The sequence below is a fragment of the Marmota flaviventris genome, chromosome 1, assembly GCF_047511675.1.
Source record: "Marmota flaviventris isolate mMarFla1 chromosome 1, mMarFla1.hap1, whole genome shotgun sequence".
Lineage (NCBI taxonomy): Eukaryota > Metazoa > Chordata > Mammalia > Rodentia > Sciuridae > Marmota > Marmota flaviventris.
The window spans coordinates 138,059,485-138,303,277 of NC_092498.1; the positions used below are offsets into that span (position 1 = coordinate 138,059,485).

Consider the following 243,793-nt stretch of genomic DNA (forward strand, 5'->3'; position numbering starts at 1 on the left):
TGTGGACACATAGTAGGAACCAGAAACAGGCACTTGTTATGTTAAGCCACTGTGGCTTGGAGGGCATTAATATGGCCCATTCTAGCCCCTCTTGACTGAGTGAGAGAGGAAGCCAGGACAAATCCTGCTTTCTCCATGGAACTTCCCTTGTAACTCTGTCCATAGCAGCATCTCTTCTCCTGCCTTAACTGTCCACAAATGCTGTCCCTTCTTTTCCCCCTCTGTCCTTCCTTCTCTTCCCTTCTCTCCCTTCTGCTTCTTCCTTCTCATGTTTTAAACAAGTTAACTGGAATTCTGTATATCAGCACTTGGTTCCAGGTAATTTTGTGCAATGTTCTGATTGGCTTCTGGGAGTGAGCTGCATGTCCTTTGGACTCTGGTCTCCCTAAGGACAGTAACTCTGAGGATATTCTCAAGGCTGTATCTCCTACATCAAGGAAAGAGTGGGTTTTGATCACCAACTTGCTGACTGACTAGAGGAAGGCCTCGTAAGCTTGTTGTTGTCCATGCTTTATGTGCATAGTTGTACAGACACACTGGCATCTTGCATTGGGCTTGTGGGAAAGCCTCAGCATCCTCCAGTTGGACTGGGATATGTGTGGAAGGGTGTGAGAATCCCATGTCTAAAGCCTGTTCCTTGTTTCCAGGACCTTGGTCTCATAGATGGAGGTGGGTGGGAGGAATCTCTAAAGCCATGGAGTGTGTGCTGACCAGGAGATGAGCAAACACCAGGGTGGCTGCTGCTCCTTGCCCTCCTCAACACTCGCATTTTAGTTGCTATAAGAAAACTGACACACGAAAATTGGAACTGACCTACATAAGCTGCAGTCAGCTCCAACAGTGACTGTGTATTCACTACACACCAAGTGTACTCCTGATGTCATGTCAGACCCCACCCCACCCCCACTGGTTCCCTGTAAGGAAATTGAGGTCCAGAAAAACAAAGTTCCCAGGGATCCTTGAGGCCCTTTTCTTTCCCATGAGACCAAATAACCCTCCTGTTTCACTTCAGCATTTTGAAATGTATTTTGATTTATTTCAGATATGAGAAGATATAAAGAATAACACTTGTATATCTATCACCCAGCTTAAGAAATAAAAGATTACCAGCTAAAGACTCTACCTGTCCCCTGTCCCTCCCCAAGCTTAGCCCTGCCCCCAGCCCAACCATATAATCCCTTTCCTGAATTTGGTGTTTAGCATCCCTATGAATTTACACTGTATGAAAATATTAATGCATCCCTAAACAGTATAAACTTTGAAGTTCACATAAGCACTTTCATACTATTTGTGGCCTTGAACTTGTGATCCTCCTGCCTCAACCTTAAGAGTAGCTGAGATTACAGGTGTGTACAGCTTCTACTTCGCATTCTGTGTGAGAATCTTTTGTGTTGATATGTGGAGCTCTAAGTCATTTATTTTGCCCACTTAAAGAATTCTTCTGTGTGAATACAGTACAATTTATTTATCTAGTCTACTGTTTGGCATTTGCATGATTCTTTGATTTATTTAAAACTATTTTGAACAATCTTTTATAAACAAATTATTTAAAGATACACATCACTTACATCCTGTCCTCATATTCTGTCCTTACATCCTTTACTCAGATGAAAGTTCCCACTACAAATCTATTCTAGTAGGTTCCTAGACGTAGACAGTGTGCATGTCTTCTATATCACTAGGTTATGCTGGATTGTTTTCTAGGGTGATGGTTTCAGTTTTAACCAGAGGTGGTTCCTGTTACAGCCCTCAGTACATGAGGTTTCATTTACTCCACATCCTTGGCAACACTTGTTGTTATCAGGTTTATGATTTTGGCCAGTCTAGTGAGTATAAAAAGGTACCTCATTTTGAATTTTTTTCTCATTGCTAGTGAAACTGAACAGCTTTTCATCTACTTATTGGCCATTTGAGTTTCTTCTTTTAAATACCTGTCTAAAACTGTTAGGTGAAGCTTAGAAAGGGACCTTTTTACAGGGCTAATCTGGGGATGTTTAAGTCTTTGTTTCTTTTAAAGTACCAGTTTGCCAAATAGGCATTTAAGACTTTAACAGAGGAGAGACAGGAAGAGGTCTAGGGGAGGCTGGGGTAAAGGCAACAGGGTTTTTCTGAGTTTATCCCAGTGATGCTCCTTAACATCAGGGTGGAAAGACAAATCTCATGACACCTCATATTATGGACAATCCACACTTTTCTGCTAGGAATTTTTGTACCACCAAACTTGGATCCAGCAGGGAATAGCATTGTCTTTCTCAGATGGAAAAAAATGAGGTCTTGAAGGAGCTAGATGCAAGGGAATTGTCCAAAGCCACAAAGCCTCATGACTCTGGCTAGCTGTGTGCAAGACCTAGTAGTGCCCCAAAGCCCAAAGCCAGGGTAGAGGGCAGAGCAATAGGGAACAGCACCCCTGGACTGAGGAAAGTCCTGTTAGGGTAGTTGGAAGGCCCAAGGGAGGATTCACTGGGAACCAGAGCCTGTGGACGGGGAGCCCACCGTCTTAGGCCAAGGTGTCATACTGGCTGAAGACATAAAAGTCCCTTGGGGTCCAGGCTGTGTGTCTATTGGGGTAAATCAAGGTTGGGGAAACCACAGGATTGGTTTAGGAAGGGGTGCAGGGTCAACTGCCAGGGAGACTGCATAAGATCCATTTACTGCAGTAACACATAGGCCTTGATGCAGAATGGCTCAACCCAGGAGATGTTGAGTTTTCTTTTGCTTTGAGATGAGATCTTGCTATGTTGCCTAGGCTGGCCCTGAACACTAGGTGATCTTCCAACCTCAGCCTCCTCAGTAGCTGGGATGACAGAAGCATGCTAGTGCACCCAGCTAAGAGATATTGGGTTCTCACTTACAGAGCAGTCCTTTGCAGGTGACCCTGAGCGAAAAGGCTTTCATGACCCAGGCTTCTCCTGACGTTTATGTCTTGCATCCTCCTCCTGAAGGGGGCTAGCCCAGGCACATTCTTTCCATGGTGAAGGCACTGTTACACAAAGGCAGATGGAAATACACGTATCTGGAGACCAGGCTCAGAGATCTGGAAGCCAAACTTAATGCCTCATTTTGTTTGTCACACCACCACACTCAAGATCAAGAGGTAGGAAAGGGGCTGGGGCTGTAGCTTGTGGCGAGCCTAGCATGTGTGAGGCACAGGGTTCAATCCTTAGCACCACATAAAGATAAGTAAAATAAAGACATGCTGTCCATCTACAACTACAAAAACATTTTTTTTTTTTTTTAAAAGAGGCAGGAAAACATGCCTCACCCGTGGTGGAAGGGTCACTCCAATATCACATGGCACTGAGCATGAACAGAGGAAAGAAGGGTAAAGAATCGGGGCCAGTGGCACCATGTATCACAGGTAGGCATTATTCTTCCCATTCTCTAAAGGAGAAAGCTGACGTCCAGTGGTGTTAAGCAACTGGACTTAGAACACACAACCAGCTCACTGCAGATTCGGGATTCAAACCCAAGCACTGTAGGACTCCCCAGTCAAGGCTCCTGCAATACTCCATGCCACAGCAGAAATTGACTCCGCTGTGGGTGGAACACTGGACAGCCCTTTCCCAGTGAATGACTTTTAAACGAAGTGTGGAGCACACAGTTTCCCACGCCTGATCTCCCTTTTACATTCGTCTCTTGTCTGGGTCACCATCTGTCCCTCCATTCTGCAGCATTGCTTCAACAGTGGGGTGAGGCCTTGCCAGCCAGGTTCCCTCTACCTTCCTGCCACTTAGCAACATCCAGCAGATGCAGGTTCTCTGACACAGGCGCCTACAATTAGCAGATGCTCTTTAATTAGTGTAATTTCCATTATGTTTATTGCCTCCCTGAGATTATCTTAATTCCATAGCCCTCTGGGATACACGTTATGTGTATGTGGCCACTTGGCTCTCTAGGGATGAGGAGGAAGAGTGGGCCTGTCAGGGACTCTCGTGGTGGAGGACTTGGCCTCTAAAACCTGACTTTGGCCCCTAGGAAGCTTTCAGAGTTGGAGGAGACTGGGAGGTCAGAGCTGGTAGGATTGCTTAGTGAGAATAGGGAAAGGGAAAATCCAGAGGGCTCTGGAATTAGCCTGTCTGGATTCCAGATCACTCTGGGCAAGTTACATCAACTCTGTGCCTCAGTGTTTTTATCTGTTAAGTTGGAATTACACCTTACAAGGTCTTTGTGAAGTTAATGAATAAGGGCTTAGAACAGTGTCTGATACAGAGTGATTAAATTACAATTATTAGGCTTCTAAGGGTCAGTTTCCAATCCCTCCACATCCAAGAATCACTTATTTCCCTTAGCGTCAGTGTTGAGCACAGCAGCTGCATTCAGGGGTACTCAACTGGTACCATATTCTTCACAAACATTTAATTCTCACTACAGCAATAAGAAGGACCCAGAGTGCAGATGGGAAAACTGAGGTTCAGGGATGTGTAGTGACTTGTCCAAGGTCACCTCTAAAATGTGGCAGAGCCAGGATTTGAATCAGATTTCATTCCAGGTCCCTCTAACTCCAGCCTTGCTTATCATTGCTAGACTGGGTTTTGGGTTTGAGAGAAACAGTGATAGTCTTTGCCTCTGTAATGTGGATTGTTTCTTCCCACTGTCCTATTGGGGATTTGTTCGGCCCCCTGGAAAGTTGATGAAATGGGTTCAAGGAGGAGGAATGACTTGCCCAGGGTCACACATTTAGTAAGGGGCGGAACCAGGATTGGCATTCTCAATTGACCCCGTGTCTGACTGTGGTCCCCTGTTGGCAGGCTGCTGAGATACATAGCAATTGCTTTGTGCCCACGATGTCTTGGGTTCTAAATGCCTGTTTGGGAATTTTGCCCCAGTTACAACTAAGCAGATGAGGTCTAAGAGGAAAAGGCAGCTAGTGGCAGAGAAATGATTAAAATCCCTGCCTTTCCTTTTGATCTTCTTTCCCCATCCCTATGGCAAAGGAAATTGCTTCCTGGAGAACGAATAGGAGGAGAGAAAGGAGCCCTAAAGAAAGGCAGTTCCCTGTAGTCTACTTTGGGCCCACTTAGTTTTCATGGGCCAGCTTGGAGCCCACCTAAAAGCCTTACCCTTGTCCCAGGGTCACCAGGGCTTGGTGTGGGGTTGGCATAACACTGAATGACCACCAGGTGGGGCTTTTGCCAAAAGCCATGTTTCAGGAAGCCCCTGGAGTGGTGGTAGTGCCCCACTCAGTAAAGGTACATGTGAATATGTGAGGTTCGTATCCTCACATATTCACATAGTGTGCTCATCCACGTGCACCTACGGGCTGTGCAAATGCGTGTGATCAAACAAAGCGTGTCTATGTTTTTGGCTTGTGTGTAAATGGGTGGAGAGATACATGTCTATGTGTGTGCATGCATGTGCAAACCTGTACCCATGCGAGTGTGTGCATAGGGAATATAGGCACATGTGTCATGAATGTAGATGTGAGCAAGTGTAGACAGAAACATATATCTTGTGCACATATGTGCACATGTGCAAATGTATATCTGTGGAGTTTCATAAAAAGAGCATGAGCACATGGTAGTAGCTTAGACCCTGACCTTGGGCCTGAAACTCATCTTAGAGGCTCCTTCATAGACTGTTTGGAGGCAAGGGAATGGAACAGAGGGCGTCTTGGAATCCCTGACCCCTGGAACATCTGATGGGTGCAGTGCATGTAGAGCAGGAGAGGTCATGGCAAGAGGAATAAATTTGCTTCTTGGGTTAAGGAATGGATTGAATGGGGAGGGCTCTCTGTTCCCTGCCTGCTAAGTTCTTTAGTCCTCAAAGATTCCTGGAGTTGGAGTGGTAGAGACCCAAATTTCAAAGGAGAGCTTCTGGAACCTTCATCCTGGTCCCTAAGGTTTCAATCAGAATGGCTGGAGACTGAGTGCAAGAGGCAGTGGGCCCTGTGTACTCCCCAGCTCAGCCCCTCATCAGCCGGGAAGCAAGTTGGATATTCCATGAGGAGTTGAAGGCACTTGAGGAAAGGAGAGGGATGGTGTCAGAGGTCAAGGACTTGAGTTGGAATCAAACAGAGCAGGTTTGACCCCCAGCTCTGTGCCTCACAGGAGGGTGATCTTTGGCAAATCACTCACCTTGTCTGAGTTCCCATTTCTTCAGTCATGAAAGGGGGAAAATGGCAACACCTCCAAGTGCTGTGAGGAGGAAATTAGGTGGTAGCTGGAGTGAGCTGGACTCATGGAAAGCATGTCATAAATGTGGGCATTTGTCCTTGTTTTTCTGTCCTATGAGGCCAAGTGGCTCATCTTTGGGTTTGTGGAAACCAAGAACTGGGAAACCAGAAGATCCAAGAAGGCTGACAGTGTGGTGACTTGGGTGGGCTGCAGGTGGTAGACACATTTCTCCTCTACCTCCCACCCCACTGGCTCTGATTTGTCTAATGTCCTCTTCATTCCCTTCCCTCATGCCTGAGCCTAAGACCAAAGGCTGCACATTTTTCCACTCAGCTTGCAAATCACATTGGCTCATGGCCTATTTTGCTGACTAGATTAAATGAGCACCTTAGATTTAAAAAAGAAAAAAAAAAAAAAAAGAGGGAGGAAGAGGAGAACAAAGGAGGAGGGAGAAGGAGCTGGGAAGATGGAGAAAAATCCAGAATGAGTGATGCACTAGAGAAGATGGAATGAGCAGTTGTAAAAGAAAAGATTAAAAATAGAGACTGGAACAGCCACTCTGATGAAGGGAACTTTGGAGAAAGAATTAAAAGGGATGTCAAGGAGGAGGCCTTTGTGCCTTGCCCCTAGAGAACCTGCAGGGATGGGCTATGCTCTCCATGGAGTCTTTGGGGTCTGGAGAATGGGGTTTTCTTTGGGTGAGTGGGTCCAGGGCTCAGATCCTCTCACAGCACAGAGGAGGCTGCCCTGGGGGACAGTGGGGGACAGATGGCTGCTCAGGTCAGTTGGTGAGATCCGGGTGAGACAGAGCCAAATAGGTTCCCTGGTGACTGTTTCTGAGGACCTCTGCCACTGTGTGATTTAGACTCTAAGCTGCTGAAATAGGGATGTAGAACTGGGAGGCAGATTCCTGCTCTGGGGTAGGCCTTTGTATGCTTGAGGAAGAGCCCACGCCAGTGTGTAGCAGGCTTCTAGAAACTTAACTAGCTAATGTTTCTAAATCTTCTGGAAGCTGCCAAATGCCAAATGGTGTCTTATTCTGGGGATAGTCAAAGAAAAATTTAGTCCTGGTTCTGGTGCATATCCAGTTCTGGAAAGAATCCTGGGCTATTATAGGACTAGAGCTATTAGGATGCCTAAAAAACAAAAAGACATGGTATTGAGGAGGCAACTTTATCCAGGTTTTCAGTTTAAGTGCTGGGTACTGTTGGGAAAGGAGCAGGCTGAATCTCCTTAACTCTGGTGTACAGGCCTCTGCTCTTGGAGCTGGTCCCATGTACGGTGTGAGTCAGGGATCTGATTGTATTTTTCCCATGTGGATACCCAGTTTGCCCAGCATCATATTGGAAATGAAATCCATCATTTCCTCTCTCATGTTGCTGTCATCTATTTGTGCAAATCTGTTCTTCTTCTGAGCTTTTCATTTTTGTCCTGGGTCTATTTGTTCTTCTGCCTCACTCTCTTTGTTAGTATAGCTTTATAACAAGTCTTCATATCTGATAGAAAAGTTCTTATTATCCTTCAGATTTCCCTGAACTGTGCCTGACCCTTGTTTCTTCATAAGCATTTTAAGATGGGCTTGTCAAGTTCCATGAAAATCCTCACTGGGAGTCTGATTGGAATGGCCTTAAATTTATGGACTAGTCTGAGAAGTGCTATCATCAACCTGTTAAGTCCTCTGGCCCTTGAACATGGAATCTCTCCATTTATGTCAGATCTTCTTTTATAGATATGTCCAGTGAGTGAGATATCTGTCAGGGTCCCAGGAGAAAGTAGACCCTTCTATTCCAACCAGACAATTTCTTTCTTTTTTTTTTTAGAGAGAGAGAGAGAATTTTTTAATATTTATTTTTTAGTTTTCGGTGGACACAACATCTTTATTTTATTTTTATGTGGTCTGAGGATCGAACCCGGCCCCCAACCATACAATTTCTGATGATAAAAGTTAACTTATTATGCTCATAACAAATTAAGGGCTGGGGGGTGTAGCTGAGTGGTAGATGTAGTTCAGTGGTAGAGCACTTTCCTAGCAGGTACAAGGTCCTGGGTTCCATCCCCAGCACCACACACACATGCACACACACACACACACACGAAGTGGAACTTGTAAGAGGCCTCTAAGCCCATTTTCCAAAACTAAGTCTGAACCACTTGATATCTAGTTTTTCTTGATTTTTTTTCCTAGAACCACATTTAAAGCAAAGATGGAAATATTCTATAATATTGTTCTAAGACACATGTAAATATGTGCCTCAATACATTTAAATAAACAACACATCTTAACAATTTAATAGTATTCTGAGGGAGGTGTGGTAGTTGGGGTTCCAGCAGCCCCACTCAGATAGGACTTTTTAATAAAGCAATTACAGGACACCCGCTTGTCCTCAATGTTACTTTGTACAATTTCAGTAAATTGTGGTCAACTGAGGTCTGAAAATATTAACGGAAAATTCTAGAGAGACTGGATTTATATAACTTTTATTACAGAGTATTGTTATAATTATTCTATTTAGGATTAGTTATTCTTGTCACTCTTACTGTGCCTAATTAGTAAATTAAGTTTTATCAAAGCATTTATATATAGGAAAAAAACAGTATGCATAGTTGGTACCATCTGGGGTTTCCACTGGCATCCACTGGGGGTCTTGGAACTTATTCCCCTGAGTTTGAGGTGGCACTACTCTGGCGAGGCAGTGTTAGGAGCATCTGCCATAGACATGCTGTGACATGCTGGGACTCACTAAGTTGCTGGCCATAAGGAACAACAGCCATTGGACTGCTTAGTCATGTCTGCTTGCAATTGATAAAGAGCTGTAAGGGGCACTAGCAATAGACATGCTTCACAATGACTGGTTACAATTGACAGGGAGCACAGCTCCAGGGATGTGTGCAAAGAACATGCCTAGCTTCAATTACATCACCTCACTGGACATAACCAATGAACATTGTCACTGGGTATAACCAATCACCAGTGTATACCACCAACTTAACATTGTATTTAAATTGCTGGTCCCGCCACACTGAAGAGTCTTGCTCCAAGGACATTGGTGAGGCTGGCCACCTTGCTATCCATCCCTGGACTGACTCTACCATTCCCTGACATCCAGCCATTGGCTGGAGAGAACCACCAGACAAGGTCAACATCTGCTCTTTGACTAAGAAGTCATATGGCATTGGAGGTATCTTGGGGCTCATGGTTGCCCTAGGATTGTATGATTTGCTTGTTGTATTTAATTAATGTGCACTGAATGCTAGTTGTGGTGCTCCTGCACACCCAACACTTTTTTCATTAATTGTTTATATTTGATGATTAGTTTCAAACACTTGCATTTAAAGACAATTCGCCTCTGAGTAATTATTTAATTTTTTTTTTTTAGTTGTAGATGGACACAATACCTTTATTTATTGATCTTTACATGGTGCTGAGGATCGAACCCAGGGCCTCACACATGCTAGGCAAGCACTCTACCACTGAGCCACAACCCCGCCCCCTGAGTAATTATTAATAGCACCACTCCAAACAGGTGGGTAGGGGGATATTGAGGCACCAGGTGCAGCCAGACCTGAAGGGAGGGAGAGGGAGCTGGTCCAGGACCCAGCCAGGGCAGGAGAGCAGCAGCACAGCAAGGGTGGTGGTAGTGGGGTGACTTACGCAGTCATTGCACAGACTGCAGGAGAGCGGCCTTCCTCTCCTCTCTCTGAGTGCCTCCCTTGAGCAAATCCAAGATAGAGCTGGAGAGCAAGGGCCACTGGGTCAGCAGGTGGAGGGGTGGGTGGGCGGAGCAGGGAGTATAATCAGCACAGGGAATACACAACTATCCCTTTAATTAGTCCGAGACATTAGAGGGGAATCAGGCCAAGAGAGCCTGTCCCTCTTGTGTTGTTCCTGTGCAATTTGAGTGGTCATTGAGAGTTGGCACATGGTTAAAGCTGTAGGCCTAGCTTTCTGAAACTCTGCTTTTCAGCCTATTCTTCTCCGCAGCAGAGGCAGAGCAGCCTCAAGTGCAAAGAGCCCCACCTGTCTGTGAATGAACCTAGATATGGTCCTGTTTCTGGCCCTTTGACCACAAACCAGCCATTTCTTTCAGGACCTGTCTTTCCATCTGCACTGTGGGAAAACTGACCCCAGTCCTGTCCATCACAAGGGCAGCAGTAATGAAAGCTAGCAGAAACTACATTTACAGTATCTTATCAAAGTGATAAGGATCACTTTGTTTGATCATTAGCACCAGTTACACACATACATACATACAAACAACAACAATAAAAAAGGAGGCACTGAGAGGTAAAATAAATTGCCTAAGGTCACAAAGCTTGTAAGAGGCAGAGTTGGAATTCACACCCAGACAATCTGACTCTTAGCCACAGCTCCTACCCACTATGTAATGCTAATGATTTATTTATAGAGCATCCAACAACGGTAGGTGCTTAATAATGGTAGTGGTTTTCAGTACCTTGTATAAGGAAATGCCAGTCCATTGCTTGTAGCCTGTCAGCCACTGGACCATGGACCTGATTGTGGGCTAGCTTCCTGGAGGACACCTTGCAGGTGTCCACCAGACATCCTATATCCCTTATTCTCTGCTAGGTTGTTGGTTCTTCCAGATGCAGTCGGAGTCTCTAAGTTGTCTTTCTCCCTGCCTGGCAGCTGCGGTGGGCAATGCAGAGCCACCGAAGGACGTTTTCTTTTGTTTCAGCTTTGATGCTGGGGATTTCGCATATCATTATGTTTGTGGCTAAGGACCTGCCATTATCTTCCCTGGGATTCTTACACAGTTTATGAATTTCCTGAAGGATCCTAGCTCTCTGGCTGCTTCTGCTTTCAGGATAGACTGCCCAACTGCCCTCTGCAAAAGATGGTGACTTCTTTTCCATCATAATTTCATAATTCTCATCTTGAATTGTGGGTCGTTCAGAGTTAGGAATCAGGAACCTGTTTAAGGTTTTTTTTTTTTTTTTTTTTAAATCTGTGTATATATGTGTTTGTGGCAGAGAATGTGCTAAGAACCTGAAAAGCGGCTTTCCACAAGAAATTTAAAATTTTAGTGCTTTTAGTTCTCAAATCCAAGGCCATTGTCTGTTGAAAAAGTCTGCATTTCCTGGCTTACTATCTTTCATTAAGGACCACCCATAATAATATCATTTCCCCAGCTAACTCTATTAGGGGGTAAACACTTAACTGCTTAATTCATTATTGCTGAGTCTGAGACGGTTACAGATGCCTTTGGAATATAAGCCCCCACATCTAATAAGGCACAGGCTCACGATGCGCTTGGAATATGGTGGGGAGAGACGGCTGAAATTTATTTTGTGAATAAAGCAATAAGCCACTAAGCAAAGCTAATATGTTTCAGCTCAGACAGAAAGACACGATCATTCAGTATTTATGTAGCAACCCATTCCTCAGTGGGACTGCAAGTTTCTACCATTAAAATTGTTGGAATTCTTCAGAGACTCACTGCATTAACTCATTTAAAAATATCACGGACTTAAAACAATCTGAATTATTGGATTTTCTCGCTGCTCCGTGGTAAGCATGTTTGCTGTGGCAATTTCCTTCTTGGTCAAAGGTGCAGGCTACCTCAGTTAGGAAAGCAGGAAAGTTCCATGCAGAATTTTTATTTGGAGGACCACTCGTCCTTAATAGCTGAAACAAAATCAGATCTAGATTTATATTTTCTTTTTAACTTTTAATTTTGACATAATTTCAGATTCCCAGGAATGTTGCAAGGAAAGTATAAAGAATAGCTGTTACTCTTCACCTAGAATCTGCAAATGTGAACATTTTACAAAATTTGCGTATCACTTTTTCTATATAGATAGGTAGATATTATTTTCATCTGTAGTGTATGAGTTAATCACATCCATGGTGTCTGTCCCTTTATTCCTAAGTACATTAGTGTTTTCTGAAAACAAGGATATTTTGTTACGTAGCCATAGTACAATGATCAAAATCAGGAAATTAACATTGATACAATACTGTTATCTAATCTATTTGCTTTATTCTAAGTTTGCCCTTGGCTCTAATTAATGCACTTTGTTGAAAAAACCCCCACTCATGTGTTTTAATCACTTGTTAAATCTCTTTAGCTTCCTTTAATCTGAAATAGTTCCTCAGTCTTTCTGTGTGCTTAATGTGACATTGATATTTTTGAAGGGAACAGGCTGTTTATTTTGTAGAATGTTCCCTCCATTTGGGGTTGTCTTATTTCTCCACATTTAGATTCGGATTATGCACTTTTGTTGAGAATATCACAGAAGTGGCATGTCCTTCTAGGTATATCATATCAGGAGGTACATGATGTCATTATGTCCTGTTGCTGCAAAGTCAGACATAAATGTTAAATAATCTTTTATTTTCCAGCCATGGTGATACACACCTGTAATCCTAGCTACTCAGGAGGCTGAGGCAAGAGGATTCCAGGTTTAAGGCCAGCCTGGGCAACTTAGTGAGACCCTGTCTCAGAATAAAAAAATAAAAAGGGCTGGGGATATAGTGATAGAGCACCCCTGGGTTCAGTCCCCAATACTGTAAACTAAACAATACAACCCAAACTTATAATAAAAAGCTTGGTTTGTTAAACATTGCTTGGAAGGGTTTCATACTCATTCTAGATTTTTTATTACAGGTCTTTTAAAAACAGACTCAAAGACAGGGAAGCTGTAAGCTTTACAGATGCTCACGGGAAAATATAGCCATTTAAAAAAATTGCAATGCGATAGTTATGAAATTTCCCTAAATTCATTTTGCAGAATGAGAGCTGTAATTTAAACGTGGAGTTATCAAGAGCTGAGATAAACCACGCATCACGTGCAATTTAATCTGGCAGGGAAACAGGCCACTCGGAATTGCTAACTAGGCCTAATTCATTACATCTTGGTGAGCCCTGTACATTTGGTCTTATGAGTCTTTCAACTCCTGCATTAATATATTTGCCCAGACCTCGAAGAAAATGTATGGGGATGGCAACAGAAATACCATATCCTTGTTTAAATCACAGTACATTTTTTAAACAGCTCAATGATTGCTCAGAAAGATCACACCTTCTTCTAAAGCATTTATGAAACAATTATTTACATTACATTAAAAACTTTAATTGCCTCGAAGCACGTGCTGCTAGACACAAATATTGGAAAATCATCAAAAATATCCATCATGATTCTCTCTCCTTTACAACTCTTCTAAACTTTATCTTTTTTATAACCTGCTGTATTGATCTATTGTCCCAGACCAAGAGTGATGTCAGAAGTCCAAGCTGGGTCATAAAAAGAGAATATAATTTCCATTTGCTGTCCATAAAACCAAATGTTTTGATCAGAGCAAAAGGAAAAAATGCCCCCCTTTTTGGGTAGAGGTGGTGGAGTAGTTGAGGAAGGGACGTTTAATGAAAGGAAGATGACCCCAAGGTCAGGGGAGATTTTTAAATGATTTGGTGATGGAGGGAGGTGAGAGTATCAGCTTCTCCTTGGAGGTGAGATTCTGGGAGGGAACTGGGAATCTCTGGCTTGCAAGGAAGCAAAAAGGGAGGGAAAAATGCAAAACAAGAAACCTGGTCACTCCTGTTGTTTAGAGTCGGAGGAATTGCAGGAGAACCAGAACCTTTCCCTAGAGGTCTAAAGACCCTCCCCCAAAAGACAGTTTTAATAAAGGGACTCCATGTTGCAAAGGACCTAGAGTCCCCAACTAGGCTAGGATAATAATAACGATAACAATAGCACAACCTCCATAACCATTAAGGATTCACAGCCCTCACAGCAGGGCTAGGGCCCCTCAACAAGATCATAACAATAATGATCGACAGCACGCTAGGGGACAAGGCTCTCCAGAGGGTTGGCTAAGAACCTCCTCCAATAATAATCACTACTGTAAAAGGGCCTCCCATTGCAGAGTTGTGAGGAGCTCTTATAATTGGACTGCAGATCCCCTAAGTAAAAACAATGATAGGAATCCCTGTTGTAAAGGACCTGACTCTCCCCTTCGCCCAGCTATGGAAAACACCCTCCCCCCCCCCAATAATAATAATAACCACATAATGGCGTTAAGACTGCTTGCAGGAGGCGGTAACATTTCCCATGACTCAGTGGCGCCCCCGGGCGGCTCCCACCCGCCAGCCCGCTGGAGCGTCTACTTAACCCCAAGTTCAAACTGCGACCCCTTGGATCCTAAGCTTAGCTAGCGGAAGAGCAGCCCAAGGCACGTGTTGTCTGTGCTCCCATTGCAAAAGGAAAAAAATGCCTTGCAAACTATTAACTTTTTTTTTTTAAGTATGAAATGCTGAGAGCAGGCGGGCAGGCAGGTGCGGGGGGAGTAGGCACCCCGCACGCCTGTTCCCCCTTCCGCAGCCCCCCTCCCCAAACTTCCCTTCGCATTGATCAGCACGTTACGTCAGTATTGATAAGTTTGCAAAAAGCCAAAGTCAAGTGCAATCGCGCGGCACACCGACCCCGGACTTGTGGGGGGGGGGGGGATGCAGCGAGCGCTCCGCGGGCCGGGAGCCGGCTGCAGGCAGGGCAGCGGCGGCGCCGGCGCCTCCCGGAGAGGCTGCCTCTCCCCCACCCCTCCCCTTCCACCCCATCCCCGGCTGCCTCCCTGGGGCGGGCACCGAGCTCCCCGCCCGGCGCGCTCCGCCCGCGCCCTCCGGGGGTCGAGGGGGGCGCACGGCTCCGGGGCCCAGCGACGGCGGTGGCGGCAGCGGCGACACCGAGGGGCAGTGGGTGGCAGGAGGCCGGGGGTCGCCCGAGGGGCCCGGGGCGGCGGTGCGCGGGGCCCGGGCGGCCGCCGGCGGCCCCGGGGCTGGGGGGAGTCCAGCCCGGATATTGAGTGCAGCCATTGAGAAAAGCCAAACTCTTGTGTGTGCGCGTCTCGAATAGCCCCCAAGATGGCCGCCAATGTGGGATCGATGTTTCAATATTGGAAGCGATTTGATCTACGGCGACTCCAGGTTAGTGCGGGCAGCGCCGGCCGCGCGGCTGTGGGGAACCCGGGCGCGCCCTGGGCGCATTGGGGAGGTCCCCGGGCTGGCGGGCGGGCGCCCCGGGGCGGCGGGCGGCGGCTGCCGGGGCTCGCTAGGGCTCGGCTGCCCGCTGCCCATCGATAGGTATTAGGAATTGATCTCGCCGCTGCTCTTTGTTCGGTTCAATCATCGATTAGCCGCCGCGACCATGGAGAAGCGCTAGTGAGCCCGCGGCCGAGAGAGCGAGCCGGCGGACTAACGGCCGAACGAGGCGGGTGCTGCGGCCCCGGCTGGGGGCTGCGGGCGGGACCCCCAGCCGCCCCCAGCGCGCCGCACTTTGCGCGCCTCCCAACTTCGCGGCGCCGGGGGAGGCCGCGGAGCGCGCCGTGTGCCTGTCCGCGCCCGGCTGGGGCTCGGTGAGGGAGGGAGGGAGCTGGCGGGCAGGGAGGAGGAGGAGGAGAGAGGAGGAGGCAGCCTGGTTGGCGAGGAGGCGGCTTCGCGCCCCGCCGCCCGCCGGCACCTCCACCGCCGCGGCCGCCCTCCTGGCTGCGCAGCCCGGACGCGCCGCCAACCGGGGACCACGGCCGCCGCCACCGGACTGGCAGCCTGCGCTGCAGACCTCTTCTCGGGCCGGGCTCTCGGGGTTCGTCTTTGCTTCTTGCCTTTCCCCGCTTCTGTCCCCTTCCCAAGTCTAGGTACAAACGGGCGGTGTTGGGCCCAGGCGTGCGCAAGTTTGCGCTCCTGCCTTCCGGGCGGTGCAGAGCCGGGAGCAGTGCAGAGCAGGTGACTCCCGGCTCTTGGGCCCATGGGAACTTTTAAATGGGAGATTCCCTTGCCCTTTTCTGCCTGCTGCTTCTCCTCCCCGCCGCTCCCCTCTTTTCTCCGTTCTCCAGCCTCTTCTTTTTTCTTTCTTTCTTTCTCCTCCTCTCTTTTTACCTTTCCTTTCCTAGGACGATTCCCTCCAGAACCCCAGTAACCCTGTTCTCCTTCCTGTAAGGCTGTGTGGCTCCCCCAGATTTGGGGGTGTTTTCTGCCAGCCCTCCAGGAGCCTCTAGGGGCTAGGGGCATACCAGTACCCCACCTTGGAGGCACAGCTCCAGCTTCTGTTCTTTTCCGGGAGTGCCCAGAATGTCCCTGACAAGCCCCCCAAGCCCTGCAGTCTCAAAGTCGTGACCAGTGCAGGAGAATACGGGGGGCGGGGGGAATGGTGCGGATAACGGGGGGTGGGGGTGTGATTAGAATGTCCTGCCTTGGCCGTGACATTCGCAGAAGACGCGAGAGCATCAGTCTGGAGATAAAAAGGGACCCACTTTTTTTTTTTTTAAATCCGCCTGCAGATCTCGTTAAGTTTCTTCTGATAAGTGGCTCCAGCATCCCCCTCCTCCTGGCCGCTTCCCAGTCTCCCTCCTTCCTAACCCCCCACTCCTGGCTCCCCTCCTCCCCCAAAGCCTTGAGCTGGAGAGAAAATCGGGGCACTCAGGCATGCAGTTAATAACTGCGAGTGCCTTGCAATTCCAGGTCCTCACTGCTCGAGTTGGGGCTGCAGTTTGGTGGCCGGCTGAGATAGGCAGGGCTGTGAGCTGTGCTTGCTGGTTTAAAGGATACCAAAGTGGCCTTTCTAGAAGACTGGGGGTTGGGGGAGGGATGGATAGAGGAAGGGAGAGAGAGGGAGAGTGTTGGGCAGCCACATTGGGCTTGGCACCAAGGCCAATGGTAATCGCATTCCCTGCTAATGTTTGTAAATGAGACCCGGGCACGGCTGGGGGACAGCGTCTTTATTTATGATTGATGTTCTGTAACATAAGGAATGACAAGAACGTGGCAGACAAGAGGAGAGGAACCAGAAGGGCTGGCGAAAGCCCTTTGCAGGGTCCTATTGTTATTCTGGGCTGGAAAAAATTTCCGCGGTGAGATTTACAGCACTGGTATTTGCTCCCGGTTGGCCAGAATGTCAGTTAACACAATTTTCATTAGATAACTCGTTTTCAATCCAGAGAACTGGGGCTGTGGTGGGGGAGAGGCAGGGGCTCTCTACTGAGGGGTGGGTGCGGCACTTAGGGAGCTTATTTCTGAGCTGGGGTGCTTGAACCTCATTCTCTTCATTCTTTGCTCAGGGGTCTTTTGTGGAGCCATTGAGGTCACCCAAATCTTGATTTCAGCTGGACTCCCTCGCATCTGGGAACCCTTTGTTAGGGTTTTAGAAGATGCTGAGATGGTAAAGCTGATTTAAACTGGAAAGGATAGAGATGGGGGTTGTGGGGAGGCTTGTGCAGGTGATGGAGACACAGGGTGGCAAGACCTCTCCCCCTGCAGGGGTCTACGTGGAGGGAGTATTCATTACGACAATGGTTTTCTGTCTGCCAAAAAATATGAAGGCTTCTGGTGAGGGGGGGGGTAGCTCATTTACATCGATATTAAGTGGAAGGGGTGTCCCCCAGGGAGTTTGAAAGGCTGCACACTTCTAGAGAACAGAGAAATAAATGTGGCAGCCGTGGCATGCAAACATTCAGGCCTGCACATCTGCCTACTCCCCACCCCCATCCTGAAATGTTCTGTTGTCCCCCTGCCCATTGGTGCAGCTCCCGGGTGCTCTCCCAGGTGGCATTTTTGTTGGAAACGGCTTATGAGCCTCAGCACTTTTGCCTGGGATCCTCTCTGATACATAATGCTAATGACTCCTACACATTTGTATTTTCATTTTTCCCTCCCTGTTTTTTTTCTTATAGGGGAAATAACCCAAACTTCTGCTGGCTCATAATGCAGGTAGGAAGGACTGGTTCCCACCCAGGGCCCTGTACAGGCTGAGAGATTTGGGCCCACTTATCTTGGGCCTGGCTGCCTGGGAAAAGGTGTGTGGTTTTCATTTTTGGTCGTTCAGCTTGGATGGTTTCTTGCAGCCTGGTTGCTGAAAGTAAAGTGGCTGAGGCAGCAAAGGTGGTCCCTTGTCCCCAAGCCAGACTGTGATGCTTAGTGCCACCCATCTTGGCAAGAAAGGTGACCTTAAGCCAGGCCAGCATGCAGCCCTCTGGAAGCACATATTTTTCAAATATGGAAGTGGTCCAGTTATTCCTCCTCCTAGGGCAGCTGAGCACAGCAGGATGTTTCCATCTGAGGGCGGTCAGTCAACAGTCTTAGGGTCTTATGAGCTTGTGGTAAAGGTGATGATCTGCCCCGTAGGCCCGCTCTTGAAACTGCCTCCGCCTTGTCTTCCTCTGTTTTTTCCCCCTTTGCTTCTAACAGCTCAGGAAACGAGAAGAAATAAACTTCCATCCAAAGATAATGCTGGGCATATTTCATTTGGTTATAAGATTGCTTTATGGTGAACATTACTAATGCAGTATTTTTTTATGGCTTTTCTGTGTATAATCGCCATAACCGGATTCATACCTTTATGGTTTTCTTTTTCTGCTTTCCTTTGCCACTTTTTTTAAAAAAATAAAATATGACACTCTGGGTTCAGTCTCGCAGACCCTCTTTTCCTTCTCCTTAGGAGAGGGTTCCTTAAGCTAATAAGAGTTTGGGGTCCCCTGTCCAGATGAGGACATGCGGTCCAGCTGTGCATCTGCATTTTTGGAGGTGGATAGAGCTTGGCTGCTGGGACCACACAGCCCAAGTTTTGGAGGAAAAGGTAAATTCTGCTTGTGGTGCCAGCAGTTAGGAGCAAGACCCATAGGACGAGCAAGAGAAGCTGTACCTGTCCAAGGGGTTTGCAGAAACTTCCAGGAGGGCACACTCTCTTGAGGCAGGGAAGTGAGATGGTGCTTGATGGAATGTTTTTCCCTGCTCAAAGTTTAGAAAAGAGCATGGATGTGATTAAAATATTATAACCTTATGATATTCTGAAGTGCATAAATTTTACATATCAGCCACAGAGAGTTTAGACATCCATTAGAGCCTCTGACAGCTTGACTTATCTAAATGTGCTATCATTTAACAATGTGTCAAAATTCCTCTTTCTATAGATGACAGCAGTAAATAAGCTATCAGCTCTGTTGGCGGAATCATAACTTTGAAAACTTTGAAGTAATAGAATTGCTGCTGGGGCAGGAGTCTGAGACAGCAGGAGCTTGAGACGGCAGGACCCAGCCTGGCCCAGCCCCATGAGGCTGGTGGCTGCCAGGGTCAGGGGAGATAGGGAGAGGAAGGACTGATGGGAGGGGGGCCTTCCGCAGCATCTCTGGGAATAAGAACAGACAAGTTGTTCAGATTCCTGGACACTTATTTTAAGTCCACCCAGGGAGTGACCCATTCCATCTGCCTGCTCTCTAGTTCTTCATGCCACACCCTGTGGGCTTTTTCTGCAGGAGCTAGAAACAGGTTTAAATCTTTATTTAAGTACCCAGCAGTCTTTTCTGGGCATCCCAAAATTCTGGTTTTTCAACTTGGCAGAAACTGCTTCCCAAAGATGGGCTCCCTGTGGGAGGCCAAGGGGAAAACCTGAGCAGCGTCTCATCCCACACCAGCTTTCCTTTTGGGGTTGTTGAAATTTCTTTTATTAATACCTGAATTCACTGGAGAAAATTGAGAAACTACAGACGACCCTGAAGAAGCACATGAGTATCTCAATAGCTTATTTCAGTGAACACGGGGCTGTTTTGACTAGAGGGAGCTGCATTTCTTGTGTTTTTTTTCCCCTATTTCTCCCTCCCCCTTTTAAAAAGAATTCTGTCTTCGAACTTGACATTCTGTCATGGTAACCTTTCTTCTGGCAGATGGGATTTCAAACACGAGCACCTTAGCTGGTGCTAAATTTGGACCTGGTTGATGGTAGATGGGGCTGCCCAGAATCTGTGGTTCTCTAGGCTGCTGTCTAAGGGCTTGTTTTCTAGCTGCTTCCTGGTCCTCTCATCCAGAGGCCAGTACTGGCATAGGTGGAGTGTGGGAAGGGAATGGCCTTGATCTGCCTTTAATCCTGGCCTTGGGATTGGGGTCTGTTCTCCTTTGCCCTCAGGACGGGAGCTGATGCTCTTTATTTGTGACAGTGGCTTATATGGATGATGAAGGGAAGGTGGAGGGGATTGGCAGGGGGAGAGAAGAACCAGGAGCCTGAATGGCTTCTGGCACTCTGGAGTGAATCGTCCAATATCCAAGTCTCGGGTATGTCTTGTCTGCCTACCAGGTTGTGGTAACGATGAAGGGCACCATGCTTGGTGCATCAGTAAAGCGTGCTGTCTCCTTGAGACTTCCCCCAGCGCCACCATGGGACTTTCCCCAGTCCCACATGGTTGTTAGGAAAGGGGGATATTGGCCTTTTAAGTCACTTCTTTTTTAGACAAGCAGTTATATCTAGGGTGGAGATACTTGCTTTCTAAGCCCCCATTAGCCCTTGTCAAAAATTGTTTTAGTGTTTTGTAGAATATGGACAATATATTCTTATCATACTTAAAGTTCCTTTCTTCTGATTATCCCTTGAGGTCTGCCCCATTATCTCTCCACTGCAGTCATGCTGCCTTCACTCACTGTTCCATCCAGGAAGTCCTTCTTGTCCCTCATTACGTCGAGCACATTCCCACCTCAGGACATTTGCACTTGCACTTCCCTCTGCCTGGGATTCGAGATCTGTGTGGAGCTAGCTCCTTCATTACTTTCAGTTTTAGCCCCACAGTGGAGACCACTGAGCCTCAAGAAGGTTAAAGGAGTTTCCACAACTCTTTCCCCCTTCACTATGCAAATGTGCACTGGACTCTAAGGGCCTTGCAGTTTCTCTGAGAGTTTTGACTTCAGAACCTTCTGGGGTGTGGTGTCTCTGGACACAACAGGCGATGTTGGCCTGCCATTAGGTACACATGGCAGCTTTTTTTCTGTAAAGACTCACTTAATAATATACTTCAGGCTTTGTGGGCCACATGTCTCTGCTGCAGCTGCTCTTCTCAGCCCTTATAGTATGAAAGCCGCCGTGGCCAATAAGAATGAATGCACATGGCTGTGTGCCAATAAAACTTTATTTACAAAAACTGGGCAGAGGGCCCCAGAGCTGGCCCGAAGGCTGTAATTTGCTGTAATCAGTCTGGTCTACTGGCCTAGGTGATGGACACCATACAGACTATGGCATGGCTAAAGTTTTTGCTTTTCAAACTCAGTTCCCAAACTAGTTCTTTACCCTTTCCCTCAAGAGGGAAGCACACACAGCCAGGATGGGAAGGGGCTGCGACTGACTTCAGTTCCTGGTTCCATTGCCTACCAGCTGTGTGACCTTGGATGAGTCCCTTAATCTTTCTGTGCCTTTCTTTCTTTGTTGTTAAATGGGACTAGTAATAGTGTCTACCTTCTAATTGTTCAATAAAATTAAAATGCTTTGAATATGGACATGTCTAGCACAGTGTGAGGCACACAGTTAATGCTTTGTAGGTGCCTTATTTCTTCTTGCTGATATTTTTAGAGTGTGAGAGAGGGGTGAGAAAGGCAGATAAACAGTGGTTGCTGGAACTTGCTGGCCTTTCAGGCTGTCGAAGAGATTTCTAGGCAGGTTTTCTCTTCTCTCTTGGGGATTTACTGTGCTAACCTATTACTATATTACTTGTAATGTCTCATATTTTTGGAGCTCTGACCACAGAAGTTGCAGACAGGGAGCTGAGTCTGGGGCTATGCAAATGTGTCTGGATTAGTGCAATATTTAGAAACATTCTTGTGAAAGTTGTCAGCATTTAAAACATGGGAGATTTTACTTAAGAAACCCAGATGTCCAGTGTCACTTACAGATTAGGAACTCTGGTACATTGCGCAGGTCTCACTGAAAAAGGATGTGGAGACCTAGGAAGGGCATTCCAAGCATAGGGCACAGCAGAGGCTCAGGGCAGTGGAAAGGATCCCAAGAAGGGTCAAGGTCACTGGTTGTCAAGGTCACTGGTTGCCTTTCCCAAGTGTCTAGTGTCAGAAGAGCCTGTGTTTCCAGAAAAACCAAAAGACCCCTGACAGTCCCATGAAGAGGGGTGGTTAGTGGGGTACAGAGTCCACTGTCTCTGCTTCTTTTCCAGAAACTTAGTCACCCTCCAAAAGTAGGCCAGGGGCTCCCTGCCCGGGCCCTTCCCAGCCCCCCACACTTTGCTGTCCTTGAGTTCAGCCAAAGGAAACAGCAGTTCTCAAATACACATTTGTCATTAAAAAGAAAGAAAGAAAAAAAAAAAATCAATCCTTTGGCCTCTTTGGCCTGAGCTGGTTGTCTGCTCGAGACGCCTGGAGCCCAACAGTGCTTAAGATTGCAAGCCGCCGTCGCTCAAACTGGACGGGCCGATTGGCTCCCCCGGAACCATTATGATCCATCAACGTGTCCAGCCGACTGTTTGGGTGGGGTGCTGTGGGTGGGGAGACCACAGGGGTCATCAGGGCTGCCCAGTGGGGGCCAGATTTCCCTTAGTGGAGCTGTCACTCAAAGGCCACACTGCTGGAGATACCTTCCCTGGGTGCCTGTTGTCCATTAGGAGCTTCTGTGGGCCCAGGTTTGTGAGGAGGTGTGGTGTGGGCTGCAGAGGTCAGCCCTGTACCTCTCCACCTACAAAGATGTTTAATGTGGACTCTGGAGCCAGGTGGCCTATATTCAGGTCACAACTCTGCCATTTACCAGCTGCATGATCTGGGATGACTCACTTAACCTCTCTGAGCCTCATTTTTCTTGTATGTAAAATGGGGATGATGGTAGTAGCCATCTCCTGAAGCATCCTTGTGAGGACTGAGTTAATACATATGGAGTGCTGAGACCTGGACCAGCACATAGAAGTGTTATAGGATGTTAAGGTGAATAATAATTACTGTTACCTTTGTTTCCAGAAACATATATTCACCACTTAAGGTAGAACTTACTTTGATTAATAATTATATGACTAATAACAAATATAATAAGTAATATAACTAGTAACTATATACAGGAGATACTTCGGGGAACTCAAGATGGCAGCTCACAGTGAGCCCAGGGACAGTGGGAAGGGTAGACACATGTCATTGGATAGAGAGTGTGTGATCAGACATTGGAAATGCGTTCTGAGACAAAGATGGCAGAGGGTCCCCAAGTCTGGGACCAGAGAGAGGTTTCTTGGAAGAAGTGACCCCTCAGCAGAAATCTCAAAGATGTGGTCAGGGAGTGGCATGTGTGAGGCCCCTCAGATGGGCAGAATTCCGTGTGCAGCACCTGAAAGAAGTAAAGAGGCAGGCCTCAGATGCCCAACAGGCTATTGGACCCCCTCCTCGTTCTTGCCATCTATCACCTGGGAGTAAGGATGGGGGGGTAAAATAAGACACTGTGCACCTGACTCCTGGTGAACCCTCTCTTAATGGGTGCTTTGTAAATTGTCAGATACCAGAAAAAGCCTGGGTATAGTTTTTACTTTTTTAACAAGGTTTTTGTCCACTTCCTGATCCATTGGAAAATGCCCTCATCCCATCTCTTGACTGTGCATAGGGCTGTCAGGTTCAATTCCTGGTCCTTCCCCTTCCTAGCTGTGTGTGCTTGGGCAAATCATTTTCCCTTCCTTAGGCTTGATTTTCTCATCTAGAACACGGGTGTGGTAATGGTATCTCCTGACGGTGGCCATGAGAGGGTGCCCTGCAGATCTCTGACTAAAGGGAGTGTGACTGGCCCCCACTCCCTGCCTGGAAACTAAGCCCATGGCTGTCCCAGCCAGGGACTGAGTACCCAGGGATTCTGAAGCTCCTGGAACAGTTGTGACTCACCTGCCAGCTCTGTGGCAGTCCAGGAGCCACCAGCCTCCTGCTGCCCTCTCTTTCTCCTTCACCCCATGCCCCCTGGAAGGTGCCGGTCTTGACTGGTACATTTCTTTGCCACATAATCTCCCCTTTTTGTCTGCTTCTTGGTGGACCACACCCTCCACTGACAGTGGAGTGAGATTCTGTTGCCTTTGTTCCCAGAACCTGGGAGATGCTCAGTTGAGGTCCCTGGCATGTCCTGTTGGGATGCTGGGAGTGACCACTCTGAAGAGGGGAACACTTTTCCTGGTGACCTGTCCCTACTTGGCCCATAGGTCCTATGTGTTCAGAACCCCCTTCCCACCAGTTTCCCCCTGTATTTCTCCCTCTTGTTTCCTGCCACTATCCCCCTGCTTGTTCAAGCCATTTGGGCAGCTTTACTTCTCGTTAAACACACCAAGCCTGTTCTAACCGCAGGACCTTGGCACTTATTGGCCTCTCCATCTGGGACCCTTTGCCTGATGTCTCCACAGTTCTCCCTCTCAGCCTGTTGCCACTGCTTAAGTTTCTCCTCTTCATGGAGGTCCCATACCTCTTTTTTTTTTTTTTCCAAAATGACCTTCGACTCCTTCCCTTGTTTCAATTGATGCCATGATGTCTGTTAATGTATTTGCTTGCTCTCTGCCTCCCTCCCTCAATAAACATTTGCATGATGGAGTGGTTGAATGCCACAGGAAGGGTGTGTGGTACCAGCTGCCCCTGCACTTGGGGTGCAGCCACATGTGTCCCCTCCTCCCAGCTCCCACTGCTTCACCACTCCCTGGCTCTTGAAATTTGCTCACCCCTGCCTGGGAGTAGGGCATGGGCCTCAGGCCTTCGGTGAGCAAGGTTTTATCTTTAGCTCTGTCAGTCTCGCTTTGAAACTGGTGACCCCAATTCCAGCCTGGGAGGTGGCTTTCATCCTAATTAATACATCCATTAATTAATTGCCGGCAGGCTGCGGGCCATTAGTGATGGTTTGGTGGCCTCGGTCTCAGACAGCTCAAATGTTTTTGGACCAGGTAATGTTTTGAACAATGCCTTATTCCCAGGCCGGCCGATGAGCCCAGTGGGCATCTGGAAGGGGTGGGGCCTTGGGACAATGACCCAGGGGTGAGGGGCTTCTCTGCTGAGCATCCCTGGAGCTCTCACTTGTAATCTGGTGGGAGTCCAGGACTTAAGTCTGTCTTCCTCCTAGGTTGAGGGCATTCAGTGTTTCTGCCTAAAATGGAGCTGGGCTGCCATGGCAGGTTACCCACTCACTCTTACTAAATGTTATTCTGCTCCTGCTGTGCCAAGTTCTGCCCAGATCAGGCAAACCAAGGCCCTGGCCTCTAAAGCTTCTATTTTATAATTATTGGAGACAGAAATACTTTTCTTCAAGGTTGTAAGAAATAAAGAGAAACAACTAGATACAGCCTAGGGCTGGGTGAGCTGTAAGCCTTTCCTAAATAGTGACTGTGATTAATCATTGCTTCTCATCTTTATGAACAGTCATCATTATTATCATCAAAATGAGAAGGCCTTTCTGGTTGGATTTCAGTCTCCTTAGGAGAAGCACCTGAAATGAATGTGGGCCCGGAGCAGTCAGACCTCACAGGACCCTGGTCTTGCTGCTTCCTTACCAGGAGAGCTTAGGCAATCTCCTTGACTTTTCTAAGCCTCCTCGTCTGCAAGAGAAGTAAACAGCCCCTACCTCATAGGGACACTGTGAGGAAAGGTCCTTAGCACATGGTTGGAGCATCCTCATTTCCCAGCAAACACGAGCAGCAATTATCACCCTTAGTGTTGTTATTATTAATTATTACCATTATTATGATATCGTTACTCTTTGTCATTCACCTCTGGGGCCTCTCTGGTTAGTCAGAGGTTGCCAGATCTGGGTGGAACCTGAAGGCTTGTGGCTGGCTGCTAGGATCAGATGAAGGAAACTCGCCTGGATATCAGCTGGGTGCAGATTCCCCCAGGGTACCCCAGGGGCACAGGACTCTTAAATCTGGGTCTGTGTCACCAAGCGCCAGAGTTACCCAGGCTGGTCTACTGAGAGCCAGCGGCCAGCAGCCAAGTGAACTGGTCCCTGATGGAGAAGCTCCAGCTGAGCACAGTGGCACCTGCCTGTCATCCTAGTGATGGGGAGGCTGAGGCAGGAAGATTGCAAGTTTGAGGCCAGCCTCAGCAACTTAGAAAGATCCTATCTCAAAATAAGAAGGGCTCAGGTTGTAGCTCAGTGGTAAAGTGTCCCAGGTTCAATCTGCAGTACTAACTCAATAAATAAGAAACAAGCTCCTGTCTGGAGGTCAGGCCTCTCCACTGCAAGCCTTTGGTGGGCTTTTAGAAAAGCCTGGGAGCCTCAGTTTCTTTAACCAGTAGTTCTTGCATCTTTATGCTGGGCCAGACAGACTAAAAAGCCCTCTCCTGACATTATCTCCGTAGTTTTCCCAGCAGCCGTGTGAAAGGAGAGCTTCTGCTACCCCATTTTACAGCTGGGTAGGCTGAGGCCTGTGCTCCAGGGTCACATTGCCAACAGGCAGTGGCCCCTGGGCTTAAATGAAGGACCCAGGACTATTGGCTACCCTATCCCTGCTCTTGCCCCACTAGTGCCAGAGATGCCTCTCATAAGAGGTCCCCATCTGCAGTCACTATGCTTGTATTCTTTAATTTCTTTTTTTTGAAAAGCCCCTAAAACAATCTGCCACTATTAGCTCATGGAAATGTATCCTGCCCCAAAACCTGAGTGACGTGAGGTGGGAGGAGATTTATTAACAACTCCATAATGATTTCGTTTTTGACCTGGAAAATGAGCACCACCCACCCTGCAGTCCCGGCTGTCCTGGGCACCTGCCCATTCATCCTGGGCACCCCCTGGACCCAAGCTTCATGGCGCCCCTGTCGTCAGCCCACATTCCGCAAGATGGAATTCTCGGCCTGGGCTGATAATAAGCAGGTATTGATTGCTGCCGTGGTCATTATCAAGATTTATTTAGTCAATATGGCCTCTCCGGTCAATAAATCGTGTCGTTGATAAAGAAGGAAGGAGATAGACTTGTAGGCTTTATTAAAAAAGTTTTTTAGGTTTTTTTAACCACTGACTCCAGCCCCTGCCACCTCCTATGGTCAACATCAGCTTCACTCTGGACTTTGTATCTGGTATCATGAGCGCTTTCTGTTCACAGCAGAACTTTTCTTTCATGGCATGGTTTCAGACAACAAGGATTTAGGGCAGGGTTGTATCTGGAAGTGGCCCCTGGGCTGGGATGCCTCCTCACTTTTCTGTACCCCTTGCCCTGTCAGTACTCCATGTTCACAGTTAATCTTTTCAGCCCTTTGGGGTGAGTACCAGTGTTGCCGCATTTGACAGATGAAAAAACTGAGGTCCAGGGAGGCCCATTCACTTGCCGAAGGTCACACAGGACTCAAACCCAGACAGAATGGCTGGAGTCTTTGCTTGAATTTGACATACATCCAGCAAATAGCAAATGTCTTATCAAATATTGTATTTTGTGCCCAATACAGTGCCAGGTGCTGGTGTAGAGGGGCAAATGAAACGAATAAATGTGTAATTGCAGAAATGGAAAGAATGGAAGAAAGAAGTGATCAGGGTGCGGAAATCTAGATGGAGGGGCACCTGTTATTCATGGTGTTTAGCTACCCTGGGTTGGTGACATTCTGACTTCGAGACTTGAATGATGAGGAGTCCGTTAGCAAAGTTCAGGCAAAAGAATTCATGGCCACAGAGCAGCCTGTAGCCTTGACATGGGACTCAGCTTGTACAGCAAGGCGCTGGAGGGAGGCCAGAGTGTGGGGTTCAGAGGGGAGGGGAGGGGACAAATCCCAAGTGGAAGGTGGGTCCCTGTGGGTTAGCCCTTGAAGACCACAGTAGCGGGTGGATTCAGGTGGCATCTAAGGGAAATAGGACGTTATTGAGGTTGGAAGCAAGGAGGAAGTGAGATCCAGTTTATGTTTGGGTCTCATTAGGTTCAGCCTGGGAGGGAACATTGAAGGGAGGGAGGGAGGGAGCATTGGAGACTAGGGAAAGGAGCTTCTGTGACAAACTGGATGTTGTGATCTCTGCTCAGAGAGGGGTCTTAGAAGTGGCAGTGGCACTCCTCTAAGTGTATAGAGGACTAGCAGCATTTGGGTTGGGAGCTTGAAAAACTTGTCATGGAGATGCACCTGAGCCTTGAGCAGGGTGGAAGCTGCAGGTCTTTGGAGGGGTATGGCTGGCTCTCCTGTGCAGTGACTTGGAGGTCTTTCATGGTGGATGTGCAGTGGGGGAAAGTTGTGCAGAGCCCATACAAGGGGTTGAGGGGGGATTGGGTCATGATCTGAGAAGAGACCTTTACTCCCTGATCACAGGGTGCCTGGTTTCTAGTGTGTTCCCAGGTACCACTTGTTAGGAGGGGCCATGAAAAGATGATATGACCAAGATGGTATGAGTGTTTGACCCAGGCTACATGGGGTGCCTTGTGCTGGAGGCCACGTCCTGACTTCCATATGTGGAGATGATATGGGATGTCTGCCTGGGGAATTACAGGGGCATGTGGGCTAGAGTACAGAATAGAGAACCTTCCTTACCTTCAGTTTTGTCCAATCCTTGATCACCATAGACTGGAAGTCTAGCAGAGGCTGGTGAGTACCTCCTTACCATCTGTCCACCCACTACCCGTCATCCACCAACATTCTCTCATCTGTTCATTCATAAATCTGCTCACTCATCCATCTGTCTCCAACCACTCAGTAATTCATCCACCTGTTTACTTTCCCATTCCTACTGACTAACCCTATCCATTGTGCATCTATCCATACTGTCATCCCTCTACCCATCCACCCACCCACCCACCCATCCACTCATCCGTCTACCCACCCATCCACCCACCCACCCACCTCCCCCATAGGCCTGTGAAATAGGTAGAGGTCTGCTGGAGAGGGAACTGGGCTGGAGATAAATTGATGCTCTCAGTGGGTGGGTGGTCTCAGAGGGGTCTGCCTCCAAGAAGATCCCATGGGAACCACTGTTCCCTAGGTCCCTGGAAAGATCCAGGAAGAACCAGGCTCTGTCCTGTAGCAGATTGGAATTCATCAAGGTACTTGGGAGAGATTTTTGGGGCAGGGCCTCTGTGGACAGGGAGGTGAGCATGGCTGGTCTCTAGGCTGCTATTGGACGAGGGTGTCCCTATGTCCCTAGTGTCCCTGTGCAGTTACAGATGGCAGCATCTGACCTCCACATGATGCTCAGAACCTGTTAGAAGGGTCCCACATGTTCTATTGGATCACCTCCCATTCCACAGAGTGTGTACAAAGGGAAGACTCTTGCGCTTCCTTTCCCAAGAAAGTGGATGGAGAGACCCTCTTTCCTCCATGCTCAGCCACATTGCTGGAATGTCTGCTCACACTGTCTCCTTCTGCACCTCCACCCACCGCTCTCCCCACAGAGCACCCACAGGCCTCTGACTGTGTTCTCTTCATTTTACCTCCTGCCACCACTTCTTGGTGTTTTCTCAGGCCCATTCCCTTTAGGCTGGCCTCTAAATATGTTCAAGGTCCATGTTTTCTCATTCTGTTCCCTTGGTCCCTTATGTGGCCTCCTCTCTATTCACATGACCGCTACTACCCCGACTCTCCATTCTCTGCCTCTGGATTCCAGACCTGTCAGCTTGACGGCTTTCTTGACATTTCTTCTTTTTAAGAAAAAATCACTTTGTTGATATTTTTTGAATGCCTGTGTTAAAGACGTCTCCAGCACAAGATGACCCAGTTATAACTGACCTCACCTGGTCTCCATCTTAGGTCCATCCAGGTCTACAGGACAGAAACCTGGGAGCTGCCCAGACTGTCCCTCTCTCCCATGCCCCTCACATACAATTTGTCACTAAATCCTGTTTTTTTTTAACCCTCCTACAGACCTCCTGTGTCCCACCCCTTACCTTCTTTCCCACCATTGGCACTAGGCCCATGCCCCCAGCAATGGATTTCAGTTTACCATTGTGTCTTCCTGGACTGCCTCTGGCCTTCCTGACTCTGCTGACACACAGCAGCTAGTGAGATTACTTAAAATCCTGCCAAGTACCATTTCTCATGGCTTCAGATTGCTTTTGAGGCAAAGTCCGCATTGTAACCTCCCAGGCTCAGCAGACTGCTCATTGCTCTCTGTTTCTGGCTTACAGTATTACTAATCTTGTGGCTAGTTCAATTCTCTGTTGAAAGCAGGATATTGAAGTGTGCATTATTGAATTGACTATTTTGCTCCTCATTTTGGCCAGTTTTCATGCCATGTCCTTTTATTAGGTGTATATAGGCTTATAACTGTTATGTTTTTTTTCATGGATTGACCCTTTTTTCATTATGAAATGCCCCTCATCCTAGTAACATTAAAAAAATTTAATGTTCATTTTGCCTGATATTGGCATAGCTACTTCCTCTTTCCTGTCATCATGTTGACATGATGTATCTTTTTGGAGTCTTTTACTTTTCAGTCTATTTGTGTCTTTGAATCTAAAGTGTCTCCTATAGACAACATGCAGTTGGACCATGTTTTTCTATCCAGTCTAAAAAACCTCTGCACTTTGAGTAGATTGTTTAATCCATTCACATTTAATGTACTATTGACATAGTCTGCATTTTACTTTTTGTTTTCTGTATGTCTGTCTTTTTTCCCCCTTCTCTTCTGTTTTCTTTTGCATTGGTGAATATTTTCTCATGTAGCATTGAAATTTTACTAATGAATTGTTTTTACTAGTTTTGAGGTTTTCTTAGTAGTTGCGCTAGGGTTCACTATATTCATCAGAATTTGGTTCAGACTTGAATTTGTATAATAAACTCCTTTGTGCCCTCTGTTCTTGATCTTGTTCTTAAGTCACATTCTCTCTGCCCTCCACATTCCCTGACCTCGTGACACTTCCCATCCCCATCTTCCCAGCCCCATCAACCCCTCTTCCATCTTGGGAGCTTGCTTGTACAACCCCTGTGCTCTGTGGACCCCACCTCTGCGGCACATATCACAGTGGCTGTCAGACACATCTCTGTGTCACTGATGCTGCCTCCTTCTCTCTGTGGACTCTAATCTCTGTGAGGGCACGGAGCAGCTTGTTCCCAGAACTGAGCAGCAGAGGGGTAAGCACATGTAGGCCTCAAAAATTCAGTCAAATGAATAAAAGGGTGGATGTGAGTAAGTGTGACTTTGTGTGTCTGCATCTTCATGTGCACATATCTTGGAATGTGCTTGTGTCTTTGCATGTTCGTGTCTGTATCAGTGTTTCTGTAGGTATGTCTGTTTTTCTGAGTGTGTTTTGCTTATATAGTTGTGTCTGTATCCACAAGTGAATATCTGTGTGCGTGCACATGTGTGTGTGTCTTTGCCACATGTGCAGTGTGGCGTGTCTTAAGTGTGCGCATGCACGCTTGCTCCTGCTCCCAGGCAAAGATCCTTTTGATGTCTCCTTGCTATGCAATTATTTTTTGACTAGTTTGTGTAGCATTTAATGATTTCCCCAAAGCTAAGCCCAGCCCCCTGAGTATTGATCTCACTGCAGTAGAGGTGACACAGGGTAATGTGGGGCCAGCCGGCAGGTGCTGCTACTACAGAATTGGCCACCGCACCTGCCGCCTCTCCAGCCTTGATCTCTTAGGGGGAAAGCCCCTGATTGGTAGCTTGATGCGGGGGACAGGGTGAGCTCTTGCCAGACAGATGAACTCTGCTCTCTCTAGCTGCATATGACAGCCAGGAAACTGTCCCCTCATGCCTCAGTTTTCTCATCTGTGAAATGGGGTCTTAATATGGGAGACATGAGATCATCTCAGTGGCATGCCTGGCATATACCAGGGGCTCCACAGATGTTTTCTGGTCATCTGCTTTCATATTTGCTCCCCAGGACCTCTTACCAGAGCTGCAAGAGAGAAGATTTCAGGTGCAGCAAGGATGGAATGACTAAGAGATGCTTGTCCTTCCTGGGACCCTTTCCACGTGGCCTCTTTGGGGGCGGTCCAAGGGTTGCACTTGTGCTCTGGCGAAGGCACCATGATGTTCACCTGCAGGTACCCAGTGACATTCAGAGGCTTCCCACGGACACATAGCATTTCTCTAGTGAGCTGGGATTCAGCCCTTCCTGGCTTCTAGGGGTCTTCCAGCTGCTTCCTTCAGCCTCTGCTCTCTGTCCTGATGCCCTTCAGCTCCTGTGCTTGGACCACTGCACTCCTGACACATCTAGCCATTATGTGTGTGCCTCCACTTCCTGGGGCAGTGCTTCCTTGCTCTTTGCAGGCTCCACCCCCTTCCTTGACCCTGGGGTGCTTCCCATGCCATCAAGTGATCCCCCGGTTCCTTGTCGGTCTCCCCCATCAGATAGCGAGCTCCTCACTCCAGGTCAGAGCTGCATTGTGTGGTGTGGTGACCATGAGGCCTGGAGGCCTGATTAGAGGTAATGTTTTAAAACTCAGCAGGAGAGCTGATGTCCCTGGGCCTGCACCTACTGGGCCAGGAACAGGGTGTGGGTTTCCCACTTTGCACATCTCCTACCTAGCTCAGGCTTCCCTGAGTGGTGAGTGGTTCCCTTCATGGCCCCTGAGGTCATGGGCATTAGCAGCTGGGCCAGTTTTGTGACTGGTGTTGAGGTAATTCTGCCTTTTTGGCCTTAATGTAATGTTCCAGAAAATGGACAGAATTGACATGCCTTGGAGCTGAAAATCTAAAAAAATTTAATTTATTTTTAATTTAATAAGCACTATGACTATGTATTTGGCATAACTTAATGCTTTATAAATACCATCATTTAAATGACTTTGTTCCCATAATAATGCTGTGGTATAAGCACTGGTACTATCCTTTGTTTTTAGAGGAGGAAGCCAGGGCACAGAGAGGTTAAATGACTTGCTCAAAGACACACAGCAGAGCCAGGTAATCTGACTGTAGACTGTGTATACAGGCTTTTTTGCCTTTTTCTGTTCACACCTGAAGTAGATACCATGTGTGTAGGAAGCGCTACTGTATGTCCAGCTCTCCCTCTCCTCCCCAGAAGCTATCATATGTACAAGTTGGCCTCTTAGAGGTCTTATGTGAGGGTAGGTTGCTTGTAGGGGACAGAGCTGGCAAGAGTATGGGTGGGGACCAGGATTTCTGGGAGTGGGCAGTGGACAAGCAGCAGATCCTGGGAGCCAAGGGCACAGCTGGTTACCATAGCAGGAGCCAGGCCCATTTCCTGCCTTTTACCTCCTGGGGTTGCTGGACCCTGATCCTGCAGGCCAGCAGCCTAGAAGCCTCTCTGTCCCTCAGAGGACATCCTCTGCAGCCTCCACAAGCAAGGGGATTGGTCCCACAGCCCATGGCCTACTTAGTGAAATTCATCTCTGGAAAGAAATTTTTCTCTGAGCAGGGTAGCGCAGAGCAGTGTGGCGTCTTGTGGTGGGTGAGGCTGATGAGGTCTTCCGCCTCCCCGGAGAGGCAGGAGAGAAACCCCAGACCCAGCTCCTACTTTTTGCTTGGCCACCAAAGGCAGAGGACAGTCCCTTAGCCCTTGAGCTGACCCACCACCTCAGTGTCCATCTTGTATGCCCAGGGTGATGTCCTTGGTGGGCTGGCCCAGCTGGCAGCTGAGCCGGACTGGACCGAGTCTGCTTCCTGACTTGCGGCCTCAGGAAACCAAGCCATTTCACCAGGAGGCGGTGGATCTAAGCCTCGGGCCCTGGGCCAGCTGCTGAGCTGGTGTGCGATGGTGCATCTCCGAGTGTGTCCAGGGTCCAAGAGAAGGGTTTGTCTCTGGGGTTTCTCCTCCGTGGTCAGCTAGTGCGCTTTGCCACACCCTTGTTCCGTCCCCACTTGGCAGACCCTAGGAGGACTCACGGGCTGTGGAGAGCCAGGGCACATGGTGGAGGCCAGTCATGGCTTTCTTGGCAAGAAGTTCTCATAGCTGGTAGTATTTGTCCTGCTGGGCCTCTGGGGCAGTCTGTGAGGAGAGTGGGGTATTGGGGAGGAGGCAGTCCTAGTGCGAGGGTGCATCTCCATGAACGCATTAGTCACCTGCTGTACAACAAGCCACCCCCACCCCGTCCTTGTGGGCATGATGACTGTGACTTGCAGATGCCACGAGGCAGGAACAAGGATGGAGCTTAACTGCATCAGCCTGTCGCCGCTCCAAGATGCCTGGCCTTCTGCTGAAAAGGTGTAAAAAGGTGACTCAACAACTCACTCACCTGACAGGTAGTGCTGGCTGTTGGCTGAACCTCAGCTCCCCGTGGTGTCTGTGTGCAGCCCCTGGAGCCTCCTTATAGTGTGGGGGTGGGTCCCCAGCAAGCAGGGCGGACGGAGGAGAGCCCAGGAGTAACCTGGCCTTGGTGGGGGGCGGGGGGGACTAGCCCATGTCTTTCCACTGTGCTGGTCAAGGCAGTAGCCGAGTATGTCCCGGGTCCAAGAGAAGGTGGTCTAGACCTGCTGCTGCTGCTTTTTTTTTTTTTAATTAAAAAAAATTTTTTTAGGTGTAGTTGGACACAATACCTTTATTTTATTTACTTGTTTTTGTGTGGTGCTGAGGATGGAACCCAGGGCCTCACATATGCTAGGCAAGTGCTCCACTGCTGAGCCCCAAACCCAGCCTAGACCTGCTTCTTGATGGAAGAGTGTCAAAGTCACATTACAAGAAGAGCCTAGATGGTGAGAGATGTCATGGTGGCCACCTTTTTTGAAAAGACAGCCCTGTCCAGCAAGGGTGATGGTGGTGACTAAGTGCTAAGTGTGACAGGTTGTGAAGAGAGTGAGTATGATAGGAAGTGCCTGAGTAGTGAGTGACAGGTTGTCGGGGGTGTGTGTGTGTGTGTGTGTGAGTGTGACAGGAAGTGCCTGAGTAGTGAGTGACAGATTGTGTGGAGTGAGTGGGTTTGGCCAGGAATGGTGCAGGGGACAGATCTGGCTTTGCCAGTGTCCACCATGATGGCAGTGAGCCTGCTGGTGACAATTCCCAGATGCCAGCAGCACCATCTTTCTTTGCTTTCCAAGCTTTGCTTTCCAAGGGTCTTGGTGTGACCAGGCCCCTTTCAATAGGGGACCTAGGCCTCAGCACCCTCCTTAGTGGCCCTACCTCACGCTCTGTCCCAGCCTCCTCCACCTCTCCCCCTCCTACGGCCCCACGCTCCCACTCCTACCCACAGCCTCCCCTTCTTCCAGAAAGAGTGACTCCCACCTCAGCAGCCTGGAAGCCCTCCAACTACTTACTTTTCTTCAAATAAAAGCAGCTAATTAACATTATTCTTTAATTATTGCCTTTATCAACAAGGGGTCTGATTTGTACCAGCAGGATAGTTGCTTTCCCTTAAACTACCCAAGTGAATGCTTCAGTTCCTGGTGCTTTTGAAATGAATTTGATGTCATCTGCCCAGAGTCACTTAATGGGGACGCCTGGGTAATGACTGAACGCGCTAACTCCGTTAGCAGCCCTGGAAGCATGTAATTTGGCCCCTCAGGCAACAGCACTTTTGAAATCTCTGGATAGTTTTGAACTCTCTGTTCTTAATTAAATATGCAATTTTTCACGGTAACCAGGTTAATTCTTTTGTGTTGTGTTGTAATACTGTTAGGAATTTTCATAGTTCTTATTAAACATTATTCAGGCATTGTGAATTCCATAATTAAAAAAAATGAAAAGAACAAAGCTTGATTCACTCCTTTCTTTTCCCTGGCTAATTTATCAAATGAATTTTGCAAATTTTTCTTTCTGTCCCCAGACAGTGTGGCAAGTGTTTTAAAGGGGAAGGATTTAATTGCCCTGTAGGGATTGGCTGGTTATGAAGGATTTGGCTGTTTGATTAGTAAACCCAGTTGGGAATGGTCTAATGCTCCATGATCTTAAAAATTGTCTGATTGTACCCTCTCCAAGGAGGCCTCGCTTTTCGTTATGTAGAGCATCAACTTCACACAAGTGTGATTATTAGGTAGTGAGGAAGGGGAGAGAGAAAGATCTGACTTTAAATTGGGGATCTTGGGAGATTTTTACCCCCATCTCCCTGGCTGGGGAGGAAGGGAGAGAACAGAAGAGACAAGAGAGATGGAGTCAGAGACAGAGACACACAGAGATGCAGGCAGAGGCAGAGAGACAGAGACTACCGTTCTCAGAACTCTGGCACTAGAGAAGATGGAGGGCAGCGGAGGGGTGGGGCCTGAGGGGACCTCTGCCGCTTTGCGCTTCCACTGAGTGTGCTGGGTGGTGCGTGCCCTCTGTGTTAGGTCAGGGGCCCCTGAAGAAGGGGGCCTAGGCAGAGGCAGCCGGGCCCTCACAGTGAGGGAGCAAGGCCACTGTCTTCCAGTAGCCCCACTTTTGCCTTAGTTTCTCCCTCTACAAAATGGGGCCAGTGACTTTCAACCTCTTCCTACTTTCCTGTGTCCTCTCTGTATCCTAGAGGTGGGGAGGGTAATTAAGTAGGACAGGGAGGCAGGACCCAGGTCCTGCAGGGCCTCTAGGGCCATGGGAGGGGCTGGGGTTTTCCTAAAGGCAAAGCCCCTTAGATAGTGGAGGAAGAAGGGGGTAACTTGAGAGGGGTGTCACCAAAGGGCTGGGGGTCTCAGGTCTGGACAGGAATGAACCAGAGGAGTTCTTTGTGCCAGACTCCAGATGCTGAGTCCTGACCTTGGATGGTCAGGCCAGAGGACTCCATGCAGAAAGGATCCCTTGGAAATTGGCAGGAGGTAACAGTGTCTCAAGTTAGATCATAAGGCTAGGACCCTCCACACTGCCCTGAAAGATGTTTATTGAAAGTCTAAATCAGGCCACCATGCCCTCTCCTCAACTTGAAGGCCTTCATTGGCTCCCCATTGCTCATAGGATGAAGTCCAGGCCTTGCCATGGTTAGCGGATCGTCCTGATGGCCTCCTACTCCCTTGCCCGCCTGCACCATCTCATCTCACTGGACCTCCTTCTCCCCAAGTCCCCATCTAGACTCAGACTGCTACCCGGCCCTGTATCTCATGCCCTTTTACTTCCCGGCCTTCGTATATGCCACCTGTCTTTATCACTCATCCTTTGGGAGCCTCCTGAGCCTTCTGGCTGGATAAGGGGCTCCCTTTAATTACACCCCAGTTTGCTTGCCTGCCCTTTTTATTTTAAGATCCTGTGTGCAGCTTTTGTGTCTTCTGTGTTGGTGCTAGTCTCAAGCATGGAGCTTGGCACATCTTAGATGCTTAGATGTCAGTGGCACCCTGCTTCTATTCCCAGTTTTGGGGAGCAAGGATCTCAGCTCCTGAGCTTATTGGACCTCCAGCAGAAGATGGGGTTCTTATTTGGTTTGAGAATGCTGAGAGGGATAGAATCCACTTCCCCTAGGTGCTGCCCCACTTAGCCTGCAGCTGCAGAAGGTTCTGTTGTCTCATGAGGAGGAGACAGGGCCACTTCTCCAAGGGCCAAGGAATGTTCAACCTTTGGGGCTGCCCTGAGAAGCAGAAAGAGGGGAGATGAGCCCCCCCTTCCTTCCTCATGTCAGCTCAGCTTAATCCTCTAGGTAACCAGGCCCAGGGATGAAGAGGAAGGTACCTTTCCTCCCAAAGGGAAGTAAGGCTTTAGGAGGGAGGGAGCAGTGACACCTGCTCCTCCCCAGCTTCAGGTTGCTGGGACAATAGGACCTCTGGCCTGCCCTGCTGACCCTTTCCCTGGACCAGCTGTGGGAGACTTCACTACCGCGTCGCCATAAGAAGGCCACTCCTTGGTTGGTGAGCTGCTACTTGGCCACCTGCAGGCCCAGAGCATCCTCAGGTGCCTGCCCACAGGTGAGCTTTTGCGCTCACACACACATACATACCCCCCTCCAGTACACACACACACACACACACACACACACACACACACACACACCCTGGGTCCCCATGCCCGTGTTTCCTTTGCTTCCTTTTTCTTTTGGGGATTTGAGGTGGGAAGGGAGACAGGCCATGGAAGGATTTTCAGGGAATCTCACAACTGCTAGGGAAAGAAGGGATTTAAAAAACTCATTTTGTGTTATCAAAGTTGTGTCACCAGTTACCGGAGGGCTGAGCATGGGAGGAACTCGCCACAGATGGGAGGAACTCGCCCTCACTAGCCAGAGCATTCCTGGGTTCCCTCTGCCTTGTGTGCCTCACTCGAGCCTACTGACTTCTGCTTTGGCCCTTTGCAGTGTCTCTGAACAGGTGTCCACCCACCTAATGTTCCACTAGGCAAAGGGGTCGCTGGCCCTGCCCCAGGCCTCTCCTGGGGTTTTGCTTTTAAACAGCACTGCATTCTCCTTCCACATATTGGTCCTGCTCTCAAGGTGGAGAGCTGGCCCAGAGCCTGGCCTCAGTGTCAGGCACACAGTGCCCCTGGACCTCGGCTTCCTTTTCTGTGGAATGGGCACCCTCTTGACCTTGCTCAAGGGCAGGCAAACTTGCCTGATGCATTTAGCCCTGGGCGAGCACACAGTAAGCTCGACCGGGTGGCCACCTCAAGTGGCCCGGCAGGCCTGTCTTCCCAGCACCATGTGTCCTTGCTTCACCTGTGAACGAACGTGGATGGAGGTGCTTGACTCTGCTGATGCTAGTGTGGGTGTTCCTTGGGGGCTCCCGCATGGATACAGGTGTGTGCATGTGCACCCACGGAGACGCACTCAGATTCACATTCAATACCCGCGCTCAGAACCAAAGGGAGTGCGCAGGCCCTCAGTGGAGGGTCCATGAGCATTTTTATTGTGATGAAATATTTATCTGGAGCTTGTGATATGAAGGTGGCACTTCATGGATAGAACACTGTCAGTGTAAAAGGCCCCAAAAGCTGTGGACCCAGCTCAGCAAACAGGCAGATGGCATCGAGGACACAGAGCAGGCAGGGAGGCTCGAGCCAGGGCGTGCACTCAGCCTGCCCATCAGTGATCCACTCAACAAGTTTTACCCAGCATCTGCTAGGTGCCCATGCCTGGGCCATGTGCTGGGGATGCCTGGGGATCAAAATGGACATGCTCTCTGCCCTCATTGTGCTTTTGGTCTCCATGGTTTTTAGAAGTAAAATCCCTTAAGAGACTGACATTAATCAAATCATCACATATTTGAAATTGTACACCCTGCTAAGGGCAACAAGGGAAATGAAGTGGGAATGAGGAGCTTGTATAACAGGTACCAGATTTTGTTTGGAAGTCAGGGAAGGACTTTGAGTTAGCCAAATTATATGAGGTCATGACAGTGCACACAGAGAAGGCATGTGCAAAGGACCTGAGATGGGAGAAAATACCTGTGGTTCCAGGAGGTGAAATGCAGCAAGTGTGGCTGGATCATAGGAAGGGTGTACACGGCCCACACAAATGGGGCTTGTACCAGGTCCTGCGAGGTCTTTATCCTGGACAGAGGGAGATAGTGGCTGTGGAGGTTGGGAGAATAGAAGAGGAGGAACATTAGGGGGTTTGAGGACTCCAAGCCTGGGGTTGGATAGGGAAGCTCGGCTCCTTCCACTGCTGTCCTGTGGCTCAGGACTGCAGGTCTGGACCCTGCGGACCTTCAGGAGATTCACCAGTTTATGGGATGCAGCAGGCCAGCATAGGGACAGGAATGAAGTGCTTTCCCTGGGCAGATGGGAAGGGGTGGGGGTGGGCCTCGCCATGTTCAAGTATGTTTTTCTGCTATTTATTATTTACCTAGGGGCTTGTGAAAAAGAGAAAGATCCAAAAAAAGGAAAAAAAAAAAAAAAGAAGAAGAAAACAAACCCCCCCCCCCCCCATCTAACATTGCTCCAGGCGCGCAGCCCGAGGGAACAAGTATTTTCTTCTCCAATATTTGAGCATGTGTGAGTGAGGAAGCCTGTGCTAAAGCTTGGGGGCTGCTGGGATGGGGACGCCATCAGGTGCCCCTGCAGCTCTGGTGAAGGCTGGCACAGTGGGGCCTGAGCTCTGCAAGACGGGGTTGGGGGGCTCTGCTCCTCAAAGGCTTTGCATTCCAGGTACCCCAGTGTGGTGCGCCTCGGGGGCTGGAGGGTCTCAGTCAGGCTGGCGTGTGGCCTGGTGAAGCTCCCCAATGAGAGGGTGGGAGCGGGGAGTACGGGGGCTTTGTCGGCCACCCCCGCACAGTGACATTGCCTGCCTCACACGTTCTTATTAGCATCATAATCGCTCCAAAATACTGATTCATTATCGCACTCCGAGCTGCAGGCTGAGGCAGTGGGGTTTAATGGTTCCACATGAGCCATTCTGGGCTGTTGAGTAAATATTGCTCATTCTGAAAAATTGAGTAAATGTGTGTTTATGCTGTCGACGAGCGAGGAACCAGCCAAGCAGGTAGTTGGTGTCTGGGTTGGCGCCAGGTGAGGTGCTGGGGGACACGAACACACACTTTCTGAGACCGGTCCAACTCAGGTCTGGCTGCCACAGAAACATTCTGTTGAATGTGGAGGTTGGCATTAGGAAAGGGGTGTCACCCCAAGATCAGGATAGAAGGCACCTCATATTTCCAGGATCAGGGAGCAGATGGAAAAGGCCTAGGGCTTTCCGAGCTTGTGTGGACATGCGGGTTAACCTGAACGGGAGGGCTGGGGACTCTATAGACTGAGGCGATGGCTCCCGTGGGAAGGGTGCCTGTTTGAGGGCTCAGCTCCAGGCCCCTGTTCTGCCATTGGCTAAATGTGGGTACCCAGGCAAGTTTCCTGATGCCTCTGTGGCCTCAGGTTTCTCATCTATAAAGTGGGACGGTGACAGATCTTCCCTGTAGGGTTGTTGTTGCATTTCAACAATCACATGCTTAGTACATTGAAACAGCGCCCTGGGGGGGAAACAGTGGCTGGGAGCAAGATTCAGGGGCAGAATAGGAGAAGGCTTGGTGGGCTCTGAGCTCTCAGGGGCTCTTTGAAGTGCCAGTGGAAGCCCTGGACCTCTCTTCAGAACTGTGATAGAGACAGTACTTTGCATATGACTTCAGGGGATTGCAGGATTCCCCAAATCTAGCCACGTGTCCCAAGCTGGGAGCTAATTTCCACTGTGGAACACTTTGCTGTGAGGTGGAAGGAGGCATAAGATTTGGAAAATCCTAGAACTTGGTTTTAGCTCAAGGCCTGGGTTTCGTCCTGACTCTAGTACAGATTTGCTATGTCCAGTTAGGCAAGTGAAGACCCATTTGATCCTCTGTCTTACACCTGATGTCAAGGTCTTTGCCTAGAAAGGAAAGAGCTCGGCCTATATAAAACATTGGGCCCGGTGCCTGGCACACTGTAGGCACTCAGGAAATATTGTCATTCCTCTTGATTCAAGACCCAGGAGATGCTGGGTGTGGATGGGGCCTTGCGTTTACTTTTAGAGTCTGATTATAAGCATTCCATTTCATGGAATTCTTGGTTCTGATCCTACTGTTGTTTATTGATTCTCGCACAAGGTGGACCAGTACCCTGTGTGTTTTGTAATTTTGGATTGAGAGGTCATTTTAGGTAGGATTGTGTCCCTGTGAATTTTGTGTGACCTGGGTTGATCTGAGTGCCAGAAGTCAGCTGGATAGTAAATATTTTTGGCACTGCAGTCTACGTTCAGCCTCTTACATAACTCCTCAACTCTGCCGTGTGCAGAAGCAGCCATAAACAATACATAAACCAAGGAGGGTGGCCAGATCTGACCCACAGGCAGATAACGATTTAGCCCAAAGGTCATGTTTTTTCACCCCTGTCCTAGAGATTTTGTATTTGCTTTTGTTTAATACCCAAACTGCATTATCAAGCAAGAATGATTTTTAAGGTTAATTTCTCGGCTGAGAGCAGTAATCTCAAAGTGTGGTCCATGGACCAGCAGCATCAGCATTTCCTGGAAATTCTTCGATATGTGAATTCTGGAGCTTCCATCCAGATCTACTGAGTCAAGATTCAGGGTGGGACCGGGACCCACCAATCTATTTAACATGCTGTCTGGGTAATTCTGATGCTCACTTGAGTCTGAGAACTCCAATGGTGGTATACCCCATGTGAAGTCCAGGCCCCTGGGAATATAGACCCATGGTGACAAATTCTCAACCAAGGCTTCTTCCTGGTTTTCTGACCTCAAGTCAGGGCTAAGACTGACCACGCTAGGTCTTTGTCCAGCGCCAGTGGACAGCAGGCTCAGGTTTACTGCCAAGATGGGCACCCATCCCCCGCTTCTCTGCGGAGGGCACAGAAGTATCAGTTCTCCCACTTGGCGCTCTGATTTTGAGTTTCCTTGTCCATTTTGGCTGTAGATTTTTCTCGCTTTCTTATGAGCTGACCTACATATATAAGGGACACTGGTCTACTTGGTCCAGTTTTTCTGGGTGTTTTGTAGCACAAGCACTTCAAGTTATGTTAGCCTGCATGTTACCAGATACAGAGGCCCTCTCACTGAATGAAAAGTTGAGTTTCTCCCTTAGAATCCTTCTTTAGTATGTCTGACAATCCCCTGGCTTCTTTGGGGACCTGATACTGGTCACTTACCCAGAGGTCAGAGACCACTTTGTCACTCACAGGGATTAGAAAAGGAACACGTCTTAGGGGTCTCTCCCCCACTACCTTTGCCCTGAGCTTGAGCCCAGTTCCACAGTATTTGTTGAGCACCCTCTGGGTGAGGGTCTTGACGTTATCCAAGTTAATAGGTGTCTATAGTAGAGCATGCCACCCCATGGTCTTTGTACCTAGAGATCTTACTCTATCCCAGTCTCTTCCATTCTAGGGGAATTTGTCTCCCTTAAGGGTTTATCTTAGGGGGCTATAATGGAGTCAAGGGTTAGGTTAAGAGCACTGGATTTGAATTCCACTTGGAATCATGTCCAACACCCAGCTCTGCCTCTTACAAGCTGTGTGATCTTCACAAGCCCCTGTACCTCTCTGAGCATCAACTCCTCCACCTATAAGATGGAGTGACAGAGGGTCATTGTAAGGATCCAAGGAGATCATTGACACAGGGCATTTGGCAAGCTCTAGATCCACTGAGTGCTCCTCTTTGTGACTGGAATGACCCTGCCTCCCATTACAGTGGGCTTGGAGAAGTCAGGCTGCAGAGGTGGGCAGCCTTGGGTTTTCATGAAACAGCAAACTCAGGCTGTGGGCAGGAGGCCATAAAGTAGGTGCACCTTTTGGTATCTGCCCTGCAACCCCCATTCCTGTAGTGGCCTTCATACTTCCTGTGCCTTGGGTCAGACATGTGACTCAACCCAAGGAGACAGGGAGCAGGTGATTCTAGGCCTGCATCCCCATCACAACAGAGATTGGTCTAAAGGGAAGTCACATGACTCAAGCTGGGCCAATCAGAGAATTCCCTGGGATTTTTCAGTTGGGGCAGAGTAGGGAAGTCTCTGTTTTCTCTCTAGCTAAGGTGCTGGAAGGAAGAAAGCCTGGAGCTGCCTAGACCAGGGTTACAGACAGCTTCATGGGGGACACAGTGAAACCAGCCTGCAGAGAGAGGTTGAGAAAGAAAGAACCCTGTGGGAGTCCTCCCGGAGGCTACTGTGCTTGTTTAAGCTCTTCAGATTAAGTTTCTATTATCTATAATCAAATGCCCCCCAAACATGACCCCAGTGGAAGGTTTGGGAACTCTTGACCACTCCATTCTTTCTGGCCAAATTTCTACAAAGTTGTATAAGACATGTGTCCAATCTGCCACCTGGCCTGCCCTGTTGTTGGAAGAATGATACTGAAGACTAGGGGACAAAGGAGGGTCACATGAAATGCCAGGACACTGGTCCCTTGCAGAGCTTTGGCTTGGTGGGTGGGTTTCATTCTCTGGGTGTCATTCTTTTCAGAAAAGCCTGTCTGGTTCACTGGGCCTGGGTTTTCTCCCACTTTTTTTTTTTTTAATATTTATTTTTCAGTTGTAGTTGGACACAATACCTTTATTTTATATTTTTTTATGTGGTGCCGAGGATCGAACCCAGAGCCTTGCACATGCTAGGAAGTGCTCTAGTGCTGAGCCACAACCCCAGCCCCGGGTTTTCCCCACAGATGCCTGCAGTCTCCCAAGTCTCCCTCAGCCTGCCACACCTGATGTGCAGCACAGCTCTCCCCCCTTTAGTTTTGATCTCAAAAAAGATCATCTTGAAGAAGATGGTTCCGTGAGCAGTTTATCTAAATGCCACTTTTTTCTAATTTTGCCAGAGTTGCTCTTTCCCCCTCTTCCTTTTATTCCTTTCTTGGATTTGCACTGGGGTTGGCTTCCTCGAACCAAAATAACTCTCACAATGCTCGGGAAAAGTGCTTCCTGTGGATGAGTGACATCCGCATAAAAGCCAGCAAGCCGGCCGATTTCTGTCCTTTGAAGACGCTTGTCAGCGAGTGCCACGGTGAAGTGTCAGGCGTCACCCAGGGTGACTGTGGAGACGCCTGCAGCAGTGAGCTTTTTTCCAGAAAGCCTTCAGCCCAAACTTTGGGCTCTCCAGGGACGCAGGAACAGCATCCACATTCTGCAGAGATGAAAGGCGAGGCTGGCTGGAGCAGCTGGCGTTTGCTCCTGTCCCAGCAGGGCCCTGCAGCGTTGGCTTTGTAGCTCACCTGCTCTGTTCTCACAGTTCAACTCTGACTGTTATGCCTGTGCCGGGCCTGGCAGCTCCAGGAAGACCCTCCCAGACAGGGCGCTGGCAATGTCCCACAGCTCCCCATGGGAGAGGAGGGCAGATCTCAGGGCTGAGAATATAGCTCTGGAGTCAGACTTGGTCTGGGTTCAAATTCCAGCTCTGCCATTCTCACTGAGCCAATCATGTCACTTCTCTGAGCCTCAGTTTTTCTACCCATGGAATGGAGTTGTTGGGTTTAGCAAAGATATATAGGTTCTTGACAAATAGGTAGGTGCTTAGCCTGTGCCTCACACATAGAAAGTGCTTAGTAAATTGCAGCTGCTGCGCGCCTCTCCAGATTCGTCCCACTAACCTCCCTCACCAGTGCTGAGATTAGTGCAGCTTCCAGAGGGTGGCACTGCCTCCTGCCCCGCATGGCGTCCCCCTGCTCGTAGCAGCTGTCCAGGCTTGGTCTATCCTATGGGCTCCTGTTCGTCTGTCAGGCATCACTTCTGCGAGGCTCTTGGTCGGCAAGCCTTCTACCCCAAGGTGGACCACAAAGAAAGCCCTGGGGTGTGTGCGCGTGAGTGTAACTTAAACAACAGGAAATGGTTTTCTCACAGTTCTGGGTGCAGTGAGTCGGAGAAGAGGACACGGGCAGGCATGGTTCTACCTGAGCATCTCCTGGCGAGCAGAGGCTGTCTTCCCTCTGCCTGGGTTGGTTTCCTGATCTCCTTTTCTTACAAGGACATTAGTCAGATTGGATCAGGGCCCACTGTAATGATCTCATTTTTACCTTAAACACCTCTGTCTCCAAATATAGTCAAATTCTGTAGTATTGGGTGCCAGGACTTTGACATAGGAATTTGGTGGAGGCCTGCATAGTTCAGCCCAGACCGAAAACTAGGTCACCATCCCTAGGTGTGCTTCTAGACAACATCTGCATGGGCTTCAGTCCCTGAAGGACCCTGAACATGGGCCATGTTCCAAGGCCCAGCATGGCCTCTCCTGGTGCCCTCCACACAGACTGGAGGGGAGGGGATGATGATGGCTTCATGGGGAACACCTGCCTTCCCCTGCCTGAGGCCTAGGCACCCACCCCTGCGTGATGCCTGCTGCCTTCTGGTCTCATATGGAGCTTGTCTGTTAGCTGCCTGCAGCAACCTTGCTGGAGTCTCAGGTACCCAGGGAGGGATGGGAATAGACCACTTGAGTGAACCTGCATTGAGGGAGTCTCTCACACTGCAGCCCTTGGGGGCTTCAGAAAATCTCTTAGGACCACAGAAGATTAAGAACTGTTGTTAACCCTGTGTAGACTGGCATATCTGTTGAAGTTAACGAACCTACCCTGACACGTGGTCATCACCCCAAGTTCATAGTCCACATGAGGGTTCCCTTGGTGTTGTGCATTCTGTGAGTTTGGACAAGTTCCTAATGATACATGCCTGCCCGGACAGAGTCGCACAGAGTGGCCTCCCTCCCTTGGAAATCCCCTGTGTTCTGCTTATTCATGTCCCCCCAGTCCTTGGTGCCACCCACTCATCCTTTGACCCTCTCCAAAGTTTCATGTTTTCCAGAATGCCTCGTGGTTGGGTGTTTTGTTTTCCTTTGTGCTGGGGATCAAACCCAGTGCCCTGGGCATGCCTGACAGCATGGTGGCTCCGGGCTGCGCCTCACTGGACTGCTGTCCAGTTGCAGTCTTACAGTAAGGGGCCTTTTCAGATTGGCTGCGTTCACCTCGTGCTGAGCATTTAGGGTTTCTTCATGTTTTATCAAGGTTCATAGCTCATTTATTAAAAGCACCCGGTAACATCCCATTGTCTGGAGGTACCAGTTTCTTTTGCCGATCGCCTTCTGAAGGGCATCTTGGTTGCCTCCAAATTTGGCAGTTATGAATAAAGCTGCTATAAATATCTGTGTGCAGGTTTTTGTGTGGACATAAGTTTTCAGCTCCTTGGGTAAATATGAACGATTGTGATACTGGATCATATGGTAAGAGCATGTTTCATTTTGTAAGAGACCGACAGACCGCCTTCTAAAGTGCCTGTGCCATTCTGCATTCCCACCAGCAGCAATTGAGAGTTCTAGTCCTTCCGTATCCTCTCCAGTGGTCGGTGTTGTCAACATTCTGGATTTCGTCCATACTAACTTATAGGCATATAGTGGTATCTCATTGTCATTTTAATTTGCATTTTCCTGATGACATGATGCAGAGCATTTTTTCCTATGCTTGTCTGCTTATGATGCATATCTTCTTTGGTGACTTATCTATTATAGTCTTTGAACTATTTTTTAAATTCGACTGTTTGTTTTCTTGTTGTTGCATTTTGAGGGTTCTTTGTATATTTTGACTAGAAGTCTTTGATACGATGTGTCTTTTGCCAGTATTTTCTCCCATTCTGTGTTTTATCTTATTCTCTTGATGTTGTCTTTTACAGAGAAGGTTTTAATTTAATGAAGTCAAGCTTATCAAGTATCTCTTTCATTGATCATGTATTTGATGGTATCTAAAATGTCATCACCATGTCCAAGGTTATCTAGTCTTTCTTCTGTTATCTTCTAGGAGTTTTATAAAAGTTATGCTTCATACACTTAGGTCTATATCCATTTTGTTGATTTTTTTGTGAAGGGTGTAAGGATGTGTCTGTATTGATATTTTTAAATTTGGATGTCCATTTGTTCCAGCACCATCTGTGGAAAAGACAGAGAGATGTCTTTGCTCCACTGTACTGCCTTTGCTCTTTTGACAGAGATCAGTTGATTATATTTATGTGAGTCTATTTCTGGGCTCTCTATTCTGTTCCATAATGTATTTTTCCGTTCTTTCTCCAATACCACACTGTCTTCATTACCCTGGCTTTATAATAAGTCTTAAAGTCTGGTAGTGTCAGTCCTTGACTTTGTTCTTCTCTTTTAATATTTTGTTGGCTCTTCTAGGTCTTTTGTTTTTCCATATAAACTTCAGAATGAGTTTGTCAATATGCACAAAATAGCTAGCTTGGATTTCAATTGGAATTGCATCGAGTCTATATATCAAGTTGGGAAGAACTGACATCTTGACAATATTGAGTCTACCTGTCCATGAACATGGACTGTCTCTCCATCTTTTTAGTTCTTTGATTTATTCATTAGTTTATGGCGTTCTTCATGTAGGTCATGTACATATTTTGTTAGAGTTAGCCTTGCTTTGTTTATGTAGTCGTGTCTATCCCCATGTTTGTGTTCATGTCAAGAGCTTATGCCCCTCCCCTCACCCCATACAGGTGAGTTCCTCTGTGTTTATATGACTCCATTCATCTCTCTCTCACAGCACGGTGCTTACTGTGATATCTATTTTGGGGGAAACCCCAGGAGCACAGGGACAGGCAGGGACATTAATGGTGGATTTAGCACTAGGTAAACCAGCAGGAAGCTTGCGGGGCTGGGGGGCGGGTGGTGCCAGGTAACTGGGGAGACCTGGCCTTGCCCCAGCTAGATCAAATCAATTTAAACACTGGGATGGGCAGTGGAGACACCCAACTGCGGGCTGACTGTGACCTCAGGCCTGCTCCAGTGTAGATCCTGGTTGTCTTCATGTCCTTTCCCTAACCTATTACGAGTGCAGGCTCCTTGAGGGCAGGGACGTTCCGCCCTTCTGTGTCCTGCACTGGGGCCAGCAAATTTTTGATGAATGAATAACGGCATTTGCTATCACTCTACTCATTCATGAAGAAAAGCAAGTCATGTTCAGTGAGGTAGTTATAGAAGACCAGACAAAAAGAAGAAAATAAAAACCCACTTCTGAGATAAATATCACAGTTTCATTAGAACTTTGTTGTGGGGAGCCATTCTCGCACGTGATTGGACACCTCCCTGATTGGGTGTGAGGCATTCTGGCCAAACTGTGTCGGAGCTATCCCCACCCTCTCCAGGTGCGAGAGCCTGTCCGTGTGGGGGTGTGACTGACCATTGACCCTGAGACCAATCATTGACCCTGACCTTGGAATGCTGCCCCCCTCGACCTTCATTGGATGGAATTTTCCCCTGAATTTCTTGTTCCCCAATAAAAGGCCACTCCCTGGCGTGCTCTCTCTCTCTCTCCTACTAGTCCTGAGTAAGCCTTGCTGCCCCACTGGGTGGTTCGAGGTGAAAGCTAGAGGGAGGGCCGTCTCGGACCTGGTCAAAGAAAAAGGTAATTGAGTCTGTGTGTTTATTTTGATCTCACTAGTTAACTTCTATGCTACGAACCTCTTGTATGAAACCAGCGTGCTGGCTGCGCGGTGGACTTTGTCAACATGTAACAAGCATGCAGAAAAGGACACAGAGTATGTGTGTTCTGCTTGGTTAATTGTCACCAGCGGAACATCCCTGGGAACCCAGAAGCCCCTCTGCGTCCTTTCCATGCTGTTGGCCAACCACCCCCAGGGGGACCTGCATGACAACTTCCGACAGCTCAGACCAGTGTTGCCTGCTGGGAACCAGCCAGCGTGTTGCCCCAGCATGTCGCGAGGTGTCTGATCAGCACAGTGCTCTAGGGACTCACTGGTGCCACGAGGCACTGCAGTTCATTGGCTCTCCAGCTGCCCAGCATCCTGTTGTCTGGTGAACACAGTTGCTCAGCCATTCCTGGGGATGACACTGGGGTGGCTTCCAGTCTGGGGCTCCTACCAACTGAGCTGGTTGGAACGTTGGTGTGTGAGTGTCTCTTAATACACAGGGACACACAGTTTTCTTGGGCATGAGTCAAGTTTTTCAATCACAGCACACTGGCATTGGGGGCTAGGTAATTGTTAGCCCTTGCAGTGTAGGATGTTTAGCACTTCTCCTGGTCTCTACCCTCTGGTTGCCAGTATCATCCCCCCAAATTGTGACAACCAGCAGTGTCTCCAGGGATTGCCAGTGTTCCCTAGCAGATGGGTAGAGTTGCCCCTGGCTGATAACCACTGTGTGTATTAAGGGGTGAACTTGCTGGGTTGGTGGGGCGGGGGGGGCATGTGTGGAGCTTTAGTATAGGAGCTTCCAAGTGGCTTTCCAAAGTGGTCAGACCATCTCTGCCAGCCATGTGTGACCTTCAAGTCATCTTTAATGCACTGGTGTTAATTTACCTAAGTGTGGAATGTATTGGGCTTAAAATATCATTCCACTTCACACTAGATGCACGATCTAATCTCATATATATTTTTCTTTTTCCCCCTTTTTTTAGTTGTAGATGGATACAGTACCTTTATTTTATCTGTTTGTTTGTTTATTTATTTATTTATGTGGTGCTGGGGATTGAACCCAGTGCCTCACGCATCCTAGGCAAGTGCTCTACCACTGAGCCACAATCTTGTCCCTTGGTCTCATATATTTTATCATTTCTTCTTTGATTAGAGAGCAATAAGGTCTTAAGTCCCCTTGTCTCAGGGATCTGACTTCCTTAGTTTAATACCTGGCTCTGCCTTTTTCTAGAGATGTGACTTTGGCTAAGTGGCTTCACCTCTCTAAACCTCAGTTTCCTCATCTGTAAAACAGGGACTCTAACACTGTCCGCCTCAATTATTTGGAGGACTACATGAGTTGATATCTGTGAGGCATGTGGAACTGGCACTTGGCCAGTATTATGCTATTATGATCCAATTTAGTGGCTATATAATATTCCTTCCTGTGGAAGAGCTCTGGTTTATTTCAGTAATCCTTTGGTGCAAGGTTGTAAATGGCTTTCAGTTTGAGCTGCCAGATTTAGGAAGGAATGAAGGAAGGAAGGGAGGGAGGAGATACCCAGTTACATTTGAATTTTAGATGAACAATTGTTGGTATAAGTATGCCCCATACAATATTTGGGATGTACTTATACTAAAAAATAATATATGCATTGTTTATATGAGGCAAAATTATGTATTTGTTTATCATATCAAATCTGTGCCTCTTGTGTTTTATCTAGCAATTCTTTGAATTCTATCTCTTCTGAAAGCTACTAATTGGCTTCCTGGAAGCTGAGTCTTCACCTACACAAACTGTTTCCCAAACTTGGCTTCTTATATAAGTCACCTGGGGGCTTGTTAAAGTGCAGAATTCTGGCCCCACCCCAGGTGTCTTGAAACCCAGTCTCAGAGGCTGGGCTTAGACTGAGGTTTTCTCTAAGGCTCCAGGTGATTCCAAGCCAAACTTAGGAGTGAATCCCCTGGGCGAGCCATGAGGTTGGAGTGCGCTGTGGGGGAACAGGGCACTTGCCTATTCTTTACTGGGACCCTGCTGCCCCAGAATTTCAGCATGGCCCAGGGACTGAGGGGCAGCTCAGCACCTACCCTAGCCTTTCAGGAAGAGGCATCTGAACTTTGGCATCGAGGGAAACGGGGGTGTGGGCACGGAACCTGCTGCATTGATTGCAGCTCTTGGAAGCCTGTCACGAGGAAAGCATAGCAGTAAACAGTCGGCAGCGGCCTGCAGCTTGGAGAGCCCGGCTGGGCCATTCAGGGGCTGGCTAGGTCTGGCTTCTGCTTTCTAGGACAAGGTGCTCCTCGGGCCCAAGCCTGAGGCCTCCTGATGAGACCCACGGACAGGCCAGGTAAGGTTGGGCCTGGCTAGAGGCCAGGTCCTTGTGCTCCCAGAATGGCCCCCTTCATCCTGTCCCTGCCTGGCCAGCGCCCCATGGATTTAGGGTTGTTCTTCAGACCCCACTGGCTTTCTCTGGACCAGGCCTGGCCATCCAGGTGTGGGGGGGCAGTAGACAGAAGAACCTACAGTAGTCCACCTGAGCCCTGCCCACAGGAGCAGCTGCTTCAGGGGGCAGCTCTGATTTTACTGTCTCACTCCAGTGGCACTCCTGGAACCACCAGGCTGCAGCGAGCCGGACAGGGCAATCCCATCTGTGCAGAGTAGCCCACAACATGACAGCTTAAAAGGATCAATATGATCAGGTCGAGGGGCCTTCGGAGGAGGATTCTGCTTTGAGGAGGGGTCAAAGGGCTTCAGACTTAGAGACCCAGTGTTATTGAAGAGCAGACTCCTGCTGGCCCAGAGGGTCTGCTGCATGGGGTCAGCTCCTTCTGCTCTCGGGATGCTCTGCAGGCAGCTTAGGTTGAGGTGGGCCCGGGCCGCCCCTAGCCTTGTGGGGGTCCTCCTGGAGTTGGAGCATTGTGGGGTTGTGGGAAGGGGAATTTCGCTCTCCTCTATGTCTGTTTGCCTCCAGCAGCCTGTGCTGGGCGCTGACATTTTGTGGAGGAGAGCCCATTAGACCAGTATACTTATTTGTAATGCTTTATTTATTTATTCGCGCACTTACTGTAGGCCAGGCATCTTTCTAAACTGAGTGAATAGAATTGAGAGCAAGCCAGATAGAGTTCAAAGGCCTCATTATTTGCCCTTATTTGGGAGGAACCCAGGACTTGGAGAGGCCAAGTGTCTTGCCCAGGGTCACTCAGCAAGAGCCCCCCCTGCAGATTTAACTCTTACTGGCAAATGATCCAAATAGTATCCATTGGACCAGGCAGGAGGCTGAGTCTGAATAATAATGATGAGAGTGGTGATAGCCAGTATTAGTTCAGGGCTTACCTTGTGCCCAGCACTGAGCTAAGTGGATTTCACAAAGTTAGTATTCTTATCCCATTTTTAAGTTGAAAAAGCTCAGAGAGGGGGATTCACTTTTCAGAGTCACACAGCTAGTAAGTGGCAGAGCTGGGCTTTGAACCCAGGACTTTGGATTTCAAACACAACCATATATGTATATACATTCTGGGGTCCCCACTAGCATCTCGTGTCCTGGAGCATCAAATTGGAATCATTATTGTTAAAAAAGTCAGGCACTCAGTGGGAGCATGTGCAGTTGAGCAGGATGCTAATCGGAGGCTAAATTTATTGAGGACTCCTCCAAGGAGCACTGCGCACCTGGCAGAGTAATAGCAGGAAGGTCAACACCTGCAGCAAGAGGTGCTCTTGGTTGAGCATTCAGGTAACTCCCTGGTGCCCCCTGCAATGTCGAGATGACTGAGCCCAGCTGTTACATTGTTCCCATTTGATGGGTGAGCAAACCAAGGCTGAAGGCAGCCAAGTCCCAGGCTGGCAGGTCAGGAGGTAGACTGGACTCAGATCCAGATTCTGCCACCCACTCGGCTCACAAAGCCTTGATTCTCCCGGAGCTGCTCTGAGGAGCCCAGGGTGGCTCAGCCTGGTGGCTCCCCCTCCTCTCTTCTGTCACTCAGCAGACAGCCTGGCCTCCTCCTGGTTTCCAGGCTGCTGCCAGCCCTGCCTGCACTCTCCATGTCCCCTCCCCAGTCCTTTCTAATCAGGCCAGCTGAGCACAGGCCCCAGAACACAGTGCCAGGGCTGGCCTCGCTGCCTCTGGGTTTTCTGCTCGCTTAGCAGGACGGAAACTTCACTGTGGGTGGGTGTATCCTTAAAAAAGGATAGGGAGAGAGCGAGAGAGACCACCTTTCTTTACTCTGCCCTTGTTGTTATAAAATATGACTTTTAACGAGTCTTTAATTCAAGGTCAGAGAGTCTGGACGTTGTGGAGAAGGCCCGTCACCCCCCCTGGGTCCCACTAGACGCACAGACGGCAGCGGGTGGCTGTTTTCAGTGGTCCCATTGCAACAGAGCCGCTCCTCGCACGAGGAGGTGAAATATTTGCGCTGACCGCATTGCCTGTTCTTGTTTGCAAAATGCTGCCGTGCCCCCTGGTCTTTATTTATTCGTTCCTTTTCTGAAGTTCAAGGGAAATAATTTATTAACTTGGGAATTAGAAATCTCTTTCCCCATCCCCTCTGTCCTCCAAGGCCCGAGCCAGCCTGCTTGCCCTGCTTGGAGAGCTGAGAGAGGCTTCCCGTCAAAGGCACAGCCAGGCGAGGCCCCGGCGGACGTGGGTAATGTATTCACAGTCATGACACACAGACCCTGAGTGTCCTGAACCCCAGCCTCCGGGGACTGGCGGGGCCACGCCATCGACCCGAACCCCTGGACTGCCGCCCTGGTCTAAATCCATCAGGCTCGCCAGCCCCAGTCTTGGACCACTGAATAATTTACGGTCCCCGGGAGTGGCGGGGAGCGGGTCACTGGAGTTCATGGGTTAATAACAGGTTTGGTTTTCGATGTCAGCAGCTCTCTCGATAACGTATGAAAGAATCCTATTCTGTTGATTAGATTTTGAAATGGATCAATTTTTAATCAGCCAAACACCTGACTCACTCAATAAGAGATGCATTGTGGAGACGGGGTGGAGGCTGGCTTTATTTACAAGAGTGTTTGTTTTTGGGGGGCCATACGCAAATTCCCGCCCAGCTCCCTCCTCCCGGAAGAAATTGACCGGGTTATCTCCCACCTCCAATGGCAGCGTTTGATCCCCCTTCTGATTAGTTGGGAAATCCATGGGTCTGTTTAAGAGATAAGAACAGCAGCTAAAGGTTTGATTTAGTCATCGTGGTTATTGATGGAAAGAGCATTTATTTGCCAATGAAGAAATTTTGCTTAATGTAACAGCAAGAGAGGGAGGGAGGAGACAAAAGGATCCCAGGCTGTGCTGGGGGTGGCTGTGGCCTGCGGCACCAGGGCTCGCTGGGGTTTTCAGCCCTGTCCTCTGCGAGTTTCAGAGCAATGGTATGGAAATCAGTCATGAGCAAATTGCATCTGTGGACCATTAATGGTAGTGGAGCGGTGTTGCTCCTGGTCCCGTTATTTATTCATTCAGCAAACCCTGAGCCCATGCTGGTGCCAGGCACTGTACGAGGAGTAGGGAGGAGACTGTCACTGAGAGACAGGGTTCCTGCCCTCCTAGAGCTTCCATTCTGGCAGTGGGGATCCAGGCTATGAGGGAAGGGCAGCGTGGGGAGGAAGGATGGGGGTGTGCCACGAGAGCACCTCTGTCCACTGGGGTCAAGGAGGGAGGAGAAGTGGGGAGGGGGGAGGCTGGGGGACAGCCAGGGCAGGGCCTGCAGCCGTAGGCTGGAGGACAGTGGAGGCCAGGAGGCAGGGAGGTTGGGAGGGTAGGCAAGTCTGGGTTTCCTCTCCCGTGCCATGGGAGCCACGAAGAGGCATGGACAGCAGAGCAGCTTGTTTGAGTCTTGCATGAAAAGGACCAGTCAGGAGAGGGTGGGGGCTGGGAGACCATGGAGGGGCCTACTGTGGCCATCCAGCCAGTGATGATGAGGGCTGTGGTCCAGGACAGTGTGGAGGGAAGCAAAGGGGTGGATTCAGTAGCTCTGGTCTAGGGCCAAGTGGCTGAGGAAGAGGGGACAGCATTTGGGGCTAGCCCTGCCAGGTGAGACCTCTGGCATAAGCCTGCTGTGGCCTGGTCCCATGGGAATGGAGGGCGATTGTGGCAGAATGTCGCCTGTCTGTGGACCATACCCTTGACTTTTCCTCAAACTAAAGAGCTGGGAGCTGGTGGCAGGCACGGTCTTGGGCTGTTGAGTCAGAGAGATGCGGGGACTTCATATCTCAGCACACCTTCTACAAGCTGGTAACCTCAGACAGATTTTCACATACCAGCGAGTCAGAACAACTTTTAATATAGAACTTTCCAGAAGTAGTCATAAGAAACTTCCAGCAGTGGTTGCCCCTGGGAAGGAGGTCTTGGGTGGATGAGAGATAGACGTTCTCATTTATACTGAATTTTTGCCACAGGCACGTGTTATCTAACTGAAATTGTCTACATCATTTGTGACACACACCAGGTGAACCTGTGGTGGCTGGCATCTAGGGCAAGGACTGGCCTCACCTTCTAGGTTTTATAGATAAGGCTCAGAGAGGGGCAGCGACGTGCCTGTGATCACACAGCTGTACCCAGGGCTCCTGCTGGCCTCTCTCTTGCCCCCTGGGTTTGGCTTCCATTGCTGCTGGTCCCGGTTGTGGACGTGGTGGGACCTGGAGGAGCTGGATTTTGCCTGCATGAGGAGCAGCTCCTCCCTCCCAGTGCTCTACTCCCAGAACTATTGATCGGGTGGCTTTATTTATTACCTTCATAGCTGCACGTTCCCCAGCAATGCTTCCCTTACCTGCTCTGTCGGGGGACAGAAATGTTTGTGCAGGTGTCTACAAGCCTGTGGGTGTCCATGTGGGATATTCTGAGTGTGGCTTTGGTACTGGGTGGGAGGACACCTCATTTCACCATGGTCTACGTGACAAACGGGCTCTCACAAGCATCTTTATCCACATGAGACACATGGTGATCGCTCATCAAGAGATCTCAGATCTGATCTCGTGTTGCAAGGCCTGGGTGCTGGTCCTGACATGTCCACTTGCCTGCTTTGTGACCCGAGCTTTGTTCCCTGGGCTTCCATTGCATGTCTGGAAAATGACAGTCATATCTGGTCTTCTTGTCCTTGAAGCCTGAGCGCTCTCCCACCTCAGGGCCTTTGCACTTGTTGCTGCCTCTTTTCTCATCAGATCACCTTCTCAGGAAAGCCTTCCCTGGCCACGAACTACACCCTCATTGCGTGCACACACAGGCACACTCCTCACTTCCCTTCCCTGTTGTATTTTTTCTTCCTTAACACTTAATGTGATTGAACACATATTTTACTCATTTCTCTTTTTCATTGATTTCTCCCGTTAAAACTCCACCTCCTAGAGGGCAGGGATTTTGGTCTTGCCTGCTTACTGCTGTGTTCTTCCACCTAAAATGGCACCTGGCACATAGTAGATACTCAATAAATATCTGTTGAAAGGCTGAATGAAAGGTCAATATAATGGAAGGCATTCAGAATGGTGCCTGGTACAGAGTAAGTGCTCAGCACCTCTGAGTTGTTATTAGTGCTGATATCACCGCAGGTGAGCTTTCCTGAGCCCCAGTGTCTTCAGCTGTCACAGGGAGTTGCTGCTGATAACAGCTCCATGGAGTTGGGAATATTGAGTGATGTCTGACGCAGCGATTCTTGAACAGATGGGAGCCGTTAGGACTGAGCATGCCAAGAGAGTAATCAGGGCCCTCCCCAGGGTATGGTGCTTCTGCTAAGTGGAGTGGGAGTCCTCATACCTGGTCATTGGTCCTCATGGACTACTTACTGCAGGACACCAATCCTCTCCTTCACCTCCAGCTGTCATCTACCCAGAGTGCCCAGCCAAGGACACCCCCTGGAGTTTCAGCTTTCTCAAGGTGTGTGTCAGATCCTTCCAAAGTTTGTTTGATTTTATTTATTATTTGTTTATTTTGAAGTGCTTGGGATTGAACCCAGAGCCTTGTGCTCTACCACTGAACTACATTCCGGCCTGGCATGGTGATGCCTGCCTATAATCCCAGCTACCTAGAAGGCTGAGGCAGAAGTATCACAACTTTGAGGGCAAGCTAGGCAAGTTAGTGAGACCTTGTCTCAAAAGAAAGAATTAAAAAGAAAAGGTTTGGGGGATGTAGCCCATGGTGGAGTGCTTGCTAGCCTAGCATGTGCAAGGCCCAGGACTGGTTTAAAAAAAAAAAAATAAGAGAAGTTCCTTGTGCCTGTAAGAGGGAAAGACCAATTGATACCTAGGTCCCCAGGAATCAGCCCCAGCACATTGCCTTTGGAGAAGAACCACTGCCCAGTAGTACGTACGGTTGTGACTTCTGTAAGTTACAAAAGCTGAGCCTCCTTTGCCAGGGGGAGCTTTGTTCGCTGGCTGAGGCCTGGCTTCTGAGCCTCCAGGACTCTGACTTGCAAGGGCAGACACTGGCTCCCCCGCCCTTGGCTCCTGTAGGAGGGGCTGCACCCTTGGGAGAGGGTCCAGGCTGGCCGGCCCAAAAGCATGACAGTGTTCATGGCAGTTGTGAGGGACCTCAAAATGAAAGTAAGGGGTAGCTTCAGGACACAGGGGAGGTGGTGCCGAGCAGTGCTATCTAGCCTGAGGCGGGGCAAGAAGAAGGAAGCAGGCGTTGTCATTGTCCCTTGACATTTCTAGTGTCTGCCAGTGGCCTTCCAACTCCAGGTGACCATCTCTGTGCCTGGGAGCTTTTCCCCAAAACCAGCAGTGCTGAGGCCACCTCTCCTGCCTTGAGAGCAGCACCGCACTCCCAGGGGGTGGCGCATCAGTGCCCGGCCCCTCCCCTGAGCGCAGGACGCAGTCTGGCTTGCTCTTTCTTTGGGTGGTGGACACTGTTGCTCTGCCTGTGCTCGGCTGTCTGAAGGAGGATTCTAGGTTTTCAGCATTGGGAATGTATTAGTTTGTCATTTGAAATCCATCTGCCACAAAGGGGCAGGAGTGTCCCTGGGAAGGTTGGGATATCTTTGGTGATGGCTGGTAGCTTCTTATTGTGGACAAGGTCAACTTGGCCTTCTTCCTTGAGCTGAGATCAAGGGGAAAGGGAAGGAAGGGGAAAATCACGACACATCCTCAGGTGGTTCAAAAGAAAGGCTAACCCCTGGCCTGGTGCACATTCTGGAAGTTTGCTGGATTTGAAGCTTTAGTAGGAAGAGGGGTTACACAAATTGCGGGTCTCTGGGGCACCCACTGTGTGCAGCACCGTGCAGGGCACTTTGGGCGCAGGCATGAGTGAGGTCACACTCCCCAAAGAGCCTGAGAGAAGCATAGACAGAAGCAGCTCCAATCGGGCAGGAAGGCAGGTGGCCCCCGAAGTCGGAGCCCAGGGTTTGGGGGCAGAGGAGAGACGGTGGGTAGGTCAGCCAGGAGTTGGGAGAGATTTGGGGCATTTGAAAGCCTTGACACCTTGAAGGCCCAGAGTCAGAGCAGGCTGATGTTCCGAGGACAGAGTTCAGCAGGGGCCGAGGCCAGGCCCCGGCAGCACTGAGCAGGCCGGCTTGGCTGGGTTGTAGAGGGGCCGGATGGAGGCCAGGCAGGGAGAAAGAAGCAGAGAGCCCGAAGTTCCAGAGGAGGGGTTCTGGTTAGCTTGGTGGGCCACGGGGGGCAGTGGTGGGCACTGGAGGGCACTGGAGCATGGGTAGGGTATGCGGATTCTGTCATGAGGTCACATCTTCTACACTGTTAACAGTGGAGGCCTTTTTGTGGTAGGGACTGTCCTATGCACTGTAGGGTGTTCAGCAGCATCCCTGGCTGTCACCTGCCAGACAGCAGTTGCCTCCTCCTCAAGTGTGACAATAAAATGTGTCCAGATGTTGCCAGTTCCCCTGGGAGCTGATTGGCCGCAGCTGAGACCCTCTGTGTCAGGTGGAGTGGGAGCAAGGCAGCTGGCTGGAAGGCAGCCAGTGCGCAGTGATGTGGCCCAGGACTGGGGGAGGCGCAGGTCAAGGGACTCGCATGATGAGGAACCTGGGCTGGGTTGGGAGGTCGGGGAGACCTTGCTGGGAGATGCTGGAGCCTGCCCTTCTTGGGGCCAGAATCTGAGGATGGAGGACTGGGGGACCATGGGCCAGGGACAGGTGGGAACAGAAGAGGAACCTTCGGGTGAGGAGGTTGGCGACCCCAGGGTTGGTGTGTCTTGGGGTGTCTCAAAGACTTGACACAAAGTGGGTCTGTGATAGAGCTCACTGAATGGATGAGCAAGCTGGAAATGACACACTTAGGAAGCAGGATGAGGTCAGGCAGGAGTTGGGACTCTGTCCTGGGCCATTTGGTGGCACCTGCTGTGTGCACACAGTGGCCCGGTGGCTGCAGAACTGCTCTCCCTGATGCTGCAACCTGGTGGGGGTGAGCGTGTGGCTGCCAAGGCAGAGGGCACATGAGGCCCAGTCAGTAAAGGGGTCGCATGTGCTGGGGGTTGGGGGAGTCATACACTGGGAGCCCTGGGCTGGCAGAGAGGCCTGGACAAGGGGCTGGGCAGTGTGTTAGAGGCTGCTGTCAACAGGGTGGCTCATTTTTGACCCAGAGGATTTGCTCATTCAGGGTCCTTTTGGTAGGAGCAGAGTCACAAGCCACCCTTGGCCCAGAGAATAGGGAGAGTAGACAGCAGTGTGATTCCTCTGGAAACAGTGGGGTATTGGTAGGGAAGGCTTCCTGGAGGAGGCAGGCTTTGTGCTGAGAACTGGGTTGAGTAGGAGTTTGCAGCGGGAAGGGTGAGTGGAGAACCCGTGCAGAGATGGAGACTTGACCCATCCTTCTAGAACTTATGAGCAAACAGGATCTCTTCTGGCCCACAGCAGCGGGGCCTGGCAGAGCAGGCCCGGAATGGCTGGGGCAGGAGATTCTTAGAGCATGAAGATCTCCTGAGCTCCTTCTTCCTGGTGCTGCCTGGCACCAGCTGTGTTTCTAGGGCAGCAGGTTGAGGGCCCCACGGAGGTCCCCAGCCAAGGCAGCTGGCAACCTGTGGACGTTTTGAGAGTGTGACTTTTCAGTGCCTCAGTGCAGTGCTGGAGAGAGCAAACTGAACTTTTTCTCCCCTCCTCCCCTTTTAAGGACAATCTAAAAAAGAAAAAAAAGAAAGCATTCCAGAGTAGGCCACTGGCTGTTACGGAAATAGTAAACAGGAGTCAGAGGCAGGGGCAGAAGGGTCTGTTTTAATTAGAACATTAAAGTATTTTAACGCTTACACTTTATATTTTTGTGAACTTGATTATATAGCATTTTAAATACCTGTGAACGTTTTAAGGACTCAGCGATGAATTATTTGCAGTTTCACAGGAAACTTCTATTTTAAAAGCAAACGGCGTGAGAGGGGCTGTGAAGGCTTGGCAGCGGCGGCTGCACTGTATAATGAGGAGCCATGTGGCGGGCAGTTGGCAGATGGCCCACGGTGCCTGTCTGTCGCTCTGGACTCCTGGTACCCTGCTCTGGAGAGGTCCCTGTTGGGTGCAGGGTACTGGGAAGAACTTGGGGCCCAGCGAGTTTCCCCATGTTCCCCAGATCACCCCCAAGGCCTGATGACTGTCCTCCTGAATGCCTCTTGGGTATGTCTCTCCATCCTTTCCTTTCCGGGCCACTTGGGTGACTGTAGGAGCCCCTTTTGGGCTTCTGCCTTTATCCACCCCTCCAACCTCCCCACCGAGAGTCCCAAGGCATCTTTTTACACATGAATCAGTCTCTCTGCTCACTTGTTCAGAAAACTCCACGAGTTTCTAGAGTTTCTGCCTTGGCAGGAGGAAATGCCAAAGCCTCATCAGGGTCCCCAAAGCCTTGGCTACTGGCCCCCGTGACCCTCCTGTCTTAGTTTGTTTTCTGTAATTATAACAATAAACCTGAGGTGGGATAATGTGTAAAAAAAGAGGTGCATTTAGCTCACGGGCTGTGAGACTTAAAGCCCAAGTCTGGTGAGGGCCTCATGGGACGGCATCACGGTAGTGGGGAGCATATGTGGAAGAGGTCACACAGGCCACGGGAGGCAGAGGGATCCAGGGCCACACTCGCTCTTGGCCTTGGAGAGCTACCTAGCGGTGCTCAGCGACCCACCCGTGCTCGCTATCTTCCCTCTTCAGCTCCCCACCTCCACACCAGTACCCCGGGGCCAGGCTTCCAGCACAGGAACCCTCGGGGACAAATCTTCTCCTTAGCCTTGTCTTCTCCCGTCCTCCTGCAAGTCACTGCAGCCCATCCACACAGCTTTCTTAGAGTTCCTGTATCTCTCAAGCATCTGCTGTGTGCCTGGGTATCTGGGCCCTGGTGAGGCCTGGGAGGTCTCCTGTCCTGAGCCAAACCTCCTGTCTGCAGAGGGGCAGCGGAGAGACAGACAGATATGCACTGAACACAGTAGCAGTCAGCATGGCCAAAGAGGGTGCAGCAGGTGGGACGAGGACACAGTTTTGTTTTGTTTTTTAATTTTTTTGTAGTCGTAGAGGGACAGCATGCCTTTATTTATTTTTATATGTTGCTAAGGATCAAACCCAGTGCCTCACACATACTAGGCTAGTGTTCTGCCACTGAGCTGCAGCCCCAGCCCGGACCTTAGCAGTTGCTCTGAGGCCTGGGGGGAGGGCATGCTCCAATCTACATAGGGCTGGACTCACGCCAGCTTATGGGAGCTGGTTGTGTGCCCCCTCTCTGCTCCTCACTTGTGAAGTCAGGGAGCTTGGAATCAGCCATGTTGGAAATGCTCACACGACAGAACCTGGTAATACCACAAACTTGGGCTTCCTCCCTGGGGAGCCTATCGTTAACTCCTTTTGTGGGGGGTACTGAGGATTGAACCCAGGGCCTTGCACATGCCAGGTGAGTGCTCGTCCACTGAGCTGCGCCCCAGCCCTTTTGATTCCTTTCTTTGAGTCAGGGTCTTGCTGCTAAGTTGCCAAGGCTGACTTGAACTTGTGATCCTCCTGCCTTGGCCTCCGGAATAGCTGGGATTATAGGCCCTCCCACCCCACCTAACCTGTTGCTAACCATCCAGCAGCACACATCTGGAGCAGGCCATATGGAAATCTAGGGAGGGTTGGGAAAGGTGTTCAGGCATTCCCTGGTGGGAATGTGGTTCAAATTTTGGGGGAACATCATGGAAGCCTGTGGGGATGGGACTGAGTAGAAAGTGGAAGGAGATAAAGCTGAAGAAGCTCCGTGCTTGCTTTTGGTTTCTGAAATACTCTAGGTTTGTTCTGCCTCAGGACCTTGCCACGTGCTGTTTCTGCTGCCCAGATTGCTCCTTCCCTGGCTGGTTCCTTTGTCTCCCAGAGAGACTGTTTCTGATCGTTTTTGCTGAAGCTCGCCCTCCCTCTTTAGATCAGCACATGGGTTCCCTCCCTAGTATCTGTCTCAGTTTGTGCTGGGGTGTTGGCTTGTTTATTTGAGGTCTTGTCTGTCTCTTTCCCATTAAGTGTAAGAGCTGAGAGACCTTCTTGCCCTGCTGTCGCTTTGCCTTCCTGCGGGGCCTAAGTGGAGTGGGTGCTTGGTGCCTCACGGTCATACCCGTGGGTGCTGACAGAGATCTTTTCCGAGCCCAAAAACTTGGTTTGGGAGATGCTGTGGATGGTGTGAGATCAGGCGTCAGGAACAGATGTGGCCAGAGGAGCCGGAGGCTCTGCCTGTGGGCCTGGTTTCCGCAGCAAGATTCCTGGTCCCTCCTGGTGAACTGGAGGTAGCAGGTGGTAAGTTTAGGCCTCTCTGGTAACGGCCACAGTAACTGACCCCACCAGCTTCTCAACCCTGTCAGCGAGAGGGGATGCCTTCTGTTTCTGCTGAAGACATAGCCATGTCAGAGGTTAAATATTCCCATGCATCATTGTCACAAGAGCAGTGCAGTTCAGGAGTTCCGGACCTAGGATGAAGAGTATGTCGCTGTCAGGGACAGTACCTCACCCACTGGTGCTGGGGGTGTGTGGCTGGAGGTACCTCCAGGAGGGGAGCATCGAGATTGAGGGGATGAAAACAGAAGCCATCCCCACTGGCTTCCTGATGTTTCCCCAGGATTCAGAACACATTCCATAAGTAATCAGGGAATGTCTGATTATTGTTAGGGTCTGTAAACAAGTCAGGATGGCGCCTGGCATTTTGCCAGAGGGAGTGGTTTGTGAAGTAACGCCAGCGAGCCATTAAGTGTGGAGATTCCTTATTGGTTGACTGCTGTATCTAGTTTATGTTAATTAAGATAAGCTGTGTGTAATGTATATATACCCCTCCTGTCCTACAATAAATGGCTCCCACTCCTGCTGTATCAATGTACACAAGTTGCTCGTCACCCCCCAGTTATTTTGCTACAGCCATACTCCGGCAGATTATTTCCCTTTTTTTCCCCCCGGGAAGAGAGCTTAGAACGTATTGATTGAGGTGACCAGCGTGTAGGTCTTTTCACAACTGGTGGAGGAGCTGTCTGATTGTGTTAGCAACAGTCGCTGCCCAGGGCTTTGATGGAGTATGCGGTGGCTGTGTGAGCAGCTCACTGGACCTAGAGACCTGGGTATGGAGCAAGAGAGGAAGAGGGCTCCATTTCAGGCCATCAAATCCCCTCCGTCAGAGAAGGTTCAAGTCCTGGCTCTGCCCTTCCCAGCCGTGTACTCTATGACAGTGGCTTAGCCTCATAGAACCTTAGTTTCTGCTTCTCGGAGAGCAGTTTACAGTTGATGAGGATCACAAGTGTCACTGCGTCTAAAAACCCTTGGACCACGGGGAGCAGATGAGCAGAGTGACCTGTTGGTGTTGGAGCTATCAGTGACCACTTCTGAAGCCTGTGAGATGAGAACATTGTAGGATTTTTCTCCTATCACAGGAACTTCCTAAAGATAATGCCTGAAGGACAAGTTGCCTTTGGGGTTTCCTGGCCTGCTGACAGGTTGAGGTGACGCATAGTTACCTAGAATGCGATATACACCTGAGTGCTTAGCCCTTGGCCTGGCTCCTGGAAGACACCACTCATTTGTTCACTAGCCAGGGAGCCCCCTCCTCTTGCGTGTGTGTCACAGGGGAGTGGTCTTTGCCCAAGTCCTTTGCCAGTTCCTCAGTTTGGAATTGGCCAAGAGGGCATCCCTGGGTCTGGAGCAGCACTATGTGTCGCAGGTGCCCAGTTGGGGACTTGCTGAACAATGGAATTGCCTGCTCGGAGGGATTTAGGAGTGAGGGGAACTTAGTCCTGCCTGGGACTCAAAACTTGGGTTCACGCAAAGCCCTGTGCACAGACGTTCCCAGCTCTATTCATGAGAGCCTAAAGGTGGAAAGAACCCAGCTGTTCTCCACCACGCTGGTGGTGAGGCTGTGGCATGTCCACGCCAGGGACCCTGCTCAGCCTGAGAAAGGAGCGGCTGTCAGTGCACAGCCCCGGGAAGGGCTGGAAGGAGGCCGCTCCCTCCGTACCGCAGCCCTGAGAAGACGAGTCAGGAGCCGAGAGGAGACTGAGGGATGGGCAGCAGGGACATGGGTGTGATTATTAGAGGCCACCATGAGGGACCCTGTGGGGATGGAAATGCTATGTCTTGACTGTGTTAATGTCAGCATCCCAGCTCTGACATTGTTCTGTAGCACCAGGGGACGATGGTTTAAACTGAACATGCCTCTACAGTTACCTCCAAAAGTTCAGTTACAGGGAAGGGGCAGGGCTGAGAGCGCTGCGTTCCATGTGGGAGGCCCAGCAGGAGGAGCCTCTCCATGGGATCCATTGATTCCAGTCTTCAGAGCACTGTGTGAGGTGGGCACATGTGGTGTCCCCATTTTACAGATAAGGAAGTGGCTCAGAGAGGCTGAGGGATGGCCTGCTGCCAAGTGGTGGAAATGGGACTTGGGCTGGGAGCATCGGGTCCTAACCCTGGGTTCCTTCCTCTAGTCAGGTGGTTTGGATGCTGAGCAGTCACGAAGCTTACCTGTCACGCATATGATCTTGTGACACCTTACCATAAGGCCGGGCAGCCTCTTCTCCAGTGGCTAACAGCTCTGCAGGGGAGGGAGTGGTCCCCGAGTTGCCCTGGGCTTCCTGTCCTGAGTCACTACCCCTCTCCATTCCGCCCATTCTGCCTTCGTCCAGGGCGTTGGCGTGTGATGTCAGAGGTGGCTCTGCCTGCTTTATAGGAGGGGGAACTGAGGCAAAGGGACAAGGAACTGGGGGTGTTAGGGTAGGGGTCCGGCCTGCCTGGCTCTAGCACCTGGGGTCATGATCACAGCTCATTAGGCACAGGCTCTGGAGCCAGAGTCCTGCTGCACTGGGATCCCGGCTTTGCTCCGCCCGTCACCAGGCCAAGGCCTTGGGCATCCAGCTTCTCTTCAGATCTTACTTTCCTCATCTGAGAAATGAGAATAATAATGGAGACTGCACAACAAAGCATACTTGGAGGGCCTGGGGTTGTGGCTCAGCGGTAGAGCGCTCGCTCACACTTGAGAGACCCTGGGTTCGATCCTCAGCACCACATAAAAATAAACAAATAAAATAAAGATATTGTGTCAATGTATAACTAAAATATATATATAACACACACACACACACACACACACACATATATATATATTTAAAAAAAACATACTTGGAAACACTGTGAGGAAAAAACCTCCTGCGGAATCTGAGATCTAAAGTCTGGAGCTCTGGCCAGCCTGACGAGGCCCAGGGTTGAGCACTGTATGGAGAAGAGCAAAGCCCCTGCCCAAGTCGCCCTGTCCAGTGCGGCTCCCCCAGGAGGAGGCCTCCTGAGAGAGGCTTCACCTGGGCTGAGAGCCAAAGGATGACTGAGCCCTGAAGGAGGAGGGAGAGGGAAGGGCATTGCAGGGAGAGGGGAGCAGCCAGTGCACAGGTGCGGAGTTCAGAGGATGCGGGTGCTTCTAGGGAACCGTCACCGGGTCCTTAATGCTTGAGCACTAAACAGGCACAAAGCAAAACCCGGGCACTCTGGCTCTTGTCTTTTCTTCTGTTAAAACAGCCCAGTGTAGGCTGGGGGCTCGGGGCTGGTGACAGTGTGGAGTTCATTTTGAGGTATACAGGGAGCCATGCAGGTGAGTGCATGTAAGAAGGGCACCTCTCCTGCCTGGTGGAGTGGAGGGGGCAGAGGTGAGCTGTGAGTGGGGGCAATGAGGCCAGGGAGGAGGCTGTTGGCAAGCCGCCCGGGGGCCAAGTTGTAGAACTGGACTTCAGTAGAAATGGGCCAACCCAGGGCAATTTTTAGAACTGACAGAGCTCTTGGAGGGGTTGGGTGTGGGAGTATCTGGGGTGAGCAGGATTTCTGTCTTGGGTATGGGGCTGGCCAGAAAGGGGAGATCCCTTGGCCTCTCTGCTCCTCAGCCTCATCCATCAAATGGGTCATTTCCAACCCCCCATCTCTAGGCAACCTTGACCTCAGTGAGGGTCTAATGATATTCAGACCCTCCCAGGAAACAGGACCCCCAGACCTCACCCTGAGGCGACGAGGAATCCCCGGGGGATGAGGTCCTGTTGTTAGAGCACAGACTCCCCTGCTCTGTCCAGTGCGTTTTCAGATATGCCCTGCCCTCATCGGCTCAGTAGACACGCTGATTCTCTACTCTGGATCTGGTGTGGGGCCCTCTCCCTTCTGCTTATCTCAGGAGAAACACTGCTGTCCCGGAACATGTCCTCAGCATCCACTGAGCAGCACTTATGGAGCACCTCCTGTGTGCCTGGCTCCCTGCACAGCCTCCTATATCTCAGGGTGTCGTAGCCCAGTGGCCTGGAGTTTGTGGAAGGCTGCACCAGGTCCTAGCTAAGAGGGCCTTGAGCTAGGGCCTTCAGCCCCTCCCAGACTCCATGCAGATCTGCCTAGGAGGTGAAGAGCCCACCAGTCAGGGGCCGGGAAGTGGACATACTGCCTAGTAAGAGGAAGGCCTTGGTGGGAGGCAGCTGGCAATAAGTGCCCCCAGGAAGTGGACCTCCATGTTTCTGCTGGGGAGGGAAATAAGAGTCACAGCCCCAAAGCAGCCACAGTGGATGTCCTGACTCAACAAAGACCCAGAGGAGACAGCTGGGGTCACGCTGGCCAAGGACAGGTGTCACCAGCAGCCTTTACTCCTCTCTGTGCAGAACCCAAGCCCATGGAGAAGTGCCCAGGGCTGCCGAGGCCTGGGATTGGACACTTATCCCCGTGGCCCAGCTGATGGCAATTTGGACTTTTTATACCATCCTGCCTGGAACCTCCCAAAAGCCCAGATAATCCTTTTGCCCAGATTCTGGGCCCTTTTTACAGAAGATTGAGGTGTTCATTTCCAAGGGCTGCTGTTATCAAGTACCACAGCCTGGGAGCTTAAAACAGAAACTTGTCCCATCCTGGTTCCAGAGGCCAGAAGGTTGAAGTCCAGGTGTGCTCAGGGCCGTGCTCCCTCCGAGGCTGGAGGGACAGTCAGCCACCCTTGGCCTGGAGCTGCCTCACTCCCTTGCTGCGCCCCACCCCCAAGCTCTGCATCCGTTTCTCTTGTGAAGAGAGTCACTGGATTTGGGTCCACCCTGGCCCCATATGACCTCATTTTCATTTAGCTGATTAAATCTGCAAAGATCCTTGTTCCAAAGAAGACCACATTCTGAGGTTCTGGATGTGAATTTCGGGGACTACAATTCAGCAAAAGCACCTTTAGAAGATGTGGGCAAAGCCGTCTGTTGCACTTGGAACTGTGTGGGCAAGGAGCGGGGGCATGGGGATAAGACCCCAGCTCAGGCTGGAAGAAGCCTCCACCTTCCCTCTTAAGTGTGGCACTGACTGAGAAATGGAGAGTGCGTCTTGCTACACGCAAGGGCATGTGGGGGTGGGGGGGAGTGGAGCCCGTGGTGAGTCCACGGCTGCTCCTGTCCCTGGGTCCTGACTGCTCACTTCTTCCAGAGCCTCTGTGTTCCTCTGTATAAGTGGGGATGATAACAGTGTCTCCCCTGTGAAGGTCACAAAGACACCACTGTGGATTTTAATGCCGGAGGCCGACTCATCCATGGCCTCACTATCTGGGGAGGAACTGTGATTTGCAGTCATGGGGCCGAGGATCTGCTGACTCCGAGAACAGTGCTCCTTCCTCTCAGCTCCTAGTCCTGCCAACCATTGCCTATGTGGACCTGGGCCCTGAAGAACAAAGCCGGCAGATATGAATGGAGGGATCCTGCGAGGAGGAGACCATGGCCATCCTGCCACAGGAGAAGGTGTGCCTCCAAAGAAGGGTCTAGGGAGTTTCCAGAGAGACAGGGGACTTGATTCAGGACAGTGGGTTCTTGGCATACCTGACAGAACGGAATTTCAGCCCACCTCAGTCAAAGGCATAGACAGGTTTATTTAGGAAAGTAGGTACGTATTCAAAGGAGAATGCAGGCCATCTCCAGTGGGAGAGAGAGCAGCCCATTGGTAGGGGTGCTTGTATCTATAGCGGGACAGCTGCGAGGGTCTGGGGCCGGGGGAGCGACGGGATCTCGTGCAGTTTTCCTGTGCTGTGCTTTGCCCTCGTGTTGAAACAACTGTCGCCCAGGAGCTGCAGTGGTTCATGGGTGTTTTCAGCATTTCAGTGGTTAATGGGTACTTCTGTGACACTTAGTATCTCTCCCTCTATTCCCAAATTCCTATCTCAATCCCACTTTACAGATCGAGAAACTGAGGCTCAGGCAGGTTGAAGTTGCCTGCCCTCGTCTGTACAGCCAGAGTCAGAACTGATTTAGATGCAGTTACATCCGAGTCCACTTCTCCCTTCCTTGGGCTCTCCCAGGCCTCAGTCTCCCCACCTGTAAGTTGGTCTTCTCAAGATTTCCAGCTCAGAACTGCCCCAACCCCTGCTCATCAGAATTGCACTGAGCCGGAGACTCAGAGCCACCTAAAGCCCAGCCCTGCCAGGAGCAGGACTCAGCTTTCCCCTCTCCTATCCCTTACTCCGTGGTGACTTGAGATTTTTACACAGACAGGAACTGTGTGTGGGGTGGTGAGCAAATGAGAGAGAGAGAGAGTGAGTGTGTGTGTGTGTGTGTGTGTGTGTGTGTGTGCAACAAATATTTTATAATAGACAAGCCTCGTCTGCCACTTCTAAAAGTAGTGGAAAAAAAAAACCCACTTTGAGAAAGTAAAAATAACTCAGCGCCTGAGATATTGAAGTCACTGAACTCAGCCGGAAGTGGCTGCTTTAGGCTGTGGCTGCACCAGTTCCTGGGGGCAGTGGGTCCCAGGCCAGAAATTTGGGGGACAGACACCATGCTTAGGGGCAAGTCCCGGTAGTTAGCTTGTGGGTGAAGTAATCATCTGCCCACCTTTTATTTTTTAAGCCACAGGAGGAACCGTCTCCCTGAAGTGATTGTCTTCTCTCCCTTTTAAAAGTGATTTGACAATTGATAATTTTGCCCTGGCGATGGCCACCTTAGAGCTTTTATTTCTTGGAGGCCAAACATTGATGTTGTGTGAAATGGGAGCTTGGCGGAGCCTTTGTGCAGATCTCAAGCTTCCTGAAAAATTTATTTACTGTGACTGTGATCCGCAGGAGCGAATTGATGTTTATCTATAGTCGTTCGCGCCAGCAAGAAGGGAAAATGCATAACTGCACTTTCCTCAGAAGCCTTGAGAGGCTGTTTAAATAAGTATCTCCTGGTGGACTCCAGCAGCAGCCGGGCAGCCTGATGGCCAGGGCGCAGTGCGGTGTGAACTGCGGACCGGCTGCATCTCCCTCAAGCTCTAAAGGCAGCTCTGTGACCTCCTGGTCAAGGGATTCCTGAGAATCAGGTATTTGAAGCTGAGCAGAATCATCCTGGCCATTCCAGAGGCATAATCGATAACTCTGAGAGCCTCGTGAAGGAGAGGCGGGGGCCGTGGCTGGGCCCGGCCTGAGCAGCCCCTGCCACCTTGTCATGGCCAAAGGTCAGGAGGAGTTCGCAGGGACTGGGAGCCGGCCTCTCCTCCAGGTAGGTAAGTGCTGCTGTTGCTGGAGCTCAGAGGGGCGGCAGGGACAGCGATCTGGGGTGTGTGGCTTCCCCGAGCCCTGCTTGCACCAGTGCCCGGCTGCTGGTGGCACTGCCTGTTTAAGCAGTTGGAGATGGTGCTGAGGTTGTTCACGCAGGTCCATCTGGTGTGGTGGGCCAGAGCCTCTTGCAGCTGTCTTTTTTCACTAGGAGGCCACTCTTGGTCTCTGAGAAAAGGAGGGCTTCCTAGATGATGGGACCCTCCCCAGACCCTGTGTGGTGCCCGCCACTTCGAGGGCGATGAGGCTTGGCACTCTCTGTCTTCAAAAGGTCGGCCACAAGGGCCCCAGGGCTCATCGCCCTCGCCTCAGTTGTGCCAGCATGGAATAGACCCTGGAGTTTCTTATGGACTCCATCACTGTTCTTGAATGACAGGCTTTGGGTCTTCCTGGGGAGGGAACGGGTATGCTGAGGAGCACGAAGATCAGATAAACCTGGAATCAAATCGCCGTCTGTTGCCCTGTGTCCTCCGGTGAGTGAGCTGCCCTCTCTGAGTTTTGTTTCTTGGTCTAGAAAATGGAGTGAAGGGGGAGATGACTTTGTCACTTGAAGGCTCGGTTTCCTCCTTTGTAGAGTAAGCACAGCAACACTACCTTCCTTGGGGCTGTGATGAGGAGCAATGAGAGGGCGCTGGACAGGGACTCATGCAAGGTCAGGCACCAGCTGGCATTCATGAGCTATAGCTGCTCTCGCTGAGAAGATGGTTGCTGTGATCGTGCTGTTACTACGTCCCCACTTTACTCTCTGCCACCCAAGGGAAATTCACAGCCTCTGTCCATCTTTGCTTTCTGTGGGCGCTGTCACCCGCTTCAGTGTCTCAAAGCCATAATTGGGGGACACACTGGCACTGCAGTAGGCAATTCTGGGTCTGGAGCTGTCCTAGAGTGAGCCCTTGAAAACGGGAGCAGCTCACCATCGTGCTCAGAGATCGCCCCATGAGCGGCCCCTGAGCCCCGGCCTCCGTCAGTCTGAGCCTCCTCCAGCAAGGGCACCAGGCCCAGCCGAGCTGGCAGTGAGGGGCAGGAGAGAGCGCCAGGGGCTTGGCTGGGCCTGCCTGCTGGGCTTGGAGGGGCTCACGGGTGAATGAGAGCCAGAGACAAGGTGCCACCAAGCCCCTTCAGCAAGTAGAGACAGGAGTTGCCCCAGGAGTTGTTGTTACCAGAGTCTGGTTCTTATTCCCAGCCAAGATGCAGCCCTTCCTGACGGGCGGGCGGTGAGGGACAATTGGATCTCGGTCTCTCTTGTCCGCCAGGGCTCCTTTCCCAGAAGCCAGATGGATTACTCAGATTATCATCAAAGTGGCCCCTGTCTGTGCATGGGGCAGAGTGGGCCCCCTGCTGGGCATGCCCCTGTGGAATCTTAGGCACTTCCTACCCATTTTCTGTAGGAGGAAACCGAGTTTAACTTGCCCAAGGCCTCTTGGTACTCCTGTCACCTGTTCCTTCTTTCTGGTGCTGAAGTCCCCATTGACCAGCCCAGTTTCCCTCCAGAGAGCAGGGCTGCTTTCCCACCAGGTGGGCTTCTGACTGGAGGTAGAACTGGCCAGGCACCCTGCCTGGAAGTTGCGGGCAGAGGAGAGCTTGGCCTCACGTGGTCTCTGATCTAAGTGCAAAAAATCCTAAAAGTGGGGGGGGTCTTTCCCATCCATCAGGCAGCATCCGGCACTTTCCTTCCTGTTTTCTTCTCATATTAACCATGAGTCCTGACTTCTAATGTGCCCAGGAAGGTGATATGGGGTCCTCAGTCCTGAGTGTCGCCTGAGCCCACCAGCTGTGGCCTTGCAGTGGTGGCCCACTTTGCTTTGGGCTGGGCCTAAAGGTCTTGGATCTCAGCTTCTGTCCTGGGCTGATGAGCCTTGTCATCTCCCCTTGCCTCTGGTTTCATTTTGGGGACAGCTTCCCCCATTGCTCACCTGCTAGTTCTCCAGTTCTTCCCTCTAGACTACAGCCTGGGGAGCCTGGGAGGGAGCAAAGGAGCCTGGGTCTTTCTTTTTGGCTTTATTTATGAAAAACAAACTAATCTAGAAGCCGAGAGCAAAGCACCAGCAGTAGAGGGAGCTTAAAAATTATATTAATCACAGCAGCAATAACTAATGCATATTCATGTGTCTACTCTGGGCCGGATCTGGGGAGCCCTTAGATAAATAAGACAGCTCCAGCTCTCAGGGGGTAACTGGGGAAGAAGGCCACCCGTTATAGCACAAAATGGCATTTTTCTGTAGCCGTGGGAGCCACACTCAGCAGGTGGTCAGAGCCAGGAGCTGGGAAGGAGCCACAGAGGGCCTGTTGCAGCAGGTCTTGAGGCCTGAGTTCACCAGGCAGGGGATGCGGGTGGCTTGGCACAGAGGATGGGACCCCGGGCTCCAGGGAGTTGTGGGCCTCTGAATTGGGAGGGTGAGTGAGGAGTGGTTCGTGGGCATCTGGTCAGGCGAGACCTCCTGGACTATTGGGTACAGTCTGGACTTTCCTCCCGAGGCTCAGGGTGGGGATTTGAGGGCTTAATTCCAAGAACTGTAGGGACCCACTGAGGGTCTGAGCTGGGGAAAGGAGTGGTGGGGGCACTTGCGTGTTGCGGAGAGCTCTGAGGCCGTGTGCAAAGGAGCGCTTCGGGGGGTGGGGGGGGGTGAGGGGATAAGGGAGGAGCCACTGCAGTTGGCTAGGCCACACTGTATAAGGCTGGTGTAGGGACATTTCAAGGGAGACTCAACAGTCCCTGGAGCGAAGATGCGGAGGCTGCCATGAGCCATCTGCTGACATTTCTTTTTTCTACCCCATACTTTTGCGCTCAGGACCGTAGAGCCCTAATTAGCAATGGAGTGACGCAGTAGTGGTTGGGAACGACCAGAGGGGGCCTGTCACCCTTGCCCCAGAGCTGAGCCTGTAGGACCAGGGAGCCTTTGTCACCTCTCTGTCTCTAGCCAGGGCTTCCCTCCCTCTCCTGATCGTTCTGTGCAAGTCCTGAGGAAGAATACCCTGAGCCATGCTGGGGGAGTTGGCCTTGGCCAGTGTGTGCTGGTTGTTCATTTATCCAGTCATTCAACAACCATCTAATGGGCTGCTGTGCCGGCACAGGGAACACCACAGGCTGTGCCCTGCCGTCATTGGGGAGCCTCCAGGCAGAGACAGGCCAGGACAGAACCAGCCTGGGAGGAGCTGTGTTGAGCCAGGAGCCAGGAGGAGAGGTGCTCAGCGGGTCTGGAGGGCTGAGGCACTTCCTGGAGGAGGCCACACATGACATACAGCTCAGCACTGGCAGGAACTGGGGGCCCCATGTGGCATGGGATCCAGACCTCCAGCTATATGAAGGGAAGTGACTTGGAAGCTCAGAGCTGAAGGGCAGTCAGGCACAGACATGGCGGAGAGGCAGGAGGGACAGCTTGGGCAAAGGCTCAGAGGAGGACTTTGGAGATCACTGATCACAGAGCCCAGGGTCACCAGGATGCGTGGGCCAGGCGAGAGCCGAGGATGGAGCAGGGCAGCCTTCTGGGGCTTGGGCCTCCCGGCTCTGTAAACGGTGTGCTTGGCTTTCACAGACCATTATGTGGTTTCTTCTCCCTGGAGCCCTGCCGAGCCTGGACACCAGGTGGGCCCTGTGGGAGGTGTGAGGCGAGCCAGGTTTGCAGGCAGGGTGCTCATGGGGTGGCAGAGGAGCCCAGTGTACACCCTGTCCGCTGGAAGCTGCCTTCCCCTCCATGGCGCTCCTGGTGGAAACAGAATTGGATCCCTTGGGTGAGACAGAATCCCTGGGGGAATCTTGGGGGTGTCCCTGCCAGATTTGGGGCTCCTAGGCCCTCTGACCACCCAACTATTTTATCAGGGGCTAAACCCAGGGCCCACAGGGGTGGTGTACAATCAGACCTGGTGGCTTGTGGGTCCCCAGACCAGGGCCGTGGTTCAGGGTGGATCCTGTGTCCCCTCTCAGCACAACCAGTGGACAGTGCAGGAGGCGAGGTGCCGTCTGGCTAGATCCAGAGCCAAGGAGGTGATGCTAATGTCTTTAAAATTAGAATGAAAATGTTTATTGCAGAGCAGAACCTGCGTCAGCGCAGAGTCCTGTGGGAAGGGGACGGCTGTATCGCAGCCTTTCGCTTTTATTTTTGCACATTCACTTTTTATGTGCCGCGGCGCTGCTGACGGCCCTCGCAGTGGCTCTGGCTGCCGGGCCGGGCTGCACCGCACGCTCCCAGGGGCCTCTGTCAGTGGGGAGAGGGCAGGAGCTGCCCAGGGTGAGTGCCCAGGCTGAGAATTCATGTATGTGTCCTGTGTCTGTGTGTGTGTGGCTCTCCATGTGGTTCCCTGTGTGCATCGTGGCTTTGAGGGTCATCCATATGTGAGACAGGCCTGGATCTTGGCTGTGTGTGTGTTCGCGGGTTGTCTTGACTCTCTGTGCTTGTCCTCGGAATGTGCCCGGGTGTGGCTAGGTGGTGGTCTGGGACCCTATGTATCTTTTTCTGTGTGTGAGTGTGCATCTTGGGTGTGTGACTGTGGGTCTGTGTGGTTGCAGGTGTCCACACCACGCGTGCATGTCCGTGGTGTGTATTTGGGAGTGCACATACATATGTGTGTTTGAACATGCGAGCATGTGTTTAACCATGAACATGCGTGGGGGAGGGTGTCTGGGAGTGTGAGTGTCTGTGTGGTGTGAGAGCTTGCTGAGGGTGGGTAGTGCTGGGTGAGCGTGCACACGCATGAGAAGGTCTGTAAGCACATATGAGTGCTGTGTGTGAGTGTACGTGGTGCCCTGGCTTTGGGAGCCCCATCGGAGCCCCTGGGGCAGCTGGCTGTCTCCAGCCTCGTTGGCACTAGATCAACACACAGGGAAGAAGGCTGCACTCCTCCTGTAGCCCTAGCTCTGGCCTGGTGGCTCCCTCCGAGGGTGGTGGGCATATTTAACCCCTACCACTCCAACCAGCAAGGCCTGGTGGGGCTTTGCCTTCCATGGCCGGGCTGATAAGACAGAGGGTGTCCTACTGGGGGGTATGCTTTACAAATAGGAAATGACTTTGACACAGAATGTGCTTTCCTAAGATATGCCCATTGCTGGCCATTGGGACTCCTGGGTGACAGATGTGATCCTTCAAGGGAGTTTTCTCTAGCTGGGGGTGGGATACTGGCTGCAGCCCTGCAGATTGTTGGGGATTTCCCCCCATCACAACCACACTGCAGTGGCCCTGAGCCTGGCCACCTGCAGGGTGTGATCTGCCAAAGTTCCTTTTCCAAGGCAGAAAACCGTCCCCTTCAGGGAGTGCTCTTCTCCACAGAGCCAGGGGAATCTTTTGAATCTCTATCTCTGTCTAGTTCATCATACCTTTGGGATTTGTTTTATTGAAGTATCACCTTCTGCAGAATTGGGTGGCTGGGGTGCAGGAGTCAGATATCACACAGTAGAAACCAGGTGCTGTACAAAATGCGATATGATCAAGCCAGTGCCAACTGCAGGTCCAGAGCCTGCCATTGAGTACTGTGTGGCCTTGAGGATATTGCTCAATGTCTCTGAGCCTCAGGTTTCTCATCTGTAAAATGGAATCATGACAGTGCCAGGGTCAGGGCTGTTTCTCACTTATAACCTCAGGGTCTGTCTTGAATATTGCAGATTCGCATGGGCCAGGTGGCCTAGGTTGTGTCCTATCTGCATGTAATCTCAACAGGTCATTTTATCTGTGCCTCAGTTGCCTTACCTGTAAAACGAGGCTAATGGTAGTACCTACTGCTTGGTGGTACTGTGAGGGCTGAATTCCACACCTAGTGTAAGAGGTTCGGAGAGTGCCATGGAGCCTTAGCTGCTATTGTCATCTCTGGGTGCAGAACCCAGATTAGAACATCCCGCCAGCGCACGGTATCCTCCCTAGAGACAACAACATGGAGCTCACTCCTGCAGCTGTAAGCCAGGCACCTGGCTGGGTGGACCGGGTGGTGTGGCATGGGTGCTGGGTGGGTGCCCTATGTGGCTGGGCCACCCTAGCGCCATGCTCGTCTCTCCTGAAGTGATCTGGCAAGTGGGCGCAGCATTGGGTTTAGTTGCTCTGGGCGGCAGCCAGGAGTCAGGGGAGCCATCTGGCATCTCCCCTCCGAGATGCATCGGGCCAGTGCACCCGGCTGGTGTGTGCACTCGTCTGAGGCCGACTGACTTCTGAGACCCATTGATGTCTGAGCGTCCTCAGCAGACAGCAGGGCAGGGCGAGGGCGGTGAGGTGTTTCCCCAGAGCCTGGCGCTACCCTGCGCCCTGCACTGCCCTCCTTGGACCCTGCCAGGGCACATTAGTGATGAGTAAGACTCAGGCTGCAGGTGAGGTGCCCTGCACCCGTCCAGCTGTGAGCTGAGCACACTGCGTGGCCTCCTCTAGTCCCTGTGGAACTCCTCACAGTAGATCCAGCCTACTCCCATTTTACAGAGAGAAGGTTCTCCACGGAGACATTTTGGTATCTTCCAAATATGTGTAGAAATCCTGGTTCCTTCAGTTGCTGGGTGACTTTGAGCCAGCTACGTAATCTCTCTGAGCTTCTCTTTACGCCACTCCCATATAAAATTGTAGCAAAGATTCAACAAGATTGTATAGTTAAAATATTTAGCCTGGAAGCTGGCAGAGCAAGTGATTTTTTAAAAGAAGTGATCATTATTATTATTAGTTTAAATTTTTGCAAGGGAACATTTCTTGCCAGTTTAACAAGATTTGAAATTGATGCCGTGCTGTCTGTGGGAAGGGACATGTTTCCATTATCAGCAGCAGACGAGTTTCTAAGTTTCCTCATAGAGGGGGCACTCCTATCACCCTATGGGCTTGTCAGGGTGGAGCCTCTTCCATCTCACCAAGGAGCTCATCCTGGAATCAGACTCAATCTGGTGCTTTGGGCCAAAGGTCAGGTGTCCAGTAGTCCCAGCAAGTGCGTGGACGGGTGGGGGGACAGGTGCCCCTAGGCCCACTGGGCCCAAGGGAGTGCTGGGATCAGGCAAACCTGGCAGCTTTCCGTGCAAGGATCTCTCCTCTCCCTCCCCCTGCAGAACCGTGGGTGCAGGAACCTGTCCTGGAGGCAGTCGGTGGGCTGCGATGGCGAGGGTTGGAGATAGAGAAGTTAGCAGGAAACAGACGTGGGTACACATACGACTGGCAGACCAGCAAGGGGTCAAGGCAATGGAGGTGACCACAGCAGTCATGTTCTGCTGTGGAGGGATCTTAGTACCTGGATGCAAGGAGATGCCCCGTGGGATCAAGTGAAGCAATAGAGCTGGTTGATGAATGAATCTCGAGTGGACGTCTCCAGGAGTGTCTCAGTGAGGGGGATTCTGGGGGTGTTGTCTACTATAAGGAGTAGGAGTCTTAGCTTCCATGTGTGAGAAACTCACCTAGGACCTACTTAAACCAAAAAGGGTTTGGCTCATGTGCCCTGAAAGTTCCAGGTAATGACTTCAGGCATGGCTGTATCCAGCTACTCGAAGGATGTTTGCTCATCCTGTTCATCTCCTGGCTTAGCTGCCTGTGTGGGTGGGCTTTGTTCTCAGCCAGGGTTCTCCCCTGGCAGCTGTTTCACCAGCTTGCCAACTCCTCGGGCAGGAAATCAACTTTCCCAGTAGCTCTAGGAAATGTCCCAGGATTCACAGATTGGACCCACATGGGTCTGTGCACTCGCCTGAGCTGTTCTGAGCACCTGCAGTGCCCTTCCTTCCTTCTCACTGTCCCAGACCTGCCTGCTCTCCAGTCCTGCTTGGGCTCCTCAGCTGGCCCAGCTGCTCCCTCCTCTTCTTGCCACTCTTGTCCTCTGTGCTTATGGATGCTGTCCTCCCTGCCCCCTCCTCTATCTCCCTTGGCACTGCTGTCTTTTTTTTTTGCCTTGTTCCTAATTCTGCTGTGTCCCAGCTGCGCTGTGTTGGTGTCAGGTAGGCTGGGGTGCCTGGCAGGCCAGAACGTCATTTTTGCTTTCTTCCTCCCCCTTCCCATTCATAGTGTAAGAAGCGTGACAGGTGCCCCGTGAGTGCTTGTTGATGGATTGGGCCAGTGAGAAGGATTTCATTTAGAAGCCAAATCCCAGGATGGCTCATGGGAGGCTCATGGACAGGCAGAGTTAAGGAAAGCTCAGAAATCATTTTGCTGAACCCTGTCATTTATAAATGGGTCCTAAAGACTTGGACAGGCCGTCTCACGCAGCTTCCCTGGGTTCAAATCTCAGCTTTTTGCTTTTCTGGCTGTGTGACATGGAGCAAGTTGCTTCACCTTTCTGACCCCTGATTCCTCGTCTGAAAAATGAGATATTTCATATAATATATTTAAGAAAAGAACCTGGAATAGCGCAAGTAATCACGGGATCCTGGCTGTTTGCAGAATCAGGTATGAAGGGGTGTTATACTCCATTCCTATCGAACAGGAGCAAAGAGCAGCCCAGTAAGCCCTGGAGATCCCCCCTGAGGTCAGGGACACTGGGGATCAGAGGATCCCACCCACTCACCTTGGGATTCCCAGGGCAGCCCTTGCTCTTGTCCTTACCCCACTGGGGTACAGGTCGTGTGCAAGACCCATCTCCTGGCTTTCTCCCCAAGCAGTTTTATTTATCCCCACCTCCTCAGAAATATTTGGGGTGATTAAAAGGAAATGTTCTTTTAACTGTATTGAGATGGGGTCTTGGGGTTTAGAAGGACCACCTGTGGCCTCGGGGGCCCAATACCGTTGATTTGATAATCAAGTTGATAGGCAACGTTTATCGATTTCTTCCCTTCTGGGGAGAAGCTGAGGACGAGGTGACTGGCTCAGGAGGGGCTGCTGTGGAAGCCACAGCTCCTGGCGTGTGTGCTGGGGTGCATCTGACTCTCCCTCTGGCAGGAGCTCAGCCCAGGAGGCGGGAAGTGTGGATTCCTGCCTCCTTCGATGCCTGTCCTGGCACAAGGCAGAAGCCTTCCCCTATCCTCTACGATAGTGGCCTTGTGCCAGCAGATTCACCTCTTGGGACCTGGCTTCCTTGTCTGCACAGTGGGTAAGCAGTACTCATGCTGTGTGGGCTTTTCAGGGGACCCAGAGTGTGGCTGAATGGGGTGACGGGTGCTCTGGTGCAGTGCTGATTTGAATACTGACGATGGGTCTTCATTACTGGGGACACAGAAGCGCAGTGCCAGTGGAGCCGAGGAAGGGTGAAGGATTTTGACTCAGGCAATCCTGGACCCCTTCCTGAAGGAAGGCCATGACATCAATCAGTTCAGCACCCTGTGCCAGAAAAGGGGTGGGGCAGAAAACAAAGTTCCTGTCCCAGGGCTTCATAGGCAGAAAGACAAAGAGGACCGAAAGTCACTGGTGAGGTGGGGATCAGCTGTTGTCCAGTGTGTCCTGGAGAGGGCAGAGGGACAGGGAGGGGTGAGGGTGTGGCAGAATGGAGTGTGGGGCATGCTGGTCAGCAGCTCCGGTGCCGTGATCCATGGGCAGCTGCAGTGGTGGTCTGCAAGGCCACCGCCCTTGGTCGATGCCGGCCAGGCATCGGGCTAAGTGGTGACTCACATCTCATTGAATCTGCACCTCTGCCCTGTTGACAGGTGCTCACAAATGTATAGTGGTCCTGTCCCCCCTGAATCATGCTCAAGGTCTGGCAAGACCCCTGGTGACTTTCCTGCTTGGGGTCCAGCAGAGCCCAGGCCAGTTTCTCCTTTGCAGAAACCTTCTCAGCACCCACTGGGACACGACTGTCCTTCCTCAGGATTTTCTACCTAATCTAATCCGGCAAAGTTGTCATGAAGGCGTCACTTACAATTCTTTTCTCTGTGTTCCCAGCTAAATCTTTTTGTTGCCTCTGGGAGTTGTTGCAGCTGAGGGCCTCACCTGGGCAGGGTCGGATGCCGCCAGTGCACCACAGTTACTCCGTCCTTCTGTCCTTGGCTCAGGGGACTTGGGGGTGCTGGGGTGTCTGCCCTGTAGCTGAATGCCCATTCCTTAGGTGGGGGTCTGAAGGTGTAGGGAGGGGACAGGTGTGGGATGGACCTGGTCAGCTCCAGTGTGAGAAGTGCCTGAAGGTACAGTTCATATGATGAAAATCAAATACATAAAGAGAGCAGTTAGGGGAGGCTTCACGTGTACTTCATTTAAAAGTCTAACTTTTTTTTTTTTTAACCTTTCATTTTGAGATCCTTACAAAAAGATTTACAGAAAGTCACAAAAACACAATGAAGAACTCCCTGGGTTCCCTGAATGTTAACATCCAGCCTGACCACGGAGCAGTGACAAAATCCGGGAAACCGGCCAGGGCGCAACACCATCATTCGCTCAACTCTGCTCTAACTCAGATTTTGCTCCTTGTCCCATGAGTGACCTTCTTGGACGCAGTGTGCGTTTCTGGATCTTGCCGTTGCATCACGTGGTCAGGGCCCTGAGTCTCCATCAGTGTGAACGCAGCTCTTCAGTCCTGGTCTTTCACCACTTGACCCTGTGTGTGCAAACTGGCTGTTTTGTGGAAGGTCTTTCTGTGGGGGATATAGAAAGCTCACTCACGATGGGGTGCCAACAGTGCGATCTGGGCAGAAGCACTGCAGGGGTGAGGCTGTGTGCTGAGGTTGCCCATCCTGTGGCTGTTGATGAAAACTGGCCGCTTGCTCAAGGTGATGTCTGCTGGCTTCCCCACTGAGAAGTTCCTGTTTTCCCCTTTTTAATTAATGAGTGTCTGGTAGGGAAACATTTGGAGACAATGTAATACCGTTTCTCATCATTTCTTGCCCACTAATTTTAGCATCCTTGGAAGTGTCTTGTGTGCCACGGGTCTTATGTGCTGTTGGCCAAATGGCGATTTTCTGTTTCCAAGTACTTCTACATTTATTAGTTAAAGAGCCTTCCTGTCTGTCCCATTATTTATGCAGTCGTTATATCAGTATGGATGCACAGGTCCATGATCTGTTGTGTCCCCTCCTCTGCCCCATCCCTATCTCTGCTCCATCTCTCTCCCTCTCCCCTCCCACTCCACCTCTTTCTCTTCCTCTTTTTCTTGCATTTTTTTCTAGCCCAAGCAGCCAGACCCCTCGTCCCATAGCATTTCCCTCCACTGTTGTTGACTGAGCACATCACATCCCCATGGTATCATTCAGTGCTCCCTTCCATCCCCTGGGTCTCCTTGGAACTGGTGGTAGCCCCGGAAGCTTGATGAGATGCCAGTTTGATACTTCTGGCCAGACCACATGGCCGGTGGCCGAGAGCCCTTCCATCAGGAGCTGCACAAGGTCCACTGTCTCCTCTTCTGTGATGCTGAGATTGATCAGTGGCTTCAGAGCTGCCAGCCTCATCCCTCCACTGTCAAGTTCCCCATAGACTTTCCATCCACTGGGTTTCGTGCCCACTGATAGTCATGGTCTGGGTCCATTCGTTCAGGGCCGCTAGACACGGAGAAGTTGATTCTCTCTCCCTCCCCTCACTCTTAGCTGGGAGACCTCTTTACTGAGAAGCCACCCCATAGCAGTTATTTGCTTACCTTGAAGGAAAGTGTGTGCAGGAAAGGGTAGGTATGTGCTTCCTTCTTTCCCTTTAGATGGAATTTTCCAAAAGAGTAAGTTGTTTCTCCAGCATCCTCAAAGGTGGCCAAGGAAGGTTTCAAAAACACATCGTAAACAGCCCACGGATGCATGTATAATTGAATCCTCCTCCTGTCTCTAGCATCCGGGGGCTTCCCAGTTCAGCTCCTGAGCACCCTTGTCTCCCCCAGGGTCTTGGAGTGCTTCCTGGGAGGACAAGTTGCCTTGGGCTCACTGTGGACGTTTTCCATCCTAGCCTTGGAGACCACAGTCTGTGTGCTCAGTGGGCACATTTTCAAAATATCTGAACCATGCAGCTGGGCCATTTTCAGTAGTCCTCAGTGGATTGGGTGGTGGGGAAGAGGGCAAAGCAGTGGCTTGAACTTGGGTCTACTCTCCAGCAGGTCCCGGGTCAGTGACCCCACTAGGACCCTTTACTCACGCCTTCCCTCTGATTCTTCCTTAGGTAATGTGTGTGTGTGGCGGGGGAGGGGGGTGTCCCCTCTCCAGCTTCTGGCTTGGGGTTGGCATTTTCTTGGGGGAAGTCTTTGAGGTCAAAGACACCTGCTATGCTTCGTGTTGTGACAGGATTGAGCCTGGGGGCTTGTCAGTGTTGTTTACTTCTTGGTCTGTCCCTGGGTGGGAGTAATGAGAGACTTCACTAAGGTACCTCTTTTCCCCATCAGAGCCCAGACCAGAAAAATGACATATAATACTCCTTTGCCAGAGCAACTTAAAAATTAATACGGGCCTCTGCATGTCACCCCCGCCTCCATCCCAGCAGCCGAGTTCTACATTTGAGATTAAAACTCACATTTCATTTTTATATGCTGTGCTTAATCCAATAATGATTTCATGTTACAAACAGCAATAATATCTTTCAGCATAGTTAATCAGAATAGACTTAATGCTGTCACTATTTATTAACCTTTGTTGAAAAGCAAGAAGTTTCTCTCTAATCTGTGATTGTTGGTCTTGTCAGGCTCTATCAAGTGAAAAAACAGTTTTGGCATTCATTAAAACAGTGTGAATCCTGAAATGACAATTGGAGCCGCATGGTATTTGGTGCATGAAATCTTCGTTGCGTTCTGGGGATAACTGAGGAGGCTGGGGAGACACAGGGGGACCCACATGGTCAGAAGACTGAGTGTTTCATCCCCGGCTTCCTCTTGGATAAAGAGACTGTTCTTGGGAATTGGGAAGGGGGGCAAAGGACGGCATGCCCAGGAGCTGCCTCTCGCCAAAGAAACGTGCTATTGGTTTGGGGGAGTCCATTCAACTTGGATCCCAGGTGCCTGTCTTTTGCCCGACCCTGCCCCCAGATTAATGACCCCTTGTTGGAACTGTTTCTTCCCTTTCATCCATCCCAACTTCCTGTTCATCTAGAAAGCAACGTGGGTCTCCCCACTGCGGCACTTACTTGGAATTGGAGGGCGTCAGAGCAAAATGAGGCCCATCAGAGGCCAGCCTTCCACCCGGTGGGATCCTTTTGGTAAGTGATCTCAGTCAGGAGATTACTTACTGTAATCTCAAACCTGAGCACGAAAGAACCTCCTGGACCCCTGGGAATTGAGGCCTGGGGTCTTGAGACTCTGCTCTTGTGGTCAGTTCTAGGTGGTGCTGATCTCTTGGTCCAGGTATCACCAAGGGCTTTGTGGTTTGAGGTGTTCTGAACCATTCTGATGTCCTTGCTGGACCAGTGGCTGGTGGCTGGTTGGAGGGTGCTTGGTCTCAGGGCTGTGGTGGTTCTTGGGCTGCAGGGCTGTGCTCACAGCATGGGACAGGCAAGTGGAGACTCCTTCCTCTGCTCCCGGTGGAACCAGCAAGGAGGTCCCTTGGTTACCTCCTTTAGTCAGCCCTTCTTCACCTGCACTTCTCAACTTTGATGTGTGCATGGACCACTGAGGATCTCATTAAAATGCAGATTCTGACTCAGGAGGACCTGGGTGGGGCCTAAGAGTCTGCATTTCTAACAGACTCCCAGGAGACGCTGATGCAGCCTAAAGAGAACCATACTTCAGGTAGCAAGGTGCTCTGAATCCTAGGAATACCCACAACACACCTGGCCTGCTCCCGGGCCTTCCTGGACTTGAATTCAAGTTGGAGCCTTGCTTTCCGCACTTATTCTTCTAACAGAAAATTTGAAGAAATTAGAAAAATGAAGGTTTAAACCTGCAGAAGGCTTCCCCTTCCATTTTTGCTCTTGAGAAGCCCCAGATGTGTTTCTCAGGAAGCCCCCCGTTGGGTCTTTACCTTCCAAAGGTAATTGAGAGAAATCTAATCCAGCCAAATCGTAATGCCCGGCCTGGGAGGGGGTCCCCCTAAGCAAATCAGGTGGGGGCAAGGAAGGCAGCCGCAACCTCTTCTCCCAAGAAGGGTTGAGGAGTGCAGTGAGTTTTGCCCCTGTAAACGGAGAGGTGAGCAGGTGCTGTTAATTATTTAGGAAGAATTAAGCCGTCTGGGTGGGTGGGTTTTATGCTCTGTTTGGTAATAAAGGTTGCTGCAGAAAGGAATTTTAAAATTCACTATTCTCATTTGCCTCATATTGCAAAGAGGCCGAGGCTGGCTTTGACTGGTGGGAGCATCTGGAATTAATGAACCAGCTTCTTACAGTGCAGAAATCAATGTTTGCTGCATTAATTGCACGGCGCTGAAGCCCTGCTTTTTATTTCTGACGAGCAGAGCCACGGCCTGAGAAACCTCGCTGAAGCAGTTCTGGGGCTTCACTGCTGCTGTAATCCACCTGGCTACGGGGAGGGATTGCTTCTTTCTTATGGAGGTGACCTAGGGGACTGTAGGGAAACTTTGGATAAACTGTGCCTTGGGGGACCTAAAAGGGCAGGTACTAGGAAGACCAGAGCAGGACTTGGAGGTCTGTCCCCTCTTTAAGTGACCCCTCTTTCCTTCACTTCTGTCTCTTGAGAGCTTTCAGTTCATTGCTTCTTCAGGTTAGAATAAGCCTCTCGGAGGAGGTGCGTGTTTTTCTGTTGGGTGCGGGTCCCTTGCCTCTCATTTCTTCACCACAATGATGTCTTTGGAATGCAGACACCTTGATCAAAGATGCAGCTTGGCCACCGTGTCCTTGGGGTAGTAGACAGTGTTAGTCTGCTCAACCTGGCTGCGTTCAGCATCTGCACAGCCTCATTGCTTGTCGCTTGGATGACCACCTGAGGAGGTGACATTTGAGACACATTTGAAGGAACAAATAGGAGCTTGCCAGGGAGGGAGGGAATTAAGGGCATCTGATCAGGGACAGCATGGACAAAGGCCCCGAGGCATAAAGGTGTTGGGCTGTGGAGCCCTGTGGTTCCTGCCAGCTGGAATGGTGGAGGGGGGCCAGGAGTGTGGCGGGGGAGAGAGTTCTAGGCAGGAAGGGCTTTGAGGCCTGAGCATGTGCTTAGGAGCTTGCGTCTCTCCAACAGGTGGTGGCAGTGGCTGAGTGGGGGTGAGATGCCCGGTGGAGTTGGATTTTTAACTTACGTACTGTAGCATTTCTGCTTGTCTTGGTGTACTATGAGCTTGATGTACAATCAGAACACAGAACAATTCCAGCACTCCCCCAACTTCCTCTGTGCCACTTCTGTGTGTTTGACCCTTCTCCCTATCCCTTCTGACTGCCACCACTGGTCTGTCCTGTGTCCCTACAGCTTTGACTTTTTCCAACATTCTATAAATGGAATAATCTTTTGAATCTTGCTTCTTTCCCTGAGCACAAAGCTTCATGCGTGTTCTGGCATGTATGCATAGTGCATTCCTCTTTATTTCTGACTGGTACGTTGTTGTGTGAGTGTATCACCGTCTGTTTATTCATCTTTTCAAAGGTATTTGAGTTGTTTGCAGTCTGATAGATAGGAATAAAGCTGTTATAAACATTTTCATGCAGGGTTGTGTATGACCATAGTTTTTAATCTCTTTAGAGTAAAAACCTAGGAGTGGGATTGCTGGGTGATTTGATGAGCATCTTTCACTTTTTCAGAAACTTTCCGACTTCTGTTCCACACAGGCTGTAGCATTTTACATGTAAAAATCAAAATCTTTTCTCCTTCAGGGCCTTTGCATATACCCTCCACCCTGTGAAGAAATCTTTGCCTGCCCCTAAATCATGAAGATATTCTCCTATGTTTTCTTTTAGGAGCTTTGTTGTTATAGCATTTCTGTTTAGGTCTAGAATCTGTCTCAATTTTTGTGTGACATAAGGGCTTGGGGATCTTTTTTTTTTTTTAAATGGATATCTAGTACCATTTATTAAAGATTGTTTTTTTTCCTATTGTTTAGTTTCTTTATTCAGAAGTCAAATGAGAATCTTCTTCATTGATCAATTATGTCTTTCTCTATAGCATAACTTCCCTTTATAGATTATTATATCATCATAGTAGGTTTTGAAATCAGATTAAAATCTCCAACTTTTTGTTTTCTTCTTTCAAGATTTCTTTGGATATCCTGTTTCCTTTGCATTTCCATATAAATTTTAGAATTGACTTTTCAATTTTCCAAAAAGCAGACAATAGAAACGTCCTGGGATTTCATTGCATCTATAAATCACTTTGTGGGGGGACAGGATTTCTTTTCTTTTTTTTAATATTTATTTTTTAGGTGTAGATGGACACAACACAATGCCTTTATTTTTATGTGGTGCTGAGGATTGAACCCGAGTCCCGCCCATGTTAGGTGAGCGCTCTTCCGCTAAGCCACAATCCCAGCCCCAGAATTTCTTAATGATATTGAGTCTTTCAATCCATGAACATGGTATGTCTCCATTTCCTTCCCTCTGCTCTTTCCCCCAACTTGCTCTTCTTTGAGGTTCCTGGTTTTAGTGTTATCTCCTCAAGGAGGTCTTCGTTGCCCCCTGACTAGGTGATGTAGTTCCTGTTATGCCCTCTGGTGCTGTTTCTTTCCTTCTAATAACAATGTTATTAGAAGGCACCAATAACAATGTTAATAATTACTTGTGTGATTATCTGTTTTGTGTTTGTCTCTAGCACTGGATTGGATGACTATAAGTTCCATAAGGGTAGGGACCAGGTCTGCCTTGTTCACAGACTAGCACATAGTAAGCTTTCAATAAAGATTTACAAATGAATGAATTCCTTTCTATTCTTTTGGCATATATCTGCAGGTCACTGACTGTTATCATTCGCAGTTTGACATTCACCCTGGTCTCTGTTTTCAGATGGAAAAGCTGAGGCCACATCCTCCAACCCCCTTTCTTGGCCTTCTGCCTAACCTTTAGTTCCTGCTGACCTGCATTATACATTGAGAGCTCGTATTTATTTGACAGGTAGATGTGTGTAATAACAATAATAATAATAATAATAATAATAATAATAATAATAATCTTTACAGAAAATTTTTAGGTAATGAGCTCAATACAGAGGTTTAATTTATTTGGAGGAAAAAAACGGTGTTACTTTCACAGCATCAGTCAGAACATTAGAAGAAACAGTGGCAGAATCTTGATTGAATCAGGTTGTGCTCATCATCAGGAAATGCTGAGACCTGCAAAACATCAACAAATGGTGGCAAAGTGATGGAATTAAAATACTCTTTCCTGAGGAGTTGGCAGTTTGGGGCATTGTGTTATTAACTAATTGGATTATGGATACTACTTGGATATATAGATTTAATTTCACATTTTGATCCTAGGTTAATAAATAGGTCCCAGTGTTAATGAAACCCCTAGGGTAAGAATTTGTAAAGAAGGCTTTGGGAAGAACTTTCTGGGGAGTAAGATTGTTGGGACAAGTTGTCAGTGTGTACTGTAGAGTGTTGGGGATCCAGAGTGAGGCAAGAGAAGGTATTCAGGAACATGGAGTCCCGTGTTGGCATCCAGAAGGAGGGGTTGAGAGATGCTGTTTCCTCTGAAATGGATTTCTGAATTTATATAAATAAAACAAAGTCCCAACTGGAATTCTTTGAGGGCTTGCATTAAGAATAATGGAAAAAAATCTAACTTTATTACAAGCTAAGATCATAATTTCCTTCCACCATAGTAGCTTATGTTTCATACAGTGCTCTGTCTCTTTTTAGCTGCAGAATCACCTGGAAAAGCAAGGAAATGTAGTCACCATCGTTATTCCTGTTCACAGTTCAGCAGACTTAGGCTCAGGGAACTAACATGACTGGCCTGAGGTTACAGAGCTAGCAAGGGTAGGATTCAAGTGGACAGTGAATACCATGCCCAGTGCCCTGCACCTTGCCAGTGAGTCAGTACGCGTTGACATTTTCCTCTTAGATGTATAGATTCTGGGTTGAGAAGACAGAGTTTTTGGACAACATTTGTGGTTTTGGAGAATGTGATGATATTGCTAGTAGTAATGAATGCCATTCATTTAGCAGTGATCAGACAGCATAGGCTACATTATGCTGCAGTAATGAAGGCCTCCAAATTTCAGTGGCTTAATACAACAAAGGCATATTTCTTGTATATCCACTCGCTGGCTACACATCCATCATTCATGGGCAGTGGACTCCACTCCTCGCTGGCTAATGGAGTAGCCATCAGCTCTGATATGCCATTCACCCTACTGGAAAGAGGGTCTTGTACCAACAATGAAATGCACCATCCTGGAAGCGACACATGGCCTTACTCAACCAGGAGAAGCTAGGAAGTGCATCTCTACCTTGTGCCCTGAAGAAAGATAGCCAGGAATATTTGGCAGAAGCATCGATTGCCCTAAGAACCAATAAACAAGTAGTTCATCTGATCTTACAACAAGCCTGTAAAGTAATGAGTACAAACATTTACTGATCATTTACCACATGCTATTTGCCTAGAAGAGCACCTTTTACCTCATAATAACCCCACTAGGTACATGTTATGATTATTTTCATTTTATAGGTACAAAAACTTCAGAGATATAAAATTCCTTGACCGAGGTCACACTGTTAGGAAGTATTTGAAGCTGGGCTGTCTTGTCTGCAGAACACATATTATAATAAATCCATTAACCTATGAGAAATCTGAAGCCCATAGAAGCAAACCAATATGCCTAAGGTTTCACAGTCAGGAAACAGTAAGCCTTATCATCTTTCCCATATAAAGACTGGGAGACCTCCCTTTGAGCTTCTATTAGTGATATCCAATATTTCCTACCCAGCTTTTTCCTGGGCAGGGGACTCAGAACTTTTGGCCTCCTGAGTCCCTGAAGTGATTGTATTTGTATCAGTTTATGCAAGTAGCTTACATGAGAGCCAAATTTTAAATTCCCAGGACTTTTCAAACTAGTTGTTAAACATAGACTCTATTAAAAATTAAATCACATAAACTTAGTATAAATACATTAATCCTTCCTTATCCTCAGGGGATACATTCCAAGACCCCCAGTGAATGCCTAAACCTCAGATAGTATTAAACCCTTTATGTACCATATATTTTTTCCTACACATACATTCTTATGGTAAAAATTTAATTTATAAATCGGGCATGGCAAGAGATTACCCACAATAACTAGTAATAGAATATTTACAACAATATGTTTTAATAAAAGTTAAATGCATGTGATCTCTCTTTCTCAAAATATCTTTACTGTACTACCTGTCTTGTGTAATGGTTTGAGATAATACAGTGCCATTGTGATTAGCTAAAGTGAGATGAATGACAGGCATTGTGACATATTTTGGGGCTACTGTGTATTACTTGAACACAACACTCATTCTCTGATGGTTGATCTAATAACTGAGATGGCTAGTAAGTTACTAATGGGTAGGTAATGTATACAGCATGGATACACTAGAAGAGGTGTGATTCACTTCTTGAGATAGAGCTGGACTGCATGAGATTTCATTGTACTACTTATAATCATAATTTAAAATGAATTATTTCTGGAATTTCTATGTAATATTTATGGATTGCAGTTGATCACAGTTAACTGAACCATGGAGGGCTAAACCACAGACAAGAGGACACTACTATAGATATTGTTTTACAGTATGTGCTGTCACAGCTATGCAAGTCTATTATGGCTTTGCAAAAGCAGGCCTGGATAACAAGTAGAGGATTGAGCATGACTGAGTTTTAATAAAACTCAGTTTCTTTTTTTTTTTTTAAGAGAGAAATTTTTTTCAATATTTATTTTTTAGTTTTTTTGGTGGACACAACATCTTTATTTTTATGTGGTGCTGAGGATCAAACCCAGTGCCCTGCACATGCCAGGCGAGCGCGCTACCGCTTGAGCCACATCCCCAGCCCAAAAAACTCAGTTTCTTAACAAAGCAGGGTGAGCTGGATTTGGCCCGTGGACCATAGTTGGCCAACCCTTATCTGTTATATCCCTTTAAACAGTGGCCTCTGCCTGCCCAGAATTGTTCTTAAAATCTGCACCTGAATGCCTTGAATATTCCCATTGAGCTCACAGACTGGATGGGCCTGTTGAGGACCCTCTCAATCCCAAACTCTTTAAACAGTTTCAGCTGTTCTCATTTAGCTTCTCAGCAAAAAGGTTGACTTGAACACTGAAAGACTGGAAGTTCTTCAAAGGAGAGGGTCCCTCCATTTGGTTCTCCTGGAATAGTTCCCGACACTGGGCCTCACTTAACGGATATTAGTTGGATGAATAAATTAATAAAATAATATTTACTATTTTTTAAAAAAACTTTACAACAGAATTTCAAAAGTACACAAAAAGAATGGTGGCGAATCCACACCCAAGGTCCAGCTCGTGGTTGCTCGGGGGCTGTGTTTCTGCACATTCCAAGATGATGGCCCCTCCCTCCATCTCTGATATATTCCTGTATGCACTGGTGCTGTGCGCATGTAGGGCATGCAGTAGGTGCTCAGTCAATGTGTCAGATAAATGAAAGAATGAATGACAAGGGGGGCATATTTAGGTGTGATTGTCCTGATGGGTTCTAGAGGCTGTGGAAATACTGTAGGTTAAATCAGGTCTCCTTTCTCTTAAAAGCCACTGACAGCAAGGGTTCGGTGTCTGCAGTGGACATCAAAATCCATGGAAACATTCCTAACTGTCTTGGGTCTCAGGCCTGCTCCCAGGAGCTTGGCTGTGGAGAAGGAGGGGGCCATGGGGAATCCAGGTGGGCTCCTGCAGCTGAAGGAAGGTAGAGCTGCCCCGCGTGTGTAGGACATTTGGTCTCATTGTCTTTTGACATCTTCTCTCCAGAGTCCTGGTGAGGAAGGAGGAGGACAACTGCACACCAAGGATTTGGTCCAATTTAAACCCTCTAAAGTCACCAGGCTCTGGAGGTGAGCTTAGAGGAAATGTTGGGCCTGCTCTGATTTGCAATTTGAGATAAATGCAGGAAACATGTGTTCCCTTCCTACCAGAGGATTATGTTGCCCCGCAAGTTGGGTCATTGTCACTTTTGATTTTAGAATTCTTATTTGTGCCTCCAGTAATGAACAAAAACCAAACCACACTGAGAGTAGCCTAGGAGGTCCCACGGTCTCAGAAGCCCAGAGTATTCTGGTTTCCACTGAATTCCTGCTAGTGGGTCCCTGCCTGTGGCTTTCCAGATGCCTAAATGTCCTGCCCTTGGACTGCACCAATCTTAGTGGTTTATTTCAGATATAAACTAATCTTGTTAAGTTATTACTAAAAAACAAACCCCTCAACTTTGTATCTTATATGTTGGGATATAATCAGTTTACCATGTTGATTTAAAGTATAGTATCAGACCCTGCTTGGATAATCTTCATACATCCCCTACCAGGTTACAATGAACCCAGTAAAATTTTAGGTTCACTAAACATTACGGAGCTTTAAACTGGGAGTCAGACAATGAAGTAAACCTATTTCCTACAAACACCTTGCTTTTTTTTTCAATCTGGTAAGAGAAGCATGACTTTAATTTTTCCAATTGAAAAATGACCATTCATTGTAAGCCACAGATGTCTTCACAGGAGGTGTTCTTTTTTTTGTTGTTGTTGTTTATTTGTTTTTGTTTTGGTTGTAGATGGACACAATACCTTTATTTATTTTTATGTGTTGCTAAGGATCGAACCCAGTGCCTCACACATGCAAGGCAAACACTCTATCACTGAACTACAACCCCAACCCCACAGGAGGTGTTCTTAAGGGTATGAACCTGATAGTTTTTGAATGGAGTGGCATTTGGGATGAGGACTTGCCTTCCCAGGCTCTTAAATTTCCTGAGCCCGACTCTGGCCAAGAACCCCTTCCAGTGATACCTAAAATATAGGTGCTGTAGACATTGGGGGCATTGTAGGTGCTAGAGGTGCTACAGGCGTTCCTGTGCCTAAAAAGTGCAGCCCTCCCCAGAGAGCAAGTCCTGCGTCCACAGCTTGCACCAAGACTCTGTCCTTGTCCAGCTACACTCCCTGCTGGAGTTCCTGGCTCCACTGGCTGAGTGCTCTGTGGTCTAAATACAGCCATTTAAAAAGAAGATTACAGGCCTGTCCACTTGGGACTGCTAAAAAAGCCTTTCACGATAACTCTTGAAAGCCTGATGGCTTTAATCCTTAACTTTAATTTAAAATAAAGAAATCTTCTCAACTCATATTCCATTTTCCCCGCTCCCCCCCCACCCACCACTGCCCATCTTTTAATTGGCCCCCACCCCGCCTTTCATTATGGAGGAATAAGAGTCTTTACAAGTAGCGTCTGCAACAAGGAGGGGCTAAGCTGTTTTAATTTCTTGCAAGGATGTTTTTATAGGAGAAAATCAAGTCAACACTCAAGAGTATACACAGCCCTTTACAGAGATGGGGAGAATTAATCAGGCCAGAAAGTTCGGGATATAAAAAGGGAGGGGGGGGAAGGATGTTTCATCAAACCCAACTGCTCTGGGAGACGCAGAGATAAAAGGATTTCCCTCTCCGAGTGCCTTAAATATTGGCAGGCAGTGGGGTCAAGACGTTTTCTTTTGTTGTTATGGAAAGCCATACAGATAATTAATGCTGTTGAAAGAAGATTGTTCTGTTGGCGTCTGCTAGACTGGCCCCCCAGTCTGGGATCTTCTGGGAAGAAACAAGTCAGGGAAGAAAGTTATGCACCCGGGGAGATCCTGCCAATTTACACGAGCAATAAATAATGTCCAGAGAGCAAACAGCCGCTGGCCAGTGCTTCGTGGCTGCAAATACTTGCTATGGGGACACAAGTTGGTGCATGCAGTGGACTTTAAATGGAATGGGGGACCCACCCCCAGCCCTACCCCGCCTCAGGCTGTTGCTTTTAAACAGTAATTATTAAAGAAAGGAAGTTGTAACAGAAGTCCAGGAAGGTTACTCATTGGCTTTGATATTTGCAGTTTTTATTTCTTCCTAGAAGGACAGCTTTTGCTGTCTTTAATGGGCAGGAAATGTTTGATCCTATACTTAGATGTCAGATGCAGCCATGGGATCTGGGAGACCCGGACAGGCCAGTGGGGCCCCTTGCATGCCTCTGATTGACCCAGTCCTGAAGGAATGAGCGTGCTCTGAGAAAACTCAAGTCAACCCCAAGAGGTGACACGACTGGCTTCCAGGTGCCAGCCCTTGGTGCTTTCTGTATGTGGGCTTACTTGGCCCTCACGGCCCCCAGAGAAGTCCCATTAGTCCCATTGTACAGATCAGGAAACGGGCTCAGTGGGGGAGTTCTCTCTGCTAGCAAATGGCAGAGCTGGGATTTGAACCCATGAGTGTGGCCCCAACTTTGACATTTTTCTTAACAATTGAGGTGAAATTCACAAAACATAAAATTGACTATTTCAAAGTGTTATTTAGGGCGTTTACAGTGAACTGCTACCGTTAACTCTACCTAGTTCCCAAACATGTTTATTTCCTGCCCATTAAATTTCCCAAAAAGGAAACCTCATGCCCATTAGTGGCCACTCCCCATATGTCACCCCCCGTCCCCTGGGAACCACCAACCTATTTTCTGTCTTTATGGATTTACCTATTTTAAACATTTCCCATAAACAGAATCATGCACCATCTGACCTTTCATGTCTGGCTGCTTTCCTTGACATCACGTTTTCAAGGCTCATGAATGTTGTAGCCTGTGTCGGTACCTCGCTCCTTCTCATGGCTGATTAATATTCCATTGCATGGATGTATCACGTTGATTTATCCATTCATTTGCTGCTGGCATTTGGGTTGTTTCTTTCCTTAGGCTGTTCAGAATGGTGCTGCTGTGAACATGCAGGTACAAGGATCTGTTGGAACACCTGTTTTTAGTTCTGGGGGTGTATACCTAAGTGTGGCATTGCTGGGTTGTGTCTTAATTCTCTGCTTAACTTTTGAAGGAAGCACCAGACTGCTGAGGGCTGACAGTCTTAACCACTGTACCATGAACCATCCAGGACCCCTCAAGTTGTCCTGGATTGTTTTGGAAGGAAGCTTGTTGTGGCCGTGTCTTGGGGGCACTTCTAGCTTTTATTTTTTCTTGGGTGCAGAAAATTCATTCTTTCATTCATTCATTAAATATATTTTGAGCACTAGCTTTGTGACAGATGTTATACCAGATGCTGGGAGTATGTTAGGGAACATATTCATGGTTACTACATTTAGGCCTTACAGGCTAGAAGGGGAAGGGACATGTGAAACGGAAACTGCAAACTGAAATTCCCATAAGTGCCCAGAGAGTAGGATTAATGAAGGAGACAGAGACAGAGCAGAAGCAAGGCTTTAGGGAATGGTGGAGACTGTGGCTAATTAAATGCCCAGGCTAGTGGCTCTGACTGATCAGGCAGGAATGCAAGCACTGTGGTCAGATCTTCCTGTTTTTTAAAAGAAACTGGAAATTTTAGATCTTTGTGTAAAATCTCTGATACTTAAGATAGAGCAGAAACTAAACAGAACAAATGAACCCAGGCCAAATGAGCTATGAGATTAGTAACTGTCTTAGGGTACTCCAGAGAAACAGAACCAGCAGGATGTGTTTGCAGGCGCACGCCTATAATCCCAGTGGCTCAGTGAGTTCAAAGCCAGCCTCAGCAAAAAAAGCGAGGCCCTGAGCAACTCAGTGAGACCCTGTTTCTAAATAAAATATGAAATAGGGCTGGGGATGTGGCTCCAGTGGTCCAGTGCCCCTGAGTTCAATCCCTGGCACACACACACACAAAAAAAATGTTTAGATGCAAAATACTTGCTGTTGCTTTATGATTACCTACAGCACCGGGACAGCAGTGGGCTGTGATGTCTGTAGGCTAGGAGCTACACTCTGATATTGGTACATATGAACTCACCTATCGACTCATTTTTCAGAACACATCCCCATTGTCAGGTGGTGTGTGAGTATATATGTGAAGGGGGAGAGAGAATTCTGGAAAGGAACTGGCTTGTGTGGTTATGGAAGCTGAGAAACCCCAAGTGGGGAGGCTGCAGACCTAGGAGAGATAAGTATGTGGTTCTGGTCTAAAAGCTGGCAGGCTTGAGACCCAGAAGAGCCAGGGTTTCAGTTCAAGTCCAAAGATAAGGAAAGCCACTGTCCCAGCTCAAGCATGCTGGCAGGAGGAGCTGCTCTTGCTGGGGGAGGGTCGTCTTTTTTGGTTGTGTTAGGGCCTTCACCAAGAGGCTGCCCATATTAGGGAGGACCAGGCGCTTACTGAGTCTGCCCGTCCAGAGGCAATCTCACAGACACAGAATGGTGTTTGACCAACTTTCTGGGGCCCCTCATAAAATTCAACCTTTGGCACCTTAGCACTTGTAGGCCTCTAAATAAACCACGTTTAATCTCCAAATGAGGACAATCATGGGGTCCTAACCCTGCATATCAGGATACAACTATCCTGAGTACAGCCACACACACACACACACACACACACACCAAACCCCCGCCCAAAAGAGGAGGCAAAGTCCTTGAGTGGTGGTGATCCTCCCCTCCACAACTTTAATAGTATGATGCAAAATTAGCAATACTTAAATACTATAATATAAAATCAATATTCTTAGGATACGTAATGAGAGAATGAGAGGAAAGAAAACAGAGATATTTGCTTTTTAATGTTTATGCATTCACAAATATATTTGTAACACAAGGAAGAAGTACCCCTACCAATTAGAGCTCTCATTTCTGTAACTGGCTGTGTGATCACAGCTGGTATTTGTCACTGCGTTCTTCCATTGCCCTCTGGAATGCCCTCAGCCTTGGGCAAGTGCCTTAGCAGGTCATGGTTCTTTAACTGGTGGGTGACCCACACCCTCATTCCTGAAGAGTCTGGGCCATTTGTGGTCCTGCCTGGATTGGGCCGTTGTAGTTTCCCATTGAACTTAATCATGGGGCTGATAATAGTACGAAGAGGTGCCTTAAGGGATCTCCTGTGTTCCAGCCTTTCCTTCCTCACTTGCATGGGGGAGCAGCAGCCCTGTCTCCCACCGGGAGCCCTGTGGCTTCGCAAGCATCTTAACTTCCACTCCAGTGTCTCAGTGCTGCTTCTTTTGGTGCACGGTCCCCCTCTGGAGCTGAGATCTCCAGGCCAGCAGGGCTTCAGATGGCGGGAAGAGGAAGCAAACATTTTGCAGGTGGGTCCCTGGAGTTCGTTGTGAGTGGGGTCACCCCCCCCCTTCCGGTGATTCCTGGGTCTGGGAATCCTGACTGTGGGAGAAACGCCCTATGCACTGGATGCTGAGTCAGAACACACACAGCTTCCTGGGGTCCTGCCCAGTTCTGTAAGGTAGTGCAGCTAGGTGGCCCGTAACTGCATTCCATCATCACCATTGCCACACTTCTGTGGCTGTGAAATGAGTTCCTTGGTCAGAGGTTGCGCCATATAGAAGGTCATGATGATGGGTAAGATCTCTGTTGATCCAGGGATGGTGGCTTTGGAGGAAGCACCACCTGCCAGGAAGGCAGATCCACGTCCCGAGGAAGTGCCCATTCCAGTGAGGACAGAGCACTGCAACTTGCATGATAGAAGAGATCCAGAGTCATCAGCCTGCCCCAGGTCGCTGGCTGGTCACCCTGGGGAGTGGCGCCATGTTGGACACTCAGCAGTGGCGGTAGCCAGGTCACCACGGTAAGTGGAAGTCTGTGTTGCCTGGCCCAGGCATCACCTCCGTGGCCACTTTGTTGTGATGCCGGGTGGTTGCAGGGAGAGGTTGGCTTCTGTGTACTTGAACGGTTCATCCCATCCACTGGAGGGTTAAAGTCCCCCTCTGCTGAGCTTATCCTGTGGTGGTCATTCACATGAGACACAAATACCTTTGCTATTTTTGCTCATTCCCTGTATCTGTTCCCCAGATTTCCTTGTCATCAATTTTCCAGCCATATTCTTTAAGTTCCTGACCCGCCAAACTATTGACCACAGCCCATGAATCCATATATAACCACACAACTGGCTATTTCTTCCTCTAAGCAAAGTAAACATCTCTGGGTCCTGCTGGAGTTTCTGTCCACTGGAAAGAGGTTCCCTTATCCCTTACCAGGGCTGTCCAGAGAGGTGCTATAGTGCCCAGAGTTCACTTTGGGTGGGGCCTGCACATCATGCAGAACCATCTGCAAACCAGCCCTGGGCCTTCTCCTCTGTCAGCTCATTGTAAGGAGCTCCCCAGGAGGCCACAGGTGCAGGCTGGGAGAAAGGAGGCAGCCAGCAGGAGTAGGGAGCACAGGCATCTGGGCCACCTTCTCATGTGTGCCTTCAGGTCTGCTGTGGCCTGGTCATGACCATATCCATTTGATGATGGATGCTGCTGGGCAGACCCAACTATGGCTGAGCAGGTCAGACAACCCCTGGCTCATGATGGGTAACTCAGGTCACATGGTAACTTGATGACCCTATGGTGTTCAGATTGTACTACTAAGGCCCAATAGCAGGCCAAGAGCTGTCTCAAAAAGAGTAGTTGTCTGCAGAGGCCTCGCTCCAGAATCCTGAGGGCCTGTCAGGTGCTCCCAACAACTCCCAGTCTGCCACTGCCACCTCTGGCAGCATTGGGGCTGCTGGGTCACATGGCCCGAGTGGCAGAGCAGCCTCCATGGCCACCTGGGCCTGTTGCAGAGTCTTCTCCTACTCTGGCCACTGAAAACTAGCAGCTTTTGGGTCATTGGGTACACGAGAGAGAATAGCACACCTAAAGGTGGGATTTGTGGTTTCCAAAGTCCAGAGAAGCCTGTTAGGTGCAAAGCTGTGTTGTGGTTGTAGGAGGCACCAGAGGTAGCATCTGACCCTTCACCTTAGAAGGAAAATCTTAACATGCTGTGTACCACAGGCCTCTGGAAATATTGCTGGGGTAGAAGCCTCTGAATTTTAGTCAGATTTTCATCCCACTTGGACCAGCACTTTGTCCCAATAAGCCCAGAGTGGCTGCTGCAGCTTGCTCACTAGGGCCAATCACTATAATGTCATCAGTGTCAGGACCTGTGTGATCTCTCATGGAAGGGAATGGTGATCTAGAGCCCTACCAACCACATTGTGGCATAGGACTGGAGAGTCCAGTGCCCCTGGGGAGGGACAGTGAAGGTGTGTTGCTGGTCTTGCCAGCTGACCGCAGAGCTTATGGACAGGCATGGAGGAAAGGGCATTTTCCAGACCAGTCAGTAGCTGCATGCCAGATTCCCGGGGGGCCATGTCAGTCCGCACGAGCAGAGAGACCACGTCGGGTACAGCAGATTCAGCTGGGTCCCCTGTTAAACTTCAGATGATCCATTGTCATTCCCTGAGGCCCATGTGTCTTCTGCATGGGCCAAATGGGATGTGTTGTGATCACTACCCCTGCCTCCCCTGTCCTCAGTGGTGGCACTGACCTCTACGGTCCCTGCAGGAGTATGGGATTGCTTCTGGTTCAGGACTTTCCTAGGCAGAGGCAGTTCTGATCACTTGGGCCTTTCCCACCGTAATGGCTCTTGTTCCACAGGTTGGGGAGCTAAGTGGGGCCTCTGCAGCTGCTCAGTGTGTCTGTTCCACTTACACATTCAGGAACGGGGGAAGTGACAGCAGGGTGGATTCGGGGTGCACTGGGTCCACTGTGTGGTACGCCTGAGTGAAACTCCATTGATTGCCTGACCTGCAATAAGTCCTTGGTCTTGACTGGGGGCTCCCAGGGACATTTGGGAATCAGTGTCACTTCAGAGAGAGTGCGCAGTAGGGCCCCCAAATTCTGATTGTTTCCTTTCCCCCGGTGCACAGTCACCCTAGGAAAAGGCCATTGGTCCCTCTGAGGAAGTTGGAGGCAGTGGTAACAGTGCCAGCTCCCTGCAGTGTGCCCAGGCCCTTCCCGCAGGGAGCCAGCACCCTGTCTGCCGATGTCTATAAACTGTCTGAGTCTGTGAATTGATGGGGGTGCTGGGGCTGTTTTTATGATGCAGGTTGGACTTTTCTTCATTTGATTTAGAATTTTTCTTCTTATACAGATAAGTAAGAATGTGGTAGGCTTCCTGTCACTTCCAGGAGCACCACGGCCACTCAGCCAACCCCACCAGTCACATTCCCATTGCCCCTCCAGCTCAGCTGTGCACCGTGGTGACCACACACACCTCACCTCTGATGGTGGCATGCCAGCAGTTGGCCCTGCCACACTGGTGCCCAGTTACTTCCTTTGTATTTGGGTTTCCCAGTCAATGCCCTCTGTCCCCACAGGAAGGCCTGGCTTGTAGAGAATCAGCTTCCCAGAGCTTTCAGGCAGGTCAAGGCTCCTTCTCAAATTGACTTCTCACAATATTGCTGAGTGGCTTTTTCTGGACCCTCCCAGGGTGGGTGAGAGGTCAGAAGTGACAGTCCATTCTAATGTTCCCATCTGCCAAAGACTTTGAATTCCTTCCTCTAGAGTGGACCAAGGTGGGTCTGGCATTTCCACTGTGGGTCACCTTTTGGCCCCTGGTTCAGCCAACCAACCAAGCAAACTCTCGAAGCTGTGCTAACTCCCCAGGTACAACATCACATGCAGAATCTCTGCTTAGGCCGTCCATATCGACAAGTCCAGCCCTTGCTAGCCTCATGCCCTCCACCATTATCCCACCCCGTTAATATCCATCCCCATGCATGTGCCCTGGATCTCCGTTTAAATTAGAAAACACAAGTAGTCCTTTGGAAGACTAGCACACCTCCTCATGGTCACACTTTGTGCCTCATCTTTAGGGGCCTGCTGGGACTTGAGTCTAGTCACAGGTCTAGAAGCAATGAGTAGGGGTGGAGGTGGGTCCTGAGGAGCCTGAGCATTGTCCTGCAGAGCAGCTCTCTCGGGGGATACCAGCTGGTTTCCTCAGGCAACACGCTCGAGCCCCGCAGTAGAAGGTGCAGAGGCCATCCCACAGGGGCTGGGGAGACGTCTTTACTAGCAAAGCGGACTCATCAGAGTCTATGGGCCCAGTATGCCCAGCTTCATGAGGGTCTTCTTCCCAAACGTCCCCATCCCAGTTTTCAGAGTCCTGTTGCTTCCCAACCAGTTCCCTCACTTGAATAGCAAACGCCCTTCAAGGCTGATGGTTCGGCCTTTTGTTCTGATTCAGCCAGTGGCAGGATGAAATTTGATTGTCAGCACCCTCAGCCCTGGGACCACAGGAGAGAAAGGTCTCCAGGGCTCATGTGGAAGCTGCCACATCATTTCTGTGGCATTTGAGTGGGGAGTTCACACTGCTGAGCTCATTCTCTACCCCCCCCCCCAATTTTGTTCAGAAACACTAGGGGCAAATAGCCAATTTCATATTTGTTAGTTTGCCCAAAGTGTTGAAAAATATCACATACACAGTCACCCAGGTCCTCGTTCCTTAGGAGTGGTTGACTGGCGTCCAGTGGAGGTGTCTTGTACCTGTCGGTTGCACGGTGTCCTTACTCTCTTCATTACTGGAAATAGTCACTAGCATCTTAGATTAGAGAGCCAACCTCAGAAATCCTAAAAGCAAAAATTCAGAAAACACATCCTTAAAATTCTGTTCCTCCAGAGCTACTTCTGTTACCAAAATCTGTATTAAAGCTCTTGAGCGAGACATAATTAAAAGGGCATATAGGTATTGTGTTTATCTGTCTCTCAGTGCACACATCATCATGGTGTAGTTGAACCAGCTGTGTACCCAGAGCAATGCAGGCTGAGACAGAGTGAAAGAGATACTCAGGCACAGCCAAATTATGCCTGGGCAATCAGGGAATGCCCCCAGAGGAGGTGACACTTGAGCTCTGTTATGAAGGATAAAGAAGAATGTGCCAGGAAAACGGGGTGAGAAAGAAGTCCATGCAGAAGGATGATATGGTCCTTCTGTGTGTGGGCGTTCCCATATGTTTAGTGTCACCTGAACACAGGATGCATGTGGGGATGTGACAGGGTTGTACCTAGAGAGCCAGGGCAGGGCAGGTTCCCTGAATGCCAGGGGAGCTGTTCAGGGCTCTGAGCAGAGGAGTAGCTGTGTTTGATCATGTACTACATAGACTGCTCGGGGGACTGTTTATTGAGCACCTACTATGTGTCGGGCTTTGGGGGTTCAGTGGCAAGATAAAAAAGGCCCACTAGAAGCTATATTCTAAAGAGAGAATAAGACCACAACTAATAGAAAAGTGACCATGAGGTTGGTGCACAGTGATAAGTTCTTGAAGGAAAAGCTGGGGAGGAAAAGTGGAGCAAATATCCATTTAAGTGAGGCTTTACTGAGAAGGTGGCATCAGGCCCTGGAAGGATTTGCATAAGACAGGAGAATATCTGGGTAAAGAACGTTCCCTGCAGAGGGAGCCACGGGGGCAAGAAGTAATGTGGCACAGCCACTACAAGGTCCAATCTAAAGATTTCTCAATAAGTTAAACATAGTTACCATGGACCCAGCAATTCAGCTCCTAGGAATGTGCCCAGTAGAATTGAGAACAAGTGTTAATAACACATAGGTGGATGTTCATAGCAGCACTCTAGGGTAGCTGGAAGTTAGGCACAACCCAAGTGTCTGCCAGCCGATGGACAGGGGACACATGCACATGCTGTCTGTTCAAGCAAGAGAGTATTATTCAGCCATGAAAAGTGAGAGGTCCTAGCCCAGGCTGCACAGGGACCAGGTGTGGAAGCGTTATTCTGAGCAGGAGAAGCTGCTGTCTGGGTCCTTGTACATGGAATGTCCAGAAGAGGCGGATCCAGGGACTGAAGGCAGAGTGGCGATCACGGGGGGCAGGAGGGGAACAGGGAAGAGTGCTGCTGGGTTTAGGCATTTCCTTTTGGGGTGACGAGCATGTTCTGCAGCCACATCAATGCGGTGGTTGGACAGCACTGTCTACACTAAATGCCACTAAACCGTGCGCCTCACGGTGTTTAAAAGTCCTGTGCTCTTCCCCAGCCCCTGCCTGGCCAGCTCAGAAGGAGCCAGGGAGCCTGTACACGTGGGGCCAGGGGAAGACTGTGGCGATGTCCAGAGGGGGCTGGGAGACGTGGAGGGCAGGCAGAGAATGAGGTTGGTGACTTCTGGGTCAACTCCTCCTCCACAGGAGGGACAGAGGGTTGAGGAATCTGGGGACCGCTGAGGAGGGACCTGATTCTAGCTGAGTTCAGGGTTGAGCCCACAGGACTTGAATGGGGAGGAGAGAGGGAAAGGGGCCTGGAATTTGGCCTGAGCTCTCGGGACAGTGCAGAGTGGAGCTGCCCTTTCCTGAGACAGGGGCCTGGAGTAGCGCAGGGCCTCAGCTCTGGGGCCGGGCTGTTGGGATGGCCGGCCACTGATGACTGGCAAGGCCTCCTAGTGGGGGTCAAGGTTGAACAGCCTCAGGGGGAAGCCGCATGTGTGGCCAGGCCAAGAGGTCCTGTGTCCAACAACAAAATGACTGAAATGCTCATGAAGCCCTCATCACGTGCCAGAAACGGTGCTCAGCTACTTGCCTGCATCATCTCATCCTCTCCTTTGTTTCATACTGTGACTCCCGTGAAGGTGCAGGTGGAGTGTGGAAGGCTCAGAGAAGTTGTGAGACTTGCCCAAGGACACCTGCAAGTCACCCGGCTGTCATTATTTTTGACTTATCCAGATTTCCTAGTTTGTATATAGAAACATTGTATGTTTGTCTTTCTTTTCTTCATCTGACTTAAAATTGTAGCACTTTTAAGATTCTAGCCACCTATGTTTCTACATCTGTAAAATGGGGAGCCTACTGTGAGCTCATTTCTGCTAAGTGCTGGTGACAGTGTATTTTTATTATTTGTTAATGCTGTGTAATTTTTGAAGTGTAGATTCTGCCCTTTGAGTTCCTGGGGTCAGGCCTTCCCGAGAGGATGTCTGAGAGCCCCTGGACTCCATGGTGAGCTTCCCAGAGCCCACACTCTGACCTCTGGCCCATGACTTGGGCCCTGCTGCCAAGATCCTTGTTCCCTCCTCCCTGGAGACCTCTCAGTGTATGTCAGGTCCCACCTGGGGACTGGGTGAGTGCCCAGGCTCTGTGCTTACACACCAGGAGACCTGGGCAGAAACCCCACCTTGCAGAGCCTTAGTTCCGCCCCTACAGTCAGGGTTTCCTGGCACTTGCTGCAGGGGCAGTTTTGCTCAGTAGAGTGAGCTGATATGAACAGAGGGGCAATAGAGCACTTGGCATACTGTAAGTGCCCAATAATTGGTTATTAGTACCCTCAACAGGATTTGCTTAGAGATGAGCATGAGGGAGGAATGAATAGCAAGTAGCTGAATACTACTCCCTGGTCCCTAGTATTCAGCTACTACTCCCTGGTCCTTGATGGTGGCCCCAGGGCAGTGGAATTAGCTCTGGCCACAACATAATCAGGTCACTTGGCTCCAGCCCCGCTGTGGGGCCATAGGCAAGTGTCTTCACCTCTCTGGGCAGGCTACTGCGGATGGAGGAAGGGGCTCCAGCTGTCAGGACCTCTGCACCCCTCCTCTCATCCTCTCCCCCAGAGCATTGGCCACTGCCAAGCTGGCCGCCGGGAGGGGCTTGGCATGAGGACCAGCAGATGCCAGTCTCGCTCCACGCACAGATGTATCTGCCAGTTTCTGATGGGGAGAAGCGATCTGGGATTCGCTTACTTCATTGATAATTAAATTCAAATTAAGAGAGATTTGCATTTATCAAATGCCTGTTTGACAAGGTGTCACTGTTCCCATCCAGCACTGGGGCGCTGGGGAGCCAGCAAGGGGAGAGGCAGCTCTGTGGGTGGGAGAGGGGAGGGTGGGAACCCAGGAGAAGAGCAGAGAGGCTGCCTGCAGCCCCTGGTTGTTACTGAGCACTACAGCTCACCTGGGCGAAACAGTGGAACGCTGTGTGGCCTCTGCCAGGCCGCTTACCCTTTCTGAGTCTTGGTTTCCTCACAGCAGCCCCCAGGGTCTCCCTCAGAGATGAACTGCTGCCATTTGAGTTTGAGTGATTCAAGGAAACCCTGTGCCTGTCACCTTTCCCTGCTAGGAGGAAAGTTGTGGCATTTCTGGGGCCATTTTTGGTGACCCAGAGCAGTGCTCTGTCCCCCACCTGCTTTGAGTTGACTGAACCCTTCTCTGGGGAACCTCAGGGTGTCTGTCCCAGCCCTTACTGGAGCAGCCCTGGCCCCAAGTGACTGCTCCAGGGAGGAGTAAGGACACTGGACTGCCCCCTTCCCCAGCTCTCCCTGGGACCATCTGAGTCAGGGGCCGCAGCCATGTCCAGCTACTCCCCGGCTTCCTGCAGCTTCCTCCCGAGGGCATATCTGCCTCCCCGAACCCTCTGGTACCAAAGCCTCTCAGCGGCCGCCTGCTCTGCAGGTAGCTCTGGTGGACAGGGGAGATCTGACTGAGTAGCTGGAGGCTCTCTTCAGAGACAGGCGGGGCTGCCTCCCTGGCTGGGCTGTTCCCCCTGGGGCAAGTGGAAGAGTGGTGTGGGAGGGCAAGGGTCTTGCAGGAGGGAACCTTCTGTGCTCACAAGCAGTGGTGGCAAGGGGTTTCCCAGGATTGCCCCTCCAGGGCTTCGCTGGGCAGAACTCTTGCTCTCCAAGGACTCTGGAAGGCCATGGGGTCTCTGGCGCAGCCTCCTTCAGACCTGCTGAGTGCTTCACCTCCTTGGAAGGCTTCCGTATCTCCTCAGGAGAGACCTTCTCTCTGCAGTGGATGGACAGATGGGTGGTCATGTGCTTGCCACAGGCTCTTTCATCCCTGCTGCAGGGCTGAGTTTTCCAAGGTCATTTGGGAAAGGGTAAGATTTCAGAAGAATGGTTTCCCCCCAGGAAGCTGCCTATGTCAATGTGGTAGATCCTACCTTCACTCTGCCAAAGGGTCATTCTTTGTTGACCACCAAACCTTAAGGTTCCATATATGAATATCAAACAGACCTGGGTTTGAATCTCAATTCTGCACTGAACCAGCTGTTTGACCTTGGGAAAATCACTTAACCTCTCTGAGCCCCCAAACATCCTTGTCTATAAAATAGGGATGTTAAAGTTGGGAGGAGCAGTGAGGTGATCATGGGGCCCGACTTGCAGTGCAAATGTCAGTGTTTGACATTTCTAGTAACTTCTCCCTTCAGTCTCCTCCCTGTTCCGGTCCAGCTCAGCTTCTGTTCCTTGCTCTGCTTCTTAAAGACATCGTTTCCAGGGTCCAGACTTCCTATGTCAGTTGTGCTGCTAAAGTAGAGGAAGACCGAGGGCGAGCCGGAGACTAGTTGGGCAGGCTTCCAGAAGTTATCCAGGGCTAGTTCCTGGTGAGGGAACAGGGAGAGCAGGTTGGGACTGTTGGAGCCTCTGACAAGGAGACAGCCTCACCTTCCATCAGTACCACCGATGGCCCTGGCAGTGACAGTGTTTGGGGACTTTTGCCTCCTGCTTCTGTTTTCTTTCTATGTCTGGGGGAGGAGGCCTCCCCGCTGCCACTTGTGTTTTTGTTTTAGTTTTTTTGTGGTGCTGGGACTGAACCCAGGACTTTGCACCTGGGGAGAACCCCCTTTTGATGTAGGAATGTAACATGGAGGGTAATTCTTATTTCCCCAGCCCCCAGCAAAGATGGCGTTCAGAGGCAGCCAGCCTCTGCCTCCTGGCCAGGCATGACCCCTCTCACAGTAGCTCGCTCCCCCAGGAGATGTTCCCATTTATATGAAGTTAAGGCACAGCCTCTAGTTACAGCCCTGCGCTGGTGGGCCGGGGTGGTTGAGTTGGGGGAATAGGAGGTTTGGTTGGGCTTTCTTGTGTGATCAGCCTGGGAAAAGCTGTAAGTCCTCATCAGACTGTGGTTGAGGCTCCAAGGTAGCAGAGGGTCCTCATGTGACTTTGGAAGCTGTGAGACCTCTGACCAATTATATCATGTCTCTGAGCTTCAGTTTACCCTTCTGAAGTGGCATCATGTCTCTTTGTGATGTTCCAGGTTTAACTTTCTTGTGTCTCCATTATTCTTCCTGAGAATGAGTGGGGAGCCTCAGGTGACACCATGGGACACATTTCTAATGCTTCTTGTAGTGTCATCTCATGTTGAGAGAAGGTGGTACGTGAAGGGAGATGTTCTTTGTTGACCACCAAACCTTGATTTCTTGGGTCCTTGGGATTGAGGTTATAGGGTAATTCCATCTGTTAGATACAAATTAGGGGCTTGGGCCTAGCCCAGCACCCCCCTGCGCGTGCGCGCGCACACACACACACACACATGCTCCTTGGTAGAGGTGTTTCTCCTGCTCTTCAAAGGAGATGATCTTTTCTGATTGTTTAGGTGGGGAGGGTGCTCTGAACACAGATGACTGTGCCTCCCACAGGTACCTGTCAGTGACCTGGGTAGACCTTCCCCAAAGCTCCGTTTTCCCTTCTGTAAGATGGGTGTAATGCCCTCTTCTTGGCTAAGTGAGGTGGTAATAAACATGACTCGCGTTTGTGGCACTCACTTCTGCCCAGCTCCATGCTGGGCATCTAAGGATCTAAGCATCTAAGAATAGCCCCACGAGATAGCACTGCTGTTAATCCCATGTTACTGGTGGGGGACACTGAGGCTCAAAGGGGTAACTGTCTCCGAGTCACACACCAAGCCAGTAACAGAACTAGGACTTAACCTCACTTCTGGGCTGTTTCAAAGCCTGTGCCCCTGAGTCCAGGCTATGTGGCCCCAGTGAATGTCCAGGTCTCAGCTCCAGGTCTGGATCTTCAAAAGCTCCCAGCAGGTGTTACTGCAGTGGCCAGATCTCCTGGCAAGTCCTATCATGGACTCACAAATTTCCATGAGGTTTCCAAATGTGAAGGATCATGCTGAGATGAGTCACATGCAAGGTGCAGCCCTGCCATTCGAATAAAAAGGACATATTTACACACATGCACTCGCATCTTGTATCTCAGAAACCAGGCAGAATATTGTAAAGCATCGTACAATGGCATAAAATATCGTCCCGATTTAATCCATCTATCTAGTGTTCCATCTAATTACTATATTAGAAGAGTCTTCAGACCATGTATTGAACATTATAAATGGGAATAAAATGATTCTGGTAATGGCTTAATAAAACAGGTGAGGTAGCTCCGTCTGTCTGCCTGTATCCTTGGACCATAGCCAGATTGATTTGTCAGGGAAGGAAAAAAAAGGAGGAGGAGAAGAAATGGGCTTGTGTTGCTGCACTTTGGAGATTGTCTCCATTAGAGGCCTTTGATTTTATTCTTGTTTTTCCTTATGAGAAGTGGTTATCGGTTCCTTTTGTTAACAGCAAAATATGTAGAACTGATGGAAAAACTGACAGCAGCCGTTTCATATTTTATAAAGCTGCTCCCGGCTCCTAATTTGCTGGTTGGGATGAATCGAGGAACCCTGAAACTCCTGGCAAATTTGCAGCTGATGACTGCAGTCTTGTCTGAGGCGTGTGTAGCCGCCAGGATTCCGCTGCTTGAGGAGCTGCAGTTCGGGAGGTAGAATGAGCCCTGGGTCAAGAAATTATATATCAGTCATTGGGGACTGGAGCTCTCCAATCGAAAGAGACCCGAGGTCTTGGTGCATCTGATCACCTTTTCTCCATGTGCCTAGAAAGCTGCTTGCTTTTTGGGATCCTGAGGCTTTCTGCGCAGGTTAAACAATGGCGCTTCCCCTTCTCCCCTTCCCAAGGCTCCCCGTCTTCTTACCTTGTGCTCCGATTCTCCTGTCCCCATTCTTTAAAAGCTGCCAGTGCCGCTAGACTTGACATATCCCTGCCTGAATTTGTTCCTGGCTCTGGGTCTAGTATCCACCAACAGTGACCTGAAGGCCACGCAGCCCCTCCCTGCTCCTCAGGCGTTGCACCCGGATGAAGCTGGGAAGGAGCTTCCGTCCCCCCAGTGCTTTGCTGGTTTCCAGCCCCAAACTCTATAATTTCTTGCTCTGGCTAGACTAACATGCTGGTGTCAGAGGTTAAATTCCAGTGCATCAAGGAGGTACCCATCTCTCCTGGAGCCCTGGCATTCATACCAGGCGTCTCCGCGTTGCCATGGCGATGAGGGCCCGGGACCCCAGAGACAGGAGCGCAGAATTAATGGCAGTCCCGAGTAAAGGATTCCTGTCTTGGCGAGGTTGATGGATTACATTGATGTACCATTTGTCATACTGTAATTGTTCTGGCAAATGTAATACCCACTAGTATAAACATTGTACTGCTTTGCTAATAAAACCCAAAATAGGAAGAGAAAGGATGATACAGTGTTAGGCTCACTTAAAGAGACAGTGCCTCCTTTCCAAGTTGGAGCTCACTTCTTTTTCTGGAGGTCTTGGCGCCCAGCGCTTTCTCCATCCATGTGTGCACGTACTAAGCCCCTGTCTGCCGCTGCCTTCCTGGCCTGCTTGGTGTGGGCCGCCTGGGCTGTACTTGTAGGGGGCTCATTTTCTCACCCTGTTAGCGCCTCCCTGGCTCCTCCTCTGGGTAGCCATTGCCTTAACACCTCTCTCCATGTTCTTGGCACCATGTGGCAGCCCCGAGGCATCTGTTTCCTCAAATGGACTTGGCACTTAAAGGCTCTGCTCTGGCCCAGCCACTGCCTCCAAGAAGCCTTCCTGAGCTGTCACCTCGCTCAGGCCTATGTGTGTGCTATGTCAGGATCCCCTCTGTGAGATCTTGAGGTCGCGGAAAGCCCTGACTGAGCTCTAATAAATAGCTCCATCTCCTCACCTCCCCAGTGACGTTCAGGACAGCGTGCAGGACACAGAAGGTGTCTAACAAGCACTCAGGACTGCTTCAGCAGCTTCTCCTGGCCCCAGAGGCCTAGCTAGCAGCCTCCTCTGCCCCTCCCACCATTTTTAGGCCCCAGATGCCCTCCCTGCCTCTTCTGGAGCCATAGGTAACACCTGCTTCTCTCCAGTGGTTCTGAGCAGCTGTTTTGTCCCTGCCAGGCCTCCATCCACACTCCTCCTGAGACTGACCTTTCCCACCTCTTGGCTGGTTAACTCCCAATGCAAATGTCACCTTTCCGGCAAGTTTCCCCAGCCCCCACGCTGAGCAAGGCGCCTCCTGGGCCCTCAGCTCCTTGGCAGAGAGCTGGAGAGGCCGAGCCTCTTCCTTCCCTTGCTTGGCTGAAAGCACTCACAGGCCACATGTTCCCTGGGCATCCCACCACCCAGCTTGAAGCTCCTGTGTGTTCACAAGATGAGTGAAGGAAGGACTTTCCTACCCTCCATGCCCAATCCCCTTCCCAGGCTGGAGCTGGGGAGCCCTGACCCAGAACTCCATCCAGGTGACCTGGGCCAGGGCCGCCAGTGACTGCTGCTGGGCTGTCTCCCTTTCCCAGGGGGAAGAGTTCTTTGCCTGTCCCACCTTCTTGCCCCTGGGATAGCAGGACAGGGTCTTCCCTGGAACCTGGCAGGGAAGATGCCACAGGAGAGGCCCTAGAGGCAGCTTGGCCTCACTCTTCAACCTTGCCAGTTTGCATTCCAGCCCTCCCAAGAAGTCTCGGACCCCAGCGTTTACCCTCCCCCACGTCCCCCCTCACTGTGTCCAAACTGGCTCCATGCTGGGGGCCCAGCCAGTGTCCCAGGTGCCCGTGGAGGTTCTGCTCCTGTTGGGAATGTGTTTGGCTGCAAATAAGTGGGAGCTCAGCAAATGGTGCCGTAAACTCATGCAGGTTCATTTCTTTTTTTAAAAAAAAAGACTCTTAAAAACAAAATAAGCTTCATATTTAGAGCAGTGGGTGTTTCATAAGACTGAGCGGAAAGTCGAGTTCCTACATGCACTGCCCCGCCCACAGCCCTTGTCCCCACCACCAGCAGGAGGTGTCATTGCCCCCCCAGAGTCCGTCAGCTGCCTTAGAATTTGCTTTGGTGGTGAGCTCTCTGTGGGTTTGGACAGATGGAAGTGTCATCGTATGGAGTAGTCTCACTGCCACTGAACTCTCCGCGCTCTGCTTGTTCATCCTCCTAAGCCCTGCTGACCACTGATTGCTGTACAGTCCCCATAGCTTAACCTTTTCCAGGATGTCCTATGATTGGCATGTTAATCTGTTTTCTATTGCTACCAAAAAGTTCCCGAGAGTAGATAATTTACAAAGATTGGCAGCCTCCGGTGGGGGCCTTCTTGCTGCATCAGAACGTGGCAGGATGGATCGGATGTGCTAGCCTGGTCTGTCTCCCTTGTGACCTTGTCTAACTCCCAAGACCCCATCTCCAAATGCCATCAGCATGAAACTGGGTAGCAAGTATCCAGCACTTGAACTTTTAGGGTGTCACCTTTAAACCATAGCTGATGGAGCCTTTTCAGCTGGCTTCTTCACTTAGGAGACCCAGGCCCCTCTGTGTCTTCCCCAGCTTGCTAGCCCACTTCTTTCCTTCTGGAATAATATTCCATTGTGTGGGTGTGCTGCACTGTCTTCATCCACTCAGCAACTGAAGGACATCATGGGCGCCTGTTTTTCTGATGTGACAGAGTCAGAGGGAAGCAACTCCTGTCCTTCCACCTCTCTCCTTAGCTTTCATCTCCATAGCTCAAGATGGCTTCTTCCCAGGGCTTCTCTCCACAGGCCAAGGGATAAGGAAGAGAAGGCCAAGCTGGCAGAGGGAGAGGGAGGGGCTCCCAGAGGAACTCCCTGGCAGCTCCTAATTCAGGGAGTTCATTGTCCAGAACTCGGGCTGAAGGGAGCTGGTAGAAGGTGGTGTCATGGGCTGTGTTGAGTTCTTGACCCTCAGAACCTCAGAATGGAACCGTAGGGAAACCTCAAAGAGGTAATTATGTTAAAATGAGGTCAGTGGGGGTAGGTCCTCATCCAAAATGTGTCCTTTTAAGGTTAGATCAGGAAACCCATACCCACAGAGGGACCATCCGGTGAGGACATGTGGATTCTGGATGCTAGGTGTGATGGCACACAGCCGTGGTCCCAGCGACTATGGAGGCGTTAGAGACTATGTTTCAAAATAAAACTGAAAAGGGCTGAGGGTGTAGCTCAGTGGTGGAGCACCTGCCTAACCTGTGCAAGGCCATGTGCCTAGGGTGCCTAACACACTGAGGCTCAGAGAGGTTAAAGCATTAGTCCCAAGACGCAGCTTGCAGCCAGCCAAACTAGGCCTTGGACGCTGGGCATCTGGGGCCCAAACCTGTTCTCAGCCACCCTCAAACTTCTCTAGACTTTGATTGAAGCAGGGGGTCCAACCTCGAGGCTAGCAACATGTGGGCTGGGTGGTTCTTTGTCCTTGGGTGTGGGGCCGTCTGTACTGTGAGGGGTGTTTAACAGCATCACCGCCCAACCCACTTGATGCCAGCAGCATTATTCTTTTGTAACTTGTTGGAGACAAAATGTCACCAGACATTGCTACTTGTCCCCCAGGGGCAAAATCATCCATGCTTGAACACCGCTGGTTGATCCAGGGCCTGCTGGTGATGCAGAGGCTGCTGGGCAGTGGCTGGTAGTGGTGGCGCTGTTGGGCACTGGGGACTGAGCCCAGGGCCCTGCACATGCCAGGCAAGTTCTCTCCCACCGAGCAGCAGCTGCTCATTAGCCCCAGTCTGCTCAAGATTTAAAGCCACATCAATCTACGGAGATCCCCTTGTGTACCAGAGATGACTTGAACGAAGAGGGGGCCATGCAGGCTTCCTTTTGTCTGTGGGAAGGGTTTCTTCCCTGGGGTGCATCAGCTCTCGCACTTCTGAACCTGAGAACTACGGGGCATGTGGAGCATCCCTTCTTGACTGCAGGCTGCTGCGGCACCCGCAGCCCAAACAGGCTCATTGGCAAGATGGTCTGTAGTTGCAAGAAGAGGCTCCGCCCAGGTCTAAGGGACATGCAGCCTGCACATGCCTGGTGAACTTGGAGCCTTTCAGTTAGAGATGTTCAGGACACTCTGTTCCGTGAATAAAGTGAGTAGTAGAATGTAACCCTGTTTATGAAAAGGTCTGTCTATGCCCGTACATGTGGTTGGCACACAGAGGAAAGCCTGGCAGGGCTCACCCTGTGGGACTCCAGGGGCTCAGCTCAGTGCTGCATCCCCAGGGCCCCAGTACATAGTAGGTGTTTAGTTATTACTTGAGAGCTGAATGCAGAGTGGCAGAGCAGGGCTGTCGACTCTTTATGTTCTTCTTTGTCATTTGAATTTTTTATAATGAGCATATATTAACTTTGTGGCTTTAAAAAAAACCTTCCTCCAAAAAAAGGAAAAAAAAAAAAAAAAAGTCACGCCTTGAACTTGCCTGGTTCTTCCTTCTGCAAAACTCCAAGTGCACGTGCCTACCTTGCCAAAGCCATGCAAAGAAACGAGGCTGATGTTTATGGTCCTTGCTCAATCATGCATCGATAACGCCGGGCTCCCGAAGAAACCTGCTGCTTTATGCATTTCTCTCGCTTTGGTTTTTCCCTTGGGCTTTTGCAGGGGGAAAAAAATCCAAGGGACAAGAGGCATGGACAGGAAGGCAGCTGGGGAGGGCGCAGGAGTCTGGGAGCTTCTGTCTCCCTTCAGCCCCACACAGGGGGCCAAGGGTGGACAAAGTGACGTGGGTGGGGATCGAGCACCCACATCTGTGACTTTCTCCTTCTGTGGCTTTGAGATCCTTGCAGAGCTTCCAGAGTGCTGGGGGAAAGGCCTAAGGGTGCTTGGAGGCCAGGCAGGAAAACAGGAATTAGCATGTTTTAGGGAGCAAGCTTCTGGGTTACAAGGTGAGGGGTCTTGTCGCTTTTCTTTTCTTTTTCTTTCTTTCTTTCTTTTTTTTTTTTTTTTTTGCAGCAATGTGGGGAAGGAGAAAAAAAACCCTGCCCCAGCTTCTGATTTCTGAGAGTTTGTACAGTTACATCTCCAATGTTTTTTAAAGTTTACAACTGACCTGGCTCATAGAAAAAGATAAACACCCTTCCCATATTTGGAGTCATATGTAATTTTTATCTCTTGACCTTTAAATGTAAGCAGCAGTAAAATGAAGAACTATTGCCGTCATTTAACACTCCGGCTGTACTAACTGGTTCCTGCCTGAGAACCGTGGTTTTAAATTGGCTAATGCAGAATACTTGCAGAGCTAATAATAATTCAGATTATTCCTGTCAGCTATTCCGGTTTCATGGGTAATTTAGTAGTTGAATAAATTTTTAAAAAAATTCATTCGTTACCATGCGCTGTTATGAATCAGTAGATGGTTTACCATTGGCAGCAGTAACTGTAAGAAGATTTAAATTGCTACTGAAAAGGATTTGAGTGAAGGTAATGTTTTATAATGTTCTAAGCCATATGCACTACTTTCAGGCCTCATCAGTTTTACATTGATTCCTAGTGAAGTGTTTAATTGCATCATGAATGCAATATAATTCAGTTCTTTCTGCTAATATGGTATATATCTCAAAGTGATATACAGCACTGACAGGGAGAATTCGCAGTTCCGTCTGGATTTGGGAGGGCGGGGAAAACTGGGCACCCTCCTGGATGTGTGACGGGCACACAGCCGGGGAGGAGCACAGTGGCTGGGCTCCTTCCTCCTGAGATGGGAGGGTGGCAGGGACATGGGTGAGGAAGATAGGCTGTGTCTGTCATTGGACCCGATGCTGATGGCCAGCCAGAGAGAGGCCTGGTGTATTGGCCTTCCTAGGAGGGCAGGCAGAGCCAGCTGCTCGCCGCCAGGCTGCTGACAGCTCGTCGGGCCTGTCTCCTGTGGTGGGTTAGGTCCTGGCATCTTACTGGCTGTTTCCAGGCCATGACTGAGGACTGGACTTTGTGCTGCCGTCTCTTCAATCTTTCAATGATTATTGGGGATCTACTCTGGGAGGCGGTTGGTGGACCAGGAGCACCTCTGGGGAGATTGGCCAGAATTGCTCAGTTGTCAGCTTTGGTAGAGGCCCCGGGAGCTCTGACTCAAAGATCTAGCAGGGACTTCAATTTCATACCTCTGCAGTGGACAGACATCAGAGGTCAGGCCATGAGGCAAACTGGGGGTGTATCCCCAGAAGGGGACAGTGGCTCCACAATTCCAGCCCCATCTCAGTAAAGAATTATCATTTTCCCACAAGAGGCTAGGCATTCAGATTTGTATGCAAAAATCACTTGTTTTTAAAGAAAAATTAAAACACACCACACGGCCACACTGTGGGCATAGCCTGCCCGAGGGCCGCCTATTTGCGATGTCTGTTACTGGGTATAACCGCTGTTAAGGCAGAAAAAATTTGCTCTGGGCCCACAGGATAGATGTATGTTAGAAGCAGTGAAACTTGCAGTACCTTGACCGGCTGGAATGGTCCTGCATCGCGTCATACGTGGGAGGAGTAAGGAAGGTGGCATCAGCTCCCGGCCTGGTGGTCATGGCATGGCTGGATGGCATGGCTAAGCCCTGTTTCTTGCACTATCCCCAGCAATGAAAGGGGAACCTTCTTGGAACAGAAATAAAGACAGAACAGTGCAGCCCGGGGCTTGTAAGTGGGGAGACTAAGGAAGACCTGTGGAGCCTCAAAAGATGGGGCGGATGGAGCTGGAACAGGTGTCCCCTAGGGACTTTTCTTCTCTGATCTCAGGAAGCAATCCAGGCTCCTGGCATTCCTGCAGGGGAGGCCCATGGCTACTGTTTCTAGAAGCATCACTACCTGTCCTCCTCCCAAGTTCAAGGTGCAGCCTCTGAATCACAGCGTGTGCAAGGAAATCTCGCCCTGCCTGGCTTTCCCTCATTGACAGCCCTGTTGTTTATCTAGCTCTGTATGATGAACCAGGCACTGATCAGGGCATACGGTGTGAGATCGAGACAGCTTTGGCTGCCCTGCCAAGTTTTCATGCTTATGGGACAGATAGGCCATAAGTAAGCGTCTGACAAAGCCCAGATGGCTTAGATTCTACCCACCTCACCCCAGTAGGACCCACTGGATGACACCTTCCACCCAGCTTTATAAAAAGTGCCCCTAGGGGCTGGGGCTGTGGCTCAGCGGCAGAGCGCTCACCTAGCACATGCGAGGCCCAGGATTCAATCCTCGGCACCACATAAAAATAAATAAATAAAATAAAGGTATTGTGTCCAATTACTACTAAGAAAATAAATATTTTTCAAAAAAGTGCCCCTAGTGCCTCCATTTGCCAGGGTTGCTATGACAAAGTGCCAGCGATGGACTGGTTTACAGCAAGAATGTGTCTTCTCACAGTTCTAGAGGCTACAGGTTGACAGCCCTGTTGACAGCTCAAGGTGTTTCCTTCTGAGGCCTCCTCTTGGCATGCAGCTGGCCCTCATCATGATCGCAAATCATCCCCCCCCCATGCTCCTGTGTCCAGATGTTCCCTTTTGTAAGGACACCAGTTATGATGGATTAGCTCCACCCTAGTGACCTCGAGTGAACTTGATTGCCTCTATTAAGACCCTGTCTCCAGAGAAGATCACATTTGGAGTCAGGGTCTCGGTGTATAGACTCGGGGCTCAGGGCGCAGCCAGTAGCATCCTGCTAGAGCAAATGTGTGTGACTGCTGCAGGTAGATAGCGGCTCTCAGTAAAGGGGACAAGAAAGCAAGATAGCAGCTCTGGGGCTGTCTGTGAGTGATGCTGGCCACACCTGTCCCTTCTGGAGCAGGACCTTCGAATCCAAGTTGAGACATTTCGGCCATCTGATCCCTGGGCAGTCTCCAAGCAGAAGCCCAGGCCCAGGGGTTCGCCCGCAGCCTGGCGCCTCTGTGTAATCAGAGCCTCCTTTTTTATCCCTACTCTCGAGGAAGGCCATCTGGGCCACCTTTTTGATCATCGTAACCTTGACGCAGAAGAATAAATTATCCATGCCCCCAGATGAGGAAATTGTGAAGTATTATTTATGAAGGCGAGCTGTGGCGTCGTAATTCTGGCCTGGCGTTTCTGGATGTGGCTGGCTGAGGTGGGGAGACACAGGTGATGTCTGATAATAAAACCAGGCATGGTGCCCATGAGATGGCGTGGGGGAGCAGGAAGCTGGCGTCTCACAGAGAGGTCCCAGGGAGCGAATTGTCGTTCCAGGCAACCCCAGCTGTCCCTCTGTGGACTCAGGTCAGAAGCAGGGGGCACTGAAGTCTCCATAAAAATACAGAGAGGCCTCAGTGAGAAGGATTCTGAACATGAGCTTAGGGGAAGAAAAAGTATGGGGACTTACTGTGGGGATAGCGACCTTGGTTTTGAGAACTCGGGAGGTTATATGGCATGGTGGTGATGAGCCCTGGCTTTGTGGCCAGCCAGTTTGGGTTTGGGTCTCAGCTCTGTTGTTTCATAAGTGCTGTGTGCCATTTTGCAGGTTGTATTAACTTTTCTAAACCTCAGTTAGTTCATCTGTACAATGGGAATAAGAACAAATCTACCACCAGCTTGTCTTGAGGTTAACTTGAGACAGTGCAGGTGTGATGTATTCATCTGACCCATGGGCCCCATGCTTACCTCATGGCAATTAAGTTGAAGGTTAAAGAAGGCAGCTCTGGAGCCACATCTCCAGGCCTTGCACTCTGCCTATGTTCCTCATTGACTGAGTGACTTTGGACAAATCATTTCACCCATCTGAACCTTCATTTTCCTTATCTGTCAAATGGGCACAGAAGAGGTTCCTATTTCCTAAAGTGGTCTTGAGGGTGGAATAAGTGAATGCCAGGAAAGAGTTTAGAACAGTGCCTGTCCCAGAGTCAATGTTCAGTAAATGTTGGCTGTTAATATCCTCCTGGGCCATGATTTTTAGCAATCTTCCTTCTGAGAAGCTGTTCCCAACCTTGACTCAGATTTAGAAGCAGCCTGTCTCCCATCTGCCGACATCATCGGCGACATGCTTAGCTTAAAAATCCAAATGGATTTGCATTTTTTACTTGAAAATTTCCTCTGAGCATTGAGAAATTCTCCTGAGGTGACAGGGATGTATGTGCTGGGGGCTTGGGGTTGCCCTGCATCTGTCTGCTACAGACAGGGTGGGGCACCCGGACTACTCTGGCCGCCACTTTGCTACGCCGGATCCACCAGCTCCTGCAAACACCACCTCACGCTCTCAGGCACCAGCCAGAAAGTTCAGCCCAGCAAATGTTTTTGTGGCCTCTCAGCAATTTGTGGTTCTACCAAATTAGCGTTTGGTATTGAATTAGTATTCATTTTCTCTAATATGATATAAAAATATAATCACATTAGTGACTTTTATAGCACATTAGATTATACATTTGGAACACATCCCCGCCTGAAACAGCTTTAAAAAAAAAAAAAGCCACAACAAAAACAGGCAAACCGTCTCCACCCTGCTCCCAAGCAGGGCTTTTTCAGCTGGTCTATAGCAACCTGGATGGAAAATTCTATACTCTCTGCCTCCTGGTCCCCACAGAGGAAAAATTTTCATTCTACTGCCCTGATTTGTGAAGCAGTGAATTTAAGACCTTAATAGTTGTTCCAAATGAATGTTTCTTTAATCCCGGGGCAGAAACAGAGCTGTGCTTGAGATGTAATTAATAGCACTAATTACTCTTCTCGTGCTCCCTCTCCTTTTCCTTCTGCCCTCGCCCCTGTCCCCTAAGACACCTGGCAGAAGCACCAGGGATGTTCCCCCTTCTGCTCCCTGATGTCCCCGGCCAAGGAAACCAGACAGCGAGCCCAGGGCTCACCCTCCCCTGGACCCCTTGTTGCAAAACATTTTCGCTCTGCCTCCCAACAGCTCCTCCAGTTTTGGGATTTCTGAATGTGCCAGAAGGTTAGATTTTTCTGGAACCTGTTGCCAGCCATCATGGCTGACTCACCCAGTCGTGACGGATATTCCAGAGCATCTGCACCCAGAGCTGACTTTCCTGAGCCTCTATGCAGGGACAGCCTCCTGGCTGCACTGGTCCAAACACAAGGAGACTTCCTCACAGACAGACTCTCCAAGGCCCCTGCCACAGATGCCCAACTTCAACCTCGACAAACCACTTCTACCACAGCAAGTAGAAGATTCAAAAGTTGTGTGACTATAGTGAAAGAAAATAAGCTGGGCGAAAGGGCTGCAATGGTTTAATTATACGTTGCCTCGTTCCCAAGTCACGGGAGGTGGGGGGACCGCCTAGGATTAGGACAGACTTGGAAAGTAGGTTGCATTTTGTGGCTGACTCTGAGATTCAGCGGTAGCTTCTTGGGGCACAGCATTGGGAAAGATTCAGGTTGCATTCTGGTTCAGCAAAAGAGTCTCATTCAACCTGTATACATTCTGAAGCACCTACTGTATGCCACGCACAGCTGTTGCCACTGGGGCACAGCCTCTAGCCAGGAGCTAAAACCTCCCCTAGAGCAGCTCAGACCCTAGAGCGTGGCAGGGATACCAGCAGGCCAGCTCTTGTGGGGATCGAGCACAGGGCAGTGCGAGGAGATAGAGGAAGCCATTAGAGGGTTTTCCATCAGGGAATGCTAGGATCTGGCTTCTGTTTAAAGAATTAAAGCCACTCTGGCTGTGTATAGAGAACTGACAGAAGGAAGACGAGTTAAAAGGCCAGATATGAGGTTATTGCAGCATGGAATGATGGAGGATGGATGATGGCTAGAAATTGACTCATTGGAGGGTTTGATTGCAGCACAGGTGTGGGCCATCCATTAGTAATGTCTGTGTGGGCACAAGAAGAGGCAGTAGCCATGTGCATGCCACATGTTTGCCCTCCCTGCTTATAGGTCATTCATAGGTTGATGGGAGGGATTTGGGGAAGTGCAGGTTACTCAGGGATTCTAACACAGCAGCAGCTACAGATATTCCGCAAGGTGCATTTGAAGAAGAATAGTCACCGGCTGTTTGCAGAGGTAGTAAGCAGAGGTAGGTCAGAGGGTGGAATGCCACACCGTCTCAACTGAGATTGCCCAGTGATCAGCCAGGTGCAAGGAATCCTCAGAAGACATAGAAAATAGACCAGATCCCTGGAGAGGGGATGTGCAAAGGATCATGATTCTACGCAGATGTGATCAGGAAGTTTCAAAGAGAAGAGGCAAGGCATGCGGCCATCAGTGGTACTGGTAATAGAAAAGCAGTTTTCAATTATTTCAGGTGAAAATAAGGTCAGGGACAGTCTCCTTCCCTCTTTCCCACACACAGGAAGGATCCAGCCAGAGGCAGATGATCAGCTGGAAGAACCCTTGGTTTTTGTGGCTGTGGTTTGCATGACCCCATCTCCTCTAAGATCCGCCGTGGTCAGATACCTGGAGGCAGCTATTGTCCTGGTGGGCAATGGAAAGACAGCCTGGGACTGGGTAGGAAGCTGGACTTCTGGGGAAAGAGCTGTTTTAAAAGCCTGGGGTCCCCACACGAGGATGTGAAAAGACCACAGTCTAGGGGACCAGGAACTATAACACACTCTCTTTGTTTTCTTTCACATCTTTAGGATGTGAGAACATTTGTGAGATTATTGAACAGGGCCATGGATGCAGTATCTTTCTATTAAAAACAGAGAGCCCAAGGACAGCCTTTGTGGTTTTGACCCGGTAAACACAGCTTCTAGTCCTCAAAGAGTCCAGAAAAAACAACTGTCAAACGGTCTCAGTGCCACACCCTTGGTTGTCCCAGTCAGCATCCTGCTTCTGGGCACTTAAGAGTGACATTCAACCCTGGACAATGGAAGTTCCTTCATTGACAGGCTGGCCAGGAAGACAGAGTGGTGCAGGAAATGTGCCTCACAGGAGACCCAGGGAGGGGGTGTGCAGACCTCCACCTCCAGCCTGTCTGGTATCGGGACCCCTGGCCCCACCCAGGGTGTTGACAGTCCCTGCCAGGGAGCCTGAGCTGGCATCTTTGCCAGGATTTTAGAAACACTTCCCGAGGATTCTGATGCTGGGCCAGATTGGAGAACATCTGGGCTAGGCCATTTTAAAATGTGAATTTCTCAAAGATGCATTATTCCATAAGCAGTGTACATGTGATTCAAAAAACCATGACAGACGTTCAAGGCGCATGCCGGCTGAGAAGCCTCCTGTCCCCTTACTGCTCCCAGCCATGAACCAAGACACCCCAACTGACCATCACTCCGCCTACAGGTTCTGACCCGATGGTAATGCCGTGGGATGCAAGTGAAACTGTACTTTTAAAAAAATGTTTTTTAAGTTGTAAATGGACATAGTGGCTTTATTTATTTTTATGTGGTGCTGAGGATTGAACCCAGTGCTTCATGCAAGGTGAGTGCTCTACCCCTGAGCCCCAGCCCCAGCCCGTGAAACTGTACTTTGAATTTTGACATCGGGTCTTTTCCTGGGCTAGCAATCTGTGCTCTGATCCTGTTGTGGGGCTGGGCAGCGGCAGCAGATGCAGCCCCCAGTGAGCCCCACGATCACTCGGGGGGGGGGGGGCAGCTTTCACTGCAGGGGACTGCCATTAAGTAGGAGGTCCCACAGGTGACGGCTATGAAACGCGTTTTCTACCCATGATGTTCTCAGCCTGCAGTGTGCTTTTTGGGACGTAGCCCCGTCCTAGGTGGAGAAGCAGAACTCTCTGGCCTGCAGACAAGCATGCAGGCAAGCAAGCATGGCCCCCTTTTAAAGAAAGAAGGGTTAGAGTTACATTCTTTGCTTCAATACTCATTGAAGAGAATGGCCTCTGTCCTGGCATGGACAGCCTCAGAGGAGCTGGCAGAACAGATGCAGGCCTGTGATTCTACCAAGAGAATAGTGGGCTGTGGTTGAGCAGCGGGGAGGGATCATTAAATGACTCGGAGGCATCAGCCTCGGACAGAGGCACGTGTCTGTGTGTACAAGCGTGTGCGTGTGCCAGGGTCTGCTCGGATAAGGGTAGATGTATGTGTGTGGAGTGTGGGTGTGTGTGCCTGTGTACGTGTGTGACACATGTTAGAGTCTTCCTCTGTGTCTCAGTTCTTGTTACTGAAGCCCACATGGTGGCACATGGCCATTGGGCCCTCTTGCCACACAGAGGGACCTCGGAAACTGTTGGAGATGTACACAGAGGAGTGACGATGTGTGGTGACTGTTTTTGAGGGATTCCTGTGGAGTGGTGTCAACGGCAGGCATGTCAGGGCTCTAGAAGAGGCTGGGAGGCGGCCAAGGATGGCTTGAGCTTGGCCTTGAAAGTGGCACTTCTGGGGCTCGCTGGTAGTTGGTGTCACGTAGTAGAACAGGATGAGCGGAGGTGTCTCCGAGGCTCCTGGCCTGAGCAGCTGGTCGGTGCCAGGGCTGCTTCCTGAGGCGGAGAAGCCACCCAGAGAAAGGGGAGAGTGCGTGGGGGAAGCCGAGCTCCCTCCCGGCCTGGGGAACCTGAGGTGCGTGAGGCCTCTGGGAGGGGACATGGGGTCTACCCAGTATGCCGCAGAGCCCAGTCCTGCAGGCCAGAGGTGAGACTGGCTCAGCCTCAGATGGGGCACAAGCCTTTCCCTGGTCTGGGGGCCTGGCCAGCCTACGCCCCAAGCAGAGTGTGGAACCTTCTGGAGGATGTTGAAGCATGACCTCTCCATCTCAGGCCCCAGACATTTATATTTGTAGACATAAATGTGTACAGACACCATTAGCAGGATGTCACCTCTGCCGACCCAGCTCCCAGGGAACCCAGGTCGCAACAGCAAAGCATGTATAAGGCTGGCTCCTGAAACACTGAGTCACCTCCCTGGGGGGCCCAGATGGCTTACCAGGCTTCCTATCACCCTTAGCTCAGAAAATAAGGACTCACTACCCCACTAAAATCTCCATGTGCCCTAAGTGCCAACGCTGACCTCTTTCCTGTGTGTCAGCCCTGACCCCCCATCAACTGAGCTGATCCTCTCAGCAGCTCCTAGAGACAAGTCCTACAATTAGCCCCATTGTACAGATGAGGACCCTGCCACCCAGCAGAGTGGCAGTTGTACTACAGGGTGGTACAGACAGGGTTCAGAGCCAGGCCAGTCCAACTGCATACTCTGGGCCGAGCTCTAGCACTGGTCCCCCTCACCCCACGGCTCAGGCCACCTGGAGTCGCTGCAGCTTACACCTGAGTGCAGGATCAGCCTCCTCTCTCTCCACCCCTCACCTCCACCCTGCCCGCTGGGACTCAAGTTTATGATGTGCTGTACGGGCAGCCCCTCTGTCCCCTGTGTGACCACAGGTCACACTGGCTCTTCCTGAGGGAGTTCAGTTTCTCTTCCTTTCCAGGTTGTAGGCCTTGAGCCCGCGGCTTTTCCATGACCTTTATGGGTTTGGTGGCTGCACCTTCAGCACAGGGTGGATTGAAAGGATCATGCTGTCTAAGCAGCTGCTGCTGCTGTTAATACCCGGATACCGAGCTCACAGTCTGGCTCAGGGTTCCCCTGCTGAGCAAAGGGACTCATGGCTCCCTGAGGCAGTGACAGGGTCCATCCAGATACCAAGCACCACCCTGGCCTGGTATCGAGGGGGCACACAGTTATGGTTGAGTACCCAGCCAAAGACAGTAATAGAGAATGAGCAGCAGGAAACCATGCAGATTGGAGTGACCTCTGAGGTGTTTGTGGCTTTGTTATTTGTGTTAAAGTTGGAGAGCCATTTATGGTGAGAGAAAAGGAGGGCAGCTCCAAGGGAAGTAGAGCCAGGAGAGAGAATCAAATCCTATATTGTTTGAACTTCTGGATCCAGCTATGCCTGAAGCTACCTGTGCACTGTTCAGTCATATGAGCAACAGTTGATCTTTTTCTGCTTACACTACTTTATAAATGCTGCTGACAGGGTCGTTGTGTCATAGATGGCTCCTTATGGGGTGAGGACATGATGGATATGGGCATGTCAGCTCTTTTCTTAGGAGACATGGTGGCTGGCTGGCTGGGGAAGAGGTGCATCTTTCTACCTCCTAGGAAAAGAGATGTGGGAAGGTCTGCAGAACCAGACTTGTGGCCCTGATGGGTCAGTAGCCTCCAGGCAGTGGTCAGACTGAAGTGAGTGAGATGTGAGGGTTTGGGAGGGAGGGGACACACCTACAGCCACTTGTCTTCCAGGGTCGGTGTTTTTGTGCTAATAGGGGATTTGTGCCAAGTTCAGAGAGCATGAACTTTTAAATCCACAGAGACCTGGACTGGAATCCTGGTGCTGCTGCTGCTTGCTTGCTCTGTGACCCTGGGCAAGAAAATAGTGTCTCTGAACCTCACTGTTCTTGCCTATAAACAGGAGATTTAAATGGCACTGACTCATAGGGACGTGGGGAGGGTTAATTCAGCAGTGATCAGAGCTGGCTCTGTGGGTAGTGACATCACAGTGGGGTCTTAAAATTGACCACAGCGGGAGTTTTCACCACAGAAATGGTGCACAGCCCTGGTTAAGTGACAAGAAGCGTTTGAACTGCCGTGTCCAGTGCTGGGGGTTGGTGGTCACGATCGCCACTGTACCATGCTGTAGTGTCTTGCAGCCTGGCTTTCAGGCCTGGACTGTCCATGCTCTTTGAGACATTTATTTCAACTGTGTGGAGATCTTCTCTGCTGACCCTCAGGCTCTCAGCCTCTTTTTGGATAGCTGAGGTCATCAGCTGCGTTCTGGATGGATGAGGTCCTGCAGTGAACGTTGGTGGCCCCAGCTCCATGCCAGGCATGTTCATACTCAGATCCCCTAGTGACACTGTGAGGGGAAAGCTGTTCTGAGTCCCTTTATGTGGAGACAGATGGGGTCCAGAGCAGTGCGGTGACCTGCCCTGGGTCACAGTTGCTGGATGTGGGGCCAGGCCTTAGGCCCTTGCATCTCAATAGTAGGGGCTGTGCCCCCTCAGGTGGGTCCCTGGGTTAAATGCATAGGGACAGGTGTTCCAGCTTTGTGAGAGGCTTTGAAGAGAGCTGTGGACAATGGGCAGAGCCCAGGAGTCCTGGTGGCGTCATCTGCCTGGTGGACATGTGCTGGCCACATTCTGATGCCAAGGGGACATCTCTGTTGGAAGGAGTCTTGTCCACTTGCCTCTTGGCAGCAGCCTCCTGTCTGAGGCTTGGAGCTGTGTGGTGGTCGCAGTGGCGGTGATGGTGGTGGGGATCATTCTGCAGCCCTAGAGGATGGCTGGAATACAGCATGGTGGGCCAGGCGGGGACTCTGTCTGTGTCCCCGACAGGCTGGCAGAGAGTCGCAGAGTGCGGGAACAAGCACGGCCCAGAGAAGCCAGACGGGGCTTGTTCCTTCACCTGTCTCTCTCTCCTGCTGTCCCTGAGCTGCTCTTTCTGCCAGCACTTGTGGAGCCAGTAAAGACAGGTGGCTCGGCAGCCAGGGGAGCAGCATCTCCTGTCCCCACAAGCCTCTGCTCCCTCATGGAATTCTTGGGGCCCTGTGCTTCTACTGTTCCCCGTTTCCTGCAAGACAAAAGTTCAGACTCCTTGGTTTGGCATGGAAACCTCTCGTGATGTGGCCTCTGCCTCCTGGTTCTGGCTATGGCCTCCCTAAGCAGACCTGTGCTTCTTGAGCAGGAAGACTGTCATGGCCAGATTCTTCTTTCCTACAGTGCCTGGCCCAGAGCTCACGAGAACGTGTTCATGGGCTTGAAAGGCAAGGAGGGGTGACTGCCCCCACCTGATGGCAGAGAGGCCTGACACTCAGGATGTGCAGGCACCGCTAGTGTCGTGTCTTAATGCAAAGTCCCCATGTGCCGAGTACTGTGCACTGTCCTAGTTTCCTCTCCTCCGGCCTCACCTCCTCTCCCAGCAGCCCCAGGAGGCCGACTCTGTTTTACCCCTGTTTGCAGTGGAGGAAACTGAGGCACAGAGAGATCAAGTCAATTCCCAAGATCACCTGGCCAGGTCACGACCTCCAGCCAGTCCAGAGCCCAGGCCGACTTGAGTGAGGTGCTCCTTAAACACTCTGCGACTGCCCTTCAGTTCTGTGCTGTCCCTGTCCCTGCCACTTTCCAGTGACCTTGAAGGCACAGCCACGAGGCCCTTTAGCCCCTCACCACCCACCCTGGCCTGCTGGGTCCAGCACACTTCATGAACCAGCCTTGGCACCCCAGCCCTGGCACCCCAGCCCTGCTCGTCACACTGGTCAAGGCCCAGCCACAGAGGACCAGGTATGGATGGTGTGACAGACCCCTTGCTCTGCCTGCCACCATTTCCCCACTAACTCCAGGGCTGCTGGAGAAGAGCCAGATTGTCCCTCATGGGAACTGGGAGCGGGGTCTCTGGAAGCAGGAGAGGTGTCCCCCGAAGTGAGCTGCCTCCACACCGAGGCTCGCTGGTGGGAACGCTGGTCTCTGTGTGCCCTGGCAGTACTCGGCAGCCCGGTATTCTGCGCCCGTACAGGGCAGTCACACTGCGTTAGCAGGTCCCCATCAGACGTTCCACGCTGGGATCCTGCGGTATCAGCAGTTGGTTCTGCTAATGTGAGACGAGGGCTGCTAACCCAGGAGGACTCCTGCGCTGTCTCAGGGCGCAGATGCTGATGGGAGTCGATGGAAATGGCTGATGAGCAGCTCAGTTGCTAACATGACTTGATGGGCCAGGGGAGGGATGGGGTCAGTGCTGGCCCTTCTCCAGAAGGCTTTGGTGGGGTACAGAGTGGAGGGAGCTCCATGGGCCGTCATGCAGAGTCAGGCCAGTGTCTCCCCTTTGCCCTGTACTGGGTTGAATCACGTCTTCCCCGAATGCATATCCACCCAGAACCTCAGAATAGGACCTTGTTGGGGAATGGATTTTTCAGGTAATTAGTTAACATATGGTCACACTGGAGTAGGGTGGGCTCTCAATGCAGTGGCATGTGGCAACAGGCAGAGAAGATATGATAGAGCTGCCGGCCGAGCAGCGGCAAGGACTGCCAGGCCACCAGGAGTGGAAGAAGCGTGACCCTGCCAGCCCACACCTTGATTTTAGACTTGTGGCCTCCAGGGCTGTGGAGGGCTCATTTCCTGTTGCTGTAAGGCCCTGGTTTATGGGATTCATTACAAACGCACCCCCTTTCACATCACACCCCATAAAATCATGGGTGAGAACAAGAGCACCCATTTAGCTTAGAGATGGCCGAACAAGTCAAGGACATTCTGCCCCCCGCTGGGCTGGCCTGGCTGAGGACAGAGGTGTCCTCAATATCCCTCACGCCCCTGTGTTCTTTGTTGAGAAGGGAAGGCGTGCTTGGGTGGCGGGCGGTTGGCATATGGGCTCCGCAGCCTGCTTCCGTCACGTTAATATGTGATTAAAGGGGTCTTAAAATGCCCATTAGTCCCCCTCTGGTATCTAATAGTGCTTTTGGATTTAGAAGAGAATATTATTTACTCATTAGCTGATAATAGGCCCTGAGTATGCGCCGTATGTATCGGGACAATTATTAGAGTCAATTACACCCAGAGATGCGGTGCTACTAGTGTGGCTGGAGGCAGGACCTGGTGGGCCCTCAAGCCTGTGGTGGCACAAAATGACTATAGGCCCTACGGGGAAAGCAGAGGCTCACTAGAGACCACCCAGCTGATTGCTGTGGACAGAGGTGAATCCTTGGTGTGGGTGGAACTCCTTAGGTGCCCCAGTGGGGAGAGGGAGTAGAATTTGAGGTAACTTTCCCTGCAGTGGTAAGGGACTGTACCCAAGCATCAGCCTGAGCCTCTCAGAATGAGAGAGTGAAATAGTATCATGAATGCTACTCCAGGACCCCAGGGGTAGGTGAGTATCCAGGACATACAGCAAGACCTGGGGTTTGCCACATTCCACTCTATCCACTGTGGAGACTTCTGGCTGATTCCAGTCCTCCCTTTTCCCAGAAGAAAGAAGGATTTTGACATCATTTCCCCTTATGTTTGGCTTGTGGAGAGGTGAAAAATGACAGGTTCTCCCTGCGGCCTCAGGCCCAGGATGCTAGGAAGGCTGAGGTGTAGGGGTTGGATGGAGCAGGGCGGGGAGGAGCTGGAGGCCACAAGAGTCCTTCAGGAGTCTCCTAGGAAGCATGAGAGACTCCGGAGTACCTGGCATGGGCTGTGTCAGGGACCCGTGACTCTGGTCCAGGGGTTTGGGACTCAGAGTCAGGGTGAAGGAGAAGCAGATGGAGTCCTAAAGGTTCCTGGTACCTGCAGGAGGGGTTAGTGTCCACCTTGCAGGTGAGGTGTGGGCGGCTGAGTCCTCTTGGGGGTGATGAAGATAGAGGTGTTGGGGCAGCTCGTTTGACAGACAGGTGGCAGAGTATGGAAGAGAAGTCTTGTTGGACTTTTGCACGTGTCTTGACCTTGTCAAGCTCAACCTTCAGACCCTGGGTTTGCAGTGATTCAGCAAATGAACATGCAGACCTCTGCCGACGCTCCTCGGCTTGGGACGAACCTCCCAAGTTGGGCCCTGTCCATCCTCTGTGCAGAGCAGCGTGAGCTCCAGAGGCAGGTGAGCCTAGAACCAGGAAAGCACCAAAAGCCTCACTTTGATCCCCAGACCCGCCTCAGCTCCTCTGAAACAGGTTTTGTGTAGAGGATGAGAGTGTTTCTCCATCCTGATTTCCAAGGTATGCAGGGAAACCTGGGCCCTGGGTCCCTGTTGTTCATCCATGGCCCAGGGACTTGTGGGTTTCTGGAGGATGGCCATATGCAGGGTGAGGCATGGGAAAGATGGTCATTCCTGCTATGGGCACAGTGGCATCCTAGTTGCTGAAGGTGTCAGGTGTAATTAGAGGCCTGGTGTCCTTTGTTACTGCCTGAGTTAAGCACAGGGCTCCTGGTGGAAGGCCAACAGGGTCCCTTTCCACTGCCCTGGGAAGGAGACAGGGAGAAAGCAGAGCTTGGCAGAGGTGCCCTGGTAACATCCCAACCCCAGATGTATGGGTCCCACACTCCAGCCAGGCCCGAAATGTAAACCACTTCCCAAGGGGTGTGTGCGCGGCAGATGCGTGAGTCTGTGCGCGCGCGTGTGTGTGTGTGTGTTTTAATAAAGCTCACCAGGAGCCAGATATCAATTTCTGTCAGAGAGACGCAAAGCATCTGAACCAGAACTAAATAAAAATAAACATTAAACAATTATTGGAATTTAGGTTTATTTAAAAAATCAGCAGGGTTGAGGGAACAAGCCACCCATTAGTGAGGCACAACTATTGGGCCTTTTAACAACCCGCTGTTTCTTGGCTGCCAGGGAGATTTGGGCCGTTCGAGCCGTGGAAACTCCGGATCCTATTGATTAAAGATGATGCAGTAACAGGCCAATTATATCGTCGAGGCTGCTTGCGGCGCTGGCCGACACTGGCTACCCATTTGTCTTTATGGAAATGGCTTTGTTTGGGGGTAGAGGAAGGTGGCTCAGTATCTCCGTCCTGGGCAGCTTTCTACCTTTGCGCTCCCTCCGTTGGAGTGGAGGTTCCAAACCCTGAGCTGCCCCGGATCCTTGCATCTTCCACCTCCCACCCCCTCCGTGGTCAGCGCAGTTCAAAAGGAGCCTGTGTCTCGTCAACCCAAATCAATGCAAATAACCGGTGAGCGCTTCTCGACTTTTCAGTAATAATTGATCTTCCCAGAACTGATACCGTTTGGAAAACGCAAGGAGAGCAGCAGCAAGCCAGATGTCGGCGTTAAGAGAATATAATTGCTCCGAGTTATAGGAAAAGAAATGATTTCCCTTCCAGCTTCAGCTCCAAGAAGAGCTGAGCACACTGCCCTGGAGCACCGAGAAGCTTCCAATAAACTCTGGGCCTCAGTCTCTCAGCAGGAATATTTGGGCAGCTGCAGGGCGGGAGTCTTCCAAGCTGTTGGGTGGATTTCCCACCTGCAGTTTTTTGGGGTCTCCAGGTTTTTATTTGGAAACTGTTTGCACAGCCAGTCAGTGCTGGGGTGGGGAGGAGCCTATGTCTGCTGTTCTAGAGCAAGTTCAGGCTCAGCCCTGAGCAGCTCGTCCAGTGCAGGGCAGCTTATCTCGGCTGGTTCCTTTTTTTTTTTTTTCATGATGCTGTGATTAGTTCCTGACTTGACTGAGGTGATACTTTGAAAGTCAGATGGAAACCATGTGAGGACAGGGACAGTCTATGGGTTGGTGAATGGAGAATAGGGTGCCCGGGGCACTTCCCTTTGTGAACGTCTGCCATTCTTCCAGGACATATGTTCACTGGACATATGGTTCCTGGGTTCCTCCTCTGCCACGTACAGTAGGTGCTAGGAGCACAGGGGGACCTGCTTTCCCAGAAGTTTTCCTGGAGCTTGTATTCTAGCTCTGAAGAAACACCGCCATGAAACGAGTAATTACATCAGAGTCACCACTGTGTGTCATAAAAATGAGGACGGGGACAGTAGGAACCTGACCTCACCATAGGATGTTGATCTCCTGGAGCAGAATCTAAGCCGGAACTTGCCTGGGAGGTAGGACGAGCAAGGCCATTGGTCCTCACACTTGAGTATGCATTAGTCACTGGGAGGTTTCCTTTGAAAGATTGCCAGTCCCCACCCCAAAGTTCCCCATTCACTAGGTCTGGAACTGCTCTGAGAATCAGTATGTCCAGGAAGATCCCAGGATACCACACTGCTGGCCCACAGATGACACTTTGGGAACCCCTGAAGTGGGTGAAGGACTGGGAGATGAGGGCACCCACCGAGCAGAAACTACATGCAAAGGCCCCAGGGCAAGTAGAAGCTTCGAGGTTTCCAGGACAATGAAGGGTCAGAATGGTGACCACAAAGTAAGGGACAGTGGTCTAGGTGTGTTGGAGAAGCAAGCAGGGCCTAGAGCCCAAGGTCTGGCAGGCTGAGCTGGACAGTGGGGGTGTCTGGGAAAGTTTGCACTAGGGAATTGAAGCCTCTGCTTTGTGTCTTCCTGTCCTCGAAGGCAGCTGCCTTGGGGGCATGGGATGGCAGAGAGTTGTACCAAGCCATGGAGCCCCATGGGGAGGCCACTGCAGATATCCAGAAGGAGTCAGCAGTGACTGGGACATGGGACAGTCTGAGTGTTTGAGTGGAGACTCCCGCTTCCCATGGTCAGAGAGGATCACCCTTCAATCCCAGAAACCCAATTTCTCCCCTGGGAGTCCCGTCACTGGGCCGAGTCCTAATGCCCACTGCACCCCTGCCTGGCTGCACAGAACCTTCCAGTGGTTGCCTAGAGGGAAGCACTGACAGTTTACCATTTAGGGTCCCATCTGCCCCCTCAGTTGATTTTTTTCCCCCCGCAAGATATCCTATGGGGAAAGGTGGCATTGGATCCGTTTTGTGGAGGAGGGAAAATTTAGGGTCAGAAAGGTCAGGGATACTCCCAAGCTCAGCCAGCCAGGCTGAAGGAAAGGCAAGACCCCCATCTGGCTGGGCCCTGCTGAGCAAAAGGAATTCAGACGTCTCCACCTATAAACCACAGACCACGACCCCATTTAAGTGCTGTCAGGAGCTACCCCAGGATGGCGGCCAGTCCCTCAGAAACAGAAAAAAATCACCACTTGGGGGAGGTCCGAGTGGTACAGCAGCAGTTTCCTGTAGTTCAACCCAAATTAAAGCATGGGGGAGGTTGTGATTATAAAAACCCTGCCACTGCAAGAGGAAGAGGAGCGCCAGGCAGTCTGAGCCCTCCCCGTCTCCTCCTGGCACTTGCACGGAGCTGATGAGGGCCGTACGGGGATGCGGCATCCTAGAATCAGTCTATAATGCAATCAATTTTGTATATCCCTGGTGAAGCAGCAACATTTATTTAACGTCTTTTATAGAGCAGCTGAGTTTTATCACAAATCACATTCCATTTCTATTCATCTGGGACTCCTTGAAGGCTAAAATGCACTTACTTTTCTCCGAGGAAATTTACCAATTCCTCAATAAAGACCCATTTGCCTCTGTATGTAAAATTGACACATTTATTGAATATTAAACATTTAAGGTTTTCCCCCCCAGCCCTCCCCCTCCCCCACACTTTTCCATGGAGCTTCGCCGTCACCAGGCTTCTTTGGAGTGGCAAGAAACACGGATTTATGTGCAGAAGCGACCAGCACTTAAGTTGGGGGCTTTCTTCTCTCTGGGAAATGGTTGTGTTACGTCATCAATTTAGAGAACAACGCCCAAGGCTCCCAGCGGCCTCTTGTACCATGTGCTTTTCCCGTCTCTTTGTGACGGGCTTGGTCACGTGGCAATATCATGTTGGATTCATGACAAAAGTTTTTTTGTCCCCACTTGTAACGTTTGCAGAAGGCAGGGCCGGCCTCCAGTGCACAGTGCACTGTGCTAATTAGTGTGAGGGCCTATTAATAAAGTGATGTTTTTCTTTCATACATGTTCCTGAATGGTTGGGGACATCAATTAAAGTGTGTGCTTGGGACAATGTCTTTTCACTGCTGGTTGCAGTATTTTTGTTTAAATAATAATAATAATAAGAAGAAGAAGCAGGGGGCTGGGCAACTTGCTCAGCATGTTTTTTTGTGTGTGTCCTTGACATGGGAGAGGGCTGAACTGGTGAACTTGGCTCTCCAGCGCAGGGTCCAGATTTCCTAACTGGGACTCTCAGTTGAAATGGTGGCAGGTGGCAGCAGCAGGCCCTTCCCCACCCTCCCCCCTCAGTTTAATTTTAAATTAATGTGGGGGCGGGGCTGTAAGAGGACAAGGAGGATCAATTACATTTGCAGAGTCTCTATTGAACTTTGGAATCAGGCAGACTGAGGTCCAAATCCTGGCCTCCTGTACTCCCCAGCTCCTTGACCTCAGGCGAGTGATTTTACCTTCTTGAGCTTCATTTTCCTGTTTCCACAGTGCCCTTTTCATAGAGCTATTGTTAGGATTAAATGAGAGGATCCATTTAAGGAAGGTTCTAGAAGGTATCATAACTATCATTGTTCTTGTCCTGGGGAGTTGGTATCAGAAAAGAAAAGTCATTGTGTCTGGCCCCCTCCCTGTTCCAGGCTCAATTTTCCTGTCCCCAGAAGTCAATTGACCATTTGCTCCTGGGATGGCTTTGGAGACAGGGGATTTGCTTTTGGTCCCCAGGACTGTGTTTCTTAGGTTGCCCTGAAACCTGTTTGTGGTGACTTCCTCTACCTATGCAGCTCTGAGCTCCTCTCCACCCTCCAGGCCTCTGCCCCAGGGTCCCTGCCCACAGTCTTTGTAAACCTGGGGGTTCTAACCTTGCACCCTGCTGGCATCTTAGCCCTGATGTGTCTGTGCTGTGGGGCTGCTTGCATTAGATGCTTGGCAATGGCTCTGGCTTTTACCTGCCAGATACCAGAATCCAGAGTATCGCTAGAGGACTGGGGATGTGACTCATTGGAGAGGTTTGCCTCGCCCTGTGTGAGAGACCCTGGTTTCCATCCCCAGCGCTGGGTTGGGGGGGTGTCCCTAGACATTGCTAACCGACCCTGGAAAAACAGTCCCCCCTACACTGAGAACCGCTGTCCTAGAGCTTGGGTCTTCCCCATGCTGGGTTCCTCCAACCAGACACGGTCCTCTCTCCTCCCTGTCACTCTGGCATGCCCACAGCCCTAGGGCCTGGCTTCCAAGATGGCATTGGTGCCTTGTTGCTAGGAGAGCTCACGTGTGGCCAACACCAGCTAAACCTCTAAGGTCCTGAGAAGTCAGAACAAATGTCAGGGAAAACTAAATCAAATTGCCATTTTCCTGCAGCTGTCTCTGTACAAGGCAGACACCACCAGGACTGGGGTGGCTGGGGCTTTCTTGTAGGAATTTGCTTTGGGGCACAGAAATGGTCCCTTTTGAGTATATCTGGACAGGCAGAGCTCACCTCCCAGAGGGAAACGCCATGGTCTTGGGAGCTTTCTGACTGGGGCCAGTCCCAGGTCTGAGCTAGCTGGCTTAGTCATTGGCTGTCAGAGTGACCATCTCCCTGAGTCTCAGTTTCCTCAGTCCTATAATGGGATAAAAATAGCTATTGTCTCGCTGGGTTGGTGCCATAATTCAAAGAATCCCCCTGTGGTATCCCATTGTTATGTGCTATCTTTTATGGTTTTTATGTATCAGTTAATTTTTAAATAAAACATTAAAAACCAAAGTATCACTCCATGCAAAGGGCCTAGCGTGCAGTAGGCAAGCAATAAATTATAGCTGTTTTTTTTTTTTTTGGTTGTTGTTGTTGTTATTGTTGCTTGAAAACAAGAAACGCACATCAAAGAGAAAAAAGTAATTCAGTCAAGGTCACCCCACAGGTCAGTGTGAAAACCTTGAGCCCAGCATCTTTTCCCAGAAACCCCGGGATTTTCTGCAAAGGTCTGTCTGTGCATACAGAGGAAGGATTCGAAGACAATCCATTTTATGTGATTCTCACCCCATTAACAGCCCTCGGTTTTGTCAGAATATCCTCTTTTCGCTTTCATTTTAAAAACCAGCCAGTGTAATAAATCTTGCCCCGAAATCTCGGCAGCACATCTTGGCTGGAGTGTACGATAAATCTAATATACTGTGGCCTCTCTGTATGAGAGACCCTGGGACATATCTGTATTTGGGGCAGACAGCCCGTGGTCGGGCAGGATTGTAACTTGCTCTGGGGTCGCCAAGCCTGGCCCTCTGGCCAGGTTTGTCTGTGCCAGCTTCGCAGGCTCCATGAGGGTGGACTCACTACCCTCTCTTCTTTTACTCTTTCCTTCTTTCCTTCCTTTCTTCCTCTTTAGCTGCCCCTCCCCACAGTTAAGTCACAAAGCGTATCTTAGAACTAGGACTGAATTTGGGAGGGACTCAGCTGGGTTGGGGGAGGGAAGGCCACAGGGCACCTGCTGTGGACCATCTAGCTTTGGGGGACACTGGGGGGCCAGGATTCCCTGCTTTGATATTTCTTAAGTACCTCCTATGTCCCCCACATTGTCTAAGGGCTGGGTACACAGAAGCCGATGAGTCGGGCGGGGGCCCAGGGAGACGGGCACTTGTGGGCTGTTCATCTGAAACAAAGACCAGCCTCCTAGGCTCAGACGTTAACACGGGGCGGGGCCCAAGGGCCTTCCTAAGCCCCAGCTTCTTAGAGCCGAGTCAGAGGACTGTGGGCATCACCGGGCTGGGATGAGTCCACACCCTGAGGCAGGGCAGGACAAACAAGAATGAGGTCAGTGCAGGGAAAGGGTGGTGGAGGGGGACTGAGTGCAGGCTGCCAGGGCCCCTGGGTATTTTCAGAGCTGGGGTGCCCAAGGAAGAGAGTTAGAAGGAACAGTTTTCATGTTAACGGCTTCTCTGCCCACCCTGCAGTGCCCCTAGAGGCCAGGAAACCGTCCCTAAAGGGGTCAAAGATTTCAGAGTGGGCTCCACTACCAGTTGCACCCCTCACTGACCTGCATAAACCACTCTCCCCCGTGAGCCTCACCTATACAATGGGGGTAATGATAAGACCACTATGGAGCAGTATCAGCTAACTCATATGACAGACACGAGGAGCACAGAACAGGAGGACTCCACCAGCTCTGTCCACTTTCCCAGTGACCCTGGGAGGGTTGGCTTTACAACTTAGGGCCTCTGCTTTACACCTTTACACTCTGATCTGCAGAATGGGGTGGTAATTGCCCGACTGCACCATGGTGAGCTGGCAGTGCCCGGCAGACCATTGGTCCTCACTGCTGCTGTCCTATCCTCCCCTTCCGTTTCCATTGCACACATTGACCAGCAGGTACTATGAGCTTCATCCCACCATGCGAGATGTGCCTGGCTGGCCATCCCCTCCAGCACACCCTCTCCTGTGCCCAGTGTACCCTGGGCAGAAACCTGTGCCCATGCTATCCCCTGGCCTCACACAGCCTGCTCAGCTATGCACGTCCCTCTGGGGCAGAGTCCTCCCCAACCTTGGACAGTGAGCTCATCCAAATGAGGGGGTCCTTGGGAGCCCTTGTCACCCTGACTGTCCCTGCTGACCCTCCCTGTAGAAGTTTCCCACCTTCCCTGGTGGCTTCAAGGAGGCCAGGATGCCACCTCATCACCCCTCCCTATTGCTCTCACCAGCAGCCCTTTCTAAGGGGGTGAGGTGAATCCTGAAGCCCCTGCAGGCCATTTCTCCCAGCGCTCTAGTCTGCAGCCCTCCGCCGAGGAGGCCTGGATGTGGGGCCTGCAGATCTCGGGCTACAGAATGGTCTTGCAGCCCCCAGCCCTCCCTGAGGCCTTCACAACACCCCAAGTGCTCATTCCTTTGGATTAATGTCAGCATTAAAAAGCAAAAACAAAAGTCCCAGGGAATCCCAGTTTGGAAAATGCTGGCTTTGGCTAGCATATTCCCACTGTCTTATTCTGGAATCTTCTTTATCCCTGGTGCATAGGACCCAGAACAAAGGGCCTGTGGGCATCTGTTAGGATAGAGGCCTCTGGTCCTCTCCTTTCCTTGGACCTCTCAGCCCCTGCCACTGAGGTGGTCCCGTGCCCGGGTCCCAGCGACACCTAGTCATCATCTGGCCACCCAGCGCCACTGCCCTTCCTCAAAGTGAGCAGGCCAGTGGGCAAGACTCCCTGGCGTTATTGAGGGAAGAGATACAGCCTAGAACCCTTTCTGTGAAAATAGCCTCCCGGCTCCTCCTGTATGGGTGAGGGAAAGTGCTTAAAATGCTTAGAGGGAATAAACAGCTTTTAATGAAGTTACATTGCCACATAATGGGTATCATAAAATTGCCTTCATAGTACAGGGTCCCAGGATGGCATTTATTATCGACTGTGCCGGAATAGTCTTTGCAGAGCTCCGGCAGCTGCAGAGAGAAGAATGCAAAAGTCTCCTTAAATTACCTGATTGAAATAACCAGTGGAATATTCCGTGGGGCCACCGCGTGCCAGGGAAGCCGCCTTTGGGGTGGTCTGTCAGAGGCGGTTTGCACATTCTGAAGAACACAGGAGTTTCATTGCAGCAAAACAGATGTTCATCTTGTTTCTCCATCGGCTGTTTGATGAGAAATTTATTGCTCTTCCGCTGGGCAGGAGGCCCCTCTCGGCTGTGGAGTCTATTAGACAAGCCAGCAGCTGGCGGGGAGCCAAGGTGAGGCTGTTTTGATGAAACCCATGAAAAGCTTTGGCTTCAAGGCGCCGGTAATAATGCACTGGCTAGACTCTCCTGATTGGGCGATTGATTGGCCTGATTTGATTTATTGATCAATACCCTCAAATTTGGCGTCTGAGAAGCTGCACTAATCTTTAACTGTTGTGAACATCTCTGCCTGCTGGAGAATCAGACCCTGATAAGGAATGTATGAAAGGAATCGGGGCTTATCTTAATCACACACCGGGCCCCAGCGCTGCCCGAGCTGGCGAGGGCCTCCGTGCGCCAGCCCCATCGCCGGGCAGGCCTGCGCAGATCTATAAATTGATGGAATTCAAAGCCTCCAGCATCGATTACCGTTATAACAAACAGTGGTGCACAGAATGTCTGATTATTTTTAGACAAAGATTCTGTTCTCAGCAGCAATTTTGCGAGGCTGTCACTGACTCAGATGTCTGCCGCTGATTGCAATTAGATGCAATACAAAAAAAAATTAAACTCTCCGCATCCTTACTCTTATTTCCAGTTATTAAATCTTTCTCTTTGTTTGCTGTTTCCTCATGATATCTACAGCTGGATGAAATATTTGGTTGGCAGGAGAAGTCCTGGGGATCCAGTGGGGCGCCAGTGGCCCACGGCTCACTGGATTATCTCTGATGGGGGGTGGGGGGGGCCTGATCTGGGGGGAGCCCCACGGAGGCGTGGGCGACATCTGCTTAGAAGCAGGCGAGGGGGAGGCTTGATGCAGAAATGTTTCAGGGCAGGCTCAGGGGTCGAGATCCATCTCCAGACACTCCTGATGTGTTTAGCCTCCCTGTTCCTCTCTCACTGGGCGGCACCTGACTAGGGATGTGCCCCCGTCTTCGGAGCCCAGAAGCGTCTCTGAAGCCATCAGAGCTCAAAGGTTGGCGCCACTTAAATTAATGAATTCCTCCAAACAGAGACCGCACTTGGGACCCCTTCCGCACTAAATCATACCTGAAGAGCAGCTCCAGGTGATCGCGGGTATGAACAAATTAGGCATTCCCTGTTACATGCGGCCCGGCCGCCAGTACCCTGGCGCTGGGCGAGCCCATTCATCATCCTGACGCTCTCCAGTTGATCTGTCTTCTCAGAGCCATTAGCCCCAGCGTCCTTGACGGCAGAACAGCTGTAAACTCGAGACCATCGTGGGGTGGCCGAGACTGACAATTCATTACACAGTTGGAAGGAGAAGAAGGCTCAGGTGACAATGCCAAGGCCTCCTGGTTCCCAGAAGCTGGCTCCGCTTGGAATTGGCAACCGCAGGCTAATTTTAGAACGTTCGTAGTTGGGAATGGAGGAGGAGGGAGTAGCAGCTCTGACTTTGGGGTCAGACGAATGGGCCCTGCAGAAATTGACTGAGCTCAGAACGGCATCGATCACCTCGGCGAATGTGGGCAAGGTCGAATTTGGGTGGGCCGGGGACGGTGGTCCCAGGGCCAGCCTGGGGCCAGACGTTCAAATAACCCCAAAGGTCACTGCAGGAGACTAGTGGAGAAGACTCCACGCTCCCCAGGGCCAGGCAGAGGTCAGGCTTGTTCAGTAACAATCAGAACAACACCTGCTATGTGCTTGCGGCCAGCCGCTGCGCTTACCTCCCTCCTCGTACCGTCAGGTTTCCTTAGAGGCTGTGATAATTCTGCTTGTTCGTTAGATACAGAAAGCAATTCCCAGAAGCGTGGAGTGGCATGCCCAAGGTCACACAGCAAGGAAGTGGGGAATCTGGAAGTCAAGTATAGTCTAGGCATTTGGCCCTGGTGGAGAAGGCTCCAGGAATGCAGGCACGGTGCATGAGCCTGCAGTGGGGACCCAGCTGGGCCCCTCCTTAGCTAGGGACTGTAGGCCGGGCCTTCTCCAGGCAGACCTGATTCAGGCCTTGGGGGCTACGGGGGGAGCTCCAGCTTTGTCCTGGTGGGTGTAGAACTATGCCCAGGCCCTGATCCCCTCAGGGAGAGCAGCCAGTTTGATGCCACCAGGAGGCTTCCAGACGGCCATCTCGGGGTGCATGTGAGGGGTCTGCCACAGGGAGGAGGAAAGCCAGTTCTCCATCAGATGGCTGGATGCTAGACAGCCTTAGACTGGGCTTCACAACCTGGTCAGGCTGACCCTGGCTCGAATCCTGGGGTCATTACATTCTTAGCTTCTTGTGACTTTGGGCAAATGATTAGACCTGTCTGGGCTTTCCCTGCCTAGGTGACTATGAGGATCTCAACAGGTCACAGGGACTGGCTCAGAGTGATCCTCAGTCTGGGGCAGTTGAGGCACCCAGCACCCCCTGGTGGACAGTTGTGACTAACGGGCTCATGTGGCTCAAGGAGAATTCTAGGCCAGGGCAAACAAGTGTCAGGTGACCTTCCTGAAGTCATAGAGAAGGGATTGGCCAGTGGACATCTTTCTTGTCACCCACTCTGGACACCCTTGGGTTATCATATCTTTCCTCCCTTTTCACATTCTTGGTGTCCCAACATTCAGGGTGGTCTCTGTGTGGCTATGGGGAGAGGCTGTCCCTCACAGGGTTGGTGGGAGCAACCACAGTAGAGTCCCTTTGGGGAGCAAGCTGGTAGCATCTGTCACACTGATGGATGTACCTGTCCTGTGACTGGCCCTGCCTGGTCTGAGAATTTTCCTTTTAATCCACCCACATGTGGTCACCAAAATGAATGGCTTGATGCATTGGGGCAGCATCAATAGTAAGAGTCAAGCCTGGCAGGAACCAGTGGCCATGAGTGAGGGATTGTAGATGATCTGCCCGTGGGGGATTTGGAATAACCTGAGTGTCCAGGATGGGGGACTAGGAAATAACCTGGGTGTCCATAAGTAGGGGATTGGAAACCACCTAACCATCCAGGAAGGGCTCTAGATACATAAAATAAGGTGCATCAACCCAGACAACTCTGAAACCATAAAACAAGGAGATGTTCTCTATGTACTGATAAAAGGAGCAGGAAAGATAAACCCCATAAACATGGCACTCTGAGAACATGGTAAACATCGCTCTCTAGTAGAATCAGAGAAAGGGAGAACACGCGCACGCGCTTGCTCGAGTGTGAATGGAATGCCCCTGGGAGGATGAGAGACTGGGGCCCTCTGGAGAAAGGAACTTGGTGTTGACTCCTGTGACTTGCCATGGCAGTGCTCACCAGCCGCGTGCACACTTTATCAGTGTAAAGATTTTTGAACACTTGATACGATGGACAGAACTTGGATTCTTGGAGTTGAATGTAGAAGCAGATGTTGGCTGTTACTCACTGGCCGAGTGACCTTAGCTAAGCAATAGCAACTCTCCATCCTCTGTTCTGTCCCTGTAAAATGGGGACATGGGGCAGTGGCCAGAGTCTCACATTGGCCTTGACTTGCTCTCCCTGCTGTGGTAAGTGGTCGTTGTTACCGAGGGCAAAAGCAGCTCCCGGGGCCCTAAAGGGACCCACGTTTGCCTGGAGGGTCCAGCGGTGGATCCTCCCCAGTCGAAGCCCCTGTGATGAGGGTCAGGCCCCAGCTAGGCCAGGGGGGCCATGGCAAGGGCTCCACAGCGCCCACCTGGCCCCTGCTGACTCCTCGTCTCCTCTCTCCTGTCCTCCCCTCCCCCTTCCTCACCCTCTCTCTGAACTTTTCTTTATTTGCCCTTTGCATCTCTTTTGCTCTGAGTGGTTCTCCTCTTTCTCCTCCCCTCTGTTGCCCTCCCCTAGACCCTTGTCTCAAAGCCTGAGCAGGGACAGGGGTTTCCTAGAAACTATGACACCAGAGTATGAATTAGGTCCTGAGGCATAGTCCAGGAGGGCGCATTCCAGAGACTAGAAGGCATGTGCAAAGGTCCGGTGGCTAGTGGGACAGTGGACTGTGTATTCCAGCCCCAAACTCCCCCCTGGAGAAGGGAGACTGCTGGGAATGAGCTGCCCGCTGAACGGGAAAAGGGTGGGAGGACAGAGCTTGGAGCCAGAGTTTCTGGGTCTGCCTTCCAGGCCACCACCTGCCCGCTGTGTGACTTTGTAGGATCTGGCCACCGTGAGCCTCTGCATCCTCTGCAGATAGTATAAGCCTGAGAAGGTCGCTTAGAGGCGTCCACACGGTGATGTGATGTTCATGAACATGCTGAGACCATGCTGGGCTCGGAGCCTGGCTATGCAGGCATTCACCCAGGTTCTGCTCTTCAAAACCTTACTTGTGCTCCCTGCTCCTTGGTGTTCATGCCTCAGGATCTGTCACACAGCAGCTGGCTCTATTCTGTGAACCCTGCCTTGGGACCCATTCTTTCTTTGCTCCCAACTGCCTCAGGGCCTTTGCTCTTTCCATGCCTGCCCCCCATAGCCACGGGCTTTATTCCCCAACCCTTTTTAGGTCTTTCCCCAGAGTCCTGTTTCCCCGGTCCCCAGCACTGCTGACCCCTTCCCTCTCTGGTTTTTCCCTCTCCCTGTGTCTACACTTAAAAGCTTCATGGTGGCTCCCGTTGCTCTTGGAGTGGAGATCTGGGTGGGGGTTGGAGCACCTTTGAGCCCGCCTAAGAGGAGGCCACCTAGGTGATGGTGCCCAGTTGGTCCTATCTGCACAGGACAGGCTGGCGGGTCAGCCAAGGTCAGCGAGCCAGTCAGAGTCTTCCGATGGGCTCTGTCCCACGGGGCTCTGGTTGGAAGCGGCTTGTGCTGCCCCCTTGGGGCCTGCGGACTGGCCCACCAGCCTGCTTCCTCCCTGTTGCCGTCCCTCACAGGTGTCCGGGTGTCTGTCCCAAGGCAGGGTTGGTGAAGCGTCCTGTTGCAAGTCACACTCCCCGCTGAGCCTTTTTGGCTGCACTTACAAAGGCTAGAGTCACATCTGCCTGCCTCTTGCTAGCACCACAGGCCAAGGCTTAGGCACACACCTCCCTGGTTCCAGAACTCCCCCACTACAACGCTGGCTGTCTTGGGGGTTGACTGAAGGGGTGATACAGGTGTGGCTGAACACGGGGATACCAGAACCAGGCAGTACTCCTTGTTTGCTGTGTACCCTTAGGCAAATAATTTAACCTCTCTGTGCTAAAGCTAGCTTTCTTGTGTGTAGAGTGGGAATAATGAAATCACTTGATAGGGTTGACGTGAGGAGTGATCAAATTAAGCTGCAGAAGGCGCCTGGAAGAGTGCCCGGCACAGACTCGGCGCTCAGTGCGTGTTTGGTGGAGGGAGCCATGTGGTCCCTCCACCAGCCTGTGAGGGGTGCCACATGGTGACGTCCAGTCCTTTCCCCTTCCTATCAGCTCGCTGCCCCGTGTGGGCTACAAGGGCAACTGCTCCATATCGACCAGTGAAGGTGTTCTTTGGGACGGGTGTGAACTTCTGGACCTTCATCCCTGGTGGACCTCAGTCCACTGGGTCACCATCCTTCCTGGTGCTCAAATCATCTCTCCTCTGGTCCTCAGGAACCCCAGGGGCCATTTCTGCCACATACCCAAAGACGCTTTCACGATCGCCCATCAGATCCTACCACCCTTCACGTCAGCCCGCTGGCCCTGTGGCAGCAGGATTGTGAACCCTTGAGAGTGCCCTCGAGAGGGGCGAAGCCTGAGGCTGAGAAAGAAAACTAATTTGTTGCCAAGTTGGCCTCTGGCCCTCCAGACCAGCTGGCCATTCCCTAGGGGGCAGCTGGGCCTCTGAGAGCCATTTTCAGTTCCTTTAGGAAGCCCAGGTGGCCCCTGCTTCCTATGGCAGAGGTGGCTTCAGTCCACAAGGGGCTGGGGTGATGAAGCCCTGAGCAGCCATGGCTTCTGGGCACCTGCAAGCCCAGCCTTGGATGAGAGGTTGTCCCCGAGTCACCGTGGCTTGCAGCTGGCCTTGCTGGCTCACTTTCCCTTGATTTTCAAAACCTAAAGTGGACCGCGCAGGCTCCGGCACAGTCACTTAACCAACAGCAGCCAAGTGTCAGGGTGTTCAGGATGCTTTCAAGGACGTCTTTCAGGTCTTGAGGCCACCTCTTGCCTTGTTCCTTCAGTAAGCACTTATGGGACAACAGCTGCATGCACTTTTCTGAATGGGTGTCACCTCTATCAACATGACACCAGCCCACAGTGCCGCAGCTTGGAAATGAAGAGCAGGTGAGAGATAGAGAAGGGAGGAGATGGAGAGGGGTGAGGAGGTCAGGAGAGCCGGGGCAGGGACCGCCCAAGGAGACAGGCCCCCTGTGTGCCAGGTGCTATCATAGGCTGGGGACACAAAAGACAGACATGGACGCTGCTACTGGCATTGAGCAGGGAGGTATCATCTCAACACCTGCAGAGTGCTGCAAGGGAAGCCCCTGGGGCCCAGAGGAGATGGGAACCGGGCCCTGTGGCATGAAGGCCAAGGATGGCCCTGGGGAGTCCCTGGAAAACTAGGAGAGGAGGGGCGGAGGCAGGGGGACAGCAGGTACAGGGGTCCTGGCAGAGTGGCTACCCTGCAGATGGCAGGACAGGAGCCACAGAGGGAGGTGGGTCCAGACCGCACTCTCTTGCTGGCCCTGGAGAGGACTTGGCTTCCAGCCTCCAGAGCAGCAAGACGTCACCCTCTGTCAGGGCCAAGCTGACGGCCTGGGGTGGTGGGATCTGATGGGCGATTGTGAAAATGTCTTTGGGTGTGTGGCAGAAATGGCCCCTGGGAAGGAGTTGCTGCAGGAAAACTGAAGAGACCGCTGCCCAGTCCAGGTGGGCAAGTGACGGCATGGACTCAATTTGTAAACAAAAGGAAAGAGCCAGGGGCCCTCCCTCCATGCCCCAGAAAGTGCCCAGCTCCGAGGCCACAGCTCAGCCAGTGACCACAGTGAACCAACACCAAGATCAAGAAACCACGTCTGGGTATCAGATGTGTGCCTGCTACTCATCCAATCCAGGCCCCAAACAGAACCACAAGCCCGACTTCCGGCTGCACAGCTGCGTTTTGCCTGCGCCTGCCTCCCGTGCGCGGAGTCTTGCGGAGCTGCCCTTTTGCATCTGGCTCCAGCTCAGCCCCGCATCTGTAGGATCCGTCAATATTGCTTCTTGTAGTTCATTCACGCCTGAGGCTGCTCGAAGAGGGGTGAACACATTTCAGTTATTTATCCACCTATGTTAATGGCCATTTGGGTTGTTTCCAGGCTGGGCTCTTACGCAGAGTGCTTCCACGAGCTTCCAGACCAGTGTACATACGAATCATGTCGAGAACTTGTTAAAAAAAACAGTCCCAGTGCAGGAGATCTGGGCGGGACCTGAGCTTTTGTGTTTCTCAGCAAGTTCTTGGGTGACTGACCCACAGCTCTGCTTGACGTAATGGTGCGCTGTTCTGGCTGACGTATTTCTCCAGGGTGTGTGTGTGCCCAGGGTGGCATTACTATCTGGGAGCAAGGCATGCATTTGCTTTCACAGACACCAAGTGCAGTTTTCCCAGATACCAGTAGACACCCCTTCCAGCCAGCTTCCAGCTGCTCCTGGTCCTCGCCAACACTTGGTACTCTCTGCCCTCCGCTGTGGCCATTCTATTGGGCATGTAGTGGCATCTTGTGGTGGCTTAACTTTGCATTTCCCTAGTTCTCTGATGGCCATGAGGCTGCATTTTTTAATAAGCTCCTTGTCTGCGGGGATCCTCTCTTTCGTGGGACCCTGGCCTGATCTGGTGCCCATTTTTCTCTTAAGCTGTCTCTTTTTCTTATTGAATTTTAGGATTTCTTGATTTCTGGAAATTTTAGGATTCCTTGATCAGATACGGTGCATGTCCCTTCTTAAAGGTTTGGAGTGATTGTTCATGTCATCCCATGGCCTTGCACTCTTACTTTTCCTGTTCTTTTTCATTCAATTCCTGCTCAGGGTGTGGGGAGGGGGACAAGTGAGTCTAGCCTGCTGTCAAAACCAGCTTGCAGCCTATTACCAGGTCATCCTCTGGCTTCTCCCCACTTACACACCCCGGGTCCTGTGCCTGACCCTCCTAACAACGGTGCTTCTCTCTGAATTCCCCACCCTCATGCCCATGATCCAAGCTGCTCCAGCCCATGTGTCCATTTACCTTCCTGTCCTGTGTCACTTTCCCATCTCTTGATGATTCTGACTACTCCGTGAGTTCCTTTTCCCTGGACATCCAGCTCAGCAGATGCACAAAGGCAGACCAGAGGCGGTGGTCCCAGCCCGCAGCCGTGAGGGTGAGAGCAAGAGAGGCAGTGGGGAACTGGCCCCGTGTGCGTCTCCTTGAACAGGGGTTAGTCCTTGATAGGACTGAGAACTTCCATGGCTGTGCCCGCTGCCCCAGAGCCGTGTGCCCCCAGCTCTCCATCTGCTGACCGCGTGGAGTCCTGCCATGACCTGACAACTTGCCAGGTCCTCCTTGCACCCCTCCCAGTCCCTCCTGACCCGCTTCATGTGCAGCCAGCAGGGTTGTGAGGGTCTCTAGAGCCCTCTGGGCCCAGCCTTCCTTCTTGCTCACCCCACGCACCAAGAAGGCCCCAATGCCCCAGGGGACACTTCTCAGTGCTGTCCTTGAGGACAGACAGTGGAGGGGAGTCCTGCAGCCCCCACAGCTGGCCTTGAGTGTTGTTGACAGCAGCACCCTCTGTAGCCGTGGGCAAGAGCTGACCTGCCCGAGCCTTAGTTTCACCTGAGAAACATGGTTCTCCACCTAGAGCTGTTGGAAGTGTTCATGAGAGAAACACGTGAAGTGCTGAGAGCGAGTCTGACCCACGTGGGCGTCACTCGGCTGTCTGCTGTGATGGTTGTGGCATGTTTCTCTGAGGATGCCCAGTTCTCTCTGTCCCCACTCACACCACCAGGATCCCATCCTGCTTTCCACACTGGGGCTTTGGACCTGCTGTTCCTGTAGCCAGGACTGCTTCCTGTCTCTCTTCATGGGGACTTCCCTCTTCATTCATGACCCAAGGCCAGTGCCCCTTACCCTCTTTGGGACACCCCTCTGACCTCTCAGCTTAGGCACAGGGGCATGGCTGGTCTCACGATGCAGATGATAGGTGTTTATTGAGCACCTTCTGTGTGGGGGCTTTCCACTGACGTCCTCACGTCATTTGGTCCCTCCAAGACCACAAACACCCTGGTGACAGATAGTCAGTCATCTATGTGAAGCCCAGGTTCGGGTTCCATGGCAGGAATGTGGCTGGGAGGACTTGAGCCCTCCTGGCTGTGCGCAGAGCCTAGCTCTCCTGCCCCTCCTCGAACCCAGCCTGCGCGGCCAGGCCTTGGGCTACTGACCGCTCCTTCCCCCACCAAGAACCCCCAGGAGAACATGTCACAGCCCACATGGGGTCTGACACAGCAGGGCCCAAGAAGCGCCAGTTAAGTCGGCAGCTCTCGGCCAGGGCTGGTCCCCCGGGTATCCCCAAAAGCTAACTGTTTTCATAAGAAGAGGAAGCTGTGGGCTGGACTGTGGCTCAACAGTGGAGCGCTTGCCTGGCACACGTGAGGACCTGGGTTCCAGCCTCAGCGCTATGTGTATATAAATAAATAAATAAATATCTATTGGCAACTAAAAAAAATATGTTAAAAATAAAAGACTAAACTGCTATTTCCCCTTCTCATTCTCTCATGAACGCACAATGGAAGTTTTCAGAAATGCCATTCTGGCTTATGGAACGTATCCTTACGGAGTATATGCTTGTCTCATTGTGCTTTAAAAATTTCTCAGTTTTGATTGTGAACATGGTATACAGCAATTGCAATAATCATAAACAATGCTCTTTGGGGGTCTTCGAACATTTTTAAGTGTTGAAAGTGTTCCAAGATAGAAAACAATCAGGCAAACCACTCTGTTTGCTGAACGGGAAAGGACGCATGCAGTGTGTGCGAAGTGGACCCAGCGTTGGACCCAGCGTGTCTTTGTGGGGTGGTGGTTTGGAAGCTGCACCCAGGAGACTGTGATGGTTCCAGGAGAGTAGGGACCTGGGATTATTCATTCAGACCCTGCCCCCCGGCCACACTGCAGAGCTGGACAGTACCTCTGAGGGGCCTTTGACCCAGCACACACGTCACCAACACAGCCCACGGCTGACTGTTCCAAGGTGTTTCTACAGCAGAACAATTTGAAATAATTAGAACTTTACAAAATGTCTTTAAACACACTGGTCATGGGCATAAGAAAACACTGGTGAAGTGTAATCAGTTATTAGCAGCTGATCAATTATCCCCGTGGATAGCTGTTGAGGGGAGAGAAGCAGCAATAATAAGCCCCTTGATTAACTAATTTGAATATCTTTGGAGAACAAATTCCAAAATTTCTTTCTATTTTCTCCTCAGCTAGGCTATTGTAACAGCTGCACATCTGCTGGGTTCTCAGGATGGAAATGGTAATGAGGGCTCCGCTGTCAACAGGCTCCTTGTTTGGGATGGGTAGGAGGCGTGGGGGTGGCCGCCGGCCTGGCCAGGGACCTCACACTGGCTGGAGGCAGAAGTGGATAGAAGGGCTGGGGGACTCTAAGAAGACATAACCAAGGCCTCTTGGCTTGGCCTCTGCCTCTCAATAAGGTGTCAAGGTCGAGGAATGTCAGGGAAGCTGTTTCTGCAGGCAGAGGGCAGAAGGCACAGGGCAGAGGGCGCAGGCAGACACACACCCATCTGAGAAGCAGCACAGATTTTCCTAAAGATCCTCTTGGGCCAGCTGGGCCAAGAGCAGTCCCAGAATGGAGCAGAAGCAAGAAAAACCTACATTCTGGGCACCACTCTCCACCTTGGGCTTCTCCACAACTTCTCTAGGTGACAGGTTCATAAAAGACAAAGGGGGATGAATCTGGACAGTGTCAAGGGCCCCTCTTCCCCAGGGGCCTCTAATCCCGTGGCTGCCTGTCTTGCAAGTGCCCTTGTGGTTAAAGCAAGTCCCTGGAGCCACACTCCCTGACTTGCAGCTAGCTCTCCCACCTCAGTTCAGTGACTTTAGGCCAGTGACACAACCTCTCTGTGCTCCAATGTGCTCATCTGTACAAAGGGGGCAATAACGGGGCCCACCTCGGTGGGGTTCTTTTGGGACAGGGCCCTGCACACAGTAAGCGCTGTAGAAACACGCCATCAATGTTGCTGTTCTCTCCACCCCACATAATTAACAGGCTCGACCCAAGTTTGCAAACTGGCAGGCTAGGGTCCAAATCCCCCAATAAATCTGTTTTGTTTGGCACAAATTGCATTGTTAGATTTTTCTCTGAATCAGTTGCCAATGATTAAAATTTGGGAGATTTTCACAGAAAACGTCTGGATTTGGGGCTTTTCTGAAGACTCAGACAGCACCCCCCCACACACACACACTGGGCCCAGAGTCCCGTGTGTTGTCAGTCAGCCAAAGCTGAGTGGTGCTGTCCCCTGCAGGTGAGGCCCTGTCTCCCACTGCCCAGCCTGCCCCAGCCCTTCAGCCCATGACATACCTGCTGGTCCCCGGCTCGAGGTCAGCTGGAGGGGGACCTGATGGGCCCAGAGCCTGTCACATAGAGGGCGCTTAAAGTGTATCTGGACAAGTATCATTCCCATGAGTCTCAATGTAGCAGGCCCGTGTCACAAGGACCCTCAGTGCCAAGATGGTCTTGACTGGGGAAGGGTGGCAAGTTGTGCCTGAGTTATGTCTTCTTGGGGACCCCAGTTCCCCTCTTCTTTACCACCCAGCACCCATTAGAAGACAGACCTGTTCTCCTCCAGCTTCCTTCTCCCATCTCCCCGCTGTCCAGGGCTCCCCTCTCCTCTGTAGCAGTTCTGGAGACCCACATGCAAGGACATCCAAACGCCCATCCCTGAGCTCCAGAGAAAGCCACCTGTGCCCCACACCACACCAGCAGGACCAGCGGCCACGGGTCCAGTTCATCTCGTGCGGACAAGGCCTATTTCATATTTTGTTAAAAGCTGTTCCAAAAAAAATCATCTGAAACCACCTTTAAAATCCCTCTCTCCTCTTCCCTGACTGTTCCATTGCTTAAAAATGGCTTAACCAATTTGGGTTATTTTTAGAAAAATGCCTGGCTTGTTGGCTGACAACCTGTATTCTAAATTTCAACCTGATATGGAAAAGACAGAGTTTATAAACCTCTGGGGGTGGGGGAAAGAAGAAGAAGAAATACATAAAACATCGCTTTAGAATAGAAATCATCTAAAACTGACTGGTGAGTCCTGGCCGGTGGGGCGTCACCGGGCACCAGCTGCCAGCTTGGGGTTTCAAGGATGTAGAGTGGAATTTGTTCTTCAGGCTCCCACCCGTAGCACTGGGAGAAATGTAGCATCCTGTGGACTGAGAGGGGCAGAGCAGACAGACAGCACAGGTTTGAACCCTGGTTCCATCATGCTGTGTGTCCTTGAGCTGGGGAAGTACCTTCTCTGAACCCCCAGATTTGCCATTTGTGATATGGAGATGCTAGTGGCAGACGGACACCCAGCATTGTGGACTGTTGTCCTGATGGTGCAGTGCACGACGAGAGCTCTGGAAAGAAAACTTGCACAAGCCTGAGAAGGAGTGGGCGCTGAGAGTCGCTTACCCTAACTCCTTTCTTTTTGAGTAGTTCTGAACAGTGTTATTAAGGTGTAACTCACGCGAAATTCACCTGCTGTACATGGACAGTGCCAGTGTGGTTAGGGTGTTTACGGAAACCATCATCACAGTTCCCTTTTGGGGCGTCTCCATCACCCTAAAAGATCTTTTTGTCAATCTACTACAGTTCTTTTCCAAACCCACTCCCAGCCCCTGGCAGCCACGGATCTGCTTCCTGTCTCTATGGATTTGCCGTTTCCGGTCATCTCCTGCAGATGGACCCTGCAGCCTGTGGCTTCTGAGCCAGTTTCTTCTCTGGGCATCATGCCTCCAAGGCTCACCCGTGTGGCCACAGGGACGCGTGTTTTGTGCTTTGTAGTGCTACATACTATTCCAGTGCGTGGGTTGGCCACACTTTGTCTTCTTCGGCAGTTGGACATTCGGGTTGTTTCCACTCCTGGGCCGTCGTGAATGGTGCTGCTGCAAGCATTCTTGTGCAGACCTCTGTGCAAACATGTCTCCTTTCTCTTGGGCAGAGGGGTGGAATGGCCTGGTGCTGAGGCAGATTTGGGTTTATCTTGTGAAGAAACCACCACACTGGTTCCCCAGGGGCTGTGCCCTTCCCCACCCCACCCCCACCCCCCTCCCCGGAGCCCCTCCACGTGCTCAGCAGTGTCTCCCTGGAGATCTGAGTGTGCGTCTGTGATCCCTGGCTCAGTCAGGGCTGGGATGGGCATTGTGGGAGCCGCGGGGACTTAAAGAGATGAACAGTATGTGGGCAGGCACGGGACAAAGCCACACGTTCCCTAGATGTCCCAAGGCAGTGCTGTTCTGTGGAACTTGAGCAGTCAGCAGTGCATATCTGAACTGTCCAACAGGCTGCCACCAACACTGTACTGTGGCTTGTTTGGCCAAGGGACTGATTTCATGTAAATTGGCTTGTTCTTTCTTTGAGACACGCTCTCGCTGTTGCCCATTCAGGTCTTGAGCTCCTGGGCTCCAGCGATCTCCTGCCTCAGCCTCCCTAGGAGCTAGGGCTCTAGGGGTGCCCCACTCCCCAGCTCACGTGGGCTCACTTAGAAGTCCTAAATGTCGTTGACCACAGGAGGCTCCTGGCAGCTTTACTGGACAGTGCCATTATGGAAGCTCAAGGTCATTGCTGGGCATGTTCTGCACCTGCAAGAGTCTCTGCAGATGGGTCAGAGTTCCACTGTCAAATCAGACCAGTGGGACAAATGTGGGCTCTGGGCCACGGAGCTCCATGTGCCCGGGAAGTTGGAGTCTGGACTCTGTTCCAGGGAGGAGCATGCCATGGAGTCATGGGAAGAGCACATGTGGCCCCTGGAACTAGGGGACCCAGGTTCAAATCTTACTAAGTCTGTGATCCAGGAAAAGAGACCTGTCCCCTCTGAGCCTCAGTTTCCTCATCTGAAAAACCAGAAGTAAAAACTTCACTCTTGAAAGACTGCGGTGAGACTGAGGACAGTGACATGTGTTCTCTAGCCCCGGGTTGCTGTGAGGGGCAGAAATGGGATGATCCCCCTCCTGACTGTCATGAAGGGTCTCAGCCACCCCCATAACCAGGGCCAGGAGAACAAGAGCAGAAGCGTGGTGCATGTACTTGGTCATAGTTTTACTGGATATTGGAGCCACCAGCCTTAAGACCCAGAGTCCTGGGGGTGAGCTGTCCATTGCTGTGCTCTGGCTGGTGACGCAGGACAGCCATGTAGAAAAGCAGCTGGACAAAGGGTCTGAGCTGGTGATGCTGGTGGCCTCGGGAAGCCCAGCAAGGCCTCAGGCAGCAATCTGGCCTCCGGATTGGGAGCAGCAGGACCCTGTCTGGGATGGGGGCGGGCGCCCTAAGGCCTCCGACCAGGTAAGAGGTCAGAGCGCCTCTCAAGTCCAGCTTTACACAGGAGGCAAGGGAAGCTGGAGCAGCATCTCCAGTGGTGACTGGCCTTAGGGAAGGGAAGGGCTTCTAGTTCCTCAGACCGGTGCTGGGGAGAGGATGGCGCTGTCCTCAGGTGCCCACCATGGTCTGCCTCGTGTGAGAGCAGAGGCGGCTCCAGGGCTTCTTCATGGCAAGAGCCCCAGTCGGGCGTGGAGTGTGCTCTTTGTTGGGGCCGGGACCCATAGGCGAGGTTTGCCTGAGGAAGATGGGCCCCGAAGGGCCTGGCCTCACGGGCTGGTACTGCTCTTAGGGCCTGAGCACCAGGCTGTGCTAACATCTGGGCCACACTGCCCGCTCCAGGCCTGTTTGGGGGGATACACTGGCTCCGTCTCGTTCATCCCAAGTTCCCCTCCCTTTTTCATTCCACCTCTCTTGTGCTTTCTTTTCTACCTCTGGACCCCTTTTCTGTTTTTACATAATTGTTATTTTTCTTTTATTTGTGTGAGGCGTCTTCTAGTTATCAGAATCTTTTCGCATTCATTATTCTCCTTCAATATGTAAAGAAATGCAGTGAGGCAGACATTTATTCAGAATGCCCATTGAGCATCACCCAGGCCTGGAGCCAGAGGTGAACAAAGCCACTGAAAGTCATGCCTTCCTGGAGCTTCTGGGCTTTTGAAAATGGTGATGGATGCTCTGTGGTAAAGAGGAAGGAGCAGGGTGAGTCTGCTTCAGAGCTGAGGGTGGATCCAGAGCAGGGAGCTCCCCCACAGAGGAGGTGCAGAGTTGTGGGGCCAGAGAGGGCCTGCAGGCAGGGGAGCTGCGTGTTCAAATGTCCTGAGGTGGGAAAGAGGAGGCCTTTGGGGAGGCTCAGGAATAGTGGTGACTGGGGTACATGGGGTTGGGGAGAGGGGTCTTCAGTAAGGCCGGAGCTGTGAGCAATGGCCAGATCCTGTGGGTCCCAGCGAGGAGTCTGATTTAATCTAAGACCTAAGCAAATACATCACAGAAGAGTTTCAAGCCAGGGAAAGATGAGCTGATTCACGTCTGAGCAGCTCACTCCCGTCTGCCACTCAAGCTGGGCGCCAAGAGAAGGAGGAGGCCCCGGAAATAGCCTGGGCGGCGGGTGGTGGCAGCTTGGACAAAGGCGGCAGTGGGGCGGTTGTTATTTCTAGACAGTTAGCAGTATTTAAGAGAGTGGCTGGGGTTTGCTTGGTATTACTACTGTCCTCGCACTACAGGTGGGGAGACTGAGGCTCAGAGAGGTATAACAACTAGCCCCGGGGTCAGAGCTAGCAGGCGTGGCCCGCGAGATCCAGGCCCAGGCCTGCCCTGCTGCTGGACTCCCAGCGCCCTGCACCCTTCTCTACCCGACTCCTGGGAGGCTCAGCCTGACGTCCAGCCTTCATCGTCCAGCCAAAATGACACCCACAAAGCATTATCCCCATTTTGCAGATCAGGAAACTGAGGCTCAGGCACGAGGATCTCCCAGCTCAAGAGTACCAGAGGCAGGATTTGACCCCAGCCTGCGCTTCTAATCTTTCGTCTGGGTCCAGTGCCAGAAGGCGAAGCTGCCGTGTCCTCCTCTGGGCTCTGGAGGAAGGAAGTAGGTGAGCAGGCAGGAGGAGGAGGGGGCCCGGCCGTCAGGCAGGCCTGGGCCACGCTCAGGTGTCCATCAGTCAGTTGGTGCAGTAAGGACCCGGCCTGTCCAGACTCCAGGGCATTGTGTCTGAGTCCCTTCGCAAGTGTGTCTGGGTTTGACCGTGCGTATCTCTGTGTCCATGTGCCAGTGTCTGTTTGTGTATTTCTTTGTGTGTGTGTGTGTGTCCGCGCGCACGCACGCTGGGCTGGAACCAGGGCCTTGCACATGGTACGCAGGCCCCATCACCCAGCCCCAGCCCCAGCCTCAGCCCATGTATTTTTGTCCCATGTGTTTCTGTGTGTATTTCTGTCTCGTGTGTATATGTATATCTGTGTGTGTGCTCCTGGGTGCATTTACATGTCTGTATATGTATCTTTTTCTTGTATGTGTTTCTGTGTATGCTCATATGTCTCGTGCTGTCTGCGTGGATGTGTTTGTATCTCTGGGAGTCTGTGTGTCCATGTGTATTTACGTCTGTGTATGCGTCTGTCTGTACACATCTATGTGTCCCCACGCTCGAGGAGAAGGCCCAGGAAGGGTCTCCTGTGGGCTGCTCTCGGATGCTGGGTGTAACCTTTAGTTCTTAGTCCCCGTGATGGACACAGGGCGTGTTCCTGGTGGCCGGGGCCGGGCCAGCTTTCTGGTATGGAAGCCTCCTGGCATCTGGGGAGGGAGGGCGTTTAGAGGGAGACTCTGGCCGTTGATCCTGGATGTGGCTTTCTGTGGGTCAGGGAGGGCAGCGACGCCCCTTCTTGTGGTGAGTCCAGGCCTCACCTTTGAATTGCCCTGCGGGGACACCCCGTCCATGGTTGTATCCAGTGTGCCAAAGCAGTAGGGCACACTGGCTCTTGGGGTCTTGTGTGGTTTCAGTAATTAAAGTCGACTGGGTGAAAATTTCATGTTAATGTTGATGATAAACGTTTTAATAAAATAGAGGTAGGTAAAGAAGGATGATTTTTTTCTTAAAGAAGCCAGAGTGGGGGTGTAACTTCGTGGTGGGGGTGTAACTCTATGGTGGGGTTTGCTTGGTTCCATCCCCAGCACTGCAGAAAGGAAAGGTCGTCTTTATGCTGGCCTCTCCCACCCCTGCAAGAAGTACACGGGACCCTGGGCAGCTTCAAGGGGTCCTGGCTGTGCTCTGCACGGGCACCACCCACTGGACGCCACCTTACGGAGGTGTGAGGGGAGGCCGGGACGGAGTCTTGCTGTGGGTGATCTGAAGAGCAGAGTCTGAGGGACTCAGGTGACCCCTCCTGGGTGCTGGGAAATGACTCCTGACCCTGAGAGAACAATCAGGCCACGTGTGTGATTGTCTGCAGCCAGCTTCAGGTGGGCCCTAGGGTGTCCTTGGGGGTCAGGGACAACAGCGGAATGGGAGGGCGCTTCATCTGCCCCCTGGTTCTCTCTTTGTCCTTAGCAGCCCCACTGAATATTTTCCTTTAAAATGGTTCCTAGTGGGCTGGGGTTGTGGCTCTGTGGTAGAGCGCTCGCCTAGCACTGCAAGGCCCTGGGTTCGATCCTCAGCACCACATATGAGTAAATAAATAAAGGTCAATCAAGAACTAAAAAAATGGTTCCTAGTACCAGGTGGGATGGCGCTGATGGTGTGATCCCACAGAATGGGGAGACTGAGGCAGGAGGATTGCAAATGGGAGGCCAGCCTCCCCAACATGGTGGAGTAGCACCCAGCCAGGCAAGCTCACGACCCCGCTCCACATCCTCCTGTCCGTGCACTTGGGGCTGTGACATGATTCTGGGAGACTTTTTCCCTGGCCACAGAAGGCATTGTTAGGACCACGGACCTCTGGGAAGATGAGGTGCCATCATTTAATAAGTGCCTAGTCCTGTACTGGGTGAGGGGTCACACTCATCCTAGCAGGTGCCTGGCATATAGCAGAGGCTCAGTGGGCAGCTGCTGGGTGGATCAGTACTTGACAGAGGAAGGCAGGGAGCTGTGGGCCAACTTCTAACTGCCCCAAACACACTAGCCCTAAGAGGGGGCCTGAAGGTGTCCCCGTCCCTACCTGGCACCCTCAAAGTAGGGACTATTTAGTTTTCTTGGTGCTGTGGGGCATTAAATTCTGAGAGTCCCAAAATATAAAGCATCAATCAAGGGCAGGAGGAGGTGATCTGGGGCGCCCCTGTTCTCATGGCTTGCTGCAGGAGGGCTAGGCATTTGATTGGTGTTCTGTCTCACAAACAGCCGCCTTGCTGGATGTGGTGGCACACTCCTGTAACCCCAGGGACTCAGGAGGCTGAGGCAGGAGGATTACAAGTTCAGAGCCAGCCTCAGCAACCTTGTGAGACCCTCAGCAGTTTAATGAGAACCTGTTTATAAAGAAACAATGAAAATAAAAAGAGTGAGATGGTAAAGTCCCCCTGGGTTCAATCCCCAGCACTGGGGAGGGGAAGGACAGCCACCTCAGGATCCCGCCTGCAGGGGATCTGGCACCAAGAGGAGCAACTGCTGAGGGAGTGGGTGGAGACCCAGGGTTGACTGCTCCGTCCTTCATCTGTTCATGCATTCAGCAAGTATTGAGCACCTAGTATACACTGGACATTAAGGATACACAGTGATCCTCGTTGGGTTGACAATAGGGGAGGGGGCAGTAGAGAGAGATCATAAACAAATGGAGGAGTGACTACATAACTGTCAGTGACGATTGCTAGGGAGAAAAGTAAGCAGAAAAAGGGGCCAGGTGAAGTAGAGAGGGGGTGTGCGCTCTTTTAAATAGGAGGATGGGACAGGCTTTTTGGAGGCCGTGATGTAAGAGCTGAGACTCGAAGGTGGGAAGACCCATGTGGAATTCTGAGGGGGTGCATTTCAGGCAGAGGGGAGAACCAGCGCAAAGGGCCAGGGGCAGTAATGTGCTTGATGTCTTCAAGAACCAGCCAGGACCCCGTGCAAGGGAAGTAAGCAGAGATGAACTTGTGGGCTCTTGACTCTAAGGCAGGTGGGAGCCAGGGGAGGGTTTTAAGTAGAGAAGGGGCAGGATGTGACAGGTTTAACAGGATCTCTGTGGCTGCCAGCTGGCAAAGGGACCGTGGGAGGGTGATGGCCAAAACAGGAGCCCAGAAAGCAGGTTCCTGTGGTCCCCAAGGGAGCAATATCAGGACCTGGCCCAGGGTAGCAGCAGTAGAGAGGCTTAGAAGTTGTTGGTTGAGGCTGACGTGATCTGCTGATGTGTGTCAGCCTGACACCCAGAGCGGAGTGGGCAGCTGCCCCCATGGACCCTGGGATCTCAGGGCTGATAGTAGTCCCAGAGCTCCTGATACTGCCCAGGCCCTTCCGCAGCCCACCCCTGTAGGCCACTGGCCTCTCATCCTGCTGGCACCCCCAGTGGAGGCGAGGTGACCCTACCTTATGGTGTCGAAGCTGGAAGCCGCAGCCTGTGGAGAGCTAGGCAGCCACTTCAGGCATCCTGCTCTGCCCGCATTGGCACCGGGGTTTTCTGAACACGGGGGCATGGGAGCGGCTCGGAGGGCCTGAGTGGCTGCAGTGTTAGTCTCTGCTCCCTGCAGGAGGTCCTGGGTCTGTCTTGTCCTTGGCAACACTGCGGGCACCTGAGAAACCATCGTTGAGTGAGGGGGCGGATGGTGGATAGACAGATGGACCAGCCCAGCCACCCTCCTAGGTCTTCAGGCCACATGAGCCCTCCTTCGGGACCGAGAAGTTAGGGAAGGCTCCCCTGTCAGTGTCTGAAGACTTGCTCCAGGAAGCCCAGAAGGGAGAGGCAAACGGCATGAGCGCGGGCCCTGATTCCATTCCCCATGCCCCAGCCGGTGACTGGACGAGTGGCTGTGGGTATCAGGTGTCACATGGCACCTGCATAGGACAGCTCATTTGCTCCCTCAACAGAAGCTTCTGGGAGAGTCCACCGTGCTCCCAGCACTGCTGGGAGAGCTAAGTAACTTGCGTGGGTCAGTCAGCGTGGGCCTGGTGCGGGGCAGGTGTGTGGGTGACCCTCCCTGGAAGTGTGCTAAAAAGGCGTCCCAGCACACTCCCAAGCCTTGAGGTCGGGATGTGTCCCCTCAATGGGTGTGAACTGTCCGTCACCCACTGCTGGAGAGCAGTGCGGCCAGCTTGGCTGGGAACCCTCTGGAAGGCACCGCCCCTGCCCCGGCCTCAGATAATTGGCCCAATACATCTTGGCTTTGGGAATTTACATACGGCGCCGAGTGATGGATGGCTGTGGTAACCCCGGCTGTCTCTCAGCCCAGCTCAGCTATCCATCTTGGCGGCTGCAGAGCCATCCGTCTTGTCTGTCTCCTTGCTCGTGGCAGGCCAGCATGTGCCCTCCACCCCAGGTCATCCCCCAGGCCCTCTCAGAGCCACCCTTCGGGCCCCTCTGCAGGCAACACTTGAGCCTGACCCACCACACCTAGAGCCGCGCCTTGCCCTGGACACACCCCAAACCCTGCACAGCCCTGAGCGGCACTGACCTGAGGTGCAGGTGGACACTTGGCTACCCCATAGTCCCATCCCACTTCTGCCTCAAGGAGCGCCTCGCACTTATTCCCACCAGCATTCACCACAAGTGCTTCTGAACGTCTGTCATCACCAGACATTGAACTAGAAGCTGAGTAAGACCAAGTCCCCCGCCTTGAGAGACCAGCATTCCACTGGAGGTGGCTGCCACTCTGAAGACCCTGGACGCCACCTGCTAAGCACCCCACCCACTCAAACTGCCATCCCCACTTCACAGATGCAGAAACGGAAGCTGAGTTGGAGGCTGAGTTGCTGGTCAGGTCACCTCCGCCAACCTTTTACAAAGACAGCAATGCTTTGTTTGCATTCTCCTCTTGTCTTAATGGCCACCATCTGTTTATGCCACAGGATTTCATAGTGACACAGTTTTCTCTTCAAATACAGCTATTTAGGTCCGGGATGAGGTGTCATTATACAAAGGTCAAGAACAGGTGAACCTTAACTGTGATGCTAGGATCAAACACTGGTTACTATTAGGAACACAGGGAACCTGAGCGTTCCCAGCATTCCATCTTGAGCCGAGCAGCAGTCACATGGGTGTAAAAATTCATCAAACTTGACATTGAACTCAAAGTTATGCATATCTCAAAAAGAAAACACTAGGACTCAATTTGAAGATAAATATTAAAGTGGATAGTAATTCAGGTAGAAAACCATGGCAAAATGTATGCAGAGGGTTGTGCGTCCAAGTTTGGGAACCAGGATCCTGTGGCTCTTGTGTTCCAAGGGTCCCTGCCAGACCCTGTGGGACCTCGGGCTACCCATGCAGCCACAGAGCGCCTTCCTCCCGGCCCCTGCCTCTTCCTGCACACTTGGTCCTGGGTGTGGCCTGATTCCAGCTTCCTCCCTCTCTCTGCACATTGGCCCAAGCCTCAGCTGCATCTATCATCTGCTTCAAGCTCATTAAAATTATTTCTTTTTAGTTGCAAATGGGCTGTTTATGATGATCATTATTTGAATGGTCTGCGCCGGGCTCCGGGCTGTCTGTCTGCTGCTGATGGCCGGTTAATCAGATGAGTCTCCTCCCAGCCTGGGCCCGGCCCAAAGTCTGGGGCTGTGTTAATCACGGCTCCCCTTGGGCTGGGGGGCGGGGCAGCTGGGAGAGGATCAAGTGCTGCTAGGAGAGGCCCTGCTGGCTGGCCATGTGGCTGTCCGCTCTCATGTCTCTAAAACTTGACTTCAGACCAGGGCTGGTTTGTGTTTATAATAGAATTTTTTTTCTGTTTTCGTTTAAATAAATATAGTGCCATGAGCTTTTTTTATTTTAAGTGTGTTTATTTTAAAAGACTCTTGTCAATTCTGTCGCTGGCCCTCTTGCTTTGTTGATGTTCAGATATCTGTGTCTTCTTAGGGTGGACTGGAGTCACTCTTCATGGCTTCTCTTGGCGACCTTCTGTCCGACTTCCATTTTTGTTTTGGGTTTTTTGTTTGCTTGGGTTTTTTTTTTTTTTTTTTGTAGGGGGCGGCTCTGACCTGTAACGCCCAGAACTCTTGGAATCACTGATCTAGTGGGGTGTTTGGCGAGCTCTTGGCATCTCTAAGATTGCTATATGCCAGCATTTACTGGACACTTGCAACTGTGCGTGACACTTACACAGTTATATCACATCGTTTAAAACAAGGTCCTTAGTGCCTCCAGCGAATGGAGAAGTGCAGCAGAAGAGCAAGGCTTCAAAATCTGCCTTGATGATCCTCCACACAGGTCATCCTCACCTCAGTTGTTAGAATTGGCTGTCATGTATAACCGAGCCCCTGCTTGAATTGGCTTTCAGGCATGTTAACGTGTGTCACATGAAATGGCATCTGTTCTCTTAGTGTGGTGCCTGGTACGTATAAGTGCTCGATAAGTAGTAGTTGTGATGATGATGATGATTATTTACCACGATTATTATTATTGGTGTTGGTTTTGTTCACCATGGGAATGTGGTGAGAATTCAGGATTGAAGGGTAAACATAGATTAGTCAAAGTTGAGGGAGAATATGTCCATCGTGACATCATTTACTCAAAGGCCAGGGCAGGGGTGCCAGTGTTCCTCTGCCTGGCTTGGGCATGGCAGACACCTGCCTATCAGAGCTGTATCCCCAGCAGCCCTGAAGGCACAGGCAGAAGGAGCCAGGCACGATGACTGGGTAGAGCGGATCGGCAGTTGGACTTACCTGCCCTGAGATTTCCAGGTTTGATGTCTGTGATGAGGACTCTCAGTCCATCCCCGACCAGCTCTGTAGGGTGCTTGGATATGGAGAGGTGCAGTGTCCCCAAGATAAGAAGCTGGTGTTGGACCATAAGATTCCAAAACCAAGCGAGGTAACCCCAGGTCCAGTTGCTTCTCCAGAAGCAGTGTAAAAATAACATCTTTGTCTCTAAAAGAAATGAGAGAAACCCAAGGAAAACCTCTGTGAATGCTCTGCTGCCACTCAAATTGACCATGGTGTTCCAGTCCTTTCTTTCCTGCCAAGTGAGATTCCGTCCACCTGGCTGCACCAACTGTTGGGTTTTGTCAACCTTGATCTCTTGTTACAAACATAGATCTCCCCAGTCACTTGATATTTTGGTTGTGGTCAGCTGTGCTTTCTTTATTGGAAAACTATGATTAGTTTTAAATGATGACAAGCCAGAAGTACCCCCCCCCCCGCCGCTGCCCCATGACACCTTGTCTCACCTGGCTCAGAATTTCCCAAGGCTCTGGGCCAAAAGTCACCACGCACGTGTGCCCCGTGTTCCTGCAGGCCCTGGCTCAGCACCTTGGAGAGCGCTGGCCCCAGCCTGCGTCCCAACAGCTGCTTTCTGCCCCGGCTTTCCTGTCTAGCCTCACAATTCCCATGGGGCTAGACATTTCCCTGGAACAGAAATTCCTCCCTGGATTTCTTCAAAGGCTCTGTGGGCCAGAGACTGTTGCCCCAGGCTGGAATACCAGGTTTATGAAGCTCTGGTGAGCTGCCATGGAGCAGATCCTCCAACTCTCAAACATGATATAAGACAATTACCATGCATTTCGTCTCTTAGAGGGAAAAGGATTTGCAGCGGGTTAATAGTACTTTTATTTCATTATCTAATGGTAAAAGTGTTTCATTGTGTGTGCAAGATGAATGTGTATTAGCGATGACAAATGGGGTCTTTCAACGCGGTGCCGGGCCTCATCATACATATGTTAGATTAAAGAGTTCACCCTGGAAATACACTCCCGCATCTGCGTGTGTGTTTTTAATAAATCTGATTGCAGAAATTTATTGCACCACCGGATTTAGGAAATTATGGGGCTTGATTGCTGCAAATATAATCGGGTGATATATACAGAAATGCTTCTCGAGTTATGGTCCAGAAAAAAAGCCCATCTCAGGCTGGTGCCAGAAAGCAGCAGACCACATAAACAGAGCATTTCTTGAATTATGCAAATGAAATCCATGACAACTCCTGGTGAATTGTGCTCCCCCGTGAAACTGCCACCGTTACAGTGAAGAAAGCTTCGAGAAGGCGATCAAATATACATGTACAGCCGCAGACATCGTCTGTGACGAGCACGAGCCGCGGCGTCTTCCCTACCCTCCCTCCCTCTTATCCCTCGCTGGTACGTCCAATAAAACCCTGTCTGGCACCTTCGTGGCCCACAACAGGCGAGGCACCCCCGTCCCTCTCTGCTGAATCCAGGAGCCTTGGATGAATTATGTCTTATACTCATGGTGAACCTTAAATGATTTACTGGAGGGTACACAAAAGGTCAGCGCGCTTCTTATTGGCGCCTTCATTTTTTTTCCAAAATCTACTGAAATTAAAAAGCCATCTATATCTTAAGAGGCGTATTTATGAACCTTTAAGTGTAAGTAAGTCATAGTTGGAACCGTTCCCACCTCTGATATATGAAAGCTGTCGACGGCACTCTCACACACTATAATGTGCCCATACAATATGCCGCACTTTACTATTTTGACACGGTTTGGAGATGTTTTCTACAGTTACTGACAAGCTTATGCCATTGCTCCTTTGGAAATACAAGAGGTGGGGCAGGAGGGTGGGAAGAAATGGGGGAACAGCTCCATCCGACTTGACGGAAGATTATTGATCTGGCCCAATTTACAATGAGAAAGAGAAAGTGGTCCTGGGTTCTATGCATGATGTTATATATGTGTGTGTGTGTGTATATATATATATGATTTTTTTGGTTGCATACCAGTTTTGTAAATTATTCATTTGTGCCAGGAGTCAACATCTTGTCTTTACTTCAGTTTTGTAAGTTACAAAAACTTGTTCGGGAATGCTGTTTTGTACAGTGATTAAAAAAAGAAAAGAGGGGGGTATCCTATTCTTTCTCTCTTTTTTTTAAATTTTTATTTTATTTTTTATTTTTTTATTGTTCCAGAAGGAGCTTAATTCCGTCGCTTCCGAGCTGTCTGCGCGGCAGGAGGAGAGTGAACATTCTCATAAACATTTAATTGAACTCCGCCGGGAATTTAAGAAAAATGTACCTGAGGTACAGTATATTTGCTGTTATAGAATTAACTCAGTGGGAATGCAGATTTTTCTCTGTTCAAACTGTATTTTGAAAACTGTAGACATAAGTGACTAACAAGAAAAGAAGCTAATTAGCCACCAAGAAAAATTACAGCCCCCAGCCTTTCCATGATTCTGGATACCATGGTGCTCAGCGGCGCTGTCTAAAGTCAGGGCCAACTGCATCTCCCTTGAAGCTGTCATTTTCCAGGACTGCAGGAAACATCCTCCACCTCCATACCCACGTCAAGGGCTCGAACTTGACAGCAAAGACAGTTTGGCCAGAGTTCTTGGATTTATTTTGCTTTACTGTTGGTGTTGGGGAGATGGCCGCTCTGGACGCCCCCTGCCATCTCTGGAGCTCTGCCTCCACCACCTATATATGCACCCGTCCTTCCCCACCTGCTCCCTGCAGTGACAGCCACCAGGATTCTTTAGCTCAGCTGCCATGGGGTGACCCTGAGAAAGAGTGGTCCCCAGCAATGGAAGCCACATCCCTCCACCAAGGAACGGACTAGCATAGACATGAGTCTGTTCTTTGCAAGGGTGAATGTGAGAATTCTCGTCCTCCCTCTGTCAGGCTCCCCTGTTGCTTCTCAAATTAAAAAAAAAAAATGATGGGAACAAGCACAAATAGGAAAAATAAGGCCCCTGACTAACACTGGCAGGGATGTGGCACATCAGAGCTTTTACAGAAGCAGTCACCAGGCCAGACCCAACCGAGGGCCAACGGTATCCCCCTCTGGTCAGCAGAAGCTTAACATTCGAGCACTCTTACCTGCCCACGAGTGCTGGGTCCAGGCTAGGCCAGGGTGTGGCATCAGCTAGGATACCTGAACCCCCAGGGACTCCTGTTGCTGTCCTGCTGGTGGAGGCGGGGGCCCAGCCAGAGGAGGCCACATGGGCAGTGGGCGGAGCCTGCATTCCGCCTGGCCTCTTGGCTGTAAAATCATCTTACTCAGGTCCTCAGTGTTGTTGGTTCTTCAAGGCAAGAGAGGGGTCTGGGATTTAGATAGAACTTGTCCATGAGCAAGTCTAGCAGGGATCTCAGGTTGGAGGCCTGAGAGAGGCTGGACAAGAAGACACAGGTCTTGGTTCTAAGAGTGTCCCCAAGCCACGGCCCCAGAAAGGCCAAGTCAGGCCTTTGGCTTGACTCTGGGAACTGAGAAGCCTGAGGGATGCCAAGGTGCCCTCCTTTCCCTTTTGAACGACACATTTTAGTCTTTAAAATGATCTTCTCCCCAGATTGAGAATGATCTAACTCTGCTGTCTCTGAGAAGGAGAGCTGAATCAACCCCAGACCTTCACTTTTTTTTTTTTTGTGCACATGCTGTCTCTCCCTCTCCCTCTTGTCCACTCAGACCCTCTACCTTGTCCTCTTCTCCCCATTGCAGGGTACTTCCCTTCCTCACCACTCCCCTGCCCCGCTGTCCGTGTGGGCGCCCCCAGGTGATGAGAGAAATCCAGGCCAGGTTTTAAGCCTCTGAGTTTGACTTACATAATTTTAATACTGCATAATTATGCAATTATGTAATTAGGAATAAGTTTCCACTCCTATTATAGTCACGGCTCTGAAAATTCTCATTTTTGGAACTCCTCTCTCCTGATGGAAGAGTCGTGCCAAGGCTTATTTAAGAGCATCATCTGGCTGGTGCCAGCTCACCTGCTGCTCGTGCCTCTGCCTGGCTCCCCCCGTTAAGCAGACAAGGCAGGGGGCTTCCAGAAAGCGTCGGCCTTGGCCCGATGCCCCCTCAGATTCTGCTTCCAACAGCTCTGGGCTGTGACTCCCCTGCCCTGAATTGAGTGGGTGGTGAGAAGAGCCTGTGGGGACCTGCCTTCCGTTTCCTGCCGTGCCATCCACTTGTTATGTAACCTTGAGAGGCCAACCCTTCTTGGGCCTCTGTGTCCCCTTCTGTGGATCCCGGGGCCAGGACTGTGGCTTTAGAGTCCCCTTGTGCTGCTAACAGTCCTGAAGCGGCCCAGGAATCTCCTGCCCGCTTGTGTTTTATTTGGTCTATAAAGTCTTTCAAACTTTACGAGAAGTTGCCGATGTTTAGCATCTCAGATTTCACCTACAAATTGGCCTCCCAGTGTCTTTGAGACTGTTTGGTGGATCGTGCAGGCCGGAGGCTGTATGTGTCCCAACTGGGAGCCAGAGCCAAGGCTCTGCACCCTGTTAGATAGTGCCATGTGCTCCTGCACTTCCTGCCTGGCCTCGGTGGCCATTGGGTTCCTGACCATGACCTTCTGTCACTTAACTGTGTGTCTGAGATCAGATCCCCTGGGCTCATGGGTGCTGCTCATGTCTGACTAACATCAGTGGATCAGCAGCTTGGAGAAGCCCGGGGACAACAATCAGAGGAGGAGCACCAGGACCCCTGAGAGGCCCCTTGTCTGGGACGGAAGCAACACAACCCATTTTCTCAATTAAGAGTTGTCTCTTTACCTGACCACGGGTGTTCTGCCCTCTCCTCCTCTCCTGCCTCTGTCGTCCCCTCCAGCTCCCTCAGCTCCTCCTCCCACCAGACCTTCCTGTAGCTGTGACGAGGGTGCAGGATCCCCTGTGGACCTCAGAGGAAACCGGAGGCTTCAGGGCTGGAATTTAGAGGTGCCAAAAGCTTCCTTCTTGTACTCTGGGGAGAAGAGCCACAGGAGTCCTCCAGGGGAGCCCTTGGTGCTGGGAAACTCAACGTCACTCAAAAAGTCAAGAAATTCAGATCAGGGAATAGGAGGCACCTGGTGGCCAGAGGGCCCCCACCACCACCCTGCCAAGACAGGTCACTTCCAGAGTGTCCACCGACATTCCCGTAGCCCTGCCTCTAAGCTGGGAACTGCAGGGACTCTGGGGACCCAACTGAGATCCCAGAAACTGCACATTCCCCTGAGGAAGGAGGAGGGGCCAGGAAGGAACATTCCAAGAGGCAGAGTGCAGTCTTCATGGGACAGGGAGCCTGGGGAATGGCAACCTGAAGAGGCAGCCTCTGAGGGGTTCCTCGAAGGATGAGGGTTTCTGAAGGGACTAGATGACTGGGCCCAAGTGGAGAAGCGGTGCCACCTCCAGCCCCCACTGCGGAATGTCCTGTGGTAACCTGCCAATTATGCAGATAAGGTAGTCTGCACGAAGACCATGTCGTGATCAGATGCCTATGGAAATGCCACTTCTCTCCCCCCTCATCTAGAAATTCCCAATGTGCCTTATATTAAAGGCTCTGAAAAGTCCTGCAGAATAAGAACCTCTGGGAACACCAACCCTGACAACAGGGCTGGCCTGCCCACTGGTACGATGGTGAACTCTTCATTGCTCTCTTTCAGGAAATCAGAGAGATGGTGGCTCCTGTATTGAAAAGCTTCCAAGCTGAGGTAAGACCCAAGGCTAGAGCTGCCCAAGAAGCCAGCAGCCTCTGCAGGTTCTGGAGAGTTGTCTTTTTACCTGACCACGGGTGTTCTGCCCCACCCCCAACAGTGTCCCATCCCAAGGGATGTGAGGAGCACGGGATCTGTTCTGGTTCCTGGAATTCCAGGCCTCCCTCTTTCTGGACTGCCCAACTTCCCTGGTTCTGCCATATATGAAATCTGTGACCTTGAGCAAATCCTTCGCCTTCCAGGTGTGGTTTCCCACTTTTAAATCGGGTCTGTCCTGGGAGACCTGTGCGCCCTGGGGCACTCTACTGTGCTTCCGTTCCCCAAGGCAGCCTTGCAGAGAAGTGCAGTCAGTCGCCAGCCTGCTCAGAAAGTCTTTCTGCCGGCCACTCTTGGAGGATGGAGTCCGCCGTGCTCACATTCTTTCCTGCCAACCCATCAGGCCGAGTTCTTGGACAGCAACTGAGCTGTCCTCAGCCGATCATTCCTCTGGACTTCCTGAACCCTAACCTATGAGCTTGAACCTCCTAATTTCTCCTTGTTTCTTAACGTTGTGGCCAGGGAGCCACAGGGGCCGTGCCTACTGCATCCCATCTCCACGGGGCTCCTCTCAGACTTCCTGGCAGGGCCAGGGTTGACTTTCTCTGAGTTCGCCTGAGGGGTGTATGTTAATTCTGTCGTCCACCAGGTGCCACCTGCAGCACCACGTAAGCACCCAAGGCCACGTGAAAGTAAGCGGTGGCTGGATTTAGTCAGGTGTCGCTGGTTCGCATGTTCTCAGCTCTTGGTTTCATTACCAGGCGGGCTGATGTGCTTATTTATTTATAGGGTCATCCAGTATTGATTCATTTGGTTGTGAGGTGCCTGGGCAGGAGGGAAAGAAGACAAAAACAAAAAGAAGAAATGATGTCAGGGGTGTGCTTCCTGACTTTGTTTTTTTCAAAAGACAGAGGTTCCTAGCTACCAACTCCTGGTCCCAGAAGGAGACTCAGCAGGGAGGGAGCCGATCCTGCCACCAGCCCAAAGACAGGTATTGAGCTGTCTTGAAGCCACTGTCACATTCTCAGCAGTTCCCTTTTTTGAGCCTCAGGTGCCCTATCTGTAAGATAGGAATAGCCTCTATAGGTCTTAGGGATGGACTGAGCTATAATGAACAGAAAGGGGTTAATATCACATCTGTCACTGGAAAGTTTTGAGAGAGTGAAGAACAGCCCAGGTTTGAATCCCACCTCTGCCACTTACTAGCTGTGTGACCTTAGGTGAGTTGTTTAACCTCTCTGTGCCTCCATTTCCTCATTTGTAGAATGGGTAAGGATTTACTTGTTTCATTGTGTTGTGATTGAGGAAAAACAAAGTTAATACCAAAATAGTGCCCTAGAATGCTGCCTTGGAGGTTAAAATCTGGGGCAGTTATCACTGACCTCCAAGCCAGGTTGATTGGGCCCCTGCTATAATTGGGTTGGTGCCGCCTCTTCCCTTACTAGCCGTTCAAGGCTTTTTACCCAAAAGAAGGTGACTTTCTGTCCTCATAGGATGCAAGCATGACTTAGGTCACCTTTTAAATAGTAGAAAGAGTTGGACAGGAAGACAGGCCATGTTCAGAAGACCCACAAGCAGACCGTGAAGCACAGGTGCCAATCAGCCTCAGACAGGCCTGCTTTGACTCTCAGCCTTGCTCCTTAAACTAGCTGTGTAGCCTCAGTGATGTTCCATAACCTCTCTGAACTTCAGCTTTCCTCCTCTGGCAAATGTGGCGGCTGATAAGGATTCGAAGAACTGAGCAGCTCCCAGGCAGCCCCCAGCAGAGAGTACGTACACAAGTGGTGCTCAATAAATACTGGTGTGGGAAAGTCCCAGTGGAGCTGAAGGGGAAGACAAAGCAGACGCTTGTTTCCAAAACCCACGTGGCCTGTCGCGCAGACACTGTTTTAATAGCTGGGCATCTTCAAAGAACTCTGTTAATTTCCTTAAGAGGGCTTTCCATCGTCCCTTTAATGTACCAAAAAGACTACATTTGTCTGGAATTTTATTCCCGAAACCCCGGCTCTCCTCATGATGTATTGACTAAGCCATTGCGCCTGCCTCTTCCCTCCCCATGCTCAGGGGAGGAAAGGCCACCAGAGAAAGAAAGGTGTTAATAACCAGCCTCTTCCCGGCTCAGAGCAGGCTGCGCGCGCCTGGCTGTTTATAATCCAAGTATGATGTTCATGTTAACATTTTTAATGAGGCCCAGCTAGGTGCTTCTCCCTCGCCCTGCACCCCCTGCACCGGGGCCTGGGTGGGAGCTGTGGGTTCCCACATGGGCATCAGTCACCTCCCGGTATTATGCCCTGGGGCAAGCACTGTCTGGAGTCCCATAAACCAGCCCACAAAAGCCACCATGGCCCATCATCCCACCTCCATCCCTGACACGACCTCTGGTTGAAGGGCACCAGGGTCAAGTTCATCTCTGAACTTCAAGCCACAGCCCTGGCATATGCAGGATCTAGGCACCTTTCATCTCACATGCTTGTAGTGTGTGGGTCTCTCGCTCCCTCCCTCTCCCCTCTCCCCCTCTCTCCCTCTCCCAGTCTCTCTCTCCCCCACCCTCGGCCAGGGGAGGGGGTGGAGAGGAAGTGAATTCGCCCTGCTGTGAATCAGGGAAGGTCTTTCTGCCTTGATTGCTTAAAGGACAATTGTGATTTCCCCTGCTCAGGGAAACAAAGACAGCCAGAGAAGGTGGCTTAATGGAGACAGCTTGAAATGGCCAAAGTTTGAATATCCTTGCGTACAGAGAAAAGAGCAAGACGAAAGCCCCGCTAATTACAAAAGTTGCTTTATGAAAGATAATTCAAAGCAATAATTTAGCAAACATAATCAAGTCGCACAGATGGGGCTGTTGATGGATGGATTGCAACATGCAATTAGCAGTTCTCGCAGTTACATATCATTAACCCTCCGAGCACAAAAATTATTTTCTCATTATTAGTTGAAAAGGTAAAATTAAGCTGACTAGACAGTAAAGGAACAAACTACAATTAATTACCTTCATTTATTACAGTCATTATTTTAAACTTATTTTTACTTGGAGAGAGAGATGAAAACATCTAAATTAAAAGTTTTGTTATGCTAAATCTGAGGTGAGACTTTTCCATGGAGCATGTGAACCGGCCCTGTCTGGGGAGACCCCAGGTCTCTGCCAGGAAATTTTTCTCTGCCACCTCCTTGATGGAAAACACGTTGGTTGGACCGGAACAGAGATGTTCACCTGTGCCTGAAGGAAACACAGCATCTAGGCTGACCTGGCCTCTGACCCCTGGGCAGGTGGGAGAGTAGGAGTGAACCTGCTGTCTGAGTCCCACTCAGTGATGATCTGGTGTGACCTTGGCAGGTTGCTTTGTGTCTCTGAGCCTGTAAGTAGGGGCAGCTGCTGGGGTTGCCTGAGAGTCAGACATGAGTAGCCATGAGCTTTCCAAACCCGGTTTGCCTGGTTGTCCAGGGCTGAGAGTGTCCTCCCAGGCCCCCCTGAGCCTGAGAGAGCTCACGTCTGGGATTATAGGGGATGGAGCAAGAGCGCTCCCCAGGAGGGGCCAAGGCCACCAGCATCCTGCAGACATTACCGTTTGATGAGCATTTCCTGGGAGGCAGCATTCTGTGTCACAGCCTGATGGTCCCTGGGCTCCGTTGACGTGGTGGACAGCAGGAGGATCGGCGATACCCCAGGACTTCCCAGAGAAGATGGGCCCTTCTCCTGGGCCCGCTGCCAGGTGTTCCACGTGTGCAGCACCACCGGGAGGCCTGTGCAACATCCACAGACAGCGAGACCTGCCCCTGCCCTCAGGGGCCATCTCTGGGGCTGAGTCCCTGTGGCTGAACCTGTGTCCAGCAGTCCTGTCGCCGAACTCACCTTCTCACTTCAGCCCCACGGTGGGCGCAGTGACGTCCCCGTCCTGTGCACGTCTGGGTGTGTGCTTGAGCTCCCCATCGAGGCCTCGAGTCAGGGCCTTAGTCCTCTGGCCTGGGCCTCCTCTGACCAGTGGCGCATGGCAGACATGCTGCGTGCCGGGCTGAGCGCCTCACCTGCTAGAAAGGCCCAGCCCACGACCTGAGGAGGAGAAGGGCCAGGAGCCACATGGAACACCCTGCCCTGTGGAACTGTCACCACCTGGCTACCCGAGGACAACCGCGGAGCTGAGCCCCATCTGCAGAACTGTGAGAAACCATAACTGGTTGTTTGGAGTGGCTCCGTTGGGGATGCTGGTCACCACGTACATCAGCAGGCCCTGATCTGCGGCGGGCAGCCTCCCCCTCCCTCCGCCTTTTGGCAGGTTTTAGCCTCGCCAGGACGCTCTCCAAAGCCAGGCCTTAGTCCTCGTCCTTGTGATGGACTACAGGCTTCTCAGAGGGTCAGTGACAGTGCCACCAGGGAGCCATCACTACCCAGGCTCCGCTCAGGCCTGGCCTTGCCCCCGGGACCCGGGTGAGGAGCGCCAAGGTTCTGTGGCTCCCGGGCCCCCCCATGTCTTATGGGATGGGTGGTCCCAGCCCCCTGGAGGCTAAAGGGCGATGAGGGCAGAGGCCCCACTGACCCAGGGGCAGCATCAGGATGGGGAGGAGCTAGAGATGGCATCTCCCATCTCCTGGGTGGGTTGGCGAGCACAAGGCACGGTGGCCAGCTGATGGCTCCAGCCTGGGTGGACGTGTGTGATGAGCAAGTGGCTCGGTCCTCAGCAGACATGCTGACCCTGGTGGAGTCTGCTCCTGTGCCGGCTGAAGCGGCCGTGGCTGGTCTGTGGCTCCCACCCTCTGCTCTGCCGGGGAAGAGCTGTGTGGGCTTGAGCAGGTGGCTGTCCCTCTCAGCCTGTTTCATGACCATGACGGGGATGACACTGGCATGTCTCCTCCTCTGTTGAAGAGAAGAGGCAAGGATGAGAGGCACTGCTGAGTGCTCAACAGATGTCACCAGCTGGTGTCCCCACCTGAGTTACCAGTTGCCTGGAGCCTGGGAAATGGGTGAGAGCAGGAGCCCCAGCATTGCTGTGCTCACAGGCGGAACCACAGTGCCGTGGCCATTTCCTCTCGTCCACTAGGAAGGATGACTCCCGCCTCCAGGGTGCTTTCCCCGTGGTGGGCTTTATTCTTGGGCTTTTCAGGCATCACCTCATTGAGTCCTTCCACTGCCCCTATGAAGTGGGCATTATTACTATTTCCATTTAAAGGCATGCGTAGAGGCCCAGAGAGGTCAACTAGTTTGCCCAGGGTCACACAGCTAGGGAGCAAATGAGCTGGGATGGAAGCCCCAGCCCATCTGGTTCCAGAGCTGATACCTGTCTGTTACTCCTCCTCCCAGGGAGGGGATGGGCACTGGTCAGCTTTTAGAGCCATTTCTCCCCCAGCCCTGCCAGCTGGTTAGGACCATGTGTGGGAACCCCACTTATAAAGGGCTGGCCATACCAGTGCTGTGAATGCTAGAGAACAGCCAGTTGAGGGACGAGAGAGTGACGAGATCAAAGGCAGGTGCAAGAGGAGACCCCTCTGTGGGAGAGCCCCCTGGCAGGTGCAGAGAGGAGGGACTTGGGTGGCAACCAAGGGTGTGTCCTATGGGGTGGGGGGGCTCAGGTGGAAGTGATCTTGGTTTGAGGATGCCCTCCACTCCCTGCTCAGGTGTCCTGGCTGCAAGAAGAGATGCAGATGCCCTGGGCTCTTGTCCTGGGTTGGGACCCCACTTTGACACCCACTACTGCCTGGGAGGGAAGAGCAGGAAGCCCTGGGTGTCTCTGGAACAGCAGGGCTGGGAAGGAGGTACCTGTGACCCTTCAGGTCCTGGCTCTGGGTGGAGCCGTGAGCAGGCCGGTACTCCGGAGGGGGCTTATGCCCCTGATTAGCAACCAGAGTGGCCCCGTCACAGCTAAGCCGGAGCCCGTCCCTCTGCCCTGATCTATCATGGCTCCCACTTTATCTAGTCGTGCCCCAAAGTCCCAAGTGATCTGGTGCCTGTGACCTTTAGACAAATGCACAAGGACAAAATTAGGCCCCAGGCTTCCTGGATGAGCAGGGGTCAAGAGACACCAGTGATTGACGGGCTCTGAGCTGGATGGGAGGTGGGGCTGTCAGGGAGGGCTTTCCTGTCCCTGTTCACCAGGTGGGGACGGTAAAGGGAAGACTGTCCCAGGCAAGGGGGCAGCAAGTGCCACCACCTGAGGAGGACGAGCCAGGCTCAGGCTGCTGGCAGAGGGCAGTGGCCTTGAGCCTCCCCTAAGGGCTCTCCCTCCTCTGGGGCCCACGTCCCTCTGGTTCTCTCCCTGCCCCAGGCTCAGGCCTGGCACCTGATGGACACAGTCATCTCCTCTCTAGACCTCAGCTTCCTCATCAGGGGTGACCACAGAGCCTCCCCACAGAGACACCACCAGCATCATGCAAGAGGCCCACGGTGGGCTTGCGACCCAAACCCTTCTGGACCCTTCTCTAGGGCAGTGGCTGCCCTGGTTCCGGGCGCAGCTGCTTAGTAAGGGACAACAGGGGGCGACTCCAGGCTCCGTTATGCCCTTCAGAAGGTGGCACTGACAGCATCCTGGTGTTTGCCTGTTCTGTCACCCCTTTGGTCTAGCAGGTCTGATCGGCTGCCAGGATCTGGCAGGTGGACGTGGGCAGGAGCCCAACTCCGTCCAGTGGGGGTGGGGGGCAGGCAGACTGTCTGGCTGGGCGAGGCCTGCAGGCAAGGGCCTGGGACATGCGGACCATGGGAAGTCACGAGCCCCCTCGTCCTCAACCAGGGGCGCCCCTGGCAGGCTGTTCGGGGGCCTGGGGTGCAGGAGGGGCTGAGGATGTGTGCTCTGGCTTGGACGCCAGACTGGAGGTTCTCATGCTGGCCGCTGCAGGGCTGGAGGGGACCTCGTCCCTCAGCCAGGGCAGCACCCCATACTGCGTCTGGGTGAACAGAATCCCCAGGGAGGCCCACTGCCCACGGGGAGGTGACACCCACCGGGGTATGCACAGCCAGCCCGGGCCTCGTCACATGGTAAGGCGAACAGGGTGCTGCTTGCAGCCAAGTTGACGCAGCGAGGAGCTTCCCCCTCCCTGGGCCCCAGCTCGAGCGTCTGCCCGCGCCCTCCTTTTTTTTTTCTTCTCAGTGCTGGGGTTGGAACCCAGGGCCTTGTGCTCTGAGGCACGTCCCTGGCCCCCACGCCCCCTCCTCTTGGATGACACAGTGACGTGACTGGTGTGCGTCTCCTGGGCTGCCCATAACCATGTCTTGTCCTGCAGAGCCTGGCTGCAGCTTGGGTGGAAGTCACCAGAGCCTGAGCCTCCTCCGGGATTTAATGCTGAGACCCGCCCCCGCGTCACCGGACCTGTCACACACTGTTACAACCAAACCAAGAGCCAGCAGCAGTCCTCTCCCTTCATATCATATGCCTTATAAAGTAAATTATTAATGCTTTTCCCCCAGTTAAGCAGTTATTTGCAGTTGTTCCGGGTATTTCTCATTAGAAATAACATCATCTAAAGAACGATATTGATTGATTTTTTTAATCTTGGAATCATGGACGTGAACCACATATTTATATGACATTCCCTTTAACTAGAATTCTCATGCTTTATTTTTATATTATTGATCTTTTTGACACGAATTGCTTTTTGGCCTTGTGCGAGTGTTGTAAGCTTTCCGCCTGCAGAGGAATGGCTGGCCGGGAAGAGTGATCGCTCCAGCCGCGTGGCACTACTGTCCCCACATTTAACAACAATTAGTCAGCGCTGACGCTGGGGCAGACTTTCGGGTATGAAAATTTACAAGCCTTTTAATGGACTGCAGTATGGCAGGCCCAGCGAGCGGGCCATCGGTGGGAGACAAGGCCGTGGGCGCACGTCCATCCTGGGCTCTGTGGTCTGCGACTCCCAGCGCTCACTGCTGTTTCCTGGGCAGGGCGGGGCGGGGCCAGCTGGACAGTGTGGCCACGACAGCCCGTGACTGTAGCAGGGTTTGGAGCTACGCGATCATCCGCTCAGTGGGTGATGCTGAGTGCCTGCTCTGTGCCAGGTGTGGCACGACAGGGAGCAGAGTCCTAGTGAGCCCGGCACCGGGTGGGATAGAAGGGACACAAGCCCAGAGTCGCGCACACCTGGGTGTGAATGGCGTCTGTGCCCCTGGCCAGGTGAACCTGTCTCCCTGTCTGTCAGATGCGGGTGAGAAGGGTGGGGTTGGTTGCTCAGTGTGTCTCCTGGTGACTTATGGACACTCCCCTCTTCCCTCCTTGTGGGCGGTAACCCTGTGGCTCCCACCAGCTCGGTCCTGTTAGAAAGTCAGCCGGGCAGCCAGCGGGGGCCCAGCAGGGACGTGGCGTCCCTCTCCAATGGCTCCCCAGACACACACTCCCTGCTTCCTTCTTGTTCCCACCGAGACCTTCGTTCAGCAACATATATTTGGTACCTGCTGTATGCCAGCATGGTAGTGATCACCTGCGGTTACATTTCCTGTCCTCAGGGCGTTCACAGCCCCACAGGAGAGACAGACACACACTCACACAGTGCCAAGGACAGCGTGAGCCTGGGCAAGCCTAAACCCGCCCTCCCATTCCTTCTTTCTGACAACATTTCTTAAGCTCCTGCTATGTGCAGAGCCTTTGATGGGCACTAGGGATACAGCAGAAAACAAGACAGCCATGGCCCTGTCCTGGGGAGATTGGGGGACAGCGAGGGACTTGCACACAGTGTTATGCACACAAGGTATTGGAGGGCAGTGTGGTGTGGTGGTTAGGAGCAGGTGTCTGTAGCTAGACTTTCAGGCCACGTGGGTAGAGAAGAGCCCAAATCAGGTCACTTCTCCTCCGGGCTCAGGCTCCTGTTCTGTGAAAGGGGTTCTTGTATCATCCACCTCATTATTCTGGGGGCGTGAGTGTGCGGAGCCGGCGATTGCCCAGCTGCAGAGGCTTCCAACAGGCCAGAGTGGCCGGTGCTCTTGGTCTGGCGTGAGGCTTGGGTGTCAGGCGTTTTCAACTTCGTGGGTGATTCTAATGTCTAAAGTTGGAGATCCAGCGTCTCACGGTTCTGGCTCTGCCCCTCCCTGCCTCCCCAGAGTCCCCTTCACTTAATTGACACACAGAGAAACAGGCAAACAGGGTGGATCCGAGGGCCACCTTCTCAAGGGCTAGTCCTCGAAGTGGCCACATCATTTTCTTCCATATCCCCTGGATCAGAACTCTGTAACAAAGCCGTGCCTTGGAATTGCCAAGGGTGTGTGCAGTGTGTGCCCACGAGGGGGAGGCAAACCAGGGTCGAGTAACCCTGTAACCCTCTCCACTGCACTGTGGCTCCCCAGGAACAAACATCTCACCAGGAACACCTTGCACTTGGCAGCACGCTTGGACAAACAGGAATGAACCCAAGAGGTTTGCCAGGTCCAGGGGGCAGCAACCCAGGAGTAGGATCGTGTTCCAACCAGGTTCAGATGTTGCATTACCTACTGTGTGTCCACTTCTGTGCCAGGCCAGGCAGGGAAAGAGACAAGACCTATCCAGTAAGGAGGCCAAGCCTCCACTGGGAACCCACTCAAGGTCCCCTAGGAAAAAGAGATGTGCAGTGGAAGCAAACTGTCCTGGGCATACCAAGAAGAGAGGTCAATTGTTAGGCAGTCCAGGAGGGCTTCCTAGAGAAGGTGAGATTGGTTGAGATCAGGAGGAGATGGGCAGGGGATGGAGTGGGGGGACAGGGTGAGGCCATAGAGCTCAGACAGATCTGGATTCCAGTCCCAGTTTGACCCTGGGCTGGATGATCTTGGCCAAGTCCTGCCCACACCTCAGGGGAGTGAGACCCAGGTATAGGTTAATCCTGAGGGTGACATGGGGACAGTGATCAGCACACGGGAAGCTTAAAATGAGTCCCTCACTGTTCCTGGTGGCTGCCTGTGGCAGGGGCTGAGGCCTCAGCTGGTCAACACCTTGGGACCTGAGCACTTAGGGTGGCCTGGCCTGAGGCAGTGATGGGGGCAGGGAGGTGGGCCTGGCGTGGAAGCGTTTGGGGGCCTCAGACTCCAGGGGCAGCAGAGCATAAGGTGTGGGTGGGGGAGCTGGCCCTAGGGAGGCCTTGGGGTCTAGCCTGGGAGCCCTCCAGGAGCCAAGGGGGGCCTGGCGCGCCCAGTTCTGCCTCTGACCTCAGGGCCCCTCCCCTCCCTGAACCTAAGGCCCACCGTCTGGAAAATAGGGATGACACTCGTCCCTCTATGGCAGGCTGTTGTTGGGGGCTCTGAGGTTATGCCTGGCACACAGTAGGTGCCCAGCCACAAGCTGCTCCTGGTTACCACCAGCCATGTCTGCTTGATGGGCACCAAGAGGGGTGGCACTGCACCTGCAGGCAGGATGGTAACATCAGTGACCACAGCAGCCAGAGGCCTGTGCGCTCCGTACACACCAGGCTCGCTTGGGAACTCCACACGAATTAGCTGTCATCGTCACACCCCTAAGATGACCATGTCTTCACAGAAATGAGTGAGAGGTGGCACAAGGCCGCCAGCTTGGGGCTGCCAGGGGCCTCAGTTTATACAGGCAGATCCGCCTGCCAGGTGGACAATTTGGCTTGAGCCTCAAAGAGGCCCCTGGACTAGAGCCACAGCCTGACTGGCCTTGGTTCAAGATGAAGACCCAGAAGAATCTCTTGAGGTCTGGATGTGGCATGGCGCCTGGGTGCCAACTCTCAGTCTTCAGCCTCACTAGCCACTTTGAGTTACTGAATTAGTCTGTGCTTCCGTATTCTAAAATGATTGCAAAAATATCTGTCTAAAACCCTTGGCCTCCTAAAAGCAAAAGCTTCCCAGCATCCAAGCTGAGGAAGGGTCATTGTGTTATTAACTGTCAGCGTGACCCGCATCCTGGACAGAGCTGTGGTGTCAGGCTTCTGAGCCTTTTTTTGCACACTCTGGTCCCTTCTCTCAGAATGTTGTTCCTCCCCTAAGGCCCCTGGCACATCCCCACGCATCCTTCAAGGCTCCCCGCAGACGTGTCCTGGCTGAGAGACTTCACGGCCCATATCCTCGCCTTTGCCTCCTGAACCACAGGCCTCTGCCCTCCACCGAGCCATGATCCCTGCACGGGCATCGTGGGCTGTAGACATCCTGCCTCTCTTGAAAACAGCCGCAGAGTCGGCCCCTCTGGGAAACAATCCAGGTTGATTTACCCAGTGCTCTAGCCAGCTGCCCCCAGGAGCTCCCTCAAGGCTGACAGCGCTCAGATGCTGCTCTGATTAAAACCTTTCAGTAACTCGAAGCAGTGCTGGAATGAAATCCAGACCCCTGACTGCCTCTCCAAGGCCCTCTGCCATCCCACCCTCCCTGTCCACTGCCCTCCCGATTTACACCCTTTCTTGGAAGTTTGCTCCCCAACCTATCTGTACCTCAGGGCCTTTGCACCTGCTCCTCCTTCTGCTGATCCCCACTTCCTGCTAAATGCAGGCTTCTCAGCCTCTTCACCAGCCTCTCTGCCAGCTGGTCTCTACCTACCAGACGCCAGCAGACCCCTCAGTGACAGCAAATATTGTCTCCAGACCTTGCCAAACATGCCCCAGGAGGCAGGATTGCCAGGAACCTTAACCCACCCTCCAGAGCCCTGGTCAAAAGTCAGTTCCCATGGAAAGTCTTTTCGACCTCCCAGATTTCATCAGCCCTCAATGGTAGGACGCTTACTGGACCCTTGGCAGGGCTCAGCCCAGTTTGTGGTTATTTGACTGTTTGCCGGATTATTCAAATAATGCTCCTCCCTCCCTTCACAAAGGCAGGAGGGTGCACTTTGTAGACCATTGTATTCCCCAGTCCCACGTGGCGCCTGACACAATAGGTGCTGAATAAATATTTATTAAATGAATGTTGACACATAATAATATTGGCAAATACTGCTCAGGCTGTTGCTGTGCTCCAGCAGCATCCTCAGTGCTTTGTGGATACCAAGTCATCATTCCCCATGACCAGCCTAAAAGGTCAGATAGTGTTATTGTCGACATTTAACAAATGAGAAATGAGGCCCAGAGAGGTTAGGTAACTTGCCCAAGGTCACACAGATGGTTCTAAGCGGCAGAGACAAGATTTGAACCCAGGCGGTCTGGCACCAGAATCTGGGCTCTTAGTCATTATTAAGTATCTACTGTGTGCCAAGCCTGGGGATACAGCAGTGAACAAGAAGTCCTCCACCCTGGGTTTTACTTACATGTATGTGCATATGTGCGATACACGCACAGGCAAACCCTATTCAGGTCAGACAAGTGGCTGTGTTCACAAGTGCCACCAGGTGCAGAGATGGTTCATCATGAGAAGGTCACACAGCTGGGTGGAGGCAGGATGCCTCTCCTTATTCTGGGCCTGTCCTGCTTCCTGCTACACCCTGTGTCCACAGGGTAGGGACACTTTGACAGTTTAACCAGTCAATTATAATAATATTTTTCTCTCCAAATGTTTAAAAGAAAAAAAAAAAGTTGGCTTGCTAAGGTATAATCATGGCTCAGAGGCCAACCTGACATTAGTTATTAATTAGGCCATTATGCATTCCACAGTGATAATTGCTTTGCTGCGGAGTCACCAAGCATGAAACGGACCCGGCACAGGAGTGTAATCTATCAATCTGAGAAGCTGCAGCCAGTCGCGTCCTCTCACCTTGAGCCGGGTGGACGCCTTAGCGGGAAACAAAACGAAATTAATGATATGGCGCTGCTCGGCAGTCGCGGGCGGACCCCTCCCTAGTCCCAGCCCTGCGAGGACTTCCTGCCCGGCCATGGGGACAGCGTGGAAGCAGTTTATCAGCGGAAGTGGCCGCTCTCTTTGACCCACCGCCTGGTGGAAGTCTTTCATCTCCTTCCCTCCACCTGGCTCTTAGGGGAGGGCGATCTTTCTCTTCGTCTCTTCGCCCTTTGCTTTGGGCGGCCAGCAGGCTGGGCGCGGCCACCGCCAGAGGGCCCAGGCCGGGGGGACAGCTGCAGCCTCCACCAGAGTCCCCTCTCCCCTGGGTTCTGTCCCTGCCCTTGGTGGCCCTGGGGAGACCCCAGCACCCTCCAGGCACATCCTGGGGGCTTGTGCGTGGGAGGCGGAGTAGCAGGGCGGCTGGAGGTCGATCTTACGAGAAATCTGGGGGTGCGGGAAACAAAGGCCCACCATCGAGCTCCCAGAGAACCACCGCACCACCAGTCACGTCGCCCTCGGCTGGGCGGGCGCTGGTTGCTGGGCTGTTTCCTCCATGATAGCCCTGAGAGGGGCGTGCTGGAGTTGGGCCACCCCACAGACGAAGAAATGGGCAGGCGAGGTGACGCGCTCCACGGGCAGAAGCTGGGATTGGAACCCAGGCTCCTCCGGCTGGTGTGACAGGCAGGCGAGGTCCCTCAGGCGGCTCATCCCTAGGCCAGAGAAAGGTACCCCCCAAGAAGGCCGCCTTGGTTTCCAGGTCCACCCCCAGTCCCTCCCCATTGTCGCTGTTTAGCTGGAGGACAGTGTGGCCCCGTCCAGTCAGACATCAGGAAGGTGCCTGGCAGGAGCTTGCAGCCCAGCTGCTCCCAGGGGAAGAGGGACAGTCACAGACGCACAGCCCTGTCAGCCTCACATCGATTTTGTCCACCTGGCATAGAAGCTTCTTGAAAATTGGACGCAGATCCCGGGCTCTCAGCTTCGCGGGCGACTCACCGGCTTCTTTCCTGGACGCATTGGCATCCGGCTCCCGGGAGGGACATTTGAGTGATTCTCGGCCAGCGGACGGCAGACAGGTGTCTGTCTCGGGTCTGGAAGGCTCCAAAGGGGTGCAGGCGCTACCAGGCCTAGTTAGTGTTCAGGCGGAGATGCCTCCAGGGTGTGGTGACTCGGTCTCAGGAGGAGCCCAATAGGACTGGGGACAGCACTCAGGGGCAGGGCACATGCTAAGCACGCACACGCCCTGGGTTTGATCCCGGCACCACAAAAAAAAAAAAGAGGAGGAGGAAGTTGCTTTGGGTTCTGCCAGTGGAGCTGGTTTCCAATGTCGCCTTGTTCCGTCCTGTCTTAGTCAGCTTTTCCTCACTGTAACCAAAATAGCTGACAAGAACAATTTCAATGGGGAAACGTTTATTTTGGCTCACAGCGTCAGAGGTTCCGTTGTGGTCTGGCAACTGCAGGGCTCTGGGCCCAGGTGAAGCCCACCATCATGGCGGAATGGCGTGGCAGAGGGAAGCAGCTCAGGACGTGGTAACCAGGAAACAGAGCTCTGCTCACCAGGGATAAAATTCGCACCCGGAGGCACACCTTCAGTGACCCACTTCCTCCAGCCACACTCCCTGCCTACAGCCACCACCCAGTGACCCACATCTGTGGGTTCATCCACATTCAGTTAAGCTCTCTCAGTCCAGTCATTTCACCTCTGAACGTTTCTGTATTGTCTCAGTCGTGAACTTTTGGGGGACACCACATAGCAAACCATAACATACTCTTCCACATGATTGCCTACACCACAACTTCACACACACACACTTTCGCTGTGAAAGGGGAGCCAAACCAAGGAGCCCAGCTCCAGTGGCTCCAAACAAGATGGCAGCCAAGGCTGGATGAAGACTTTCCACATTGGCCCAACTGCATGGGTCATCCAACCCCCTTAGGGGACATTTGGAGCAGTGACATCTGGCCACTAGAACTTGGACTGGTCAGCTCCCCTGGACCCTGAAATGTTGCTGGCACTTCAGGGAACTCAACCTTGAGCTACACAACCTTAGGAAGTTTGTCTCGTGAGCCAGTGCCTCGTGGTGGGACTTCCACGTCGCTGTTCTGAAGTTCCCTCATCTGCACAGCAAGGTGGGGAGTGGTATTTTAGGAGTCGTGAGGAGACCATGTTTTCCGATCATGCTTTTTTGCTTGCAGGACACAGATTCAATCATCTATCACTTCAGTAGGTTTATTGGACTTATGCTACTACGTGCCAGATGCGGTTCAAGGCGGTGAACAAAGTGTTGCGGCAGGGTCGACAGGTTGATAGCAGTATGTCCTGCCGTTAGTTGGGAACTGCTCACTTTGACACGGGGCAGCCTCCAGTCACTCATCACCTCAGTTAACCCTGGCCTAGTCAGCACCGTTCTTAATCCCATTTCACAGAAGAGGAAACTGAGAAAGATTCAGTGACTTTCTTAAGGCACACAGGAAGTAGTGGCAGAGCCGAGCCCAGGAGATAACCTCGAGCAGGGGTTGGCAATCCCATAGCCCACCGCCTGTCTGTAAATACATTTTATTGGAACACAGCCACATGCACTCAGCGTCTCCTGCTGCCATACACGGCCACGGCAGAGTTGAGCGGCTGTGACAGAGACCATGTGGCCTGGGAGGCTGCAGATATTTACTCTCTGGCTCTTCACAGAAGAAGGTTGCCAGCCCCTGCCCTGGATCAGACGTGGGAATTGCAAGTGGCCAAATTTGACTCAGGTCACGTGTCTCTTCCTCTGATCTTCCTTCCCTCCTTCTCTTCCTGCCTTCCTTCCTCTCTTTACTCTGGAGAAATCCCAACACATAAATGTAAAGAAAATAAGAGAGCACTGCAGGAACCCTGTTTCCAGTCCCTGTCCTCATGTGTCCACTTCCTGACACCCCTGCATTGTCGTGTAGCAAACCAAGTCACTGTGTGATCTCACCTGCAAATGAATACCTTAGTGTCTGTCTCTTGGAAAAATAAAAGTAAGGAGTCTCTTCTGAAACACAGCCACGGTGCTAGGTATCACCCCGAACAGTCTAACAGTGATCTCTTAATGGCAAGCGTCCAGGCGGAGTTTCAAGCCCCTGATGAGCTCCTCATCTTTTTAAAAAGTCTTGTGATCATATCAGAACTCAGACAAGGTCCACCCTTGTGATGGGTTGATATGTCTCTTAAGTAGGGTGATCAGCTGTCACAGTTTGGCCCTGGACCAAGGGGATTCTTGGGACTCAAAAATGTCCATGACCAGGAAGGTCCCAGGTAAACGGGACAAGTTGGTCACTGTCTTCTCACCTGTCTGCTGTGTGTGTTCCCACACGGTCTGCATAGTGGTGACAGTAACTGGGCATCTTCCCCTGACCCAGTTGAAGGGACCGGAACTAACGCTGGTCTCAAGCTAAGCCAGAGGCATTCCTCGTGCAGGTGAACTTGGAACAGGTTGACTTCCCTCCATCAGGGTACAAGCTCAGGGACTGTCTTTGGTGCGTCATCTTTAGTCATACCTGACAGGAGGGTGGGTTTTGACGTTTCATACATCCGTGGAGGATGGCATCCATTCTTGTGGTTGTGCGTGATGTGAGGCTACACTGGCCGCATAAGCTTGAGGGATGGTTTGGTGGCACCTTCCACCAGGACATGTAGGGAAGAAGAGAGCCAGCCTAGGGAGAGGGAGGGGAGGATCCTGCCCCTGGTGGTGGAAGTGCCCCCATGGTCCTGGACAGTTCTCTTGGTGGCTTGTCCCACCCTCTGGAAAGCCCTGCCGTGCTTTGTCCAGCTTCTCGTGGGGTAGCAGGCAAGTGCAGGGTTCTTGAGCAGGGGGTCAGCTCCTTGCTCCACCCCAGCTGTGGGGCTAGTGCAGGTCGCCTCACCTTGCACTGAGGTTTTGCTGATGGCGTCCCTAGGGTGCTGCTGATCTTGTTCCTCAGTCCCCTGTGCTGGCTGTGTGGGGGCAGTTGGATCGAGGGGCAGGGGCAGATTCAGATTCAATGCTTTTAGCAAATATCCCTATAGCTGGCACTGTGTGGTCCGTGGGAAGGTGCCCAGTGTGCCACCCTATCAATTCCCAGGCAGGGCAGGGGTCAGCTGGGGCAAAGACTTGCCTGCTGGAGGACCGGCTGGGCATGGCCACCTGGGGAGACCCAAGCCCCCTTCCCTAGCACATCAGGAAGCCTCAGCCCCTGTCCTCTGCTAGTTAACACTTCTCATTAATAATGGAAGCGGAAGCCAGGAGACTCCGTAGCTGTGCGAGGTAATTAACTCACTCACACGACTCTGCTCACCCTTGATTATTTCCACGTTTCCCTCCAACTGTTCTCCTCTCTGGCACTCACTGCCATCCTGGGCTCTCAGCTGGGAGCAATGACGGTCATTGTGGGTCTTTGAGAAGCAGCAAAAACTGGTGTCTGCCCCCAGGTGCCCCTCCCTGCTGCCCAGAAAGCTGCCCCAGCAGAGCTCAGTCACAGGTGCTTCCACCCACGGTGAATGGCTCGAGCTTTCCCCATAAGCCTCGTCTCCAGGTTCATTGTGCAGGACGCAGGAGGAGAGAAGCGGGTGAAAAGTCCGTCCTTTAAACTGATGGCTTCAGTGCTCCCAGCAAGGGGAGGTGAGGCAGAGTGGGGGCTTTTGAGCTCAGGTCTGCAGACATTCTGGGGCAGGGGCAGAAGACAGAGTCCAGATGGAGGAAAGGAGCCGGGTCTGCCGCACCCCGGGCCCCTTCTGTTTGTGTCTGGGTATCTGAAGGCATTCCCCAAAGTGGGGTGCTTCATCCCTAAAGCAAGGGTGCATCCCCAGATCACCATAGAGGCCCAACACAATGCACAAGGAGACCTCAGGAGGATCCCATGTGCCACCTAAAGGAGTGGCCTCCACCCCGTGCAGGCTGAGGACAGCAGTCTCTGTACATGATGGAGACCAGGAGCACAAATTTCAGAACCAGGCTGCCTGTTTCCTGATCCTTCCCTTGATGTGTGATCGTGAGCTAGTCTTTTGACCTCTCTGTGCCTCGGTTTTCTCATCTGGGAAGTTGAGTTGAAGCTGGTTTGTGGGAGAGGCTCCTACAGGGAAATCCACTGTCAGTGACCTCGGTAGCTTGAAATCCGCCATGAAAAGAGGGAGAATTGGGAGGTTGGCTGTTCACCAGAAGTGGCTTCGGGACTGCTAGGCTTCCTGTGTGGAGAGCATTTGGATTGTTGCCCTCCCTCTGGTGACATCGTCTTCCCCAAGTTGCTGGTTTTGTCACTGGAGTTCTTGTGCTGTGAGCCCACGGTGGCCACATCTTCCAGTTTCCCCTGGAAATCTTGGTTTTGTGTGAGTGGGAAATCTAAATTTCTAAATGTTGCTTTAAACCTGAGCAAAATGCCCCTCCCTTGGGGATTTGTCCAGAACCCCAGGCTCCCGCCCTTGCCCTGGGGGCTGCACTCCAAGGTCTCCAAGGCACACTGCGCCTGCGCGCTCGGGCCATCTCCAGCCACCTCTGCAGGGACCTCTGGAAAGGACGCTGCTATATTTAAAAGCCTGGATGGGGTGGCACTTGTGTGGCATTTGGGTGGCCGTCTTTCTTCAAAGGGCACACACATTCTTTTAGCTTTGCTCTTCTGGGCTGGCATTTTGGAGTACTTGCCAGATTCACTTGGAGAGGAGAGACTCCTGCCACCTGGGATTCTTCCAGCCTCCCAGGGACAAGGCCCCACCACGGCTCAGGGCTGGGAGAGCTCAGGGCAACAGAAGCTCAGGCTGGGTCACAGTCACCAAGTCGGCAGGGGCAGCAAGCAAGTACCATGAGCTGGCCTGTGGACTTGGATAGGCCCGAGTCTCAGGCTGGAGTGGTCCTCGGCATCACCGACCCTCTTGACCACAGTCTGGCCATTTGGCTCCAGCCCTTGGGTTCCAGCAGGTTCTACCTCTTACCTCCCCCTGGGTGGTGCCCACCCCTGACACACCGTGGTAATCCTTGGACTCAAAATTCTAGGGACTATCTTGTGTTGGCCAACCTCACCTCCTGTGTCGTAGGGACATGGCACCTCTTCATGCACATCTGGCCTTTGGTGTCCCTGCTCTCCAGGTAGGGAAACTGAGGCACGAGAGGTCAAGCAAAGACACGGTTTCACCCAACAGTGGTCACTGGTGATACTGGCTGGGCTCCGCCTACTGCTTCGCCTACCTGAACTCATCCCGCAGCTGCTTTTGGACGTCACTGAGCCCATTCCCCAGTGACAATCAAGGCTCTGAGGCTGCTGGATGGTCACACCTAGAGACTTGGCTTCAGATCTTGTCACCCAGCCCCAACTCCAGAACCACGTTCTTCCCAGCCCTTCCTTGGATCCCCAGGCCTTCAGAGGTGCCAACTGCATGAGGCCCCACCCTCCCTTCACCCATCCCTCTGTGAGGCCTTGTCTCACCAGAACCCCCTTGCCCCTCTGCCCCTGTCAGGACAGAGAACGCCGGGCCCCACAGGGCAGTCATCTGGATGCTCGGTGGCCCTTTTCCTCCAAGCCCAGGTTGGACTGAGGGGCGGACCTGGCCCTCCGCATGGGGAGCACCTGGAGCCAGGAAACCAAAGCGGAGGGAATGGGGTTCTGCCACCACCCGTTTAATGTCATCCGATTTTGAATCACTTTCTACTGGGTGCTGGTGGCCTCAAGGAAAGCTCAGGGGACACAGCAGGGAGAGAGGCTGTCAGCCTAAGCCAGGGAGAATGCTGGTGCCCGTGGAATGGGCATAGGCGTGGGGCCTCCAGGAGAGCTGCAGGCCCCGGCCTGTCCTGACAGACGGCTGCCAGCCGGCTCCAGGTGGCCGTTGTCAGTGGAAGCGGGCCCAGGGTGGCCAGATCCTCTCATTTCCCAAAAGAAGCCAGCAATTTGGAACTCTTCTGGTTTTTAAATACTGGCTCAATATATATGCACATATTTTCATGTTCACAGAACTTTATGGAGGTATCATTTACATACAGCAAAATGCACAGATCTTAAATGTATGACTTGATGAATTTTGACAGCTCCAATATTTTTAAAACATTATAGGATTCAAAAAAATGGTTCTGGGGTGCATCTGGCCCTAGGCCCATCTTTCATGACCCCTGTCTCATGTGCCACATGACCCTCACGAACAAGGTAGGACATAGCTGTGTGCACACGGGCACACAGCTGAGCACAGGAGTGGGCTGATGATAACGTACCATCTCATTATTCCTCACGAGAAGAGCACAGACTCCCAACTCTACCATTTGCCGTGTGACTTTGCACAGGTTAGTTCACCTCGCTGAAGTCTTGTTTTCTCTATTTGTAAGATGGGGGAGATGATGGCGGCGCAGACCTCATACAGCTGTTGTTCAAATTAATCTGGTTCATGCAATAGGCACTTAGAACAGTGCCTGCACAGAGTAAATGCTTTCTATGTGTTCACTGTCGTCTTCTGATTACTGGACCTCTGTTTTAGAGCAGTTTTAGATCTAGAAGTTGCGCTGAAGGTTCGGATCGGGCCCACACCCTCTGCATCCCTGCCCCCCACCTCCTCGCTGTGAACTTCTAGTGTTCGCAACAGCTGACGGGCCTATATTGATGGTCATTATCAGCCAAAACAGCAGTTCTTAAGGAAGCACCATGTGGTGTACACTGTGTACTCTGTCACAGTGTCCCGCGGAATGGCCCCGCCGTCTCAGGGCTGCTGCAGAGAAGGGCGCTGTGCTGATGAGCATCTTTTGGCAGGTGCCCACTCCCTTCCCTCCTATTCAGGAATGCACAGCTCACTCCCTGAGGAAAGGGGACTCTAGGGATGAACTCCAGGCTGTTCTAGTGTGCCTAGAAGGGAAGGCACTTGCCCACTTGGGGTGGGAGGGGTCACACAGATTCCAGCACCCACCCCCCCAGCCACAGTCTGGTTCTGAGTCCACCCCCATGGGGTTCTTGCCTCCACCTCTCCTGTGTGACTTGGAGCCACTGTCTCAGCCTCTCTGGGCCTCTAACACAAAAGCCATCTTCCTGCCTGGGGCTGCCCTGGCGATGTTTGGCAGCTCAGATGTGCTAATTCCTGTGAAGGGTCCTTATTGCCCTATAAAAAGCTCTAGATTAAAATTAGAAGGTATTATGATTACAATGTTATGCAGAAAAACTGAACTTCGGGGGACTGGCCTTGAGGCCTGAGCCAAGGGAAAATTGCCTGGTGGCTGTGCACAGGGCCTCTGTGGCATGTGTCCGTGGCTTGTCCCTCTGGAACAAGGCAACCAGAGAGTCCACACAACAGGACCACCTTCAGCTGCATTTCCCATCAGGACCAGGGCACCCGCGCCTGGCTGTTGGGTTGTGTGGCCAGTCGGCCACCTACCAGCTGGCCCAGAGCCCCATCCGTGGTGTGGGCAGCTCCCCAAAGAAAAACAGGTTGCAGAGGCTTCCCAGAGCTCAGGACCGTGTCTCCGTGTACAGCCTCATCCTCGGCCACACCCGGACTTGGCAGGAAACATGACGCCTCCGCCCTGTCTCCAGTCCAGCCTGGCCGAATAATTGATAGCTTTCCAGCTCATTATATGAGCCTGAGGTTGATTTTTTTCCTCATTACCCCCAAGCAAAATTTATTTGTAAGGCACTAAAGAAAGCCTCCTGTCCCTTTTATGCTGGGAGCCCTCCGAAGAGAAGTGAAATTGTGTATTCACTGCTAAAAAAAGCCTCAGCTTATACAATTTTAACAATAGAAAAATGATCTCTGTGCTTCGGTGCGTGGATGCTTGGAGGGAAACAGGCGGGCTGCTCAGGTGGCTGGTGAATTACACATGAGTGGTTCGCCTTTGTTTTGAGTGACAAGCAATTTCAATGCCGTCTTACGTGGAGGCCTGGAGAATGTTTTTTCCCAGGAAGAGAGAGGGAGACGAGGCAAACGGGGAGGAAAAAAAGGAAAGGAAAAAAAAATAGCTTCCTTTTTGAACTGAGAGATTATATTAGTTGCCGCTGAGCGGAGGTGAGAAGTTAGAGTTTCATTTGATAATTATAAAATCAGTAGTTTGTGATTGGCCGTAATTGATGATTACACCGTTGCTAATAGCAGGCCTGGCAGCCCGCGCGCGCGGGACATTTCATTTTTGCGCTGCTTCTGAGCCGTGAAAGCCGGCCCTGCATGGAGCTGTGCGGGGTGTCTCGGGGAGCCTGACAGACGCATTCTGGGGCCTGCATTATGTGGGATAAAAGTGTTCTTAGTGCCGACATTTGAAAACACTGTGCTCTGTGCCTTGTTTTTAGCCTGGGAGTAATTACAAATATTAGAATAAAACTGCACAGGGGTCCTCTCCCTGCCCATCGCCCCTGGCAGAGCCTAGAGTGGGCTCCCTGGGTCTCTACCAGCTTCATGAAAATCCCTGTGGGGAAGGGTCCGTGTGCGGGAGGGAGGGAGGGAGGGAGGAACGTGTCTGCCTGGGTGATTAGAGTCAATGCAAAGCAGAGTTAGGAGGGGCCCCGGGTCTGCAGCCCTGCACTTCCACTGTACAGATGGGGAATTAGGCTCAGCAGGGGGCGTGGCTTGCCCCGGGGGACAGGCTGTGGGCACTGGTGAGACAGGAACCCCCGGGTCCCTTCATTTCCAGGTTCAGCTTCGCAGGTATTTCCTACCTTGCCATGGGTTTCCCTGGGAAGAGGGCTGGGGACCTCCAGGCAGATCCCGCCCTCCGTCCTCTCCCCTCTGTGGTTCATTCCTCTGGGAGCTTGCAATAGGTCTGCAGAGAGTGGTCAAGGTGTCAGCCTCATTTGGGTTGCTCAGAGACTGTCCTTCACTGTCCTCTAGGCTTAGGGAGGGAAGCTCGAAGGGTGGAAGAATGACCCCAGGGTGCCTCTTGGGTTCCTTCTGGTCATTCCTGGGTCTGTCATTCATTCAGGGTTGACTAAATGCTCCTTCATGCCCAGGCTATCCTGAACTCTGAAGGAGAAGATCATAGCAGTGGCCATTGGAGATTGTCTAGTTATTCATGCCTCGAACTGTGAAGTTGACCTTGACTCCCGTCTTCCTCTCATGCACCCATATCTGTCTGCTCTGTGCTCCCCCAGAACAAATCCTGTGGCAGGGTCTTCAAAACGGATCTAGAATCCAAGCACTTCTCCCCACCACAGCCACAACCACCCTGCTCTACACTGCCAGCATCACTCGCCTGAACCCAGGGCCTTTGCACATGCTGTTCTCTCTGCCTGCAGTACTCTTCTCCAACATCTCCCCATGGATTCATTCCGTCCCCTTCTATGAGTCAGCTCAGGTATCCTCTTTTCCCAAGGCCTTTCCTGTCCCTATATGCAGCGCATGCACTGCCCTGGACTCTTGTCCCTTTCCTGTTTCATCCCCCACCCCCTTGCACTTGGCCATTTTTCCATGTTCTACATCATGGGTTGTTTTATTGCCCATGTATGCTTTTAGACACGTCAGTTCCACCAGGCTAGGTGCTTGGGTCAGCCTTGCTTGGTGCTGAATGTCCAGTATCTAGAACAGCCCCATCCCCAGGAGATAGATAGGAGATAACTCTGTGGATATCTCTTGTGTTGATTGGACATCTGCATTGTTTTTACGTTTTTCATGTGTTGTTCCCTCTCAGTTTTTTAAGTGCCAGACTCTGCCCTCTAGAAGCTCACAGGCTGCTTGGAGAACTGAAACAGTGTCCACACGAAAAGCCAGCAGCATTGGAAACGGGCGCAGTGGCGCACAACTGCAATTCCAGCAACTCAGGAGGCTGAGGCAGGAGTATTGCAAGTTCAAGGCCAGCCTCAGCAACTTAGCAAGATCCTGTCTCAAAGGAAAAAGTAGGGGCTGGGAATGTAGCTCAGTGGCAAAGCCCCCCCTGGGTTCAGTTCCCAGTACCAAAACAAAAAAAAAAAAGGATGGCACAGGTCTGCCCTTCTTCATTGGATGGTGCCCGCTGCGGTGTTCAGAGATCAGGATGCCCGTGATACCGGCTGAGCACAAGCACGCCCCATAGCAATGCTGGCAGAGTTGGGGCACCACTGTCTTCAGACACCTCTCAGGATCCAGATGTGTTTGGCCCCGGGGGAGGGAGTGGGCAGCCGGTCAGCAGGCTCTGCCTGGGGTATGGTCATGACCATGCCCCTGACTGTGACCAGGACTCTTGCCGGGCAAGATAGTGGGAGGAGTCTGGAAGAAGCCACTGGACTCGCAGCCCTGGAGGAGGGTGGGTCTGAGAGCTCAGGCTCTGAATCAGTGACTCACCTGAGGGTCCAAGTGAATGAATGATTTGTGCCCAGAATTCAGAGTGAATTAGTGATTTACACCTAAAAATTCAGAACAGGGGGCCAAATACAAGAATTCAGTTCCCCCCGTCCCTCTCTGGAATGGGGCCACCCAGGACCCCCAGGTCTTAGAAGGCCAGAGGAGGCCCCAGGCTCCCGCCCCATTTTGGCAGGAGCCTCAAGAGCCCAGATCAACAAAAAACAAAAGTCAAACTCTTATTTCTTATTTAAGCCCTGACATTAAATTGTAATTTTCATTTGCTCAGCCACATCAAAGATTTATGGCCCAGAGAGCGTCAGCACTCGCCTGGGACCCTGCTGCTGGCAAACGCGTCCTTCCCAGCCCAGCCCACCTGCCCTGCCGGTCCCCACTCTTTGGGTTACTCTGACCCCTCACAAGGCCCTGCCCGCCAGGTGTAGTCCCGGGTGGCCTTTACCCTTCCTGCCCTGGTGTCCTTGTGCCTGAGATGGGCCAGCAGAGCCCCTCCTCCCGTAACTTGCGCAGTGGTTGGCACCACGCCTGGCACAGCACCAGTGCTTGTCTCGTCATCATTGAGGATGATGAGACCCAGGCCAAGCAGGAGACATGGTACCCATCCCCTGGGGGAGGGAAGTCAGAATGTTATCGCACAGAAGGGGGCTCCACATGTTCTCTGGTAAGCGAGGACCTTCCGGGAGGTCTAGCCAGACCTCCTCGGGGTGCGGGGCTCCCCCCTTTGCAGCTTCATGGAAGGTGGGCATGTGCTTGGGTGCCTCCCCGCAGGGAGCTCGGAACTTTATAATGCAGCCTGTTTTGAGAGCTTCCCTGAAATTTCCCCCTGCCCACCCCCCACCCCACCTCTGGAATCTTGATGGTCAGAACTGATCTCTCCGCACAGCAGCTACAGTCCCGGCCCCTCACTCCCGAGGGCCTCCTGCGTCTACACGAGCCTCTTCCCTGAGCCACCCTGCCCTCTCTCCGACTGGGCTGCCCCTCGCTCTCTGCTTACCCCCTGGCAGCCCCCGGGGAAGAAGCCTTCAGGAGGCATTAACATCCGGAGCTGATCCCTTTCCTCCCAGAGCTCATTCCCAGGCCTCCTAGCAGCACTCAGAGGTGCCGATCCGAGACCCTCAGGCTGCCTCCTTCCGTTGCTCATCAGTCTTCAGTGTCTTCCAGAATTCCCGCTATTCCAGACCCCACCCCATCCCAGAACCTCCAGCCTCTCCCTGCCAGCCCCAACCCAGTCATAGCTGGCAAGCTGTTCTCAAAGTGTCCTCCGTGAAACCCTGGTTTCCACAGTCATTCCCTGAAGAATGCTGGGGCCAAACATATTTGGGCAAACGCTGGGTTAAACGAGCTGAAGAGGAGTTTTTCTGGTTGGACCAAAGCATCCAGGGTACTGCTGTTTGGTGCCTGCCCACAGGGGTGTGCAGTCTCCACTGCGGGCCCTTGTTCGTGCCACAGGACTAACACACTTGGAGAAGCACTGTGGGTGTAAGTCCAGGGCCTGGAACGAGGGGCATCTGGGCACTGGTACCTTTGCAGCTAACTGGTTCCCTCATTTCGGCCACCAAGCCTCCCTGAGCCTCTGCTTTGTCCTCTGTGGAATGGGGCAGCAGCAGTTCCCCATCTGAGAGGAGGAGGGATTCTAGGGATAGAGCGCTGAATGCAGAGAGGGCCGTGGTCTCCAGACTCCATGCCGCGAGCTGCCACCTCGGCACGTGCAGCACCATCTCACTCACAGAAGCTCAGCCTGTGGGCCCCTGAATTTGCTGTTGTTTAAGCTCCTGAGAGACGAAAGCCTAGCAGCTAGGGCAGGCTGTACCTCTCCGGCTTCATCACATCTGCGCATGCCCTGTCCCTACTCAGGGACCACACACACGCCACCCACACGGCACAGGGGCTGGGTCAGTGCCACGCAGATGCTGGTGCTGTTCCTGATGGTGACCTTCTGAGGCTGGCCCCTGCCACTGCCTCCTCCCCCTCCCCCAGATGCCCTTCAGGATCTGACTGTCACAAGCCAACTCTGTCATTCCAGACACTCTGCTCTTCTGTGCCATGAGGCAGCCCTGTCCTGGGCACGTGGGTGCAGCATGGAGTGGCAGCCCTTGGAAAAGCCATCCTGCGTGGTTAGAAGAGTGGCAGACACATTAGGAAGCTTTCCACCAGCTTCCCTGGCAGAACTGGGTGTCTTTCTGCACAAATACCTTCTTATCCAGGTGGGGATTATTCTACCCACTTGATGGACCAACAGACTGAGGCCACGTGATGCTTAGTAACATTAGCCCGAATCTGGGTCACTCTCTAGAATCCAGAATTTAATGGCCCCGTCTTCTAGAAATGGACAGAGTCGTTATCCTCAAACAAGATCAAGTGAAGCAGGATAGCCAAATAGAGTCCTGGAGAGCCACACTTACGGCGGGATGTGCTAGTGTGAACTGACTCTAACCGAGGGCCATTCCGGCTGCCTCTTGATCTCTGCTTTTGAAAACATCATCCAGCTATAGATGCAGTTCTGAATTAGAGGTTAGCAAGCATGGCTCTATAGGGGGCCAGAGAGTCAATATTTTAAGCTTTGCAGGTCACGGGGTCTCTGTCACAGTCCAGAACTCTGCCCGGAGCATAAAAGCAGCCGTAGTAAATACAGAAATGAATGGCTATGACTGTTTTCCAGTAAAACTTTATTTACACAAATAGATGAAGGACCAGATTTGAGTTTTCCAACCCTTGGCCTATGTATTCGTTGTCCAGTAGAAATTAACTGTAAGCAACTCAGGAGGCTAGGGCAGGAGTGCAAGTTCAAGTCCAGTCTGGGCAACTTAGTGAGACCCTGTCTTAAAATGAAAGGTGAAAAGAACTGGGCATGTGTGTCAACGAGAGCAGCCCTAGGTTCAATTCCCAATTACCCAGGTACATAGCCAGCCAGCCACCTAGGTAATTTAAATTTTTCTAGTAGCTACATTTTTTAAAGTAAGAAGCAGGTGAATTTAGTTTTAATAATATCTTTTATTTAGTCTAATCTGTCCATAATATCGTCATTCCAATGTGTGATCAATATAAAATGATCACTGGGATCTTTCACGTGTGTGTGTGTGTGTGTGTGTGTGTTTGTTTTAGGCTTACAGCTCACCTCAGTTTGGAAGGTTTGCATTTCAGGTGATCAGTAGCATGTGGCTGCAGTATCGGACACTTAGCTCTCATGGGAACATGGGCGTCATAAGGAGACAGGCACAGAGATAAACCCACATTCTACGCCATGCAGGGAAAGTAGCAGGGGCAGTGGGCAGGGCCTGGGAGACTGGACTCCTCCAGCACTCAAGAGTTCCACTTTAGAATTCGTTTTAGAAGTCAAGGGAACCGCCTGTGCCTTCCCCAAACTCCATCCACCACCATGAGGCTACTGTGGGGGGGGGGTGCCTTCGGCTTTATGCCCACTGGTCTGCTAATCCTCCAGGGATCAGAGAGGAGCTGCTTTCATTTCTTGTAGTTTCTGTGGGCTCCAGGTCTGCCACTCAGCAGCCTCTAACTTCCTGCAGCCTCGAGGACCTTTGAGGCAGTGAGGTCCAGGCCCCCGTGCCTCGGCCGCCCCTGGCCTGGGTACATTCTCTGCCAGGAGCCGAGGGGGCTAGTGTCTAAATTCAGAACAGCAATTCAAATCCCCCAGAGCTGGTGTAAATCCTGGCCTTGCCATTTGTTAACTGGGTGACCTTGGGGCAAGAAACTTACTGTCACTGAGCCTCGGTTTCCTCATCCATACACTGGGGATAATGGGAGCCTCAGTTCACGGTTGGTGTGTCCACACAGATAGAAGATCAGGAACAGAAAGCACACCTGGTGCGTGGTACACACAAAGTGCCATTGTTAGCCCCCAAGGGTGCCCCCAGCCTCTGCATTCCTGCCCCCCAGCTGCCAGGAGACCCCAGCACACGCTTACACCTCCTCCCACATTGTGGTTCCTCGTAGCTGAGTCTCCCCCTGCAGTGGTGAGACCCCAGGGCCGGAACTGCATCTTGTCCCATCTCAGTGAGAACAAAAATCTTCCTCTGCATTTGTGATTTTTCCCTTTGCCTCGATTCTAGAACATTCTTTTTGCCCTTTCCCTTCTGGGGAGATGATTCCTTATGTTCCACCATCAAAGTGGGTCAGCCTCCCCCAACCCACACCCTCTGCAGGCACCCATGCACTTCTCCTTCCAAGCATGTAGCACTTGTAATTAATGAGTCGTCTGGGGAATTTGCCTTAATGTCAGCCATGGAGAGGGGCCCGAGCCTGCATCTTCCATGGCTGGTCCAGCCCAGAGTGCTGGGCGCATGGCAGGCCCTCAGGAAGTGTCTCTTAGGGAGTGCGAAGCTGTGTCTCACTCTGGAAAGTCAGGGAGGAGCAGTGGCAGAGAACTTTGGTAACTGGTCTCTTTTAATCACTTGTTCAGCATCAGCCATATTTCTCTCTCCCTGTCTTAATCAACTACTTCTACATGGGCCTTGTAAAATCTGCAAACCAATAGAAATACAATGTGACAGATGCAATTTTGTATTTTCTAGAAGCCGTAATTTTTAAAAGGAGAAAGTGATTACCTATTAGCACTTCAATATGTAATCAGTATTTAAAACAACATTGAGGGCCTGGTGCAGTGGCACACACCAATTATCCCAGCAACTCAGGAGGCTGAGGCAAGAGGATTGCAAGCTTGAGGCCAGCCTCAGCAACTTGGCAAGACACTGTCTCAAAAAATAAGAAAAGGGTCCCAAGTTATAGGTCAGTAGGGGAGGACACCTGAATCCAATCCCGCTGTACAGCAAATTTTTAAAAAAAAATTTTTAAATGTTGAGCTATCATTTGTTTTTACTATAACTTCGACATCCTGTGTGTACGTCACACCATACATCTTGATTTGGATACACCGTGTTTCAAGGGTTTAGTAGCCACACCTGTCTGTGGCTGCCACACTGAACCACCATAGTTCAAATTCTTCTTCCCAGAGTGCACTGCTGTGGGGCGGAGCCTTCCTCTGGTGGCCTCTGTAAGGCACCAGAGAAGAGCTCAGCTCAGGTCAGCACGTGGCACTAGGCAGAACCTGGTACTCTTCCTGGCGAGAAGGAAGGTCTTGGTCACAACTGAAAATAATGTCAAGGGGCCTCATGGGTACCAGGAGTGCTCCACGGGACTTCATGTGTTAGGTCATGTGATGCTCTCAGCACCCCTTTGTGGAAGATTATTGTATTGTCGCCCCCATTTTACAAATGGAGAGATAGAGGCACAGGGTCTTAAGTGACTTTTCTGCCCCAGGACACACAGCGAGTCAACAGAGGAACTGGGATTTGGACCTGGGCTGCCCAGCTCCAGGGCCTGTTCTTGGTCAGTCACTTTTCTCAATGGATGGTCCCCTACCAGTGGGAGACCCAGGATGGTGTCATGGTTAGGACCTAGAGTTGGAGGCAACCCACTTGATTCCCTCGTTCAATAAATTATGTAATCCCAACAGCTGTGGAGGCTTCGGCAGGAGGATCACGAGTTCAAAGCCAGCCTCAGCAACTTAGTGAGATCTTAAGCCATTCGGTGAGACTCTGACTCTAATAAAATACAAAATAGGGCTGGGGATGTGGCTCAGTGGTTGAGTGCCCCTGAGTTCAATCCCTGGTGCCATGATAAATAAATAAAGTTGAGCACCTCCTGTGCGCTCAGAGCACACTTTAAGGAGAAAACATGAGATGGTGCCAACCCTAGGTCAGCGGCCACCAGGCCATTCAAGAGTCATGTGTCCACACTTTTCAGGATAACATCTGTCTTGCCCAAAACATCTCATGAAGTCTCCTTGAAGGAGAGAGATCCCAGAGCAAGAAATTATGGTGTGGACGGGGCTCTTCCTGGGGTTACCCACTCTCCGTTATCCATTCGGTCAGCAATGATTGAGCACTTTCAGTGTGCTGGACACCATTCACCTATCTTTTAAGAATTTTAACAGTTTCTCTCTAATTTTCAATAGTTAGAAATATTTCCAAGGTATGTCCCAATTTTTCCCAAAAACATATGTTGTATTTGAACTTCTGGTATTGTTCTTTTATAACAAAAATATGAGTAATAACTGTGAATAACCTATGTTCGGTGCTCTTAGGCAGCTTCACCTAACCTAGGAGTTAGGTTCTATTATTTGCTCCTCATTTTACAGACCAGTAAACTGAGGATCAGAGAGGGGCAATAACTTGCTCAAAGTCACACAGCCTGGACACTGGCTGGGCCAGAACCCAGATTTCCTAACTTCAGAGCCCACACTTGGAGCCTTCATCTTGTCTACCCCTTCCCATGTTTGTCCAGATAGAAAATGACCACATTTCTTCCAGACCCAGATGCCGTGGTTACATGTAACTCTTTCTTTTGTTTCCAAAGGTGGTGGCCCTTAGTAAGAGAAGCCAGGAGGCAGAGGCGGCTTTTCTGAGTGTTTACAAGCAATTAGTTGAAGCACCAGGTAAGAAACACTTGGTCTCCATAATTGAATAATTACAGAGTAACTGTCATGAGGACATGGCACCGTGTCTCCTGGTGGTGGGATCTGGGGACAGGCCCTCTGGGGGGCCTTCCTGGGGAGCTGGGTGTCTGCACATTAGAACCCCCCACCCTGAGGCTACAGATAACAGAAGGCGCCAACCCTCTCTGCCAGGAGGGGGCGCGGGAGGCACAACCTTTCCCCAGAATGTCACGGCCACCTCAAAACCTTGATGCTGAAGGACAGACAGACCCCAAGAGCACAGACCGAATGGTTCCATTTAGAGAAAACACACACGCAGGCAACGTGAACTCTGTCGACACTGCTCACGGTGGCCAGAAGGAGAATAGCCCCGTGTCCGTCACCGGATAAATGGGTTTTGAAAAGGTGTCTGTCCACACGGTGGAACATTATCTAGCCATGAAGAGGAGTGACCCCTGACACGCTACAGCCTGATGCTGAGTGAGAGAGCCAGGCACGGGAGGCCACGAGTTGTGTGATGCCATTAGCAGGGAATGTCCAGGAAAGCCACGTCCAGAGACAGAAGCAGTTTGGCGGTTGCCAGGGGCAGATGGGCAGGGCAATGGGGAGCCACCACTGCATGTGTATGGACTTTCCTTCTGGGGAGATAAGAATTTTCTGGAACTAAAGGCAGGTGGGGTCGCAGGACTTGGTGATCATGCAGATGCCACTGAAGGGTTCACGTTGAAATGACGACTTCTGTGTCAGGTGAATGTTACCTCAATTGGGAAAAAAAAATCAACTTGTGCTGTTGGAAAGCCAGATAGTGGCTGTCCTTGGGGAGGCAACGTCCCTGGCAGGGCCCCTGCGGGCTGGGTGCTGTTTCTTGGTCTGGTGACAGAGGGATCAGTTTGGAGCACTCAGCTGCACACTCTGGACATAGACGAATGTCCAAGGATGTGAAGTCCCCTTTCCCCGCCACATTCCCTTCTACTGATACAGAAATAGAAGCCCAGAAGGGCCGCCTGCTTTGCTCAGCAGTGCCAGCCCCCCAGCCCCCGCCCTTTCAGGCGTCCACGCCGCTGCAGGAATCAGTGCTGTTGGGATTTGGGGTCGGGGTCCATGAGGAGGAAAACGAGATCCTGCCTGAGCTGTGTGACCGTGAGGCCCAGGCTGTGAGAGGACAGAGCTGTCCTGTTGGACGTCGAGGTCATCTGTGGGGTCTTTGCATTTGGGGTGGAAAGTCCCTGTTGGTCTGTCTTGGGCAATTATAGTGGGTTGAATAATAGGGGGAGTACTGGGCAGTGGTAGGGGGAGTACTGGGCAGTGGTGGAGGGAGGCGGGGCCGTGTTGGCAGGGGGCCCCCAAGATTTTTGTCAACCAAGAACTCAGATTGTAGCTTGTTTTTTGAAAATAAGGTCTTTGCAGATGTAATTGGTTAAGCACCTCAAAATAAGATCATCTTGGATTTAGGGGAGTCCTAAACCCAACAACTGAGGTTCTTATCAGTAGAGGAAGGACACAAGGACCCTCGCTCAAGAAGGCCCTGTAGGGACAGAGGCAAAGATGGGAGGATGCAGCCTCAAGACAAGGAGTGCCACAGGCCACAGCAGCCAGGAGCACAGCCCTGCCAACATCTTGACTTTGAACTTATAGCCCCCAAAAGTAGGAGAATCAATTTCTGTTGTTCAAACACCCCACTCCCGGTGCTTGGTGGTGCTTTATTACCACAGCACCAGGAGACCCATTTGGCGGGGCTGCGGAGCCTTGCCCTCCAGGAGCCCCCAGGCTGGACAAAGAGGGAAGTCCTCCAGCATGTGGCTACTCAAAGCGTGGCCCACAGACCAGCAGTCTTGGCTTCTCCTGTGAGCTGGTTAGGATCGGGTCTTCTCGGACCCACTGCATCACTCTGCCTTCTAGGCAGCTCGGTGGGAGATCTGTGAGCGTGTTGCAGTTGTGTCCTGATAGAGGAGCTACACCTTCCAACTCTGCATATGGACAGGCTCATGCGGGTCCCTTCCTCACGGCACAGAGAGGCAGGACTCAGGGCTCGGCACAGTCAACAAATACTAACAGGGTCTGTCCCATGCTGCAACCTGCAGCAGCATGCAAGTCCATGTTGGGTTCTCACAGCTGCTCTGGTGGCATAACCATAGTGGTGGCAGGTATTTCTCTCAAGGAGGAGGCCAGGGCCATGTCGGCAGGGCCCCGCTTGTTCTGAGGCTGTAGGGGATCCTTCCTGCCTCCCCAGCTTCTGGTGGCCCCTCACATCCCTTGGCTTGTGACCTCATCACTCCAGCCTTTGCCTCTGGTGCCACATGGCCTCTCTGCTTCTCTGTCTCGGCTCTCCACTTTCTCTAGTAAGGACGCTTGTCGTTGTACTCAGGGCCCATCTGGATGGTCCGGACGGTTTCATGGCGACATCCTCAGTTACATCTGCAAAGACACCATCAGATGAAGTCACAATTGCGGGTTTGGGGCTCAGGACAACAGGTGCATCTTTTGGGGCCTATTGAGCCCCCTGCTCAGGCATCTGTTGCCAGGTCCCCGGCTCCACCCAGATTTGCACTCGCAGTGCCATGGGCTTTGTGTTCCCTGAGGGGACGTGGCATGTGTCTGCAGCCCATTGTGTCTGCCAACATCTTGACTTTGAGCTTATAGCACTGTGGGCATGTGTCATTACCCACAGTGGGGACACAACACCCACGTAGCCAGCAGCACCAGTTGCAGCCTTTGTACTGATTTTCCCACTCCCATAGGTGGGATCTGGAAAAATGCACCTTATGCCCCACCCCTTTTAATCCTTTGGGTCCGACAGTCTTGTTGACAAGTGACATTGAAAGGTGATGCAGGAGCCAGAAGGCCCCCACCCAGAGCTCGCCCACGGGCCCTGCAGTGCCTCACCCACTCCAGGAGCTGCGCTGAGGCGGGCCAGTCCATCCACGCCAGGGCCAGACCCAGCTTCAAGTGCTACAGGCCCCACACACCTCCCTCGCCCATGCCTGCCCACAGATGGATCCATCCACCTTCTAGAGCCTCCGACTCCCCTTGCACACACTGGGACTAAATATGCCAACCTGCCTCATGTGGTTGTCAGGAAGCTTCAAGGTGCATGGCACACAGTTGGTGCATACCATCAGCTACTCACGTTATTATCATGTATGTCTGGCTTGTCTAGGAGACAGGGAGTACTCCAAGCCCGGGATCAGGCCATACTAAACCTATATACCCAGATTAGGCCATATTAAACCTATATATAAAGTGCAGTACACCAAAGGCACCTAATGATTATTGAATGAATTAGAAGACTAGGCAGCGGGAGGGGAGGAAGAGTTATTGGGGCAAAGAAGTGCTTTTTCAACTAGAGTTCTCTGGTCATCAAACAACAGGAGGATTGCAAGCATTTACTGAGTGTCTGCTGATTGCAAGCATTTACTGAGTGTCTGCTGTATGCCCAGCATTTGCTGAACATGGGGAGCATAGCTGGGAACCCACAGACACAGGCATGGACGTGGCCCTCAGAAGCTTGCTTTCTGGTGGCAGAAGTAGCCAGATGATCACTCAGATAAGCTGCAGTCGCAAACTCGGGCGTGTTAGGGGGCTGGAGTTTGGGAGCAGAGGAGCAGACAGGCGTGGACCAGTGGGCGAGGGCCACCGCCCCCATAGGAAACAAAGCTGCTTCTCCAGGGCTCACTGTGGGACACTCGCCTCTCTGGGTACCCCGGCTATTAGCACAGACACAGAACCAGCCAAGGGCCCTGAGTCCCCAAGACTGTGAGGAGCTTTCCAGAAGGCCGTGCGCTCTCTCGCCCCCTCCCCACAGCCTGGGGATGCAGAGGTCACTTGGAGCCCAGTGCTGACTCCATGTGCCTCTGATTTCCCAGCTCTCCTCCCCAGAATTGGAGGGGCGGTGGGGGACGTCCCCGCTGTCACGGAGCTGCAGAATGAGCAGCCTTAACTGATGGAGACGTACCATACAAACAGCCCCTTCAGGGGCTCTAATTCATTTTCGAGACATTTAAGAATAACAAAATGTTTTAATGGTTTCTTAGGGGAATTAGGAAGACATATTTTTGTTCTCATTAAATTTTATCCTCAGACACAAGAACCAAATGTCAGATGCGTTTTTGGCGCTCTGAGCTTCCCCACCCGCTGCCCCCCACCGCAGCGCCCGGCCCCCTCCATAAAAATCCCACCCTGGAAAAGGAACCGGGCGCACACTCCTGTTTTTATACGTCTTGACAGGCGAATTATTTGTCGAAATGCTCCCCCTCCCCCAAGCCGCACACAAGTCCTGATTCAACATTTTTGTTTTGAATGACTGCTGCCAGCACAAATCTTTGGCAGAGCCTGTGATAGAGCCTGATTGCTCAGCAAGTATTTTGATAAGTGTGCAGCCTGTATGTCTGTAATTACGAAAGAAAACCGTAAATCTTTTGGATATTGTTCACACAGATGTGGCGTGAAGTGAGAAAAAAAGCAGTAAAACGTGTTAAAAGCATAATTAATGTCATTGTTGTGGAGGAAGATTTGATTTAAACCCCTCTGACTTCTGTATTGGTGACGCTTGATTTCTTTATCGTGTGCACGGAGTCACTAGGTAGCGACCCGCGCTTCAGAGAGCTGACTTGTTAACTGAGTGATTAGTTAAAAGGGAAGGAAAAAAAAAGGAGGAAACAAAACAGGGGACGCGTGGGCGACAGGGCAGGCAGACGCACCCCGCACACCGGGAGAGGGGCACAGAGGTGAGTGGCCCACGGTGCTTTCTTCTGGTTTTCTCTGGTTTTTAAAAATCTGATTTAGGATTTTGTGACTCCTGGCAGGTGCTCCTTCAGGGGCAAGGCTGGTCTGCAGAGTGGTTAAGGCTCGGGCTGAGCATAGGACACGCCTGGGTGGGACTTGTAGCTTGGTGTTTTGAGCTGTGTGACTTTGGCCAGAGGCCTTAACCTCTCTGAGCTCTGGTTCCCGTGTCTTTAGAAGAGGGGAGAGAGTAGAAACTACTCATTCATCCACATTGGATTCTGAGCAAAAAACATTTAGCAGGGTTGAACAATCCGCAGCCCATTGATATCAGGGTCTAAGAATTATGAGCATCTGCCATTTCGTCAACTGTCAAGGTCGCTGGGTGAGCAGTGTAGACGACAGTATTTGTAGAATAGGAAAGTGCTGTACAGTGTTTGGGGGTATAAAATTTTCTCCCCAGTTTCAAAAGCAGTCCAGGCACCCTGTCACTCTCAGAAAATATATGAAAATTGAAGGAGGGAAAATAATCTCCTGGAAAAGCAATTTGTTGGGTTTCTTTCTCCCTGATCTTTTTCCCGTGTACTTTTCAAAATGGTCACTGATCCTCCTTGTATCACTTTATATCCTGCATTCTTGACGCAGCATGAGCAACTGTATTTCCCTGTGAGATTACGGATCCTGGAGAACTTTGGTTTATTGTGTCTAACACTCTCTCATGGGGCTATTAAAATTTACTGAGCCCCTCCCCAGTGCTGGGCTTTTGGAGAGCTCACAAGGGCGTAGCTTATTGGTACTGTGCTGTTGTAGTTCTGAAGATGAGGACAAAAACTTGGAAAGGAAAATCTGTTGTAGTCATGAGCAAATCCAGGTAGTCAGAAAGAATACAATTGTTCTTTCCCCTTGCTGATTTACATTGTGTTCCTTTATTGACTAGCCCACTAGGTATCTTTTCCTCTGTTATGAACCAAATTTTTATTCTTTTGTAAATTGCTTGTTTGTATATTGTTAGTCCATTTTTCTTTCCGATTTCATTTTCTTATTGATTTATAGACACTCTTTGTATATTAGGGGTATTAACCTTTGTGCTGGTATACCTTTCACATCTTCTTCCCTAGTCCTGAATGCCTTTTGTTTTTTAACTTTGTTTATAATGTCTATTGTATATAGTATGTAACAGGCATTCAAGAAGGATTTACAGAAGGTAGAAAATCTTACCAAACCTTTCCATTATGGCTTCTGTGTCCTATTTTTAAAAACCTTTTCACCTCAAAGTTAGAGGTATTTGGGTACTTTTTAATCTTAATATTTTCAAAAGATTAAGTTTGAGCCATCTAAAATTATTTGTATGAAAATAGGGAGGGAGGTTAAGTGCTGAGTTTAGTTTTTTGTCCCAAATTACTAATTCTAGCACCATCTAGTGGAGAGGTCGCCTTCACAGCCAGAGGAAATAGAGATTTTAGTATAATTAGAAATTCTGGTCCCTGCTGCCTGCCCTCCCCCTCCACACTCAGCCTCTGCTAAGTCCTGTCCGGGTCACAGGGACACCTAAGGGTAACATAAAGAGTTTTAATGCATAAAAAATGAAAATCTTAACGATGTCAGGTTTCCCTAAAGGTGGCAGTTAACTTCGGAGGGCAGTGCCCATGTTTTCGGCTGCCAGGAGCACCCTCCCTCACAGCCCTGCCAGAGCTGGCCTGCGCTGGTGGCTCAGGGTTAGAAAGTGGAGTCCATGGAAGCAGCCACCTTGGTGCTGGCGCTGCAGGGGCTCCGCAAAGACTGTTCCCTGTCAGAGGGAGGACCAGCCCTCGCCTGCTGCACCCTCTGAGCCACTGGGGAAACTCAGGCTGGGGTTCAAGCTGCCCGCCTGGGAACTCAGGGCTAACAAGGACAGTGTGGCCCGAAGGTGGAGGACCAGGACTCACAGCAGGAAATGAGCTCCAAGGAGGGGTGGCTGGTGGAGGCGCCTCAGAGAGGGGGCCTTTGAACTTGGCTTCAAGACTGAGGCGCCGCCCTTTAGGGGCACTTCAAGGGTGCTCTGTGTGGCAGGCAGCTTGCTCCACCCTGCAGACACAAGCTCTGATCCCCACATACCCTGGAGGTGGCTCCCCCATCCTGCCCGTGCACCGGCCTCCCAGGGGGTCTCAGTGGAGAAGTGTGGGGTCTCAGTCTAGGCTCCAAGACTGCCAGTGCCAGGGCTAGTTTAAGATCTAGGGTAGCCAGGCCTGGTGGCCACGCCTGTGATCCTGGCAACTCTGGAAGCTGAGGCAGGAGGATCGCAAGTTCGAGGCCAGACTGGACAACTTGGTGAGACCCTATCTCAAAAATAAAAAGGGCTGGGGGTGTAGCCTAGTGGCAAAGCATCCCTGGGTTCCATCCTGGCACCTAAATAAATAGACAAAATCAAAGGAGGTTGGACAAGAAAGCCGCAGGGGATCTGAGCTCTGCAAACAGTGAAGAGCAGCCACAGGGCCTCTGCCACCTGAGGCCTGGGAGGGTCTAGGCTGGGAGGGGGCCTAGCTGGAGTGCCGTGAGCGGCCCGAGGAAGAGTGATATGGCCCTTCACTCGCCAGGGACCCCTGTGCTCCTCGCCCAGGGCTCCAGAGCCAGACTGGACCACTTTTGCTGAGGGGAAGCAAAGAGCTCCAGACGGGGGGTGGGGGGCAGAGGAAGGAGAGCAGGGCACTAGACTGATGGCCCTCTCCACAGAGCCGGGCCAGTCCCTGCTTGGCCACGTGGCTTCTTCCCACGAGTCACACTTAACCTTCCCAAGCCCGATTCCTCACACGCAAAACACATGTAAGACCTTCCGCAGTTACAGGACCAGGGAACAGGGCCAGGGCGCCCTGTGAACCCAGCACATCTGTGCAGTTCATTCAGCAAGTGCCAAGCACCTACTGGTCGCCAGGCATTCTGCTCAGCCAGGGGCACAAGGAGGAGACGCGTCCCTGGTCCCTGCTGCTCAGTGTGGGGCTCATTTTTATTATAATGTGATTGGGCTTGAGTCCCAGCTCTGCTGGCCCCTGGCGCCATCTCTCTGAGCCTCTTCTTTCTCCTCTGGAAGAGTCAACAGCTCCCAGTGCCCAGGTGGAGTTTTTGAGGGAGGAGGGAGAGCCTTCCTGCAGGGGAGGCTCAGTGGACAGTGACCAGAGCTCGCTGTTGGTGGAGGTGTTACTATGACCTCCAGAACACCCAGTGCCAAAAGAAAGCCCCTCTTCCCCAGCCCCTCTGTCCCTGCCCAGACCAGGAGACCCCCCAGGCAGGAAGAAGGGTATGGCAGGTGCGTGACTCACAGCTGCGCATAGGGCTCCGCACCCCATCTGCTACTGAAAAGTTAAGACTATAGGATCAAAGTTAGTCTCGCTGCCACCGTCAGTAGCCTGAGCCTGCCACCCACGCGGGCGCCAGAGCACAAGCCCAGATGGGAGCAGGCTTCTGTCTCGGAGATATTTTGGAGGGACACACGCATACTTCTGCATATATGTGTTTCTAAGCAGCCTCTCGGACAGCCTTCGGCTCCAGCTTTCCTAAAAAAGCTCCGAATGCCACTTTCCTTCAGATGGACAGAGTGGGAGGGTTGAGCTGCTCTCCCCGCACCCCAGCTCCCCCTCTGCAGGGTTCTGGAGGACTCTGACAGCTTCGCTAGTGTGTTGGCGAGGCTTGTGGTCTCTACAAAGCCTGGTGAGGCCTGAAAATACGTAAACCCTCCCGCTGTGTCCTCCACCTTGTCCGCGAGCGGTCAGATCCAATGCAGCCACGACGAATAAGTCATTTTCTTAGGCAGTTAGTGCATAAAGAACAGGATGTCTGAGAGACAAAGGTCCTGCACTCACCACAGTGTCCCCGCCCGGTGCCACAGGCCTCGCCTGCTGCCTGCTCGTCTGCCTGGTCTGTTTCCACTCATCAGGGGCCTGGTGATATTCGGACACTGGGTCGGGGTGCCATGGGTCAGGGTTTTATAAACCCTGCTAGGATGTGCCCACTGGGCCGCTCTCTCCTCCTGAATGTGGATGGCCGGTGGGGGGCAGGGTGGGGGGATCCCGCCTACTGGTGTCCCTGGTGGCTGGGGCAGCTCTGCACAGCTGGCCGGAAGGCTTCTGGAGGACATGCTGAGCCGGGCCAGACACTAGAGGGAGACATGGGCCACTGTGGAAGTCAGAAGCTGGATGGCACCAGCTTTTCACCTAATATCAAAGGGTACCCAGGCAAAGGCTGCGACTCTGAACACGCTACAGGCTGCAGGCCATGATGGGTGTCACCTTTCTGCCCTGCAGGGAAGGCTTCTGCCGCCAGGTGCTGGAGAATCAGCAGCAACCCCAAGACACCCACAGGTCTCCCCCTCAGCCCAGGGATGGCAGCTGCCCACCCCAGGGTTTAACTGGACTGTAATAGCATCGCTTTCCCTCTTTGGTTTTTAGTTTTGTGGTCTTTTCTTGTTGTTGAGTTATTTGGGTCTTGAGGTTTCTCTGCGCTGCTCAGCTGGCCTTGAACTCTGGGTTCAAACACTCCTCCTGCCTCAGCCTCCCGAACACCTGGGGAGACAGGCACCCACCACCATACCCAGCTTTGTGTGCGTTCACCTGTATGGCTGAAATGCCTATTTATGACAGGGAATCCCAATTTTCTGCTTATAATTGGAAAAAAAAAAAAAACACAGGCAGGGTGTTCCTTATCCAAAATGCTCGGGGCCACAGTGTGGGATTTCCAATTTCTTCAAGTTTTGAAATATCCGCACACATATAATGAGAGTATAGGGACGGGACCCGGGTCAGAAGACGAGGTCCATTTGTGTTCCATGTACTCCTTACATACATGGCCTGAATTTCCTATGATGTTTTTAGTGATTTTTATGCAGGACACTATTTTCCTGGGTGGAATTTGCCAGTGGGGCAATGTGTCAGGGCTGGAAAGGTTTCAGCTTTTGGAGACGTCAAATTTCAGGTTCTGGATTTTCAGATTGGGGTGCTCAACCAGCAGTACTTTATAATAGACCTTAAGGTTTTAAATCACGTCACAGGAGGACAAAAGTCACACAGGGCCCCCTAGGGGACCCACAGATGTGTGGAAGTGGTGGGCACTGGCTGGGGGGCCCGCTTCCGATCCAGCACTACCTTTGTCTGCTGACCAAGGGACCCTGAGCAAGTGGCTTTCCTCTCCTGGGCCTCAGTTTTCTCATCTGGAAAAGGGGGGTGATGGCATCTCCTGTGGCTGTTTGAGTGAGATACATGCAGAGCGCCTGGCTCCTCTTAGGGAGGGCTAGGCCACGTTCTTCAGAGCCTCTGGCTCAAGAGACTGGGTGGGTGTCCTATGTGCCTCATGCCCCCACCTGCTCCAGGGTGGATGGTTGCTGCAGTTTTGGGGGTGAAAACCAGAAACTCGAGCTTGACCCCAACCACCTGTACCCAGACCAGGCACAGAGAGGGGAGAGGACACTGGATCAGGATTCCCCTGGGTATCACCAGCCTCTCTCAGCCCCATGTCCTTATCCACAAAAGTGGTCAGTGGTCGTGAGGACCAGTGCATTTGTGCCCTGGGGAGATGGGCAGGCAGCAGCACCTGTCCTCAGCCTGATCTTCCTGTGCCTAGAGCAGTTTCCTCACTTCCTTCCCAGCCAGATGGCTGCCTTTAGACAGGCCTTCCCCACCACACGGCCAGCCCACCCTCCACCTTGGCAGGGGGTCTCTGCCTTGGCCTTACGTGTCCGTGTCCATCTTCCCCTCCAGAAGGTCAGCCACAGACAGGCAGGGGTTCCCTCTCATTTGCTACTCCATCTCCGCAGCCCTGAACCTTCCCTGACACACAGCAGGCACTTGGGAAATGCTTGACAACTGGAGAAACCATGCCTGGTACCTAGTAGGTGCTCAATAAAAATGACTCCATGACTGCATTGGACTACTAGCTCTCTACAGCAGCCATAACAAACAACCACAACCTTCGTGGCTTAAAACAACACACATTCATTATCTCAGTCTGGAAGTCAGAAGTTCAGAATGGGTCTCATTGGGCTGAAAGTCAAGCATCAACAGGACTCTCGCTCACATGTCCAGGAGGATCCGTTCCTTGCCTCTCCTGGTGTCTAGAGATCAACAGTGTTGTCATCTTGTGGCCACTTCCCTCATCATGAAAGCCAGAGGAGCCATCCCCGACCCCAACCTGCTTCTAACCCTCTCTTGCATGAACCAGGGCTTTAAGGGTAGGAGGTGGTGTTTTCGAGAGGGATATTATATTACTGCGCCTCCCACAGACACCCTCTGTGGAAACCCCTGAGACCCTCTGGCACTGATTCCATCATTTGTCCCCTTTTGGGACAGTCCATACTCATTGGACACCTGCTATGTGAAGGACCAGTGTGTGCCTGGGGGAAGGGGAAGACTTGGAGGAAAACAAGCTGCCCCCAGACCCAAGGCTGTGGGGTTCTCCGAGAAATCTCTCCCTACAGCTTAAGGACTTTTTTCCCTTTCTCTCTTTCAATTTGTGTCCATAAGAGCAGCCAGTGACGTTTAGCTGAAGCACTGGATAATACTGATAAAGCACTCGGGGAGCCCAGGGTCTGCCAGCCGCCCTGGCAGGAGCCTTCTGCCGCAGGCTTTGGCGGAACACTCCAGCTGTCTGCATGCTAAGAGTGTTGCTCTCCAACCCAGCTCCCCGCCGGGCAGCTCAGGGACAGCTCAGGGCCCCCAGGTTCCTCCCAGAAGAAATGAGTCACCGCACAACCAAGTCAAGTCTGGGAACCCTGCTCTCATGTGCTGGGAAGTAACAAGCAGAAAACATCCGAGTAAGAAGATGTTGTCATTGCTGTGTACTTTTCAAAGCAGAGACCCGACTCGGTGACAGCTCAGTTCCTCGGCACTGAAGAGAAGGAAAAGCAAGAGGGTCAGAGTCCAGGACCTGCTGCCTCCTCTTAGGGAACAGGCTTGGCTCATGGATGGAGATGAAAATGGGTACAGCAAGAAGGAAGTAGGTTTGACTTGAGTGAGGACTTCCATCAGGTCATGGCTTGGATTTTATCCCCCAGAAAGATAGGTTGAAGACCTTCCTGCTGGTACCTGTGAACGTGACCTTGGAGGATATGATCGTGTTAAGATGAGGTCGTTAGAGTAGCCCCTTGTTTTTTCACGACTCATGTCCTTACAAGAGGTGGAAAAGGCGAGAGAAAGAGAGAGAATGTGTGTGTGTGAGAGAGAGAGAGAGAGAGAGAGAGAGAGGAGACCTTGCTATGATGGCCAGGATGCCAGGGTCGCCGGCCTTGCCAGGCGCTGGACCCTGAGTGAGCCTGGCCCTGCACCACCCTTCACCACCTCGCCACCTGTGTCCAGCCTGGAACAGGGCTGAGGTCTCCCAGGCTGCTGCTGTGCCACAGTGCCACAGCCTGGTGACAGCACAAACTTCTCTCAGATCTGGAATCCAGAAGCCCCAAACCCAAGTGGGGTGGGCAGGCCCCCCCGGCTGGCCGGCCCCCTCCTGCCTCAGGCGGCTCCTGCAGCCTCTAGGCCATTGGCCTCTGACTGCATTGTTTCTGCCTCCATCTTCACCAGGCCTCTCTCCGGGCCTCAGTGGGTCCCTCTGCTTTTGAGGACATCTGTCATTGAATCAGGGCCCACTCTGCTTCCGTATGAGCCAGTCTTGACCGCATCTCCACTGCAAAGACCCCATCTGCACACAAGGTCACATTCTGAGTTTCCAGATGAGCACAGACTGGGGACGTTTCAGCCCAGTCCCCACAGCCACCAGCGCTTCCTGCCTAGCTCCTGACCTGAGCCACCATGGAGCTGCTCCCTGGACCCCTGCCACCGCCTCCTGCCTGGCACCCTCAGGGTCAGTCCTGTCCCCAGCCCTGTTACCCTGGAGGGCCCTTGGGACCTACCTGCCCACCCGTCCCCTGGTCTCACCCAGCTACACGCGGGCCACCAGGACTCAGGATTATACCCTGAGAAGCCACAGCCTTCAGCGCAGGCTCCCTCCAGCCACTAGCCATCTGCACGAGCCACGCCCTCACCTGGGCTCTTCAGTTCCCAGGCTTCGTGCACAGGGAGGAAGCTGACCTGGGACACATGGGGTGGAGAAGTCCTCTCGGGTCTATTAAGCACACTTGTGAAGGAGCCTGTCACCCCCGGGAGGCCGCTGCGCAAGGACAGGTCTTCTCCCCTCAGCTACAAGTCGCTCAGCAAGCCCCTGCATGGGTGGGCTCAGAGGGCCCCGTGGGCTCTGCCCACCTGCGGTTCCCAGTTTTCTGTCCCCAGCCCCTCCACAGGGGGAGAACCTGCCTGTCCCCATTTACAGACAGGCTTCGGGTGGAAAGCAATAGCATGGATTGATGTCACCGCTAGAACTCGACCTTCGCCCCCCCACCCCTCCCCTTATTTCCCAGGGTTGCTTTGGCCACCTGAGGGTTCACCGTGTTCGTGGTGTTCACACCTCTTGGGCCGAGCCTGGCCGCGAAGTTGTTTAACCATCACCCCGCTGAACAGGATTGGCCAGTGCACAGGTGCTTGCCCGCAGGGCGAGCCACTGTCCAGTGGCCCAGTGCTGAGTGCGAGCCTCGGACATACTTGCATAGGAATTCGGATGGGGGAGCCCAGTGAGGTCAGCACATTGTCCAAGGCCACATAACAAGCCAGTAGCAGGGCCAAGGACAACCCTTGGCCCCACACTCGGGTCTACAGGAAGAAGTCAGGGCCCTGCCTGCCCTGCCCAGAGGCCACCTGACCTCCGGCGAAGAGTCCACAGCCCTGGGTTCAAACCCCACCTCTGCCTAAGCTGGGTGACTTTGGGCACCTGATACCTCTTTTCTGAGCCTTTATTTCCTTGTCTGGGAAACAGGGACAATAGTGGCACGTACTTTACTGTGCTATTTGGGGTGAAGGAGAAAGTGCAGGTGAGCCCTGGCACAGAGCCTGGAATAGCCACGGTTATAGTACAGGAGGAGCTGTTCCAAGTCCCTTTGCCACATGCTACCTGGTGACACAGCATAGTACCCCTGCCTCAGAGCAGGTCATTACTATCTCCCCAAAGAGTTTTGTACCAAATATGTAAATGTGCGATTCGATTGCCACTCCCTTGTATATCCTTGTGCTGTGCACAGCCTGCCCGACTGTATGCAGCCTACCCTGAGGGTTAGGCTGTTAACATTGCCATGACTTCCTGCCTTTGCTGAGGCTGTGCCTTCCACCAGGACATCCTCGATTCCTTCCTGCTTAGAGTCTAACCTGTGGAGACCCACAGTGAAGTCCTTCCCAGCCTCCCCTTCCTGCTGAAAGTCGCTCCAACTGGCATAGACACAGATGAAACCCAGGGCCTGGTGTCTTTGCCTTATTCTTTGGGCCTCTGAGGACCCTCTGGCAGCTTCCAGGGGTCTCCCAAGGCCCTGTTGCTGAGATCTGGTCAGCCCCCTCCTCCCGAGGCTGCTGTCCTATGCTCTGTCTCTCCAAAATATCCAGCAGCTTCTAATTCTGTTCTGCAAATCTGTTGTTAGCAGGAGCCAATATACAAAGCCAGGCGGTGCCCAGCAGGGCTGGGTGAGCGAGCCCCCTGGGCCTCACTGAGAAGGATCCCTCTGCCCTTTGCTGAACGCTGATGAGAGCAAGGGCTGGGATGACCACTGTGCAGGACTCTGACCACTGAATGCCCACAGTGGCCTTGGTGGATGCTGCTTGGGGCTCCATTTTACAGACAGGAAAACTGAGTCTTCAGGGGTGAAATGTTGTGAGCATTCGTTCCTCCTTCCCTTTACCCAGTTCTCAGATACCCTTGTCAAATCACCAGCTCCTATGTCGCTCAGGGTTCCTCATGTGGTGTGGAGAAGCCAGCTCTGGAAACTCTAGTGCACAGGAAAGGGACTCGTTAGGTGGGGCCCCCGGCTCACACAGGGCCAGAGCAGCGAGTAACCGGGTAAAGGGGTCCAGATTCCCAGGGCAGTGTTCAATTGGCAGCCTGAAGCAGGTGACCCTCCTTGGGGGAAGGTGGAGCGTCTTGATTGACAGCCCCACTGGAAGCTGAGAGCACGTCACAGGCACACCAGCCCACCAGGGAGAGATCAGAAGGCCCAACAGGCAAACCCCAAGGATCCCGGCCTGCCCCCGGAGGACTGGAGTGACACAGACCAACCCTGAGACTCCACTGAGGCCCAGAATGCTTCACGGGTTCCCTGGGGGCTCTGATGAGTCCTGCTGGGGGCTAGCCAGCATGGGTCCCAGCCTTGACCCCTGTGCCTCAGTTTCTCCATCTGTAAAAGGGGACTGCGACATCCTCATACTGCCATAGTGATGATGGAGTGTACAGGGCTGTGGTCATTAGGATTCATTCGAAGCTGGACTTTGGCCACAGCATCTCAGTACCACTCACCCGGCCACAGGGAGCCAGGAGTAGAGGAAGAGGCCAGAGGCTCGCCTCTCCCTGCACCACCCCCATTCCCAGCTGCGTCCTGGGGTGCAGGAGACAGTGGACGGATTGAGCTGACTGCTCCCTCCCTGGGTTGGTTTTCTAAGCTGAAATCTTTGGGTCCAGAGTGGAATGAGTTCAAATCAAGATAATTGAATTCTGGGTTTCCTGGGCACATTTCTTGTGCCAACACTGAGGCCGTGCCTGGTGCCCGCTCTCCACAGAGAACGGCTGGCTCCCAGCCCGCCCTGAGCCCGCGGGCCAGCAGTGGTCAGCCAGCTCCTCTCCGTAACAGCCCTTGGGGGGCAGCCTCCTCGAGGAAAGAGAGGCTCGGAGAGTCCCTGGCCACCTAGAGAGACACGGCCAGCTGGAGCCGGCACTGACACCCACCCTCCGGTGACACCCTCCCTCGGGTCTCACTCTCTCCTCAGTGTGTCTGGATCTGCCCAGGGGTACCTCCAGGCAAACAGACGCTGCACAGTGTCCCCCACAGGTGGAGAAATGGGCTCAGGTCCTCACGGGACTCGACCCAGAGCTGAACTTCAGATCCTGGAGCTTAACCAGCACGTTCACCGCTGCCCCAGCAAGCGAAGGCGGGAGGGCAGAGCCCCGAAGCCCCCTGAGCCCGTGTGGAGGCCTGGCCCCTTCTGCTAGCCTCTGGGGGCCACCGAAGCCAGCCAACAGTTCGCAGGGCCCACGTCCTCAGGGTGGAACAGAACCTGGGTCTAACCCTGGAGAGGAGGTGGCGGCAAGTGTCCCCACTCCCAGAGGAATCGTCTGGCCTGGCCGCTGGAGAACTTCCCCCGTCCTTGGGCCCAGAGCCAGTCTGCAGAGGCCGCCGGATCTGCTCCCTCCGTGTTTACCTAACTTCCCTGACCCTGGCGAGTGCTGTCGCCTTTTTCTTCCTTTCTCAAAATCCAGGACACAATAGGAAGCGATTCCTTGAACTTATTAAAAAATCCAGACTTGTAAATTAATTTGTTCGTGTTGTACAAAGGCGGTGCAGATGGACTCATTAGCATGCACACAACAAATAATTATAGATGAATTTTTAGCTGGCCTGCCTAATGCGCTTGCTGGGTTAATTATGTCAATGTATAATTACATCAGCCCTGGGAGACATAATGGCATACCCTGCTGAGCGGGCGCTGCCTAATGACAGGGCGTGGGGGCTGCTGACAGAGGAAAGCCAACGTGGTGCGCCCTTGCACCTGCTCACCACGGCACAAACGCCCATTGTCCAGCCTCCCTCCACCTAAACAAACAGGCAGTAGGAGAAAATGAGAGGCCACCTTGTTCCAGCCAGACCTGAAGGCCTCCGGGCAGGCATGGCCTCCTGTCGTCTCCTGTAAAAATGTATTGGGTAGGACTGTGCGTCAGGTTGCATCCTAGGTACTATGGACCAGTGGGAGGTAGAGCAAGGACCAGTGTAGCCCTCGCCTCCCCTGTGAAGTTTGCAGCCCAGTGCGTGTTAATTGGGTGGACTTGCAGATATACTGGGACAGCACTGGGCTCTACCATGGAGAGCTGCAGGCAGCTGGGGAGCACATGTGGGAAGACTGACTGGTCCAGGAGGGCTCCCTGGAAGAGGTGGCATTTGAGTCGTAATATATCTTCAGGGGTGAAATGTTGTAAGCGGGTTGCTGGGAAGGAAATAACCCCAAGGCTGAGGGTAAGCATGAGGTTGTCTGAGCTGACAGGGTGTCTGGCACCATGTTGATCATTTTGCCTGATCCTCATGACAACCCCAGGAGGTTGCCACTTTTAGGGTGAAGCACAGAGAGATAGAGTTGCTTGCCAAGATCACACACCATCCCAAGAAGCAAGTATGGATTAGACCGGGTCCAGGCACATCTGGCTCCAAAGTCTGTCCTCTCACCAGAGAACATCGGCCGAGCAGAGGCTGGCAGGGGGTGCTGGGAGAGGAACCAAGAAGAGAGGGCTCCAGAACTGGCCTAGATCCTGGGCCCCGGGACCTGGGCTTGGAGGCCCTGGCTGTCCTGGGCCCCATGAACACCCTGTGTGCCTACTGTTGGGGACATTTTGTGCCCACCCCAGGACAGAAAGTCTCCGTGGCCTCAGCAAGAGACAGTCCAGCGTCACCTCCACCCTTTAGCGAGCACCCTGGCTTCTCTGGGCCTCAGTTCCCTCCTCTGTGAAGACGGGTTGACTCCAAGCCGGCCTCCAGGGGTTGCTCTGGGGACCACGGCCCCCTGCCTGCGGCTGGGCTATGTAACCTGCATAGCCCACCAACCTCAGGAGTCATTCTACGGCCACTGGGGGCGCGGTTGGGAATGTCCTAGAGGACATGCGCTGGGCTCTAGAATGAAAGGAAGAGGAAACTCTCCACAGGTGAAGGGGAGGTGGAGGGAAGCTAGCCAGGCAGAGGCCCGCAGCCTCCTCAGCTGGGAGCCGTCGGGAAGCTGGGAGACTCTCATCCAGGTGTGCGTGCTGTTCCCGGGATGGCCGCTAGTGCATCCCCAGTGCACATGGCCAAGTCCACTGAGGAGCCACAGCCACCGGGCCGCAAGAATGTCTCCGGGAGGGTAGAGCCAGGAGAAGCTGGAGGGCCTCAGGCCATGTGGCAGGTTCCACCCCAGGGGACAGAGAGGTGGAGAGGCCGGCTGGACACACTCTCAACCTCCCCAGGGCCATACACAGTGACACAGTGGCATCACTGAGTCAAGACAATGCAGTGACAGTATGACTGCTGTTGTTCCCAGCTGGCAGGACATGCTCACCGGGGAGTGGGCAGGCACACCTGCCAGGGGCCTGGAGAAGTCTTGTCATGTAAAGAGCGTTCACTTGGCTCTCCCTGGCCACCCAGAGTGTGACTCCGGTGGCTCCTGTGGATGATCCCCACCCAGCTCCCTGTAGGAGGCCCTCCCAGGCCCCACAGCCTCAGCCTAGGCATCCCACCTCGACCTCTTCCCTGTCTCTGCAGACCCTGTGCCTACATTGGAGGTGGCGCGTAGCCTGGACGACAGACTGCAGCCCCCCAGTTTGGACCCCAGCAGGCAGCCCCGGCGGGACCTCCACGCTTCTTGGAAGAGGCACCCCGAGCTCCTTGGCCACAAAGGTACTGCTAAGGCCTTCCTGGGTCCTGTAACACCATGGGCTGCAGCAGGGGCTGGTGGGCTTGGGACTGGGCTTCATTGTGTGGACAGCAGGTGGGTGGAGATGGCACTTCTGCTGAAGCAGACGGACCCGGGTCTTGGGCCTCAGTCTACTGAAGGTTGCGGGCTTGTGCCACGCTGCCCCTCAGGGATCCAGATGACAGAGATCCCGCCACCTTACACATGGGATGTCCTGTTGGTGATGTTGACCACCTGCCAACAGGCAGGGGAAGAATGTGGAGGTCACACAGGTGTCAGGGTGTGACTCTGGACAGCAGGCCCCCCTTCCACCCTCCCATTGGCCAGAACCTCTGTGGTCACACCCAGCTGCAGAGGAGGCTGGGAAGTGTAGTCGGGCTGTGTGTCCAGGAATCCGGGGGCAGGTGTGGAGGACACTGCGCCTGGATGAGCCGCAGCCTTAATTCTTCCTGAGCAGCAAGGGGCCCACGCACCTCAGGAGGCTGAGGCAGGAGGAGCACAAGACCCTGCCTCAAAACGAACAATGCAAAGGGCTGGGGTGCAGCTCAGGGGACGAGCAGCCCTAGTTCTGGTCCTGGTACTCCAGTACCAAGAACAAAACCAAAAACTTCCTGAGTCCTCCACAGGTTCTGGGCAGCATCCTATTTTCCTTTCTGCCTCTGAGCCCCCAGCCCAGAGCTTCTGCCCACAGCACTTCCAGGCTGGCCTCTACTGCCTGAGCAGGGAGTGCATGGTGCCTTGACCCTGGAGGCTCGGGGCTTGTTAAGAACGAGGGAGCCAGCCGTGGGGGTCAGAGCGAGACTGGAAGCCACCTTGGACCATGAGGGTCAGAGCAGAGGCTGGGAGTGGGACTCGCTCCTCCCTCAGAAAGGCAGAGGGGTGCTGGCCTCCAGTGTGCAGGCGCAGGTTGCTGGGAAGGAAATAGCCTCAAGGCTGAGCCGGGCACACCACTGTCCCTGACCCACCATCAGGAGCCCTGGCCTCCAGCACAAAGCACCTGAAGGCGTGAGCAGGTGTTCACCAAGGAGGAAGCAAGGGGAGCGGAGGACCTCATGTTGGCCAGGCCAGCTCCTCAAGGTCACAGGGCAGCGGACCCTGAGCAGCTGCTCCTAGTGTGGATTGGGACAGCTGCGCTTCACTTCAGGCTGGGCCACGCTACGCGACCCCATATATTTACTCCATGTGGTGTTTCCTTGGAGAGACCACTCTGTGCCCAAGGGACGCACTCAGGAGGGATACTGGCCACAGGCTTTGTAATGGTGCAAAATCAGAGTGGGGCAAGTGTCTGGTAGCCAGAGACCAGCCACACGGCAGGATGCTGGGCAGCACTGATGGGCCTTCAGGGCTGCAGGAGCACCTTGATGCCTTTCTTGTAAAAGCCAAGACTGTGGCAGGGCTGACAGTAGAGCCTCTAGGTGCACACACCACAGTAGAGTTGTTGAAAGCGAGGACATGAGTTAAATAGACTTACCACATGACCCTGCAGTTCTACTCCAAGGGATGTACGCTAAAAAAATCAAAAAGAGGTGCTCTGGCAAAAATGAGGACACACATATACATAGCAACATAGAAGCCAGAAGTGGGACCAACACACAGATGGATAAACTGGCATAGTCACAGAGTGGAATGCCTTCTGTAGAAGTGGCCCTTCTTGGACGGTTTTGTGGCAGTCACACTGAAAGGAACTGTATCAGTGTGTCTTATGTTACTCTAATGAAATACCGGAGGCTGGGAACTTTATAAAGAAAAGAGGTTTATTTTGGCTCATGATTCTGAATCAAAGTCAAGGAGCTACATCTGGTGATGGCCTTCTTGGTGGTAGGCCCAAGGCGGTGCCAAGCATCATGTGGCAGAGACAGGGAGCACACACATGTGCTCTTTCCCTTTTCCCATGAAGCCACAGTGTTCAGTCATAGGGGCTGCACTCTGTAACCCTGTCTAATCCTCATCACCCTCTTAATACATCATACCTGAGCCCTTGGGGGTCACTTCACACCATAGCAGGAGTGAAGTGCTGGGTGAACTCTGCGTCTAAGAAACCAAATGCAGAAGGTCAGCTGGTGTGTGTTTCCATGATGGGAAATGTCCAGAAGGCGTGTCTCCACAGCCAGTGTGGCAGGGTGGAGCCAGGAGCTGGCAGCAGGATGGAGGGCCGTTTAGCTGACCAGGCCTCCCTGGGTTGAGGGTGTGTGATACTGTGGATGTACTAAAGCTCCCGTTGTGTGTTTACTACAATTGAAAAAAACTAATGAGGAGGAGGAGGTGTGAGCAGGCGAGGGCGAGCCTGGGTGCCATCCAAGACACGGCCCACCAGATGCGCGGCAGGCATGGGCAGAGCCTCCCCAGAGCCCAGGTTTGGGAGCCGGGCACACACGCTGTGGTCGGTGGGTCCAGGCTGTGGGAACCCCTGCCTCATGCTGCTTTCTTGGCAACGGCTGTGTCTCCCTTTCTCCCTGCAGAGCAGAAAGAGGGGACGTCCCCAGCCGTGCCCACGCTGACCGAGGGGAGCCGCCTGCCCGGCATCGCTGGGAAAGCCCTCCTGACAGAAGCCTTGCTGCAGAGAAATGAGGCCGAGAAACAGAAGTGAGGGCCGAGGGACAGCTGGGCTCCCTGGGCTGGCAGGGAGCAGGGAGGTGCCCACCGCAGGGAGTGCAGGTGACAGGGAGGGGGCTCGGACCCCAGGAGGCCTGGGTCTGATCTGAGCCTCGCCACAGGGGCTCGGTGGCAGCCCTGGGAGTTTACGGCACTCGCCAGAGCCTCGGTTTTCCCATCTGAAAAGTGGTGCATTAGCGTCTCCAGAGAAACAGAAATAGCCGGATTTTTCTTTAATGGAGTGTGTTTTGAGGACTCAGCTCCTGCAGTTGCGGGGCTGGCAAGTCTGAGATGAGCAGAGCAGGTGGCCGGCGGGACCCCAGCCACAGAGGTACTGCCATCTTGAGGCAGAACCCTTTCTTCCTCAGTTCGCTCTTAAGGTTCAATAGAGCCAGACTTGGTGGAGCAAGACTCTCAGCCCAGCTATTCAGGGGGATCTCCTGAGCCCAAGACTGTGAGACCAGCCTGGGCAACGGAGCAAGACCCTGTCTACAAAAAACAACAAACAAACAATGGGGGGAAAAAAAAAAACACCTTCAACTGATTAGATGAGGCTCACCTACTGTGTGAAGGTCATTCTCCTTTTCGTAATTCAGCTCATCGTAGACCTCAGTCTACTGAGTGTCTGCACCGAGAGACCTGAGTTAGTGTGCAGTTGGCAGACACCTGGGGACAGTGCCCTAGCCAGTGGCATTTGCTCCTGGTTGGCTATGGGAATGAAATTAGATGTGTCCATAGGTGCGGGGCCCAGGCACGGTGCACAGCATAGACAGCTACCTGCAGTTGGTGCCCTGGGCATTACCCAGGCCAGTGGCCCTTCTTGGATGTTTTGTGGCAGTCACTGTATTCATCCCTGCGTTCATTCACTTTTTCCTCCCTTATCATTGATCACCCATGTTTATGGACCCACCCTGGGGACACTAAGGGACAAATCAGACCAAGCCCCCTGCCCTCCTGGAGTGCGCTTTCATTGAGTGAGGCGACAGATCAATGGTGGGTTCAATAACAATAAGTTAGGAAGAAAAACTAAGCCAGGGAGGGAGCTGAGGTGGCACTGGGATTTTAAACGGGAGAGCCTCACCGAGCAGGTGAGCAAAGCCCTAGGTAAGCAAGTCCTGCAGATATGAGGGGAGGACGTTACAGTGGAAACAGCCAGTGCAAAGGCCCTGAGGTAGGAGGCCGCTGGCCATGACTGAGCAGCGAGATATGTGAGACTGGAGGAGAGTGGCCAAGGGAGATATGGGTAGACTGAGGACTCCTTCCTGTAGTCACTGAGGCAGGCAGCCTCAGGCCCCAGCTCTGTATAACCTTCCAGTCCTCCTAGGAGAGGCTTGGACACTCCTGAACTAGACTCACTGAACACCCATACTCCTGCCATACCAGGGCCCGTGCCTGCCCTGGACAGTGACATGGAGGGCACACACACTAGGAAGGCCCCCTACTAGGCTGGCCCTGCCAGAAACCCCGCCTCACAGACCAGGCCACTTGGTGCTGTACAGGTTGGCCCCCTGAAATGCTGACAGGGACTTAGCATAGCCAGCCATGATGGGGGCCACCCCACCAGCAAGACAGCAGGACAGCAAACCCTGAGTGCCACGTCTCTGCACTCCCTGAAGACAGAGGCGCAGGTTACAGGGGGCAGGTGACAGACAGGGAGCCAGGGTGAGCCCAGCACGGGGCCAGCGTGAGCAGCCCGTCTCCCCACAGGGGCCTTCAAGAAGTGCAGGTCACGCTGGCAGCCAGACTGGGGGAGGCAGAGGAGAAGATCAAGGTCCTACATTCAGGTACGTGCCCCGTGCCACCCTCACTCCAGGCTCCCGGGGTGGGGGCGGAGGCAGAGCGAGGCAAGGCTCGCGCTGCTCCCCAAGGGGTCTCCCCTCCTGCCCGCCCCGTGTTGCTGAGGAAGGAGAATCTGAGGCAGAGTCAGGTGGGGGGCTGACAGTGCCTGCAGGGGCCAGGGGACAGCAGTGGGGAGGGCTGAGGTCTGGGCACTGGCGAAGCCAAGCCTTGTCCAAAGAGGCAACCACATGGCCACACGGGCCACACCTGCCAGGCATGGCCACCCGCCGCCCCCCACCCCTGTGGCCCGGCCTTCAGTTTTCCTACCACAGTCAGAAATCAGAATCCACAGGGACCAACCCTGCAATATCCAGAACCCTTCAGCTTCATTGTGCCTCCCTGTCCCCTGCATACCAGTCAGAGCCTCAGGGTGGGCCTGGAGGGGGCTAGGGGCTTGTACCCCAGCCTCCGGGGCAGATGGCACCACTGCCCCCACTCCCACCAGGGTCCCTGAGCTTCCACCCAAGGCCTCCCACCTGCCCCGCCCTGCCCAGCCCCACACCCCTCGCCCCAGTCCAGAGCCCCTCTGGGGACAGGGCACACACTACCTGGTGCCAGTTCTAACCAAGAGAAAGGTCCCCGTCACTGCCTCACTCTGCCTTCCTACACCCAGGGTGGGTCCCCCTCCTGGGAGGGCTGCCCCATCCTGCTCTGGGGTCAGGCCTCAGTTGCCCTTTTACTTCTCCCAGCGTTAAAGGCCACGCAGACGGAGCTGCTAGAGCTGCGTCGCAAGTACGACGAGGAGGCCGCGTCCAAGTAAGTGAGCGGCCAGCTGGGTCAGGCCTCCCCCGTCCCTCCACACAGGCCTCTACCCCCACCCCCTGAGATGTAGCTCCTCCCTCTCTTCCCCGAGATGTGCCTCCTCCCCTGACCCTCCAGACAGACCTCCTCTCCGTCCCCCCTGACGGTACCCCCTGTCGCCCGCAACACGCCTCCTCTGTCGCTGGAGACGTCCCTCCTCCCTGGCCCTCCAGACGCACCGGCTCCCTCTGAACATCCCTGATGTGCTCCCTCGTCTGACCCTCCTCTTTGATCCTCTGCCCGGGGCCCCTTTCCATCTCATACCGCTGCTCCTGCCATCCGGGTGCTATCTGCGTGCCACTCACCATGAATGACATCCCGTGCCTGACCTGTGGGGCTGCCGAGCAGGGGTCTCCCCTTCACCCCGTCCCCACTCTCCAGCCCTACAGTCCAGGTGACATCATCTAACCTGCTCTGGGCTGGAACGTTTTTAGTCACTCATTCCATAAACACTTACTGAGTTGCTGCTGCTCACCTAGAGGGTCTTGGGGACACATTAGACAACGTGCCCCTCCCCTCAGTCAGAAAGGAGGCAGACAGCAACTGAAACAGTGATGACCGTATTTGCTCCCAGACACTATTGAGCACTTACTGTATGCCCAGCATCATTATTAGCACGTGGTAAATGCTATGAAGGAAAGTACTGGCCATGGGCAGAGAGGGTGTGGAGAGGGCTCAGGGAGGGCTCGCTGGGGAGGAGGCCTTCAGGGTGAGGAGCTGCCCTCGAAGAGCCCCGGGAAGGTGCTCCAGTCAGTGGGAACAGCTTATGCTGGGCAGGTCCTCAGGCCCGTGTGGCCCGTGTGGCCTTATAAGTCACCAGATGCTCCCCAGCTCCCTGGGTCACCTACACCCATGCTAGGCTACCCCCTAGTCCACCACTGAAGGATGCCCTGAGGCAGTGGAGGAGGCCTCCCCCACACTTGGGAGCTCTAGAGAGACACAGGCTCAAGGCCTGGCAGGGTCTCTCCAGAGAGTGGAGCCCTGGGGAGGCTGGGAGGGTGTGGTGCTCAGGCCCTATTCCACTTCCCCGCAGCCTGGGTTCTTTTCTTCCCAGCCTGAGCTCTGTGGGGAAGGTGGCCTTCTCAGCCCCCATTGCAAGACTCGGGTTCAAGCAGAGGCTGGGCTGTCAGGATGGGGGGCTTGACAGCTGCCAGAACCCCCCCTCAGGGCCTCACCTTTGTGTCTCAGGGCAGATGAGGTCGGCCTGATCATGACGAACCTGGAGAAAGCTAACCAGGTGAGGGGTGCTGGCGGCTCCTGCTGTGGTGGGGGCGCCGGGCCTGGCAGGGAGTGGGGAACTGGGGGTCACATGCCTCTGAGGACTAGGGCCAGTGCAGGTGTGAAGATGCCCGCTCAGCCCGAGGTTTTCAGGGCAGCACTGCCACAGGCAAGCCACCATTTCCTGAGGTGATTGAGGGGGGCGTCTTGGTGGGGGACACTGGAGCTGGGCTTTGAGTCCATGTGCTGTCTCCTTGAGGAGAGACATCAGGCAGAGGGCAGAGCAAAGGCCCAGAGCTGTGGCTCTTCAGGCATAGGGCAGGGGTGCTCCCTCCTGTGGAGGACACTCAATAGGAAGGTTGATCCCAAGTCCCTGTCCCTACAGGAAACTAACAAAATATGCAGGCCCGACCTGGCCCACCCTCCCTGTTCCCAAGGACATGATTTCCAACTGGGCCCCTCGTGGTGCTGAGACTCCATGAATCCCTACCGTCTGGCCCTGACAGGAGCAGTATTCCCTAGGAGGGGCAGGAAGCCCAAAGACAGTGCCAGGTGACAATGGTGGTGGTGACCACAGTGGCTTCCCTGAAATGACCATTAAATGAGCCGTATTTTTATAGCCCACATACATATTCAGCTTTTTTTTTATTTTTTTAAGTTGTTGATGGACCTTTATTTTTTATTTATTTATTTATACGTGGTGCTGAGACTTGAACTCAGGGCCTCATACATGCTAGGCAAGTACACTACCGCGGAGCCCCAGCCCCATCCCCGCCCACATACATATTTAGTTTGATTTTTTGAATGTGTAATTCCCCAGTGAAGTTACACAAGGGGCTATCAGGAAATTCTAGTTGCCCTCCCCTGCAGCAGCTCTGCCAGTTTCCAGGGTCTTCTTCCAGCGATGCCCAGTCCATGCACACACCCGTGAATGTATCCATTTTTGACTTCTTTTTAAAGCAAAAGCGAAACCCTATATCCACCTTACTTTCCCTGTGGTCTGTCTGGGATCCTTCCACGTCTAACTTAGTCCCTCCTCTGGTTGACACCTCCGTACCCAGTTCACATTGAGTGGACGCACCGTCACCAACCTAGGGACAGAGGGCTCACATTTTCAGCTTTGCAATTCACGCGGTCTCCATCACAGGTAGTCAGCTTTGCTGTTGCAGCCTGAAAGCACAGATGATTTACCTGTGGAGGAGCATGGCTGCGTTCCAATAAAACTTTATTAATAAGCCCAGGCAGCAGGCTCTGCTCGGCTGACCCCGGCCTAACCAGGCCCCTACTGATAAGCATTTATGGTATTTCCAGTCTTTTCCCTCACAATCGATACTGTAGTGAATGAGCTTGTACAGAAGTGTACAGATGCACAACCCAATATGTAGGGTGGAGTTTTCCAAGTGGATTTGCTGGGCAAAGGGTGTGTGCATCTGTGATTGCAGATGTAGCTAAACTGCTGCTCCCTCCACCAGTGCACAAGGATGCCTGCTTCCTGAGAACCTCACCAGCACTGCGTGTCCTCAAACTTTTGCATCTTTGCCAATCAGTTTTTTATTTTATTTTATTTTATTTATTTTGTGGTATTGGGATGGACCCCAGGGTCCATGTTAGGCAAGTGCTCTACCACTGGCTATATCCCCAGCCTTTTTTTTTTTTTTTTTGAGACAGTGTCTCACTCAGTTGCCCAGGCTGGCCCTAACTCTGATCCTACCTCCCAAGGAGCTGGGATTCCAAATGGGCACCACAGGCCAAGCCAGATAGGTTTTTTAAAAGAGCTCTTAACAGTAGTTTGAATAGGAAACAGTTTAATAATGTCTCCTTTTTTTTTTCCCTGAGTATTTAACTAAAATCTGCTCATTATAGAAAAATACGGAGAAGAAAAATAAACATCACCATATTAAGTTTTAATATCTATCTTTAATATCATCCTGAGCATGGCTGCAGGGATTCTGAAAACAGCAGGTACCTAGTGTCATTCACTAAATAACAGCCAAGCCAGTGAACCCTGCAGAGACCAAACCAGAAGCAGATGTCGTCCTTTGTGTACCAGAGTCTCTACCATAGGCGAGGACCTCCTAACTGCCAATCTGCAAGGTTATGTAGGAGAGGGACCTTCTGCCAGTGGGAGAAGAAGAATCCATCTATCTCCCAAGTGCCATGGATACAGGGCGAGGCCCTTGGAGTGTGCGCACTTCTCTCCAGAGGCCACCTCAGTCTCCCCACTTGAAACGCAAGCACAGTCCTCCAGGGAGGAAAACTTCCCTCAGGTCCTGCTAGCTAACCAGCCCACAGTTTGTTCCCAGGCTCTTTTCTTTCTTTTGCAGTGCTAGGGAACAAACCCAGAGCCTGGAGCATGCCAGGCACGAACTGTACCACGAAGCGCCACCCGCAGCCCAGGGTTCGCCTTGTAGCCCGGATCCTGAGTTCATTCACATCTTCTCAGAACACCCCGACTGTGCAGAAACGTAAACACACTTTCGCTACTGCCCCATGTACCCAGAACTTCTTCCCCCAAACAGAACTAGCTTGAATCCTTTCTGCCACAAGACAGGGTGCCAATAAATAAATTACAAATAAATTAAACTGTGAATATGCTATACATGGGTCTCTGTGTGCATAAAGTGGGCACAGCATTCTAACTGTCAAGGTCAACCGAAGTTAAACATAATCACTATGACCTGCTACACCAGCTGAAGTTATAAATGTAACCATAGGGCTGTGGTGTGGCTCAGTAGTAGAGCGCTCGCCTGGCATGCATGAGACCTGGACTCCAGCTTTAGCACCACAAAATAAAAATAAGAAAACAATAGCTCTTTTAACTTTCAAGTGATGGCTCAAGTAATACACCCTGATGAATGCCAGTGAAATGAACCAATCATGGATACACCTGCACGGCACCAAGCTAAGATGCCTAATGATGAGTGCATTTTACCAAAATCACTTAATTTGTGAAGCAACCCTATGAAATAGCTGCCTTTACAATCGCCATCTTACAGATAGAGTGACCACGCTGGGAAGAGGAAGCCTCTTGCCCAAGGTCACACAATCACAAAGTCCTAAAGTGAGAAGCTGAGCTCAGATTTCTCTCCAAGACTGCAAGACCGTATTGCTAACATTTAGATGCTTCCTTCCAGACTCAGAAACTTTTGAAGAGTTGGCTCTACCCTAGGCCAGTTTAGCTAACCGCTGGGTTCTGACTGTAATTGCTCAGACCCCTTCTGATGTTTTCCCCATTTCATAAAAAGGGGACTGAGTCCTAGGAAGGGATAGTGACTTGTCCAGGGGCCTGCAGTGGCTTGTGATCTGGGGACCCACCTCTGGGACTTGTCCCACATCAGGTGCTGTGAGAGCAGGGAAGGCTTGCCTTCCACACAGCCGGGCCAGAAGCTTCGCGAAGCAAACAGAGTGACTAGAAATGGGGGCTTTCTAGTGCCCTCACCAACCCCTCCCTCCTGCCCTCGTGGAGGGGAATGTTCTCTTGGGGTCCCATGCACCCCAGCACAGACTGAGCCTCCTCAAGGGAGCCACACAGATCCTGTCCTCCAACTCTAGAAAAAACATGGGGCTGCTTTCTTTGTTCCCAGCCCTGAGCCCTGCGACAGGCCTTCCAGCTCCAGGACTGGGTCCAGGACCAAGAAAGCAGGCAACTGCCACCTGGGATGTGGTAGGGGGGTGTCAGAGGGGCAGAGTAGGGTCTGACGCACCTGCTCACCTCCTGACCACCTGTGTCCCTCCCCCTCCCCAGCGCGCTGAAGCCGCCCAGCGGGAAGTGGAGAGTCTCCGGGAACAGCTGGCCTCTGTCAACAGCTCTATCCGCCTGGCCTGCTGCTCCCCGCAGGGACCCAGTGGGGTAAGGATGGAGTCTGGGAAGTGTGGGGGGAAGCCGAGGGAAAGAGTGGAAATACTAGGTAGGTGACACATTGTGGGCATGTGCTTCGTTGTGAAATCGTGAGCAGGGATGTATGTGGGTCTCTGTGTACAGCGGGCACCGTGTCCTAATTGCCAAGGTCAGTGCATAGTTGAACGTAATTACCACAACCCCTTCACCAGCTGAGGGTGTTAATGTAGCCACAGTTCTTGTGACCTTTCAAGCTCGAGCCTCCACATGCCTTTGTTTAACAGGAAGTCTAGTACCTTCCTTTGGCAGCCTCCTTCACCCCCACTTGTCCAAGAATGCCAGGAGCTTTCTCAGGCCACAGAAGGTCATTCCCATGGCCAACTGCCAAAGGGGTGAGTTTGAGCAAAGCGCAGCAGTGCAGCTTTGGTGGCTGCCACCAGGTGTCACTGTTGGACGCTTGGTTTGCACCACATGGTGTTACAGAGACTAGGATGCTCTGGCTGGCTTCCAGGCACTAGCAGAACTATAGAGAGGCCATGCCTGATCCGAGGCGCAGGGCTCCTTGTCAGCCATTATTCCCAAAGCAGCTCGCGCAGGATGATTCCAGTGGGGGTTCCCGCCCCGACCACATGTGTGAAGGGCCAGTTTCAACCTGACGTCCTGTGTTGAGCCTGGCTGATCCACTCATCTTTCTCTTTCCTACTGGTTAGTGCCCTTTGGCGTTCTGGAATCATTTCTTGTCAAAGGATTTTCGTCAGAGTCACCCCATTCTGCCTTCCTATTGGCAGTCTCCATCCCTCCCGCTCCCCAGAAAGCCGTGGGTGCCTGATGTCAAGCGCATAGCAAAGGGATAGACTCACATTCCTTATGGATTCGGGATACAGTCTGCTCCAGGGTGAATTGCAGCCTTGACCCGTGAACCTGAGGTTGCTGGGTAGTTTTCGTTTCACCTGATACACAGGCACAAGCGTCATGCCTCTCTTTCTGTTTGAATATTAGAATACGTTGGGCTGGGGTTGTGGCTCAGCGGTAGAGAGTTTGCCTAGCACGTGCAAGGCACTGCGCTCCATCCTCAGCACCAAATAAAAATAAATAAATAAAATAAATGGGGGAAAAAAAGATGCAGTCATTGCCTAAAAAAGAAAAAATTGGAATATATCTCCACAAACGTGTGTTACTATATTATATGTATGCTTGTGACCTTTGGAAAAGTGACCATGTCCTTAATCTGACTGCACCTCAGTTTCTTTAACTGTACAAGTGACATTTACCTTATAGGGTTGTTGAAAAGATTGTTTGTGAACTGCCTCCAAATGGTGCTTGGCTCATAGTATATGCTCAGTGAATATTTAATGCTCTAATTACTGTGATCAGTGTGTCTTTGGTCCATTTGCTCATGAGACCATGTGGCCTCCTGGAGCACACACGGGTCTCTGTGTGTCGTGGTGCTGTGTCCCAGTGTCTCTGTCTCCTTGCTGCCTGTGTATTTTTGTGAGTGTGTGTGTCAGCGTGAGAATTCAGGGAGGCACATGTGTCTGTGTGCTGGGACTGTGTGGTGTCAGCCATGTCTGTGTCCCTGTGCCCAGGTGGCTTCACAACACACAGGGAGTTCATGGGAGAGAGGAAGAAGGTGAGGAAAGGATCAAGAGCGAGAGCTCACAAGGATGCCTCAGAGAGGAATTTGCCAATGGTTCTTAATTAGCCCCCGTGGAACCCAGCAAATGCCTGTGCTAATCAGCCACGGGGAGCTCGGCTGGTTTGGGAGGTGAGCTTTTCTGAGCACAACGGTGGCGCTCGATGCTAATTAATTTAATGTATTAATGGCATCCGCTTCCTGTTTTAATTGGCATTTATCTCCATGGAAGAAAGCTGGGTTGGTAGCAGTGTATTTGTGTGTGTGTGTGTGTGTGTGTGTGTGTGGGTTTTTCTTTTTCCTTAAATGCTTCTAAGACGTCTTTGTCGCAGAGCCAGAGACCAGCCTGACTTCATGTCCCTCAAACAGCAACCCCTCCAACTTCCTCTGGGACAAAGGGGCCAATTCCTAAAATCAAGAGAAGCCACTGGTCTTGGGCTATCAGCAAATTAGGAGGAAGGAGCCACCCATAGGTGGCTACAAGGTCTCTAGTCTAACCCTGAGGTCCCTTGTCACCTGGGGCAAGATCATTGCTCTAGGGAAGAATCTGAGTTCAGAAACCCAAACCTTTGTCTAAGCCGGTCCCTCCGCCGCAGCACCCAGTGGCCAATGCACAGCTGCTGCCTATTGTGGTTGCTCCTCTTTAATCACTGTTTTAAGGGGAGCATAGCACACACACAGCATGATTCACATGCCCCACAGCACTCCTGGACTGACAAGTGGAATGTTCCATCCTGTTGGGGTTCCTGGGCCAGGAGGCCAGCCCTGTGGCCCCCCGTCCCACACCCTTTGGCCCTCAACGCCCCCTTTTCCCCCAGGAGAAGGTGAGCTTCGCCCTGTGCTCAGGGCCTCGGCTGGAGGCTGCCCTGGCCTCCAAGGACAGGGAGATCCTGCGGCTGCTGAAGGACGCACAGCACCTCCGCAACTCTCTGCAGGAGCTGGAGGAGGCCTCTGCCAACCAGATCGCGGACCTGGAGCAGCAGCTCACAGCCAAGTCCGAGGCCATAGAGGCAGGTCTTGGTGGGAGACCGGCAGGTGCCCAGGCAGAAGGCAGCTCCTGAGCACCGGCCAGGCTCACCCTCTTCGTTTTACTTCCAGAAGCTAGAAGAAAAGCTCCAGGCACAGTCGGACTATGAAGAGATCAAAACAGAGCTGAGGTACAGTGCAGGGTGGGACGGGGCCAAGTTCTCACCTCCCTCCTTACACCTGCCCATGCTGGGCTCCTGTCGCCTCCCCGTGCATACCAGGCATGTCAAAGTTTGGCTGCCCCAATCCTTTTCCATCATGGCCCCCTGCAAAGTGGCCGTCTTGTCCTGGGTGTGGTAACCAGGGGTTGACAGATAAGTGCAGCCCTCCAACATGGGGTCAGCTGCTGCAACCACTTCCAGGGACACCCTCACCTGCTGACAAGCCTTCCGCTTCCCACCTGTGGTTGCAACAGGTCAACAACAGACACTTGCCCCTCGGCATTCCTGGGGATGGGTTCCGGGGCCACCCACAGTGCCTTACACAACCCATATGAAATGGCATGGTGTTCGCTAGAACCAGCACACATCCTCGTGTGAACTTCAGATCACCTCCAGGTTTCCCGTGATACCTAATGCACTGCTGATTCATCACTGCTCTGGAGTGGATTCAGTGCGAATTTTAAGTTTTGGTTTTTAGAACTTTCTGGAATTTTATTTCAAATAATTTCTTTCTTTTCTTTTTTTTAAGCAGTGCTGGGGATTGAGCCCAGGCCTTGCACATGCTAGGCAAGCATTCTACCACAGAGCGGTTTTGCCAGCTCAAATATTTTCTGTCCCTGGTTGATTGGAGCCACAGTGCAGAGCCCCCAGACACAGAGGGCCCTGCGGGTGGGAGAGGGGGATGGGAGTGGCTCTCCATCAGAGATGATGAGTGGGCTGATGCCCCTTACAAGACCTTGCCTGCGGCCCGGGGGCCTGGCTGACCTCAGGCCTCTGCACTTTCTCCTGCAGCATCCTGAAAGCCATGAAGCTGGCCTCCAGCACCTGCAGCCTCCCCCAGGTAAATGTCCCTGCCAGGTTCTCATCTTCAAAGGAGGCTGCCTGTGGGGCCTCCAGCCAGCGTGCCTTCTCAGGCCTGCTTCCTGTCTCCTCAGGGCCTGGCCAAACCTGATGACTCACTACTCATAGCAAAGGAGGCCTTCTTCCCAGCACAGAAGTTCCTTCTAGAAAAGCCCAGTCTTCTGACCAGCCCTGGTAGGGGAAGAGGGATGCTCCCTGCCCTCCTGCTCCCATCCTGCTCTTGTCCACCTGCTCTCCCTGCTCCTGCTCCCCGCCCTCCATCTCCCCGTCCTCCTGCTGCTCCCCGTCCTCCTGCTCCCATCCCCCTGCTCCCGTCCTCCTGCTCTCCGTCCTCCATCTCCCCGTCCTCCTGCTCCCGTCATCCTGCTCCCGACCCCCTGCTCCCGTCCTCCTGCTCCCGTCATCCTGCTTCCATCCTCCTGCTCCCCGTCATCCTGCTTCCATCCTCCTGCTCCCCGTCCTCCTGCTCCCCATCCTCCTGCTCCCGTCCTCCTGCTCCCCATCCTCCTGCTGCTCCCCATCCTCCTGCTGCTCCCCATCCTCCTGCTCTCTGTCCTCCTGCTCCCGTCCTCCTGCCTCCGTCCTCCTGCTCCCCGTCCTCCTGCTCCCCATCCTCCTGCTCCCGTCCTCCTGCTCTCCCTCCTCCTGCTCCCATCCTCCTGCTCCCTGTCCTCCTGCTCCCCGTCCTCCTGCTGCTCCCCGTCCTCCTGCTGCTCCTCGACCTCCTGCCCCCATCCTCCTGCTCCTGTCCTCCTGCTCTCCCTCCTCCTGCTCCCGTCCTCCTGCTCTCCCTCCTCCTGCTCCCGTCCTCCTGCTCCCCGTCCTCGTGCTCTCCCTCCTCCTGCTCCCCGTCCTCCTGCTCCCCATCCTCCTGCTCTCCCTCCTCCTGCTCCCGTCCTCCTGCTCCCCGTCCTCGTGCTCTCCCTCCTCCTGCTCCCCGTCCTCCTGCTCCCCGTCCTCCCACTCCCGTCCTCCTGCTCTCCGTCCTCCTGCTCCCCGTCCTCCTGCTCCCCGTCCTCCTGCTCCCCGTCCTCCTGCTCCCCATCCTCCTACTCCCCGTCCTCCTGCTCCCCGAGTTGCTGTGTTCCTCTCCTGGCTCTGCCTCCTGCCCTGCCCCACATGCAGCTCCCTTCTGTCTGGCTCCTGTTCTCTCTGTCCGTTCCCCTCCCTGCCTCTCTCTCTGCCTGGCTACTTTGCTCCCTCTCTCCCTCCGTGTCACCATCTCTGTCCCTCTGTCTATCGCTCTTGGCATTCTAGAGGAGGACCCTTCCGAGGACGACTCCATCAAGGACTCTCTGGGCACAGAGCCATCCTACCCCTCCCCTCAGCAGCTGCCACCTCCACCAGGACCTGAAGACCCAATGTCCCCCAGCCCTGGGCAGGCCCTGCTGGGCCCCAGCCTGGGACCTGATGGCCCGCGGACTTTCTCGCTGTCCCCATTCCCCAGCCTGGCCTCAGGGGAAAGACTGGCTGGGGACACATTGCTCTCCAAGCACATGATGCCCCCGGCCCCCTTCAAGGGAGAGGCAGGTGGCTTGCTGGTGTTCCCTCCAAGCTTCTATAACACCAAGCCCCCCACGGCCCCAGCCACCCCAGCCCCTGCCCCTGAGCCCCCAGGGAGCCTCGAGCCTGCCGATGGTGGCGGGGGCAGTGTGGCAGGCACCGGGGCAGAGGAGGAACAGCTGGACACAGCGGAGATAGCCTTCCAGGTGAAGGAGCAGCTGCTCAAGCACAACATCGGGCAGCGGGTGTTCGGCCACTATGTGCTAGGGCTGTCCCAGGGCTCCGTCAGCGAGATCCTGGCCCGGCCCAAGCCCTGGCGCAAGCTCACAGTGAAGGGCAAGGAGCCCTTCCTCAAGATGAAGCAGTTTCTGTCAGATGAACAGAATGTGTTGGCCCTGAGGACCATCCAGGTGCGGCAGCGAGGTGAGCACAGCCCGCACATCTTGGCCAGGCCCAGGCACAGGGCTGGTCCAAAAGCCCACTCTCTGCCTCCCTGCTGTGTGACCCGAGGCAGGTGATTTCGCCTCTCTGTGCCTCAGTTTAGTCCTCTGCTAAAACAGAAAACACCCTCACGCCCTCCGTCCTGGGGTCTGTCCTGGTGGGGACCCCTCCAACCCTCAGTTTACCCATCTGTGAGATGGCCTGGGTGGACGCCATCCTTGCCAGAGTGGATTTTTAGGTTCCTTGATGTGCAGGACCTGGCTCTACCTCACAGACACCAGGTTTGGATCCTGGCTCAGCCACAGCCACTGGCTGGCCACTCAGCTCCCCCAACTGCCCTGGGCCTCGGTTCCCCAGCCGTCAGCCTCCTGGAAAGTCCTGGGGATTTCAGGGGCATAAAGCACTGACCACTGAACCTGGCACCTGGTGACTGCTCCCAGCGCCAGCTGCGGCAGTTGTCGTCACTGTTGTCGCCATGTGTGCTTTATTCATCATGTTTCAAGCCAGAGCAGCCGAACATCCACATTTCACCACACAGACCATACGGCAGCCCTGTGCCCGAAGGGCAGCCCAGCCCCTGCTCCTGGGCCCTGGACTCCCATGCGAACCCCACCACAGATGCCTTTTGCCTCCCCCAGGTAGCATCACCCCACGAATCCGCACACCTGAGACGGGCTCGGACGATGCCATCAAGAGCATCCTGGAGCAGGCCAAGAAGGAGATCGAGTCCCAGAAAGGGGGTGAGTAGACTCTGCCGGCTGTGGGGAGGCCTCCAGGGCTGCCTTGAGCAGCGGGCTGTTCCCCAGGGGGTTCCAAGGGGTCTGAACCTCCCAGACCAGAGGGATCTTTTTAGAGCACATTTGTGGTCATGTCAGTGCTCAGGTCTCTCCACGGCTCCCTGCTACCCTGGATATCAAATCCCAGCCCCTCAATAAGACTCCAGGCCCTACATCTTCAGACTCCCCCTGGGCCCTCCACACCTCTCACAGTCATGGTCTCACCCAGGTCCCTCTCACAGTCTCTCATTTTAATTATTACATCTCTCGTTGCAATTCTATGCTTCTGGTATGGCTGTCCCTTCCACTGGTCTGGGGGCTTTGTGCAACCGGGGACCAGTTTACACCCCCACCCCCACCCCCATTTGATCCTGGAGCTCAGTGCAGTGTGGACCACAGCTACTTGAACCAGGATTGCTCTGCTCTTCATTTTGCAGGGTCAGCTGCCCCCTGGTGGCTCCTCAGAGCAGGCATCCCAATCTCCAAGCCGCCTGTGGCTGAGAGCAAAGGAGTTTCCCCAGGTCCTGCCCCCTCCCGCTTCCTGGAGAAACAAAAGGAGAAGGGCTTGAGCTGGGGGAACCTGTGCTGCCCCGCCCTAGGATCCCCTGAGCCCCTACACTATGCATTTTCTTCTCTGTACACTGCGGTTTCTTCTGTGTCAGCTTCGGTATCAAGAGATGCAAGATAGGGAAGTAAGCAGTAAACGCATCCAGCGTTAGACCTAGGTTAGGACCTGGGTGAGACTTGTCAGCGGAGCGAGGAGAACTGCCGAGAAGCAAGCTCATGTCGGGCTGGGGTGAAGCTCAGCAGGGAGCAGCTGCCTGTGTGCATGAGGCTCTGGGGAAATGTAAATGGCAGCCTCACAACAGAGGAAAAGTCTGCCCTAGTGGGCCAGCCGGAGGGCTTTACATTCAGGGTCTACACAGGACTCTGAAGAAAATTCCCAAGGTCGCCACCAAGCCCCTGACCAAGCGAGTGCAAAGCAGAGAGTACACCAGCCTCTGCCCCAAGGAAAGGACCGTGGCTGCCTGTCAGCCCAGGGTTTGTACTTCAGGGAACCAAAGGAAAGTCCATAATGGGGACAGAGATTTACGTACAAGCCGTTGCTCTATCCTTCTTTACTAGAGTGGCAAACTGGAAACAACCTAAGTGCCCAGCAGTGCAGATAATATCCCATCAATGGCACATGCAGCCGTTAAAGACAGAAAATTTTTTTTTTCCCTGTGGTTCTGGGCGTTGAACCCAGGGGCTCTCTACCCCTGAACTATACTCCCAGCCCTTTTAATTTTTAATTCTGAGCTAGGGTCTCACTAAGTTGCCTAGGCTGGTATGGAGCTTGGGATCTTTAGCCTCCAGAATCACTGGAAGAATTTTTTTTTTTATTGTCAACGACATTTATTTTACTTTTTTATATGCGGCGCTGAGAATTGAACCCAGTCCCTCACACATGCAAGCACTCTACCACTGAGCTGTAACCCCAGCCCTGGGAAGAACTGTTAATGATAAGAAAAATCATTCATGTTGATACTGAGTAGAGACAAGCCAGGCTCTATCCCACCTAGCAAGGATGATCCTTCAGTGCCCGTAGCATGGAAATCAGACTCAGAAGAAATAAAGAGCACGTCTCATGTAGCAGCCTCTGGACAGAGAGAAGGGGATTTTTTTTTTTTTTAACAAACTCTGCAGAACAGAACACTTTTTTTTTTTTTAAAGAGAGAGTGAGAGAGAATTTTTTAATATTTTATTTTTTAGCTTTCAGTAGACACAACATCTTTGTTTGTATGTGGTGTTGAGGATCGAACCCGGGCCGCACGCATGCCAGGCGAGCGCGCTACCACTTGAGCCACATCCCCAGCCCGAGAAGGGGATTTTTTTCTCCCTACGTTCTGCGCTTTTTGTGACCTTTTTTAAAATTGAGGTAAAAATTACATACTATAAAAACAATTTAAAGTGCGTGATTCAGTAATGTTTAGTACATTTGTCCTGCTATGCAGTGATCATCTCCACCTAATTACAGACACTCATCGCCCCAAAGGACACCTCATGCCCATTAGGCTGTGGATCCCATCCCACTCCCAGGGCCCTCTGCAGCCCTGGTCTGCGCTCTGCGCGAGTGGATTTGCCTGTCATGGACACACCGTGTAGGTTAACTCATCCAACAGGTGGCCCTCTGTGTCCAGAGTCTCTCACGTCACATCATGCTTTCAAGGTTTCTCCAGGTTGGAGCAGTGCTCTGTGCTGTGCTCCTTTCTATGACTAAATAATAAGACTGATACTTTATTGCTGGATTACTTTTTAAATTGGAAAAGCAATAAAAATTATTTGAATGGGTCTGTGGGGATCCCTCAGGATGGAGCCTGCACAGAGAGAGGATAGAGAAAGGTCGCGCTGCCCCAGCCCAGGCAGGGGTGGGGGGCCCAGCACTGGAGAGGCTGCCCGAGAGCAGAGGATGCACCTATCTGTCTGCTGGTTAACTGTCACCCTCAGGGTTAAGTCACAGATCAGTCTGTCCCTGGTGTATGACAAATTCTCATGGAAGCTCCTGGAGAGGCCTTCCCCTGAATGTGTATTTGTATATACACCCACCCACCCACTCACCCACTTACTCACTCACCCACCCACTCACTCACTTACCCACTCACTAACTCACCCACTCACTCATTCAGTCACTCATTCACCCAGTCACCCACCTACTCACCCACTCACTCACCCACCCGCTCACCCACCAACTCACCCACTCACTCACCCACCCACCCACTCACTCACCCACCCACCCACTCACTAACTCACCCACTCACTCATTCAGTCACTCATTCACTCACTCACCCACTCATTAACTCATCCACTCACTAACTCACCCACTCACTCACCCACCCACTCACTCACCCACTCACTCACCCACCCACTCACTCACCTACTCACCCACCCATTCACCCACTCACTCACTCACCTACTCACTCACCCACTCACTCACCCACTCACTAACTCACCTGCTCACTCATTCACCCACTCACTCACCCACTCACCTACTCACTAACTCACCCTCTCACCCACTCACCCACCCACTCACCCACCCACTCACTTACTCATTCACTCACCTACTCACTCATTCACTCATTCACCCACCCACTCACCCATTCACCCACTCACTCACTCATTCACCTACTCACTTACTCACCCACTCACCCACTCACCCACTCACTCACCCACTCACTAACTCACCCCGCTCATTCACTCACTTACCCACTCACTAACTAACACACTCACTCACTCACCCACTCACCCACTCACTAACTCACCCACCCACTCACTCACTCACATACTCATTCACTCACCCACTCACTCATTCACTCATTCACCCACTCACTCACTCACTCACTCACTCATTCACCCACTCATTAACTCACCCACTTATTAACTCACCCACTCACTCACCCACTCATTAACTCACCCACTAACTTACCCACTAACTCACCCATTCACTCACCCTCTCACCTACTCACCCACTCACTAACTCACCCACTAACTTACCCACTAACTCACCCACTCACTCACCCACCCACTCACTCACTTACTCATTCACTCACTAACTCACCCTCTCACTCACTCACCCACTCACCCACTCACTCACCCACTCACTCACGCACTCACTAACTCACCTACCCACTCACTCACTTACTCATTAACTCACCCACTCATTCACTCACCCACCCACTCATTCACTAACTCACCCACTCACTCACCCACCCACTCACTCACCCACTCATTCACCTATTCACTCACCTACTCATTCACTCACTCATTTATTCACTCATGCATTCTCTCGCTCACTCATATCATAGAACCATCCTCTGGGAGCCTGTGAACCCACCCAAGGTATAGAAAATCCCCAGTGTCTCCCATCTTCTGGCATTTCACACCCTGCTGCCTGCACTCTGAGATCCTTTATCCTAAATTTTTTTTGTGGCTCCTTTAAGTTTGTCATTTGTTAAAAAGATTGTTCACTGAATTGCATACTGTTTATTTTGCTTGCTTGGGAGCTTTATAGAAGGCATGTTATGGCACACATCTGCAACCCAGCAACTCGGGAGGCTGAGGCCGGAGAATATCACCAGTTCAAAGCCAGCCTAGGCAACATAATAAGACCCCGTCTCAAAATTAAAAAATAAAAGGGGCTAGGGATGTAGCTCAGTGACTCAGTAGTGGAGTACCCCTGGGTTCAGTCCCCAGGACTGCATAAGTCAATAAACACACATAGAAGGCACATTATACTGTGTCTTCTTCATCTTCTGGGACTTGTTATTTTTGCCCACTACTATGTTATTAAGAGTCACGCATGGCTGGGCTTGGTGGCACACGCCTACAATCCCAGTGGCTCAGGAGGCTGATGTTGGGGGATGGCCATTTCAAAGCCAGCTTCAGCAGGAGCAAGGTAATAAGCAACTCAGTGAGACTCTGTCTCTAAATAAAACACAAAAAAAGGGCTGGAGATGTGGCTCAGTGGTCAAGTGTCCCTGAGTTCAATCCCTGGTACCAAAAAATAAAGATTCATGTATGGGCCAGGTATGGTGGCACAGGTCTCAGGCACAGGAGGCTGAGGCAGGAGGACTGCAGGTTCTAGGCAAGTTAACAAAACTGTCTCAAAGTAAAATAAGGGCTGAGTGTGTAGCTCAGGGGCAGAGCACTTACCTAGCATGTGCCAGGCCCAGCACCACCAAAAAATAAAAGATCCACATGTGGCTTTGCAGGGTGGTTTCCTTTGTCACTGCTGTAGAGTAGTTCACTGTCAGACTGTGCCATTATTTATTATCCATTCTCCAATCCATGGGCATTTGGATTTGTGCCACTGTTTTGCTATAGAATAATCAAAGAAGCATCTTATGTGCTACAGTGTCTTCCTTGTCTTTGATCATTTGCTTAGGTGGATCATAGCGTGTGAAAGACAGGTCTTTCTTGTGTTATATTATCCTTGTGAACACTTCTCCCGCATAGGCTAAAATCAGTCACCAGGACTTTTTGTTTTGTTGTGTTGGGGATGGAACCTACCACTGAGCCATTTCTCAGCTGTCAACCTGACTTCTTAAAAAAATTTTTAGTTGTCAATGGACCTTTATTTTATTCATTTTTAGGTAGTGCTGAGGATTGAACTCAGTGCCTCACACATGCTAGGCAAGCGCTCCACCCTGAGCCACAGCCCCAGCCCCTCAACCTGAATTTTAATGGCAGCCTGATGTCCTGCCATACAGAGGGACCTAACTTACTTAACCAATCCCCATCTGCTGAACACAGAGGTTGACTCTGCTTTTTTGTGGTATAAATACTGATGCTTTGAACATCCTTGCCTTCAAGCTGAGCCCTGATGAGGGGCCCCTGGCTGCCCTGTCGTCCTCCCCACAGGTGAACCCAAGAACTCAGCGGCCCCATTGAGCATCACCAACGGCACAGCCTCCACCAGCACCTCAGAAGATGCCATCAAGAACATTCTGGAACAGGCTCGCCGTGAGATGCAGGCCCAGCAGCAGGCCCTGCTGGAAATGGAGGCAGGACCCCGGGGCCGCTCGGTGCCCCCTTCTCCCCCAGAGCGGCCCTCGCTGGCAGCCATGAGCCAGAATGGGGGCCCAGCCTACGTCAAGCAGGAGGACAGCACTGGAGGTGGCAGCGGGGGGACCAGCAGCAGTGCCACACAGACGTCCCTCACGGTCCTATCCCCCGCAGCCTTTGTGCAAAGCATCATCCGGAAAGTCAAATCAGAGATTGGTGATGCCGGCTACTTCGATCACCACTGGGCCTCGGACCGCGGCCTGCTCAGCCGCCCCTATGCCTCTGTCTCGCCCTCCCTGTCCTCCTCCTCCTCCAGCTACTCTGGCCAACCCAACGGGCGGGCCTGGCCCCGCGGAGACGAGGTGCCCGCTGCCCCTGAGGATGAGGCAGCTGGGGGCGAGGATGAGTCCCCCAGGGTGGGCGAACTGAAGGCAGAAGGGGGAGCCCCCGAGGTGGGCAGCAGCGGGCGGCTGGCCTACTACCCAGCCTATGTGCCCCGCACCCTGAAGCCCACCGTGCCACCCCTGACCCCCGAGCAGTACGAGCTCTACATGTACCGCGAGGTGGACACTCTGGAGCTGACGCGCCAGGTCAAGGAGAAGCTGGCCAAGAATGGGATCTGCCAGAGGATCTTTGGGGAGAAGGTGAAGGCCGCAGGGGTCGGAGAGGCCGTGGACCCTAGGGAGACTGTGGGCCTTGGGGAGGGAGAGCCTCTCGGGCCTCAGCCCCCAGGGCGCGCCCTGCAAGGATTCCAATGGAGCAGACTCTCCCCCCTCTACAGCATTGCCCTCTCTCCAGGGTCCAGCTGTCCCTGGGCTCGTGGGAGGGAGCCACAGTGCTGCTGTGGGCAGTGAAACACTTCCTTCCCAGGCTGTGAGAATCCACTTACCCCCGCCCCCAGACCTCTGCACTTCCCGTGGCCCAGCCAGTGAAGTGGTCTCAGTGTCCTTGTCCATGTGTCCCTGCAGTACCAGCAGGCTCAGAGGAGGGTGACGGGACCTAAGTGGGAGACACAAGGAGGCTTCCCAGCGGAGGGGGCACTCGAGGCCAGGTTGGAGTTTTCTCAGGAAAGAGGGGGCGCAGCACAGGTGCCCAGCAGGCCCCTGGAGATGAAGAACAAATGAGAGCAGCCTGACACCCAGGGCCTCAGGGGGACAGCATGGAATGGCAGTGTCCAGGGGCCTGCTGACCTTCCCTGCCTGCCTCGCCCACCGCAGGTGCTGGGCCTATCGCAGGGCAGCGTGAGTGACATGCTGTCCCGGCCGAAGCCCTGGAGCAAGCTGACACAGAAGGGGCGGGAGCCCTTCATCCGCATGCAGCTGTGGCTCTCAGACCAGCTCGGTCAGGCCGTGGGCCAGCAGCCCAGCGCCTCCCAAGGTGAGTGTAGGCAGGGCCCTCTCGAGGGGTGCTGGTGGCCCCCCAGCTACAGGGCCTCTGTACTTCCCTCTGCATCCCACCATGACTGCGCCCCTGGATATCACACATGCTTCTGGCTGTCTCCCGGTCCCCCGCAGCTTTCCCCCACCAGGGTGATGCTTCTTGGCCCACATCTGAGGCACAGAGCCCCTCATTTACACCTCTTGGGGTGCTGGGTGCTGGAACAGGTAGAGGAAATATTTCGCTCGCCGAGCCCCACCCCACCACTGGTCCAGAATCATCTCTTTTCCTGGAAGACCCAGCACACAGCCCCAGGGGTCTCAGCACAGGGTTTTGGCCCCTCGCATCCACTCCCTCTTGAGAGTGTGCAAGGGAGAGTCTGAGCCTGGCAGGTAAGGAAGCCAGGCTGAGAGTAGCCCCAAGTCAGCCCAGGAGTGGGGAGAAGCTCCCTCCTGCTAACACCGGAGAGCTGGTCTGCTGGGGCCCGGTGAGGGGCCCACCCAGGCCTGCGCTGGGATAAGGGCACGTGGCTACAGGATGGACAGCTGCCCTGCCCACTGAAACCAGGGCAAGGTAGAGACAATCCCAGGGCCTGGCTCAGCCTCAATCTCCCCACCTATAAGTAGGGATCAGTCAATAGGACAAAACCATAGTTTAAGTTCATATCAACAGGGATACAGACCAGAAACAGAATGTCAAGTGGCAAAAGCCCAAGTTCCAGGTGACTGTGTTTTATCAAGGGGTGCTGGTGGCCCCCCAGCTACAGGGCCTCCATACTTCCCTCTGCATCCTACCATGACTGTGCCCTGCAGCCACAGCCCCTGAGCACACACAGACAGCCCCCACACTGGGCAGGGCAGGCACCAGGAGCAGGTGGGGAGCAAAGCTTGGGCAGAACTACTGCTTTTTCAAACAAGAAGGGAGGGCAGGGGTGTGACTCGGCGGTAGAGAGCTTCCTTAGCATGCACAAGGTCCCAGGTTCCACCCCAGCACCACACACACACAAAACTAGCGCTTCGCATGTCCACGTGTGCTGTGGACATCTTTTCATTATGTATCACTGTGTGCGTGTGTGGTGCTAGAGGGAACCCAGGCCTTAGGCCTGCTGAGCAGGTGCTCCCCTGAGCCACGGCCCCAGCCCTGTGTTATCTACAAAGGCTGCAGGGCTTCCCCAGTTTTATTTGGCTGCACTCTGGTGGCTGATCTTGTAGATCACTGCCCACTTCCTTTTGTTGTGGTTTAACCCTTGGTTTGACATAGTTTCTAATTTACAGAAGAACCAGGCAGAACCGCCGGCTCCCTATGTGCTCCACCACTGTCAGCCCCTAATCACACGCTGCGTTTGTACTTTCTCTTCATTTGAGGAATCTGTTGGCAACATTGAATCTCTTCATCAATACTTGAGCAAGTGTCATTGTCCCCAAGTTGCACAGCGAGTTGGTTCCAGGGATGCCAACATGCAGAGATGCCCAAGTCCCACATATAAAATGCTGAAGTGTTTGTATGCACCCATGCACAGCCTCTTCTGTGCTTTAGATCAACCCTGGGTGACTCTCAGTACCTGGCACAATGCAAATGCTGTGCAAATAGTTATGGAATTGTATTTTCTTTTAAGTTTTTTTTAGTAAATTAGTCTTTATTTATTTGTGTGTGTGTGTGTGTCTGTCTGTCTGTCTGTGTGTGTGTGTGTGTGTGTCTGTCTGTCTGTCTGTGTGTGTGTGTGTGTGGTGCTGGGACTGAACCAGGGCCTTATGCATGCAAGGTAAGCACTCTACCAACTGAGCTGTATCTCCAGCCCCTAGACACAATTTTTTAAAAAATAATTTTGAACAGTGGTTGGTTAATCCACAGATACCAAACCTGAGGATATTAGAAGCCAACTGTATTTTCCAGAAATACAGAAATGAAACTTTCCACTGGGTATCAATGGCACATAATCCCCAGTGTCTGGGGAGGCTGAGGCAAGAGGATCACAAGTGACAGGCCAGTCTTGTCAACTTAGCAAGATCCTGTCTCAGAATTTTAAAAGGATCTGTGGATATAGCTCAGTAGTAAAGTGCCCCCAGGATTCAATCCCTGGAAAAAAATGAAACATTATCATGATTCATGGTACCTCACCTACCATCTACAATCAAGTTTTATCACTTGTTCTAATTATATCATTTATATATGTGTGTGTCATATATAAATTATCAATTTATAACATTTATAAAAGTATAAATTATCAATTACACACACACATCATTCCCCCTTGCCGGCATCAGGTTCAGGTCACTAGTATTTAGTTGCCGTGTTCCACTCTGGACATTCTGCCTCTTCCTTTGGCAGTGTGACTTTGCTAAAAGCTGGAGGCCAGGCACCTTGTCGAGTGTCTCCTGGCGATTAGGTTGAGGCCCTGCCCGTGGTGGGAGCCTCCCAGCAGTGATGCTGTGTCCCTCGCAGTGTGCCGGGTGGGGGCACCGTGGCTGCTGCCTCTGGTGACTTGGTTTGGGGGTCTTCTCAGAACTGCTACTGGGAGGCAGCTCTTCTCTCTTTATACTTAATAAGCACTGTGGGGAGACGCTGGGAGACCTGGTGAGCCTCCTATAGAGGGCCCCTCAGGGACACGACTGGGCCATAGCAGAACGGATTGTTGTCAAGCCCCAGCCTGCCCAGAAAGTGTGTGTCCATGCCAGATGGCAGTGACCACCTCTCTGTCTCTTTGTGGCCCACAGCCAGTCCTCCCGAGCTGCGGTCCTCACCTTCACCGCCCCCAAGCCCCCTGGAGCCTGAGAAGAGTTCCCAAGAGTCCTTGAGCCTGTCACTGGAGAGCAGCAAGGAGAACCAGCAGCCAGACGGCCGCTCTGGCTCCTCGCTGGGTGGGAAGATGCACTCTGGCAGCCAGGCCGCGGGAGGCATCCAGGAGATTGTGGCTATGTCCCCAGAGCTGGACACTTACTCCATCACCAAAAGAGTCAAGGAGGTCCTCACAGACAACAATCTAGGTATGGGTAGCCGGAACCAGGGTTGCTGCCTCCTGTCCTGGGTGGCCTCAAGGAAAAGTGCCCATGGTGAGAACCTAGTGCCTTGGGCCAGCTGGAGGTACCAGTCAGCCCAGGCATGCAGGACCCCACTCAAGGCATCTTGACTGGCCTATGTCCCTGTAGCAGGTGAAGGCAGGTCTGAATCCCCTGGAATCCTCAGCCCACACTCCAAAAAACTTCCCTCTGGGGGTTCAAAGAACCAAGTTGCAGTGAAGCTGTAACACTGTCCTCATCCAGGGCCCAAACTTGCACCCCGGGGAGCATAAGACGGGGAAATCTGTTCTGGGCATCTTTCTTTTCCTGGCTTACACGCTCCACTGAGCCTTAGATGCAAGTTATACGCCTCCCTGAGGAATGTCTGAGCCCCGAGTTTCTCACTACACTTCCTATTGTGAAAATAAGACTTATTCATTGCTTTAAAATGAGTTTTAAAAACAATCAGTTTAAGAAAATAAGTTAAAAATAATAAACATCCGGCATAGCGGCGCACACATATAATCCCAGCCACTCGGGAGGCTGAGGCGGGAGGATCGCAAGTTCAAAGCCAGCCTCAGCACCTTTACGAGACCCTAAGCAACTTAGTGAGACTTTGTGTCTAAACAAAATATAAAAAGGGCTGGGGATGTGGCTCAGTGGTTCAATGTCCGTGGGGTCTATCCTGGTACTTTAAAAAAAAAAAAAGGTAAATAAATCAGGGCCGCAGGTGGAGTGCAGAAATAGATTGTAAGCTTACTTGCACAGGCCCTGGCTCAACCTCAGCACCTCAGACACAAGACAACCAGGGTGCGCCCTTCCACTGCAGGCAGGAGAGCCCAGGGGTAAATCCCAGGGTGGAATTGCTGGACCAGAGGGTGTGTACTTTGCAGGAAGGTCCCCCATGTCTCAGGCTCTCCTTCCTGAGAGAGTGGAGACAGTGCTGGGCTTGGCCTGTGTCTCCAGCCTGTTCCTGCCTCTCCTGGGAGCAGGTCTCTCTGCCCAGCCTCTGGTAACGGGCTGCCTCCTCCCCTGTCCCCAGGGCAGCGGCTGTTTGGGGAGAGCATCCTGGGCCTGACCCAGGGCTCTGTGTCTGACCTGTTGTCCCGGCCCAAACCCTGGCACAAGCTGAGCCTGAAGGGGAGGGAGCCCTTTGTCCGCATGCAGCTGTGGCTCAGTGACCCCCACAATGTGGAGAAGCTGAGGGACATGAAGAAGCTAGAGAAGAAAGGTAAGAGCTGGGCAGGGGACGGGTCCAGCATGGGGTCTGGCCTGTTTCCCTTTGGAACCTACCTGGCTGCCACCTAAATATGCCCAGGCTCTCGCTGCTGGGAAACTACATGAAATGGCAGTCCCAGAGGACAGTACAGTGTTCTAAGAAGTGGGTGGCAGCATCTGCATCTCCCGTGAAAACCCCCACCCCTTCTCCTGGCGTCCTCTCACCCATAGCTGCCCCAGAGTGCTTGCAGCCTCAGGCAGAGGTCCCCAAACACTCCCATCCTCTGCCTCCGCTGCATGCTGTGCAGATGGAGCGCCCTTTGCCCTACCCAGACTCTACGAAAAAGGACAGAACCGACCCAGCAGAAAAGAGGAGGAATAGACCCGAGTCCCACAGTCCCCTTAGAGAGCACTTCCCAGTGACCTGAAGACCTCCCACCACTTCTCATAGCGCCCACCTGGGGCTGAGCCTCTAAAACATGGGCCTTTAGGGAGCATTCCAGACGCAAACTACAGCAGCCCCCACACACACCTTTTTTATTGGTGTTTTTACCATTTGGGGTCAAAATGTGCCCGGCAGTAAGGGGGGTCATTTAGACTCTGCTCTGAAACTCAGTGAGGCCATAGAGGGCGCTGTTGGGAGGCTTCCTGAGTGCAAGGCACCTTGCTGAGCCCTAAATGCAGGTGACCTAACTTCAGAAGCCAGTGGCTTGGGTCTGGCACTCTCAGGCCAGCCTCTCAGCAGAGGGATTGGGAAGAGGTGGAAGTTCACAACAAGAAGGGCTCTGAGCGGGGCTGGCTGATCTCTGCTGTCCCTGGGGGGCTGATGGTGGTGTTGATGGACCCCTCAGCCTCCCTCCCTCCCCTGGCCCAGCCTACCTGAAACGCCGCTATGGCCTCATCAGTACTGGCTCGGACAGTGAGTCTCCAGCCACGCGCTCCGAGTGCCCCAGCCCCTGCCTGCAGCCCCAGGACCTGAGCCTCCTGCAGGTCAAGAAGCCCCGCGTGGTGCTGGCGCCCGAGGAGAAGGAGGCGCTAAGGAAGGCTTACCAGCTGGAGCCCTACCCCTCCCAGCAGACCATCGAGCTGCTGTCCCTCCAGCTCAACCTGAAGACCAACACCGTCATCAACTGGTTCCACAACTACAGGTGAGGGCTCTGGGCAGACCCAGGTGGGGTGGGCTCTCCCCATGCAGGGCCACTGTGGGCCCAGACGTGCCTGGAGTAGAGCCCAGCTCTGTCCCTTCAACTGTGGGACCCTGGGCAATCACTTGCATTCCCTAAGCCTCAGTCTTCTGACCTATACAACAGGGACAGCATCCACCTCTTAGCTTCCTCAGAGACTGACAAACCGACACGTGTACATAGCATACCTGGGGCATAGTCAGTGGTAGGTACTGATGGCGTTGCTGTCGCTGCCATTATTACTCCACCCAGCTTGCTTTGTGTCTGCCTCCAAGAAGGCACAGGGAACGGGACCTGGGGCACACACCCAAGACACTCTCACAACCCCTCCCACTCCTGAGGCTGAAAGAATTCCCCTGGTCCCTCCTTGGGTCTGCCTGCTTGGGGCTCTTGGGATGGAGTTTCCTCTTCTGTGGCCCCTGGGCTTGGGAGTCACTGACCTCTAGCAGACTGGACTTCTGGGAGCCAGTCCCAAGCTGGCTCCATGGAGACTGCAGGGGGTCTTCTTGAACCCAGGCAGAGCCCCTAGGAGTGGGCTTGTGGCAGTATTACAGGGTCCCTAAGCAGGGAGCATCCTCAGTGCCCATGTGGTGCCAGAGAGCAGAGCCTACCCATTCATGTCACTGGTGGAGAGATCTCTTGCTCCCCTAGGAAGAAGGAGAAAGAGGAGCCTGGGGAGTGGGGGTCTCAGGTGTTCGGTCCCAGCCTGGACTTTGGCATTGCACAGATCTGAGCCCAAGGCCTAACTTGGCTGTGTGGCCTTGGCAAGTCACTTTACCTCTCTGAGTCTCATCCTTACTTTACAGACGAGGAACCTAATACCTACCTTACAACTCTTGATCATGATCAAATGAAATAACTTTGGGTATGAACATGTTAAGTATTGCTCATTATCTGACTCATACCAGAACCTGCCAAACAGTGCATGACAAGGTCCTTATAGCCTTCTCTCCCTCCTTCCCTCCCTGAGTGATGTGGGGACATCTTCTCACCTCTGATTGCCATGAGACTGAGCATTCCATCGTTGCCCAGCATGACCATGCCCACGGTACTAATAAAGCTTGCACAGTGAGCCAGCATCTGGAGTCAGGTTGAAGCCATCCTGCTCTCGGGAGTTTATGGTCATGAACTAGGTCACTTTACTATGACCCAATAAATGCTGTAGGATGAGGAGGAATAAAGGTCTTAGGGAAAGGGGATTCTTCCTGGGGAATACTTTAGAGAAGAGGAGGCATTCAACCCGCGTTTTGAAGGAAGTATAGGGGTCTGTACCAAGGAACAGAGGGGATTCTGCTCCTAAAAGAAATGACTCTCCAAGGTTATCGCTGCAGAAGAAGACACTATTTCATTTGATAAATGTTTGTTGAGCACCTACTCTGTACCAGGCACTGCAGAGAACTAGAAAATCCTTGCCCCCAGCATCTTCCAGGCCAGCAGGTACTCACGATCACATATCATACACTGCAGTGAATTCTGGGAAAGATGTACCACAGGATGTGTTGAGAAAATTACCAGGGAGTTCCTGCTTCAGATTTGGGAGTCCCCCTGGGTAGTGGGTAGGTCCAAAATACTGCTCATGCAGCTGAGTCCAAGGTTCCTGGGTCCCTGGTCCAGCCCCAGGCTCACCACTCTCTCTGCCCCAGGTCCCGGATGCGCCGGGAGATGTTGGTGGAGGGAACCCAGGACGAGCCAGACCTCGACCCAAGTGGGGGTCCTGGTGTCCTGACACCAGGCCACTCCCAGCCGGACCCTGCCCAGCCGGACCCTGACTCAGAAGCTGAGGACCAGAAGCCCACTGTGAAGGAACTGGAGCTTCAGGAGGGCTCTGAGGAGCGCATCATGCCCCTGACTGCCCCGGACAGGTCCCAAGTGAGGATCAAGCAGGAGCAGAGCGAGGAGGACACTGAGGAGGAAGTGGGAGGCCAGCCCCAGGACCCAGGGGAGCCAGACAAAGGCCAAGGACCCCCCAAAGAGGAGCATCTTGACCCTCTGAGTAATGATGGACTCCCAAGAGTGGCCCCAGAGCCCCTTCTTTCAGGCGGAAACACCTCAGACTGCACCTCACTACATCCCCCCGAGGAGAGTGAGGCTGGGGGGCGGCTTCACTCGGACCCTCTGAGTTTTAAGTCAGCCTCGGAGTCCTCGCGCTGCAGCCTGGAGGTGTCACTGAACTCGCCCTCAGCTGCCTCCTCACCAGGCCTCATGATGTCTGTGTCACCTGTCCCCTCCTCGTCAGCCCCCATCTCCCCATCCCCACCTGGTGCCCCCCCTGCCAAAGTGCCGAGTGTCAGCCCCACTGCCGACACAGCTGGGGCCTTGCACCCCAATGCCAAGGTGAACCCCAATTTGCAGCGGCGGCATGAGAAGATGGCCAACTTGAACAGCATCATCTATCGGCTAGAGAGGGCTGCTAACCGGGAGGAGGCCCTGGAGTGGGAATTCTGAAGGCAGAGTGAGGGGCATACCCTGGGCCCCCTTCCTTTTCTCACTCGCTGTCCTAGATAGGGTTGGATCGGGGGGGAGGCACGCGACCACCCAAATGTGGACAGCAGAGTTATGCCATTTACGTTTTTTGTTGTAATCCTGGTTCTCTGAAGTTGCAGGTGGGCAGGTGGAGCAAATGCCGTGGCCTCTTCCTTTTGGCATTTCCCACAGCAGGGAGCTTGGGTGACCTGCCCTTCTCCCCCACCCTGGCCCCTCTACAGGAGGCAGAAGCAAAACGGCACCACATTTTCACCTGAAAACTCCAAACTCTTTTAGAAAAATAAAGAAATATTTATAGACCTCTTTTAGATATTTTAATAAAGGATCCTTTGGAATTTATTCCCAGCCGATGCTGTTTTGATATTACAGAGAGTTATGAAATCAGGATGCTGTCACAACTGTTGCGAAGTATACATGGAAGTTGTGTCGTTTTTTTGCCACTAGATGAGATTAAAAGAAGACAATTGTTCAAAGCCATCAGTATACACTATAAGACTGACCAAATTTAAATAACCTTTGAACCACGGTTTTCCCCACGCCTGTCTGTGAGACACAGCACATTGCCATTGCCTGTCCAAAAGCCGTGCTGAAGGGAGAAAGTCCAAAAGACTCTAAACGAACACCTCGATGCCGTTGAGGATGTGTTCCATTCTGGTGGTCTGTTCTGCAACCTTGATAACACAGTGTCCCGTGCTGTTGTAAATGTCATAGAGATGTGGGCCGTGGCCCAGAGTCCTAGACTAAAGGTGGCATGGTACAAAGCAAACTGTCACACTCCCTGGTTAGGAACCCAATGCCCATCTGTAGAAAAGATGTGTTTCCAGATCTTCAGAAAGCTGGGTGTCGGGGCAGGTGCTCTGAGATGGTGCTTCAGCCAGAGTGACCCCTATTCCCAGCCTGAATCATGGCCACACCCAGCAAGTTTCCCCACTGGGCATTCCAGAGAAGACTGGCTGCATCCTCCCTCCTCG

The 243,793-nt window shown here is 52.0% G+C and overlaps 1 protein-coding gene across 1 annotated transcript; it reads left to right on the forward strand.

Moving 5' to 3' along the window:
- Positions 1-14,992: 14,992 nt before the first annotated feature.
- On the forward strand, positions 14,993-243,317 carry Cux2 (cut like homeobox 2). Its single transcript, XM_027949207.2, has 22 exons — positions 14,993-15,055; positions 159,358-159,468; positions 162,801-162,848; positions 193,064-193,142; positions 211,183-211,317; positions 213,793-213,916; positions 215,633-215,709; positions 216,454-216,520; positions 217,754-217,802; positions 221,529-221,633; positions 224,073-224,264; positions 224,353-224,411; positions 225,234-225,282; positions 225,377-225,476; positions 226,560-227,228; positions 227,885-227,986; positions 233,420-234,207; positions 234,781-234,940; positions 237,655-237,924; positions 238,979-239,167; positions 240,029-240,302; positions 241,982-243,317. Exons 1-22 carry the CDS (start codon positions 14,993-14,995, stop codon positions 242,781-242,783), a joined length of 4,512 nt encoding a protein of 1,503 aa, XP_027805008.2. The 3' UTR covers positions 242,784-243,317.
- The last annotated feature ends 476 nt before the right edge of the window (positions 243,318-243,793 follow it).

Bases quoted from the DNA above. Each gene is read 5' to 3' on its own strand.
- Cux2 (XM_027949207.2), top strand. From the start codon at position 14,993: ATGGCCGCCAATGTGGGATCGATGTTTCAATATTGGAAGCGATTTGAT. The intron at 227,987-233,419 runs GTGAGTAGACTC...TCCTCCCCACAG, and splicing joins GATCGAGTCCCAGAAAGGGG to GTGAACCCAAGAACTCAGCG. The intron at 240,303-241,981 runs GTGAGGGCTCTG...TCTCTGCCCCAG, and splicing joins AACTGGTTCCACAACTACAG to GTCCCGGATGCGCCGGGAGA.